Source organism: Bufo gargarizans, chromosome 5 (assembly GCF_014858855.1).
Source record: "Bufo gargarizans isolate SCDJY-AF-19 chromosome 5, ASM1485885v1, whole genome shotgun sequence".
NCBI lineage: Eukaryota > Metazoa > Chordata > Amphibia > Anura > Bufonidae > Bufo > Bufo gargarizans.
The window spans coordinates 161,408,045-161,651,837 of record NC_058084.1 but is presented as its reverse complement, the minus strand read 5'-3'; the positions used below and the strand labels follow the sequence as shown (position 1 = coordinate 161,651,837).

The following is a 243,793-nucleotide window of genomic DNA, read 5'->3' as shown; positions in this document are numbered from 1 at the left end:
TTTTACTTGCAGCCTAACTAGAGGCTAATAATGTCTTGCCTCTATGGAGATACAATGAGGGCAGGTTGGTGCAATTATTGCAGTCCAGATTACATAATGAGATAGAAACAGGACTAAAATCCTTTCTCTTCTTGGAGGAGTCATTTACAATGCTAGATGTATGGCATTGTACAGAAATTGTGAAACAAGACAGCAACAGCACGAACAGTTTTAATATATGAAATGGGATGAACTGAGGTTGTCTCACCTCTTTAGCACAGTCTTATCAAAGGCATTTCAATACAATGAGCATTATGCAAAAGGCTAAATAATATGGGGGGTAAAAAGAACAAGTAGCCCTTGAGGCCCTGGCTAACAAAGTTTTCCTTATATGATACATAGGGATTGGAAATTCAGTACTAGGTGTTTCTGGTTATGGAGTGATGTAAACAATTAAAAGACCACATCACTCTTCTGAGCACCTTGGCCTCCTGGATCAGCTGGTTGGCAGGGGTACAAAGAGTTGGACCCCTGCAAATTACTGTTTATATTCTATTCTAAGCATAGGCCATCCATATTTTTTATCTTGAAAAACCCCTTTCAGTCCTATAACTTGTAAGTTCCCACAGATGCTTTAATGGATTGAGATCTGTGAAATTTGGAAACAAAGTAAAAAACTTAACCACTTCACATCTGGGCAATTTGCCCCCTTCCTGACCAGGCCTTATTTTGAAAATCTGACATATCTCACTTTATGTGGTAATAACTTTGGAACACTTTTACTTATCCAAGCCATTCAGAGATTGTTTTCTCGTGAGACATTGTACTTCATGACAGTCATAAATTTGAGTCAATATATTTCACCTTTATTTATGAAAAAATCCCAAATTTACAAAAAATTTAGAAAGATTTGCAATTTTCTTTGCTTTTAAAACAGAAAGTGATACCTCATAAAATATTTATTACTTAACATTCCCCAATATGTCTACTATATGTTGTCATCATTTTAGAAATGTCATTTTCTTTTTTTAGGACGTTAGAAGGCTTAGAATTTTAGAAGCAATTCTTAAAATTTGTAAGAAAATTGCCAAAACCCACTTTTTAAGGACCAGTTCAGGTCTGAAGTCACTTTGGTCGGCTTACATAGTAGCTACCCCCATAAATTACCCCATTGTAGAAACTACACCCCTCAAGTTACCTAAAATTAATTTTACAAACTTTGTTAACCCTTTAGGCCACAAGAATTAAAGGAAAATGGAGATTAAATTTTAAAATTTCACTTTTTTGGCAGATTTTCCATTTTAATCCATTTTTTTCTTTAACACATCGAGGGTTAACAGCCAAACAAAACTCAATATTTAATACCCTTATTCTGCGGTTTACAGAAACACTCCACATATGGTCATAAACTGCTGTATGGCCACACGGCATGGCACAGAAGAAAAGGAGCGCCACATGGTTTTTGGAATGCAGATTTTGCTGAACTGTTTTTTAGATGCCATGTCCCATTTGAAGCCCCCCGATGCACCCTTACAGTAGAAACTCCCAAAAAGTGACCCCATTATGGAAACTAGGGGATAAGGTGGCAGTTGTATTAGTACTATTTTTGGGTACATATGATTTTTTTGATCATTCATTATAACACTTTATGGGGCAAGGTGACCAAAAATTGGTTGTTTTAGCACAGTTTTTATTTATTTTTACAGCGTTCACCTGAGGGGTTAGGTCATGTGACATTTCTATAGAGAAGATCGTTACGGATGTGGCGATACCTAATATGTATACTTTTTCTTATTTATTTAAGTTTTACACAATAATAGCATTTTTGAAACAAAAAAAAATGATGTTTTAATGTGTCCATGTTCTGAGAGCTATAGTTTTTTTTGTTTTGTTTTTTACACTTTTCGTCCCCCATTTTTTTTCCCCCCACTATTGATTTCTTCTGTAACTGGGGCTGACATAGTAGCCCCAGTTACAGGGGAAATACACCCCCCAGGGAGGCTGTACAGCCTCAGTGCAGGGCTGATTGAGGTCTGTGAAAGACGTGACAGCTGCTGCACTCTCCGGCTGTAGCGGTCACATGAACGCTGGGCCGGAACAGGAAGCTCATAGCGCTTCCTGCACTGTATACACAGCTATCTAGAAGGCAGGGGCACCTGGGAACGGTCCCTGCCTTCTCTAAGGGTTGCCCTGCTGTCACTGACAGCAGGCAAGCCAATCTGCAGCTGCAAGATTAGCGTGCAGCTGCAATCTCTGAATGGACGTTGAGAAACGTCCATTCAGAGATATAGAACCACCTCCCGGACGTTTTTAGTCAACGTGCGGACGGGAGGTGGTTAAAATGTGTCTCAAACCATTCCTGAACATCTTTTGCAGTGTGGCAGGACACATTATCCTGCTGAAAGAGGCCACTTTCATTAGGGAATACTGCTGCCATAAAGGGATGAACTTGGTCTGTAACAATGTTTAAGCATGTGATACATGTCAAACTAACATCCACATGTAGGACAAGACCACAGCTTTCCCAGTATATCACACTGCCCCCGCTGTCTTCCCTTCATCCCGTAGTGCCTCCTAGTGATATCTCTTCCTTTAAGTAAGCCATACGCACATACACCTGGCCTTCCACATGAAAAGAAAAAGGGATTCATGAGAGGCCACCCTCTTCCCTAGCGCCATGGTCCCGTTCTGATGCTCACATGCACACTGTAGGTATTTTTAGAATTGGACAGGGGATGGAAAGGGTACTCTGACCGGTGTGTGGCTAGGCAGTCTCATATGCCACATGCTGATATACAGTGTGTGTTTGGACACCTTCCTATGATAGCCAGCATAAACTTTTTAGCAGTTTGTGCTGCAGTAGCTCTTCTGTGGGAACGGATCAGATGGGATAGCTTTTGCTCCCCATGCGCATCATTAAGCTTCGAGTGACCATTACCCTGACGCTGGTTGACTGGTTACTCTTCAATGGACTACTTCTGGTAGCTGCTAAGCATTAGGTAACCTAATTACACTTGCTATTCCTCCTATTGCTATTTGAACTTGAACTTATGATATTGACCTTTATTTCTAGACTCCTCTACTATACTGCATAATCAGTTCTGCTAGACCATCATTACCAAATCCTTGGCTCTTCTACTTACTCCCTACAGTACCAGAGGCTTTGCTTTGCTTGACCTCTGTTAACAGATGTTGACTCTTTGACTATGCTTACATCTCATCCCAGGACTCAATATGTGTACCTGCTTGACCTTGGTTATGACTTCTGAAATTGAGCACACTTCTGTTTCTAACCTCTCCATTGTACCCTTCCCAATAAGTTTAGAAACCTTTTGCATTTGTAGTTGCCCATAGCAACTGTACCTCCAACTTCTACAAGGCGGCTTACAGGATGCTGCAAGATACCACTTTATACTTTATAATATTAAAACTATAATATAAAGTATTGTACCAATAAGTGTGCTATAAAAGAAAGGCTTTAGAGCAGGGGTGGGGAACCTCCGCCCATATGTGGCCCAGGGGGTCATTTCATATGGCACTTTGCTCCCTGCCAGAGCATCCACCGATTGCCGGCTATACACTAATAATAATACCGCAAGAAGTGATGACTTCTGTCATCACTTCTCGCAATATTTGTAGAAGCGCTGCTCCTACTCGGCCGTCTGCCAACTAGGAGCAGCGCTTCTACAGAAGCCATCACATCACTTCTCATGGCCTTTGTAAAAGCGCTGCTCCTAGCTGGCAGACAGCCGGATAGGAGCAACGCTTCTACAAACACCTCAAGATGTGATGTGATGGCTTCTGTAGCACTGCTCCTACCCAGCCATCTGCCAGCTATATGCTGGTAATGCCGCGAGATGTGATAGCTGCCGACCACCGAGAGAACAGACTGCTGAGACAGGAACAGAGGCAGGAAGAGTGTAAGATGGGTGAACCCCTCTGCGATGAGGTTGGCTGCCATTAATGCCAAATAAAGAACTATATATACAGTATATATACAGCGCAGGTGCCACTTTGTGCTGCAACAATACAGTGCTCTGGATTTTTTTTCATTGAAGCACAATTTCTGTCTGTTAGTGCCAAACCAGTTTGGTGAATTATAAACATATAGAAGTGTTATTTGTCCTGCAAGTAGCTGCACAAATGTATTCCTTGGAGTGTAAAAGTTAATTAACTCTCTGTTGACGCATTTCTGTTATCCCTGAGAAATTAGCGCACTGGAATTTTGTATGGCCCATGAACGATATTATAGATATCCAAATGGCCCTCGGCAGCAAAAAGGTTCCCCACTCCTGCTTTAGAGGAATAGTGAAATCCTCCCATCCAGCTGCATGTGCAATCTAGTTTTCCTTGTTTAATATGGCTATAATTCTGGTAGCTTTGGCCCTGCACTGCCCACTCCCTGTCCCACTCACTTTCTGGAAAAGTGGCGAGTAGAGTGCTTACCTACCAAAAAAGTTTCAACATTTTTGAGACCAGAAATCCAGGAAAACCAGCAAAGGAGTATGATAAATGTGGGCCAGAAATGCACAAATGCATTAAATATCATCATTACTAATGTATAGTATGGGGAGTCATAAATGAGAGTATATTTAGGCAGGTGCTTCTTATGTCACTCTTAGAATCAAACCCCAGTGGGATAGATTTCAGGTGTAATGTTACAAAGATTAAAGAGGTTTTCCAACTTGTTTATACTGATGACCTATCCTCAGGATAGATCATCAATATCCGATTGGTGGGAGTACGACACTGGGGTCCCCCGCTTATCAACTGTCTGAAGAGGCTGTGGCGCTCCGGTGAGCTTACCCTAGGCCAGTGATGTCACATTCATCAGTCACATGGCCTAAGCACAGCTCAATCCTATTCAAGTGAATGGGGCTGAGGTGCAATACCAATCACTGCCTCTATACAATGTACGGTGCTGTGCTTAGCAAGGTGATCATTGGGAGACGCTGGGGTTTGGACCACACTGATCAGTATAAAAAAAAGTTGGAAAACTCCTTTAAAAAAAGACATAAGTCCAGCAAGTCCAACCTTTGGATCTATGGTGCACATATTGGTCAATACCCTGAGGTGGCAAGGTTGGTGGAAAAGTGCAAAAAGTATGATATTTTGGTGTAAAACAACCCTTGTGCCAAAATGTGTGACTTTTGTACGTTTCTGGCATACTGGAATGATATATTTCCCCTCCCCATAGTCATTTAGCCTCACCTTGGCTATAATTTGCTATGCCAATATCGTGCCTGCATTCAAGCCAACAGGATTTACCCCTTATGAGTAGAAAGAAGGATACTGGACTTTCTTTTGAGAAACACTAAACCCCACTTTGGAAGATAAAAAAAAAATATCCCCCCCCCCCATGCTGCATCTAAGGCATCTCTTCCAGAAGAGCATCAAGAATCCCAAAACAGTGCTGTCTACAGTAGGTTGTATCTCTGGTTGGGGTGGTATGAGCTAATTTGCATATTGCCTGAAAAATGTGTGTTTTCCAAAAAATCGTGACTTTTTATCTTCAATGAGAAACACTGCCGTCCTGAAATCCACCCAATCATAAGTGGTATGGTCTTCCTAGGAGCCATCTAGATATAGGTACTATCTTAGGGTAATATTGTTTACTTATACAGTGCCATACTCCTCTATGTAGGTACCTGCACACACAGCCTATGGAGATGACATACTAGTGGACATGTGGACACAAGTTTGAAGGTGATTGAAACCTTTAAAATACAGTAGGGCAAGTCTTAATTTTAGATTCACTTACAAACTTTGGATGATAAAAGGGGTTTATAAAATAGGGTGGAGAGAACTATATGCAACAGATCTTTTATATTTAATTACATACACTGCCAGAAAATAGAAGAAAAAAAAAGAACACCCAGAAGGACTTAAGATAAAAAGCCCCTTTTACAATATAGCAATGTTGGAGGTTGTTACATTTAGTGATCAAAGTTGGAAGATCCTTACTTTACATACAGATGCTCCACAGACTTTTTTTTTAGTCTTGCATCATTGTTGTTGTTTTTTGTCTGACAGCACTGTTTTTAGTCTTCTCTCTTACAGGACTGTTGATTTGCTGTTGTTGAAGTGTTCACTATGCCTGCTAGAGAAAGGCATGCAGCATTTGTGCAATTAACAGACTTTGAAAAGGGCTGAATAGTGGGACTTTGTAAAGCTGTATGGTCTATCCGTCAAATCTCAGAAAGAGCTGGACAAGAAGTTTCTGTAGTGCATCTGTGTTGTCAACAGTGGTCAGAAGAGGGTACTCACACATGTATAGAGGGTCCTGGATGGGCAAGACAGCCAGTTGCATGCCAAGATTGCCGTATAAGAAGAGCTGCTGTATCTCAAAAGGACAGCTATAGCATCACATACTGGTTCTGTAGTAGCCCCTCCAGTGACCGTCTATACCAAAAGAAACTGTCTACCTGAATTAGGACTGCATTCACACACTCCACTAGCTTGTTTGCCACTGATCTCTCATCATTGCCAAGAGTACACTGGTGTCCTGATAGAACCTTATTGGAGGCATGAATGGCAAAACAATAGTGTTCAGTTATGTGGCCATTACTAGTACTAGGACCTGTTTTGGTACTAGTGACATTCATTAGAGTACGCAGGAGGGCTGGAGAGTATCATGCATAGTGCTGAGACACCAAGTACCAACAGAAGTTAAGATGTTGTGGAGCACCATTAGTTAACATGGTTGTTCCCATCAGGTATTCATGGAGAGAACATTAGCCGGCCTTCAGTATGTCTAGGACATTGTGAAACCAGTCAATTTTTGACTCAGGAGATGTGGGGTTTCTACAAGATAACACCCACAGACACACTGCCTGCGTTACTCAATGTGCTCTTAAGGGTATCCAGCATCAACTCTTGCCAGCTTGACCACCAGATCTCTTCCCCATCGATATTGTCTGGTACAGATCTCCCATGCACAGCTGCCCACAGCCACCTTGGCGGAATGGGTCCAGGTTGAAAGAACTTGGAATTTCATACCACAGGGGGATGTCCAGCATCTGTATAACTGTTACCATACTAAAGTGGCAGCCTGTATCGCAGCAAGGGGAGATGCCACCCATATACTCTGCCGAAGAACCCAAAATAAAGGGTGCACCACCTTAATTGTGTGATTATTGATCAAGCACCACTAGCAGTTTATACTTTGTTAATCTCAGGTCAACCACATTAAATTTTCCAGGTGGTGTTTTTTAATTTTCTGCCAGTGTATTATGGATGAGACTATACAGTATATTGTAAAATAGTTTAAAACTGGGTCTGGAGAACTATATGCAAGAGATCATTTTATTCCTTGCATTTTCTCCGTGGTTTAGTGATTGACACTGGGGAGGTGCCTGCTTAATATTCACATGGAAGAGCTGCAAACGCAAATAAGGAATTATCATATCAATATTATTTACGCATTCCACACCAGGATACTGCAATTCCATCATAATCATGCAGATCAGTACATTCTAACTATATTTTATTTTTACTGAAATAAATGGTTAACACTTGATTTACTAACTAGCGTATTAGCTGCATTATTAACGTTAGTTTATAGTAGAGCGGAGAGTAGATAAATGAAGCAAACAAAAGTTCAAATTAATCAAATTAACAAAAGGTACAATTCTGAAAAGGCTAGCAAATGTACTCTCAGCCTATAGAACAGTCATCCCAGCTATTGCAGCATAAAATGATTAAGTTTGTACCCAGTAGGTCCCCATCCATTCCATTTTGGAATGAGTCATTCCAGCACGTCTAGTCCTTGGCTTGTGGCCAACCTATTTTGATACATGTCTTGAACTAGTCAACCCCAGGTTCAAATGCAACTGTTCAGATAAATTCCTTCTTCAACTGAATGAGCTGCGCTATTGGAAGTGAAGTGGGATGTGGGCTAGAAACATGCAGAAGGGTATTATTCACTGTCTTCAATCTATGAAAGCTGGAGACAATTCATCCCTCAGGGGGGATACCAGTGTGGAGGTCCAAGAATGTGGAGAAATGAATGATGTCACTCTATGTAATGACAGTTGGTATTTGTACCCCGGCTCTGAGTAAATGTGGCCACTGGTTCACGTGCGGGGGTTTGTGTACGATATCTGGTATAACGTATCTTTCACCATTTCAAAGCAGAATTTTTATTTCATGAAGGTTTAATTAGTAGGGAAATGTACAAGACACTGGAGAAGTGACATCTAAAGTGACGCATCATTTTAATGTATGTTCTTTACGTGTGTTCTATTCTCCTCTGTTCTTCATGTATTATATTTTATAATCATCATGCATAGGAAAAGTGAATGGAGCTGCCTATATAGCAGTACATTTCAGTTTTACACTCATCAGATATTTAACTGCTTCATTACTAGGTTATTTTTGGCATTAGAAGGGGTTTTCCTGCCTTGGACATTTATGTCTAATAGATGTAGGTCCAAACTCTGAGACCCTTACATATGTGAAAATGAGTGTCCACCAGCCTGCCAGCTGAGGCGGTCTCTGACAGTCACAACCAGCTGGATAATTAATGGAGAGATGGCTTTCTCCATTCATTATATGCGGGTTATGGGAAAAGCCGTGCTGCACGGTTCATATATAACGAGCATCATTTTGTTGGCCTTCAGTACCCACAGAAATTAATGCGAGCTGCATACAGGTCCCTCTTTTGAGATAAATTAATAGGGACCTTAGTATGGACAGACTGTGCTACAGAAATCAGGCCCAGAAGACGTTACATTAAACCTCTCCATAAATAGTTATGGGGGACAACTTGGCGAGCTGTATGTACCATATCTCTGGAGTTCATGAGTTGTCATCTGTTAGAAATTAAATTCATTTCTGGGAAAGCTGGGTCATAAATTTCTGAACTGCCCACTAGGCCATGTTATGCAACGACGAAAAGTAAGAGATAAGTCATTGCATTAATAGGCAGATTTATCCTTTCAGAATCTGTGTCAACCAATATATTTATTGGGGTAGTCAGCTAAAGGTTTTGAGTTGCATGTATAATGAAAAATATATTTTTTTAGTACTATAGTTCTAATACAGCATTTTGGTGATTTAGCCCACAAAATATATTCATATAAGCAATAATTAAGAACACAGAGGTTTGCTTACTATTAGGTGCCACTTGAGATTGAGAGAAAACAGCTTAACTTTGATTCCAATCTCTATGAAAACATAAAAGTTACTGCTGTCCAAGTAGGAACCAGGATAACTACATATCCCAATAGAAGAAAAAAAAAACTACTGCAAACTACAATGAGTAGGGACTGCTTAAGAAAGTCTGGGGCTGACATACAAGTAATGTACTATATTCCACTGGATAAACCACTTCTGTGCTCTTCATTGAGTGTCTTAAAGGGGTTTTCCTGTGTGTGTGTATATATATATATATATATATAAAAAATGTAACCATTTCCTGCAGCATGGCCCCTGAAACAGAAGATGCACGTCTATCTGCTCCATTTGTCCGCGTTGCCTTCACTCTCTCGATATTCTAGTCCTGGCACTGTTTACATCCAGCTGGCTATGGGCATGGTCACATGCACTGCTGCAACCAATGACTGGCTTCAACAGTGACATACTGCTTTGTGGCCACATCAACACTGAAGTGATTAGCTGGAGTGGTGCATGTGACCATGCCCTTAGCCAGCCGGATGTAAACAGTGCTGGGACCGGAAAATGGAGAGAACAGAGGCGGTGTGGAGCATGTTTCATGCGTCATACTGCAGCAACTTGTTAAAACATATTTTTTACCGGAAAACCCATTTAAAGAAGTTGTACCATAAAAATGGTCTACATTTAATTTCAAACCAGCACCTGGATCTGAATACTTTTGTGATTGCATGTAATTTTGTAAAGCGCTGAGTTATTCAATAACATGTATCTGTATAGCACCACCTGCTGTGTATTTCTTTTATTTTTCTGTCTACCTCCAGAACATCGCTGAGGTGGTGGACATGCTCTGTTCCATTCTTCAACTGCCACCAGCCAGATCTTATTTTTGAACCTGTGACACCTATAGGGAGAGAGCTGCAGCAGAAAGGAAATGCTCTCTGAGAAAGAACACGCCTTGTGAACTACCAGCCTGAAATAAACCTAGCAAAGAAGTGAGTGCTCTGGATCCATGTGAAATACAGGGTTGGTGCTAGCTTTCTTGGAATTGGACTGGCATGTACTAAATTTAAGCTCAGTTGTCCAAGTGGGCGGTCTTATCAGTCATTAACAGCTATCTATATATACATACTTAGATAGGGATGGCTGCCAATGACTGATAAGACAACCCCCCTTGGCTACTGAGGTCAGAAATCACAGATATTTTAATGACTACATTAAATTAAATATATATAAAATATAAATCTGCTAGACTCCTTATAACATGTTAGCTGTAGATTGCATAGCATTTTGTAGTGACAGGTCCTCTTTAAATTGTCACTGTTGTTTCAATAAACTTAGCATAAATCATTACCACAGGTGAATATAAGAAACTTTACAATATATCTTAATAGAGAAAATGCTTCTTTCTCCTCTGGCATAAACTTACACTCTCTGCTATCTTCAGAAACAACAGCTACTCACCAAAGAATCAGATTCCATGCTGACCATAGAAGACTATGGAAAGGGGAGGGGTTAGGAGGAGAGAGCCGCAGAGAGAGACAACAGACAAACATTGTGTCCATAAAAGACTATGGAGAGGGGAAGACGAATGAGCTACTAGATGGAGAAAAACACACTCTCTAATAAGCTATATTACAATTTTTTTATATTCACCTGTAGTATTAATTAATGGAAAGCTTGTTGACACAGAAGGGACCCTTTCACTTTAGGGACAATATAAACTAAACACAACCAATAACAAAGGCAGTTTTTAAACAACTTTATTCACCTGTCAGCAGTAATAAGGAATTGAAATCATAATCCTAGGCTAACAAATGCACACATTTGATTATTTCAGCAATAATAATTTTTCGATTAGGTATATCTGCACAAAATCTTCTAGGTCTGGACATGTCTGCTATACAATAAAACCTTTCCAAAAGTTCATCCCTTTATTACTCAGAACAGAGTTCCTCTAACAGATTGTCAGCCCCATTATATATTACTCAAACTAGCCATCTCCCCCTAAAAGACCCATTTTCAATGGTAATTCTGGGAGGTCGTCTCAGAGGTTTCACTGTATCTGTAAACCAGAGGATTCCAGGCAAGAACATAGTGAGTCAGTGTACTGGGAATATAATTGTGTGAAAGGTTAGTGCTTGTACATGGTCACAAGGTACAGCCAAGTATTCTGCAGAAAAGCTGGAGACAGGATACATCATCATGATTTACAGGTCTATAAGCATCGAAGACTAAGCTAGAACGCAACAGAAGCAAGTACACACAGAATAAGGGTCCATTCACACATCCGCAGAATGGGTCCGTATCCGTTCCTCAAATTTCAGAACGGGTGCGGACCCATTCATTCTTTATGGAGCAGGAATGGACGCAGACAGCACACACTATGCTATCCACATTTCCGGAGCGCGCCCTCAAATAGAACATGTCCGGCAATTCCAGACAAGAATAGGCAGTTCTATAGTGGTGCCGGCCGGGTGTATTGCGGATCCGCAATACACTACAGAAGTGTGAAAGTACCCTAAAACTGGGTTTTGGTATTGAAATTTAATTAACAAAATTATGATTAACAATATAATAGAATCAGCACTAAGAAAACGTAAACACAACTTTCCCCAAAAGCTTTATAATAGAAATCTAATAATTCTGTCAAATTTTGGTAGCCATTTTGTGGCGATAAAAGTGTTTCGTACCATGCTATGAAAGATACCTATATGTACACATCTTACGCCATATATAACTAACTAGTCTTTTCTTGAAAAATGTCACTGCTTCAGTAGTGTTTTATGTCGTTTTTGGGAGTGTTGCCAACCTGAACCCACAGGATCTTAGGGCTCTATGATGCCCTTAGTTAAAGGCTATGGACACCTTTGGGGCATTTTTATAATTGCATTTTACTTATTTTAAAAATATTTTGTTTTCACACTGAATCAGTCAGGGAGCTGCTCTGACAGTTCAATCTGTAGCCTTCTTCTGTGAACTCCTGACAGCTCATAAACACTCCTTATAAGAATTTAGCTTAAATTAATGTTTATGAGTTTTCATGAGTTCAAAGAGGAGGGCTTCAGATCAAGCTGTCAGAGCAGCCCCTGGACAGATTCAGTGTGAGGTAGAGAAGAATAGTCCGTAGGGGCAGTGAAAGTGAAAGCTGGAGAAGAAAAATGATGGACCATTTTTAATAAAGACCAATTGAAAGAATGATTTTTAGCCCAAAAGAGTAAAACGTAATTATAAAAAATTGCCCCTAAAGATGTCCAAAGCCTTTAAACTTGTGGTCAGGCTGCATCACATGCATGTAATACGAAGAGACCATATATCCAGGAACATGGAAATGTGCATTTGGTATAAGCCAGAAATGGATCAGGTACAAAGGAGATTTCCTTCATTCATATTTCACATTCCTTTTGCAGCTTTGGCTCAAAAAACACCACCAAATCGGTAGCAGTTTTAGAAAAACAAAAAGGCTGGAAACTCCTCTTAGGGTGGAATCAGCAACCTTCAGCACTCCATCTGCTGTGAAACTACAACTCCCAGCATGCAAACATGCTCAGCTCCCATAAAAGTGAATGGAGCATTCTGGGAGTTGTAGTTTTACAGCAGCTGTGGAGTGCTGGAGGTTGCCGATTCCTGCTCTAATCAAAGCACTTTATACTTTATAAATGGACAATTGCCACCAATATATTTATAAGTCATCAGTCATAATATTAAAACTTCTTTGTGCTTTCAGATTGCCAAGTACCTTAGAAAACTATGTAAAACAGTTTTCACAAAGTACCGGGTGATACTACGCTGGGTGAATAGAATGGATTATATGTAAAAATTGCAGTGATGGGGGTTCCTACTTTAAACCTCCCTCCCACCCCGACATGCCTCTGACCCATTACTGGGATGAACCAGCGGCTTGCCTGGTGTGTTATTACAATTTGCTGTAGACAATATGAAAAGCTTCTAATATTACGTCTAACGTTACATGGATATGAAAATGTGCCAATAACTGTAAAAGCCATAGACAATGTTAACTTGTAATATATATGTGATTTCTAGGAATTCGTTCCTGTGCAGACTAAACAAGTGTATCGATGTGTTCGGAGTACGGTAACTCCATGCAGACATCATATGACGAAAACTGATAAAACAAATGCAGTTTTCTGTGCACAATGCCAGGAAATAGTCTGCAATGATGTTAAGGTGCACTCATCATCTTCTCATTCCTCCTTCTTCTTCCTAAAAGTGAAGGACTCTTTGGTTTCTTGGAGCTTTTCGGAGATCCTGTCTTTTGTTACTTCCATCTTCTCACTAATAATGTCTCTGGTTTCCTCCATTTTCTCACTAAAACGTTCTTTCGTTTCCTCCATTTTGTCCTGTATATAGTCTTTCACTAATGGTGGTGTGGACAAGTAGCCATATTTTCGGAGATATTTAACACTTACAGAAGTCCCTCCTAATGTTACAGTATATCGGATTGGGGTGGCAATCTGAATGAGAAACAAAAACAGAGGAAAGAATATGGTTTATTGTAGTTATTTCTGCACTTCCACCTGTATTTGTACCGTTTGTACAACCCAAGCAGCGCCGCGTTCCTCTCGCATTGAAGAGAACACCATTCAGTGGAATGAATGGGAAAAATGCAGCTTGCATCTCTGGAGAAAGAGCAACACAAGTCACACAAGAATGACTTCGCACCCATGTAATTTTTATTGTTTCCTTACACTCTAGAATGAAAACAAAATGGAAAATAGGAGATGTGGATTTCTATGGAGCCATTCAGGAAAAAGGGCGATAAGAATGTTCTTTGTGCCCAATTAATACAACTGTCAAGACCAATCTTCCTGCTAATGTCGCACAACACTGATCTATTAGGATGAAGTTCAAATATCCACTAGTGTTAAAAGGGTAATAAAAGATAGATGGTCCATGTATTAAACAAGGGTTCTGAACATGGACGCACTTGCAGGTCATAGTAGTGCAGTTCTAGAAGGGAAGGGGGGGGGGGGGGGCAGCGGAAAAAAAAAAAGCATAAAAAAAGCCTCCAATGAAAAAGTTATTTGAAAACATATACGTTTCAGACCATAAATGCTAGACTTAGTGTGGATTCACATGACCGTATCCATTTTGCGATCCGCAAATTGCGGATCTGCAAAATATGGATGCAGTCCGTGTGCATCCCGCACTTTTCACAGGCCTCATTCAAAAAACACATTCTTGTCCACAAAACGGACAAGAATAGGGCATGTTCTAGAATTTGGAGTCCGGCCGCACGGACGTGGAGAGGACATGGATGGCATCCTTGTTCTGTCTTGATCTCGTATAAAGCTCGTCATACTCTGTGTGGTAATTTTTGAGCTTACACCAGATATATGTACAATGAGGTTGATATCCTGCACCACTTATTTTCTGTGCTACTCTGCATAGACAAGATCCAACTCACAGGCCATTATTTTATGAGGACAGAATAAACGCTAAGCTCTACTGGTATCTCCGGTACCTTGGATCTCTACCATACGGCGTATGAGGACCATTGAGCAATACTGATGAGAAGTCACTAGGTTCAGGGTTCTACAAGGATATTTTCCAAAATCCTACTTTCCTATTCCCACTGAACAGTTGGCGGATTGTAGACGTCTCACTCTGACACCCCTGCCAATCAGCTGTTGGAAGGGGCTGTAGCGCCTGTGTCCTCTACAATGGTCACCAGCATGCCGTCTACATTGTAGTGGCAGCACAGGGTAATTAAAACTTCTCTTATTCAAATGATTTGGACGAAAAGCTGTAATTACCCTGCACAGCCGCTACAATTTATATGGCGTGCTGGTGAATGCTAAAGAGAACACACCGCTTGCCTCTTCAAACAGCTGATCTACAGTGGTGTGGCAAGTTGGACTCCCAACAATCTGATACTGATGACCTGTCCTGAGGATGGGCCCTAAATGTTAAAAAGGACCTGCTAACTCTTTCATCCCATTTATTGTTAATTTTTACAGCTAACATCCCTCAATTCTTCAGAAATGTCCCATGTAAAGAATTTCAAAAGCTTGCATGCACAACTGTCCAGTTAGCCAGTAATAGATTACGCTTTTACTGCAAAACATCCAGTCAGAATACTGTACCAGAATACCATAACCCCTTGAGGATTTTTTATTTATTTTTTTACTCCCAGCCTTCCCACAGTCCTTTTTTATTTTTCCATTAACATAGCCTTATGAGGCCTTACTTTTTGCAGGACAAGTTGAAATGTCTAATGGCACCATTTACAGTTGCATACCATGTAGTAGGAAGCCGATTTTTTTTTTCCAAATAGGGTATAATTGAGAAAAAAAAAAAAAAAAAACACAATTCTGATAAAAGTTTTTTTTTTTTTTTTACACTGTACACTATGCGGTAAAATTACCTGTTATCTTCATTCTCCAGGTCAGTACGGTTACAATGATACCACACTTGTATAATTTTTCTTGCGTTTTAATACTGAAAAATAATTAAAGGGCTTCTGTCACCCCACTAAAGTGATTTATTTTTTTTGGGCTACTTACATTCGTTATAGTGCGATATATGAGAATATAATGTTGTTACTTACTTTCATGCGGCCGTTTCTTAAGAAAACGAAGTTTTATTATATGCAAATCAGGTCTCTAGCCGCCGCAAAAAACCGCCCCCTCGTCGTGTTGATTGACAGGGCCAGCCGTGATCTCCTCCTCTGGCCGGCCCTGTCAGCATTTTAAAAATCGCGCGCCTCTGTTCATTCGGCGCAGGCGCTCTGAGATGCGGAGGCTCGTCTCCTCAGAACTCCCTCAGTGCGCCTGCGCCGATGACATCACCGAAAGAGAAGACATCATCGGCGCAGGCGCACCGAGGGAGTTCTGAGGAGACGAGCCTCCTCATCTCAGAGCGCCTGCGCCGAATGAACAGAGGCGCGCGATTTTTAAAATGCTGACAGGGCCGGCCGGAGGAGGAGGAGATCACGGCTGGCCCTGTCAATCAACACGACGAGGGGGCGGTTTTTTGCGGCGGCTAGAGACCTGGTAGAGACCTGATTTGCATATAATAAAAAAATTCAAAGGGGGTTACTAGAGCTTGTCGGCTCTGTACTGAAAAAAAAAAAAAAAACTTTATATGTTTTAATAAATACCAATTTAAAAATAATTTTTAGCTCAAAATGAGTACAATGCAATAATGAAAAAAATTGCATCCAAAGATGTACATAGCCTTTAAATAGTGGCCAGGGAATGCGCTTCATACCCAGTCCCATTCACTTGTAAGGGGATATGCTAAGTTCTAGTGTGCTGCAGCTCCTTGTATCAGAAGATAGTGAGTGTTGGACCCTCACAGATGTATCCTAAAAAAAAAAATACATTTTAAAAACACCACTGAAGTAAATGTCCTGTAGAAAAACAGGCCATTTCAAAGCCAAATCCTAAACTTTTTTATTTTTATTGATCTTTATTCTTCTTAAATTCATTACAACTTCGCAGTATTATTTATACATTATAAAGCAGAATAAGTACAGTTTACATATTACCTAACCCAATTGTACCACCCCAATGCCTGTTGCTACCTTACTTAGGAAATGTTTCATCAGCTTTACAAGCCTTACACCACCCATCTGCTCCTGGACATATTGATCTGTTACTTGAGTAATTTTATGATATTGGTTAAAAGGAAGACAGATGCAACAGGAGGAGGTAAGTGACTAGTACTTGTAGGCATCCTACTGGAGCGGACATGCCAGTCACCAGGGTTTCCCATGAAATCTATAAAAGACTCCTATTTTCCTTTCATGGCAGCAAAACTTAGTCTCTGGCAAGGAAGAACTTGACACATTCCCTTCATTAAAGATTCAGTTGCTGCATTTGACATATACATTCTTCAATTCCCTTTACCACAATGGTCTAATTATCAAGGTATCCAAGTATCTAGTGGAGAGCCAAGGGAAAAATAATCACATCCTCTGTCAGAAATTTTGAAGCAGGATGTTATTCAGAGGAAGCTTAACAGAGACGTATTGTGACAGATTAAATATGATGTATGAGAAATTCAGTCACAAGATAACCATCGTAAACACCAACTGCACAAGTAATAAAGAAATAATCTAACAGTAGCTCCCAAATATTCCAGTCCAGGGAACCTCCAAAGCACCAAACCCAGCAGAGGAACCCTTACAGGTCCATAGAGACATCAGATCCAGCTGGATATAGCTAGATAGGCTATGGAGAGTCCATAGGCAAGTAAAAAATAAATTGGCATTGGATGACATCTATCTCTGAATTGAACTGCCCATTGGACTCTCAGGCGTCATGCACATGGCCGCATTTTTCTGCACTCAATACCCCATAAATGACAAAGTGAAAACAGAATGTTAGAAATCTCTGCTAATTTATTGAAAGGGGAAAAACGAAAATCTTGGATTGACATAAGTCTTCAGACCCTTTACTCAGGATTTAGTTGAAGCACCTTTAGCAGTGATTACAGCCTCCAGTCTTCTTGAGTATGGTTTAGGATCTTCTGTCATTCTTCTTGGCGGATCCTCTCAGGCTCTGACAGGTTAGATGTGGACCGTCGGTGGACAGCCAGTTTCAGGTCTATCATGAGATGTTGTAATGGATTCAGGTCCAGAGTTGTCCCTAAGCCGCTCCTGTGTTGTCTTGACTGTGTGCGAAGGATCATTATCTTATTGGAAGGTGATTCTTCCATTCAGTGTGAGGTCTAGCACTCTGGATCAGGTTTTATTAAAGGGTTTAATAAGGGTTTTATTAAAGGGTTTCTACCATCAGAATTACTGTTATGTAGCTGACCGACATTAGCGATGCGCTAATGTCAGCCCTACATAACAGTGTTTTTTACATTTCTCCCTGCAGCCGTTCTGATAAAATAAGCACTTTTATAATATGCTAATGAGCCTCTAGGTCAGTGATGGCCAACCTTTTAGAGACCGAGTGCCCAAACCGCAACCCCAAAACCCCCTCATTATTTGTAAAGTGCCAACGTGGCAAGTTATCCTGAATCCTATAGTCCAATATAGTATATCTTTCATGTACTTTATCATGTAGTAGCTATAATAGCCTGTCTACATTCAGTCAGCCGACTGTGCTGTTCATGGTGCGTCCTGCGCTGATGAATGGCAGGAAAGGTCTAAGGTATATTGGTACACTCTTTTTCCAGGGTGCGGGTGCCCACAGAGAGGGCTCCGAGTGCCGCCTCTGGCACCCGTGCCATAGGTTCGCCACCACTGCTTTAGGTGCTATGTGGGCGTAGAATCAGCACCTAGAGGCTCTGTCTACTCACCCTTTATCCCGCCCAGGTCCTCCATTCTGCCCTCCCCACTCCTCTTGATTGATGTCACGGTTCACAGCATCGCTGACAAAATCCTGCGCCTTCACTTCTGTATTCGGCGCAGACGCAGTGAGTGAAGGCCGCTCTCCTGGTGCCAGCTTCCTAACTGTGACGTAGTCGGCGCAGGCGCAGTGAGGAATCCGGCACCAGGAGCGCATCATTCACTCACTGCGACAAATACAGAAGTGAACGGCGCAGGCGCGGGATTTGGTCGGCAATGCTGTGAAATTCGGAGCAAAAAGAAAAAATATATTTGCCATCAGTGGTGCAGTTGTGAGAGATAGGTTTTATTTATATATATGTACTGTATTACTCTTTTCTGTCCACAGGATGGCAGAAAATTTAATTTCTTTGTCTTAATGTCACTGGGTGAGGGGGAGTTAGGTTGCCATTCTTGAATGTGCCAATGAAACTCAGGGATAAAATTAGGAAACTACTCCCATTTTGTCAAGAAGCCAATAGTCTTTTCTTAAGGAACACCCCTTTTGTGATGTCATGTCTGCTATTTAAAGGGAGTCTTTCACCTAAAATAACCATTATACACCACAAACATCATGATATCCATTACATTCCCCATATTATAATCTTACCTTTCATATTGCTGTCCGTCGCCTATTCTCTCTTAAAAACACTTTTATTCCATATGCTAATCAGGTTCTGAATGTGCCCAGGGGCGGCGTTTATGCGGCCGGTGCCCAGGCTCCACGGCGCTGTTCAAATCAAACCCCTCCCCTTTCACCCCTCTGGCCCGCCCTCGGTTCTTCAGATACCATCCTCCAGTCAATGACAAATCCGGCGCCTGCGCACTCCATTACTCACTAGGGCAGAGGCAGCAGAGCGTTTAATCCGCATGCGCCGGCCCGTACATCCCGATCTAGCCGGCGGAAGTAAACTGCCAAAATATCGGGATGTACGGGCCGGCGCATGCGCATTAAACGCTCTGCTGCCTCTGCCCTAGTGGGTAATGGAGTGCGCAGGCGCAGGATTTGTCATTGACTGGAGGATGGTATCTGAAGAACCGAGGGCGGGCCAGAGGGGTGAAAGGGGAGGGGTTTGATTTGAACAGCGCCGTGGAGCCTGGGCACCGGCCGCATAAACGCCGCCCCTGGGCACCTTCAGAACCTGATTAGCATATGGAATAAAAGTGTTTTTAAGAGAGAATAGGCGACGGACAGCAATATGAAAGGTAAGATTATAATATGGGGAATGTAATGGATATCATGATGTTTGTGGTGTATAATGGTCATTTTAGGTGAAAGACTCTCTTTAAGTGAATGTTTCTTAAATAAAGCTCTCTTGCTCAGGGGGATGAGAAGATGCTTTCATGAAACCAACTTGTGTGTCTGGTCTCATTATGAAAGCAGTATGGTACGTACATACTTATACTTCTAATTGATTTGGCACCACACAAAGAAGATGAGAACCGCATGAATTGCGATAACACAGCCTTTTGTGGTGTGTATTACTGGAAAAAGAAAAAATATATATTTGCCGCTCAGTGGTGCAGTTATCTGTTGCGTGTATGAGTGGTTGACTCGATCTTCGACTTTGTCGCAAGTGACATTAGACACCCCCAGCCAAGAGTCAGTGGGTTCATCAGACACAACCCTTAGTTGGCATGGCCCGGGAGCAGTCCCTGTGCCCTCACCTGTCCTCAACCTGCCTCTGTCCTTTTCTATTCCCAGAGCCAGAGAAGTATTGTATGCTGTGGGCTCAGCTCCACTATACAGTGAGGACAAGCTACTAGAAGATAGTCAGCAGCTACTGGCCAGCCAAGATGTGGAGGAGAGATCTGCCACTTCCTCCACTAGGCGAACAAGTAGTGATCAGGAGAGTGGCATGGGAGCTGGTGTTGCGAGCGGTCAGGCTCCTGACCTAGAGACGGTTGAGGAGGACATCAGTGACGTGCAGACAGTACTCGATGATGATGATATAGCTGATCGCACTTGGGAGCCGTTTGACAAAGGGGCTTAATTTTCTTTTCTTTATATAATAATGTAATATTATAATATCCGGTGTCTCCATGATAAATCTGCAGCGTGGGGGCACCGTGTAGCTTCTACACACTTTCAAAATAATCCTTCAGCAGGGCAAATAGATGCCGGATGGCTAGGACACTCCATGACCTTCCCAGGAGCTTCTGTCGGGAGCAGCAGTTCATTTCTGAGACGTCCGTATAGTGGGGAGGAATCCGAAGACCCTCTCTATCTCCATGCACCACAGGATGTCCTCCTTTCCATCCATGATGACTGGGAGCTCGTGATTTTTTCCCTGACGAAGAGACCAGGGGTTGGTAGTTATGGTTTGAATCTTGATGAACTTCGCAACTCTTCCGGGCTCCAAGCAATCTTGAAGTTTTATCTTCTCAATGTCTGTAGCTACTAGAGGCCTGTTCATGCCAGGCAGGTTCCCCCAGAAGTATCTGGCTAGGTGAGCAGCCGACACCGCACTTGCATCAATCTTGACAGGATTTGTCTCCAGGTGGAGAGAAATTGTTTTTTGGAATGCTTTCTCCATCGCAACCACGTTCTCGAATAACCAGAAGACTGCCCGATTCTCTCGTGTCTTAGGCAACACTTTATTTAATAATCGTGGAAAGTCAAAAAACTTGTCGACTGCCCCCATAAAGGCCTTTCCAGTGCAGGTTAACCACAGATTGAATTATCAATTATCAGATCGAATTGTCCCTATTCTTCAATCTGTTAAATTAAATTTAAAATATTAAATTGAACCAAAACTTGATTTAAATTATAAGAAACTAAACTTAAATTCGCCAATATATTATCCCAATCTTCGAAGAAATTCCCGGACAATCAATTTGCCAAGCCTTTTGTCCCGGAGAACGTGTATTATTAAATCATGTTTTAGGCAACACTTTATAAGTGACGCCGCTTCCGCATCCACGTTGTCACGCCGTTGGTCCTGCGACAATGTCTGCCTCCTCATCCTCCACCATGTCCTCAGACTGCACTGCAGGGACAATTCACAGTGCCCCTCCAGCATACCACATGTGCAGGGCATGGCGGTGTCACGCTGTTCTGCACCTCGTTTGCTCCACAGACAGGATCAGTTTTTTGGGGGTTATTGTTCTGACGGATCAGAGGAAGGGCAAAATAATCAGTGACGTCAACACAAACTTACTGCTGACACCCACTCCACTCTGTCGGGGGGCTCTACTTGTCTACAGAACATGTTCTATTAAACGCCTATACATCTATGTGGAATCAGCTCCCGACGGTGTAAAAGGAGTGCGCTTCTTCTCAACGCTAACATTGACCTGTAAGGCTGAGTTCACACTTGAGTTATTTGGTGTTCTACACCACTATGAAGGCTCTCTGCAGCCAGGAAATAGCTGTTTTTTTTACGCGATTCGCCCAAACCTAATATTTTCCCCAAAAATTTGGCGAACCTGCAAATTGAATTTTTTAAAAATTCGCTCATCTCTAGTGATGATCAGTGCCTGGTATCCTTAGAACTGAGGCCAAAAAGTTCAATATTAGTTTTTATCATACCAGAGAATCTTGTTTCTCACAGTCTGAGAGTCCTTAACCCCTTAAGGACACAGCCCTATTTCACCTTAAGGACCAGGCCATTTTTTGCAAATCTGACCAGAGTCACTTTAAGTGCTGATAACTTTAAAACGCTTTGACTTATCCAGGCCATTCTGAGATTGTTTTTTCGTCACATATTGTACTTCATGACACTGGTAAAATGAAGTCAAAAAAATTATTTTTTTTGCACCAAAAAATACCAAATTTAACAAAAATTTGGAAAAATTTGCAAATTTCAAAGTTCCAGTTTCTCTACTTCTTTAATACATAGTAATACCCCCAAAAATTTGGATGACTTTACATTCCCCATATGTCTACTTCATGTTTGAATTATTTTGGGAATGATATTTTATTTTTTGGGGATGTTATAAGGCTTAGAAGTTTAGAAGCAAATCTTGAAATTTTTCAGAAATTTACAAAAACTCAATTTTTAGGGACCAGTTCTGGTCTCAAGTCACTTTGCGAGGCTTACATAATAGAAACCACCCAAAAATGACCCCATCTAAGAAACTACACCCCTCAAGGTATTCAAAACTGATTTTGAATACGTTGTTAACCCTTTAGGTGTTGCACAAGAGTTATTGGCAAATGGGGAGGAAATTTGAGAATTTAATTTTTTTGTCTAATTTTTCATTTTAACCCATTTTTTCCACTAACAAAGCAAGGGTTAACAGCCAAACAAGACGGTATCTTTATTGCCCTGACTCTGCCGTTTACAGAAACACCCAATATGTGGCCGTAAACTACTGTACGGCCACACAGCGGGGCGTAGAGTGAAAGGTGTGCCGTTTGGTTTTTGGAAGGCTGATTTTTATGGACTGGTTTATTTACACCATGTCCCATTTGAAGCCCCCTGATGCACCCCTAGAGGAGAAACTCCCTAAAAGTGACCCCATCTAAGAAACTACACCCCTCAAGGTATTCAAAACTGATTTTACATACGTCGTTAACCCTTTAGGTGTTGCACAAGAGTTATTGGCAAATGGCGATGAAATTTGAGAATTTCATTTTTTTGCCTAATTTTCCATTTTAACCCATTTTTTCCACTAACAAAGCAAGGGTTAACAGCCAAACAAGACTGTATCTTTATTGCCCTGACTCTGCCGTTTACAGAAACACCCAATATGTGGCCGTAAACTACTGTACGGCCACACAGCGGCGCGTAGAGTGAAAGGTGCGCCGTTTGGTTTTTGGAAGGCTGATTTTTATGGACTGGTTTATTTACACCATGTCCCATTTGAAGCCCCCTGATGCACCCCTAGAGGAGAAACTCCCTAAAAGTGACCCCATCTAAGAAACTACACCCCTCAAGGTATTCAAAACTGATTTTACATACGTCGTTAACCCTTTAGGTGTTGCACAAGAGTTATTGGCAAATGGCGATGAAATTTGAGAATTTCATTTTTTTGCCTAATTTTCCATTTTAACCCATTTTTTCCACTAACAAAGCAAGGGTTAACAGCCAAACAAGACTGTATCTTTATTGCCCTGACTCTGCTGTTTACAGAAACACCCCATATGTGGCCGTAAACTACTGTACGGCCACACAGCGGGGCGTAGAGGGAAAGGTGCGCCGTTTGGTTTTTGGAGGGCTGATTTTTATGGACCGGTTTTTTGACACCAAGTCCCATTTGAAGCCCCCCTGATGCACCCCCAGATTATAAACTCCATAAAAGTGACCCCATCTAAGAAACTACACCCCTCAAGGTATTCAAAACGGATTTTACAAACTTTGTTAACCCTTTAGGTGTTGCACAAGATTTAATGGAAAATAGAGATACAATTTCAAAATTTCACTTTTTTGGCAGATTTTCCATTTTAATTTTTTTTTTCCAGTTACAAAGCAAGGGTTAACAGCCAAACAAAACTCATTATTTATGGCCCTGATTCTGTAGTTTACAGAAACACCCCATATGTGGTCGTAAACCGCTGTACGGGCACACGGCAGGGCGCAGAAGGAAAGGAATGCCATACGGTTTTTGGAAGGCAGGTTTTGCTGGACTGTTTTTTTTTTACACCATGTCCCATTTGAAGCCCCCCTGATGCACCCCTAGAGTAGAAACTCCAAAAAAGTGACCCCATTTTAGAAACTACGGGATAGGGTGGCAGTTTTGTTGGTACTAGTTTAGGGTACATATGATTTTTGGTTGCTCTATATTACACTTTTTGTGCGGCAAGGTAACAAGAAATAGCTTTTTTGGCAGCGTTTTTTATTTTTTTATTTACAACATTCATCTGACAGGTTAGATCATGTGGTAATTTTATAGAGCAGGTTGTCACGGACGCGGCGATACCTAATATGTATACAATTTTTTTTATTTATGTACGTTTTACACAATGATTTCATTTTTAAAACAAAAAAAATGTTTTAGTGTCTCCATAGTCTAAGAGCCATTGTTTTTTCAGTTTTTGGGTGATTATCTTAAGTAGGGTCTCATTTTTTGCGGGATGAGATGACGGTTTGATTGGCACTATTTTGGTGTGCATATGACTTTTTGATCGCTTGCTATTACACTTTTTGTGACGTAAGATGACAAAAAATGGCTTTTTTTACACTGTTTTTATTTTTATTTTTTTACGGTGGTCACCTGAGGGGTTAGGTCATGTGATATTTTTATAGAGCCGGTCGATATGGACGCGGCGATACCTAATATGTATACTTTTTTTTATTTATGCAAGTTTTACACAATGATTTCATTTTTGAAACAAAAAAAAATGATGTTTTAGTGTTTCCATAGTCTAAGAGCCATAGTTTTTTCAGTTTTTGGGCGATTATCTTAAGTAGGGTCTCATTTTTTGCGGGATGAGATGACGGTTTGATTGTTACAATTTTGGCGTACATGCGACTTTTTTGATCACTTTTATTACCTTTTTTTGGGAAGTAAGGTGGACAAAATTTCAATTTCATCATAGTTTTTTATTTTTTATTTTTATGGCGTTCACCGTTCGGGTAAAGTAACATGACCGTTTTATAGATCAGGTCGTTACGGACGCGGCGATACCAAACATGTGTAGGGAATTTTATTTTTTTAATTTTTAATCAGTGATAAATGTGTTTTTTGATTTTTACCTTTTTTTCACTTTTTTTTTGACCCAGACCCACTTGGTTCTTGAAGATCCAGTGGGTCTGATGTCTGTATAATACAGTACAGTACAATATATATTGCACTGTACTATATTTTACTTACACTGAACAGATCTATGCTTTCAGCACAGATCTGTTCAGCACCATGGACAGCAGGACGCCTGAGAGGCGTCCTGTTGCCATGGGAACCTTCCCCGTCTGCTCAGTTATGGTCAGAACTGCGCAGACGGGGGAAGGGTAAGGACGGGGCTCTGGGGGGGCTGTCTGGGGCTCTCCCTCTCCATCGGGGGGCTGCAAAGGCACTGCAGCCCCCCGATCGGAGAGGGAGGGAGCTCCCTCTTACTGTTAACTTTTTCCATACAGCGGTCCGTACGGACCGCTGTATGGAAAGGGTTAAACGGCTGACATCGCATCACCGATGTCAGCCGTTTATACCAGGGTGCCAGCAATGTGCTGGCACCCTGGTATACCCACTGTACACCAACGATTACGCAATAGGAGGCGGGCGGGGGATCGCGATCCCGCCTGCCGCACCGCCCGCCTCCCGCACCGCCCCCACCGCCCGCAACACCCCCCCTGCACCTCCCACCGGGCTAAAATCATTCAGAGGTGCAGGGGGGGGTGATAAATATATATTTTCGCCACACTAAAGTTTCTGATCGCCGCGGTCAGGGACCGCAGCGATCAGAAACTGCAGAAAGCGCAACAAACCGCAGGTCTGAATTGACCTGCGGTTTGTTGCGATCGCGGACATGGGGGGGTCACGGGACCCCCCCGCGCATTTAGCCGAGGTGCCTGCTCAATGATTTGAGCAGGCACCTTGTTCCGATCACAGCCGGCCGCACGGCAGTGATCGGAACAACACATGACGTACCGGTACGTCATGTGTCCTTAAGGGGTTAAGGTGCTTTTTTTTTGCAAACTTTCATGTGTCTTTTACTAAGGAGAGGCTTCTTTCTGGCCACTTTACCATAAAGCACAAATTGGTGGAGTGAGGCAGTGAGTGATGGTTGACCTTCTGGAAGTTTCTGCACACAGGATCTTAGGAGCTCAGCCAGTGACAATTGAGTTTGTGGTCACCTTTCTTACCAGGCTCTTGTGACTCATTACATAATTTGGTCGTTGGAGAGCTGTAGGAAGAGTCCTGGTTTTTCCAAATGTTTTCTATTTAAGAGCTATGAAGGCCACTGGGCTCCCGGGAACTTTCAATGCAGCAGAATTTTTTTTGTACTCCAAATCTGTGTCTCCACACAATACTGTCTCTGAGCACTACAGGCAGTTCTTTTCTCCTCATGGCTTGGTTTTTGCTCTGATATGCATTATGAGACCTCATATAGACAGTAATGTATTTTTTCCAAATCATGTCCAATCAACTGAATTTATCACAGGTGGACTCCAATCAAGATGCAGAAAGAAACATCTCAAAAGATGATCAAGAGGATTAGAGGGCCCCCAGAAATAAATTTAAAGTTTTGTAGTAAAGCGTCTGAATACTTCAGTCCATATTTTTTTCAACCTAGAACAAGGCCACAACGTAACAAAATGTGAAAAAAGTTAAAGGGTCTGAAGACTTTCTGAATGCACTGTAAGTTATCAGAGTGGAGGCTGTACGTCAATCTCATGGGCATAGGGGCCTATCACAGCAGTTGCAGTTTCTTAACCCCTTCCTAAAGCCCACTGACAAATTAACTGCTATCCCCACCACCCAAGGTATAGGTTTTCTCTATATGTCTGTAAAGGGAAACATACACATTTTGTAGACTCCTAGAGTTCTATAAACATCTAAGATACAGATATTTAGTGCACATTTTTTTTATTAGCACTCTTTTTTTTTTTTTTACAAATTACATGGTTGTTGAAGAGATTGTCTGGTTTAGAAAAATGTGAGAGAGAATTTTACGTTAATAGTAAAGGACGTTCCCCATTGAGGGCCATAATCTATTGGTCAGTGAGGATTTGGGCTAGAAAGACAGCCTCTCACAGTGGAGGACCCAGCAAGTGTAATGCCTATGTGTTTGGTGGTACTGCAAGTTAAATTAAAGGGGCTTTCCAGGCTCCTGATGTTGATGACCTATGCTCAAGGTAGGTGATGACATATGCTAATTAATATCCAGCTGGTGAGAGTCCGACAACCTGCACCCCCACTATGCAGCTGTACTCCGGACCCGGAACTAGCATTTTGAATGGAATAGGAAGTGCAGCAGCCGTGCTGGGTTATTGCAGCTCAGCTATCACTTTAGTGAATGGGAGCAAAGCTGCATTAACCTGACATAGCCACTATACTGGGAACGGAGCTGCGCTTCCTTTTCCATTTCAAGTGCTAGTTCCAGACCAGAGGATGCTGATCCGTGGAGGTGTGGGACCCTCGCCGATCAGATATTATTGACCTATGCTGAGGATAGGTTATCAATATTAGGGGCCTGGAAAAACCCTTTAAGGCTATATGGACACACACAGTAAAATTCGGAGCTTAAAAATAAATAAAAATAAATAAATAAAAATGTATTAGAGGCAGACTGGAATGAAAAAAATGCCCTAGTCCAAGGTGGCAGATCAGGCTTGGATGTCTCTGCTTGACCATTCTGCTATGGCTTAGGTCTTCTGGGATGGGTTCCCAAGCTGTGCATACACAGTAACCAAAGTGCATCCATGATGTGACATGTAGATTGAAACTCATTTTAGCTGCACTGTTTATGGCTCCATGGTGAACTTCCGTTTAGTTGTAAACCGAGCAATCATTAACAATGATTCAACTTTAGATGCAGTCTGTTTAAAATCGGGCACAGTTTTGGCCCCATGTTGGCACAGTTTTGGCCCCATGCTTCATCTGTAAATTGTGAACTCAGCCTAAGGTTTCAGCGTGGTATTTTACGATTACACACCTCACTTACACCAGCGGTCCCCAACCGCCGGGCCGCGGCCCAGGACCGCTTCATTAGTACGCGCTTCATTAGTACAGAAGGACTAGGAAGCGGTGAAGGATCTGTACTCACCACTTCCTGGTCGGCTATCGGCTGTGCAGGGCTGCGCACAGCGTGAGGTCGCTCTGTGACCTCACACTGTGCGCCACGATACACAGCCGACAGCAGAATGAAGAGGATCGCGATTATGACCAGGAGCAGGAGAGGTAAGTGTTTTTTTTATTTTATTTGTACAAGGGGCTGATGGCTGACCTGGAGGACATAAGGCTGGCCTGGGGGGGGCAGGCATACGGCTGGCCTGGGGGGGGCAGGCATACGGCTGGCCTGGGGGGGGCAGGCATACGGCTGGCCTGGGGGGGGCAGGCATACGGCTGGCCTGGGGGGGGCAGGCATACGGCTGGCCTGGGGGGGGCAGGCATACGGCTGGCCTGGGGGGGGCAGGCATACGGCTGGCCTGGGGGGGGCAGGCATACGGCTGGCCTGGGGGGGGCAGGCATACGGCTGGCCTGGGGGGGGCAGGCATACGGCTGGCCTGGGGGGGGCAGGCATACGGCTGGCCTGGGGGGGGCAGGCATACGGCTGGCCTGGGGGGGCAGGCATACGGCTGGCCTGGGGGGGCAGGCATACGGCTGGCATGGGGGGGCAGGCATACGGCTGGCATGGGGGGGGGCAGGCATACGGCTGGCATGGGGGGGGCAGGCATACGGCTGGCATGGGGGGGCAGGCATACGGCTGGCCTGGGGGGCAGGCATACGGCTGGCCTGGGGGGCAGGCATACAGCTGGCCTGGGGGGCAGGCATACAGCTGGCCTGGGGGGGCAGGCATATGGCTGGCATGAGGTGCAGGCCTGAGGGGCTGGCATATGGCTGACATTAGGTGGGTTTATGGCTGACATTAGGGGCTGATAGATGGCTAAAGGTTTGGGGGTTGATCTGAGGTCTGATTAACATTGGGGGTCTGATTGCTGGTCTGACCTGAGGTCTAATGAAAAATATTTTTTTCTTATTGTTCTCCTCTAAAACCCAGGTGCATCTTATAGGGCGAAAAATACGGTACAGTGCAGCAGAGACCATAGTCAGTTTATATAGTCGTTATATAGTGTTATATATTTTAATATGCACCTTGTGTTTTGTTATGCGCGTGAATCAGTCAGCCCCGCCCACTGCCTAAGCCCCACCCAGAAACCCCCACCCCCGCCCGGTCCCTGGGAAAATTGTCTTGCATGAAACTGGTCCTTGGTGCAAAAAGGGTTGGGGACCACTGACTTACACCATACACATCCAGCAGCGGAGTGCAGTACATGGCTGTCATTTATGCTATGTCGGATAACTAAAGTGGTTGTTCCCATAGGAAAACTTATCCTCTATCCATAGGAAAGGGAATAAGTGCCTAATTGGCAGGGGCCCAACCGCTGGAGCCCATGCTGCTCACAAGGACGGAGGTGCGTGCTCCCTGTTTGAATGGCAGACATGCATGTGTGTCCAGGGATCCATTTAACTCTACAGGACTGTCAGAGAAAGCTGTGTACAAGCCTCATACAGCTGCACGCATGCTAACTGGGGAACATGGGACCCCATTATTATGATCAGCGGGGGCCCCAGTGGTCGGAACCCTGCCAATCAGACAGTGGTTAGGGAATAAAGTTGTCTTAATGGGATAACCCCTTTAATGGCTAATACCCATTTTCAGCACTTTTACTTTTGCAAGGAACACACAGAGCGGATATACCAAAATGAAATACTATAAAGGGTAAGCAGCTTTGATCAAGCTGAAAAGCCTGCTTAACAGTCTAGACATGAGGAAAGCATGCTAGGACCGGTGGATAGCATAGCTGCGAGCAACTACAAAAACCACTCAGTTCCAGACTAGTCCCGTGTCCTAGATTATAATCACACCTAAGCTGAACAGAGGAATGTGGCAGAAGCGAAAGAGGAGCTTAAAGAGGACCTTTCATGGTTTTGTGTTAATGGAGATAAATACCTTTACTTGCTGCCACCCTGCCTGATTTTTTAAAATATCGCTCCTGCCCCCCGTGGAGTTTTCGTGCTCAGTATGCTAATACTGAGCATCGGAACAGGGAGGAGGAGACGCCAGGGTTTCTCAATGGGAGTCTCCTTCTCCTTGGCTGTGCCGCGATCCAATCACATCGGAGAGCGTCACACCCAGAGAAAAAAAAAAAACTCAGCTTATCCCTGCATTAATATTTTCTGGTATTGAGATTCGTCATAGGGTCTCAATACCGGAAAAAAAACGCTTCCGTTTTGTCCTCATTCATTATCAATGGGGACAAAACGTAATTGAACAGAACGGAGCGCTCCAAAATGCATTCCGTTCTGTTCTCATACCGGAGAGAAAACCACAGCATGCTGCAGTTTGCTTTCCGTCCTGGAATGCGGAGCAAGACGGATCCGGCATGACCCACAATGCAAGTCAATGGGGACGAATCCGTTTTCTCTGACAATAGAAAACGGATCCGTCCCCCATTGACTTTCAATGGAGTTCATGACGGATCCGTCTTGGCGATGTTAAAGATGATAGAACCGGATCCGTTCATAACGGATGCAGACGGTTGTATTATCAGTAACGGAAGAGTTTTTGCTGAACCCTGCCGGATCCAGTAAAAACGCTAGTGTGAAGGTAGCCTAAAAGGTGATCAAAAAATTATATCTACCCCAAAATGGTACCAATAAAAACTACCGTTCACCGTGCACAAAACAGACTCTCGTACAGCTCTGTAGACAGAAATATAAAAATAGTGATGCAAAGGAAATGTTTATTTTCTCAAAAGGTTAGTAAAACAAAATAAAAACTATACAAATTTGGTATCACTGTAGTCGTCCTGACCCACAGAATAAGTACTTCATGTTACTTTTGGTGCACAGTGAACGCCGCAATATCAAAACCCCAAAAACCTTGGTGGACTTGTTTTTTTTTTTTTTTTTCAGTTTCACCCCACAAATAATTTTTTTACCGCTTTTTCCAATACAAGGCATGGTAAATTAAAAGGTGTTTAAAAAATACCTAGCCATATAACCTAGCCTAACCACTGTCTGATTGCCCTTATATGGCTAGGTGAACGAAAAATTTAAAAAGTTAATGACGCTTGGAATGTGGGGAGGACAAAAAAATGCAAAAAAAAGAAAAAGGGCCTGGTCCATAGGGGGCTAAATAACAATGAGCTGCTTGTGTAAAGTGTCATTCCCTATAACCAGAGACACTCTTTGTAACCGTTCTCAGCTCTGGCTAATAGATGAAGGTCCTGGATCAGGTTGGGGGGGTACCCCTGAATCAATGCAGTATACCCTAAACGTGTATTTCAAATATATATTTTTTAACCAGACAAATTTTATAATGCAGCTGCAATACTATTTGCCATAAGAGGGTCACATGTGACGGCGACAGGCCGTGGACTCTAAAAGATAAGTCAATACTGTCACTGTTACAAGATGAAGCAGCATATACCGTCTGCACAGTAATGTCGTTTTATTTATTTTTTCGGTCCTGACAGGCTTGAGTTCTAGATGATGCAATCAGAGGGAATGTGTCAATGTCAAATTTTGGTGATCGAGACAATGAAGAAAGGTCCCTTCCGACCCCCCCAGCAGCCCGACTCTCATCACCATGACTCCTCTAGCACGGCGCTGTCAGACTTGCCAGTGTTATAATGAGCAGGCAATAATGTGGCTTTGTTATAGAAAAATATCATGACAAAAAGAGGATTTAGTATGTACTGGCCATGGGACAGAATGACTGAAGGGCATACTGAGATAATTGATGGCAAGTGAGCATTAATCCCAACTTTGATTGTGGAAGGAAATGAATACAGGTCACAGACAAGCAAGCCGGTGACTGAAGGTGGTCTGGACGTTCCTCCATATGTCATGTCCAGTCATTGAGGAGGGTGTCCTTCTGTACATGACATGCAGTGGAAGGCATTTACGGTAAAGAACCCCTCCCCATATAAAAAAAAGATCTCTACTTTACCTTATACAAGGCATAGGCTGTGAGCACATTCCCGCTCTCCGAATTCTTCAGAATATTCACTATACTTTCAGGCAATCCAATGAACTCCAGGAAAGGAACCACGTTTATTCCTCTAATTAAAGTGAAAAAAAAAGATATTAACAACAAAATGATGATAACCTAAAACCTATATACACCGTTCCTGTGGTGCTCATCACATATCAGTTCAGTAAATCACGCAGAGAACATACCGTACTGCTGGATGGAGGTTTGCATTACTTATGGGCATAGTGCGCCCTCTCCTGGAGCTTGGGAGTTATAGCAAGTCAGTAGGCCATGAAACCTCATCTAAATTTGATCAGATACAACTGTTACTGGATGTTATTTAATATCCGAGTCATGTCTCAAGGCCTATTTGAAGGGTTGAACAGTGACTTATAGGACTGTCTTACATCTGGTGGTATCAGAACCAGAGCTTGTTAAGAGCTCCTCTGTATCCCTTCTTCCAGGAATTCCACAGGAGCACGTATGGCCTGTAAGTCTCCTCACGCCAACTAAGGTGCTCTCTCCCCAAGGAGAGCTAGTACCCCCCAAATAATGGATGTATTGTAAAATTATCAGTGCCTATTTTTATATATATATATATATATATATATATATATATATATATATTTATTTATTTATTTGAAAAAAAGTGCCAAATTAGCAGGCTAGGAATCGTAAAGAAGGCCATCTTGAGAGGGTTGGATGGGGATAAAATTGCGCACATGATTGGCAAGATTTGTTAGAAGACTAGCTAGACAGAACGGCACAAGTCCTATCCAACAATCTAACAAATCTAAACGAAACGTCTTCACACAAGCACTAAAAAGCAACCATCAACAACAGCGCAGAACAGACACTCAGAAAAATTGTGCCAGCTAATGTCTATGGGGATCATCAGACTCTCCCCCGATAGCAAATGTAGGGAGAAAGAAGGATCGGTATGCCCAATGCTCACAGGAGATAAGCAGCAGACTGATGGGAGTGGATGAAGAGTCAGGAGGAACGGCTGTTGGCAGAGCAAGCGCTCCTACTGACAGGTGCCCTTTAAGCCAGTTGTCAATTGATCAACCCTGTTAAACCAGGCATACTGACTGTTAAGGTTGATCTTCCTGATTAAAAATGATACCGGTCTTGTGAAAATTGGTTTAAAAGTTCCCAAGTTATAAAAAAAAAAAAAAGCTGAGGTTCCCTCATTTACCGACAGAATACATTTTTTTTTTTCAGGAACGCTGCTATTTATTATCATACGGTTGATCCTGCTGATAGGCAATATTAAAAATGAGAAGTATTCAGAAGTCTTTCAGGCAAAAAAAAAAAAATATACCGGTATATATTATTTTTTTTTAATGTGTTTTTCCCCCCCAAAAAAACAAAAACCACTAGCTGGCATAGATTTTAGTCATCGTGCATGGTTGAAAAATGGGATAAATCAGCCTGCCCACACCACTCCCCATTTTTGGAAACTGGTGAGGGGACATAAAAATTCCATTTGCGCAATACTCTTTGCGCAAATGGCGTTTAAGAAGCCAAAATCCTGCAGTTCGCAACTTTTTAAAGCCAAATTCTAGCATAGGGGGGTTGATAATATCTACCCCACAGTGTGTGAAACCAGCCAAAGGATACATCCACAGCTTATCTGCCGGGATTCTGGAGCTGCAAAATGAATTGAGTCTGCCACAGACAATACAGGGAGTAGGAATTCGTAGTCTAGGCTGACACACTGACAAATTAGAATATGCACCAAAAGTCATGTGCAGATTCTGCTGCACAGCTTGTGGATGAATGAGATTTTGGAAAACGTCATCCACTTTGCTGGTACTTAAAGGGAACCTGTCACCGGGATTTGGGGTATAGAGCTGAGGACATGGGCTGCTAGATGGCCGCTAGCACATCCGCAATACCCAGTCCCCATAGCTGTGTGTGCTTTTATTGTGTAAAAAAAAAAAGGATTTGATACATATACAAATTAACCTGAGATGAGTCCTGTCCCTGACTCATCTCACGTAAAGGACTTATCTCAGGTTAATTTGCATATGTATCAAATCCTTTTTTTTTTTACACAATAAAAGCACACAGAGCTATGGGGACTGGGTATTGCGGATGTGCTAGCGGCCATCTAGCAACCCATGTCCTCAGCTCGATACCCCAAATCCCGGTGACAGGTTCCCTTTAAAGAGGACCTGTTGACATGAAATGCAGTGCAATCTGCAGGCAGCATGTTCTAGAGCAGGAGGAGCTGAGCAGACTGATATGTCGTTTTGCCGGAAAGGATTCCATAAAACCTATAAATTTATACATTTAAATCTTTACTTTCCCCAACTTCTGTGAACAGCTATTGGTACAGGGAGGAGGTGTTATCAGTGACTGACAGCATTGTGTGCATAAGTGTGCTTAAAGGGGTTCTCTCACTTCAGTAAGTGGCATTTATCATGTAGAGAAAGTTAATACAAGGCACTTACTAATGTATTGGGAATGCCCGTATTGCTTCCTTTGCTGGCAGGATTTATTTTTCCATCACATTATACACTGCTCGTTTCCATGGTTACAGACCACCCTGCAATCCATCAGTGGTGGTCGTGCTTGCACACTATAGGAAAAAGTACTGAACTATATGCACTCCTACAGTCCCGGCCACCAGAGAGGCTGATGCTTTTTCCTATAGTGTGCAAGAACGACCACCACTGATGGATTACAGGGTGGTCTGTAACCATGGAAAAGAGCAGTGTATAATGCGATGGAAAAATGAATCCAGCCAGCAAAGGAAGCAATATGGACAATCACAATACATTAGTAAGTGTCTTGTATTAACTTTCTCTACATGATAAATGCCACTTACTGAAGCGAGACAACCCCTTTAAGAGATAGCTGTCAGTCACTGATAACTCCTCCCCCCTGTACCGATAGCTGTTCACAGGAGGTGGAAAAAGCAGGAATATAAATGTATAACTTGCAGGTTTTACTTATCTTTTCCCATAAAACTATATGTCAATCTGCTCAGCTCCTCTTGCTCTATAACATTCTTCCTATAGATTGCATTAAATTCCGCAGTCTCAGGAGGGGATTGTATAGTAAAGATTCTATTTCTCGTCTTGAGTCCATTCCTTGCTTTGGCTTCAATCTGTATTACAACAGCACATGTGCATGCTAAACACAAAACCCAAGGAGCGGAAACAAAGTGTGATTCAATCCGTATAAATCTACTGTCTGGCATACTTTGATAGTCTGGAACATATAATGCAAAGGAGGACGCTAAGTTTAGACTGACATTTGCGATCAGTAGCAGCTAGAAAGGGCAATGATGCCAGTTGGTTGGGGGGTAACTAAAACAAACACTTGTCCTGTAATCTGCGCTGATGTCAGGTGCCCGGCTCTCCAGCTGTAGACTGGCCGCGTACGCAGCGGGCGGGGGTTACGCACAGGAAACTGTATCCCAGAAACAGATGTGGAGAACAGAGGTATGAGCCTTAACTGGAACAGGCACAAACCGTCTCCGAAATGGTAAATGACGTCTATTTCAATAAAGAATTCTAGCAGAAAAATCTAAAGGTCCTTCTGGGTATGTCCACACCTTTAGGGCTCATGCACACGACCGTATGTATTTTGCGGTCCACAAAAATTACGGATGACATCCGTGTGCATTCCGTATTTTGCGGAACGGAACAGCTGGCCCTTCATAGAACAGTACTAGCCTTGTCGGAAATGCGGACAATAATAGGACATGTTCTATTTTTTTTGCGGAACTGAAATACGGACATACGGAAACTTCAGTGTTTTTTTTTTTTTGCGGACCCATTGAAGTGAATGGTTCCGCATACGGTCTGCAAAAATAACGGAACGGACACAGAAAGAAAATACGTTTGTGCGCATGAGGCCTTAAATCAGTAAAAACGGATACAACTTTATCAAGTTATCAATTCTTCATTAATCTCCTTTCACACAGGAGTCGCAGCTTCCATTTTTACAAGAGATATGATGAAACCATCAGGATTTTTTTATTTTTTTTTTAGGGATGGCTGCACATAGTACGGATTTATGTGCAGAATTCCGCATAAAATCAGCACCAAAACCGCACATAAATCCGCACTACTTCTGTTTTTTGGTGTGGTTTTTATGCGGGTTTGCTTTTCCAAAGATCTCACCCTTTCATTCAAAAGGGTGAAATCCGCACAAGAGGTCAATTTCTGCGCCTAAGAAAAAGGTAAAGGGTCCACGGGATTTGTCTGATCTCATAAAATTTGCTGGTACTGTTTTATGCTGTGGTTTTCCCACATGAAATCCGCACGGACAAAAAGCACATAATCCGCACCGTGTGCATTTACCCTTAGGATACGGCCGCACGCGTTGTGTGTGCTGCAGATTTTTTGCAGTGGAATTGCGTGCAGAAAACCCACAGTAGCAAAGGATGAGATTTGCTAAAATACCAATTCTGAAAACATCTGGAACAGAGTCCGCACATAACTAGACATGTAGAGCGGATTTCACATACTAGCATGCCCGTTTATTTTGTGGCTTTCACCCCTTGTAACGCAGAGGGTGAAATCTGCGGCATTTCCCCAATGAATCAAGATCAGCACCATCTGGCGCGGATTTTGCTGTCGCAGAATTTCGGCAGATACTCTGCAAATAACTGAGGCAGCGGGAAGCGGGGGAGATCTGGATGCTGCCAACATGACGCAGAAACACCAAGTCCCGTTGGCATAAAATGCCATCCCCCCAAAACTATATACAGCAGCTAGCAGTTAAATAACTGGATCCTAGGACCAGTCTGCAATGATAGGGATGTACAGAACCATATAGACTCAACCGCCTTCATTGTAGGCATGAGAATGGTCCACAGGACTCCACAGAACTGTCAGAGGTGGGACCCACACCTATGAGGCACTTAGACCATATCCTGAGGATATGTAAGATAGTAATTCCCCTTATAGAGAAAGTAGAAGCAACCAGGTTCACTTTTTTGGTGACCAGACGATATCTCACTTCATAGGAAACTTTAAAAAATGGTATGTATCACAAGTAACTTCTTTAGCTGCACTCCCAGAATCCAAGGATATTGCAACTTAAAGCGGTTGTCTCACTTCAGCAAATAGCATTTATAATGTAATGAAAGTTAATACAAGACACTTACTAATGTATTGCGATTGTCCATAGTGCCTCTGTCGCTGGCTGGATCCATTTTCCCATCACATTATACACTGCTGGTTTCCATGGTTATGACCACCCTGCAATCCATCAGCAGTGGTCGTGCTTGCACACTATAGATAAAAGCACCAGCCTATGTGAGCTCCCATGGCCCAGGCCAACAATGAGGCTGGCACTTTTTCCTGTAGTGTGCAAGCATGACCACCACCAGCAGTGTATATTGTGATGGGAAAATGAATCCAGACAGCAAAGGAAGCAATATGGACATTCACAATACATTAGTAAGTGCCCTGTATTAACTTTCTCTACATGATAAATGCCACTTGCCGAAGTGACACAATCCCTTTAAAGAGCACCTGTCAGCAGGATCAAATCTATCAAACCAGACAAACTATCTGGTAGGGTTGGTCCTACTGATTAAAATGACACCTGTCTTGTGAAAATCGGTTGCAGCATTTACAAGAAAAAAATACTTTTATTCTTTATAAAAATGAGGGCTTCAGTGCACCAAGGGGTGTGGCTGCGCTGGAAAGCTGAGGCGCATTGAGGGTCTGTGCACCGCCCATCGGTGCACTGAAGCCCAAATTTGCATAAGGAATAGAAGATTGTTTTCTCGGGAACGCTGCAACTGATTTTCACAAGACAGGTATTTTATTCAGCAGGATCAACCCTACCTGATAGTATGCCTGGTTTAACAGAGGTGATCCTGGTGACAGGTGCGCTTTAAAATGTATATGTCATAGTGACATATCAAAGGTTTTGACTCGTGGGGGCTGAGGTGCTAAGACGCTTCACCGATCACTAGAACGAGAAGAAGGAAGCATCCGGCAGAGGGCTGTGTCTCCTCGCTGCTGGAGATAGGATCAAAGAGGGTCCTTTAATAACATCCTTATGCCAGTTTTTGGCATTAAAAAAATGTCACAAGACTCCCTTTTTGCGACTTTTTAAATGCTTGCGCGACAATATTTGCATGGGAGTTTTTACTCCGTCCTCACCACTTGGGAGTGGTGGAGACCAGAACACTGGTCCGGGGAAATTTACAACAGAGTAGTTTTTCCCTCCAGGCAAACAGATTGCTTTAGATGCGCCTAATTTTGACAAGACACACACGTAAAACTCTGGTCTTTGTAAAGGACCCCCATAGACTTTCTACCGAGCCAATCTCCAGCAGCGAGGAGAGACTGAACTCTGTGTGAACGGGGTCTTGCTCCTCGTTCTGGCGATCCGTGGAAGTCTCAGCACTCAGACCCAAACCCATCATAAAATTTGATATATCACTACAACATATCAAAAGTTTTTTAAAGTACAGGGACACTTTAACTAATGCAAATAAGAAAAATGGACACTTTCTTTCCCTGCAGACACTTACTGCACAGCCGCATAGTAAAAGGTCCCGAGCCATGCACTGGAGGTCAACACATGGACGGTAACCATAACTTTTCCATACTGCTGAAAAGTCTTTTTGAACCTCTGTACCAGGCCAATGGACTTGTCTTGTAAAGGGTCCGTCTCCTCTACGGTAACCGGAGCCTCAGCGGCAGTCTCTGTGCTTTTCGCTGGGTGACTGGCATCAAGAGAAGGGCTCTGGCCGTCTCTTTTTTCTTGAGAGGATTCTAGTCTAGGGGCTGAATGGAAGCAATGGTTCTGTCCATGAAATGTGAAAACCTGACATCCAATCCTTGGTGAGAAGAATCTCTGTTGTTGTCTACAAGCTCGTAACGATATTATACTGGAATGACATCTCAGATACAAAGTCCTCAGTAGATGCATGCTGACATCAAGCCTATGAGCAAAAGAAAGAAAAACAGTCACACTAGAAAGCATGGTGGTGTGGATGAAAGCAACAGAAACGCACACATGGATTAACCCTTTCAGGACATGGCCCATTTTTTTTTTTTCATTTTTCTTCCACCCCTTTCAAGAGCCACCATTATTTTAGTTTTCTGTTCACATAGCCGTATGAGGGCTTGTCTTTTTGCGGGACAGGTTGATTTTGTTTGATGGCGCTGCTTATTTTACCATAGCTTAGAAAGAAGAAAAAAAGAAGGAATCTGGAAAAAAAAGGCAATTCCACCAAGGTTCCATGTTCACTATGCGCTAAAAATAAGATGACAACCTTATTCTGCGAGTCAGTACGATTTTGGCAATACCAAATTTACATATGTGGTAGGTAAAAAAATAAAAATAAAATCTAAACTGTTGACTAGGGCTGCACGATATGGGAATATTGTGCGATTGCGATTAGGGCCCTAAAAATTGCGATAACGGTATGCGATGCAATATTTTAAGGGAATTGTGCTAGAGGTCTATTTGCTTGGATTTTCCAGGCAAAAGCACACAGAAATTACTGATAATGCTGAAATGTAGTTATGCTTAACTCAAGAACTGAAATGCACAGTGTTTTTCAAAATAAAACATATTTTACTAAATTAAATAACATATTTGCATTACTGCAAAAGTACAAAATACAAAACTTGCCATTTTCTTAATAGCACTGCACAGAACAGATAAAATAAATAGAAGAACATTTGTTCATTAAAATAACGACTTGCCTCCAGCCCCTCCTCGCTCCCCGCACTGTAACTGATGTATCGCCGGCCGCGCTGTGCAGCATAGCGGCCAGCGATACATCCGTGTCAGCCACATAGAAAAGTCAACCATCGCTTTATAAGACACACTGCCATTTCCCCCCCCCCCACTTTTGGGGGGGGGGGGGAGTTTGTCTTATAAAGCGAAAAATATGGTAATACAATTGCAGCATTTTTGGGTCGGCCAATTGGTGATTGCGATATGGCGATTTATTGTGCAGGCCTACTGTTGACAAAAACATTGTTTCTTTGCATTGCCATATTCCGACACCAATACCTTTTTTTTTTTATTTCTGTCTACAGTACAGGACTGTGCGAGGGTATGTTTTTTATGGGGGCAAACTGTAGTTTTTACTGGTCCTTTTTGGGGTCCATATGACTTTTTGATCACTTTTTATCATATTTTTTTTGGTTGAGATGACAAAAAAACTGAAAATAGGCCATTTTTATTTTTCCATTACAGCGTTCACTGCGCAGAAAAAGATTTTTTATATTTTATTAGTTCAGACATTTTCTGATGTGGGGATACCTATGATGTTTATTTTTATATGGGAAAGTGGGGTTATTTTAATTTTAAATATTTTGGTGTTTTTTTACATATTTAGTTAAACTTTTTTATTGTAATTTTAAGTCTTTTTAGGGGACTTGTACATGCAATCTTCTGATCATTTTTCTAATAGACTGCAATAGAATACTACTGGAGTTTATGGGATTCTTACGGCTGCCTCTCAGGTCATGGCTCTGCAGACAACTTGCTATGACAGCGCTGGGAGCCTTCAGAGGGCCCCACGCGGTCATGGCAACCAATCAAAGCCCTATGATTTTGCTGTGGGAGCTCCGATCAGAGGACAGAGAGAGCCCGCTCCCACTGTCAAACCCCTTAGATGCTGTGATCACTATTTACCACAGCATCTGAGGGGTTAAAAGAAAGGGCTTTCTGACTCTTTCTAAATGCTGACCTGTCCCCTGAATAGCATAGCAGATAATCAACGCCAGCATGCCCTCCATGGTTTCTTTATTCCAAACGGACCCATAAAAATGTACAAAGGGCAAAACATAGTGAACTTTGTACATTTTAATGGATCCGTTTTGAATAAAGAAACCATGGAGGACGTGCTACCGTCAATTATCTTTCGTGCTGTTGGACTGGAGCGACTGCTGTGGATTTACAGTGGCTGGCGGACTGGTGCATTCCTGATGGTACGGCTTTAAATTTGCTCTCTATTCTCTGGGTGGGTCATCAGTATCTGATCGGTGGGGGATTTGGGACCCCTGCTGATCAGCTGTTTGAGAAGGCAAAGGTGCTCCTGTGAGTGCCACGGCCTTCTCGCAGCTTACCAAGCGCAGTAAAGAATTTCTTGTGCTTTAATACTTTCATTGCCATATTTTGATCCCCATAACTTTCTTATAGTTATGTCTACAGAGCTGTGTGATGGCTCATTTTTTGCAGGGTCATCTGTAGCTTTCAGTGATGCCGTCTTGGGGTGTGTAAGACTTTTTGATCTGATTTTACTCACTGTGGGGGGGGGGGGGGGGGGGGGGGGGTACCATGACGGACTTGATATTGATGACCTACCTGGAGATAATAACTAATAAAACCCCATAAAGAACAAAGAAAATGAAGAAAAGCAATCATTACCAGAATGTCTCTCTTCCCATGCCATAAGTTTTGGTAAAACTTTTGATGTCATAGAGACAAATCAAAAGTTTTGATAGGTGAGGACCTAAGTGCCGAGACCCCCGCCGATCACTAGAATGAGGGGAGAAGTGTTCACATATCGCATTCTCTCTCATCACTGCCGAGGACGTAATTGAGACTTATATTGGGCCTGTCAGGGTGAGAGGGTGTGAGATGTACCGGGTATGTGCCTCTCTCTCCTTGATATAGGGATCTGTGGGGGTCTCAGCTCTCAGTAATATGATAAATCACGGAACTACCGAGCTTAAAATCGCGACAAACGATATATGGAGATATAAACAAGAGATCAGCTGTAACACCAGGAATGTAGTCTATCTACTCACTTGCCCATGTAACATAAAATATGTAGGAAGAACCACTCAAGCAGTAAGGCTGGGTTCACACCTGAGCGTTTTACAGCGCGTTCCTACGCGCTGTAAAACGCTCAACAAGGAGAAACCAATGATTCCCTATGGGAATGGTTCACACTTGGGCGTTTTACAGCGCGTACGATCGCGCTGTAAAACGCCCGACGCTCCAAAAAGTACATGAGCGACTTTTGGGGCGTTTGTGGCCATAGGACACTGTAGTGAATCACACAAACGCGCGTCAAACGCGCGTTTACTATTACAAAAACGCGCATAAAAATGCGCGTGTAAAACGCGCGTTTGCGCAACGCTCAAGTGTGAACCCAGCCTAAGGGACAGAATGACAGAACATCGATCAAACATAAAACGAGGGGTCACCACACATAGTGTATCTAGACATTTCTTAGAGAAACATAAGAGCAATCCCGCCCTACTGAAAGTCACCCCACTAGAACACGTTATGCATTCCTATCAAGTTTTGTGCAGGAAAGAGATGCACTGGATTTTTCGTCTCAATACACTATTCCTCCACGGGTTAAATGAAACACTAGAATATAGTAATTATTGACAAAGAACTTGAACCCTGCACTATATATATATATATATATATATATATATATATATATGGTTTTTATTTATAATATATATTTATTTTTCTATATATAATAAAAAAAATATTATTTTTTTTTACATGTTGTATTACATTTCCCATATATATATATATATATATATATATATATATATATATGTTTATATACCTTCTATATTTATTTTTTATATATTCTTATATTTATGTATTTCGTATATGGACCGATATATGTTTCATATGTGTTTTTATTGATACTGCATTATATTTGGGAAATCTTCGTATATTACATTAATAGATCTAGGGCCCTATGCCCAACATTGACTGAGAATATAACAGAGGCCCTTAAATGATAAATGTTAATGTGAACATCACCATTATATGTGTTCCCATCACTTTTATACATCATGTCCTTAGATGCCTATGTTCCCCTTTGCCCATGCGCACTGAACCTCAGCTTGGTGACGGAAACCCTCGGCTCCGCCACTTGCGTTCCACTGAGCGGAAGTGGGCGGAGATCGAGATGTGACGTCACCCCACGGCCGTCGCCGGAGACTGTAAGACAATTACTCCCCCACAAAACCTATACCTTTCCCCTGGTCTTATTACTTTAGTGACCAATACATATCTCCCTTTTGTGAGTACCTATGTTTTATATACTCGACCCACCGGAAGTGATATCACTTCCTGTCGTTCGCCCACAAATATAGAAGAGATAGGGTTTGTATATACTTTGTATAATTTGTAGATCTTATAACCTGCATTATACTTAATATCAATACATGTTAAAACATGACTCTGTATATTAGCCTCGTTTGGACATTAATTACAGATCCGCAGATGCTTTGTTTATATATTTGACACCTCACTTCCGGTTTTGCGTTCCATGCTGGAACGCATGGACACACGTGGACCGGAAGTGATGCCTCAAACATCGATTTTGGCGCCAGATTTGGTTTTAAATGAGCCACTATCCTCAAAACTGTATGTGCTCCTGATGAAGGGGATTTATATATCCCCGAAACGCGTTGGGCTTTTTCCTCACCCTACCCTGATTGTCTGATTAAAGGATTTTGACAAGAAGTTCCAGCTCTTGGACTGCCGTTATTTCCCGATACTCTAGAAGTGAACCAGGCGCAGGAGGAAGGGTTTGGGGGTGTCTTGAGTTTATCCCCCATCTCTCCTCCTGGGTGAAGTGAGTACAATTACTATTCCAGTGTATGGATGAATCTTTGTATGGCTACAAGCCGTGTTGAATTGTCATTGCAGGATATATTCCTCTTCACCACAATTGAGTGATTCTGGTAAAATATATATTTTTATGTTCTAACCTTTTAATTATTTATGATGATACTCTATATACAATCAAACATTGAGTGGCGCCCCCTGGTGATATAAAAAACTTTACTTTTTCTCTTCTGTTGTCTCATCAGACACAGTCCAATAGCATTAGTTCATCTGCTAGACTTCTCCTCTCTCCATTTACAGAACACAGACAACATAACCAAGATCTGACCTTGGGTAATGGCGCACGAGAAAGATCACATCTGCCATCGCTCCATCCAACCCTGCTCAGGGCACACTATGGATGACCACTAAGTGAGGATTTATAGCGTACCTCTACCCTAAACAGATCCCATTCCCAACCCTAACTTTTGAGTAGGAATCAGCAGCTTTGATATCTACAATCTGCACATGGACAGCATATCTTACCTGATCTGACCACATAGAGAAAACAGCCAGCCGAGGTATAGCAAAACCACAGAGCGCTGTCACAAACCCGCGGAACGCACGACCCGCATACTGTACAATCAGCAGCAATTTCTGCAAAACAAAGATAGAATTTTATTACCACATCACACATTTTGGTGAATTAAAGAGTACCTGTACTTTTACCAAACTTTTGATATGTCATAGTGACTGGTGGGGGTCCGAGTGCTGAGACCATCAAATATCACTCAAACAAGGAGAAAGAAGCATCAACACCGAGCGCTGTCTCTCTTCGCTGCTGAAGACGGGCTCAACAGAAAGTCTATGACCCCCATCTCCAGTGCCGAGGAGAGATAGAAGAGCTCCAACAGAGCGCTATCTCCTTGTTATAGCGATTGGCAGGGGTCTCAGCATTCAGACCACTACCCATCAGAAGTTTGTTAATAGTGCAAGAACACTTTAAACTTTCAACAAAATTACTTTTAAAAACAGCATAATCCTGGAGGGTGTTATCAACGTGCCGAATTTCACTAGATATACACAGAATCTAAATGGTTTCAGTTTTTCTAAAAGACATAGGAAAATGGACTTAAAGGGGTTAGCCCATCTTGTCCGATAGGTGCAGGCCCCACCTATCTCTAGAACAGGGCCCCAAAAATGAAGAAGAGAGCACCACGCATCTCGGCTAATTCCAGAACTCTCATAGAAGTGAATGGACAGTGAACTATGCAAGCACGGTCACCTCTCCATTCACCTCTATGGAAGTTCCGGCACTGCCATAAAAGTCAATAGAGGGTGGGTGCGCATACATGGAGCGCCCTTGTTCACTTTGGGGGCCGTACTTTTCTGACACTGGTGGCATAGAGGTGCGAGATTGGACAACCCCTTTAAAAGGGTATTCTGGTAATCCTCAGGATACGTTTATATGTCTGACCACTGGGACTGCCCCATGCCCCGAAATGAATGGAGGGGCTGGTGGAGCATGCACCTTGGCGCTACATTTATTCTCTATGCAACCGCCAGAAATAGCCAAGCACTGTCCTCAGCTATCCCCAGCAGTCCAATAGAGAAGGAATGGGGTGGCAGGTACATACACTACCCGCTGCTGCATTTATTTCAGGGAGCTCCGTAGGGTATGGGGCCACTGTTTTCATTATTGGAGGGGTTCCCAGTGTTCAGACACCTAACAGTCTATTAGTTATTCCCTATCCGAATGTGTAACCCTGAACTTCCCACTGCTCAGACGCAGTAGTCAGGGAGGGCATTGAACAGTAGCCCACAGGTAGGTTCTTTTCACTTTCCCTCGCTGGACACTATAGTGTAAAGAACAGACATGAGGGTCTGGTAAGTAACTAGACACAAGCTGTATCCACCTCCAGGAACCTTCTAACGGTTATCTCAAAGCTTTCAACATCTTGGAGTTTGTGTTGAGACCTGGTTTGAAGACTTCAGACAACACCTCTTTCTTATGACAGGCGATACACTATTGTAAAAAAGCTCAAATTATAGACTCCTGTTGCTGCGCCTTATATACTGTCCCTTACTTATCGTACAGGATGACCTCATGGGGGCCAAAAGTGTAAACAAAAAAATAAAGAGAGTCTGTAAGGGTGAAAAAGTTCAGCCTGTTATCCTGCAGGTTGTTTCAGAAAATAAAGATAAAGATAAAATAATAATAAACGCTTCAAGCCCTGCCCCTGGTCACCACAACACCAAAAGGGGACATACTGCTCATTTACACAAATATTTTAGTTGCACACTGTGCTATTAACGAGAAAAATGAAAGAAAAAATGCGAAAGGCTATTTTTTTTCCTGGGCATAAAAATATAAAACTAAAATAAAAATGACAAAAATAAAGCCCCGTATGTCACTGAAAATAGACCAGAAATTATTTCTGTAACTGAACAGAAAAAAGTTATGGCTTTCACAGATGTAGGTACTTCGTTGGAGGCTACTAGGCACATTACCCCCATTGCTTCTCTATAATAAGGTATACAGTAGTTAGTGACGGCACAAGTGGGGGGTCAGTGCCAGGTGGTCTGTGACTGGCAGGAGCCCCTCTACTAGGCACACTGCCCCCATGGCTTCTCTATAATAAGGTATACAGTAGTTAGTGGCGGCACAAGTGGGGTGGGGGTCAGTGCCAGGTGGTCTGTGACTGGCAGGAGCCCCTCCACTAGGCACATTGCCCCCATGGCTTCTCTATAATAAGGGATACAGTAGTTAGAGGCGGCACATCTGTACAGACATGGGCTGGGCGTGTGATGGAACATTAGGGCAATGACATACTTCGGAGCGGCGGCTCTCCGTACAAGGCCAGGGCAATGTGACTCACTCTGACATATTGCACATGATTTCCCTGAGCTTTCCTCCTCCCCGCCTGCTTGTCCAGTACAAGTCACACTGAGGCAGAGCACTGGCCATCATCAGATTGGTCACTGTTCACACAATGAAGACGCAGCAGCCTCAGAGCCTGGTCACACAGACACATAGAATTAAAGATATTTCCCCCAGCACGCCATGAAAGTGCCAGGTGAATATACCCTTCAATGACCCCTGCCATGGTGACTGGGCAGACATGAGCTGCCACTACAGGCCCGCTGCCCACCCCCTGCACAGGGCACTGCCCAGGAGAACACTACCTGTACCTGCACCAGTCACCGACTGCTTTGCTTTCATTCAGAGGCTGCAATGACAAGGAAGTTTCAGCATGGGAACAAGCACCGTGCTCCGTCCAACCCGCCCACTCCAGGCACTGAGCGCCCAGGAGTCCCGAGCGCATGCGCGATCAGCCAGCATCATGGGAAATGTAGTTTACTCCCATACAGAAAGATGCTGCGGTCTGTACTGTTATCAACCGGGGTATAAAATACTGTGGTCGTTTTATTAATCGGAAGCGAGTGAATAGAAATACTGTACATAGGGAACATTGTGCATTCTATAATGTGACTCCTCCCGCTCTGAATCCAACACTTCTAACTACAGTTCTAGCAGCAATAATACCACAAGAAAACGAACCCTCAAGCGTTAACGCAGCGTTTTGCTTCATCCACAGCCTACTGTTGTCACATACCGCCTGAACTGAAACGCACGGCTGAGAGAACCCTTAGCGAGGTGTAATCCCTCCTCCCCGCCACACGTGGCGCTGTGACTCCCAGGCCGGCGCTGTCTTAGGACGTCAGTCTGTAGCAGTGGAGTTCCGGTTAGCGCTGAGGTTGCTGCATTGTCTCCAGCGCAGTACTAGCACCCGGCAGCTTCTCGTCTCTCCCAGGCATGTAAGTAGAGGTTGGTGCTGCTTGTTCAGTGACTGCGCGCCTCTTCGGAGAGTGAGAGTCAGAGCAGGAGGTGTAGACGGGGCTGCGGTACCTGAGCTCAAAGACGCCAGTTCTGAACACCAGCCCTCATCCCATAGAGAGGGGAGTCAGTACCTGATACATTGGCCATGCGGTCCTCTCTGTGGGCAGCACGTAGAGCAGGTTTTGTAGGAAAAGAGTCAGTAACCTCATTTATATCCCTGCAGGTTCAGTCTCAGTGATTGCCGCTATCTCTGTATACGTAGCCTTTAGAGCTCATACCCACCAACGTGTGACGGCTGTGCCTGTGTTGTGGTCCACAGTATATGGCCACCGTATCGAAGAACGATGCCCTAGTGATGAATGGAAGTGCTTAAGTTGGCAAATATCCTTCTATCTGCATGCAGCGATCTCCTCTGCAGCATTGGGGGCCATCGCACTGCCCCATACTGTCTAGTGGTTTGCCGGCGGCAGATCGTTATTTAGACAGCACAATCTGCTGCCTGCAAACAATAAGTTTTTTTTTCAACAAGGTAAAAGATTTTGATTGCCCGATGATCGAGCTTGTTCATTGGGCAATCGGCGGCAGTGTTGCACTGCCAGATAATCTCTAAGGAGCGTTCATGTGAAGGCTCCTTAACAATTATCTGCCGAAAAGTCGGACAGTGTAATACAGGCCTTAGAACAGCTAGTTGTGACTTGACCAGATCATCACCACTTCTAGTGAAGGTGTTCCATGGAGATAGTGGTTTTGGCGTATGTACTTAGTGACCACTAGGGAGCTGCCGGAGGAACTTAGTAGAATAGTAATAGTCAGCTTAGACATCCGCATGGTTGTTTTCATTAGAAACCGCACGTGACGGACCTCTGCAGTGACAGTCCTTTATGACTTACAATAGGGGCATCAGGTTGTGCTGTGGTGTCCATCTATTAGGCTGAAAAGGCTGCTTGCTGTGCAACCTTTTTCCATCATAGACTATGGAATCTGCAGCAGAGGCTCCTAAAGGATTTGGTTTTTATGTCGTTTTAAATTTTGTTGGCTTCTATGCAAGTTTTTGTAATAAAATGTTTTTTTTTTGTCCCCCCCCCCCATTCAGATAAGAAGTATGAATTCCTGCAAGTCATAAATTGTATGTACTGAAACAGTAGGACTGCAGACAGAAAATTGAAGACGGATCTAAAAACAGGCCAGCAGCTCTCGGAATGTACGTCCTTGCGTCTTTCTTAAGGCCCCTTTACATGGCCCGATGAGCGTCGCTTGCTAGTCAGGGACGAAGAACATTTCATTTACATGTGCTCTCCTCTACAGTATGGGACAAGCGATCACTAATGCCATCACTCGTTCCCATGCAGAATCATTGTTTGCCGGCAGCAGTGCCGTTTAGATGGCTTGATCTGCTGCCCACAAACGATAATTAAGGTGTATTCGGGAACCCCCCTATTATCCGATGAACGAGTGTTTCACTCGTTCATTGGGTAATTGGCGTTACGTTTACATCAAAGTGAGGCCAATGACAGTTCTGGATTTGTTGCAGATTGGTACATTGTAAAAAATCACAGAAAAAGGTGCCATTGTCTTAGTAAGGGTCTGTGAACGCAACCGTATTTTAGGTCCCCATCCGATCCGCATTTTTTGTGGAGAAGCTGTTGACCCATTCATTTCAATAGGGCCGCAAAAGATAAGCACAGCACACTGTGTGCTCTCCGCATCCTGGTGTTCCTTCTGTGGCCCTGCAAAAAAAGATAGAACACGTCCTATTCTTGTCAGTTTTGCAGACAAGACTAGGCATTTGTAACATAGGGCAAAATGTGCAGAACCGCAAAACGGATACAGTTGTGTGAATGGACCCTTAATCAAGTGGAAAGGGGAACATCCAGAGGCTGAAAACCTATTCCTAATAACTACAATTGTATCAGGTCCCATGAAAACAGCCTTTGGCTATGTGCAGATAATGAACTTTCTGTCAGGAAAATCCACCACTGAGTCCACGCAGAAATCTGAGGCTGGCACTCGGATTTCCGTCAGTTCTTTTCTGGTGAGACAGATTTGATATCTGTGCACCTTGAACTATAGTGTGGATTCCCATTGAAAATGTATAGCTTTTCCTATCATGAACTCTGATGTGTTGATGTCATCTTCTTTACATTAGCCTTTACCTACAGGCTCTAATCCAGTTGTTGTCTGGTTCCAGCTCTCCGGGTCCTCAGTCGCGTGATATGGAGGCGCCCAGTATAACAGTGTCTCCTCAGAAGAGGAAGTCTGATGCTTTAGATTCACCTGCAAAGAAAACTGTATGTATTTGCTTTCACTTTTAAGTATAATGTATTATATTTCTTTTACTAATTTAACCAGTGACATGGACCACAAGCACAATGGACATGAGGTGTTCATTGACTTCGATGAGTCTTCTGAGCATGTTCTGTGACTTGTGCAGGGAGGGGGAGCAGATAAGCTGAGACAATAGACTATTGTAACTTGTGACTCGTGGATTCTGTCATATATACAGACATACTATATCTAATATATATGTGCATATATTGTGAATGGTGGCAATTTGTTGAATCTGGTAGTTGTAATTTTGACTATTAACAATTTATATTGAGTCTGTGGTCGAGTCGGAAGTACGTTCTGCTTTATGCTGTGCTCTGATCTATGGAAAGCATTCTGATTCCACTTTTATACAAAAAATCCCAGCACTCGCTCTATGCAATTAAACTCTTTTTCTCATCAGTGTAGATGCATGCAAAGCGTTTTGGATCAGCCACAAGCCTTTTTCAAACATACACACTTCTTCAATGAAATGAAACCACTTGTACAGGGTGGCCCACGAAAAAGTAGCCGGCCTCCAGTGATAGTATGACTAGATGAAATAGCAAGTGTTGTGTGTGTGTTTTTTTAAATTACCAACAAGTCACAAAAGATGCTGAAAGTGGTCCCCGGTCACGTCTATGCATCTTTTGGGCGTGTGGGATTATGTCGCCTGATACGGCTTGTGATGCTGCAGATAGTGTTTGTGATGTTTTCTTTGAGGTCATCCAGGGGATCTGGATTGTAAGTGGACTCTTTCTGTTTTAAATTTCAGAAAGAGTCTCACGTGGACAAGTGTGGGGAACGTTGCATACAGTCAGGTCCATAAATATTGGGACATCGACACAATTTTAACATTGCTGGCTCTAAATCACCACAATGGATTTGAAATAAAACGAACAAGATGTGCTTTAACTGCAGACTGTCAGCTTTAATTTGAGGGTATTTACATCCAAATCAGGTGAACGGTGTAGGAATTACAACAGTTTGCATATGTGCCTCCCACTTGTTAAGGGACCAAAAGTAATGGGACAATTGGCTTCTCAGCTGTTCCATGGCCAGGTGTGTGTTATTCCCTCATTATCCCAATTACAATGAGCAGATAAAAGGTCCAGGGTTCATTTCAAGTGTGCTATTTGCATTTGGAATCTGATGCTGTCAACTCTCAAGATGAGATCCAAAGAGCTGTCACTATCAGTGAAGCAAGCCATCATTAGGCTGAAAAAAACAAAACAAACCCATCAGAGAGATAGCAAAAACATTAGGCGTGGCCAAAACAACTGTTTGGAACATCCTTAAAAAGAAGGAACTCAGCAACACTGCAAGACCACAGAAAACAACTGTGGTGGATGACTGAAGAATTATTTCCCTGGTAAAGAAAACACCCTTCACAACAGTTGGCCAGATCAAGAACACTCTCCAAGGAGGTAGGTGTGTGTCAAAAGTCAACAATCAAGAGAAAATTTCACCAGAGTGAATACAGACGGTTCACCACAAGATGTTAAACCATTGGTGAGCCTCAAAAACAGGAAGGCCAGATTAGAGTTTTCCAAACGACATCTAAAAAAAGCCTTCACAGTTCTGGAACAACATCCTATGGACAGATGAGACCAAGATCAACTTGTACCAGAGTGATTGGAAGAGAAGAGTATGGAGAAGGAAAGGAACTGCTCATGATCCTAAGCATACCACCTCATCAGTGAAGCATGGTGGTGGTAGTGTCATGGCGTGGGCATATATGGCTGCCAATGGAACTGGTTCTCTTGTATTTATTGATGATGTGACTGCTGACAAAAAGCAGCAGGATGAATTCTGAAGTGTTTCGGGCAATATTATCTGCTCATATTCAGTCAAATGCTTCAGAACTCATTGGACGGCGCTTCACAGTGCAGATGGGCAATGACCCAAAGAGTTTAAGGGAAAGAAGTGGAATGTTATGCAATGGCCAAGTCAATCACCTGACCTGAATCCGATTGAGCATTTATTTCACTTGCTGAAGACAAAACTGAAGGGAAAATGCCCCAAGAACAAGCAGGAACTGAACAGTTGCAGAGCATTACCAGGGATGAAACACAGCGTCTGGTGATGTCTATGCGTTCCAGACTTCAGGCTGTAATTGACTACAAAGGATTTGCAACCAAGTATTAAAAAGTGGAAGTTTGATGTATGTTGATTATTTTGTCCCATTGCTTTTGGTCCCTTAACAAGTGGGAGGCACATATGCAAACTGTTGTAATTCCTACACCGTTCACCTGATTTGGATGCAAATCCCAGCATGCTCCATTTATTTCTATAGAGTTCTGAGAGCAGCCAAGCAAGGGGGGGGCATCTTGGGAGTTGTAGTTTTACCACAGCTGGAGTGCCAAGGTTAGCCATCACTGGTCTAGGGGTTCACATACTTTTTCCACCTGCACTGTGAATGTTTTACATGGTGTGTTCAATAAAAACATGGTAACATTTCATTCTTTGTGTGTTATTAGTTTAAGCAGACTGTGATTGTCTATTGTTGTGACTTAGATGAAAATCAGATCAAATTTTATAACCAATTTGAGCAGAAATTCATATAATTCCAAAGGGTTCACATACTTTTTCTTGCAACTGTATTCACCATACCCTGTGGCTATCTTGCTGGGCGGCGGGTAATGCTTCTTGACTTCCCTCCCCTTTTGTAGGTAACAGGCTTTTCGACAAGCGTCTGGATGAGATTATCTTTAATGCTACAGGGGATAAAAGCACCCATTTGCCACAGAGTAGGACGCGCTTCAACAGGTCTAAAAAGCTAAAATCTTTTTCGGCCCTTTCGGAGTTCTTCCAGCCCGAAGCGACCAGCACAAAAAATCTGCCACAGAGCAGAAGTGCAAGCCATCTTTTAAGCCTCGCCCTCCTAGTGTCGTCCTCGCCAGCAGGCCTCCAAGCCCTATACCCCCCCCCCCCCCAAATCCTCCTCTGCATGACGTGCGGTCTCTGGCGCCCCCCCCCCCAGTCAAGTTGGAGGACGTCTTCATCTGTTCCAGCATGTTTGGCTAGCTCACGTTTTGGATGCCTGGCTACGAGAAGTGATCTCAGAGGGTTACAAACTGGAGTTCCGGTCCCCACATCCACCCTGGTTTTTTCGCTCTCCATCGCCCACTCATTGTTTTTTTTTATTTATTTTTTCCCCTCTATTCTCGCTCTTCTGCGGCAGGGAGTGATTGTTCCGGTTCTGCTTCAAAAGTAGGGTATGGTCCATCCCATTCTAGACCTCAAAGCCCTCAACTGCTTCCTTCGTCTCTGCTGTTTCCGCATTAAGTCCCTGCGATCGGTCATGGCATCCATGGACCTGGGGAATATCTGTCCTCAATAGACATCAAGGACGCTTATCTCCATGTTCCCATCTGTGTCGGTTCGCACTGGGACCTTTTCATTACCAGTTTGTGGCCCTCCCATTCGGCCTTACCACAGCTCACAGGGTCTTTACCAAGCTTCTGGCCTCAGTCATGGCTCTGCTTCATGCCAGGGGGTTAGTGGCGATTCCGTACTTGGACGTTATCATGATCAAGGGTCCACGATTCTGGACAACCTTTGGACAGCCTACGCATTCTCCGTGACACCCTGGAACGCTTCAGGTGGGTTCTGAACCTGTCAAATTCAGGTCTTCACCCATCTCGACAGCTGACGTTTATGGGCATGCTGTTCGACAACGATCGGGCAAGGGTATTCTTGCCCCCAGACAAACTCTCCACTCTGTCATCAGATCCTCTCCTTGTTGTGGCCTCAGTCTCTTCCCATTCACCAGTGCATGATGAGGACTCTGGGCTACATGGTCTCTTCCTTCAAAGCATTGCCCTACGCGCAGTTCCATACCAGGGCTCTTCAGCGGCACATTCTGACCATTTGGGACCAATCCCCGGCCTCCCTAGATCGACTCGTCCATCTCTCTGCCCAAACCCGCCGAGACCTTCGATGCCTCCGATACTGACATCGAGCCGCTCCTTCCTTCCCCTCCGCTGAATAGTGTTGATGACGGACGCCAGTCTCCCAGGCTGGGGGGCGGGGGAGAGAGTTCTGGAAATCCTTTCGGTCCTGGGCACCTGGTCCCACTAGGAACGCTCCCTTCCGATCAATATTCTAGAATTGCGGGCGATTCGCCTCTCTGGTTCATTGGATGGAGGGTGTCCAGTTTGGGTTCAATCCATTAACTCCACGGCAGTCGCATATCTAAATCACAAGGGCGGCACCCGGAGCCCCGCAGCCATGTAGGAAGCAGCGCTCATCCTCTCCTGGACAGAGAGCCATGTTCCAGCTCTGTCGGCAGTTCATATACCTGGTGTTGACAACTGGATCGCCGACTTTCTCAGCCGAGAGAGACTCGATAATGGCGAATGGTCTCTGCATCCACAGGTGTTTCCCGAGATCTGCAAGTATGGGCACACAGCGGGGCACAAGGGGACATTATATAATGTATGCGCCGGCAGCGGGGCACAAGGGGACATTATATAATGTATGCGCTGGCAGCGGGGCACAAGGGGACATTATATAGTGTATGCGCCGGCAGCGGGGCACAAGGGGACATTATATAGTGTATGCGCCGGCAGCGGGGCACAAGGGGACATTATATAGTGTATGCGCCGGCAGCGGGGCACAAGGGGACATTATATAGTGTATGCGCCGGCAGCGGGGCACAAGGGGACATTATATAGTGTATGCGCCGGCAGCGGGGCACAAGGGGACATTATATAGTGTATGCGCCGGCAGCGGGGCACAAGGGGACATTATATAGTGTATGGGCAGGCAGCGGGGCACAAGGAGACATTATACAATATACGGGCTGGCCCCTGGGCAGGCAGTGGGCTACAAGAGTCACTATACTGCATGGGGCCACCTAAAGACATTATACTGTCTGGACTCAGGAACTATACTGTAAGGGGGTCATAAGGGCCATAATGGGACAACAGTTTGTACCCCCCCCCCCCCCCAGTATAATAATGATGTGTGGCCCACATACAGTAATGTCGTCTTGCTGCTCCTGTATGGGGGCAACAGGGAGACATTATACTGATGGGACTCAGGATGACCTGTATATTATTGCCTGCTATGAGAGATCAAGTGCCGTCACTATGTGCAGTGTAGCTTGCAAGCAGGGCCAGGGCCGCAGAAGACATAGACTTTATAACCTTTATTTAGGACACCCGGGCCGTTAGGGTCTCCTACTCCTCTTCCCCCACCTTGGCTTGGATACGGACTGCTGACTGACTTTGCGCACCTCGCTCCTGTACTCGTCCAGTGGGCAGAGACTTGAATATGGGAGCGAGAAGGAGTCGGGGGCAGCCGCCGCAGGAACCAATATGTATGTATGGTACGATGTAGGGGCTGGCTGACAGATTTAGGAGTGGTCATCGTGCATATGACTTCTATGATGTCACAAAATACTGCGGCTATTTGGGAACAGCAATATCGCCATATCGCTGTTTCTTAATACCGCGGTATAACGTTGACACTGGTTTACTGCTCAACCCTAGATGTGGATTTCATGGCCTCCCACTTCAACCGCAAGGCAGAGAAATTTGTTGCGAGGTCCAAGGATCTTCTGGCTCGGGCATCAGACGCCCTTGTGTACCCGTGGATGCAGTTTACATTTCCTTACGTGTTCCCTCCTGTTCCGCTCATTCTGCATCTTCTCTGGAAAATCTGATCCGAAGGTCTGCCTGTCATTCTTGTGGCCCCGGACTGGCCACGCAGAGTATGGCACGCATCCCTAGTATCCCTCCTTGCCGACAGACCCTGGCGTCTTCCCCCTTCAGGAGGACCTCTTGTCGCAGGGACCAATCTTCCACCCGAATTTAGGGTCGCTATATTTAACGGCATGGCTGTTAAAGCCGCCGTACTAAGGACTGTGGGTTTCTCAGATGTTGTTGTCCAGACCATGATTCGGGCTAGGAAACCATCATCCTCCCGTATATATCACCGGACCTGGAAGTCCTACTTTAGTTGGTGCGATCGCCACCAGTTGTCTCCCATTCCGTTCTCGTTGCCGCAACTCTTGTCTTTCCTGCAGTCGAGCATGGACTTGGGGCTGGCTCTCAGTTCCATCAGAGGGCAAGTTTTGTCCCTTTCCATTCTTTTTCAGCAAAATTTGGCTTCACTTTCTGCAGGGGTTGGTGCACACTTACCAGCCACCGCTGAATTCTTGGTACCTTAACCCTTGAATCCTTGGTACCTTAACCCTTTCACGCCTGATGACGTACATGTACGTCATCGGGCCGGTCTTAAACATGGTGGCCGCCTGCTTCTTATAGCAGACACCTGCAGCTCATGTCCGCAACCGGCAGTAATGCCAATCGCGGACATTTAACCCCTCAGATGCCGTGATCAATCCTGAAATGTGCGCTTTCAGTTATGCTCCGGCTTCCCCGTGTAGCGATCGGAGGAGCTGGAGCTTGTGTGCAGCAGCCCCTGTCTTTATGAATGACAGGAGGCTGCTGCATAATATTTCCTATGGAGCCCTTGCCCGTAATGGGGCTCCATAGGAAAGTAGTAATATCATCATAGATTCCAATGCAAGTGCATTGGAGTCTATGATAATAGAAATCAGATGATTCATTGTTATGGGAACAAGAAAAAAATATTCAAATCGCCCCCACTTTTCCCCAAATTTTATACACATCATGGGTGTCGTGAAAACGCCCATAATATAAAAATATATCCCCCCTATACGGCTTAATTTTCTAGAAAAAAAAAAAATGAATAAAAAGTGATCAGTCATACACACCCCAGAATGGTATCAATGAAAAGTTCAGATTGACCCACAAAACATGAGCCCCCATACAGCTCTGTACACAATTGTGTACGTTATAGGGGTCAAAATATGGCAGCAAAAAAATAAAACAAATTTATTTTTCCCCACTTTTAAATTTTTAATCAAAACGCAAGACAAACTATACATATAAGGTGTTGCCGGTTTCGTACTGACCTGTAGAATAAAAGTAACTGGTCAGTTTTATCGAACGTCGTAAATAAAAAATAAAATAAAAAAATGTTAAACTGTGGTGGAATAGCTTTCCCCCCCCTCGCCTCCATGACGGCACCTTACTTTACTTTAAAATTAGCCTCCTCCTACCAGGCAGGGACAGAGCTTCAAAAAGGGCCCACCTTCTTGCCGTCCTCCAGTGTCTTTCTGTCCCTGCCAGGCAGAGAAGCAGGAGTCGTCCCACTGCCTCAGTTCGGGGGGCCATAAAGAAGGGACAAAGCTGGAGCTGCAGCCGCATTTGCGGTTGCTGGGGGCTTACTATGGGCAAGTAAGCTCAGTCTCTACGTGCCTGCCGCGGTCTGCATTTTCCCCACATATGCGCCAGTAGAGGGGGCATATGGAGTTCCTCTGGATTCTATTGGCCGCCCATTTAGAGGAAAAGAGAGAGAGGGTGTTCACAATACATAAAAACCTTCATTCTTTAATCTTGAGAATAGAAAAACCCGGATAGGAAATATTTTTTATTTATTTTTTTGCCTAGAACCATTAAAAAGAGACTGCCTTTTTGATGAGGATTTAAATCTATTTTTGTATTGTCCTAAAACTGATGTTTCCCTTTCCTAATTGGCGAAAGGTACATCATTTTCTCTAAACTCTTGGTTGATAAATGTTCTTTGTCAGGGTTACAGGATTCTCTTTCTCAGTGTTCCTACCACAACTTTCCAATCACTCCGGTCCAAAGCTCAGAGCAGAGTCTCTTCAACTTTGTCTGGAGCAGCAGATTCTGGACTTAGTCCAGATGGAAGTTCTGGTTCCAGTACCGATAAACAAAATCGGTCTGGGTTACTACTCCATGGTATTTATGGTATCCAAACCCAGCTGGAAAATGTGTTTTAATCCTAAATCTAAAAAAATTAATCAAGTCAATAAAATACAAAAAGGAGTAGATTTAAAATCCAGTCGATGTTTTGCAGTAAGGTGTCTCTTTAGTGTCACTAGACCTAAAAATGCATATTTCAACGTACCCATTCATCAGAATTCCCAACAATACTGAATAGTGGTTTGGATTCCAGGTCAGTTAAAACACTTACTTCCAATTTCAAGCTCTTCCCTTCGGTATAACGACAGCACCCAGACTCTTTACAAAAATTACGTTGGAGATAACGCCTCTGAGGAAAGAGAACGTCCAAATACGGTATTTCTAGGACAATCTTTTAATAGTAGGCGATTTCCAAAACAGACCTCAAACAATCTATTAAAAACCAGAGACAGATTGAGGGACCTGGGGTGGGTTATAAATTGGGAGACATCTCAGATTCTTCCCACACATGTGTTCCTGGACATACTTATAGATTCGGTCAATCAGATGTGTTTTCTGCCAGAGGACCAGATACAAAAGATTCAATCCCAAATAAGAAGTTTCAGGGGGAAGAAAATCCCATACTATTCGCCAAACTATGGCCCTTATCGGATCCCTAACAGTGTGTATCCCAACGGTAAATTGGGCCCAACTAAACTCTCCGACCCCTTCAGAGACACGTTTCAACATTGGGATTGAACTCGAGAATCATTAGACAAGCTGATTTTAATCCCAGAGGATATCTTATTATCCCTAAAATGGTGGGAAGTAAGACACAATTTACAGACAGGAGTTCCTTGGGTTGTGAGGAATCGGTTAATTCTCACTACCAACGCCAGTCTCTGGGTTTGGGGGGGCTTATCTACTGAGTATATCAGCCCAATGGGAATGATCTCAGACCCAGAGGAGACGGTCATTAAATTACCAGGACCTACGAGCCACACGCCGCTGACTGCACACACACACACAGTGCTGCCACATCAGTGCAGAAAGTGAGAAATAGATCTGCTGATTACAGGCTGTAGCATACTGTAAGACTCACTATGTTGTGGATTGTAATGAAATCTTGCAAGTTCCAGCAGCCTCTATGTAAGTGGCTGATGGCTGTGTAACAGGATGTGGGGGCGGGGCATAAGAGCTTGTGCTGGTGTATGTGAAAGCAAAAGGAACACCCACAGAGCCTGATGAGACTTCCGAACAGTGAGTGAATCTCATAGAAGAGCATTTCTTAGTGCATATGAAGCACAGCTGATACCAGAAAACAAAGGAGCAATTGTATTATGTGCTGCATTACTATAAGATATGGGGTTATTGATTTTTTTTTTTTTTTTTTTTTTTTTTTTTTTTTAGTGCACAAAGGTGTCCATAGCCTTTCAAAGGAATCTGTAACCAGTTTTTATGCTGCCCTAACTCCCTGGCCCCTTTTCACTTCCAGATTAGCTTACGAGGGTTCATATGAGCACTCGTTGGCATTAACCTTCCTGGGTAAAAGCCCCTCAGATTACCATTGGTGGCGACGCCTAAATCGTCGCCTGCCGGCAGGCACAATTCAATATAGGGGTGAACAATGACTCCTCCCCATACTGCATGTAATGGCAGTAGTCTCCTTCACTGAGGAGCCTTGTCAGGAAGGAATGCTTCCCTCCCGACAATCATCTGCTCAATTGAGAAGTGTAAGGGCTGTTTCACACGACCGGATGCTGTGCGTGACATCCGCTCCATGAAAGAGTGCCAAGACCCGATGCAGACTGCAGAGGCACAGAGCATTAACATGACTGATAATGCTCCGTGCCTCTGCAGTCTGCATCAGGTCTTGGCACTCTTTCACGGAGCGGATGTCACGCACGGCATCCGCTCGTGTGAAACAGCCCTAAAGGGGCTCAAGTGCAAGCGACGAGTCCTGATTTCCATGAGGTCCCGGCTATTCAGCAGCAGGATTTCCTGAATATCATGACTCTTCAGCATGTGTTTGAGCGGTTCAATATAGGATTTTAGCAAAACTGTGACTAGTTTATGCTCCCCTTAGTGAGGACACCATGAAACTGGAGTCAGATTCCCTTTAAACTGGACAACCTTATTGCAGTAAGCAGCTGAACCATGTGGAAGAGGATAACACGGGTGGGTGGCATTCCTTGCACATACATATGGAATGAGATGTTTTCCTTGACAGCAGACTTTAGTGTCTCCTTCATAATTCACAAGGCATGTGGTATAGAAATTGTATTGTGCTTTTGCCTTTTTGTTACCTCTTTTCTCTTCTTTTTTATGGACAGTGTACATCAGAGGGTCACGGCTCGGCAGTTGCGGCACACTATAATGAGCTTCAGGAGTCTGGCCTGAAGGAACGGAGCCTGTCCCGAATCTTTTATCTAAGGAACTTCAATAACTGGATGAAAAGCGCTCTGATAGGTAGAACATTTGTGTACTTTATGTACGTATGAATGTTTGAGACTTCAGGCAGCCTTTTTTTTTTTTTTTTTTTTTGTCTCTATAGTGTTTCCTAACAATGCTAAACGTTTGGGCACTTCCTCTCGAGTGGAACGACAGTATGTAAAACAGCGTATAGGCCAGAACATCACTTAACCAGATCAGACTGGGAGCTTGAACTAGCAAGGGTACCCTTACCTGGCAATCAGCAAGTTGGGTGCACTGGTTTTCTTACTGTGTGCATCTCCCTTCTTTTAAGAGTCCACTCTGTGAGTGCTGATGCACCCACTAATTTACTGTAGTGCTTGTTAAAAGTTGTCTATTGTGTTTAAAAGGAACCTGTCCTCAACTTTATGCTGTCCATACTTACGGCAGTATAAAGTAGAGACAGGGGAGTTGATTTCAGCGGTCTGTCATTTACAAGTTAAAAGTAAGTGGTTGCCGAGAACCAACATGACAATCATTGCAGACTAGGCCTGGAAAAGAGTCACTGCCACCTGAGAAGAGTCATGGTTATTCATGAATTCTTTGCTCTCCCTGCCCAACCTGCTGATGACTAGTTTTCTCCCTTTCACTCTAGAAGAGAACTGCCAATCATCAGGAGAGCAGGAGATTATTAATAACCATGACTCTTCTCAAGTAGATATGACACTTTTCAAGGCCTGGGCTGCAATGATTATGATGCTGGTTCTCAGCAACCCTCAGCGAGGTCAGCATAAAGTTGAAGACCGGTTCCCTTTAAGTTTCTGTCAATAGTGTGATCAATTTAGCTTGGAAAGGAAAGAGATTTGGGCTCTGCACACTGTCAGGGCCTTTCGTTGGAGGTACGTAGATGTCCGGATTGTATTTTTTGACTTGTACCTCTGATGGACGGCTCCAAGGTGCAACTATACTGACATACTGTGGATTGTGTCACCCACTGACTTCAATTGTAATATATATAGGGTTTCGCTCTGGTAGATGGGGTAAGCAGAGGCTGTACAGAGGCAAAATACAACTTCTTAACTCAAACTTCAGTGTTCATTCACAGTTGCGGCAGTTGCATAAACAACACATCACTTTACAGTCTTTGGTGTTAAATCACGCACAATGGAAAGTTCATTTTGCACAAGTCACCTTGTTGGCAGTAGTCCACAGCAGGCTTTAGGGGGCTTGTTCCCCCTGCACATGGGTCTCAGCCCTCCAGTCCGGCACAAAACCTCAGCTCCCAACACAGAGACTCAGCTGCTAAGCCCAGCTGCCTATTTAAGGACTGCCAGGTGCTGCCAAAACCCGGATCGGCACTAAAACTCTGGTCTGGTATTTTACCTCACCTGGCTGGAAACCAGCCCAGCCGCACATGTTGGGAGGAAAATACCTTCCTTCCCAGGCAAAACCCCTTGGTGTGTGTGTTTTTTTTTTTTTTATACATTATTTTGCAGTGGTTTTCTGTATGGAAAAGTGCAGTGTGCTATGCTTTCCTATACATTAGAAAAAAGGTATGCCGTTACCACCTCAGAGACCAAAAAGCACTCTGATGAATGGGGCCCTATTTATAGGCTTGTACAGGATTTTATCCTGGCATATGTGCCAAATGTAGGGCTCGCATACAGTCTGCGCAATGATGTGCTTAAATCCTAGAACCTTTGTCCGGACTGGATACTGTTCTGTCCACTGTCGTAGCCACCTTTCAGATGTGAGAAGATTTCCAACCTCTGGATACAATGGGGGAGATTTCTCAAAACTGGTGTAAAGGAAAAGTGTCTGTTGCCCACAGCAACCAATCACATTCCACATTTCATTTTCCAGAGAGTACAAATGCCTTGTAGGGCTCCATGGCATCTTTTTGAAGGAAAGTGCCTTTTGTATATATGTAAATGTAAAGTTAAGTGCACCCTTTCTCCTCCTTTTTGATTGACAGGGCCAGGTTCCTGCATAGTTGTCTAGCCTGGCCCTGGTAATCAAGAATGAGATTGAGGGCTGGCAGAGAAAGCAGGGGTGCTCACCCTCAGTGCACTTTGCCAATCATTTGCATATAACTTAAAAGCTCTTTTTCTCCAGAATGAAGCAACAGATCACAAAGTTAAAGTTATCATTACATTCAGCTGAGCTAGCCCTCCAAGGCACTGTACCTGGTTGACACAGTCCCTTTATAGAGACCTCTCATGGGTCTGTACATTGTAAGATGACTATCTGGACATGTAGAGCGGTGCCCAGGGATCTCACTGCACTTACTGTTATCCCTGGGTGCCTCTCCGTTCGCCCGCTGTGGCCCTGTTACCTTCTCCTGCACAAACCACCCAGGCTGTGCGCTCTGCGCTGCGATTGGACAGCGCTACAGCCAGGGAGAAGGAACACCCAGGGAGAAACAGGGCAGACTCCTCCCTGGTGAACTGATATTAGTAATCGCCATACAGCGCGGGAGAAGGTAACGGGGCCACAGCAGGCGAACGGAGCGGCGCCCAGGGATAATAAGTGCAGTGAGATCCCTGGGCGCCGCTCTTCATGCCCAGATAGTTATCTTACAGTGTTTCGGACCCATGAAAGGTCCTCTTTAACGTCACCAGATTAGGTGATAAATGTTGTTAAATCAATGGAGGTCTGAGCACTGTTTATTGGAAGGAACAAGTAATGGGAAATACAGACAAAGCTGCGCTAGCTTGCATCTCCACTGATGTAAAATCAATTTGTGTGAAAACCTCTTAACACAAGCTAGGTAAAGAAGAGACAGACACTTGTCGGTGATTATTATTGAGAGGTTGTATGTATCTTTTTTTTTTTTTTTCCTTAGGTGAGTTTTTGGATCGAGTACGGCAGAAGAATCGTCGAAATATTACAGTACTTGATCTGGGATGTGGAAAAGGTGGAGATCTCCTAAAGTGGAAGAAAGGCAGAATAGATAAACTTGTTTGTACAGGTATGATCTGATGAAAGCATCTTTTACCGTCTCCAGTGATTACTTTGCTCAGCACTGTTCTATGTTGCTTTAGGTTTTTAACTAAAGAGCCACCTGTGATGTCCTTCTGGAAATATTTTTGCGTTTACACAACCATCTGTTTTGCATTCTGCAATCTGTAACAGTTTATAAGGTTGAAAAAAGACATCTGCCCATCCAGTTCGGCCTGTTATCCTGCAAGTTGATCCAGAGGAAGGCAACAAAAAAACTGAGGTAGAAGCCAATTTTCCCCATTTAAGGGGGAAAAAATTCCCTCCCGACTCCAATCAGCCAATCGGAATAACTCCCTGGATCAACGACCCCTCTCTAGTAGCTATATCCTGTAATATTATTACACTCCAGAAATACATCCAGGCCCCTCTTGAATTCCTTTATTGTACTCACCATCACCACCTCCTCAGGCAGAGAGTTCCATAGTCTCACTGCTCTTACCGTAAAGAATCCTCTTCTATGTTTGTGTACAAACCTTCTTCTTTCCTCCAGACGCAGAGGATGTCCCCTCGTCACAGTCACCGTCCTGGGAATAAATAGATGATGGGATAGATCTCTGTGCTGACCCCTGATATATTTATATATAGTAATTAGCTCTCCCCTCAGTCGTCTTTTTTTTCTAAAGTGAATAACCCTAATTTTGATAATCTTTCAGGGTACTGCCCCCCCCCCCCCCCATTCAAGTTATTACTTTAGTTGCCCTCCTCTGAACCCTCTCCAGCCCTGCTATGTCTGTGTTGTTCACAGGTGCCCAGAACTGTACGCAGTACTCCATGTGTGGTCTGACTAGTGATTTTTGTAAAGTGGTAGGACTATGTTCTCATCGCCTATGCCCCTTTTGATGCAACCATTATTGGCCTTGGCAGCAGCTGCCTGACACTGGTTTCTACAGCTTAGTTTCCTGTTCACTAAAATTCCTAGGTCCTTTTCCATGTCAGTGTTACCGAGTGTTTTACCATTTAGTATGTAGGGGTGACTTGCATTATTCCTTCCCATGTACATAACTTTACATTTGTCAGTGTTAAACCTCATCTGCCACTTATCTGCCCAAGCCTCCAATCTATCCAGATCCATCTGTAGCAGTATATTGTCCTCTCCCGTGTCAATTACTTTACACAGATTAGTGTCCTATGCAAAAATTGATATTTTACTGTGCAAGCCTTCTACAAGATCAATATAATTATTAATGAAGAGAATAGGGCCCAATACGAACCCCTGAGGTACCCCACTAGTGACAATGACCCAATCTGAGTGTGTACCTATAATACAAAAAATAAAAAAATACAAATAGAACTTTATACTATACCAAATAATTGTCCTGGAAGAAATCGGGGTCAAGGTTCAGGAATGTAGTATAGTCAGGTCCTATTCCCTCCTCTTTCTCCTTGGTGACTTGTTCCTTGGATGGATTGATGAAATGATTATCATGATGATGATAAAGTGGTGATGATCCCCTCTATCAACTCATGCTGCCTTTTTATCCCATTTAGAAATGGGCTTGGTCGGGTTTATCAATAACTAGTGACATCATTTGTGTTACTCCCCACCTATTTCACAACTAATTAGGGATCGACCGATATTGATTGTTTTAGAGCCGATACCGATAATCTGAACTTTTAGGCCGATAGCCGATAATTTATCTCATAATATATTAGTTGGTAGTTACTGAGGTGGTGGAAATTTGCATTTGACACTAGTATATTATAAATTAATAAAGCCCTTAGTTCGTAGTCAATTTAAAATTTACATTTTTATAATATACTAGTGCCAAATGCCAATTTCCACACCATCCCCTCCTCACTGACTTTATTAACCTCTATCAGACCTCAGATCAATAAGAAAGGAAAAAAAACTCCTCTCCTGCGCCGCGGCCCCTCTTCTCCGGGTCCGGCGTCTCGCTCCCCTGTATTCTCTGGCCCACGCTGCACTGTCACTTGACAGCTTGCAGTGTCAGGTCATAGTGCGCGCACTACGTCCTGACGCTGTACGGTGTCAGGACAGTGCAGCACGGGCCCCATCGAAGAAGACTAGGGAGGGTGAGTATCGGATGCGCCCCCGGCACCCGATGCATACTAGTGTGCGCTTCCATAATGGAAGCGCTCACTAGTATTCGCTTTATACGCATTATCGGTATATCGGCAAGGTTAGATGCCGATACCGATGATGTACAAAATCCTGAATATCGAACAATAATATCGTTACTTCCGCTAATCAGTCGATCCCTACAACTCATGTCTGCCTTCAACCCCACCAATAGATGGCAGTGGAGGTCTATGGAAAAGTTTTGCAACCATGACTAATTCTTATATTTTTCTATTAATTTGAAGGATGGATAATCTTTAACTCTAGTCTCCTCCGGGATGTCGCCAGCCCTGACGCGCGTTTCGGCGGTCCTTCGTCTGGCGCTATCCCAGAGGGGAGTCGTAAGTGGTAAATATACTATGTTCATTGTATGTATGAGATACTTATATGTACTTGCACTTTAATATTATGTATAATGGGGATTGAGTCACCAGTTGTCTCCTGATGTGGATGTCTCTTTTTCCTGCACTTGGTTTCATGTATGAATTGTTATTTATACATTGTTAATAAATCATATTTCTCGTGCTTTTTTCCATTGGGGGACACAGACCATGGGTATAGCTTAGAGGTATTAGTAGGAGGGACACTATGCAAATGAAAGAGCTCCTCCTCCTCGGGCTATACCCCCAGACTCCACCAGGAGGAACTCAGTCTTTGCTTAGTGTCTGATGAAGGAGGTTGACACTCTCTGATTCTACTCCTTTTTGTTATTTTTATTCTAGATGGGGACACAGGTCGGCATGGCGCCTTCCTGGTCCCCCGTGGAGTGCCCGCCGCCGTCTTTGGGACGTTGCCTGGCTGCCTCCATTTCCCCCCAAGAAGATAAGTGGATCCGGGCTCGACCTGTTAGCTCCGGCATCCCACCAGCTGCTGGGACGCCTGCTGCCTACCCTCCTCCAGAGCACTGTTCTCCTGGATTGGAGTCAGAAGTCTGAAGAGGCGCATCCCTGCTGGTCTGGACATCGAGGGAGCATGCTGAGCAGATAAGTGTTGCCCAATCCCTCCCCCTCCCTCTGTGTCTATTTGTCTGTGGCTACCTGGGTGAGCTTGAAGAAGGATCCTGATGGGGCACTTTCTTCATTTTGGCACTGGAGTACTGGCATCTCTTCCCCCTTAAACTGTGGGCTTCAGCGCTTCTCTCGTCGGGCCTTGGCTGCTGCGCTCCCTCAGCGCCCGCCGGCAGGCCGCTCCTCCACGTGGTGTTTGTTTAAATCGCGCGCGCGCTTGCGCTTATTTCCGCGCATATTTTCGCGCGTGCGCTTATTTTCGCGCGTGTGCTTATTTTCGCGCGCGCGCTTATTTTTCGTGCGCGCGCTTATTTTCGCGCGCTTTTTTCGCGCCATGATGACGCGTTCGGGGAGGCGGAGCCTCGGCATGCCGCTCTGACTCTCCTTACACCGGAGACTCTGTTTGCTCATGGCCGTGCAGCTCCTCATCACTCTACTCCGTTTTGTGCCAGGCAAGCTGGTAGCTCAGTGGTACTGCTGCTGCTGCCCCATGTCCAGGCTTTCTGAGTTCAAAGCCCCTTTCAGCCTTCAAAAATTGTTTATATTATTCTAGATGGGGACACAGGTCGGCATGGCGCCTTCCTGGTCCCCCGTGGAATGCCCGCTGCCGTCCTTGGACGCTGCCTGGCTGCCTCCATTGCCCCCCAAAGAAGACAAGTGGATCCGGGCTCGACCTGCAGCTCCGGTATCCCACCAGCTACTGGGTCTCCTGCTGCCACCCTCCACCAGAACACTGCACTCCTGGACAAGGAGTCAGAAGCCTGATGAGGTGCATCCCTGCTGGTCCTGGAGTCGAGGGAGAAGTTCTGCAGGAGCAGATAAGTATTACCTGCATCCCTGCCTTACCCCCCTCCTCCACCCCTCCTCCACGTCCCTGGGGGCCTGCGGTCCCCGCTTGGGCATCTGCCATGTCCAGCGCGGCCGCTAAATTGGTCTTAGTCGCCAAGGCAACCATGTCCTTTAATCCTGTGGCGCTAACGACTCCATCTCTCTCAGTGGTCCCCACAGTGGGTGACTGACTACGAAGAGGCAGCGTGAGCGGCAGCATCCCACCTCGGATGTCTCCGTCTCTCCACCCCCCTCACCTCGCCGGTGGCGCTTGCGGACTGCTCTTCCCCCTCCCTAGGGAGAGTACTCCGAAGGAGAATTATCTGGCTCGGACGAGCCAGGTCCTTTTTGGACTATAGGGCATTTTCAAATCCTGTGACGCCAACCACCTCTCTAAGTGGTTTTCCACAGAAGACGCCCGACTACTAACAGGGAGCGTGAGCAGCAGCATCCCTCCTCGGATGGCTCTGACTCCCCCCCCCTCGTCTAGAGGCGCGTTCGGGCGACTCTCCCCTCCCTAAGGGAGGGGAAAGTCTGAAGGAGAATTTCCGGCTCTGATTAGGTCATGGAGCGGGACCCCTCGCCTAAGCTCTCCACCAGGGTGGCTGACTTAGTGGTGACTGTCCGAGACACCTTTATTCTCCAAGGGGATTCTCCTCCTTCCACTGGTCAGGAGTTCCCCCTTTTTCCGTCCAGGCAGTCGGAGACTACCATGTTCCCGGTCCATGAGGGATTTTTCCGCGGTCATGTCCAGGGCCTGGGGTGGTCTTAATAGGGTTCTCGACCACCCAGCGCATGAATATACTTTCCTTTCCCTGCTGACGGCGAGGAGAGGTGTCTCCTCCCCCTAAGGTGGATCCTCCGGTGGCCGGATTAGCCAATTATGTGGCCCTTCCTGTCTTAGTCAGTTCCTCTTTCCAGGATGCTGTAGACAGACGCATAGACTCTCTTCCAGGTCCTTTTTTCGCTGGCAGCGCGTCCCTGTGACCTACCTTTCACTCAGCAGGGGTAGCCAGTGCTCTCTCGGTGTGGTTACAACACCACCACCAGGAACTGGCGGTACGAGATGCGGCTACTAACACACTGGAGTTGGTTCTCCAGATGTCTCAGGCTTCTAAGATTCTTTGCGAAGCTTCTAGGGACATTGTTTCCCTCTTTGCCCGCAGGTTGGCCATCTCTGTCACTCAGCGCGAAGAGATCTGATTGAAGGTGTGGGACGCTGACGCCTCCACCAAGCGTTCCCTTGCTAATCTCCCCTTTGGGGTTTCCAGGCCTTGTGGGGATCAGCTGGACGAGTTCGTCTCTGCATGCCTTTTGCCGTTTCTCATCTGGTAGGCCGTCGCCTGCTTCCTCCGCCGGGGGTCTCAGGTCGCCCGCAAAGAGGCCTTCCTTTGCACCAGCCTTCCCGGCACTAGAGGGCCCAGTCAGCCCGCCCTGCTGCTCCTAGGCCTATCACATGTCCCGATTGCGGAATCCCACCATCGATTCCTGCGCTTCGCCATTATGGGTCGACACTGTCAGTTTGTCGCCCTTCCTTCGGGTTGGCGACCACCCCGCGGGTCCTTGCCACGGTCCTGGACCGCTCATGGCGCTTCTTCGTACCAGGGGCATTCCTTTGCTGCCCTGTCGGGACGATATCCGGATAGAGGCCCCCCTCTCTACCGCAGACCACGGACAGCGTCCGGATCACTGTTCAGACCCTGGAACGGTTCGGCTGGCTGGTAACTTTCCCAAACTCCTGCCTCTTCCCGTCCCAGAGGCTCTCCTTCCGGAGGGTGATTTTGGACACCTCGGCTGCCAAAGTATTCTACCAGCCTTCAAGTCCTCCCAGGTCCAGGGGGCAGTGTCGCATCTGCTGCGCTCCCCGTGCCTCTCCATTCGGGAATACTTGCAGGTCCTGGGTCTTATGGTAGCCTCTTTCGAGGCCTTCCATATGCCCAGTTTCACACTCGCCTGGCGCAACAGGAGATCCTTTACCTTTCAGCGGGTTCGGGCAGTTCTCCCTTGGTGGCTGTTCCCAAAGAACCTGAGGTCGGGGAGTTCCTTTCTCGCATTCTCCTGGACGATCGCCGCCACCGATGCCAGCATCCTGGGTTGGGGGGGCGTTTTCCAGTCTCGCACGGTTCAAGGAATTTGGCCGGCGGCAGAGTCTCGCCTTCCAATCAACTTTCTGGAACTGAGGGCGGTTTTTTCCGCTCTCTCTCTCCTATTGGACCTCTCTCCTTGCGGGCCTCCCAGTGCGGGTTCAAACGGGCAATGCCGCGGCCGTGGCCTATATCGACCATCAGGACGGGACCCGCAGCCGGATGGTGATGCAGGAGGTGAAGAGAATTCTGACGTGGGCGGAGACGCACGTTCCGGTGTTGTCAGCAGTTTGCATTCCAGGAGTGGACAACTGGACAGCGGACTTTCTAAGCCACAACACGGTGGATCCAAGCGAGTGGTCTCCATCCAGTAGGGTTCGAAGAAATCTGCCACAGATGGCACCGTCCGGATGTGGACTTAATGGCGTCCGGGTTCAACAACAAGATCCCAGTGGTCCTGGCTCGTGCCCGAGATCCGGAGGCGTACGGATGGATGCGCAGGTGTCTCCGTGGCAGGACTTCAGCCTCCTCTGTTTTCCTCTCCTACCAAAGGGTCTACGCCAGTTCGAGGCGGAAGGGACTCCGACCGTTCTCATCACCCCAGAGTGGCCTCGCCGCGCGTGGTTTTTCGGACGTGGCTCGGTTGCTGGCGGACGCCCCATGGCCTCTTCCCGACGGACAGGACCTACTGTCTCAGGGCCCGTTCTTCCACCGGAATTTGCGGTCTCTTCGTTTACCGGCGTGACTGTTGAAACCGCCATCCTGATAAAGATGGGGTTCTCGGATTCAGTGGTTAGGACCATGATCAGTCCGGAGAAGTCTTCTTCCTCCCGGATTTACTATCGTACCTGGATGGCCTTCCTATCCTTTTTTGAGGGTTCGGGGTTCCCTCCCCTTCGGTTTTCCATCTTGATGGTACTGTCTTTTCTTCAGTCTGGGCTTGTGCAGGGACTGTCGCTTAGTTCCCTGTAAGGTCAGGTTTCGGCGCGGGCCGTCAGAGGTCCCTTGCTCTTAAGGGTCCGGTGGTGACCTTTCTTCGGGGGTGGCGCATTCGGTTCCCCGTATGTTCCCCCTTTGTCTCCTTGGGATCTCAATTTGGTTCTGCGCGCTCTGCAGTCGGCTCCCTTCGAGCCTTTGAGGAGGGTCTCTCTGACTGTTCTCATCTGGACTTCCTTGTGACCATAGCTTCTGATACAGCTACATAGCGTAGTGATTAAAGTTCTGGGCTATTATGCAGTTGCTGTGAGTTCACGTCCCATCACAAGCTTTTAGGTCAGACTGGTGTCGAAGCTGGCCGCTCTTTCCTGTCAGGAGCCTTTCTGGTTTTCCACCAGGATTAAGTTGTGCTCCGTCCAGTCTCCTTCTTTTTGCCCAGGGTGGTCTCTCCCTTCCGCCTTGAGGATCTTGTCCTGCCTTCCTTTTGTCCTTCTCCGGCTAACCCCAAGGAACGCACTCTGCATTCCCTGGATGTTGTACGGGTCCTGAAGGTGTGTCTCGCGGCTACTGCTTCCGTCCGCCGTTCTTGGCGCTCTGGATCTGCTTGGCTATTTCCGCGGCTTGTCACGCTTGTGGTGGAGTTCCCCCGGCTAGAATTGCCGCTCACTCCATTGGGGCGGAGGGGGCTTCCTGGGCAAGACGCAGTCGTGCCTCTGCGTCTCAGCTGTGTACGGCGGCCACCTGGTCGTCCTTGCATACCTTTGCAAATTTTTGTCAGTTGCATTCACTGGCTTCGGCTGATGCGGCTTTGGCCGCAGGGTTTTGCAGGCTGTGGTTCCTGTTTGACCGTTGGGGCGTTCCTCCTGGCGGTGCTGATATTTTTTCCCACCCCATGGACTGCTTTTGGACGTCCCATGGTCTGTGTCCCCCAATGGAAAAAAGCACGAGAAAAGGAGATTTTTGTGAAACTCACCTGTAAAATCTTTTTCTCGTCTTTTCCATTGGGGGACACAGCTCCCACCCATTATTCCTGTTGCAGGAGGGGTCTTTAGTTCAGTTTTTCTGTTTCTGGTTGGACCTTATGGCTTGGTCCGATGGTTTCCATGATTTTTTTCTTGCTCCTTCTCCTACTGCTTGTGCAACGCCTGAGTTCCTCCTGGTGGAGTCTGGGGGTATAGCCCGAGGAGGAGGAGCTCTTTCATTTGCATAGTGTCCCTCCTACTAATACCTCTAAGCTATACCCATGGTCTGTGTCCCCCAATGGAAAAGACGAGAAAAAGATTTTACAGGTGAGTTTCACAAAAATCTCCTTTTATATTTCATGCAGTCTGGTAATTTTTATTGGCATAGACTTAAAAAATCTGCCTGAATATTTTCCGTACCTTTTTTAATGTGGACTGCTGAGATGGAACTAATTTCTTTCTGCCAACTGAAGAATCTCGCTCGCCATCAACATTAAGGTTTTACTTCTGGTACCCCCCTGCTTGTTTATATAGGAAACTACAGTGCTGTTGTCTGACGTGATTCTGAGATGTTTGTTTGATATTAACGGAAGAACTTCTAACATAGCAAATTTCACCACCATAAGTTCCTTCATATTTGAGGAAGCTGACTTTTGACAGCCTCGCCATAAGCCCTGGACTGAATGTTCTAGAATATGGGTCCCCAACCCCAAGGGCATGCATGTAGTCAAGCATAAGATTCTTCCTTTTCCAAGGGGTTAGGTTGTCTCCTATCAACCACCACCTTAATTCTTCTAGAGTCTGATCTGTAATAAGTAAGCAAGATTCTAAGGGTTTCTTTCCCCCTTCCCAAGCTGTCAACAGGTCCCACTGCAGGCCTCTAGAATGGAACTGGGCCCATACAACAGCTGGAATACATGCTGTAAAACTTCCCAGAATCGACATGCCTTTTCTCAAGGATATTCTAGGGCTATGGGCTAGATCTTGTATCTTTTATCTTAATTTCCAGATCTTTTCTTCCATCAGGAAGCACTTCTGTACCCTTGAATCCAGCAATCCTAGAAAATGCTGATTTTGCGAGGGTTCTGGTCTTTTTCTTTGTACAGGACCCATCCCATTTCCTCCAGAATCTGAGACACGTTCTGTACTGCTTTCCTGCAGGCCTCCCGTGAATCTCCAACTATCAAAAAGTCATCCAGATAAGGGATAAAAAGAATATCCTTCTCCCTGATAAGAGCTGCCGTCTCCGAGATTACCTTTGTGAACACTATTGGTGCCATTGACAGACCAAAGGGAAGGGCCTGAAATTGTAGATGTCTGACAATTCCTCCTAGTTCTATGGCCACTCAAAGGGACTTCTGATAGTCTTGATGGATGGGGACATGAAAATAAGCGTCTAAGTCCAGGACTGCCATGAAGCAATTGGAATAGAGCAAATTTATTGCTGATTTTATGGTTTCCATTTTGAACTTTTTTAAGACCAAGAACCCATTCAGCTTTTTTACATTTATAATTTTTCTGAAGGTACCCCCCCCCCCACTAGAAAGAGAGTGAAAACCTTCTCCCTCATGTCCCCTTGGAACGGCAATCAGGACTTTTATTTTTATTTATTTTTTATAATTCCAAGAATTGACCGAAGAAAAATCCTCTTCCGCTTCTCCTTTGTGAACTGTATTTACCTTCTTTGTTCCTTTCAAGGTAACAGAGAAGGAGATAAAGAAAATCAAATCTTCCTCTAGCAGAAAAGAGGATTCCGGCAGGCAGTTCTGTCGCCGGAACTGCCTGCCGGATAAAGCAACCCAGGCGCAAACGGATGCGTTTGTGAGACGGATCCGGATGCAGATCTGTCTGACAAATGCATTGCAATGCCGGATCCGTCTTTCCGGGTTGTCATCTGGAAAAACGGATCCGGTATTTATTTTTTCACATTTTTAAAGGTCTGCGCATGCGTGGACTGGAAGAACGGATCCGTCAAGGCGGCAATTTTAATGCCGGATCCGGCACGAATACATTTCAATGGAAATTAATGTCGGATCTGGCATTCAGGCAAGTGTTGCAGCATGCTGCTGTATTTTCTCCGGCCAAAGAAACGTAAGAGGGACTGAACTGATGCATACTGAATGGAATGCTCTCCATTCAGTTTTATCCTAATGCATTCTGATCAGTTTTTTTCTGGTACTGAGCCCCTAGGACGGAACTCGATACCGGAGACATGACCTCTTAGTTACTTTAGAAATAGCAACGACTATTTTGGGTGCTTTGTTCCAAGGGGCACAATCTACTTTTGAAAAGGGGTATTTTCTTTTAATATTTTTAGAAATAAAACTCTCCTACTAGGCTTATTCCATTCCCCCTTAAAGATGTTACGTTTTTATGTACAGGAAAAGATCTCTGATGCTTCATTTCAAGCCCCCCAAACATCATATCCTGCACGGATTTTGGCTTCTTAGAATCTTCAATGCCCATTGGCCATTTTACTGCTTTTAATAAACGATCAATATCTTCCACTGGGAAAAAGGTCTTTCAATTTCCTTTCCCTCTTCTCCAGAAGAATAAGATGATGCGTCAGAACATAGATCTTCTTCAATTGAATGAAAATCCTGTTCCTGCTCTGAGTCAGAGGAGCTCGCCAAATCAAGACGCTGTATTTGCTTAGATTTCTGCTCTTTTCGACCCCCAGACTTCCTTGTGAACAAAGAGCTGACTTTAGACCTGACTAATGACTGAAGGTTCTTATAAAAAGACTGATTCTTCCACCACCGTCTTGTCAATGCAGACGTGACACAACTTCAAGTATTCAGAAGATAGAGGGCATCTGCATAGGGCACACTCCTTTATTCTTCCTTTTAGACAAAACTTTCTTAGGTTTTCCCTGTAAAAATAAAATTATATAAAAAAATTTTTTTTACAGGGAAAACCTAAGAAAGTTATGTCAAAAGGAATAATGAGTATGCCCTCTATCTTCTGAATACTTATATATACACACACCATTAATATAGAACGCCCATAGTCAGACCCCCATCAGATTAAAATAAAAAAACATCTCTTACCTGTCCTGCGCTGCGGCTCCTCTCCACCTCTGGCAGAAGTCGCACTGTCCTATCTTCCCGGTCACCTGACTGCGGACAGTGCCAGGTCATAGTGCGCAAACTACATCCGTTGTTCTGTTCCGGCATAGAGCACCGACGACAGAACTCTATGCCGGAAGAATCCTGATCAGGATTATCCCCATGCATTCTGAATGGAGAGAAATCCGTTCAGGATGTCTTCAGTTCCGGACCGGAACGTTTTTTGGCCGGAGAAAATACCGCAGCATGCTGCGCTTTTTGCTTCGGCCAAAAATCCTGAACACTTGCCGCAAGGCCGGATCCGGAATTAATGCCCATTGAAAGGCATTAATCCGGATCCGGCCTTAAGCTAAACGTTGTTTCGGTGCATTACCGGATCCGACGTTTAGCTTTTTCTGAATGGTTACCATGGCTGCCAGGACGCTAAAGTCCTGTTTTCCATGGTAAAGTGTAGTGGGGAGCGGGGGTGCAGTATACTTACCGTCTGTGCGGCTCCCGGGGCGCTTCAGAGTGACGTCAGGGCGCCCCACGCGCATGGATGACTTGATCGCATGGCTCTGACGTCATTCTGGAGCGCCCCGGGAGCCGCATGGACGGTAAGTATACTGCTCCCCACTACTACTTTGGCAACCAGGACTTTATTAGCGTCCTGGCTGCCATTTTAACACTGAACGCATTTTGAGGACTGATCCCTCTTCAAATGCTTTCAGTTCACTCGCGTTTTCAGATCTGGCGTGTAATTCCAGCAAATGGAGTACACGACGGATCCGGACAACGCAAGTGTGAAAGAGCCCTTACTATTACAAGCGCTTGCTGCGCTTTGCTCCCCACTCCATATGGAAGCGCTCACTAGTATTCGCTTTATAAGACGCACAGTCACCCCACCACACTTTTGAGGGGGAAAAGTGTGTCTTATAAAGCGAAAAATACGGTACCTCTAACAATTAGATTTTAGGATGCTTTTAAAAATATCCCATTTGTGGCTGTTTTTTTATTTTTGAGGACTTCTTCCCAGTTAAGCCTATGGACTTTTTTGAAGTTTGGTATTTTTGTTCCTCCCTGAAGAAACACTCTTTGAATGACAATTGGAAGGTTATTGCTTTATGGTCACTATTTCCCAGGTGTCCCACAACCTGCACATCTATTCTTACAGGTCTATTGGTTAATACGAAGTCCAGAAAGGCTGTCCCTCTAGTCTGGTCCTGGACCAGTTGGTAAAGGTAATAGTCTTTGATTATTGCCAAGAACCTGTTTTATGAGATGTACAGGTTTCAGTTTCCCTGTCTATATTTGGGTAGTTGAAGTCCCCCATAATGACAACCTCCTTATAATCTGCCTCCTTCTCTATCTCGTTTAGTAGTAGATTTTCTGTGGACTCTGGTATATAAGGTGGTTTATAATAAACTTCTATTAGTATTTTATTATTTTTGCTTCATGTATTTCTACCCACAGTGACTCCACATGTTCATGTCCCTCACTTATATCTTCTCGGACTGTTGGCTTTAGACAGGACTTTACATAAAGGCAGACGCCTCCCCCTCTCCGGTTTTGACGATCCTTTCTAAACAGACTGTAACCCTGTACATTAACTGCCCAGTCATGGCTATCATCCAGCCATGTCTCAGTTATTCCCACTATGTCATAGTCCTCCTCACACATCACTAATTCCAGTTCCCCAGTTATATCAATCAGGCTCCTGGCATTAGTATACATACAATTAAGAGGTTTATGTATATTTTTTACCCTACACCTTTCCTTCTGAACTGTTCTAGTCCCTCCTTCCATTCCTCCCCCAGTCCCACTACCTTGCCCCTGGTCTCTATCTTCCCATCCTATAACAAAATTACACCCCCCCCCCCCCCTCCTTAGTTCCTAGTTTAAACACTCCTCTAACCTGCTAGCCATCTCCTCCCCTAACACAGATGCCCCTTCCCCATTGAGGTGCAGCCCGTCCCTACGATAGAGCCTGTAGCCGAAAGAAAAATCGGCCCAGTTCTCCAGGAACCCAAACCCCTCCTTCCTACACCAGTTCTTTAGCCACTTGTTAAATGACTAAGCTCTCCCTCATGAATATTTGTTGGTGTGAATAATCTGACCTTCCCCTCACCCTGCTCTGTACTTGCTGAGGCTGCCAGAGGCAGAGAAACGGCACCCTGGTAGATCACAGGGAGGGAGCGGGCACAACATAGAATTTTCCCGCCCCGCTGCTGGCACTGGTAAGGATTGTGCATACGCGATCCCTCACAGGAGCCGCAGCAGCCAGAGGCGAGAGAGGGGGGCGGGCACACAAAGCTCTGACGTTTCGTGTACAGAGCCAGGCCACTACCTATTGCAGGGAGAAGCCTGTACACAAGATATCACCACCGGAGCCTGGTGAATGACGCCGGGGGTCACATGGCCTACATCGGCTGTTCAGAAACACTGCAGAATAAATAATGGGAGTAAATCACAAATGTATTTTTAATCTTATAAGGCACCATAACATATATAGATATAACTCTGACAACCCCTTTAACCTCCCTAATCTCCTGCTGCCTTTCTTGTGTGGCTCGTGGTACAGGCAGTATTTTGGAAAACACTACCTTTTGAGGTCCTTGCCCTAAGCTTGTGACCTAAATCCCTAAAATAATTTTTAAGGACGCTCCACCTACCTCTACCTTTGTCATTGGTCCCGCTGGATCCTTCTTCAGGTGAGGTATATTTATCTCCTTTGAAATGAATGGCTCACTCATGTACTGCATAGATGATTTGTGTTCCCCAGAGCATCTCTTTGTATCCATGTTGGATAATAAGCTATCCAATTAATTTAAAGTGTCCCTGTACTTTCACAGAATTTCATTTAATAGAGAATCGCATTAATCTAAATCATTTTAAAAAAATATGCCTGCAATTACCTGGAAAAAATAGTCATGGCCACTAGGGGTCTCACTTCCACCTTTTTTGCAGTCCTCTGCCTGTTGTCAGGCAAGATCCATCCCTAGTACTAGACACAAGACGGTTTACAGACCATGGGTGCATGCCATAGCTAGCTGAGACCCTGATAAAAGAACTACTTCTACACAGCTTTTGAAGATTACAGGAGCCTCCTGTGTGTCTAAATCGTTGGTGACGGATCCGTCATCTATTGACTTTCAATGTATTTAATGACCAGTTTTGCGTTTTAGTTTTTTTTTCTCCCCTGACGTCAGAGTTGAAGCGATTTAATCTTGCGAGTATGTTGCATGTGAGTGCTGGCATCAGCCTCGGTGAATAAACTGCTCATGCAACATGGCTCCCGGTCCAGAGTAGGTTGGTTGTCATAGCTGACATATTTTTATTTGTCTCGCACACCAGACACCTGGGGCTAATGTCTGTGATCGGCATCTGAGGTGGCTTTTCCTGGCAGCGTTGTGCTCCCAGGGCCTGACCAGCTTCCCCTTGCTAAGATCAGGGGAGCCATTAGTTGGTGGTGATAGGCTGGAGCCTGCTGAAGGCTACTAGGCCTATCACAGGTATACTCTTATGGATGTCTGGAATATACAGAATTTCCCATATGCTACTGTATTCAATCACAGTAATGTACGTTCCCTGGTGGAGTTTCTATAAAAAAAATAGTATTTGTATCGATGCTGTTGTCTTCATTGCCTCTTTCATCAGCACTACTTTATTCCTCTATTAATTTCTCATTCTACAGCTAGATCTCCTCTCACTTGTACTGATCGTTACTGATGAATTTATTAATGAAGACTATTTAGAAAGTTGTTTAACCGCCTCCGGACCGCCTAATGCAGATCTGCGGTCCGGAGGCGGCAGCTCTGCGCAGAGTGACGCATATACGCGTCATCTCGCGAGAGCCGTGACTTCCTGTGAACGCGCGCACACAGGCGCGCGCGTTCACAGGAACGGAAGGTAAGAGACAGGATCTCCAGCCTGCCAGCAGCGATCATTCGCTGGCAGGCTGGAGATGCAATATTTTTTTTTTTATTTTTTTTTTTAACTAACAGGTATATTAGACGCTGTTTTGATAACAGCGTCTAATATACCTGGTCCTCTGGTGGTCCCTTTTGTTTGGCTCGACCACCAGAGGACACAGGTAGCTGTGTAAAGTACCACCAAACACCACCTACACTACACCCCCCCTGTCACTTATTAACCCCTTATGAACCCCTGATCACCCCATATAGACTCCCTGATCACCCCCCTGTCATTGATCACCCCCCTGTCAGGCTCCGTTCAGACGTCCGTATGATTTTTATGGATCCACGGATACATGGATCGGATCCGCAAAACACATACGGACGTCTGAATGGAGCCTTAAGGGAGGTGATCAATGACAGGGGGGTGATCACCCATATAGATTCCCTGATCACCCCCTGTCAGGCTCCGTTCAGACGTCTGTATGATTTTTACGGATACATGGATCGGATCCGCAAAACACATACGGACGTCTGAATGGAGCCTTAAGGGAGGTGATCAATGACAGGTGGGTGATCACCCCATACAGACTCCCTGATCACCCCCTGTAAGGCTCCATTTAGACATTTTTTTGGGCACAAGTTAGCGGAAATAGATATTTTTATTTTTCTTACAAAGTCTCATATTCCACTAACTTGTGTCAAAAAATCTAATCTCACATGAACTCACCATACCCCTCACGGAATCCAAATGCATACATTTGTATAGACATTTATATTCCAGACTTCTTCTCACGCTTTTGGGCCCCTAAAATGCCAGGGCAGTATAAATACCCCACATGTGACCCCATTTCGGAAAGAAGACACCCCAAGGTATACCGTATTTTTGTCCCAAGTTAGCGGAAAGGGAGACTTTGTGAGAAAATACAAAAAAAAAAAACAATTTCCGCTAACTTGTGCCCAAAAAAATAATTCTATGAACTCGCCATGCCCCTCATTGAATACCTTGGGGTGTCTTCTTTCCAAAATGGGGTCACATGTGGGGTATTTATACTGCCCTGGCTTTTTAGGGGCCTGAAAGCGTGAGAAGTCGTCTGGGATCCAAATGTCTAAAAATGCCCTCCTAAAAGGAATTTGGGCCGCTTTGCGCATCTAGGCTGCAAAAAAGTGTCACACATCTGGTATCGCTGTACTCAGGAGAAGTTGGGCAATGTGTTTTGGGGTGTCATTTTACATATACCCATGCTGGGTGAGATAAATATCTTGGTCAAATGCCAACTTTGTATAAAAAAATGGGAAAAGTTGTGTTTTGCCAAGATATTTCTCTCACCCAGCATGGGTATATGTAAAATGACACCCCAAAACACATTCCCCAACTTCTCCGGAGTACGGCGATACCAGATGTGTGACACTTTTTTGCAGCCTAGGTGGGCAAAGGGGCACACATTCCAAAGAGCACCTTTAGGATTTCACCGGCCATTTTTTACAGATTTTGATTTCAAACTACTTCTCACGCATATGGGCCCCTAAATTGCCAGGGCAGTATAACTACCCCACAAGTGACACCATTTTGGAAAGAAGACACCCCAAGGTATTCCGTGAGGGGCATGGCGAGTTCCTAGAATTATTTTTTTTTGTCGCAAGTTAGTGGAATATGAGACTTTGTAAGGAAAAAAATAAATAAAAAATCATAATTTTCCGCTAACTTGTGACAAAAAATAAAAAGTTCTATGAACTCATTATGCCCATCAGTGAATACCTTAGGGTGTCTACTTTCCAAAATGGGGTCATTTGTGTGGTTTTTCTACTGTCTGGGCATTGTAGAACCTCAGGAATCATGACAGGTGCTCAGAAAGTCAGAGCTGCTTCAAAAAGCGGAAATTCCAATTTTTGTACCATAGTTTGTAAACGCTATAACTTTTACCCAAACCATTTTTTTTTTACCCAAACATTTTTTTATTTAATCAGACATGTAGAACAATAAATTTAGCGAAAAATTTATATATGGATGTCGTTTTTTTGCAAAATTTTACAGCTGAAAGTGAAAAATGTCATTTTTTTGCAAAAAATCATTAAATTTCGATTAATAACAAAAAAAGTAAAAATGTCAGCAGCAATGAAATACCACCAAATGAAAGCTCTATTGGTGAGAAGAAAAGGAGGTAAAATTCATTTGGGTGGTAAGTTGCATGACCGAGCAATAAACGGTGAAAGTAGTGTAGTGCAGAAGTGTAAAAAGTGGCCTGGTCATTAAGGGGGTTTCAGCTAGCGGGGTTGAAGTGGTTAAAGGGGTTGTCTCACTTCAGCAAATGGCATTTATCATGTAGAGAAAGTTAATACAAGGCACTTACTAATGTACTGTGATTGTCAATATTGCTTCCTTTGCTGGCTGGATACAATTTTCCATCACATTATATGCTGCTTGTTTCCATGGTTATGCCCACTATACAATCCAGCAGTGGTGGTCGTGCTTGCACACTATAGGAAAAAGCACCAGCCTCTCTCGTGGCCAGGACCATGGAAGCGTGCATAGGACAGCTCTTTTTCCTGTAGTGTGCAAGCATTGCCACTGTTGCTGGACTTCAGGGTGGTCGTAACTATGGAGACAAGAATTGTATAATGAAATGGAAAAATGAATCCAGACAGCAAAGGAAGCATTATGGGCAATCACAATACATTAGTAAATTGCCTTTTATTAACTTTCTCTACATGATCAATGCAATTTGCTGAGGTGAGACTACCACTTTAAACAACTTTCTAATAGTTTTCATTTCCTAACATTTTGCTTTAGCAGCAAAAATCCTCCACTCAAGTGCTACAACCCCTTTTAATTTTGCAACACTAAAGTGGATGTATCCACAGCTTCTAAATTGGTAATGGGTTTAAAAGCTCACATAATAAAGGACAAATGAAGATTAGACAAAAATAAGCACATAACAAAAACTTGTAAAGATTTGGGCAAGCTTTTTACCTTTAACTTATTTTGGGACAGTTATCGAGGGGAAAAAAACAATTCTGCCATTGTGTTTTGCACTTTGAATTTACTACTTTCACAGAGTGGCGTAACTTTTTTGTTCTGTGGCTCAGTAGGATTATGGAAATGCCAGATATGAATAGTTTAACATGTCGTAGTTTTATTCCGGCTGCCTCTCAGCATGCTGCTGTGGGAACTCCGCACCTATTATAGTCAATGGGGCCGGAGCGGACCTCCGGCGGCACGTGTGCAGCACGGATCCGGCAGGCTGTTCACCTGTCGGAGAAGGCTGCCGCTAGTGTGAAACTAGCCTTATGCCGGCATGACTACTAGGCAGTGTGTGCTGCTTTCTGCTTGTGACTCCATCCAGTGTTTTTGTTTCCTGTGTCGGTGGCAGCTGAAAACTTGCACCCCCACTGATCAGCTGTTGTCAGACCTCACTGAACTGATATAGAATCTATATCTAAAGAGTGGAAAACCCCTTCAGCATTGTTGTTAATTTTTTAGTCCAGGTAGGTTACAATTTGATTGTTTGCATTATCACCATGGCTCCAATTGTCTTACTGCCTAGATGCAGCTGTTGCTATTGACCATGAAATCTAAGAGATGCAGTTCTGGGATTAGAGTTCTCAGATGCCAGCCATTACAGCCGGAGCCCGCATGTCATCCAGTGGTGGGCTCCCATGGTGTTTGAGTTCCCCACTATTCGCCCCACCTGCATTTGAGAGGCTAATATTGATTTCACAATTCTGATTAAATCAGAATTGTGCTTCTTTGAAATGGAAATTATTTGAATAAAGTTGATTAGTCTCCCAGTCCCACTTTGTCACTGTGGTTGATCTTATGTTATTGTTTAAACTGTTATACCAATCTAAGACGCTGATGGAATATTGCTTGGATATGCTATCAATATCACATAACTGTGGGTCCCACCTCTAGGACCCACATCTGTCTCCGCAGCTAGTCCGACGATTCGCGGTGTGCCTTCCATTCACTTCTATCGGCGTTCCGAAAATAGTTGAGTGAGCGCGGAAGTCCCATAGTGGTGAACGGAGCACACACCACACATGCACGGCCACCTCCATTTAACACTATATGGGAGTGCCGGAAATGGCCAAACCAACACTCGGCTATTTTCGGAACTCCCATAGCGGGAGTTCACTTGCATGGTGCGCTCTCATTCACTTTGAGAGTCAGTTCTGGAAATAGGAGCAGGTCCCAGAGGTGTTAGTGATATACCATCAATAGCTGAGGTATGAATACCCCTTAAAAATGCATATGCTGACTGGCTGATCCTTCCCGACAGTTATTTCTCATAGATTGGCGCTGCCCTTGGCATTGTGTAGTGTCTCCGGAAAAGTCATTATAAATGAAAGATATTTCAGCTTGAGGCCATTGTAACGTGTGTTAGTGCGTAAGATATATCCCTTCTGATGTTACGGATACAGAATAGTGAAGTGCTCGATGAGCTGTTAAGCCTTTGTTGTATGGCTTCACAAGCCGCCGTGGACATGCTTTTTACTTGCAATTGCTTTGGATATTTGAAGCTTTTCATATTTGTGTTCCTTTTGTATGTCGCCCCCATCCTTCATTTATTAGAGACTGTTATAGTGCTTCTCTATTTGGAGGCAGAATAGATGGAGCACATTATCCAGCACGTGGGTTTTATGTGAAAAGCCTTCATTGTTTATGGTAGCCCACTGGGAATATTAATTATCTAAGGTTTGGTTCTCACACCCCTCCGCAAAAGCATCAGTTATCGTTCCAACACCTAATCGCGTCTGCCGCTAATTGACCAGTCCAGCTCTGCATTATACACTACACACGTGCTGCTGTCGCCTGTGCTGAGGTTCAATGTATTTGTCGTCTTATTTTTTTTCAGATATAGCAGAAGTCTCTGTGCAGCAGTGTGAACAGCGGTACTCTGATATGAAAGCGCGGAACCACCGAGAGTATATTTTTGAAGCTGAGTTTGTGACTGCAGATGCTACAAAGGTACATCTTGTGTTAATTACGTACGGACTGTTAGGAAGGTTGAATTCAATCACTTAAAGGGTCAAACTCATCGCAGACATTGGTGGCGTATCATTAGGGTATGCTGCCAATAAGTGGGGGGGGGGGGGGGGGGGGGGGAGTGGGACCCACCCCTGGGACCCACCCCTATCTCCAGAATGCTGTATCTGAAGCAAAGAATCCTGCGCATGGGCAGCATGCTCTCCATTCACTTTTATGGGAGTTCTGAAAAAAGTCAAGCTAGCACACTAGGCTTTTTTCAGAACTCCCATAGCGGTGAACGGAGGCTGGCCATGCTTGCGCTGTGCACTCTTCTTCACTCCTGGGGAGAGAGAAGTGCAGGTCTCACCTCTGGGATCCGCTCCTACCTGACATTGATTATATATTATATCGATATACTATCTGTGTTTGAGAAGAGAACACCCCTTTAACGATTGTATTTAAGAATTTAGTAGGTTAAATTTGTAATGCAGCAGAGATGAAGGCTTGAACCTCTGAATCAGAAAAATAGTGCTCTATTATGTTTAGCTAGGGAGAGATATAAAAATAGATGTAAAATGTTATGTAATATATTATAGTTATATAGGTAGATTTATTAGTTATATCAAATATAAAAATATTTGGCAGCTCATTTTTCATTTACTTTATAGTTAAAGCGGTTGTCCGGGTTCAGAGCTGAACCTGGCCATATCCCCATTTTCACCCAGGCAGCCCCTCTGAGATGAACATTGTAGCATTTCATGCTCCCATGCTTTCCCTATCCCTGCATTGAATTGTGCAATGCAAGGGCTTTTTCATTAGATTTGGTGACGTCCCGGGTCTCTGCTAGGCGGAGGCTTCTGCCTAGCAGTGAGCCTGGTGATGTCACCGGCATTGATGGGCGGAAGTCTCCACCTAGCAGTGAAAAATGTAAACAAAGACGCCCTTGCCCTGTGCCATACAGCTCTCAACCCCCGGACAACCCCTTTAAGTCATGAACGGGTGAGACTTGCGGCACTATGATATTGCGCGCTCAGAAGCCGACATCAGCCAAGGGGTTCAGCAGTAGCATTCAGCGTACACCCTGCTGCAATTGCTGGGACTGGTTCAGTAGTGAGAGGCCCTGTTACGATTTGTGTCCATAATGGGAAGTCACGTCCCCAAACTGGGCCTGTTTTCAGCACTGGATACACTTGTCTGAAATTGCCCTTAGAGACGTGGTCTAATAGGATGTCACTATCTATCCTGCAAGGTGACTGGTGTATTAAAAAAATTAAATAAAGTCACTTTGCCTCCAAAGAAAATGGAGCAAAAAGTGATAGATATATATAGATATAGATATATATAGAAAAAAAAGATACATGGCACCAAAAAAACAGCCTGAAACAATATAAATTAACTATATAAACTTGAGCTTGGTGGTGGCGACTGACATAGGGCTGCCTTAATAAGCCGAAGGCACAGCACCTTTTGTACGTGAAACGCACGGTTTTCACAATGGAATAAAAATACAACTAAGGCTACTTTCACATTAGCGTTCGGGGCTCCGCTTGTGAGTTCCGTTTGAAGGCTCTCGCAAGCGGCCCCGAACGGATCCGTCCAGCCCTAATGCATTCTGAGTGGATGCGGATCCGCTCAGAATGCATCAGTCTGCAGCGTTCGGGTGTCCGCCTGGCCATGCAGAGGCAAACGGATCTGTCCAAAGTTACAATGGAAGTCAATGGGGGCGGATCCGTTCAAAGGTGACACAATATGGTGCATTTTTCAAACTGATCCGCCCCCCCCATTGACTTTCAATGTAAAGTCTGGACGGATCCGTCTGACTACAAATTGTACTTAGATTTTTTTAGTAAAATATAATGCAGATGGTTTCGTCTGAACGGATACCATCGTTTGCATTATAGGAGCGGATCAGTCTTTACAAATACCAGACGGATCCGCTCCGAACGCAGGTGTGAAAGTAGCCTAACTCGACAATTTTTCATTAACACACCAATCCCAGGGTAATTGACAATTTCTGTGTTTCCAGATCAGAAAATTAAGATGGGTAGGGTTTCATGGAGACACTGGTTGCGGACAGGATTGCAAGGGCATCTAGTGTAGTGGTGGTGATCCCATAGAAACAAAAGGGGATGCAGCGAAAGTCAGTTTTTTTTTTGTTTTTTTTTTTGGGGGGGGGGGTGATTCAGCGGTCAGTCACGGCACATGTGCGACTCGTGCTGCGACCCTATTCATTTCTATGAGATCACCACTACACTACAATGCCCCTGCGATCCTGGATGCGACCGCAGACGTCATGTAGTTATATCCTAAAGATGGGTCCAATAAGAATAGGTCCTAATCATGTAATTTTATAACGCAAATCTTTCCTGTTTTCCTTTTTGTTACCTCTTTCTCCTTTCTTAGTCCTTTTGAATTGCCTTTAGAGATTACGTAGCATTATCTCTTTTATTGGCATAATTGCTTGGAAGGAAGCTCAGTTTCTGCGGTTTGATTGTATCGTGAGCACTGCAGGAGTTGTTATGGGGGACCTTTGCTTTCGGGATGTGCTATGTAATTCAGAATCTCCTTTGTATTGATTTTTATGAAATATGGCTGATTTTGCCCTTTCTGAGGGAGGCGGTTTGGGTTGCAATTCCCTGTGATTAGACTCCTCTGTGGATTAAAGTCACTGAGTCAGATGATGATTTCCTGTGCTCAAAGCATTTCTTGCCTTTTCTACATCCTTTGCAGGCTACGTTCTACAGAAAATCCTCGGAGACTATACACCGATATGCATTTGCTTGGCTTTAGTGCTACAGACATCAAATTTAGGATTGTAACAGGGGCCTTTAAATGTGCAAAATCTGTAATACAATAGAGCATCTCCCTAAATTCAGTTTTATTTACTCTTTTAGGAACTTTTATTCGAGAAGTTGAAGAATCCAGACCTCACCTTTGACATTTGCAGCTGTCAGTTTGTGTATCATTACTCATTTGAGACCTATGAGCAGGCGGACACGATGCTGAGAAACGCTTGTGAACGAATTGGCCCCGGAGGCTATTTCATTGGCACAAGTCCAGATGGCTTTGAGCTGGTGTACGTATTCTTAATTCTTTTTATTGCTACTTAAACTGCTCCGAAAAAAAAAAAAAAAACATGGTCTGTTTCATGACGCTGCCAAATGCTGGTAAGGAGAGTTTGGATCATCGGCACTTGGCAGGTCTAGAAAGTGAGATAAATCGATGGCTTCTGGTGCATTAGTAATGTCAGATATAATAACCTGCACAGTCACTTTTACTTTTAGCCATTAGATAATACCTGCACTCTGCCGCTCTATTCTTCACCAATTATATGTGAATTGCTTCTTCTCATATTCAGTTTGATTACCGAGAGAGGTGGCTTCAGAAGTGAGAAATCAAAATTGCAGTGCCTGCTGAAGATTCTGAGTGTTTCAAACCATACTTTCCATATGCAGCAGCACTGTCGTGTTATGTCGTGTATAATGTATGCATTGGATAGCCACACTGTAGTCAGTGTCCGACCTTGCTCCTGAACAGAGCAGTCTGCTTAGTTGGCAAGGTGACAGCTTTTAGATGTAGGCCTCTAGGGGGTAGGGGGCTCATTCTGCAGCCAGCTACCTTTTACAGTTAGGGTTTTCACGATACCCAAATTTTTATATTTTTTCGATACCATAAAAAGTGTTGCGATGCTTGATACCATTCGATACCACGTGAAAAAAAAATAATAAAGCACCAAAAAAGCAGTGTGCATTCCGCATTTTATGGAACGTCCGGCCCATAATGGAACAGTCTGATCCTATTTTTGGGGGGGACAAGGTGACCAAAAAAATGGCGTTCACCGCATAGATATTTTTTTATATTTTAATAGTTCGCACTTTTTCAAGCGTGGCGCTATGTAATATGTTTGTTTATATATTTTATATGTAAAATTAAGAAAGGGGGTGATTTATACTTAATATATTGGTGTTTTTGTTTTTTTAAGCTTTTTTTTACTTTTTATTTAATAACTATTTCCTTCCTTGGGGCCTAGAACCTGGGATCTTTTCATTCCTTGTCCTTTTCACCCTAATAGAGAACTGTTGGGGTGAATAGGATCTCACACTCTCCCTGCTGCCCTGTACATAGTACACACAGCAGCAGGGAGCTGACCATGGCAGCCAGGGCTTCAGTAGCATCCTGGCTGCCATGGTAACTGATTGGAGCCCCAGGATTACTCTACGGCACGGCACACCGCACCACCAATAAAGGTTGGGAGGGGGCGGGACCTGTCTCCGGGTGCTCCTGTCTCCGGGTGCTCCTGTCTCCCGCTTACAGGACGGGCGGCGCTCCACATTTGCTCTCCAAAGTAGGGATCGACCGATTATCGGATTTACCGATATTATCGGCCGATATTCAGGATTTTGAACGCTATCGGTATCTGCATTTTTTTTGCCGATATTCCGATAGCGTATGGGGAACACAGATCGCGCTGCAGACAGCGCTCTCCGTGTTCCCCCTTAGCAGCACAGGGGAGAAGGAAGCAGTGTCTCCTCCCCCTGTGCTGCTGCTGCCGCTGCCGCCAATGAAAGGACAGGGGACAAGAGGAGGGGAGGAGCTATGGCCACTGCGCCACCAATGAAGCTTAATCTCTCATTTATTCATATACAGGAGGCGGGAGCTGCAGGATCACATAGCCAGCTCCCGACCTCTATGAGCGGTAGCTGCGATCTGCGGTAGTTAACCCCCTCAGGTGCCGCTGATCGCAGCTACTGCTCATAGAGGTCGGGAGCCTATGTGATTCTGCAGCCAGCTCCCGCCTCCTGTATATGAATAAATGAGAGAGGGGTTGTCCAAGTTATATTTATTGATGACCTATCCCCAGGATAGGTCATCAATATCAGATCGGAGGGGGTCCGGCACCCCCTCCGATCAGCTTTTGAAGAGGAGACTCGCACGGTGTCAGCGCTGCCTCCTCTTCACTGTTTACCTTCTAGCCGTTGCATCTGCAGTGGTGAGCAGGTGTAATTACACCCAAGCCTTCCCATTCATTTCAATAGGAAGGCTTGGGTGTAATTACACCTGCTCACCACTGCAGATGCAACGGCTAGAAGGTAAACAGTGAAGAGGAGGCAGCGCTGACACCGTGCGAGTCTCCTCTTCAAACAGCTGATCGGAGGGGGTGCCGGGTCATCAAGAAATATAACTTGGACAACCCCTTTAATCTTCATTGGTGGTGCAGTGCGCCCCCCCCAACCCCAGTATTAGACATTGGTGGCGCAGTGCGCCCCCCCCCCCAGTATTAAGCATTGGCGGCGCAGTGCGCCTCCCCCCCCCCCCCCCACCAAGCCCCGCCAGTATTAAGCATTGGTGGCGCAGTGCGCCCCTCCACAGGATCCCCTCTCCCCTCCTCCTCCGATCGGAGCCCCAGCAGTGTAATGCTGGGGCTCTGATCGGTTACCATGGCAGCCAGGACGCTATTGAAGCCCTGGCTGTCATAGTAAGCTCCATGCTGCTGTGTGCACAAAGCACAGAGCAGCAGGGACAGTGTGAGATCCTATTCACCCTGATAGATCTCTATCAGGGTGAAAAGGACAAGGGTTCTAGTCCCTAAAGGGGGCTAAAAGTTAGTAAAAAAAAAAAAAAGTTACAAAAATAAAACACCAAAATATTAAGTATAAATGAAAAAGAAAGATTTACAAAAAAAAAACTACACATTAACAATAAACATTAATTTTCAGCAGATTTGTGGGAATTTTTTATTTTTTTCAAAAATAAAAATTCCCAGAATATCGGTATAAATTATCGGCTATCGGCCTGAAAGTTCACAAATTATCGGTATCGGCCCTAAAAAAAATCTATATCGGTCGATCCCTACTCCAAAGGCAGCCAGCTGGCGGAGCGCCGTCGCAAACTATGACACGGTGCTGCAGAGGTTACTGAATGCAGCGCGCGCGCTGAGGGGGCAGGACCTTCTCTTCCCACCACAGCGCTCAGGAAGCTCTTCTTAGGCGGGCATCCTCCTATGGCTGTGCTCGCTCCTGGCTCTGGTAGGAACTATTGTCTCCTCTCCTCCTCAGGTCACTGTACCCTCTTCAGCCTCTCAAAAATCTCCCAATCCTCCCTATCTATAGTGTGTCGCTTGGTGCTCTGGTGACCCCTCACCCCCAGGTCACTTCCCTCTGGTGAATCAGTCAGTACACGGCAATCGCAAAAGCGTCCCAGAGCAGAACATGTTTCCTCCTCAGACGCATCTCCCTTTCCACTCAGGTTTTTCTTCTCCTGGGGACGTGCCGTCTGAAGGAGTGGTAGAGAGTTCTGATTTGGACATGGATACGGAGCAGCCTTCCAAGTTGGCCTCCACTGTTGATAGCCTCATTGCTGCCTTCCGTGACACCTTCCAGGTACAGGATGATGCCCCCCCCCCCCCCCCCAACTGACCAACAAGGGGTATCTTTTTTCCATCCAAAACATGCCTCAAAGGTGTTTCCTCACCATAATGATTTTTCTGCTGTGGTTTCTAAGGCTTGGGATCATCCAGACATGTGTTTTTTCACCCCTAAAAAGCTGGATGTTCTATATCCATTCCCAGCGGATTGTGTCTGCATGTGGGCATCCCTTCCTAAAGTCGACCCACCAGTGACACGGCTAGCCAAAAATACGGCTATTCCTGTAGCCGATGGATCCTCCCTGAAGACCGTCGGATAGAATCCCTGATGAAGTCCCTCTTTGCAGCTACAGTGTCAGCCCTTAGGCCCATGTTCGCCTCCGCATGGGTGGCAAAGGCAATCTCTGAGTGGGGCAGCCAGCTGAACCAGGACCTGGTATCTGAAGTCCCTGCTCAGGATCTCCGATCCTTGGCACAGCTGATCACCCAGGCAGAGAAGTTCCTCTGCGCAGCGTCCTTGGACGCAGGCGCCTTCACTGCGCGCTCTTCAGCTCTTGCAGTCACCTTATGCCGCAAGCTCTGGCTAAAGGTGTGGGCAACGGACGCGACTTCCAAGTGTTCTCTAACCAGACTTCCCTTCGCCAGGGCCCGTCTCTTTGAGAGGTAAGAGCACCCATCTCCCACAACCTAGATCGAAGCGTGCCTCTCACGCTAGGCAAGGTTCCTCCCGTGGTAGGCCCTTTCGTCGATTCGCTAGTTCCCAGCCCCGCAGCGAGCTCTTCCACAGAGGTGTGGTTTACGGCAAAAAGCCGTCCTTTCGGGCACTGGCGTCCCAGGACTCAGGCCGCTCGACCTTCCGCGGCTAAGCAATCCTCAGCCTGAAGTCTCCGACGCTTGGGCACTCAAGATTGAATCCTCAGGGTATGCGATAGAGTTCTCGTCCCTCCCCCCAGACAAGTTTTTTCAATTCCGTCCTCCACATGACCCTGAGCGGTCGTCCGCCTTCTCCCAGGCCATTCAGTCCCTCCTGGACCGAGGAGTCATCTCTCTTGTTCCCCCAGGAGAGAGGTTCAAGGGGTTCTACTCAAACCTTTTTGTGGTCCCCCAAAAGGAGCGCTCTGTGCGCCCAATCCTGCACCTCAAACTTCTGAACAGGTTCCTCCGTCTCCAGCGGTTTTGGATGGAATCCCTTCGTTACATAATTGCTCCACAAAAATGGGGGATGAATTCCTTTCGGCTGTAGATATCCAGGATGCATACCTTCATGTCCACATCGCGCGGAGCCATCAGTGCTTCCTAAAGGCTTGCAATTGGAGACCATCATTACCAGTTTGTCGCCCTCCCGTTCGGGCTGGCGACTGCGCCTCGGGTCTTCACAAAAATTCTGGCCCCTCTTCTCGCCCTGCTTCGTTCCAGAGGCATCTTCCTTATGCCTTATCTGGACGACATCCTCATCAAGTCTCCCTCTTTCGCTCAAGCGTCGAGCAGCATAAAGATCACGCTGGAAGCCCTTGTGGCTGGTCAATCTTCAGATATCATCTCTGACTCCCTCCAGACTACTTGTGTTTCTGGGTATGCTTCTGGACACGGAAGCGGCACAAGTTCGCCTTCCTCCGGGCAAGCGACTGGCCTTACACCGCTCGGTGAGAGTTCTTCTCAACTGCAGGCTCCCGTCCATTCGCCTCTGCATGAAGACGTTAGGGAAGATGGTCGCCTGTTTCGAGGCGATTCCCTTTGCCCAGTTCAACTCTCGCACGTTCCAGAGAGCGATCCTGTCCTCCTGGGACAAATCGTCTGAGAGTCTGCACTATCCCATCCGCCTCTCTCCTCAGGTGAGGTCGTCCCTCTGTTTGTGGCTGTCTGTTTCAGTTCTGGTAAGGTCCTTCCTTCCAATATCCTGGTCAGTTGTTACCACCGACGCCAGTCTGCAAGGTTGGGGAGGAGTTTTCCCTCCCAGGAAAGTCATAGGCACATGGTCTCGATCGGAGTCCAAGCTTCCAATCAGTGTCCTGGAGCTCAGGGCGATTCTTCTATACCTCCGGCACTGGACCCATCTCCTGAGGGGTCGCCCGGTCAGAGTCCAGTCGGACAACGCCACGGTGGTAGCGTACATCAACTACCAGGGGGGAGTGCGCAGCTTCGCAGTGATGCAGGAATCTGCCAAGATCTTGCGGTTGGCAGAGGCCCAGGTACAGGCAATTTCAGCAATCTACATCCTGGGTGTGGAGAACTGGACTGTGGACTTCTTCAGCAGGACGACAATAGATTCGGGCGAGTGGTCCCTGCACCCGGAGGTGTTTGAGGCAATCGGTCTATGTTTGGGTCGCTTGGACGTGGACTTGATGGCCTCAATGGAAAACTTCCCACCTTCCTCTCCCGAGCAAGAGATTCGGAAGCTTGCGGCGTGGATGCGCTGATCTCCCCTTGGCAGGGGTTCTCCCTCCTTTACGTGTTTTCCCCCCTTTACCCTCCTACCCAGGGTTCTATGGAAGATCAGGATGGAGGGCATTCCGTTGATCCTATTTGCCCCGGATTGGCCCTGTCGCGCCTGATTCGCCAACCTCGTTCTCCTTCTAGGAGACGTCCCTTGGTCACTGCCACTCTGAGACCACCTTCTTTCGCAGGGTCCGGTCTTCTATCAGCATTTAAGGTCTCTTCGTTTGACGGCGTGGCTATTGAAACCGCCGTTCTGACGCGAAGAGGGTTTTCGGCGGATGTCATCCGCACTATGATTCAGGCCAGGAAGCCTGCATCGTCCAGGATCTATTACAGGATCTGGAGGTCCTTCCTGGGTTTCTGTGAAAGCCGGAACATTTCCCCACTTTGTTTTTCTCTCCCCACGGTCCTGTCCTTTCTACATTCAGGGTTGGACCTTGGTCTGGCCCTTAGTTCCTTGAAGGGTCAGGTGTAGGCGCTTTCGTTCCTTTTCCAGCGCCCTCTGGCCCCCCTGGGGCCTGTAAAAACCTTCCTTCAGGGCGTGGCACAATACGGTTCCTCCGTACCTTCCTCCTTTCCCGCCTTGGGATCTGAATTTAGTCCTCTCAGCGCTCCAGGCTTCTCCCTTTGAGCCCTTGTGGGAGATTTCGCTCCGACTCCTGTACTGGAAGGTAGTTTTTCTTGTATTTATCACATCCATCAGACGGGTATCCGAGTTGGTGGCTCTTTCTTGCAGAGAATCCTTCCTGGTTCTTCATAAGGATAAAGCGGTTCTCCGGCCCGTCCCTTCCTTTTTCCCAAAGGTGGTCACTGACTTTCATATCAACGAAGAAATTGTCCTTCCCTCACTGTGTATCCCTCTCCTGCACACCCTAAGGAAAGGGAGTTACACCATTTAGATGTTGTCAGGGCTCTGAAGATTTATTTAGCAGCCTCTGGTCCCTTCCAGCATACGGACTCTCTTTTTGTCATTCCGGAGGGTCCTCACAAGGGATTGGCAGCCTCCAAGGTGGCAATCACACGTTGGATTTGGTCTGCAATTGCGGAGGCATACCGCGCCCGGGGACCAGAGCGATGGGCGCATTTTGGGCTCAAAAGAATTGCACTTCGGCCACGCAGTTGTGTAAGGCGCTACTTGGTCCTTCTTACACACATTCACAAAATATTTACCCGGTGCATACTTATGCATCAGCGGACGCTGCCTTGGGCCGCATGGTCTTGCAGGCGGCAGTTTCTTAGATGCCTGCAGGGATGCTTGCTTCCAATTTTTCTTTTTTTGTTGTTGTTTTTTTTCCCCTCCCTGTGGACTGTTTTTGGACGTCCCCACGGTTCCTTTGTCCCTCAATGAATATTGTTGAGAAAACAATATTTTTGTAAAACTTACCAGTAAAATATCTTTCTCGCTCTTCTTTGGGGGACACAGCACCCACCCAGTATTGTTGTTCGGCCACAGTTGCGGCGGTTGCTGCTTAGTACCCCGTTGGGTCCTTTGGCATTGTTGGTGTTCCACGTGTTTTTATTTTTTATATATTTTTTTTTTATTGGTTGGCTTGCTTCTCCTGCTGCTTGTGCACAAACTGAAGTACTCTCTCCAGGCTGGAGGGGGTATAGCTGCCATGGGAGGGGCTAACAGCTTCTACCTAGTGTCAACGCCTTCTAGAGGACATAGCTATACCCACTGTTCCTGTGTCCTCCAATGAAGAGCAAGAAAGAGATTTTACTGGTAAGTTTTATAAAAATCTCGTTTTTTGTTTTAGGGGCTGAATGCCTGAATAAATGTAACTAACGGTTTCATTGTTTTAATTCTTAATGGTGTAAAATCACAGTGAAAACTGTTCTCTCTCCCCCCCCTGTTTAGTCATTTTGAGGCTTAATCATGTGTTTCTTGGAACGAAAATGTTAGAGGTTGGCCAGATTGCGGTGTAATTAGGGAAAAAGTCATATATGCTCCATACAAGCATAGGACCGCTGGGGGAGAGTATACAGTAATCTAATAGAGGCCCCAGCTGGCCCAATGTCAGCGAAGTAAACCTACTCCACTGTCATCCTCCACATCCACGGGCTGCAAGATGCCAGCCACTGCTTCCTCTGGCTACTCGCTTTTATTCTGCGCAGGTGCTGATTGTCAAATGGACACGTCCAACTCCTGCGTAGCTACAAGCAGCAGAATCCACTGTAAATCCATTGCATGTCCTATAAATGTATTTTTCTTTCTGGGTTTGGTTCACGCACAGAAACTTGCAGTTATGCTTTTGCCATGCTGTTTAAAAGGTAAAAAGTGATCAATTTGTACGTCTTATGGCTACATAAGGTAAATGGCTTTTATTTAATTCTTTTTTTTTTTTTTTTTTTTTTACAGAAAACGTCTTGAAGCTTCTGATACAAATTCATTTGGGAACGATGTGTATAGTGTGACTTTTCAAGAAAAGGGAAATTACCCACTGTTTGGATGCCAGTATGACTTTAAGTTAGAAGGTGTGGTTAATGTCCCTGAATTTCTAGTGTACTTTCCAGTACTCGTAGAGTAAGTTCTTTTTTTTTATTTCAAGCTATATTTATTGTGGACTAGCACTTTAGAGGAAGAATTAAAAGCTATACCTTTGTTTGATCAATTTGTAATAATTAAAATGTCCCTTTTAGCAAAATGTTTGATATGTCCTAGTAACATAACAACATTTTAAGAGTTTTGAGGTCTTTGTGATGAGACCCCCACCAAGTGCTAAAACGAGGAGAAAAGCTTTTAAAGGGATGTTGTGGTTGTAATAAGTTATCCCCTATCTACGGTATGGAGTATAGCTATTAGATTGAGACCCCCACTGATCACGAGAACAGAGACCCCTCTGGGCATCCAGAAATGAACAACAGGTCACATAAGCACTACTGCTAAGAGTCCTGGAGACAGCCGAGTACAGGGCTAGGCTTTTTCTAGAAGCGAAGAGAGACATATCAAAAGTTTTGCTAAAGTAGAGGTTGAATTAAATTGGCTGTCCAGGCTTTTACTACGGATCGACCGGCATAGATTTTTTTTGAGCCGATACCGATAACCTGTGAACGGTCATGCTGATAGCCGGTAACTTCTACCAATATTCTGTGCATTTTCATTTTTTTTTTTATTATTTTTTTTTTCTTCATGGTTTGGACTTTTCGGACGTGGCAATATGTGATATATTTATTTGTTTTTTATATATATTATATGAAAAATTGGGAAAGGGGGTGATTTCCCCCCTTAGGGGCTAGAACCTGGGATCTTAATTCCTTGTCCTATTCACCCTGATAGAGCTCTATTAGGGTGAATAGGACTTCACACTCTCCCTGCTGCCCTGTGTATAGTGCACACCGCAGCAGGGAGATTACCATGGCAGCCAGGGCTTCAGTAGCGTCCTGGCTGCCATGGTAACCGATCGGAGCCCCAGGATTACACTGCTAGGTCTCTGATCAGAAGCTGCCACCAATGAAGAGGAGGGGAGGTTGGGGATGGGCCACACTGCACCACCAGTGATTTTAATACTGAGGTGGTTGGGGGTGGGTGCACTGCGCCACCAATGATAATTATAGTTTAATACTGGAGGCGGGGGTGTTGGTGCAGAATCACATATCTGGCACCCTGCCTCTGACAGGGAGCTGTGATCAGTGGCAGCAGTTAACCCCTCAGATGCGGTGTGTGTATATATATATATATATATATATATATATATATATATATATATATATATATATATATATAATGTGTTAATTTTCATTGGTGGCGCAGTGCGCCCGCCCCTCCTCCTCCCGTCTCTCCTCATTGGTAGCGCGGCACAAGGGGGAGGGGTAGAGTGACTCCTTCTCCCTGTGCTGCTGAGGAAACATGAGCGCGCTGACAGCAGCACGCTCATGTTCTGGGATAGCACGCTGGATGTATTATTCGCATATCAGCAAGGTTAGATGCTGGTACCGATAACTTTAAAAATCATGAATATCGGCCGATAATATCAATAACTTCGATAATCGGTCGATCCCTAGCTTTTACGATTTATCATCAGTATCAGCTGTATGAGGAGACAGTGCGCATGGTGGCAAAGCAGCAGCAGAGCAGGGAGGGGGTGCTGGCTGTCGGATCCCCACCAATCTGATATTGATGACCTATTCTGAGAATAGGTCATCGGTAGTAAAAGCCCGGACAACCCCTTTAATTACAGACCAGTCGTTCATAACTTTAAAACCACCTGCGTAACATTGTGTTGGTCCCCTTTGTGCTGCCAAAACAACTCTGACCTGTCAAGGCACAGACTCCACAATACATTGAAGGTGTTCTGTGGCATCTGACGTGATGACAGCAAGTAGCGACAACCTTTTATATATCCAGCGTAAGCCAAATGTAAAGTTGACAACAAATTGTCATTTTTCCAGCATGTTCAAAGTTGTTGAAATCTTAATTACACGTGACAACTAATGGACTGCAGAACACCTTAACAGTGCTGACAGACTATGATTTTTTATTTTTTTTGTAATTAAAAAAAAAATAAAAAATTGGGAGAGGCTGTGATGGCATTTTTAGTTACTTTTTTTGAAACTCCCCACTCAGAGCATGCTGTGATTTGATAAGATTGGCAAGGGACAAAAGAAATGGCAAGAAACTCTCTTAAAATGTTACTGTAAGAAAAATGATTTTAGGGCATTTTGTCGTTTTCTAATTTCTCAGCATCTACAGTCTATCTGAAAAAAGGGGTGATGACAAAAGTGGTGTTTTTGGGGGGAAAGAAAAGTGTGAATCTTCCCTAACAAAGTATTAAAATGCTGTCTCTAAGTAAAGTAAATAATTCCTAGCTAACAAAGCTTTGGCTGGAAGTCCTTTTAGAAGTTTCTGGTGCGGTCACTGAAGGTGCCCGTATATTTGGGGTTTTAAACATTTGCCAATGTCAGAATGACCTGAAAATAAAAGCTCGTAGTTAAGCAATTGTCCAGGGGGTGGCACTGTGCTTGTTCCAAATGCTCGAAAAAGGACACTAAGTCGAGAGCATAAGAATAGGCACATGATGGATTCGACTTTTGAGAGCGTGGGAGGAAATAACACATCTATTTATTTTGCAGAATGGCCAAGAAGTATAAAATGAAACTCATTTACAAGAGGACCTTTAAAGAATTTTTTGAAGAGAAGGTTAAAAATGATGAACAGAAAATGTTGCTGAGAAAAATGCAGGCTTTGGAGGTAATTTGTTAAGTCAGTTTAATGGCGAGGACTGTGGTTGTGTGCCATATCCTGTACGCCATTAGATTAGTAATGTAAAGTGTGAAAAACTAAGGGATGCATTCAAATGAAATGGTTTTCTCATTAATTTCCAGTTTTGTGCTCATCAAGAAAAGCGGCGGTTAGCTCTAGTCTACGTGTTTGCTGCTGCAGACAATGAATCGTAAAGGAAATGGCTCTTCACGTGAAGAAGATCCAGTTACTATAGCTTGAATATAATTACAATATATAATTACATCCGCCTACAGACATGATTAGCCAGATACAGTGTCATTTGCAAACTATTTAGAAACAACTGATGCATCTCTTCCCAAGTAACTGAATTTGGATGGTCTTTGTGTTGACGAGTGTCCTGTCTATCCTCCAGAGCTTAGTTTCACAGCGTTATGACACAGTGGAAATATATCGCAAATCCACAGCGCAGGTGTTCTGTCATTCTGGCGGACCTTATCAAGATGTGTAAGGTCCACCAGAAGGAAAGAACACCGGCCTTGGATGTTTCACATTCCTCCTCATTGTGCTTGTGTAGTAAGGGGGAGCGAGGAGGTCAGTCCCCTGTTTCAGTGATTAGAGAAGCCCCCAAAATAGGTGATACATGTCCATTGCGGGAAAACTCCTCCTTTGACAGGGTACTTGTGGTTGTAAATATAGTCAACCAACTTGAAGGCAATTGAAAACTGATATTGGATATTGTTAAACTTATGGTAACCCGCATCCGCAAAACACGGACATCGGCATTTTGCGGACCGTACATCGCTGGCACTTAATAGAAAATGACTATTCTTGTCTGCAATTGCGGACAAGAATAGGACATGTTCTATATTTTTTTTTTTTTTTTCCGGGAACGGAATTGTGGACCCGGAAGTGCGGATCCGCCATTCTGGATCCGGGCAGCACATCCTGCTGCCCCATAGAAATGAATGGGTCCGCAATTCCGTTCCACAAAATGCGGAACGAAATTGCGGAGGTGTGAATGGACCCAAAGACTAATGTCCCTATTGCTAATGCTGGTTTTAGCTTTTCATGCTGGATCTCTTGTTTGTTACATATATAAGGGTCCATTCACAAGACCATATTTTCGGTCTTCTGATCCCCATTTTTTGCAGATCGAATGCGGACCAATTCATTTCAGTGGAATCACAAAAGACGCGGACAGCACACCGTGTACTGTCTGCATCTGTCTACTCTGTTCCGCTGCCCCACTAAAAAAGTTAGAACGTGTCCTATTTTCTCCCGTTTTGCAGACAAAAATAGGCATTTGTAACATAGGGAGGAATGTGTGGGACCGCAAAATACAGGACGTGCACGGCAGGTGTTCTTTTTTCGGTTGGATACAGTCATGTGGACGGACCTTTAGGCCTCCTGCACAAGACCGTACTTTCGGTTTTACATCCGACCCTCATTTCAATGGGGCTGCAAAACATGCGGACAGCAGACCATGTGCTATCTGCATCCGTATGTCCGTTTGGCAGCCCTGCAAAAAAGATAGAACATGTCCTAATCTTGTCCGTTTTGCTGACAAGGATAGGACATTCCTACAGGAGTTTGAAAATAAATGATAGCAAGTACACAGCTGAGATCTGTGTTTTGCGGAACCGCAATTTGCAAACCACAAAATGAATACGGTCGTATTCATGAGACCTTAAAAACATTAGAAATCAGATTGGTCACTGACATGGTCTTTGAATTAGTAGTTTCTCGTGCATGGCATTGGGGGACACAGCACCATGGGTATATGTCCAACTACCACTAGGAGGCACTAGACACAAAAAGTGTTGGCTCCTCCCAGGTGGGCTATACCCTCTCCACAGGCACGAGGCTATTCAGTTTTAGTCTAGTGTCCGTAGGAGGCAGACCTGTCCTGCTTTTTTGCAGGTTCTGCTGTTTATTTTTATTCTTTTTTTCTCTCTTCCGCAGGTCGGTTTTTTTCCACCGTTATACCTGCTGCAGGCTGGGGCTCCATCGTGTTCCACTTTAGTTGCCCCCCCTGCGGGCGCGTACTTCGGTACCATCGCCGGTCACCCAGTCCCCACGGACTGCATCCGCAGTGGCTTGCCGGCATTCCCACGGTTCCCGTGTTGAGTCTGCCGAAGGGGTGACCGTGCTGCGCCCGAAGACATCGGATGGTGAGTATATCGGATGGTGAGTATACTCCCCTGTCCCTGTGTCCCTGCCCCAGGGTTAGGTTCCCTTCTGTGGCCAGGGGGATGGGATCCACCTTAGCTGGGGGTCCTGGGGAGCCTCTTCGTTCCTCCTAGCCAACCCCCTCCCCCTCCTGGGGGGGTTATATTCATTTTTTTCCTCCCTTCTTTTCCCCCTCGGTTGGTCTTTTCTCTCCTCCCTGGCCACAGTCTCTCCCTGGCTTCCCCGCTACTTTAGTCCCCGGCTTCTGCCGGGACTAGGCCTCATCTTCTATGGCCTGTCCCCGGCTCCCAGGTGCTCTGTTTGCCCTGATCTGCCTATCCCCAGGTGTCGCTTCTCCCCCCCTACCCTACTCACCTATTTTTATGGTTCGGTGGGCCCTCTGTCGGCCGCGGTTCGCCCCGCCCCCCTTGCTCCGTTCCCGGCCACCTCATAAATCGAGGCCCCGGCTTTTGGGCCTGCTAGGCCGCAATCTTCCCGGCCCCTCCCCCTTGCTTCCCGGGCTTTTCTGAGCCCCGCCCGGCCCTCGGGAGGAGCTATCTCCTCACCCTTTCCTGGGCTAACATGTTTTTTCTGTTGGAGGGGGTGGTTAACCCCTCGATTGCTTCATGTCCCCTGCAGCCCTACTGACCACCTCTTTTTTGGGGAACAGCTGCTGCTGCACCTCTTTGGGGGAACACTGCGTCCGGGTCAGGATAGACAGCCTCTGCTGGCTGCTTTTTGAGCATCTCTTCTCCCAACAGCTCCTCGGTCGCCACGTGTTTTCACGTGCGTCCGCTGTCTACAATGGCTGCCATGTGGTCATCCTGTCCCTGCTGGTGTGCAGTACCTCTTCCCAGATCCCATTGTTTTCCCTGAACAATCTTTTTGTGTAGGTTCCCCATGAATGGGTCCCTCCGTGTCAATGCCATGGGAACCTTGGCCGACTCTCCCTGGCAGTGTCGCTGGAACGCTACCAACCCAAATTGCGGCCACCTCTGCCCTCCCAGGGTCCTCCCTGCAGATGGGGCATGCTCAGTTAGGGGTACCTGCACCCGGGTTCGGCGAGGGGTAGCTCACAGTACACCCTCGGGTGGTCTCAACGGGGTCCCACCCCTCCTCGGCATCCTCGGATCCCCCCCAGGACAGGCCTGAGGCTGGTGACGAATCCTTCCTGTCACCCCATCCGTTGCCTCTGGGGACACCTCTGCACCGATTCCCTCGGAACAGAGCATCAGGCGGTCTTCCTCCATATAGAAGCCCTCTGGGAGGTCAAGACTACGTGCACGGAGGAACCTCTCCTACCTAAACAGGGTTGGTATCCCCTCTAGTGGATTTTCGGATGGTGCTCCCCTGACCGCACAGGTATTCAACCGCACAGGTAAGGCAGCCGTCCCCGTGTTTAGCATACTGAGTCACCTACCCGGTGTCTGATACGTACGCCTTCTCCTTAACAGGGGGGTTCCTGCACCACTGCCATAGGCTGTCCCTGACAAGCCTTCCTGGTTCCCCTATACCAGGGGCTATCCTCTACACATTTGAGAGTGTTTCCGTGGGGTTCCCATCCTGGTGTTGGTGTTCGCCACTCTACCTCATTACAGGGAGTTCCTGTTCTGGGCAAGCGGTTAGCTCGGCTATCGCCTCCTGTAGGTTGGTGAGTTCAGAGCAATTGTACAGCCGCCTTGCCCCTTTTCTTAGGTAGTGTACCTACAGGAGCCATTACTCCTGGCTGGCTCTATGGTGTTCCATACAGCACTATTTCTCCCTTCCGGGTGAGATATACAGGTCGCTTCAATTGCCGTTGCAATTGCACCTGTCTGTTCCCAGCCACTTTGCTCCTGTCATAGGTGGAGTACCTACACCATCTCCTGATGCTGTAGCCGATTCCCCTGGCTTGGCGCTATGGTGTTCCATGCGACACTATTTCTCCCTTCCTGGCGAGATATACAGGCTGCCTTTAATTGCCGCTGCAATTGCGCCTGTCTGTTCCCAGCCAATTTGCTTCCTTCACAGGTAGAGTACCTACGCCATCACCGGTGCTGTAGCCGATACCTCTGGCGGGCTCTGTTGTGTTCCATGCGGCAACATTTCTCCCTACGGGCGGAATATAGAGGCCACTTTCAATTGCCGTAGAATTGCCCCTGTCCGGTTCAGTTACCTGTCTGTTCCCTGCCGCCTTGATCCCTTAACAGGTGGAGTACCTGAGCCATCTCCGGATGCGGTAGCCGTTCCTCCTGTCCGGCTTTATGGTGTTCCATGTGGCATTTTCTCTCCTTACAGGACGAGATATTGAGGCCTCCTCCTATTGCCGTGGCCATTGCACCTACCTCATCATAGTGTGCACCAAACGGCCATCTTACTCCCTTCATGGGTAGAGTCCCTGAACCGTCTCCGATGCTGCAGCCGTTCAACCTGTCTGGCTTCTAGGGTGTGCTATGCGGCCCTGTTTCTGTTGCCATTGCACCTACCTGATTGTGGTGTGCACCTGTCTTGTTCTTTGTGGTACCGTGCGGCCCTACTGGGTTCCATTGTTAACGCGGTTGCTGTTGCACCTCTCTGGGTCTAGGGTGCACCATGCGGCCACATTGCTTCGATCTTAAATGTAGTTCCTCTAACACAGCCATATTTCTACTTTACAGGTTGTGTACCTGTACCCTCCGTATGCTGTCTCATTCCCAGATGCTGTGGCTATGTTTCCACTCTCCTTAGTTGGCAACATGCAGCCACTTTCCCCATATTTTAGGCGTGTGTTTGTAGTACCCCAAGCGCTGGGCCCTGTGGTGCGGTCTGTAGCTCAGACAGTTTCTGTATCACTGGGTGTTTTCTGCCCACGGGTTCTAATCTGTGCTGCGGATGTTGGTTCCATCCATTTGGTTGTTCCATACATCTGCCACTCCTTTACTGTCGCGCTCATTGGTCTCCTTCTACCTCTCAAGGCACTGTCTGCACCAGGCCCCCTTCGTTCAGCGTGTGCATGGTTTCCATGTCTGGCAGGTGTGGGCCAGCCCAACCCCCACCTTGTCGGTCTACTGCTACTTCTGGTAGCTCCAGTATATGACTGATCTGTCTGATCCGGCGGGTGGTCCTCATTCAACCACGCTCCCTACTCCGTGGCCAGGTGGTTGTTGGCCTTCGTGCTGTAGTTGCTCTTGCCTTCTCTTTACGGTACTACGGTATGCTGTGCTCCGCGTTACCCCATGTTATAGGGGAGTACTCGCGTTGTTTCCTAATTGCTGAGCGGCCCATTCCTGGTGAAGTACAAGGATCTCCACTGGATCTTCTACCTTGTTTGGACACGTAGCTGGTGGCATCGGCCGCGGCTGCGGTTTTCTGTCATCGCTGGATGTCCGCCACACGGAATCCTTCTGGGTCCACGGCTTTTATCATTGCTGGACGTCCTCCCTGATGGGTCAAGGACAGGACCTCTGAGCGCCACACACACCTGTCTGAATTTTCAGCTGCTTGCTCTGGTATCGGACAGGGCCCCGTAGTTCCTTTTGGGTCCAGGTGTTTTCGGTATTCCCTTGTATTTTCTGCTTAGTTGTGCTACATGGCGGAGGGGCAGTCCTCTTGGACCTTGCCGTCGTCTGCACCTGTCTGGTGCTTTCTCCCCCCTGGAAGTTTTCTGTATGCCGGTCGCAGCTGGTTTCTACATTTCTATGTAGGCTACCCCGGTTTTTTCATGGCGACTTCTGCATTCCTTATGCATATGGATGTCTGTCGTTTTGTGGTACATCCCGAGCTGCTGTACTTGCCCTCTCTGGGACAATGTTTAAGGTTTGCTGGTCAATATTCTTGGTACGGCTAGTTGTCCATGGCCTATGCCCCTTCCCCTATGGTGGTTTCTTTTCGCCTTTCCTGGATATTCTGGCTTGCGTTGTCTTCTGGTGGTTCAGCTTCTGGTTCCTTGTGAGCCCATACTGGGTACTCCTTTCTGGAGTCCCTGTCCCTGTTCATTTGAGGTCCTCTTGGGATTTGTGTCTCTTTTTCCAGCCTCCCACGTCAAGTACCTGGTATTGAGTGGTTTAGTGCTGCGGTTTGCAGTTCCACCGTATGGTCTCCTTCGGGAGGGACCTCCTCCTGTTGTAGGACCTTTCCTCTTTAGGTTTTTTGGAGTGCTCTCCTTCTACTCCCATGTCTCTCAGTCCAGTGTGTCCTGCCGAGGTTGCCTGGCCTGTATCTGGCTTCTTTTTTCCATGCTACTTCACATGCCCAGTGTTTCCTCTGGTCTTACGCTTCACGGTGATATCTTGTTTTCGGAGGCTTGCGCCTCGTCTCCTGTTTTTGGGGACGCAGGAGCTATCGTTCTTTTCCTGGTTTTTTACCTACAACCCCCTCCTTCTCCAGGGTTGGCGGTTTCCTCTAGCAGCCTTGGGTTTTCACCTTTACATGGGGCGCTTAGCTTCTTTCCTGGCCTTGCGGTGAGGGGAGTCCCCTCCCTTCACATGTGAGCCTTGCTATGGCTCCCCCACTCGTTTGGTTTTCAGTGCTTCCCTGTTTCTTTTCTCCCCTGGCCTTTCAGGGGATGGCCACAGGTTTTTTTGGGTCTGGAACAATGTAGAGCGTTGGGTAGTTTCACCACGCGGTGCTGTCCTAATTTTTTCTCCAGCCCTTGGCTGCGCTCTGTTTCCTTTTGCCACCTTCTTGCATTTGGGATTTTCTTCCAGTCATTTGTCCTGGGGTGCTGGCAGTCTTCCCTGCTTCTTCTGAGGTTTCTTCCTTGTTATGGAACCTCTTGCCCATCTCGTGTTTTTTCCCGTTGGGTCACATGGTTCTCCTGCACCTGTATGCCCAACCGGTGGCGCGTCTCTTCTTTTCCCTCCCTCAGGGACTGCTTTGGGACGTCCCATGGTGCTGTGTCCCCCAATGCCATGCACGAGAAAATTGGATTTTTTGTACTCACCGTAAAATCCTTTTCTCGTAGTAGGCATTGGGGGACACAGATCCCTCCCTATGTTTTTTCTTCCGCTTCTCCGGGCTGGTCTCTTGATCTTTCCCGGTACGGGAGTTGTTGGTTCCTTGCTTTTCTTCTCTCTCCTACTGCTTTTGGTACAAACTGAATAGCCTCGTGCCTGTGGAGAGGGTATAGCCCACCTGGGAGGAGCCAACACTTTTTGTGTCTAGTGCCTCCTAGTGGTAGTTGGACATATACCCATGGTGCTGTGTCCCCCAATGCCTACTACGAGAAAAGGATTTTACGGTGAGTACAAAAAATCCAATTATTCCCTCCTAGGGACTGGTGTACAACACACCTTACAATGTAGACTCGGAAAGCCACAGTATAGACCTAGGATTAATGGTGCGGTATTGACACAGCGGGAGATGCAGGCTTTTACCATTTTATTCTTACTCATTCAATAAATCCATTTTATGGGCAGAATCTATTATATGGTAGAACTGACACCGGTGTGATGCTTTCCTACAGTTCAGCAAGTGGAAAGACTAGGCTTTTATTTTAGCAGCTTTCATTATGCTGCACTAGGAAAGAATTGATATGTACTTGTTCTTTTTTTCCCAATATGTATTTTTATTTATTTATTTATTTTTTTAACCCGATTCTGTTCAGCCTTTCTCTGTAGCTGTCCTTCAGTTGCCTTGTGCCATGCAGTACACCCATCATTGTCATCTATTGTTAATAGTGTGAAGCTGTGTATTCCACCTTCAGCTCTTTATCAAAGGTGTTACCTTTCATTGTAACTCTGCCCTGAGCTGATAATGAGATGACTGCAGGCCCTATCCATTGTGCACACAACCCAAGCTGAAAAAGGATGTCTATAAAACAGCAAGGCTTAGCCTTTTGTGATGACTTGGTGGAAACAAGCAGTATGTCAGGGTTTTTCTTGTAGATTGTGACATAATATAAAATAGTATACTGGGCACTCTCACTATAGGTAGAACCGTAAATAGAATGGCAGATATCTTAATGATTAAATTTATAAATTTATTGGTATCTTGCCGTTAATAATAAAATACAGTAATAAATATACAATATACTGGGCTGTTTAAAGGTCAATAGGATACATTGATGTAAAATACAATATACTACAAATATCTAAAGGTGAATAGACAATAATACAGGATAAATATTTCAGGAAATTGATAATATGCGGCTAGAATAGCATCTAATGGTATATCCTAAAAAGGGTTTGTTGCTGGCCAAGGAAATGATGATGGAACAAAGTCTCCGAATAGTCCAAAGTCTAATGATAAAATGTGAAGCAATGTTAGGCTACAGTGAGAGTGTATGCGGCGTCCCGCTTTTACTCACTGTTCGGTAGTTACTGGTGTAGATTTCACTGCTGAAGTTCCGGTTCTCTGTTTTACCTAATGTTCCTTCTTAGGTTGTCCCCGCTGCCGGTTTAGATAGCTCTGGGCATCGCTCCGTATATTTGTAGAGCCGATGTCCTCCAAGCCTGTATTTGCCTGCTTCCACGCTGGATCTAATGTGCGATCACAAGATGAAAGTATGTTCGTTCTCTGGCTCTGAGAGACTCGAGCTTCCAATAAATCCAATGAATCAGCGTGGCAGGTCCTCCTTAAAGATGTTGCGGCTTCTTAGCGTTAACCTGGAGAAATTTATTCTCAATGCTAAGTGCAGTAAAAGTTCATGTAGAAATAAGCTGGGGGTCTTGGATCAAACGCGTTTCGGGGCTTCACGTTGCCCCTTCCTCAGTGATGAACAATCCCCCTTACAAAAGACCTTTTTATGTGAAAAGTTATGCTGATTCCAATTATCCAATTTGCGGTTACTTCTCCTATTTTTCACAGTCTAATACCAATCACTGTGATGCAAACTGGGGAGTCTTTGTTACGTTATCAGAATATATCTCTTTTCTCTTGTTTGCATTTCTCGTTTTACATTCCAATTCTATATATATATGCCGCTATTTTATTCGTATACCAGAGTATGTTGGTACATAATTGAAGGACATAACTAGACATAAACATCCAAGAAATGATGTTCACTATCTTTATAACAACCTTATAGATAAATAACTAAATAAATAAATAAATATGTGAACAAATGAATAAATAGATACATAGATAAATCAATACATCTTCTATTTCTATAGAGCCTCGGTTATTTAAATGTATCTATATTTCACCCAGTAATGGATAAATGTCTCTAGCTTAAGTTGTCAAACATATAGCCAGTAATCCCTTTTCCCTAATGGTATTACAGGGTATAAAACCATACTGGAAGGTAAAGAAATATAGGAGGGTCACACATGTATCAGAAATAATAATAAATAAATAATGCAATATAAATGACCTGAAATGGGGATATGTTTCATTAATATCCTTATTATCCATATTATTAAGTTCTATTCTATTATGTTAAAATTGTGAAAATATAATAAAATAAAATAATTTTAACATAATAGAATAGAACTTACTAATATGGATAATAAGGATATTAATGAAACATATCCCCATTTCAGGTCATTTATATTGCATTATTTATTTATTATTATTTCTGATACATGTGTGACCCTCCTATATTTCTTTACCTTCCAGTATGGTTTTATACCCTGTAATACCATTAGTGAAAAGGGATTACTGGCTATTTGTTTGACAACTTAAGCTAGAGACATTTATCCATTACTGGGTGAAATATAGATACATTTAAATAACCGAGGCTCTATAGAAATAGATGTATTGATTTATCTATGTATCTATTTATTCATTTGTTCACATATTTATTTATTTATAGTTTGTTACTTTCATTCATTATACAGGTCAATGCGAATTCCGGGATACCTTTTTATATGTATAGTTTTTCTTCGTTTTGATATTGATAACTTTTTTTAAAATAAACCTTGGGGAAAAAAAACCTGTTTGTATTCGTCACCATATTCTGACCCCTATAACTATTTTGTAGTTGTGTGTGTGTTGGGGGCGTACTTTACTTTTCATTGATGCCCTTCTAGGGTGTGTACAACTTTTTAATCACAGGTGATTTGAATGAATACATATAGTTATCATTAGATTGCTATTCTCATAGACTCCAATGCATTAGGTACGAGTTCCGATGCCGTGGCAAAGATTGACCACGACATCTGAAGTGTTAAATGACAGTGACCGGCATTATCCCCAGTTGCAGGTGTCTGCTGTATGAAACGGTCGGGAGGGGGTTGCTAAGATAACTAAAAACCTTGGACAACACTTAGTGTCTAAAATAAATAAATAAAACATGATAGTAATAGATTCCACAGCACCGTTCCCTGCAGCGCTGATATAATATTCCCAGTGTTTGCCAGTTAGGCTACTTTCACACTTGTGGCAGAGAGATCCAGCAAGCAGTTCTGTCGCCGGAACTGCCTGCCGGATCAGGAAAAATGTATGCTAACTGATGGCATTAGTAAGACTGATCAGGATCCTGATCAGTCGAAAAAATGCATTGAAATGCCGGATCCGTCTTTCCGGTGTCATCCGGCAAAACGGATCCGGCAATTATTTTTTTTTCACCTTTTTCTTCAGTCTGCGCATGCGCAGAACGGAAGGACGGATCCAGCATTCCGGTATTCTGAATGCCGGATCCGACACTAATACATTCCTATGGGAAAAAATGCCCGATCCGGCATTCAGGCAAGTCTTCAGTTTTTTTCCGCTGGAAATAAAACCGTAGCGGTTTTCTCTTTTGCCTGATCAGTCAAAACGACTGAACTGAAGACATCCTGATGCGGCCTGAACGGATTACTCTCCATTCAGAATGCATGGGGATAAAACTGATCAGTTCTTTTCCAGTATAGAGCCCCTGTGATGGAACTCTATGCCGGAAAAGAAAAACGCAAGTGTGAAAGTACCCTAAATAGTATGTGACAACTGCAGCCAATCGCTGTTCTCAGCAGTCTACATGGAGAGTAAAGTTGGTGCATACATTTAGGGACAGGCCTCTGAACATTCAGGGCTCCAGATGGCGACCAAAATGGTCGCCAATGCGACTTAGAATTTACAAATGGCGACAAGACTTTTTAGTCTTGTCGCCATTTGCGAGTAGACCCTCCGCGGCAGCTCTGCAGTAGAACAGCGACGGGCACAGGAGCTGATAGTTCTCTGCCCCGCCGCCGCCGATGTTCTTCTCAGTCTGTCAGTGAGTCACAGCACACAACAGCAGAGACGCTGGCAGCAGGGAGGGGAGGGGCTCGGGAGGAGTGTAATCTGATCCTAGAGTGGAAGCTGCTTCTGCCAGCCCCTCCCCTCCCCGCCCACCAACCAATCAGAGCTGAGGCAAGGCAAGGCGAGCACTAGCAGCTCTGAGTCACTGACAAGTACAGGGAGAAAGAATCGAATGAGTCACAGGTGAAAAGAACTAAAGATCCGACTTAGTGACTCATTCGATTCTTTCTTAGACTCCCTGTACAGTGTGCCCCCCAACACCCCAGTATAAGAAACATTGGTGGCACAGTGTGCCCCCCCCCCGAATAAGAAACATTGGTGGCACAGTGTGCCCCCCCCCAACACCCCAGTATAAGAAACATTGGTGGCGCAGTGTGCCCCCCCAACACCCCAGTATAAGAAACATTGGTGCCGCAGTGTGCCCCCCCAACACCCCAGTATAAGAAACATTGGTGGCGCAGTGTGCCCCCCCAACACCCCAGTATAAGAAACATTGGTGGCACAGTGGGAAGTGCCAATGAGGGTTAAAAAATAATTTAAAAAAATTAACTCGCCTCCTCCAGTTGATCGCGTAGCTGCCGGTCTCCTGTTCTTTCTTCAGGACCTGTGGTGATGTCACTGAGCTCATCACATGGTCCATTACCATGGTGATGAATCATGTGATGTATCATGTGATGAGCACAGTGATGTCACCACAGGTCCTGAAGAAAGAACAGGAGACGATCAATTGGAGGAGGTGAGTTAATTATTTTTTTTATTTTTTAACCCTCATTGGCACTGCCCACTGCGCCACCAATGTTTGTTATATTGAGGGGGGGGGGGCACACTGCGCCACCAATGTTTATTATACTGGGCTGCTGGGGGGGGGGTGCACACTGCGCCACCAATGTTTATTATATTGAGGGGGGCACACTGCACCACCAATGTTTATTATACTGGGGTGTTGGTGGGGGGGGGGGGGGTGCGCACTGCGCCACCAATGTTTCTTATATTGGGGGGGGCGCACTGCGCCACCAATGTTTATCATACTGGGGTGTTGGGGGGGGGGGGGGGCACTGCGCCACCAAGGTTTATTATATTGACCTTCTACTATGCATTCTGTATTAAAGAATGCTATTATTTTCCCTTAGAACCATGTTATAAGGGAAAATAATACAGTGAATAGACTTTCATCCTAGCAACCATGAGTGAAAATCGCACTGCATCCACACTTGCTTGCGATTTTCACGCAGCCCCATTAGCTTCTATGGGGCCTGCGTTGCATGAAAAACGCACAACATAGAGCATGCTGCGATTTCACGCAACGCACAAGTGATGTGTGAAAATCACCCCTCATGTGCACAGCCCCATAGAAGTGAATGGGTACGGATTTAGTGCGGGTGCATTCCGGTATTTTGAATGCCAGATCCGGCACTAATACATTCCTATGGGAAAAAATGCTGGATCCGGCATTCAGGCAAATCTTCAGTTTTTTTTCGCCGGAGATATAACCGTAGCATGCTGCAGTTTTCTCTTTTGCCTGATCAGTCAAAATGACTGAACTGAAGACATCCTGATGCATCCTGAACAGATTGCTCTCTATTCAGAATGCATGGTGATATGCCTGATCAGTTCTTTTCCGATATTGAGCCCCTGTGACGGAACTCTATGCCGGAAAAGAAAAACACTAGTGTGAAAGTACCCTAAAAATATTAAGTTTAAATCCCCCCTTTCCCAATTTTACATATAAAATATATAAAGAATAAATAAACATATTACATAGCGCTGTCCAAACTATAAAATTATTAAAAAATATCTCCTATGCGGTGAGCATTCACCATTTTTTAGTCACCTTGTCACCCTAAAAAATAGGATAGGACTGTTCTATTATGGGCCGAACATTTCATAATATGCGAAATGCACGCTGCTTTTTTTTTTGCGCAGTATTGAGTATCGCAATACGTTATGGTGACGAAAGCGAATCAAAATTTTGGTATCAAAACAACCCTATGCCGATCTGATCGGAGTAGCGTTGTCACGATACCAAAATTTTGATTCGGTTTCGATTTGGCGACTAAAAATTTCATTTGGCTCCTAAATTTTTCAGTTCAGGAGCCAATGGCTACCAGGTATTTTTTTTTTTTTTTGTCTGGAGCACTGACTCTGACGATGCCTGGCCCCATCAGTGGCGGAGGGAGAGTGGCAAAGATGAGGTGGTGCTCCAAAAAAGCTAGGCCCGTCCCTTAGTGCTTAGAGTGCCTCATTAGCATAAAAATGACATTCTCAGAAACAACATCATATTGCCGTAAGAGAGGGGTTGTTGCACTACTTGGCATGATTAACCCTAAGGCCTCTTTCACACTGGGCGTCATATTTTTGGCCCGGATAAGAGGCGGGTGCGTTGCGGGAACACGCACGATTTTTCCGCGCGAGTGCAAAACATTGTAATGCGTTTTGCACTCGCGTGAGAAAAATCGCGCATGTTTGGTACCCAGACCCGAACCTCTTCACAGAAGTTCGGGCTTGGGATTGATGTTCTGAAGATTGTATTATTTTCCCTTATAACATGGTTATAAGGGAAAATAGCATTCTGAATACAGAATGCATAGTATAATAGTGCTAGAGGGGTTAAAAAAATTAACTCACCTTCTCCTCTTGATCGCGTAGTTCCCGGTCTCTTCTTTACTTCTTTAATGATGAGCTGTGGGCTAAAGGACATGTGGTGACGTCAGATCAGATGCTCCAATCACGTGGTCCATCACCGTGGTGATGGAGCATGTGATCTGACGTCACCACAGGTCCTTTAGCCCACAGCTCATCATTAAAGAAGTAAAGAAGAGACCGGGAACTACGCGATCAAGAGAAGGTGAGTTAATTTTTTTTTATTTTTTTAACCCCTCCAGCACCATTATACTATGCATTTTGTATTCAGAATGCTATTTTCCCTTATAACCATGTTATAAGGGAAAATAATACAGTGAATAGACTGTCACCTAGAAACCATGCGTAAAAATTGCACCGCATCCGCACTTGCTTGCGGATGCAATGCGATTTTCACGCAACCCCATTCATTTCTATGGGGCCTGCGTTACGTGAAAAACGCAGAATATAGAACATGCTGCGATTTTCACACAATGCATAAGTGATGCGTGAAAATCACTGCTCATGTGAACAGCCCCATAGAAATGAATGGGTCCGGATTCAGTGCGGGTGCAATGCGTTCAACTCGCGCATCGCACCCGCACGGAATACTCGCCCGTGTGAAAGGGGCCTAAAAGGTAGGGTTCATCATGCTGACAGATGCAGTTTAAATAATAAACTGCTCTGGAGCCGGACAACCCCTTTAATGATCTGATATAATAATATAATTAAGAAGGACTTGCTTTGTAATTGGTGCTGTTCACTCCAATGATCACTTTTGTTTACACTGATGTGAAATGTAGTGTTGTATGCAATACTTGGGCTGCATTCACACGACAGTACAAACAGCACTGTAACGGCTGTTTCACTGACTTTTTTTTTTTTTTTCTTTGCGACCATTGAATAGAGACCATAAAAAAAATAGCACATTTCCTATTTGTCACGGCCAGACAGACCCCATTGAAATTATTGGGCTCGTTTTTAATGGCTATATAGCCAGGAGTGCACCTGTAAAATGGGTTAAAGTGCCTTTCGGGCATTGCGTAAAAAAAATAAAAAATGACACTCCTCATCCACTTGAGTGTGCTCTGCCTGCACTGGATGGAACTGGAAGTACCTGATCCTCCTCGCATGATGGCGTCACAATGCTGGCAGCGCCAGGTACTTCCAGTTCCCTCCAGTGCAGAGCGAATGTCAACACATTTAAGTGGATTAGGTGCCTTCCCCCCCGTACCCAGTAAAATTGGCTCCACTGGGGGAACTATTGATGGGCCTTTTTATTCTAGGGGAACAGCAGTGGGGCAACATTTTATATACAAGGGGGTACTATTGGAGGTTATTTTATGTACAGGGGGTACTGTGGTTGGCATTTTATATATGGGGGGCCCTTGTATAAACTGAGACTACAATGGCAGACATTATAGTCACTGGGGCACTACAGCAGGCCATTATAGATACTGGGGGTATACTGAGGGCATTGCAGGGATACTTAAACGGAACAATTACAATTATTTTTTTTCATGGCTGTTTTTAACGGCCATGCAAATAGGCTGTTGGACACGGACAAAGGACCACAAAATGGATGCATAATGGCCATAAAAAAAAGTCTGTTTTTAATGACCCTTTTTCTGTCACTTTGCACCATGCACAGTTGCGGTTTGTGACGGCAACCTGCAGCGATGATCAGGCACTGCGAGTTGAACCATATTTATCATGCTCTGCTCATGATTTTATGCATCTTTTATGTATTAATTGGTCTTGGGCATAACTGACTGTGGCATGTCACACTTTGATTTCAGCAATATCCTTCAACTCCTAACTCCAGTTTAGTTTCAAATAATGAAGAGGATTATGAACATGCTAGAAATCTCAAGGAAAGTGGCAAAGCGAAGCTACCGCTGGTAAGTAGTTCTTTGGGTTCTTGTTGTCCAAAAGAACAGAACCTCTATCTCTAACAAGTTTTTCTTTTTTTTTTCCCCCTTAAGGGCACTCTAAGCAAATCAGAATGGGATGCTACAAGTAAGTGATTCTATAAATCCTGTTGCAAATCGAACAGTACCCACTTCACGAATGCATATTTTGCCTTCCACCAGTTTAGCCAGATTGTAGCCTCTATAATACAATAGTTCTCATTTTGCATTCAGTCTGTGTCATCTTTCACTACATTTTTGAATTGTGACTCTAGGATTAACAGGGTTTGGCTGGTGCCAAATTGGCAGAAATTATAGATTCTAATCCAAAAATATAAAAAAAAAGTACATGTCCAAGGTTTTAATATAGATGGCTTATCCTCAGGGGATGGTCATCAGTATCTGATCGGTGGGGTCCCACTTCCAGCACTCCTTCCAATCAGAGTGAAGAGGCTGTGGCACTCTAGTGAGCGCTGTGGCTTTCTTGTAGTTTACGAAGCATAGCGACTGTGCTTGGTATTGCCGCTCTGACCCATTCACTTGAATGGGACTGAACTGTACCTCTGACAAATGAACATGAAGTCAACAGTCTAGGAAGAGGCCGCAACACTCATCGGAGCGCCACGGGGGTCTTCAAACAGCTGACCTGTTGAGTTGCCGGTAGTTGGACCCCCACAATCAGATATTGATCACCTATCCAGAGGATAGGCCATTAGTACCTAAATCTCAGACAACCCTTTAAGCTGTCCTCCTATTCTGATAATGTCCTCATGGCTATGAAAGGCATTATGGGAGATAGAAATACAAGAACAATTGGTGCAGATATTAATTTCTACAATCAATATGGTAGGCAGAAAACTGATTATCCTGTCCAAAATAGTTAGTTGTTGCTTACGTAAAAAAAAGTTAGGTGTTGCTTAGGTTAGCTGTTAGCGTGAGTACATTTTTGTCTAGTTTTTAAATGAAAACCGTTTTTAAAAACAAATTTTTTTCATGCCATATTTGACACCCATAATAATTCTATTTTACCATCGAGGGAGCTGTAGGACTTTTTTTGTGTGGGTGAGGTGTAGATTTATTGGTACAATGTTTTGAGGCAAGGTGACTAAGGGTACTTTCACACTAGCGTTGTTACAATCCGGCAGGCAGTTTCGGCAACAGAACTGCCTACCCGATCCGGCAAGCCGTATACAAACGGAAAGCTTTTTTTTCACATCCGTTATTTTTCCCGCATAGCCACTTATGTGTCTGTATAGCGCCACCTGCAGTTTCTTTTTTTTTTTTCTTTTTTCTTTGACCTGCTCACTGAGAAGGCCGCACATGCTCATTTTCAGCAGTCACCTGCCTCCTGAGCTGTGATAGGCTGAGCTGAGACACGCCCCCTGAGCTGCAGCAGAAAAGACACTCCCCTTGGGCTTTCAGCTTGCTATAAATCTAGCAGAGCAATGAATGTGGAGATCTCTGGATCCATGTGAGGTACAGGGCTGGTTCTAGCTTTGTTAGAAAGAGATGTCATGTACTATATGACGTCTGATTTTCATGTTTTTAAATTGGTCATGGGATAACCCCTGTAAGTATATGTTTTTATAGTCTCATGCTGTGGGTGGAATTAAAAAGCACTCTGATAGTGTACATAATCATGCCTCTTGAAGTACTTTCATGCCGTTCTACATTGCTGCCTGCTAGGTTTAATCCAGGAGGGCTGTTAAATTTTTTTTAAGAGATTTCTTAAGTGACACTTTAGTATCTTGTAAGGTTATTTTTATTACAAACTAATATGCAAGAGGGATTTTCACCTACGTTTCTTTAGTGATTATTTTTATTCTAGATGTGTGCGTTTGCAATCTGTATGTAGAGCTTTCCTTGCTGTAGTGCCGAATTTTAATGAGTTTGTGTTTTCTAATGGGCCTTTTTTATTTATTCTACAGGTATATATTTATTATTCGCCTTTGAAAAAGAGACTTGAATGAAGACACTTCTGAAAGATTCAGATGGACTTTTTTTTTCTGTTGAAGCTTGTGAATGTTATGTACATACAGTTAGTTGTAGTTCTTTTGCACGTATATGTGAAGTCTGTTCAAGTTGAAGTGCCAGTTGCGATATCTTGTTTGTGACAGGCTGGAGTGTAAATATGAAAAGACCATAGACATTTTGTACAAATGTTTTCAGATTTCATGTTTTTTTTTTTTTTTTTTTTTCTTTCTTTCTTCCAGGGGTAATCTGGGGAAAAATCTTGCGTGCACAGAGTATATTTTTTATCCTTCTAGATATTCAACAAACATTAAATCTCTTGTATTTTAAGGTCAATTTATTTAACATTGTAGTTTAACTATATAAAGAATACCTGTAAGTGTAATCCTATTTCACTGGACCTCTGGTAAATTGCAGTGAATGACTTTGCAATGTATTTCCTTCTACAAGTTTTGCAGCTTTACAGATACTTTTCATTGTTTTGATACTTATTTGGTGCATTGTACTTTAGAGTTACAGAGGATACTTCTTAGTCTACATCCACACAAGTGTATGGGTTTTGCCAGACTGAAAATCTGCAAAATACGGGTACGGTCTGTGTGCATCCCCCACTTTTTCCGTGCCTCATTATAAAAACGCTTATTCTTGTCCACAAAACTGAGAAGATTGGGACATGTTCTAAAATTTTCCACCCAGATGTGGACAGCACATGGACACATTTTTTGCCACCCCGTAGATAAGAATGAGTCGGTGTGCAATCCACAAAAACTGCGATCAGCATGGACCAAAAATACCGTTGTGTGAATGCAGCCTTACTGTGATACGAGGCAGGGGCAGTCTACATTCAGAGCTTTCTATGGTTTTTGAGGCTGTGGATTTGAGGTTTTCCAATGTATGCTCCTCAGACGCTGCAACGACCTCCAAATGCTGTGCCCAGTTTTCAGCAATTGCTTTCTAGACTTTACAGGAAGTGAGGGTATCGGGTGCTAGGCTTAGGCCCCATACTCACGACTGTTGCTCGGCCGTTTAATGCATTGGGGACCAATTTGCGGTCCCCAACGTACAGGCACTATCCGTGCGGCTGCCAAAACGGATCCAGACCCATTTAACTTGAATGGGTCAGTGAACTGTCCACACCGCAAAAAAATAGAACGGCCATGTGCATGAGGCGTTTGAACACGGTTTCTCAACTCCGGTCCTTGGGACCCACCTACCAGTCAGGATTTCCTTAGTATTGAGCAGGTGATATAATTAGTGTCCATGCATCAGGACTTACCACAGGTATTCATTCTGTGGGATATTCTCAGATCCTGACCGGTAGGTGGGTCCCGAGGACCGGAGTTGAGAAGCCCTGCCTTAGAAGGAGGTTGTATGTTGGAGCTCTATACAGATTTGAGATGATAGAGGCAGCATCTTGGAATTAATAAAGTATAGACTGGTGCTGCCTATGCAACATCGCAGTAATCTAACCAACTGAAGAGCTGTACTTGTTTTAACCATTATAATTGGAGGTATAGTTTTAGTGTGTGTCCAAGGTTTGCTGTTTACATGTAGAATGAATATACATTAGTTGAGTAACTTTGTACATGTGGTGCGTTATTTATTAGTTCTGAAGTACAGCCTGCATTAGGATAGGTTTACACAGTGTGTTTTTTAATACATTTTTGAGCAACTGGAAAAACCGCATGCTTTTTTTTTTTTACAACTTCATTACCAGCCACAATTTTCTGAGTGGTAATAGTGGTTTAAAACTTTTTATAAATGCATGTGGTTGTTCTGATGGCTCAACAATGCCCTGTGTAAACCTAGCCTTGGGCATTTTTCACATGAGCAAAATGGAATACGTCAGGGTCTGGCCAGTGGTTTTGGCATGCAGGATAAATCTGTTTTGTCTGCAGTTGCGCGCATGAAGAACACTAGCAACCATCATTGTGAAACGTATTGCATCCATGTGCCTTCAGCTTTTCACACAGCTCCATTTATATCTATGTGACCAGGGCTGCGTAAAACACCCCCCCCCCCCCAAAAAAAACTGACTATATATAACACTACTACAGGGATCAGCAACCTTTTGGTACCCCAGCATGCAAACATGCTCAGCTGTCCCATAGAAGTGAATGGAGCACTCTAGGAGTTGTAGTTTCTGAACAGCTGGCGTGCCTGCTGATCCCTGCACTAGTAGATAGTCTGTCCCAGGATGGTGATTGTAAGGCCTTCTTTCATAGACACTGGTCGAATCCACCCCTCTGTCCTTTGGCAGCACGAACTGCTTGGCACAGGACTTGCTAATCATGGACTCCTTGTGCCCACATCATGTTTTACATTCCTACCACAGGTTGTTTAAGAAGGAGCAGCTGAGCCAAACGTGCATGTTAGTGTAGTAGGAGCAGCTCTCTGCTGCTATGCTGAGTACAGGGCACAGTGGAGTGATTTTGGATGAGACTGCTTCCTCCTCCTCCCCAACATCATGCTGTACATTTCTCTACAGCGCTTTGATGTAAAATGCAGTATGAGCTGCTCTCTTCTGCATCAGTGATTGGCACAGCATAGTGTTATCTATATAAAAAGATCATACTTCTGTACACTTACACTACAGTATTCTATTCCTGGTTATGACTTCTACTTGTGACATCATCAAAGGTCCTTTAACCTCCAGTGATTTTTCCTATCTGTTCACTGTACATTAGGACTTTTCAGGATGGAGATGAAGGTGTTGCTCCTCAAGATCATGTGCCTTCCTCCCTCCCTCCAATAATCTTACAGCTCCATGTCAGGCAAGGAAAGAGAGGTGTGTGTGTGTGTGTGTGTGTGTGTGTGTAGAGCTACATCTTTCTAATTGTTCCAGCAGAGGGCTGCATGAGCGCTCTGCTGGATCATTAAGGAAGCAGTCGGGGAGGTCTGGCACTGCTGGACCACCCTGACTGCAGACTATAAGATGTGAGATTTATTTTATTTTTTGCCAAGTGCCTCTGGAAAATACAGTAAATGCTTTAGTGTCATATGGTCATCCAACCACATGGTGGCAGTGTTTTTGTTACATAGCCACCTAGGAAGCACTAAGGTGTGTGTATGTTTAGGTGTGTGTATGCTTGTGTGTGTGTGTATGTTTGTGTGTGTGTGTGTGTATGTATGTGTATATGTATATATATGTGTGTGTGTGTGTTTCGAGAGCGTGAACAGCACAGCAGTATTATGTGATAACGGGTGCCAGCGGCTGATGAAGCAATCCAGACTTCCAACATCAATAATCCCAGAAAATCCACGGCACTTCCTTCAGTAAAATGTGTAGTTTTATTCACCTATAGCAACGTTTTGGTTCACACACTGGAACCTTTCTCAAGCAGTGATACAAAAAGGGAGTGCACACAACACATTATATATATATATATACACATATATATACATATATATATATATACACTCACCTAAAGAATTATTAGGAACACCTGTTCTATTTCTCATTAATGCGATTATCTAGTCAACCAATAACATGGCAGTTGCTTCAATGCATGTAGTGTTGTGGTCCTGGTCTAGACAATCTCCTGAACTCCAAACTGAATGTCAGAATGGGAAAGAGGTGATTTAAGCAATTTTGAGCGTGGCATGGTTGTTGGTGCCAGACGGGCCGCTCTGAGTATTTCACAATCTGCTCAGTTACTGGGATTTTCACGCACAACCATTTCTAGGGTTTACAATGGTGTGAAAAGGGAAAAACATCCAGTATGCGGCAGTCCTGTGGGCGAAAATGCCTTGTTGATGCTAGAGGTCAGAGGAGAATGGGCTGACTGATTCAAGCTGATAGAAGAGCAACGTTGACTGAAATAACCACTCGCACGAGCTCACCAAAATTGGACTGTTGAAGACTGGAAAAATGTTGCCTGGTCTGATGAGTCTCGATTTCTGTTGAGACATTCAAATGGTAGAGTCCGAATTTGGCGTAAACAGAATGAGAACATGTATCCATCATGCCTTGTTACCACTGTGCAGGCTGGTGGTGGTGGTGTAATGGTGTGGGGGATGTTTTCTGGGCACACTTTAGGCCCCTTAGTGCCAATTTTCCATCGTTTAAATGCCACGGGCTACCTGAGCATTGTTTCTGACCATGTCCATCCCTTCATGACCACCATGTACCCATCCTCTCATGGCTACTTCCAGCAGGATAATGCACCATGTCACAAAGCTTGAATCATTTCAAATTGGTTTCTTGAACATGACAATGAGTTCACTGTACTAAAATGGCCCCCACAGTCACCAGATCTCAACCCAATAGAGCATCTTTGGGATGTGGTTGAACGGGAGCTTCGTGCCCTGGATGTGCATCCCTCAAATCTCCATCAACTGCAAGATGCTATCCTATCAATATGGGCCAACATTTCTAAAGAATGCTATCGGCACCTTGTTGAATCAATGCCAATTCCTAATAATTCTTTAGGTGAGTGTGTGTGTGTGTATATATATATATATATATATATATATATAGTATATTCAATATCAATCAATAACATCATTAAGTGAAAATTGTGATCATATTTATAAGTGTATATCAAAATGCAATTATACATAATTCCAAATCAGTGATATAAAGGAATGCATCTTAAAAAAATACATATACATAAGAGACTATAAGTCATATTAAATACTAATTAGACCAATCATTAATGTCTTCCCGACCGCCTAACGCAGGGATGCGTCCTGCGGGCGGTCGGGTTGTTCTTCTTCGGCGCATCATCTCGCAAGACGTGAGATTTCCTGTGAATGCGCGCTCACAGGATCGGAAGGTAAACGAGTTGATCTACAGCCTTCCAGCGGCGATCATTCGCTGGCAGGCTGTAGATGCAATTTTTTTTAACCCTTGAAAGGTATATCAGACGCTGTTTTGTTAACAGCGTCTGATATACCTGGTCCTCTGGTGGTCCCTTTTGCTTGGATTGACCACCAGAGGACACAGGCAGCTCTGTAAGTAGCATCAAGCACTACACTACACCCCCCCCCCCCGTCACTTATTAACCCCTGATCACCCCATATAGACTCCCTGATCACCCCCCGTAAGACTCCATTCAGACGTCCGTATGTGTTTTGCGGATCCTCAAAACACAGACACCGGCAATGTGCTTTCCGCATTTTGCAGATCCGCACATTGCCAGAAATATATAGAAAATGTATTTTCTTGTCCGCAATTGCGGACAAGAATAGGACATGTTCTATAGGCTCTACAAAAAACACAGTGTTCGCCCGATCAGGCCTGATCTTGTGTGCACACTTGCGTTCAGTCCGCCCCACCGCAGTGACCGAATTTTTTTTTTTTCTGATCACTGTAAAATCGCTGCGGCGCTATAAAGATCACTTTTGAGGGGCATGGCAAGTTCATAGAAGATTTTTTTTTTGTTTTTTCGTACAAAGTCTCATATTCCACTAACTTGTGACAAAAAATAAAATCTCACATGAACTCACCATACCCCTCACGGAATCCAAATGCGTAAAATTTTTTAGACATTTATATTCCAGACTTCTCCTCACGCTTTAGGTCCCCTAAAATGCCAGGGCAGTATAAATACCCCACAAGTGACCCCATTTTGGAAAGAAGACACCCCAAGGTGTTTCGTGAGGGGCCCCTTTGCGCACCTAGGCTCCAAAAAAGTGTCACACATGTGGTATCGCCATACTCAGGAGAAGTTTTGGGGTGTATTTGTACATATACCCATACTGTGTGTGAGAAATATCTCTGGAAATTACGTTTTAAATTTTGTTATGCAAAGTTGTCAATATACAGAGATATTTCTCTCACCCAGCATGGGTATATGTAAAAATACACCCCAAAACACATTGCCCTACTTCTCCTGAGTACGGCGATACCACATGTGTGACACTTTTTTGCAGTCTAGGTGCGTAAAGGGGCCGAAAGTCCAACGAGTACCTTTTAGGCTTTACAGGGTTGCTCACAGTTTAGCCCCGCCCAAAATGCCAGAACAGTAAACACACCCCACAAATGACCCCATTTCGGAAAGTAGACACCCCAAGTTATTCACTGAGGGGCATAGTGAGTCTGTACAAGATTGAACTTTTTGTCACAAGTTAGCGGAAAGGGAGACTTTGTGAGAAAAAACAAAAAAAATCTATTTCCGCTAACTTGTGCCAAAAAAAAAAAAAACTTCTATGAACTCGCCATGCCCCTCACGGAATACCTTGGGATGTCTTCTTTCCAAAATGTCACATGTGGGGTATTTATACTGCCCTGGCATTTTAGGGGCCCTAAAGCGTGAGAAGAAGTCTGGAATCCAAATGCCTAAAAATGCCCTCCTAAAAGGTACTCATTGGAATTTGGGCACCTTTGCGCACCTAGGCTGCAAAAAAGTGTCACACATGTTGTATGACCGAGCAATAAACCGTGAAAGTAGTGTAGTGCAGAATTGTAAAAAGTGGTCTGGTCATTAAGGGGGTTTAAGCTAGGGACGCTGAGCTGGTTAAAACCCAGGTGATATAATAAATAACATGATTTAAACCAATAGTTGAACATTTGAAACCTGATTCGGATCCAAGCGGCACATGGAGAGCTGGCGCAGTGCTACTTCCGCAATCATTCCGGTGTAAGCAGTCTTCTATGAGCGGATGTGTCACATGATCCACAGGTCAGGTGACCGGGATGCTAGAATCACAAGGGGCATGTTTGTATAGGTTTCTGCAGCAACCATCACATGACTCAGGTCCTGCACTTTCAGACAAATCCGCAAGATATATGTTTCCATTTATTTAGAAGAAAAGGAAAATAACCTCTATCTCCGTAATGTAGTAACCTCTCTCCACATCTGCAGCTCAAAGATCACAAAGAAATACATCCATAATTAGCGAACCTTAATGTTGAATATCAGAACGAGTGGCAGATTGATATTACTGCATATGTGGGGTCATCAACATCTGCACATGCAGTAATATTAATCTGCCACTCGCTCTGCTATTCAACATGCCCCTTGTGATTCTAGCATCCCGGTCACCTGATCTTCCGGTCATCTGACCTGTGGGTCATGTGACACATCTGCTCATAGAAGACTGCTTACACCGGAATGATTGCGGAAGTAGCGCCGCGCAAGCGCAGCTGTCTCCGCACCATGCCAGCTCTCCATGTGCCGCTTGGATCCGAATCAGGTTGCAAATGTTCAACTATTTTTAATCATGTTATTTATTATATCACCTGGGTTTTAATGAGTAGTCTAATTAGAATGTAATATGACTTATAGTCTTTTATGTATATGTATGTTTTTTTAGGATGCATTCATTTATATCACTGATTTGGAATCATGTATAATTGCATTTTGATATACACTCTTATGAATATTATCACAATTTTCACTTAATTATGTTATTGATTGATTGACATTGAATATGCTATATACAGTTGCAAGAACCCTTTGGAATGATATGGATCTCTGCACAAATTGGTCATAAAATGTGATGTGATCTTGATCTAAGTCACAACAATAGACAATCACAGTCTGCTTAAACTAATAACACACAAATAATAAAACGTTACTATGTTTTTATTGAACACACCATGTAAACATTCACAGTGCAGGTGGAAAAAGTATGTGAACCCTTGGATTTAATAACTGGTTGAACCTCTTTTGGCAGCAATAACTTCAACCAAACGTTTCCTGTAGTTGCAGATCTGACATGCATAACGGTAAGGAGTAAGTCTTGACCATTCCTCTTTACAGAACTGTTTCAGTTCAACAATATTTTTGAGATGTCTTGTGTGAATTGCTTTCTTGAGGTCATGCCACATCTAAATCGGGTTGAGGTCAGGACTCGGACTGGGCCACTCGTCTGTGGTATCCTCCCATGAAATCCGTTCTTGTTTAGTGTTTTACGTATCATAGATTCGCTAACAGTGATGTTAGCATATGCCAGAGACTTTTGTAAGTCTTTAGCTGACACTCTAGGAGTCTTCCTCACCTCATTGAGCAGGCTGCACTGTGCTCTTGCAGTCATCTTTACAGGACGGCCACTCCTAGGGAGAGTAGCAGCAGTGCTGAACTTTCTCCTTTTATAGACAGTTTGTCTTACTCTGGACTGATGAACAGCAAGGCTTTTGGAAATACTTTTATAACCCTTTCCAGCTTTATGTAAGTCAACAATTCTTAATCGTAGGTCTTCTGAGAGCTCTTTTGTGCGAGGCATCATTCACATCAGGCAATGCTTCTTGTGAAAAGCAAACCCAGAACTGGGGTGTGTTTTTTTTTTATAGGGCAGGGCAGCTGTAACCAACACCTCCAATCTCATCTCATTGATTGGACTCCAGTTGGCTGACACCTCACTCCAATTAGCTCTTGGATATGTCATTAGTCTAGGGGTTCACATACTTCTTACACCTGCACTGTGAATGTTTACATAGTGTGTTCAATAAAAACATGGTAACATTTAATTATTTGTGTGTTATTAGTTTAAGCAGACTGATTGTCTATTGTGACTTAGATGAAGATCAGATCACATTTTATGACCAATTTGTGCATAAATCCATATCATTCCAAAGGGTTCACATACTCTTTCATGTATCACTGCTTGAGAGAGCTTCCAGTGTGTGAACTGAAACGTTGCTATTGATGTAAAAAAAAGGTTTTTTACTGAAGGAAGTGCCGTGATCAGAATGCAAAGATGATCCATGTAAAATGATGCTTGTATACACATTCAAGGGGGAAACTAACTCTCCTTAGGGAGAGAGCACCTTAATCAGTGTGAGGAGACTTATAGGCCATACATTCTCCTCTGGAATTCTGTCGAGGGAAGAAATGCAAATGAGCTCTTAACAAGCTTTGCCTCTAATGCCACCAGATGTAAGGCAGCTATCCTATAAGTCAATATTCAGTTAACTAAATGCAAAGTGAATGGATAAAAGCGAAATATATAGCACATCAATATTTTTTGTGCCACTGCCGTTGCCAACCAAAACAGCAATTCTTCTAGGCACACTGTTTTTGAAGGAATTTAGCAGGGAGGTTTTTTTCCAAACAGCTTAGAGAATTAACCACAGATCTTCTGTGTAGGAGTCTTGCTTAAATCCTTCTGTCTCTTCATGTATTCCCAAACAGACGTGATAAGGTTGAGAGCAGGAGTTTGTGGGGCTGTATCATCTCTTCCAGGACTCCTTGTTTTTCATAGTTCAGTTACATCCACCCCCTCTTTTTTTGTATGTGTTATTGCCATAGCTGTCCTTGGTGCATTCTGTATCTACAACCCTTGGCTGACAAATCTGGAATTACCACACCGGATGTCCAGCTATTTTCAATTTGTAGCAAATACAGAGAAAAAAAAATAAAAGAGCAGTAAAATCACGTAAAAAAATGTACAATAGATGCAAATATTATATATAGACTAAGCCCTCAATCTGATACAGTCCTGATCAAAAGTTTAAGACCACTTGAAAAATGGCAAAAAATCATATTTAGCATGGCTGGATCTTAACAAGGTTCCAAGTAGAGCTTCAACATGCAACAAGAGGAAATGGGAGTGAGACAAAAAAAAATGGAGCATTCAATTTAATGAAAACATCGAATAAACTGAAGCAGCCTGTTTTTCAGCTGCTCAAAAGTTTATGACCACACCTCCAAAAAAAAAAACTAAACCCCCCAAAACAGAAATCCAACTTCCAAACATGAACTCAGTAATGAGTAGCTCTGCCGTTATTGTTTATCACTTCCAAAATTCATTTTGGCATGCTTGATGCAAGCGTTTCCATGAGGTGAGTGGGAACATTTCTCCAAGTGGTGAAGACGGCCACACGAAGGCCATCTACTGTCTGGAACTGTTGTCCATTTTTGTAAACTTCCCCTGCCATCCATCCCCAAAGGTTCTCAATTGGATTTAGATCAGTAGAACATGCAGGATGGGCCAAAAGAGTGATGTTATTCTCCTGGAAGAAGTCCCTTGTCCTGCGTTTCCATGAGGTGAGTGGGAAAATTTCTCCAAGTGGTGAAGACGGCCACACGAAGGCCATCTACTGTCTGGAACTGTTGTCCATTTTTGTAAACCTCCCCTGCCATCCATCCCCAAAGGTTTTCAATTGGATTTAGATCAGTAGAACATGCAGGATGGGCCAAAAGAGTGATGTTATTCTCCTGGAAGAAGTCCCTTGTCCTGCGGGCATTGTGTACTGTAGCGTTGTCCTGTGAAAAACCCAGTTGTTACCACACAGACGAGGACCCTCAGTCATAAGGAATGCTCTCTGCAACATCTGGACATAGCCAGCGGCTGTTTGAGGCCCCTGCACTTCCTGAAGCTCCATTGTTCCACTGAAGGAAAAAGCACCCCAGACCATTATGGTGCCCCCTCCACTGTGGCGCGTAGAAAACATCTCAGGTGGGATCTGCTTGTCATGCCAGTAACGTTGGAAACCATCAGGACCATCAAGGTTACATTTTTTCTCATCAGAGAATAAAACTTTCTTCCACCTTGAATGTCCCATGTTTGGTGCTCTCTTGCAAAGTCCAAACAAGCAGTTCTGTGGCGTTCAAGGAGACGAGGTCTTTGAAGATGTTTTTTGTTTTTGAAGCCCTTTAGTCTCAGATGCCGTCTGATGGTTATGGGGCTGCAGTCAGCACCAGTAAGGGCCTTAATTTGGGTTGAGGATCGTCCAGTGTCTTGACAGACAGCCAATTGGATCCTCCGGCTCAGTGCTGATGACATTTTTTGGGGTCTTCCACTTGACTTTTTTGTTCCATAACCCTCAGGATCATTTAAGAAATTCCAAATTACTGTCTTACTGCGTCCCACCTCAGCAGCGATGGCACGCTGTGAGAGACCCTGCTTATGCAGTTCAACAACCCGACCACGTTCAAAAAGGGAGAGTTTTTTTGCCTTTGCCATCACAAACGTGTGACTACCTGACAGAAAATGACAATGAATCCACATCTTTGCACAGATTTGGCATGTGGTCCTAAAATTTAGATCAGCTGAAAAACAACCTGTTTTAGTTTAATCGTTATTTTCAATTAATTGAATGCTCAAAAAATGTTTTGTCTCACTCTCATTTCTTCTTGTTGCATGTTGAAGCTCTACTTGGAACCTTGTTAAGATCCAACCATGTAAAATATGATTTTTTGCCATTTTTCAAGTGGTCTTAAACTTTTGATCAGGACTATATGATAAAATCTTAGCCAATATATCTTGATCAAAACACATCTGTGACCACCAACTAGCACCAAGGTTGTCTGAGGCAGGACCTACTTGATATATTGGCTAAGAATCTCAGATTTGATCAAATCAGAATGAAGGCTTAGTTTATATACAATATTCACATCTATATGTTATTTTCAGGGATTTATTTTTTTACATCCACATATTTATTTCACATCGTGCAGGATGTGTATCTTTTTCAGTGTTCAAACAAACACAGATCCTTATTCTCATGATTGTACTGGAGCTCCACTGGACCATGGACGTCAAGTGAGCGTGTGGACATAAGGCACAGGATCACAACCAGATGTTGAATGTACTTAAATTGTGGATTATAGTGGCTCACTCTATTTGATACCGCGGTAATGGTGCTCTGCTGCAAGTGATTCACCCAATCTCTTATCAAGTAAGTAAATATAAAATAATCAGCAGGCACTCACCATCTGTATTTCACACGTATATAACACATTTATTATTATTTAAAATATTAAAATAAGTAAAAATCTTAAAAAGAAAAGTGGATGACAATATACATTAATTGTGCACACAGTATAGAAAGTTAATAACCATATATTAATATATATAATGGATAAATATAGTAGAGTCAATTTGTAAAAAATCGATTAAATAGATAAAAAAATCGGATAGGTAGTTGAATAAATAGCAGAGAAGTGTCTTTAGGGTATTTCTTATATAATTTTCGAATATTATACGAATATAACTTTAGAAATTCGCTAAGTACTTGTCTTCTTATTCATATAGATAGTCCAACATATTCCAGTGTTAAATTAGTTGCAGAATGTTCATAATATATTGTATTGCAATTGCTCTATTTTCAGTCAATCAGTTCTCCATACATTTCCTTGATTTATACCATGGGAGATCTGATATTCACAATAGAATACTGCAGTTATATAGTTCATCAGTGGGTGATTTTCGAATTAATAGTTTGATATAGATAGTCTTGTTATAAAATTTGATTGTGCTTGCTGTGGAGGCATCCCTCTCACAGTTAAGCTTACTCACCCAAGTCTAAAGCGCTTGTCTATGTGATGTGTTGATTTCGTTCAGCTGTCAGCATCTCATGGTATCGAATGGAAAAAAGATTAAGTTGTTGGAGATCTTGTATAGTCCTTACTTTTTCGATTCTTTGATCCTTAATCCTGCAGGATGGTTTGGTCTATAGTTTGGTTCCTTTAATCCGCCAGACGCGTTTCGAGGTGACCTCACCTCTTCCTCAGTGGCATTAAGAATGGAAACCAAACTATTTTTCTCCTTATTTATAGTGTCTGTGGTTGTAATTAAAACCTGGATTTTCAGAGTGTTGGAAAATCTGGTAAGGGTATATTCCCTTGTAGCTATATCAAGAATAGGTCATTGTATAGTACATATAAATTCCAACTTTTAAGGTTGTGCCTTGTCTCATAGAAAGGGATACACATAGTCAAAAAAACGCATATGCAGTTCTCTCATATTTTGCTTATAATTGCGTTTTTTTTAATTATTTTTTTTTCCTTATTGAATTTCTAATTGTAGGATATCTTCTATTCATATGTATCTCTTATATTAGACATAAATGCGTTTTTCTTGTGTTTTTTCTGCAAACTGCGTTTTTTTGGTTTATATTGTTCTAAGGGGGTATATAGTTCTATTATGTCTCTCGTACATTATTTTATATTCTAAATATACATTATACAATCATCAATCAACATTCAATAGTTCCTTTATAGTTGTTACAAAGAATGGAATAGGAACAGCCAAAAAACGCATATGTGTTTATGATGCGTTTTTGTTGCGTTTTTTCTGCAAATTGCGTTTTTTCGTTTATATTGTTCTAAGAGGGTATATATTTCTATTGTGTCTCTCCTGCATTGTTTTATATTGTAAATATACATTATACAGTCATCAATCAACATTCAATGATTCCTTTATAATTGTTTCATAAAGTAGGATAGAATCAGTTAAAAAACGCTTATGCGTTTGTGATGCGTTTTTGTTGCGTTTTTTACTTTTTTTTACTTTTTATATTCACAATCACAGGCTGTTTCTATTCCATGTATTCCAACACATATGTGACTTTATAGGTCAAATTTCTAGCTAACAAACATAATCGTTCACAATACTGTCATCTCCTATTGGTATTTATAAAATGTCAGTATTTAATGTTAATGTTAAAATAACATGTTAAAATAACAGAAATTAATTTATTAATTAAAATCGTATTAAACTATATATGGTGTGTTATAAATGTGTTGAAATTATTACGAAAATAAATAGTATTTCGAAAATTTAAATATTTAAAAAATATAACGAAAAAGTATTCCATATTATTATTCTCTGCTGGTTTTCTATGTTGTGTTGTTGAATAATAAATGTGTTATATACGTGTGAAATACAGATGGTGAGTGCCTGCTGATTATTTTATATTTACTTACTTGATAAGAGATTGGGTGAATCACTTGCAGCAGAGCACCATTACCGCGGTATCAAATAGAGTGAGCCACTATAATCCACAATTTAAGTATATAATATTTCACCTATCTATAGTCGAGCTCCTCTAAATTTGACACTATGGACATCTGGAATTTCATTGATAAACAGAAATCAAGGGTTGAATTATATACTTTTGATGAACCAAGTCAATCAAATATTGAAACTAGATCTATTACTGAGACCTTTAGGGAATTGGAGACACTTCTAATTAAACAATTGAGACAGAGGTGGGAAATTAAATCCCTTAACAGGTACCTCGAGAATGGTAACATACCAAAAGATCTCCAATTAACTAAGGTCCCAGCTTATGATTTATATGATGAAGAGTTTAAACAAGAGTGGGACAATCTATTGATGATACAATCAATAGCATTAGTCCAACTAATTATCAAGAGAAGAACACAAATGTTGGAAACTATCACAGAGCAAATTGACCTAATTAAAGAAATAGTTAATCAATTCACAAACAATGAAGAAACAAAAAAATGGCATGAAAGGATTTGCAAAAGCCTAAGTACAATGGAAGAAGAGATTATCCTAAAAGAAAGTAGGAAAATTAGAAAGTATACTGTAGATAATATTAAAAATCAGGACAATCACAAAGATAATCAATCAAAAAAAGCACAATGTCACTTTAAATACACAAAATAATAAGGAACATAATATTCAAATTAATGTACCTACTACTAATAGGTACGAATCTATGGCTCATCCACATTTTTTAGACAGAACACCTCCCCATCACAGGATACGTCCATATCAAGAGATACAACAATCACCAGAACAAAGGCACCCAATATCACCAATGAGGCACAATTACAATTTAAGGCACAGAGACCACAATTGGGATCCACACAAATATCGACAGAACACTTATCACAAAAGGAACTCTTCCCGCATACAAAACAGGGAAACGACACATCAATCTCATCATCACCACCACCAGGAACACATAGACACAAGAAAAAGAGAATACGAAGAGGAAAGGGGGCAGAGAGGAAAAAGACAAAACTACAGGAATTAACTACTAATGACGATAATGCCATTGTTAACTTAAGCTCCATTGAATTAACAGTACCACAATATAATTTAATTAATAAAGGATTAAAATTTGCACCAACAGCAAAATGAAATAAATTTGATACCTTCATCGGAATTGAAAAATTTGTCAGAAAACTATGCCTTCAAAAATATTTTATTAAGAACCCTGTAACCACTAATTTCACACGAAATGACAAGTATACACACACAGATTTAAAATTAAAATCTAAGTTGTACCCTAGACAGGAAATAAGTCATGAACTGGCAGCATTTAAGAAAAATGTAGAAGCGGATATCAGAACATTGAAAATACATTCTAACAAAAGAAATAACTTAAGTCCAGCAGAAGTTAATGCAATAAAACAACTTCAGGAAAAAAAGAATATTGTTATTAGACCTGCTGATAAAGGGGGAGCAGTAGTTATATTAAACTTAGAGCAATACGATATGGAATGTCAAAAACAATTATCTGACAACTCAACGTATCAAAAATTAAGTTCAAACCCCACTAAAGAATATAACAATGCATTAATAAATTTTGCTAAAAAAAAGGGTTAGATGCCAATATCCTGCAAGAATCTGAATATAAATACATTACAGGCACACAACAACGTTTACCTGTATTTTACTGTATCCCAAAGATACATAAGGACCTGAAAAATCCTCCAGGGAGACCTATCATCTCAGGAATTGGGTCATTGACTTTATCGCAATACATAGATAAAATACTACAACCGATAGTCAAAAAAGGTTTCTCATATATTAAAGACAGTACCCAAATCATAGAGATGATAGAGAAAATACAATACCAGCCCAATTGGATATTGGCCACATTAGATGTAAACTCATTGTATACTGTGATACAACATGAAGCTGGTATCCGATCAATCATTGCACAGCTAGAGAAAAAAAGCAATCTTCCTAAAGAACAAATAGACTTTATAGCTCAAGGAGTTCAATTTATTTTAACTCATAACTATTTTTATTATAACACAGATTTTTACTTACAAACGACTGGAACTGCCATGGGTACCAGGTTTGCCCCTAGTTATGCAAATCTTTTTATGACAGAGTGGGAGGAGGAATATATCCTTCCGCTTTTAGGGGGCAACCTGGTACTCTGGCATCGTTATATAGACGACATTTTATTAATATGGAACAACACAGACACAGAATTGAGATTTTTTTTTAGATGTTATTAACCATAACCAATTAAATTTGAAGTTCAGTTTACATTTTAGCCCAAAACAGATAGAATTTTTAGATCTATTAATATCAATAGAAATGGACCATATGATTTGTCAAACGTATCAGAAACCTGTATCAAGAAATAGTCACATTTTGTTTTCAAGTTGCCACCTGCCACGTTGGCTTTTAAATATCCCAACAAGCCAATTTCAGAGACTAAAACGAAACTGTACAAAACAAGAAGATTTTGAAAAAGAAGCTGAAGAAATGAAAAAACAATTTTCTATTAAACAATACCCAATAAATGTACTAGATAAGTCAAAGTAAAGTTCCAAGCCAAAGTAAATGATGTAAGCACAACACAAGAGGAAGATATAATTAGGATTATATTACCATATAATACTCAACATAAACAAATAGAAAAAATTATTAACAAACATTGGCATCACATACTTAAAGATAAAATAATAGGACCATCATTAACAGAAAAACCAAAAATAACTTATACTAAGGCATCTAACTTATCATTGAAAATTGCTCTAACTGTACAAAGTAATAAAAACCAACAACAGTCTATGATACAGGAGTGGCACAATTTGAAAGGTTTTTTTCGCTGTGGACGGTGCAATAACTGTAAAATAACCAAATTCCCCAAAAAAACTACTAAAGTCCAATCGTACAATAGTACATTTACACGGGAAATCAAAGACCTTCTAACGTGTAATACAATTAGTGTAATTTACATAGTGGAATGCCCGTGTAAAAAACAGTATATAGGGAGAACGAAAAGGAGTTTAAAAACAAGGATCTCCGAACACATAGCGAATATAAAAAAAGGATACGAAAAACACCCCCTATCAATGCATTTTAAACAAATACATAATAAAGATCCAAGTGGAATAAAATTTACAGCTTTAGAAAAAATTCTAACCAATTGGAGAGGGGGTGATCATATCTCGAAAATGTCCCGGATAGAGTCACGATATATTTATGATTTTAACTCAATAAGACCAGGAGGTCTAAATTCGGAGTATGAAATATGGGGTTTTATATAGGGGGTTGGCCTCTCCCTGATGAGGAGTCGTGTGTCAGGCTGTTTACCAGCACCACGACTCTCCCTCGGGGGAAGGCACACTTCCTTCAACAACACAACATAGAAAACCAGCAGAGAATAATAATATGGAATACTTTTTCGTTATATTTTTTAAATATTTAAATTTTCTAAATACTATTTATTTTCGTAATAATTTCAACACATTTATAACACACCATTTATAGTTTAATACGATTTTAATTAATAAATTAATTTCTGTTATTTTAACATGTTATTTTAACATTTTTAAATATTGACATTTTATAAATACCAATAGGAGATGACAGTATTGTGAACGATTATGTTTATTAGATAGAAATTTGACCTATAAAGTCACATATGTGTTGGAATACATGGAATAGAAACAGCCTGTGATTGTGAATATAAAAAAGTAAAAAAAAGTAAAAAACGCAACAAAAACGCATCACAAACGCATAAGCGTTTTTTAACTGATTCTATCCTACTTTATGAAACAATTATAAAGGAATCATTGAATGTTGATTGATGACTGTATAATGTATATTTACAATATAAGGAGAGACACAATAGAAATATATACCCTCTTAGAACAATATATACTAAAAAACTCAATTTGCAGAAAAAACGCAACAAAAACGCATCATAAACACATATGCGTTTTTTGGCTGTTCCTATTCCATTCTTTGTAACAACTATAAAGGAACTATTGAATGTTGATTGATGATTGTATAATGTATATTTAGAATATAAAATAATGTATGAGAGACATAAAAGAACTATATACCCCCTTAGAACAATATAAACCAAAAAACGCAGTTTGCAGAAAAAACGCAAGAAAAACGCATCATAAACGCATGTGCGTTTTTTGGTTCTGGGCATACATTTTGCATAATATATAATTTCTGTGAGGGATTTTTTTGAGTGAAATATACTTTTCTGAAAAGTGTCCATTGAATGCAATATTGAGTGAGACTTTATTTATGTCTAATATAAGAGATACATATGAAAAGGAGATATCCTACAATTAGAAATTCAATAAGTAAAAAAATAAAAAAAACGCAATTATAAGAAAAATTATAAGCAAAATGTGAGAGAACTGCATATGCGTTTTTTTGACTATGTGTATCCCTTTCTATGAGACAAGGCACAACCTTAAAAGTTGGAATTTATATGTACTATACAATGACCTATTCTTGATATAGCTACAAGGGAATATACCCTTACCAGGTTTTCCAACACTCTGAAAATCCAGGTTTTAATTACAACCACAGACACTATATATAAGGAGAAAAATAGTTTGGTTTCCATTCTTAATGCCACTGAGAAAGAGGTGAGGTCACCTCGAAACGCGTCTGGCGGATTAAAGGAACCAAACTATAGACCAAACCATCCTGCAGGATTAAGGATCAAAGAATCGAAAAAGTAAGGACTATACAAGATCTCCAACAACTTCATCTTTTTTCCATTCGATGCCATGAGATGCTGACAGCTGAACGAAATCAACACATCACATAGACTAGCGCTTTAGACTTGGGTGAGTAAGCTTAACTGTGAGAGGGACGCCTCCACAGCAAGCACAATCGAATTTTATAACAAGACTATGTATATCAAACTATTAATTCGAAAATCACCCACTGATGAACCAAATAACTGCAGTATTCTATTGTGAATATCAGATCTCCCATGGTATAAATCAAGGAAATGTATGGAGAACTGATTGACTGAAAATAGAGCAATTGCAATACAATATATTATGAATATTCTGCAACTAATTTAACACTGGAATATGTTGGACTATCTATATGAATAAGAAGACAAGTATACTTAGCGAATTTCTAAAGTTATATTCGTATAATATTCGAAAATTATATAAGAAATACCCTAAAGACACTTCTCTGCTATTTATTCAACTACCTATCCGATTTTTTTATCTGACTATTTAATCGATCTTTTTTATTGGAATATTTAATCGATTTTTTACAAATTGACTCTACTATATTTATCCATTATATATATTAATATATGGTTATTAACTTTCTATACTGTGTGCACAACAGATGTTGAATGTCATGAAGGTTATTGGAAGACCGCGTTTCAGGGTTCTACGGACCCTTTTATCAAGTCTGTGAGGCTGCAGAGCAAGGGACCAGAAGCACGGCCGTTCGCTGTCGGCACGTGGGGCTTCTGCTTTACTATGCGCTCACCTAGCTTGCGCTTGTAGCAGAGATTTGAAGGTACGGGAACGGTTGGCGGTCTGGCCCCCGCTTAGGAGATTTCAGACTGAATCAGCAGCACCAACCATTTACTTCTCCAGTTGGCCTTCATTGTGGTTGCGCCCTATATTGGTGCAACCTGAACAGGTGAGCACAATTAACCCAACTATGCTTGGAGGACACTGTTTATTTGACATACTCACCCTATGAGCGCCTTTCTCTCGCCGTGACCATTTTTTGCTAATCTCATGATTGGCAGAGGCCCCAGCAGTCGCCAATCAGACATTTATCAATTAATCTGTGGAGAGGTGATATGTCATAATTAGGACAAGCCGTTTAAAAGGATTGTCCTGGATTTTGATACTGTCAGAGACCCTAGTGTTCTGCAGTTAGTGACCAGTGCTTGGAGAGGAAGACTGCCAGTCTGCATGAGGAACCAGAAGAAGACACTGAGAAGGGGACGCTGAGCCACAGACCATGGGTCACCAGCCCTGTGACCAAGGAGCCACCCGGACTACTGAGCTACAGACCGTGGGCTTCCAGCCTTTGACCAGGGTACCAGCCTTCTGAGAGAGCTATAGCTAGCCCAGACCTTTCCTCAGCAACAAACCCTTCTGCTGCCAGGGAGGATACTGGAGAAGCCAGCCGTATGGCTCGCCTGTTTATTTTGCACCTGAATTCCTCAAATAAAGAAGCACACTGGTTCACTGCAGACCCTGACTCTCTGGACTTATTTATCATTGGGGTGCACCACGCCTTACCATCCCTTCCAGAGCGCGGCAACTCATGGTGACAACTCAACAGTGTCCGGGGGGACTCAGCGTAGTGCTGGGGCCACCCCAAACCCGGCCACTGCAATTGCTCTCCCCAAATCACTTTCCCCAAATACCATTTATCAAAACTGCCTTATTGTAAAACTATTAGCCTACCATTGTGCCCTATGGTAAATCAGGTTAGATTTTCAGTTGCTGTTGGTTACGTCCTGTAGTGGAGCCTTGTAATACAGGACGCACATGCTCACTGCACTTCTTTTCCTTCACTTCAATAATAACTGTGCAGTGTCAGTTATAGATGGATGGACAGAAAATAGAAAGGTAGATAAACATAAGGGTGAATTTTGCTCTAACAAATGATAGCCAATAGCGCAAGTTGTGTCTGTTATAAATCCAGTTACACAGAGCCTTTTTAATATGTGGAGTGTATGAGACGGCTTCTTACTATTCAAGTGAATAGGACGGAGCCATCCAATTGAAGTGAATGGGATGGCACAGTTGTAATTACACCTGCTCATGGCTGTGATGTCGACGACGAGCAGATAAACAGCCAAGAGTACATAATGTCCATTTGAGCTCTGCATTCTCTTCAAACAGCTGAACAGTTGGGGTGCCAGCAGTCTGTCCCCCAACAATCTGATATTGATGACCTATCCTGAGGATAGATCATCAAAATTATAAAAGCGGACAACCCCCTTAAGTTGTATCTAAGCCGTACACTATAGTAGGAAAAAGCCCAATGTCACCGATTTACTACAGTAAATTTGTTATTACTAAATTATCAGCCATTTATGAAGGATTAAGAACTTTGGCTTACTGAGTCCATAGCCCTGCTCTGTGTGAAGGAATCCTAAAGCAGCAAAAATGATTTTCTGTGTCTATACATTATGACTTGGCATGCTGTGTCTGCATTTTAGAGCCGTGTGGCAGTTTCTTTAAGACTCCGAAAGCTAGTACTGTGAAGTGTTTTTGTTCCCTTGACTTTCAGTGATACATTTCAGTAAATCTTGATTGATGCTTCCTTTGTTTATAAGAAAATTTATTAGCAACTGAACAAGAAAAATAATCAGGCTTTATGTGAGGATCTCTAATGGAAAATAACAATGATAATTACCAAAACTGTGATATCACTTAACCCCTTGCTGACAGAACGTTTTTGCGTTTTCATTTTTTTACTCCCTGCTTTCCTGGAGCTCTAGCTTTTTTATGTGTCCTTTCAAATAGCTGTATGAAGACTTTTTTTTTTTGCAGGACAAGTTGTACTTTTTAATGGCACCATTTAGTATTGCATATGATGTAGTTGAAAGATGGAAAAAAATGGTGGTGGAATTAGAAAAAGACATGCAACTCTGCCACAGTTTTATGGGTTTTGTTTTTATGTTGTTCACTATGCAGTAAATAGCCTTGTGCTCTTCATTCTCCGGGTCAGTACAATTATGGTGATACCATATTTGTATTGTTTTTCTTGTATTTTTATACTGAAAAAAATTAAAACCTTGAAAAAAATAAAATAAAATCTTTTCATCACCATATTCTGACCCCTAGGACTTTTATGTAGTTGTGTGTACAGAGCTGCGTGAGGGATAATTTTTTGGTGGAGCAATCTAAACTTTTCATTGATACTATTTTGAGGAGTGTATGACTTTGTAATCCCTTTTTTTATACATTTTTTTATGTGGGAGTTGAAGTGAACAAAAGAAGGTGACTTTTTTTTCTGTTTTGCTGTTTGCCGTATGAGATAAATATTTATTTTTATTTTTATAGTATGTATGTTTTCACAGGCGGTGATGCCCATGATGTTTATATTTTTTATTGTTTATTTTAAGGCACTTGCTAATAGTGTCACTAGATTGTATCAAATTAATTCTTTCATAGACCCCAATGCATAGTCTATAGGACTTATACTATATTCCTATGGAGCCCTGCTAACATGTATGTTTGGTAGAATCCATTAAAGACTTCAACCTAGGTAGGATGTAAGTATTGATTTGCCCTATCTCTAGTCCACCCTATTTATGCTAGGGATGTTTATTTACTTTTTATTATTCAGTAAATTAATATTTATCTGTGTTATTGTATATTTAATCACACTTAACTATACAGGTCCTTCTAAAAAAATTAGCATATTGTGATAAAGTTCATTATTTTCTGTAATGTACTGATAAACATTAGACTTTCATATATTTTAGATTCATTACACACAACTGAAGTAGTTCAAGCCTTTTATTGTTTTAATATTGATGATTTTGGCATACAGCTCATGAAAACCCCAAGTTCCTATCTAAAAAAATTTGCATATTTCATCCGACCAATAAAAGAAAAGTGTTTTTAATACAAAAAAAGTCAACCTTCAAAAAATTATGTTTAGTTATGCACTCAATACTTGGTCGGGAATCCTTTTGCAGAAATGACTGCTTCAATGCGGCGTGGCATGGAGGCAATCAGCCTGTGGCACTGCTGAGGTGTTATGGAGGCCCAGGATGCTTCAATAGTGGCCTTAAGCTCATCCAGAGTGTTGGGTCTTGCGTCTCTCAACTTTCTCTTCCCAATATCCCACAGATTCTCTATGGGGTTCAGGTCAGGAGAGTTGGCAGGCCAATTGAGCACAGTAATACCATGGTCAGTAAACCATTTACCAGTGGTTTTGGCACTGTGAGCAGGTGCCAGGTCGTGCTGAAAAATGAAAGCTTTTCAGCAGATGGAAGCATGAAGTGCTCCAAAATCTCCTGATAGCTAGCTGCATTGACCCTGCCCTTGATAAAACACAGTGGACCAACACCAGCAGCTGACATGGCACCCCAGACCATCACTGACTGTGGGTACTTGACACTGGACTTCAGGCATTTTGGCATTTCCCTCTCCCCAGTCTTCCTCCAGACTCTGGCACCCTGATTTCCGAATGACATGCAAAATTTGCTTTCATCCGAAAAAAGTACTTTGGACCACTGAGCAACAGTCCAGTGCTTCTTCTCTGTAGCCCAGGTCAGGCGCTTCTGCCGCTGTTTCTGGTTCAAAAGTGGCTCGACCTGGGGAATGCGGCACCTGTAGCCCATTTCCTGCACATGCCTGTACACGGTGGCTCTGGATGTTTCAACTCCAGACTCAGTCCACTGCTTCCGCAGGTCCCCCAAGGTCTGGAATCGGTCCTTCTCCACAATCTTCCTCAGGGTCTGGTCACCTCTTCTCGTTGTGCAGCGTTTTCTGCCACACTTTTTCCTTCCCACAGACTTCCCACTGAGGTGCCTTGATACAGCACTCTGGAAACAGCCTATTCGTTCAGAAATGTCTTTCTGTGTCTTACCCTCTTGCTTTAGGGTGTCAATGATGGCCTTCTGGACAGCAGTCAGGTCGGCAGTCTTACCCATGATTGCGGTTTTGAGTAATGAACCAGGCTGGGAGTTTTTAAAAGCCTCAGGAATCTTTTGCAGGTGTTTAGAGTTAATTAGTTGATTCAGATGATTAGGTTAATAGCTAGTTTAGTGAACCTTTTCATGATATGCAAATTTTTTTAAATAGAAATTTTGGGTTTTCATGAGCTGTATGCCAAAATCATCAATGTTAAAACAATAAAAGGCTTGAACTACTTCAGTTGTGTGTAATGAATCTAAAATATATGAAAGTCTAATGTTTATCAGTACATTACAGAAAATAATTAACTTTATCACAATATGCAATTTTTTTTAGAAGGACCTGTATTAGTAAATATATTTATTCACTAAGCCTGCATTAGCTTATTCATTCTTAAATTTTTGGAATTCACGTTACGTTACACTTGGTGTCAGAAAAGGTGGCATTTGAATTATGGATATGCTTATGGTTTATAGGGTGAACGTAGTTTGAACCCGCCACCCCAAATGGGAACACGGGCACTCGTTTGAATTAATAATCAGCGAGCAGATTATTAGGGTTGCACGTGTTGTGAGTGGAGCTGTTGTAGGCTTGGTAGAATCTAGCAACGTTCTTTTTGAAATTGTAGAACTGAGCAGATTCAAATGAAAATCTGTAAGACACTGTGAAGTTAGAGCTTGCAGATCATCACATCAGAGCTCCTGTGATGTTGAGTGCGGTTCTGATGATTTGGAAAACAGAGCAGTGTCAACATGTTAATTTATGGCACCAGTAAAATAGAAAGGGCCCAAGTGTCTACAATGAGTAGAATGGCACTTGACTTGTGTTAAATGTTCATAAATTTTGGTGCCCTAATGCTGTAGCGTTAGTATTAGATCTATTGAAGGATGGTAAGTGTGATATATCAGGGACTGTGTCAGTTAATGAATAAGTATTGTACCTAGTGTGTGCCAGTAGATCTGTTGCTAGCACTAGGAATATAAAGATTAAGTTGTTAGGAAATTATCTCTGTTGATTTCTAGTGTGTGAGAAGATATGTTGATCAGAAAGATTATGTATTGACTGGTATATGTATAAAGTTAAATAAGGTTAGAGAAGAAAAGTGTCCTTGAAGAATGCCCTACCTTTAAACAAGGGTTGGGTTGTCTGGGCTATTAAGGGATATAGACTCTCACTGGTATTTTATGGCCCCATCCATCCCCCTTCTAGTCTGATTGTATAGCTCTGGTTTTCTCTCCCTTTGCTGAAGTCTTGGGAAAGTTGGATGAACTCTTGAGAGATAAGAGTCAGGAAAGGGGGGCTCACTGCTGCAGTGGGCTGATCCCACCTCCCCCCACCTTAACAGAGAAGATTTCTTAAGAGATATATAGTTTGCTAAACTCAAACATTCCTTAGATAGGCAGTTTGGATTATGTGCAATGCAAAAGAGACTATGAAGAACAGAGTCTAAGATTGTTGAAATGTAGGATGTGTTTAGTAAGTGATGCAATAGTGTTTTACAAGACACAGAAAGTGAAGATGATTTAATAATTTATTCCCAAGCAGCTAATTGTAATGTGTGAACCCAGCCTTAAAAAAATTATCATATATGTGCACCACCAATTGATTAATACCACGTGGCATAAAAATGATTTGAGTTTATCAAAAATTGTTTTATTATTATAAACTTATATATATATAACTTGTATGTGGTCTTGTTATAAGATTTTTATTATAGATTGGAGACCAGTAGGCAGAATGGCTATAGATATTATTAGTAATTCTGGGTTTGGTGTGTTATCTGTTTCCAGAAAAGCTGTGTAGCTGAGAGTCATAAATCATTCAGTAGAATGTGAATGGGTGTGGCTTTAACTTGCAGTTGTGTTAAAGTGGTGACTGATGGAGGCTTAGCAGAGCTGTGTGTGCAGTCTGTACTTCAAGTATAAGGATGTGGTTATGAGCTGTGCGTTGATATTAATAAATTATGCTGCAGCAAGAAATTAACTAATGAAAATGTTTCCATCTTTGTGTCGTATGTTGACTGACATGTTTGTTCTGATAACAGAGATCTGTCCTCATGAACAGTAGATTGACTGAAAAAGGGAGTATTGCAGCGGCCGACCGGAGGATGACCTAGAGGGGAGTGAGGAGGACAGGGTGGATGTCACAGACACAAAGACAGCGCTTGTGTCCATCCCCTAGTTACAAGACACCCCCATGAAAGACGAGAAGTCCTGTATTCCTTCATTAAAAAAGTCCATTCATTTCAACATCAAAGAAAGCCAAAGGGTATTAAGTGCAGAATACACAATATAACACATTAGTAAACCACAAAACAACATTGGGTTCACGAATAAATGTGATTTTAATGGTGTCGTGTTTTATTATCTCCAAGTGACATTGAAAAAGATACCCATGAATTGCTATTTTTAATGTGTTGAAGGATGAGGATCTCTATTAGTTGTAAAAATATGTATGTTTGCTTTGATATATTATTATTCTTAACCCCTTTACGCATTATGAAAAAAATGGAAAAAACATCAATATAAAAAAATAAATAAACATATTAGGTATTACCATGTCCGAAAATGTCTGAACTATTAAAATATTTTTCAAAATTCCTGTACGGTGAACGTCATAATGGAAAAAAAATTAAAAACGCAATTCGCTTTTTTTTGGTCATCTTGTCTCTCCTGAAAAATTCAATAACAGTGATCAAAAAGTCATACATATTACAAAAATCAATAAAAAAATACAGTTCCTTATACAAAAAACTGCTCTGTAGACCGAAATATAAAAAAGTTATGGCTGTCAGAATATGGCAATGCAAAGAAAAGTTTTTTTTTTTAACGTAGTAAAGGTAGTAAAAAATCCTATATAAGGCTGGATTCACACGTCCGTGGACCACAGTCCATGTGATGCCGTCCTGGATTCCTTCTGAGTGCTGGTGCGCACGGAGTCATTGGTTGCTATGACGCCGTGCGCTCCTGCACTCAGAAGAAATCTAGGCCGGTATAACACAGACCATGTTCCACGGACGTGTGAATCCAGCCTAAGTTTGATATCACCACATTCGTATTGAGCCACAGCATAAGGATGTTTTTTTTTTTTTTTTAGCGCACAGTGAACACTGTGATGTAAAAAACCCAAAAACCTTGGTGGCATTCTGTTTTATTTTTTGCCACACAAATAAATTTTTTCACGTTTTCTAATACAAGACATGGTAAATTAAATGGTGGCATTAAACAATGCATCATGTCCCGCAAAAAAATAAGCACTCATATAGCTATGTGAATGGAAAAATAAAAAATGCATGGTTATTGGAACATGGGCAGGTAAAATCCAAAATGCAAAAATGAAAATGGGCCTTGACATTAAAGGGTTAATATAAAGCTAATTAGATGAGGTTTAGGGTTAATCAAACTTTAATTTGCTTTGGCAGAGGACCGCTATGGTACCATTGGAGAGTTTTATTTAAATACAGTTTTGTTCAAGGATTTTTGTTTTATTTGATCCATTTGATGCAGGGGTGGAGAGGAAACCACACCCCATCAATGGCTTTTTCATGACATGGACTCAGTTTAAAATTATGAACTTACTTCTTTTTTTTTTAGAACTGTTCCAAGTATATCTTCCCTAAGTGCAGGTTGTGTCAGCTGTTAAACAGAGCCAGGACAGGAAACCTCAGTAGTGTCCAGGGGCTGCCCAAGTAAATGACACCAGGTGTGGTAAGACAGTTTTCGGTGACCTGACTGTCTCCAAACAAGAAAAGACTTCAACCACTGGTCTGCCATGCTGAACAAGGCCTTGCTGCTTATACTACAGCTAATCAGGGGTGGATTTTAAAGGTAATAATTTGCCCAAGACCGCCTGAGCAGGGCTGATGCAATGATCTGCAGACCAGTGAGAGGAAGAGGTCTTAGTGTCAAAGCTCCTCCCATAGACACGGTAATGGACTGTCTAACACCCACTGATAAGAGGCTCTGAGACCAGTACTGTCATTACACATCAACACAGTGAAAATAAGGAGGGGTAATAGACTAAACTTTGGAACAACACAAAAAAGGTCCAGGCAGGTGCACAGAACATCACGATTGAATAATTGACTTTGCACCAGAGACTTTGTTATCCAAGAAGATCAGAAGTGAAAAAGACACTTCTTGTTAATCCAACACAGTTTTTTTTTTTTTTTTTTAAAGATCCAATGGTTCAAAAGGAGTTTTCTGTCAAATGACTAGGCTATATAATGTACATACAGTATCTCACAAAAGTGAGTACACCCCACATTTTTGAAAATATTTTATTATATCTTTTCATTTAACAACATAGAAAATATGACATTTTCATACAATGTAAAGTAGTCTGTGTACAGTGCATAATAGTGTAAATTTGGTGTGCCCTCAAAATAACTCAACACACAGCCACTAATGTCTAAACAGCTGGCAGCAAAAGTGAGTATACCCCTAAGTAAAATTGTGCCCAAGTAGCCATTTTCCCTTCCCGGTGTCATGTGGCTCGTTAGTCCAGAGGTTGTCTTTTCAAAATAGATGTATGAGTGCTGTCAGCATTGCTGCAGAGGTTAAAGGGGTGGGGAGTCAGCCTGTCAGTGCTTAGACCATACGCAGCACACTTCGAATTGGTCTGCACGGCTGTCATACCAGAAGGAAGATGATGATGCACAAGAAAGCTAGCAAACAGTTTGCTGAAGATAAGCAGACTAAGGATTACTGGAACCAAGTCCTGTGGTCTGATGAGACCAAGATAAGCCTATTTGGTTCAGATGGTGTTAAGCATGTGTGGCGGCAACCAGGTAAGAAGTACAGTCAAGTATGTCTTGCCTACAGTCAAGCATGGTGGTGGGAGTGTCATGGTTTGGGCTGCATGAGTGCTGCCAGCTGTGGGGATCTACAGTTCATTGAGGGAACCCTGAATGCAAACATGTACTATGACATACTGAAGCAGAACATGATCTCCTCCTTTCGGAAACTGGGCCACAGGGAAATATTCCAACATGATAACGACCCCAAACACACCTCCAAGATGACTATTTCCTTGCTAAAGAAACTGAGGGTAAAGATACTGTACTTGCCAAGCATGTCTCCAGACCTAAACCCTATTGAACATCTGTGGGGCATCCTCAAATGGAAGGTGGAGGAGCGCAAGGTCTCTAACATCCACCAGCTTTGTGATGTTGTCATGGAGGAGTGAAAGAGGATTCCAGTAGCAACCTCTGAAGCTCTAGTGAACTCAATGTCTAAGAGAGTTAAGGCAGTGCTGGAAACTAATAGTGGCCACACAAAATATTGACACTTTGGACACAATTTGTCCATTTAACTTAGCTGAGTACTCACTTTTGTTGCTAGCGGTTTAGACATTAATGGCTGTATATTGAGTTATCTTGAGGGCACACCAAATTTACACTGTTATACAAGCTGTAGACAGACTACTTTACATTGTATCAAAGTGTCATATCTTCAGTGTTGTCCCATAAAAAGATATAATAAACTATTTACAAAAATATTAGGGGTGTACTCACTTTTGTGAAATACTGTAGAATAGGTCCTGATGTTGGTTGTTGAAAATGAATTAAAGTTGAAGAACCGGGGTGGAATGCATTGTAAGGGTATTTTTAAGTACTGGTTGGTTCTGTCCCTTTAATTCTGTTCTCTTTTATTATTACCATTCTGTGCCTTGTAATGTAGTGGATTAAAGAAATACCCATCCCCTATTGTGCTGCAGTGATCACAGAGACATGTGTGCTGCACACTGGAGGAGGGGCTAACAGGTTTAAAATCTGTGACACACATATGTTCAGGAGACTATTGAAGACTTCATCCTAGGTAGGATGTAAGTATTGATTTTCCCTATCTCTTGTACACCCTGGGGTGTTGGTCATGTGTTATAATGTGGAAGACATGTGTAATAGCGTGATCGACAAAGTCTCCACCCCATTTAGGTTAGTGATGTTCATTTACTTTTTATTATTCAGTATGTGATTTATTTGCGTTATCGTATATTTAATCACACTTAGTAAATATATTTATTCACTTAGCCTACATAAGCTTATTCATTCTCAAATCTTTTGAATTCATGTTACATTACAATATTACTTTTTTTCAACAGTTTTTTGATGTTCTCTAGTTTGTATTTTTTAAATACAGACTTAAAATACAGATAAAAAAATAAAATAAAAACAGGCCAGTAAATGTAAAAAATAAAGAGGCATTTCTCCCATTCACACATCCCTTGCTGTTGTTCTTTAGCTGAGAGGGTCTTTCTACTGCACTGTGGGATTTTTTATGCTTTTGGTATGCTTTTTTAAATAAAATAAAAAATTACAGCAATGATCCCCTTTTGGGGGCAGATGCATGCCAATATATTCATATATATATATTTTGTAGGAAGGCGCAAGGGGCCGTCATTGATGGAGGTATGTGTCACCGAGATTCCTGGCCTCGGTGAGGTAGTTTTAAGTGTCAGCGGCAGCTAGTGCTGACTGACACTGTATTGTTGTTAGTATGGCTGTAAAGGCGATCTGGGCTGGCTCTTACTGGGAGTAACCAAAGTGCTGGGTGGGTGACTTCTCCCCACGCTCCAGGCCAGGTCTTTTTTGGTCTATATAAAACCCAGCCAGCAGTCTCAGCTGGTAGTGGTTTTTCCTCCATCTGACAGAGAAGCTGTGGAGTCTTTGTGTTTTGGGACCTGTGAATTTGTGCCGTGCTAAAGGACTGAGAGCCGCACGATGGGAAACAGGCCCCTAAAGCCTGCTGTGGACTGCGGATGGAAAACTGCTAACCAGGTGAAGATTTTGTTCTATGGACATTGCATGGTGTGAACAAACACCAAGACTGTGAACGGTCATTTTGTTTTTCCTTATGTGTGAATAAACACTGAACTGTTTTTAGTTGAAGACTTTGTGATTGCCTCTATACTGCGTCCGCTAGCCTGTCTACTAGAGCAAAGCCCCACAATTGGTGTCGGATGTGGGCAAACGCAGTGAGGCAGGCTTGAAGGCCAAAATGTTTTTTTGTTCTTCCCGGGCACAAGTGCATATCTTACATTAAGCCGGCAAGGTTACGACCCATGTCCCCTGACAAAATGGAGGCTGTTGTGAAAGTCCTCGTGGAGGCTAAGTACCTTCTCCATAACTGGATCAGCCAAGAGTCACCTGGTAATGCCTTAGAGATGGTCGACCTTGTGGAGCGCTACGAGGCCACCAGAAATCTGCAGGGGAGTTCTTTTGGGAGGGGGCCCGTCAAACCCCGGAAATCTCCACCCCAGACCCTGGCGGCCTTTGCCAGCCAAACCTACCCGGGATGGATTCCCTGCAGACAAAGCCCCAGTGGTTTGCTGGCGGTGTCACGAGCCAAGACACATAAGGGCCGACTGTTCCCATGGGGGAAAACCCATGGATAGCAACTATGGCTACCGCCACTCATTGTATGCTAGAAAGCTGTGTACTACAGGTACCTCAGAGACTGTAAACAATAGCCACCTGTGCCAGGTGGAAGTGGGGGACACTGGTGGTGGCACTGCTGGATTCAGGGAGCCTGGTGTCCCTGGTAAGAGCTTCCCTGGTGCGGCCCGTCGAGTATACTGGCCGAAGGGTTGGCGTTGTGTGCATTCATGGGGACTTAAAGGACTATGTCACTGCCCTGGTCTCTATATCAACGGTGGCCGGCAGTTGGACTCATGAGGTGGCCGTCGCCACAAAATTACCGTATGAGCTATCAATTGGGAGAGACTACCCCGTTTCCCGGCACTATGGCCGGACACAAAAGTTACTGATACCCGTGAGACAGATGTGACCCTAGCAGAGTGGCCAGGCTCAGGGGTGAGACCAGAATCCTGGGAACCTGAGTCCGAAGGGCCAGCGGTTGGTGTGACCGCCACTTTGGTGGAAGAGGGGGAAACAACCCCGCTAAGTGTGATGGTGGGATACATGGAGGACTTGCTGCCAGGTCCGGTGCTAGCCGACCTCAATGTCTCCGGGGATAAATTTGGTACTGCACAACATCGGGACCCAACCCTATCCCAAGCCTGGGAAAATGTATTAATAATAGATGGGGTACCACAACAACCGGGGAGAGAGGCGGTGTTTCCCTGTTTTGTGGTTCATCAAGATATGTTGTATCGAGTAAACCAGCTGCGAGGTGAATCCATTGAACAGTTGGTGGTGCCCCAGGCTTATCGCAAACTCGTGTTAGAATTAGCCAACCAGCATGTTCTCGGGGGTTATCTGGGAATGCAAAAAATGCAGGACCGGATTCTACAGTGGTTTTACTGGCCCAGTGTGTTCAGAGAGGTAGAAGAATATTGTAAGTTTTGCCCAACCTGCCAGATAACGAGCCCCCAGCCAAATTTCCGTAATCCCCTGGTACCACTCCCGATTATCGAGGTCCCGTTCGAGTGAATCCCTATGGATCTCATAGGCCCGGTACTGAAGTCTGCTAGAGGACACCAACACATCTTGGTTATCCTCGACTACGCCACTCGGTACCCGGAGGTGGTGCCACTGCGGCATACATCAGCCAAACGTATAGCTAAGGAGTTAATGGAGATGTTTTCTCACGTGGGTCTGCCTAAGGAGGTTCTGACTGACCAAGGGACCCCGTTCATGTCCAAGGTCATGAGGGAACTCTGTAAGTTGCTCCACATAAAACAGCTACAGCTACAAACGGATGGCCTGGTAGAGAGGTTTAATCAAACATTAAAAAATATGCTAAAAAGAGTGGTCTATTAGGATGGGAGGGACTGTGACCTTCTTCTGCCCTATTTAATGTTCGCAGTGCGAGAGGTGCCCCAGGCCTCTACTGGGTTCTCGCCCTTCGAACTGCTATACAGCAGACATCCTCGCGGTCTGTTAGACGTGGCCAAAGAGGCGTGGGAACAACAACCCACACCGGACACAGAAGTGTTGTTGAGTACGTCACCCGGATGCAAGGACGGATGGAAAAAGTTTTACCTCTGGCTAGGGAGCAGATGGAGGCAGCGCAGCGAGCCCAGAGTAGGATCTATAATCGGCAGGCTCGAGTCCGGACCTTTAACCCAGATGATCGGGTATTGGTTCTGGTACCAACCATAGACAGTAATTTCCTAGCTAGGTGGCAGGGGCCCTACGAGGTGCTTGAAAAAATTGGAGAGGTAGATTACACGGTACACCAGCCAGAGAAGCGAAAGCCGGAGCAGGTATACCATGTGAATCTGCTCAAACCCTGGAAAGATATGGAACCCTGTACAGAAGACAGCCCACAACCAGGGTTCCTAGGAGAAGCAGTTTTGGCCCCTCTGTCTGAAGCAAGGGAAGCGGCTGCCACAGTGAAAATTGTTGACAGTCTCTCCTCTAAACAGGATGTGTTCTCGGACCTCCCTGGATGCACTTCCATAGTCCGACATGACATTATCACTGAGCCTCAGGCAAAAGTCCAGTTAAAACCATACCGGGTACCCGAAGCTCAGCGACAAGCCATCGTGGAGGAAGTACAGCTAATGCTCCAGTAGGTGTCATCAAGGAGTCAAAAAATGAATGGGCCAGTCCAATAGTCTTAATACCCAAGCCGTACAGGACATTGCGGTTCTGTAACGACTTCCGCAAACTGAATGAGGCGTCCAAGTTTGACGCAGATCCCATGCCCCAAGTGGATGAGCCTATTGAGAAGTTGGACCAAGCCCAGTATTTTTCTCTGTTGGACCTCACCAAATGGTACTGGCAGGTACCCTTGATGGAGGCTGCCAAGGAAAAAATTGCTTTCATTGTGCCAGAGGGGCTGTATCAGTACAAGGTATTACCCTTTGGTCTACATGGCGCTCTCGCCACGTTTCAAAGGCTAATGGACATTGTACTCAGTCCGCATTGTTGGTACGCTTCAGTTTACCTGGATGATATCGTTATCCACAGCACCGACTGAGAAAGTCACCTACCTAAAGTACAGGCTGTAGTGGACTCCCTTAGGAAGGCTGGCTTAACCGCTAACCCCAAAAAGTGCACAATAGGGTTAGTAAAGTTGTTCCTGGGTATATGAGGTTTGTCCCCAATTTTGCTACAGTCGCCGCACCATTGACAGGCCTTTTGAAGGGATGCAAGTCAGTGACGATTCAGTGGAATTAGCAGGCGGAAAAGGCTTTCTCCACTTTGAAGTCTGCCCTGTGTGCCTGACTTCAAGAGGGCATATGTAGGAAGGCGCAAGGGGCAATCATTGATGGAAGGTACAGTGGGATGCGAAAGTTTGGGCAACTTTGTTAATCGTCATGATTTTCCTGTATAAATCGTTGGTTGTTATGATAAAAAATGTCAGTTAAATATATCATATAGGAGACACACACAGTGATATTTTAGAAGTGAAATGAAGTTTATTGGATTTACAGAAAGTGTGCTATAATTATTTAAACAAAATTAGGCAGGTGCATAAATTTGGGCACTGTTGTCATGTTATTGATTCCAAAACCTTTAGAACTAATTATTGGAACTCAAATTGGCTTGGCAAGCACAGTGACCCCTGACCTAAATACACAGGTGAATCCAATTATGAGAAAGAGTATTTAAGGGGGTCAATTGTAAGTTTCCCTCCTCTTTTAATTTTCTCTGAAGAGTAGCAACATGGGGGTCTCAAAACAACTCTCAAATGACCTGAAGACAAAGATTGTTCACCATCATGGTTTAGGGGAAGGATACAGAAATCCGTCTCAGAGATTTCAGCTGTCTGTTTCCACAGTTAGGAACGTATTGAGGAAATGGAAGACCACAGGCTCAGTTCAAGTTAAGGCTCGAAGTAGCAGACCAAGAAAAATCTCAGATAGACAGAAACGACGAATGGTGAGGACAGTCAGAGTCAACCCACAGACCAGCACCACAGACCTACAACATCATCTTGCTGCAGATGGAGTCACTGTGCATCGTTCAACCATTCGGCGAACTTTACACAAGGAGATGCTGTATGCGAGATTGATGCAGAGGAAGCCTTTTCTCCGCCCACTGCACAAAAATTGCCGCTTGAGGTGGGCTAAAGCACATTTGGACAAGCCAGCTTCATTTTGGAATAAGGTGCTGTGGACTGATGAAACTAAAATTGAGTTATTTGGCCATAACAAGGGGCGTTATGCATGGAGGAAAAAGAACACAGCATTCCAAGAAAAACACCTGCTACCTACAGTAAAATATGGTGGTGGTTCCATCATGCTGTGGGGCTGTGTGGCCAGTGCAGGGACTGGGAATCTTGGCAAAGTTGAGGGACGCATGGATTCCACTCAGTATCAGCAGATTCTGGAGACCAATGTCCAGGAATCAGTGACAAAGCTGAAGCTGCGCCGGGGCTGGATCTTTCAACAAGACAACGACCCTAAACACTGCTCAAAATCCACTAAGGCATTTATGCAGAAGAACAAGTACAACGTTCTGGAATGGCCATCTCAGTTCCCAGACCTGAATATAATTGAAAATCTGTGGTGTGACTTAAAGAGAGATGTCCATGCTCGGAAGCCATCAAACCTGAATGAACTAAAGATGTTTTGTAAAAAGAAATGGTCCAAAATACCTTCAACCAGAATCCAGACTATCATTGGAACCTACAGGAAGCATTTAGCGGCTGTAATTTCTGCATAAGGAGGATCTACTAAATATTGATTTAATTTCTTTTTTGTGCCCAAATTTATGCACCTGCCTAATTTGGTTTAAACAATTATAGCACACTTTCTGTAAATCCAATAAACTTCATTTCACTTCTCAAATATCACTGTGTGTGTCTCCTATATGAAATATTTAACTGACATTTTTTATTGTAACAACCAATGATTTATACAGGAAAATCATGACGATTAACAAGGTTGCCCAAACTTTTGCATCCCACTGTATGTGTCACCGAGATTTCTGGCCTCGGTGAGGTAAGAGCCGGTAGTTTTAAGTGTCAGCGGCAGCTAGTGCTGACTGACACTGTTTTGTTGTTAGTATGGCTGTAAAGCCAATCCGGGCCGGCTCTTACTGGGAGCAGCCAAAGTGCTGGGTGGGTGGCTCCTCCCCACACTCCAGGCTGGGTCTTTTTTGGTCTATATAAAACCCAGCCAGCAGTCTCAGCTGGGAGTGATTTTTCCTCCATCTGACAGAGAAGCTGTGGAGTCTCTGTGTTTTGGGACCTGTGAATTTGTGCCGTGCTAAAGGGCTGAGAGCCGCATGCCGGAAAACAGGCCCCTGAAGCCTGCTGTGGACTGCTGATGGAAAACAAGATTTTGTTCTATGGAGATTGCATGGTGTGCAGGGCTGGCCTTAGGTGTTCAGGCGCCCTGTGCGAGCTAATCTTGTGCCCCCCTCCCCCGTTCACTTAAACATACACAAAGAGGAAAACAATCTTTGTAACAAACTGTTTTTTTTATTACATCATACCCAGTGTCTGTCACCCTTATCCAGTCCCCTGCCCCCCTTTAATGAAAGATATTTGGTAAAAAAAACAAAAAACAATAAGAACAAATACTCACTATTTGAAGTCTTCTGCTCCCTCCCTGTCTGCAGAGCACCGGTCGCCGCCCTCACACATTGAGCGTATCCTTCCGCGGCTCTCTGTAAAGGCGCAGCACTTGGACGCTGCGCCTGCGCCCCTAAGCTCCTCCTCCACGCTCCAGAACCTGACCTGGCAGCTGCAGCGGCTCAGCTCGCCAGGCTCGCCTCACACAATCTCGGGCTGGCCTGCTGTAATCTCGCCTCACACCCCAAAGGCTGGCCCTGATGGTGTGAACAAGCACTAAGGCCCCATGCACACGGCCGTGTTTCACGGCCGTGTGCGGGCCGTGGAACCGCGGCCTGGATCCCTCCTGAGAGCAGGAGCGCATGGCGTCACTGGTTGCTATGACGCCGTGCGCTCTCTGCTGCCGGCACAGTACAGTAATACACTGGTATAGATCATACCAGTGTATTACTGTATTGCGGCGGCAGCAGGGAGCGCACGGTGTCATAGCAACCAGTGACGCCGTGCGCTCCTGCTCTCAGGAGGGATCCAGGCCGCGGTTCCACGGCCCGCACACGGCCGTGTGCATGGGGCCTAAGACTGTGAATGGTCATTTTGTTTTTCCTTATGTGTGAATAAACACCGAACTTTTTATGTTAAAGACTTTGTGATTGCCTCTATACTGCGTCCGCTAGCCTGTCTACCAGAGCAAAACCCCACAATATATAAAAATAAAAAATTTTTTTTTAAAGAAAATCATTTTCATCCTGGAAAGTGAAGAAGCAATGGCTTTTTACAAAAAACATTAAAAAAATTATTTTTGTGGGAGCAGATTCAGGTGATCATACTGTGTATAGAATTCCCAGCACCAGCACAGTATGAAACATGATGGACAAGCCAGGAGATGTGCGGCTGTGGGGTACTAGTACAGGCAGCAGAGGGCAGTGTGGAACATGTTCAGTTGGACAGAGTCCACTATAAGATACAGTCTGTAACTGTGACACACACCAATATGTCAGGCAACACATTTATCAGCAACAGGATTGATATTGTGAAAGATTTGTCGTGATTGTGAATCTGGTGATGAAGATTGTGGTGATTCATGTTATTAATATATTTAGTTATATATCTTTAAATACTGCATACAATTTTAAATAATATCATTGTTGCAGGAGTCCCTAAGACTGAGTAGTATAGCTTTAAATACTGCACAGTAACATAGGCAGTCTGACAAATAACTGTCAAAACCAGCCTCCCTGAGGCAGCCTGAAGTTCCACAATATGGTACACTGATTCCTGTATATAAAACCTATCTCTCTGTGAAATAATTCTAAATCTCTCTTTCTTGTGTCCTCTTGTCTTCACTATGAACCAGATCATATAAATGTGGAGGAGCCCACGGCACACTATGCAAGTACATGTTTAAAACTGGGGAGATTCAGTGTAGTACAAAATGTATTTATCCTATCCAATCTTTTATTAACTGTGTATCGTCTCATGTCATATACTTGTACCACACGCCAATTACATAAATGAACTGGCAAACATATTTGGTATATATCTAATCCCGACATACACCACACATCAGCAGCATGCAGGAAAACTAGATATAGTACTTTGAGAGTAATAGGGATTAAAACAGTAAGTCAGCTGGAAATGCGTACTGGCAGTATAAAGTACACAATAGGGAAGGATATTGGATCTGTATGTCTTATTCTGCTGCTATTCACATTTTCTGTTTTTGACGCTGTTCCAATAAAGGATTGAAGTTTTTATTCTGCGTGTGCCAGAGGAACATTTGGATATAAGTTTATCAAGCAAGGACTGAGCGGAGACAGTTTTCAGGTTTTTCTTGTGAGCACCGCTTGATGATAAAGTGCGGCATCTCAGGAGGCGTGAGCTACTACATCTGTTTTCTATCTACTGGATCTTATTCAGTACCTATGACCCATCCACTGACATAGCTATAATCCTCCATGATTGACGGGCTGACTGCAAAGCATTATGGGTAAACACAACTGGACAGGAGCATGTGATCATCTTCTTATCCTCTTTGTATATACTACCAAAAAGTAAACTACTAGTTCATTGGACCCTGAGGAAAAATAACAAATTCACTTATCATAACACTAACCTGGTACAAAGGTCTAGTTAAATTACACCTAAGGATGGTCTAGCTACAGTAGAATTAAGTGCCTCATTAGAGCGCAAACCTTGTAGAATGTTGAATATTAACATTAAGTAAATTATTATTCATTAAAACTCTACGTAATATAAAAAAATGGCACAATATATCCACCCTCCTCATTTTGAAAAAAAAAAGTGTCAAGGCCCAAAAAAACGCAACAAAAGGCAATAAAATTGCCACAAGCAAAAAAGCATTGTATGTACCTTGTGTTATACTTCACTGTACACTTTCAGTTAACATCTGGCCATGCATTTTTACTATGATGTGTCTGAAACCACCCTTAAAGGAAACCTGTCATCAACTTTGTGCTGTCCATACTAATGGCAGAATAAACTAGAGACAGGTGAGTTGATTTTAGCAGTCTGTCATTTGAAAGTTAAAAGTAAGTGGTTGCCGAGAACCAACATCACAATCATTGCAGACAGAGTCATGGCCACCTGAGAAGAGTCATGGTTATTGATGACTTCCTGCTCTCCCGCCCACCTGCTGATGACTGACAGTCTTCTACCTAGTTTTCTCCCTTTCTCTCTAGGAGAGAACTGCCAGTCATCAGCAGGTGGGCGAGAGAGCAGGAGATTATGGATAACCATGACTCTTCTCAAGTAGATTTGACTCTTTTTAAGGCCTGGACTGCAATGATTATGATGCTGGTTCTCCGCAACCACTTACTTTTAGCTCATTAGTAACATACCGCTGAAATCAGCATTTCTGTCACTAATTTATGCTGAGGTCAGCATAAAGTTGATGACAAGTTCCCTTTAAGCTGGTTTCACAGATAGGTTTGTAGGGGTGTTTTAAGCACTTTTGCGTTTTTAAGGGCTTTTTTTTTTCTGCACATACATTTTTTACTGAAAAACACCTGTTGCACATGGTAGCAGAAAGTCTAAGGGGAAATATACAGTGTAGGACATACAAGCTTTTTTCAGCAACTGGTGTTTTTTTTCAATTTGGTGGTGTTTTTTTGTATCTCTGGCTTTTTTAAATCTAAAGTATCTCGGGAGCGGAGCCTAACCGCTGAACAAGACAGAGGTCTGAGTGAGAGCTCCTTCCTCAATAACCCGTGCTTCACAGCCTTTGCACACCAGAGACATCCCCAAAATGTTCAAGATTGGGAGAAAGAGGCCCAGAGATGCTCCTGACACCCCCAGAAAAAAGAAAAAAAGTTTGAAGTGGAGGAAGAAGAGGAAGATGATTATGCTGCGGACCAAGGAGATAACTCGCAAGCAGAAGAAAGTGGCGTCCTCACGAAATCTTTCTTTAAGTCCACCCTGTCCCAAGCCCTGGCGCCGCTGATTCAGGAGATAAGGGAATTGCGACAAGATACACACACCCTTGGGCAACGTGTAGAAGCGTTTGAAAACAACCAGAGCCAGGTCGTGGTGCACAATACAGTCATAGTGCAAGTCTTAGAAGCACAGATCTCCTCGCTGAACAACTCTCACCGAAGGAAAAACATCAGGTTGAAAGGCCTGTCTGAGGTAGTATTGTCTGAGGAGCTAGAAGAAGTCGCCAGAAAACTATTCACGGACATGTTGGGAGCTGAGAGAGCTGCAGATATCACAATCAAAAGAATACACCGCTCCCTGCATCCCTTTCCTAAGAATGGAGATTCACCCAGAGATATGATTTGCAGAATACTAAGCTACAAGGACATGGCTGCCATATTACAAGCCTCCCGCACAAAGAAAGAACTAAGGTACGGTGACTCACTTGTTCTAATGTTCCAAGATATATCCCCTTAACCCTAGCCAAATGCCATACCCTGCAGCCACTTACAGATCACCTCAGAAGCCAAAATATATTTTATGAATGGCTATACCCCTTTGGGCTTTCTTTTGCAAGAAATGGCCGCCGCTGTACAATGCGCACACCGCAGAATCTGGCCTCGGCCTGGAATATTCTGGAGATAGCGCCGCTGTCCATAGAACCCTGGATATTTCAGTCTCGAACTTGCCCCAGCTCCCTACCATGAGGCTATGGGAAGTAGTCACCATACAGAGATCATCCAACAATAAGAGGTGCCTGGAGTGAGGGAAGGTACTTTTCTGGGCCTAATTCCTGATGACGCTGCGATGAAGGATTTCTCGCCTTCACAACATTAGATGGGGTGTCAAACCGTTTCTTGCTAAAGAGAATATCACCCAAAGGAACTTACCCAGTGCCTACGCTCTAACTTTCTTCATCAGTTGCATCCATCCATGGACAGGCTCCCCAGCACTTGATGTTTTGCTATACTCAGCACACAGCTACCAATAGTGCCAAGAAATAGCACTGGGTCAAAGTATTCGGTTGAGAGACGATACTCTCAAAAAGGGTATGTTTGTTGTGCATCATTATGCTGTATGTTTTATTTCTGCTTTGTTCAGCAGGCGTATTCATTAAGAGAAGCACAGGCATGAGGGTTTATATTGGCGAAATGCTCCGATATTTCCTTCCCCCTGTCCCTGCTATGCGGTTTTTCACTAGGGACACACAGTTAATTTTGCTCCTTGTGCTATATGATCTGCTAAGTGTGACAGTGACTTGCACAACCAGCAACTTACCTAATTACCAATCGCATACTGTTCTTATTTGTTCTCTTGTTTTATGCTCACTTGAGGTCTTGCTTGCTATTTTACCGTGTTTGAATTGTCAGAGAACTGAACTGATTGCTATTTATACCTAACCATGTCAGAAGTTAATATAACCACCTTTAATGTAAGGCCTCATGCACACAACTGGTTTTTTTCACGGTCCTCAAAAATAGGGTCCGTAGGTCTGTGATCCGTGACCGTTTTTTCGTCCGTGGGTCTTCCTTGATTTTTGGAGGATCCACGGACATGAATAAAAAGTCGTTTTGGTGTCTGCCTGGCCGTGCAGAGCCAAACGGATCCGTCCTGAATTACAATGCAAGTCAATGGGGACGGATCCGTTTGACATTGACACAATATGGTGCAATTGCAAACGGATCCGTCCCCATTGACTTTTAATGTAAAGTCAGGAGTCCCTTTATACCATCGGATCGGAGTTTTCTCCAATCCGATGGTATATTTTAACTTGAAGCGTCCCCATCACCATGGGAACGCCTCTATGTTAGAATATACTGTCGGATATGAGTTTCATCGTGAAACTCAGATCCGACAGTATATTCTAACACAGAGGCGTTCCCATAATGATGGGGATACTTCAGGTTAGAATATACTAAAAAACTGTGTACATGACTGCCCCCTGCTGCCTGGCAGGTGCTGCCAGGCAGCAGGGGGAAGACCCCCCCCTCCTGTTTTTAACTCATTGGTGGCCAGTGTGGCTGGCCCCCCCTCCCCCCCTGTAGTTAACTCATTGGTGGCCAGTGGGCCCCCCCTCCCTCCCCTGTAGTTAACTCGTTGGTAGCCAGCCCCCCCTCCCTCCCCTGTAGTTAACTCGTTGGTGGCCAGCCCCCCCTCCCTCCCCTGTAGTTAACTCATTGGTGGCCAGTGGGACCCCCTCCCTCCCCCTCCTAATTAAAATCTCCCCCCCTATCATTGGTGACAGAGGAGAGTACCGATCGGAGTCCTAGTTTAATCGCTGGGGCTCCGAACGGTAACCATGGCAACCGGGACGCTACTGCAGTCCCGGTTGCCATGGTTACTTGGCAATTTGTAGAAGCATCATACTTACCTGCGAGCTGCGATGTCTGTGACCGGCCGGGAGCTCCTCCTACTGGTAAGTGACAGATCATTAGGCAATGCACCGCACAGACCTGTCACTTACCAGTAGTAGGAGCTCCCGGCCGGACACAGACATCGCAGCTCGCAGGTAAGTATGATGCTTCTACAAATTGCTAAGTAACCATGGCAACCGGGTCTGCAGTAGCGCCCCGGTTGCCATGGTTACCGATCGGAGCCCCAGCGATTAAACTGGGACTCCGATCGGTACTCTCCACTGCCACCAATGATAGGGGGGGAGATTTTAATTAGGAGGGGGAGGGAGGGGGGGCCCACTGGCCACCAATAAGTTAACTACAGGGGAGGGAGGGGGGGCTGGCCACCAACGAGTTAACTACAGGGGAGGGAGGGGGAGGGCCCACTGGTTACAAACGAGTTAACTACAGGGGAGGGAGGGGGAGGGCCCACTGGTTACAAACGAGTTAACTACAGGGGAGGGAGGGGGGGCCCACTGGCTACCAACAAGTTAACTACAGGGGAGGGAGGGGGGCCCACTGGCCACCAATGAGTTAACTACAGGAGGAAGGGGGGTCTGCACCTGCCAGGCAGCAGGGGGCAGTTATGTACACAGTTCTTTTAGTATATTCTAACCTGAAGCATCCCCATCACTATGGGAACGCCTCTGTGTTAGAATATACTGTCGGATCTGAGTTTTCACGAAGTGAAAACTCAGCTCTGAAAAAGCTTTTATGCAGACGGATCTTCGGATCCATCTGTATGAAAGTAACCTACGGCCACGGATCACGGACACGGATGCCAATCTTGTGTGCATCCGTGTTCTTTCACGGACCCATTGACTTGAATGGGTCCGTGAACCGTTGTCCGTCAAAAAAATAGGACAGGCCATATTTTTTTGACGGACAGGATACACGGATCACGGTCTCGGCTGCAAAACGGTGCATTTTCCGATTTTCCCACGGACCTATTGAAAGTCAATGGGCCCGCGAAAAAAAATGGAAAACGACACAACGGCCACGGATGCACACAACGGTCGTGTGCATGAGGCCTAAGAGACCTTTACACGCCCCAAAAAAGGTCTCAGATCCACACTTTAATAAAGAAGAATAAGAGCAACATTTGTTTTCTACAGGAGACCCACTTCAAAGTAGACAAGATCCCCAATATCACCCACCCACAATACACACAGTGGTTCCACAGCCCTTACCAATTAGCTTCTAGAGGTTGTTGTGCATTTTCATAAGTGTACAATGTATCTGATGATACTATATTCAGTATGGATGATCATTGCCTTTAACAGCATGTGATCAGCATGAACCTGAAAAAAACAAGATAGGTTCATGGCAAGTTCAATGTGTTAAAAGTGAATATATAGAGAACATTATACTTTTTATTATTGTTTAGAGACATGGATTTATCTGTACTGGTTTCTCTAAACATGTCTGTCTGAGGAACAATGGGTGTTTCATGGCTGAGCCATGATCTGATAAGGAATGATATCCATAAAACACATCTGGTGTGGAATAGATATCTATTCATATATTCACACACACACACACACATGTATATATATATATATATATATATATATATTTATTCCTGTGTGCATTTATTTAGTGTTTGGACTTGTTAATGATTCATATATACTATACAATATTGATTTATTATAATCAAATATTGTTAATATATATTTTATACTGTGTGTTTCTCACTGTGTGGATATAATCTTAAGGGATGTAGAGAGAGTTTAAGTTTAATTTTCCATAGGATCCATTCAGAGGAGCTGATGTTACTTCAAACATCATTACACAATAGGTGAGACAGTTAGGGTACACAAACCAGGAGAAAGGTTAAAAGATTTTGTTCTCTTATCTGACCATAAATAAGATGGTATGTTAACTGTCAAGATGGATCCATGATGTCTGGAAAAGTGATTCTAAAGTGTCAAAGAAGAGTCCCTCCTAATTGATTTAAGTTGGGAGAAGTCAAAGTTTAAGTTGTGTAATGAAGCCATATATATGTGTTAATTCTTAAAATATTAAAATTTCATATATGATACAACAGTGCCATCAAGTGGTAGATGGGCAGAAGTTTCTAAGGAATGCCAATTAAGTGACATCATCCCCATGATTAACATACGTCACACCCACCTTATCTAATTGGAAATCCCTAATCCAAGAGGGGATGGGCATAGATAAGGATTAGAATATCTGATCCAGTTTTGGGAGATCAGGAGAGGATCATCATCACTTCACACGTCAGGAACGTACCACAGGACGTCACAGATCACAGACCATCTTCACTACTGCCAGTCCTAAGAAAAAGCTCCCTACACCCTAAGGAATTCCTCCAGGAACACACCCGAGATTCGCAAAAGGAAGCTGACAGATCTAAATCTTGGAAAGCTGGGTCCCTTCTAAAAGCTCTTTATCCCAAATCCAGGGGTAATGTATAATTTATTTCATTTGCAGTAATTATAAATCGCTCCAAATGGCATATAGTTAAAACCCCATTGTTAGTGGGTCAATAGTGTTAAAACAGTAATTTTATGGGAAATTTTAATGAACGTGCACATCATTAGAATTCCTGTAATATTTTTATCAGAGTGGGATCTCTGATCGGATTTTATTATCCGTAGTTAGGAAAACGGGCGTATTTATAAGGTGTCTCTTACTGCCATATTCTTTGATTGAGCATAAGGGACTTTCCACAGATTCATTTCTATAGTTTTTTTGTTGCATTATAATGTTTTGATAACCAGTACACTAATCGGTAATAATTTGATAAAAAAAATAGTAGCATTGTATTGTACTTGGTGTAGTAAATTAAGTGAGCCTGGCTCAAACGGTGGAGAACCATCTTGTGGTCAATTTTGATATTGTCCTTGTATTAATTTGTATGCCATTTTTATTGTATTTATTTGTAATAAATTATATTTTATATAATTAATTGCACCCTGTTTCATTATCTGCACAAATTGACTTTAGATCTCATCAATAAAAGAACTGGCGTTTATATGTCCGCCAAAAAAAAAACTTTCATTTTTCATATTTCATAAAAATCTGAAATCATAATTTTTATGATTTTATATCTTATATGAAATAAATACTTGACAAGGTGTTAGTATTGTAATCAGTATAAACATACCCTTTACACCTATAATAATACAACAGGATCCTGAGGGTAGATTTATATTTGTCAAAGGAAAAATTGGGCATTTAATGGTATCCCTGGTGAGTGTCTATGCCCCTAACACTCACCAACATAAGTGGATCAAAATGACCCTATCCAGGTTTTGCGACTTTGCCGAAGGTTTAATGATAATGGGAGGTGACCTTAATGTAGCACTTAACCCCACCTTAGATACCTTAACAGGTAGTTCCATCAAATCACAGAAAACATTAGGTGGAATACAAAAGACATTGAGCACCAGCTATTCGATAGACACTTTGAGAACATTCAATGCTTCAGATAAAGACTACTCATTCTTTTCAGAGGTGCACCGCTCTTTTCAATGATTAGATTACATATTGATCTCGGAAACATACCTAGAGATGATACACAACTCTAAAATTGGTCCCATCACGGTCTCAGATCACGCTCCAGTAACAACTACTCTCAGCTTCACTAACCTTCCTATAAAGGAATGGATTTGGCGCCTAAACTACTTTACTAGACTCAGACAAACATCTATCAGACATCGCCTGTAAACTAACACACTATTTTAGAGATAATAAACCATCTGATATCTCACAAACTATAGTCTGGGAGGCCCAGAAAGCCTTCATACGCAGAGAGTTAATCACCCTAGGATCCAAACTCAAAAATACACCACTCTTGTTACCTCGGAGAGCCACCTAAATGTAGAGAAGAGTCAAAATATTGACAGATTTTTAAACAAGCTGAATCTCCCTAAACTTAGTGTTGAGGAGTGCTCCCCTCTGCTGAAACCTTTTTCAGAAGATGAGATTGTCAGAGTTATCAAAAGCAGGCCCCTGGGCAAGGCCCCAGTACCTGACGGCTTGCCGATAGGATACTATAGAAAGCTGTTACCTATCCTAGCCTCTCATATAACTGCATGGTGCCAAGCTTTAGCCGCTGGAATAAGTCCCCCAAAACAATCACTTGCAGCAGGCATTACCATAATCCCCAAAGAAGGTAAAGATGATAAAGAATGTGGCAGTTACAGGCCCATTTCCTTACTCAACTTGGACATTAAAATATGGGCCAAGTTACTAGCATCCAGGCTTAATATCCTTATCCTCAAAATTATCAACCAAGAACAAGCTGGATTTGTCCTAGGCCGTGAGGGGAAACTTCCAGTCATGCAGACTCATTAAGGCAATCACATGGGCCAAGAAGAAAGCCCAACCCCTTGTTCTATTGAGTACAGATGCTGAGAAGACCTTTGACAGGGTTGACTGGCTTTATACACAACGTGCACTGCACAGATTTGGTATACCTGAGTCTTTTATCCAGGCGATTATCTCCCTGTACCATGCACCTAGCGCTAGAGTAAGAGCAAATGGAACCCTGTCTGGGCCGGAACTCGCCAGGTGTGTCACTGTTTATAATAGTGATGGAGACCTTGCTCTAGGCAGTACAAGATAATCCACAGATAAAAGGCTTGACAGTAGACAAACTGTAACATAAATGTGCTGCAAACGACCTCTTGCTCCTGGTGACACATCCAGCTCAGGCGTTCCCCCAGATCCTACACCTCTTTGCCACCTTTGGCTTCTTATCTAACTTTAAAATCATTGACTCAAAGTCGGAAGCTATGGGTGTGCCGCTCCCTTCTCGGACGGCCAGCTCACTCAAATAATCGTTTCCCTTCAGATGAAACACAAGTGCCCTAACATACCTGGGAATAATGCTTACTAATGACCCAGCTAGTCTTTATAGATCCAACTACCTCCCACTTCTGAAAAAGATTCAAAGACAATTGCAATCTTTATCGCTTCCCTGGGTATCTTGGATAGGCATGAAAAACTTGCTTCAATCGTTTATCATCCCTAGAATATTATATCTATTACAGATGGTTGCGATTCATGTTCCTCAGGCATTCTGTAGACAGATGAGAACAATTTTTGCAACCTTCCTCTGGAAGAGTAAAAAACCTAGAATAGCCTATGATAAGCTAATAAAAGACCGCTCCCAAGGTGGATTTGGTTTACCTGATTTAGGCTACTATTACAAAGCTATACAGTTGAAGAGATGGCTTCAACTTTGTATTCCTAATTATAGGATATTGGGATCCGATATTGTGCTGGCTCTCCTGTCAGGAATGCAATACGCAGGTCTCTGGGGGATTGTTCACCCCCTCAACGGTCCCTACAGGCTTAACCAGGGGCTTACATTTGACTATTCGATCTATAACTTCCTTCACCCGCCTCTTCTCGGACCCTCTGAGAAATTTACCAGCGGAAACTATTCCATACTTACTGAACCAAGACACAACTTATATCCCACTCTTCTGGAAGCTCCTGGGATACACACTGATCTCCACACTTCTTACAGAACTTATATCCCCAGAAAACATACTCCACTACTGCAATCGAATCATCAAAGAAGGAGACTTTCTAGCTAGGCAGGAACTACTTTGCTCTTGCAAGATCCTAGTAAGTAAACATACAATCACCCCTACACCTACATGGTTCGAAAAATGTCCACTGCATGACAAAATTCAGAGACACATCATATCACTCCTATACAAGTCTCTGATATCTATGTCAAGCAGTGGGGTCCCAGCTTTCATCAGATCATGACAGAATGACTTAGACACAACATTTTCTTCACACACTATAAACCAGATTTTTAAGAGATCACATGGATTTTCTAGGTGCATAAAAACACAAGAGCACTCCTATAAGACCATGACAAGATGGTATAATGACTCAGCCAAACTTTATAGAATGAACCTCTCAGACATAGACACAAGCTGGAAATGCAAAACACAAAAGGGCACACTTGGACATATCTTCTGGTTCTGCCCCATCATACGCCCATATAGGGAACAGATTGAACAAAAAACTAACGAGATCTGCGGGTCCTCAATTAGGCTCTCCCCCCTTTCGGTACTACTGTGGCTTCTCTCAAACCACTGGCAACCGTCTTATACGGATCTACTGATTCTGTTGATACAGACGACTAGATTACTGATCCCACATTACTGGCTGAAAGATATTTCCCCCACCCTGGACCAGTGGTTTGCAAAACTAGACCAGCTATACCTTTTAGAGGAATTGTCTAGTTGGGCGACTAGGACTCACGCAAAATTTATGGAAATGTGGAAACCTTGGTAAGATTTCTGAGACACCTAGACACGAGGGTCAGACTATTACCTACTTATTCCCCTTAACCACTGTAAAAGGCCAATAACTACAATTCATATGCAACCTTATATAATAGCAATCACTATCTCCAAGATTCTCCTCACACACGATTTTATACATATTTATCACCCTTTATCTCTTTGTTATACTTATGAATTGTTACATAACAATAGTCAAAACTAGTTGTTGGAACAACCATACTCTCGAGTGATGTCATAACGTTCACTATACTTGAATATCCTATGTCCCTCTCTTACCGCCCACACCCTCTCCCCACTCTGTAACATGTATACATTCAGATTGATCTATATTCGGAGTGTATGTTATATTGAAAATATCTTAATAAAAAGAGATTTGATTAAAAAAAAATAAAAAATCTACAGTATCTTGAAGAAATGGTATTTTCCTATTGCCTTCTGTAATAACAAAAATGCTATAAAAATCCTTTGCGCTATTGGGAAAAAAGGCAAGCTGTTTCTATGGCCTTGTTTAGTGGTAAAAAAAAGCCAGAACATATTTGTGTGGGAAGGAACTCTAACGTCATACATACCACTGTTCCAAATAAAGAAAATAAGGGGAAAGGACATTTTATAACACATAGAGCTCACGTAAGATCTTTTGATCTGTGAAGCCATACATGCTACTAAGTAATGTTTTCTTTGGATGCTGAACATATGGCACTATACTCCCCTTGAATCAATGTATCTAGGAGAGAATACCTCCATGTGTAATGGAACATGCCACAAGTCTTTTTGTTTGATTTGTATGTAATCCGACATAAAAAACAAATTATACTTGTGCATTAAATTGGTGGCATACAGAGGTTCAGTGGCGGCCCTGTGCACTCAGATAATGGCACCTATCTCACCTTCTCTTTATTAATCCTTTGTCTCCAGTTGCCCTGTCAATGAATAAGGAAAATATGAAACAAGGCAGAAGGAAGAACTTACTGATCAGCAGTTCTATAGTAGCACTACTCCCCTTCACTGCACTTTATTGAGGATATTTAATTGTTGTAAAAGGAGTGGACAACCCCTTTAACTTTATTATTGAGTGGCAGGTCAACAAAGTGGCCAAGTAAGGAGTGGTACTCCCATCACTTTTAGATAGGCCTCAATTTATCTCACAGGAGAGTAAAGTTTTTAAACACTGGAACTGTCCGAAGCACAATATAGCTGTAGTATTTCCCATGTGGCGTAGATGCAATGCTTGAGATTTTTCCCTGATACAGGGGTATGTGTCTGTATGGTATCCATTTTGTGTAGTATCTCCATAAGACCTGATTTTGTCCTGCTTTGACCACTACATGGTGGGCACTGCCATAAGAGCCACATGGAATCTGACCAAACACACTCTGAGCTCCCTGGCTGTGGCCTCCACCAGAATCTGGCTCATCACATTGGGGTATATTAATGACATGGGAACACAGCCAACAGCAAACTGTAAAGGTGAGAAGGACAACCCCTTTCCACTGACCCATGTGAAGAGTCCCTACACCTATGCAGGTTGTTCCATGAAAACTTATCCCCTAAAGTGTCTGAACAGAGGAGGTTTGAGTGCTGGGGTCCCTGCCAGTCACTAGAATGTGTGTCTATACTCCCTGTCTGAATGGAGTTTCAGATATGAATGCAGCTCTATGGGACTGCCAGTACAAGAGTGTTATGTGCTGAGAGCCAAATGCTTTAAGTAAAGCAATGGGCACTATAAGTAATAAGCAGATATGGAACAATTATATTGTGCTAACACTATTGAAGGCATAGTCCAAGACATATTTCCACACCAGCAGTAACTTCCTCTTCTGTGGACCTGTAATGACAAAGGAAAATGCGTAAACACAATTCATAGATGGAATACCAAAATATAAACCATATAAGAACACCTAAAGCAGTTCCAGTAGTTTCTGGAGGGGGTCTCCTTCACACCTTTCAAATAGATGCAAATTCTTGATGGTTGCATAGCTCAGTGTCAATTTTGAACACTCCATTTATACACTACAGGTACTATATATCTAAATACACTTCAATGAAAAGTCTCTACTGACATATGTCATACATGAGATAACATTCCTATAGTAAATTATAAAAAGGAGTTCTCTGATCATATAAGGGCAGAAAGCCGCAGACCAAGTGCATTTCTCTAGGACATAGAACCCTAGTGATGCAGTTTATAGTAGGGGTGTACATAACATAATACACATCTCACCTGCTACATAACTTCTTTTGGAAGGGTATGTTGAAGGTTCATGTCAGTTACTGGTTGTATAACATAAAAATAACTTCTTTAAAAAAAAGGTCCTTCGGCATCTGAAGTAACTTTAAGTATAATGCTGCGTGCTCCTGTAAGTGCAGAACACACGATTCCTCTCTCACACAGATTTTGGTGTGTCAGGTGAGAAACAACAGAGAACAAACACCCTGCAACTATTGCTGGAAGAAAAAAAGCTGGTGGTGGCAGCATTATGGTCTAGGGAATGTTTTTGTGGCATTCTCTGGGCCCACTTATTCATCCAGAAGGCCCTCTCAACCAATTTGGGTATAATTCTATCCTTGCAGATCATGCACACACACACACCATGCTGATTGTCTTCTCTGGAGCCGATAGGATCTTCCAGCAAGACATTGTGATGTCACACAGTTAGAAATGTTTGACATTGGTTGGAAGAGCATGACCAAGACTTCCAAATACTACCCTGACCCCCTAATTCCTTAGACTTGAACCCAAGTTAACGTGATCATAAAAACGTGACTTCACTGTGTATATTACTTAGATTAAAAGATACACTTCCATCAGTGTCATGCAAACCTGTTTATTCTACAGTCCTCCATCCCCCTGCCACTTAAAGTCCTAGACTAGTAGAACACTACAATTATGTATATATTTAACCATTTTTTATAAAATCTGAATTCTTTCTATGAAAATAAAATGATTCATAGGTGATGTACACCAAACACAGCAATTCTTCATTAATTATCCCGTTCTCAATAATTTAACTATATTTTGTACATCTTTTGCATTACATTGTGTGCACAATTATTAGTCATGTGGGGATTTTCACCATATCATCATTTTTATGCACATTGTCCTGCATATTTTTCAACTCTAAGTTGTATACATTTAAATGCTTATAAGATTGAAGCATATAAGGTGATATTTAACGGACTCTGAAAAGTCTAAAATTGCTAAAAGTCTTTCAAAGAGAAGCAGCACTCTTGAAATTGCTAAGATATTGGGGCGTGATCACAGAACCATCAAACATTTACCGGTAGTTGCAAATAGCCAACAAGGTCGTAAGAAATGTGTTGAGAAAAAAGACACAAAATTGCCAAATTTATGAGAAGAATCAAACATAAAGCAACCAGGAACCCATTATCCTTCAGTGCTGTCATATTCCAGAACTGAAACCTTCCTGGAGTGCCCAGAAGTGCAAGGTGTTCAGTGCTCAGAGACATGACCAAGCTAAGGAAGCCTGAAACCCGACCACCACTGAACAAGACACATAAGTTGAAACATCTAGACTGGACCAAGAAATATCTGAAGACAGATTTTTCAAAGGTTTTTATGGACTGATGAGATAAGAGTGACTCTTGATGGACCAGATGGATGGGCCTGTGGCTGGATCAGTAAGAGGCACAGAGCATCACTTTGACTGAGACGCCAGCAAAGTGGAGGTGAGGTTCTGCGATGGGCTGGTATTAACTAAAGATGAGCTAGTCGGACCTTTTTTGTATTGAACATGGACTCAAAATCAACTCCCAAAACTGCCAGTTTTAGAAGACACTTTCTTTAAGCAGTGGTACAGGAAAAGTCTGTATCTTTCAAGAAAACCATGATTTTTATGCAGGACATGCTCCATTGTGTGTATCAAAGTACTCCACTGCATGGCGAATTACTTTGTCATGAAGCGCACTTCTTTATAAACAGCGGGTGCAATGACAGGGAATGGAGATTGTGCCCCCCACATCATGGAACTCCTCAGATGCTATGTTCATCACTGATCATGGCATCTGAGATCAATATTAAGGCCTTTCAGGAGTTGATCAACAAAAAATAAAAAAATTAAATCATACTTAACTCATCCATTTGAGTGTGAACAGGCTGCCGCAGCCATCTTGCTTGAATATCTAGCACGAAATCTTGCATGACCTCATACGTCACTGCACACAAAATTTTGCGTAGGATCTTTAAGCAAGGTGGCCGCAGCATCAAATGGATGAGATAAGTATGATTATTTTATTTTTACAACCATTTCAGGTCAAATTTATTAATTACCACTAAGCTGACGAAATTCTGCTTAATATAAAAACAAATTTTTCCATAACTTCAATTCACTCAGTAATGGCTAGTTAGTAAAGGCTTTAACCCTTTCATGACCAAGGGTCATTGATGCCCCAGTGTCCAGGTCAAAATTTACAAATCTGACATGCGTCACTTTATGTGGTAATAGCTTTTGAACACTTTTACTTATCCACGCCATTCTGAGATTGTTTTCTTGTGACACATTGTACTTCATTATAGTCATATATTTGAGTCAATATATTTCACCTTTATTTATGAAAAAATCCCAAATTTACCAAGTATTTGGAAAAATTCACAATTTTCCAAATTTCAATTTCTCTGCTTCTAAAACAGAAAATCATACCTAATAAAATATTTATTACTTAACATTCCCCATATGTCTACTTTATGTTGGCATTATTTTGGAAATGTCATTTTATTTTTTTAGGACATTAGAAGGCTTAGAAGTTTAGAAGCAATTTTTAAGAAAATTTCCAAAACCCACTTTTTAAGGACCAGTTCAGGTCTGAAGTCACTTTGTGGGGCTTACATAGTGGAAACCCCGATAAATGACCCCATTGTAGAAACTACACCCCTCAAGTTACTCAAAACTGATTTTACAAACTTTGTTAACCCTTTAGGCGTTCCACAAGAAATAAAGGAAAATGGAGATTAAATTTCTAAATTTCACATTTTTGGCAGATTTTCCATTTTATAAAAAAAAAATCTTTAACACATTGAGGGTTAACAGCCAAACAAAACTCTATATTTATTACCCTGACTCCGTGGTTTACATAAACACCCCACATGTGGTTGTAAACTGCTGTACGGGCACACGGCAGGGTGCAGAAGGAAAGGAATGCCATATGGTTTTTGGAAGGCAGATTGTGCTGGATTGGTTTTCTGAACGCCATATGTTTTTTATTTTTCTGCCGGTCATCTTGTGCAGGGGCTTGTTTTTTGCAAGTGTTGAGGTTTTTATTGGTACCATTTTTGGGTACATAGGATTTTTTGATCATTCATTATTACACTTTATGGGGCAAGGTGACCCCAAAATTGGCTGTTTTGGAACAGTTTTCATTTATTTATTTTTACGGCGTTCATCTGAGGAGTTAGGTCATGTGATCATGAAGATTCAGTGGGGCTGATGGCTGTTAGGTCATGTGATCATGAAGATTCAGTGGGGCTGATGGCTGCTCTATAGTTTGCAATGCTCTTGCATTGCAAAGTGTAACACATTCAGATGCCCTGTAGGTGGCAACAGCGGACGCTTTTGCAAAGCGTCCGGTTGCCAGGGCAACCATTGGGGCTGCCATCGCAGCGCAGCTGACCCGATGGTGGAGAGAGGGAGCCCCCTCCCTCTATTAACCCCATGGATGCCGCTGCCGCGGCATCTATGGGGTTACAGCAGAGTGTCATCATAGAGCTGACACTCTGATGATGGCGGCAGCTCAGGAATGGAGCCGCCGCCATCAAACACAGCGGGCAGGGGGGCAGACCGAGCGGGGGGCAGCGCTGGAAGGGGGGGGGGGTGGAAATTGTCACGGCCAGCCGGAGGGGGCACTGGAGGACACAAGATGGGGCACAGATGGAGGGGGCACTGTGGACACAAGATGCCGCACAGATGGAGGGGGCACAGATGGGGGGCTGCATAGATCGGGGGCGGCCTGCACAGATCGGGGGGGCTGCACAGATTGGGGGGGGGGCTGCATGGATCGGGGGGGCTGCATGGATCGGGGGGGGAGGGCACGAGGACACTGTGATTTCAGGCTCTGATCTACAGAGAGCAGATCAGAGCCTGAAACCGGCATTTTTTCACTGCCGCGATCCGATTTGTTAGTCTGTACAGACTAACCAATCGGATCGATTGCTGGCAAGGGGCCACTCTGATTGGTCCCTTGCCGGCATTACTGCACTGTATGCTGTCCGTGACAGCAGCAGGACAGGGGCAGAAGCTTTAATCCAAGCGCTTTGCAGCGCTTGGATTAAAGAGCTGCCAGAACGTATATATACGTGGTAGCTGCACGGGGTATGTGCAGCTATCACGTATATATACAGATTGCGGTCGGGAAGGGGTTAAAGATGAAAGACTAATGGCATGGCCCCTCCCTCACCAGACCTAAACCCTATTGAGAACTTGTGGGCCTTTCTTAAACGGGAGATTTACGTTGAAGGAAAATAGTACACATCTCTGAACAGAGCTGTGCTTGCTGCTGCACAAAAAGTTGATTGTCAACAGATTAAGAAATTGACAGACTACATGGATGGAAAGTTTATGACCGTTATTGAAAAACGGGTGGCTCTATTAGTCACTGATTTTCTTTCTAAATGTCAAAAATGTTTATTAGTATATTTTGAGTTATTTGGATAATATTCTCACATTAACAGATGAAAATAAACAGGAGGGTAACATTTTCCCTTTTCATTTAGTTATATAATAATTCTGCACACTAATAGTTGCCCAATATTTATGCACATGTAGATATTTTCCTAAGAAAGTAAAAACCTCAATTTTACTTTCTTAAATATTCCGGTTTTAGGCTTAATAACTTTTTGAATTGACCAACATCACTGTAGTTGTTCAATAATGAAGTGAATCCTCAAAAATACAACTTGCCTAATAATTGTACACACAGTGTATATGCAGTTTCTAATGGGATCATCTGTAGCCTAAGCCTATAGTTCTTTATCATATGACTTTCAAACATGCATGGTAATGAGCTACGATAGGCACATAATTAGCTTATTCAGATGGATGTGTTGAGAATTTGTGATGTACATTATTAATTCCCAGGAAATTAGTTAAAAAAACGAATCAACTAATTATCTTGTTGTTTGTACTATGTACTATGCTTTATTAAACAGCATTAATGTAGATGACAATTATGTACCCTTAACAGACGTAATTGATCCTGGCTGTACACAGAACTCTGAGCTCAAAGTTTTTTTTTGAGATTATTGTTTTTATTAAAGTTTCCATTTTTTTCCAGATTTAGAACAATGCATCGTTGCAATACTGGGCAAAGTCTATGAACGACGATGAGTTGTTTTGGGAAAATATATATTTTTTTTCTAATGTCAGCTAACCTTTTTAATGTCCTGTATATCCACTTCAAGGTCAAGTGTTACAGTGCAGGAACCTAATAGGCTGGTATCTATATTCTACACAATAAAAGGTCTGAAGTTTAAAAATGAAAGTGAATGTTATAAAAGATAAACACAATACTCACATGATAAAGAGGTTGATCAGGTTCTATGTTTCAAAAAAGTATTTATTGGCAAAACAGCATAATTAAAAGTGAGTGTGCTTAAGATGACAGACGTAAAGGAATATAAGCAATAGTAATGGGTAAAGCCAAATTTGACTTGAAAAAACATAATGTATGATGCCAAAACTGTTTCAAAACAGTAGGAACATAACAGATAATAAGAGTAATATGGGTAATATGGTATCTATAAAGGCTCAGCGACCATAGCTTCTGGTCCTAGAGAAAAATACTTAGGCCTCTTTCACACGGGCGAGATTTCCGCGCGGGTGCAATGTGTGAGGTCAATGCATTGCAGCCGCACTGAATCCGGACCCATTTATTTCTATGGGGCTGTGCACATGACCGGTGATTTTCACGCATCACTTGTGCGTTGCGTGAAAATCGCAGCATGCTCTATTTTGTGCGTTTTTCACGCAACGCAGGCCCCATAGAAGTGAATGGGGCTGCGTGAAAATCACAAGCATCCGCAAGCAAGTGCAGATGCGGTGTGATTTTCACGCATGGTTGCTAGGTGAAGATTGGGATGGGGACCCGATCATTATTATTTTCCCTTAAACCTTGTTATAAAGGAAAATAATAGCTTTCTTAATACAGAATGCTTAGTAAAATGTGTATTGAGGGATTAAAAAATAATAATTATTAACTTACCTCCTCCTCTTGATCGCGTAGTTGCCGATCTCTTCTTACTTCTTTAATCATGAGCTTCCGGCTAAAGCACGTGTGGTGACATCACATCACATGGTCCAATCACATTGTCCATCACCGTGGTGATGGACTATGTGATTGGACCATGTGATGAGCTCAGTGGTGTCACCACAGGTCCTGAAGAAAGAGCAGAGACCAGCAGCTATGGAGGAGGTGAGTTAATAAAAAAAATTTTTTTTAACCCTCAATTGACCTTCTACTAAGCATTCTGTATTAAAGAATGCTATTATTTTCCCTTATAACCATGTTATAAGGGAAAATAATAAAATCTACACCACAACTAACCCAAACCCGAACTTCATTGAAGAAGTTCGGGTCTGGGTACCACATTCAGTTTTTTCTCACGCGCTTGCAAAACGCATTGCACTCGCGCGGAAAGAAATGAACCACACAACGCAATTGCAAATCGAAATGGTGTGCTCACTCGCACGATTTCCCCGCCACGCACCCGCATCCTATCCTGCCCCAATCCGTAACTCCCGTGTGAAAGAGGCCTTACAGTCTAATAGATAAGGTAAGATCATTAAGGGTCTTGTAATAGTAAGAAGCATACCATCTGCAAAAAAAAAAAAATTATATTCACAAACTCCAATCTTTACACCTGCAATTAGTACAGATCATAATGGCCAAAGTCTCAATAGCCAAAGCAAAAAGGGCAAGGCAGAGGGGACAACCTTGCTCAGTGCTTAAGTTAATGTTAATAGGAACCAGAGTATCTGTGGGTAACTTAACATATGCAGCAGTTGTGGAATAAAGGGGTTGTGAAGATAAGCCCCCAATATTCCCATAGTAACATAGTTTATAAGGCAAAAAAAAAAACATCTGTCCATCCAGTTCAGCCTGTTATCCTGCAAGTTGATCCAGAGGAAGGCCAAAAAAAACTGTGAGGTAGAAGCCAATTTTCCCCACTTAAGGGGAAAAAGATTCCTTCCCGACTCCAATCAGGCAATCAAAATAACTCCCTGGATCAACGACCCATCTCTAGTAGCTATAGCCTGTAATATTATTACACTCCAGAAATACATCCCAGCCCCACTTGAACTCTTTTAGTGAACTCACCATCACCACCTCCTCAGGCAGAGAGTTCCATAGTCTCACTGCTCTGACCGTAAAGAATCCTCTTCTATGTTTGTGTACAAACCTTCTTTCCTCCAGATGCAGAGGATGTCCCCTTGTCACAGTCACAGTCCTGGGGATAAAAAGATGATGGGAGAGATCTCTGTACTGACCCCTGATATATTTATACATAGTTATTAGATCTCCCCTCAGTGGTCTTTTTTCTAAAGTGAATAACCCTAATTTTGAGGGTACTGTAGTCCCCCCATTCCAGTTATTACTTTAGTTGCCCTCCTCTGAACCCTCTCCAGCTCTGCTATGTCTGCCTTGTTCACAGGAGCCCAGAACTGTACACAGTACTCCATGAGTGGTCTGACTAGTGATTTGTAAAGTGGTAGGACTATGTTCTCATCATGGGCATTTATGCCCCTTTTGATGCAACCCATTATCTTATTGGCCTTGGCAGCAGCTGCCTGACACTGGTTTCTACAGCTTAGTTTGCTGTTCACTAAAATTTCTAGGTCCTTTTCCATGTCAGTGTTACCTAGTGTTTTAGCATTTAGTATGTATGGGTGACTTGCATTATTCCTTCCCATGTGCATAATCTTACATTTGTCAGTGTTAAACCTCATCTATCACTTCTCTTCCCCAGCCTCCATTCTATCCAGAGCCATCTTTAGCCGTATACTGTCCTCTTCCTCAATTACTTTATACAGTTTAGTGTCATCTGCAAAAATTGATATTTTACTGTGCAAGCCTTCTACAAGATCATTAATAAATATATTGAAGGGAATACTGCCAAATACTGACCCCTGAGGTACTCCACTAGTCACAGTGACCCAATCTGAGTGTGTACCATTAATAACCACCCTCTGTTTTCTATCACTGAGCCACATAAAACATTTTCTCCCAGTCCAAGCATTCTCATTTGATATACTAACCTTTCATGCGGTACAGTGTCAAATGCTTTGGAGAAGTCCAGATATATGACATTGATTGATTCGCCGCTGTCAAGTCTAGAGCATGCCTCCTCATAGAAACTGATTAAATTAGTTTGACATGACCGATCCCTAATAAAGTCATGCTGATATGGCATGAGGTACTCCAAGAGTGCATCTCTTAGAAAACCTTCAAACAGTTTACCCACGACAGATGTTAAGCTTACCAGCCTATAGTTTCTTGGCTCTGTTTTTGGACCCTTTTTGAATATTGGCACCACATTTGCTATGTGCCAATCCTGTGGAACACTCCCTGTCAGTATAGAGTCCTTAAATATCAGAAATAAGGGTCTGGCTATGACATTACTTTATGTTCTTAGGATATGGGGGTGTATGCCATCTGGTCCTGGCGATTTGTCTATTTTAATTTTTTTAAGATGCTGCTGTACCTCTTCCTGGGTCAGACAGGGCACTTTTAATGGGGAATTAACTTTTGCATTCTGCATTTCATCTGACAGTTTATTTTCCTCAATGAATACAGTAGAGAAGAAAATATTTAATAGCTTTGCTTTCTCCTCATCGCTTTCTGCAACTCCCCCATCATTACTCTGTAGAGGGCTGACACCTTCAGATTTATACTTTTAGTATAGTCATCATTACTTGGTAGAGATAAGACCAAGAAAGGCTATCAAAAGCCTTTCTCGATATCAAAGGTCAACAAGGAAATAAGCTAAGATTTTGTATTGACCGACTGAGATTGATCAGGTTCTAGATATTGATGACCTGTCCTTAAAACAGATCAGTTGGGCACAACACCCGGTATCTTCATCATCAGTTTTTCTCATCAACTAACACAGAGGACGCAGCCAGATGCAGAATGTTCCCATTTGGTTGATTGTGGTGGATTGTGGATATTGGACCCCCAAAAGAATGATATTGATGACTTATCTTAAGGTTACTTGTAAAAAAAATGATTTTTTCATGGCCTTTTGCAAACGTTTTTGGTGTTTTTTTTAATTTTATTTACATTTTATAAAAAAAATATGGAATTTAAATACTATATATAAGTCTTAAAATGTCAAAAAAGCCATACGTAGAGCATACTACAGTACATTTTGAAAACACCAAAAACACCAAAGATAGTAAATCCCCAAATACAGAATGAATACAGAACAGGGTGAATACAGAACAGTAAAATTACGCAAAGTTATATGCCATCCTAAAAAGGCTGTTTTTAAGGAATGCCTCTGGTTGCTGAGAGTAACTGAATTGTCCTGGGTAGTGCATTTCAGACAACTGGGCAGCACAGTGGCTCAGTGATTAGCACTGGTGCCTTGCAGAGCTGGGGTCCTAAATTTGAATCTGACTAAGAACAACATCTGTGTGGAGATTGCATTTGTTCTCCCTGTGTTTGAGTGGGTTTCCTCCCACACTTTAAAAACATACTGATAGAGAACTTAGATTGTGAAACATAGAAACATAGAAACATAGAATGTGTCGGCAGATAAGAACCATTTGGCCCATCTAGTCTGCCCAATATATCTGAATCCTATGAATAGCCCCGGCCCTATCTTATATGAAGGATGGCCTTATGCCTATCCCATGCATGCTTAAACTCCTTCACTGTATTTGCAGCTACCACTTCTGCAGGAAGGCTATTCCATGCATCCACTACCCTCTCAGTAAAGTAATACTTCCTTATATTACTTTTAAACCTTTGCCCCTCTAATTTAAAACTGTGTCCTCTTGTGGTAGTTTTTCTTCTTTTAAATATGCTCTCCTCCTTTACCGAGTTGATTCCCTTTATGTATTTAAAAGTTTCTATCATATCCCCTCGGTCTCTTCTTTCTTCCAAGCTATACATATTAAGGTCTTTTAACCTTTCCTGGTAAGTTTTATCCTGCAATCCATGTACCAGTTTAGTAGCTCTTCTCTGAACTCTCTCTAGAGTATCTATATCCTTCTGGAGATATGGCCTCCAGTACTGCGCACAATACTCCAAGTGAGGTCTCACTAGTGATCTGTACAGCGGCATAAGCACTTCACTCTTTCTACTGCTTATACCTCTCCCTATACATCCAAGCATTCTGCTGGCATTTCGTGCTGCTTTATTACATTGTCTTCCCACCTTTAAGTCTTCTGAAATAATTACTCCTAAATCCCTTTCCTCAGATACTGAGGTCAGGACTGTGTCGAATATTCTATATTCTGCCCTTGGGTTTTTACGCCCCAGGTGCATTATCTTGCACTTGTGAACTCTATTGCTGACAGCGTGTGATGATAATGTCTGTAAAGTGCTGTGGAAGATGTCCGCACTATATTAGCGAGTAAAATAAATGGAGGATGTTAGTTGTAAGTAATTGGCAGAGCTGAGAGCACGGGTAAAGTGGTAGATGAAGGTGAGGGAGGAGATGTAGGGGGTTGCAGCATTATGGAGAGCTTTGTGCATAACCAGTGCCGTGACTAGCACAGGGTGGAGCCATCGGTGTAGCAGTTGGACAGATAGATGACCCTGGCTACTGCATTGAGTATAGATTGGAGAGAGCTTAGTGTGAGGAAGACTGATTAGTAATGTCTTACAGTAATCCAGATGAGTGGATCAGGGCAACAACATTTCAAATGTTTCCACAGTAAGAAATGGTGGCATGAGTGGGTAAGTGACTGAATATAGGGGAAAAGGAAAGATCTGAATCAAACATAAGCTCATGACCCCCAAGCAGGAGTGCTACTTAGGGGTATGGTAGACCAACATACTAAAGGTGAATTCTCAGGTTTAGATAGGTTAGTAGGTGGAAAAAACAGACATGATGTCCATGATGTTTATTTTTTATTGTTTATTTTTACTTTGGGTAAAGGGGGAGTGAATTTTTAAAACATTTTTCTTTACACTAGGGAACATAAACATGTAATCATTAGATTGCTTTAGCATTGCATTAGTATTGGAGTATATGTAAATTACACTATATTCCTATGAAGCCCTGCCACTGTGGCAGCCACAGATCATTCAGGAGGACTGAGGCTGCCACAGACAGTATCCAGCTCTCCAAATCCCAGGGGAGCTGTTGCAGGCCTGGGAGCATGCACTCCTAGAGACTATGTAATTTGAGGAAATAAAGTTATCCCTGAGTGTCTGCTGTATAAAACAGCAGGCAACCACTGCACTCACGGGTGGGAGTCATCTTTAGAGATTTGCCCTGTAGCGTACATGTACAGTACATCGCTAGTCGGGAAGGGGTTAAACATGCTCACAGCTCATGTGCTGAGTTGGATGCACACCAAACTTATTAAAATATGTATAACTTTATTGGATCACTTAAAAACAATTAAAAACACCTCAAAAAGACTGGAGACCTAACAACCATGTATAGGGAAAGTCTCCACCCACAGCACAGTTCATGTTAAAACCAGTGAAAAGAGGTCCATGGTTAATTCAAAAAATAAAATCAAAAAATAACATTATTATAGTTAAAATAAATAAGATATTTTCACATAACATCACATGTGCAAATTTAAGTGCTAGTGCAGAAAAGTAAACAATAAATTCAGTATCAGTAGGTCTACAATTTTGAGTCGTAAGGAATTACAATGGATTTATAAACTAAATACACTCAAACCCCATGGTTTAAATGTGGATTTCAGATTGGGTGTGTTGTTATGAATAGTTTGCTCGGGCCCTTGCCTGATTCCCTTTAACTTATTCCTGTGTGTAGTTAGTCAACTATGTGAGATATTTCTCATTTTGACAGTATTTCCTATTTTTACAGTGCCTCGAAATGGGTGGAATATATGACTTGCCGGGGGAACAATTCTTTTGCTTCATTGTTTTTTTATATTTGATTCCATTTAATATGTTTTATTTTTTATATATTGTCCTTTAATGACACCTTGAGGAAACTGATTTATGTTATTATTTGGGGGAATGGTAATTGGGGGGCTATTTGGCAAATCCCTCCCTGTGGGTGTGATTTTCCAGTGCCTTCTCATGGGCAAGGTTGCATTCTTCCCGTTTGGTGATACGTAGATGCTCCCTATGCTCCCACTCCGTATTTGGTACCTGCAATATGTATATTTGGCCGTTATATATTTCTGAACATTGCAGGATAACCCTGCTTTCCCCATCTTTAAGAATCTGACATGATAGGTCACATTATATTTCATTTGTCACTTTTATGTTTGTTTCTGCTGATATCTCTAATTTCCTGGTTATTTCCCTTACTCAATATGGTGGCTGAGGGTATGCTGAACACAGTGCGCCTGTGCGTGAGGTTTCATCCTTTGCCCCTTTACAACATGACCACTTACCGGTTCCTTTGCGTTGTGCGCATGTCGCGCATGCGCTGTGAACACTGTGGCTTCTCTGCTTACCCTTGGTTACAGAGGACGTAGTTCTCTATGTTGAACGCTGTACTGTGGCAAAAAATTTTTATTCTCTTTCTGCTCTTAGTGAGTCATCTTCTCCTCATCATTACTGAGCCTGGCACTATTTTCACATTTGACACTCGTCTCATTAATTATGATGATTAATTGTATTATGAATTTGCAGTTTTTCTTTGTTTGAACACTGTTGAATAATCATGGATGGTATTATATGATGTAATCATATTCACTGCATATTTTTTGCACTTTATTTCAGTTACAGTATATGTATATTTACATTTATTGATTCATTATGATTAGAGATGAGCAAATTTATCAGAAATTCGATTTTGTCGGTTCACCGAATTTTCCAAAAAGATTTAATTTGATCCGAATTTATTTGCGGTGAGTTGCGTAAAAAAAAATGCTATTTCCTGGATTCAGAGAGCCTGTATAATGGTTTAGAACACTGTGCCTTGTAGTAAGGTGCATAGAGAGTCTGCTGTGGTACTGAAACAATACTGTGAGTCAGTTTGAAACGCAGATGACAGGCGTCACTCTTAGAATCACTGCACACTTCACTTATTTGGGCAGTTATGGGGCCAAAACGAAACCAAATAGCTCAAGTGTAAACAGGTCGATGTTAGCGTCAAGAAGAAGCACACTCTTTTACACCGTCATGAGCTGATTCCACATAGATTTCTACAGAACCTTTTTCTATTATACGCTTATACAAGTAGAGCCCCCCTGACAGAATGGAGAGGGTGTCAGCAGTAAGTTTGTGTTGGCGTCACTCATTATTTTGCCCTTCCTCTGATTCGTCAGAACAATAACCCTCAAAAAACACATCCTGTCTGTTGAGCATCCATTTGGTCAGTAATCCATCAGTATTGCTAAAGCCCAAAAAACTGGAGTGGATCCAAAACAGAAATGACACGTGAATGGAATATTTGCATGTCTTCTATGTTTTGTACCTACTCTTCCTTTTGGCTACCAAATCATGAGCCAATTGTGATGCAAAAAAGGGACCGTATCATACAGGCCTTACAGCTGCTTCATAGACAGGATCCATTGTGCGTCTCATTTTTCCTTCCATTTGACACATCAGAACATGGGTCAAATAAATTATATTGTTAACCAGGCCAAAAATGCTAAATAGTGGCCCAGTTATGGAGTGGTGAGGTGGCTGCAGCATGAGGGAACCACAGAGTGGAGAAGTGGCAGCAGCATGAGGAGACCACAGAGTAGTGATGTGGCAGCAGCATGAGGAGACCACAGAATGGCCAGTTACAGAGTGAGAAGGTGACAGCAGCATGAGGACACCACAGAGTGGCCCAGTGACATAGTGTTGAGTAAGCAGCATTATAAGGAGACCACAGATTGACCCAGTGACAGAATGGGGATGTGGCAGCAGCATGAGGAGACCACAGAGAGGCCCAGTGACATAGTGTTGAGTTAGCAGCAGCATGGGGAGACCACAGAGTTTCCCAGTGACATAGTGTTGAGGTGGCTGCAGCATGAGGAGACCACAGAGTGGTAAGGTGGCAGCAGCATGAGGAGACCACAGAGAATTGAGATGGCAGCAGCATGAGGAGACCACAGAGTATTGAAGTGGCAGCAGCATGAGTAGACCATAGACTAGTGATTGGCAGCAGCATGAGGAGACCACAGAGTAGTGATGTGGCAGCAGCATGTGGAGACCACAGAGTGGCCCAGCGAAATACTGTTGAGGTGGAAGCAGCATGAAGAGACCACAGAGTGGTGAGGTGAAAGCAGCACGAGGAGACCACAGAGTGGCCCAGAAACATAGTGTTGATGTAGCAGCAGCATGAGGAGACCACAGAGTGGCACAGTGACAGAGTGGGGAGGTGGGGGCCAATACCAGTACTAGCTGAAGATGGTGGCTGGCAGTAGGAACAACTAGCATCGGGTATGGCATCAGGCAGGTGGCAGCATCAGAATAGTAGCTAAAGAAGGTAGCCAGAAGGTAGTCTGATGCATCAGGCACTGGTGTTTGAAAATCCTGGCTGATCCATGCCTGATTCATCTTCACAAAGGTCAGTTTCTCCACATTTTGGGTAGACAGGTGAGTTCTCCTTGGGGTAACTATGGCCCGCTCCGCACTAAACACACTGCTGGCCGGGCAGGAAAGTTTGTCCAGGGCAAACTCGGCCAGTTGCGGCCACAAATCGAGTTTGACTGCCCAGTAGTCCAGGGGATCTTTGATGTGGGGTGGCAGGGTGCACTTCAAGTATGCCACAACCTGCTGGTTCAGGTTCTGCTCTATGTCTACCTGCTGCTGCTGGTGAGTAGTTTCTTCAGTAGGCAGGTGAAGAAAATTGCTCATCAGCGACGCTAGACTTAATTTGCTGCTGATGGAGCTGGTACTGCTCCTGCTTCCCCAGCAGCCATGGCAGTGGAACATGAGTGCAGAGGACCCCCCCGGTCAGACCTGCGTGAGGATGGGCGATGGAGCACATAAGCAGCGGCCAACTGACTACATTGGATGATTCGATAGTAGTTCAGTTTGTCCTCCCTCTCAGCAGGTGTAAAAAAGGCCCCCATTTTGGACCGGTAGTGAGGGTCTAACAAGGTGGAGAGCCAGTAGTCAGCTCTCTGGCGAATGGTGACAATTCGGCTGTCACTATGCAAGCAAGTGAGCATGCATTGGGTCATTTGCGCAAGGGACTCAGAGGGATTCCCTCCCTCCATCTCCACTGCATACTGCCACAGTGTGTCTAGGTCCTCTGCTTCATCTTCCTCATCGCTCTGTAGCTCCTCTGGTTGCTACTGCCCCTCCTCTCCTGTCACCTGTGTAGAAAAACCACCCATTTCTCAACACATTGCTTATGCTCGAATGTCCTCCTCCTTCTCTAGTTCAGCCCCCACAGGGCTCATGCGGCCATGAGATTTAGTCGCCACGTCTCCTTTCCCCTTGCCAGCCAGATTTAGCAGCATCTGTTCCAGGACATGAATCAGTGGAATGACGTTGTTCATCCCGTAGTCCTGGCGACTGACAAATAAAGTGGCCTTCTAAAAGGGCCTGAGCAAACAGCAGGTGTCACGCATGAGCTGCCACATGGCTAACATTGAAGTTACACAGGGGAGTACCTCTGTCCGCCTGTTTCATCAAGAAATCGTTTACATCCTTTTACACCATTGTCAGCTGATTCCACATAGATGTCTACAGAACCTGTTCTATTAAACGCTTATACAAGTAGAGCCCCTCAGATGTCTACAGAACCTGTTCTATTAAACGCTTATACAAGTAGAGCCCCTCAGATGTCTACAGAACCTGTTCTATTAAACGCTTATACTAGTAGAGCCCCTCTGACAGAGAGGAGAGGGTTTCAGCAGTAAGTTTGTGTTGACGTCACCGATTATTTTGCCTTTCCTCTGATCCGTCAGAACAATAACCCCCCAAAAAACGGATCCTGTCTGTTGAGCATCTGCCTTCACTCGGTCAGCATTTGGTCAGTAATCCGTCAATATTGCTAAAGCCAAAAAAACAAAAACAGTAGTGGATCCAAAATGACGTGAATTAAATATTTGCATGTTTTCTGTGTTTTTGTACCCACTCCTGCTTTTGGCTACCAAATCGTAAGCCAGTTATTATGGGACCATACAGGCCTTACAGCTGCTACACAAATATGATCCTTTGTGCTTCTCATTTTACCTTCCTTCTGACGGATCAAAAGGGTCAAATAAATTATGTCAACCACGCCAAAAAGGCAAAATTGTGTCCGAGTCATGGAGTTCGGAGGGTGGGAGAACAGCTTGAGGAGTCTACAGAGTGGCCTAATGACATAGTGTTAAGGTAGCAGCAGCATGAGGAGACCACAAAGTGGTCCAGTGACATAGTGTGGAGGTGGCAGCAGCATGAGGAGCTCACAGAGTGGCAAGGTGACAAAGTGTGGAAGTGACAGCAGCAGTGTGAGGAGTCCACAGATTGGCATAATGACAGAGTGTAGAGGTGGCAGCAGCATGAGGAGACCACAGAGTGGGAAGGTGACATAGTGTGGAGGTGGCAGTAGCAGTAGCAGCATGAGGAGGCCACAGAGTGACCCAGTGGCATAGTGTTGATATAGCAGCAGCATGAGGAGGCTACCGACTGGAAAGGTGACATAGTGTGGAGGTGGCAGCAGCAGCATGAGGAGACCACAGAGTGGTAAGGTGACATAGTGTGGAGGTGGCAGCAGCAGCATTAGGAGGCCACAGACTGGCAAGGTGACATAGTGTGGAGGAGGCCACAGGGTGGCAATACCAGTACCAGCTGAAGATAGTGGGTGAAAGAAGGATCACTTGGCATCAGATGTCTGGCATCAGGCTGGTGGCAGCATCAGAATAGTAGCTGAGGCAGGTAGCCAGAAGAAACCAGTCTATTTTGTCAATGTTTGGGTGAGGCAACATAGAGGATCTAATCTGATGCATCAGGCATTGGTAGGTGGAAATCCTGGCTGATCCATGCCTGATTCATCTTGACAAAGGTCAGTCTCTCCACATTTTGGGTGGACAGGCAAATTCTCCTTGGGGTAACTATGGCCCCCCTCCGCAATAAACACCTGCTCTGATGCCACACTACTGGCCGGGCAGGACAGCACTTCCATGACGAACAGCCTGATGCACCTGGTAGACTGTGTCACATGGCCTGTTATAGGTGGGGCTTACAGCCTTATCATCTCTCCCACTACCTGAGTGATTTCACTATGGAGGTATGTTGGAGCTTGGCTGTAAGTTGTATCTTAGCACCTCTCAGACCGTGTTCACTTACCGTAGGTAGTCTAGTGGTAGAAACCCATGCCACACTGAGATACCTTGATGGTGGTGCAAAAGGGTTCCAATGTGTTCCTGACAGGAATACATTGGCTAAAGTCTCTTAACATTAGCTTGAGGGATTAGCCAGTGTTGTCAGTTGCATATCATTGTGGTGCACCTTTTGCAGTGAATTATGTATTTTTATATTCGCATTCACACATTATCCTTGTGTAGGATGCTTTTGTGGTGCATGTGGTCCGCTGCCGACATCCTCCATTGTATGCATTTTTGCTGGGGATTGCAGTTAGCAATGATCACATGCGGTGGAATTGCTCCCCCAGTTATAAAAACGCCACAGTGTTTGGGGTTTTTGAGCATTTCCTCCCATTTAGGCCACTTTATTTCAGTTATTTTTCTACCAATGCGATATAACCTATCACTGTAACTGGGGCAGGCAGTCTATTAGACAGCACTTGTGGCACAGCCTGATAGGCATATTGTCATGTCAGGCCTAAGGGATTTCTTTAGGCCCTGGCTGCCATGGCAATGCGTCGGCATACTCTCATTATGTTCCCGGGGTTGCTGATGGCGAGCACCCTACATCTGTCTTACTACCTAGATTTTTCGACTGCAATTAACCATGGCATCAAGGGGAGGGTTAACTGGCCGGAGTCCAGCTGTAAGTCAGTGCTCTTGCGATCACCTTGGCGTAACTGTAAGTCATAGAGGTTTAATACAAGCCTATCCATGACTTGCAATTACATCATGGTTATTTAATGGGTTAAGGGTCATGATTTCATGATTAAAAGAGACTGTGCAAAAATGGTACATTTGTATGGCGAAAACAACTGCTAACCTATACACTTTAGCTCTTGTCCAAATGATTGTGTTCATTGGTGAGGGGAGAATAAGCTGCTTCAAGACTTTTCACACAGCATCTTATCTCCACCTGGAATATAAGATAGAGCATGCTGAAGCTTGGTTTACAGACAAGAAAAGCACTGACTTAGCTATCCCTGTTGTAAGGGCCACTTCAGATAAACATACTCATTACATTGCACAGTATGAAGTATCTGCAAAAGAGCAGCTTCAGCTTCATTCATCAAAAAAGTAGAAAAGTTGAAAATTCAGTAGGACCTAAATATTGAAAAGACTGCAGGATACATATATTGCAGGTTATTTTAATAACCTGACCTTCAGTCACAGAAAAAAAAGTGTGATATCCTGGCTCAATTGAAAAAAAGTTTATAATGAAAGCCAACCAGCGTAATAATTAAACCCCTCGAGTAACAGGCTACATTTGGCCTTGAGAACATGAACAATTTTTTTATTTTATTTTATTTTTTGCATTCTGGCCTAAATTTAATTTAATTTTTCATTTGATGTAGCTGCATGGACGTTGTTTTTTTTGCTGGATAAGTTTATTTTGTTTATGTGCCATATGTTGGTACATATGCATACGAATTTAATTTAGTTTATTAAAATTTTTATTTTGAGAAAATTAGGAAAAAACAATTACACTGCAGTTATTTATTTTAGAGTTTGTTAAGATTGTGGGGATAAAAAATATTTAATATATCTGTATTGCTAAATTTGGAACTTAAGCTCAAGAGTACAGATGAATTAAGGCTAGCTTTACTTCTGCGTATTTCATTTCAGCAGGCTGTTCCATTTGAGAACAGCCTGCCGGAATGAACCGGATCTGGCGTTGGCGGAGGTGAACAGAATGTCTGCCAACCCCAGTAAAATATTATGGGGTCCGGCAGACATTCTGTTCATATCTCGTTGACAAGTGGAGAATCCGCCGGACACAAACCGCTGCATGCTGCGGTTTGTGTCCGGACGATCCTCTGCATGCCTGCCTGAACAGGCTACCAGAACATTGCTACCGTAGATGTGAAGGTAGCCTAAATAACTTTTTAATACAGGTGCATCTGAATACATTTGAATGTCATCAAAAAGTTAATTTATTTCAGTAATTCAATTAAAAAAAGTAAAACACCTATACATGAATGATATGGATTCATTATACACAGTGTGATCTATTTCAAGCATTTATTTTTTTTAATGTTGATGATTATGGCAAACTAGAGTAAAGGAAAACAGGCTTAGTTGCCTATAGCAACCATCCCACCTGTTTACAGAGCTCCTTTGGAAAATGAAAGGTGGAATCTGATTTGTTGGTATGGGCATCTAAGCCAGTTTCCCTTTACACCAGTTTTGATAAATCTTCCCCCTGGTGTCAACTGTAATCAGCTAATTAACACAAAACAACTGTAAAGGTCTCCTAAATCGTGGGGAAGATTGCTGACTTGACAGTTGTCCAGAAGACAGTCATTGACATTGTAACGGATCTCCTGGCAGCCCGACTGGGTACCTCCGTCGATAGATGCTCCTAGTGCTTCCCGAGGACGCCAAGCACTCCAATTGACACCGTAAGCGCTGCAGACCCCACGAACCGCCGAAGCTTGGTTGAGGTCTTGCCGTCTCCTACCCACCCTGGACCTGCTACAAGGCTCCAGGCTCCAGTGGGTGAACCTCACCTAAATCCAGAGCAGGAACAGCTCTTACAAGAGCTAGTAGTTATGCCAGGGGAGTATAGCAAATCTTCAGCATATAGCAATCCCCCAGTGTCGATCAGTTACCCAAACACCAGCCTCAACATGGTAAAGGGTAAAACAGGAACTCTTTATTTGGACACACAAGCATTGATTTATACACATTTTCCAACAAGGTTACCACCCACAGGGTTTTGTAAAAACAGCCAATAACCACGTACAATACACTCAGACACTCCCATACAAAATCCTCCCCTCTGCCTGTGATACAATTACCTGAAACTGGGTTGATGTAATCATCACAGGCAGGAGAATACACAAGGTCTTCTGTCCTTGAGACAACAGAGAAGTAATTCAATTATCTCTCAGGACAAAGGAAATCACCAATACACACAGAGAGACAATAGAACAGACCTCACTACTCAACGTATACAATGTCCCACCCTTTACAATACACATAGACATTTAACATCCCAAAATGGCACGAATTAGACCAGGGGTTCAAGTTAGTACAAGTCCTTTGTGAACAAAGGAAGTCTGGCTGATGAGAGGGCCCATAATCCTGGGGCAAGAGGCTGGTAGCCAGGCCCTTCCAAAACCCAGTGGCGAAGACTAACCAGATACCTGACGCCGGTTGGTACCTGAGTTAGTCTGGCAGTCCACCCACAACCCAATACTGGACCTGTTGCATTTTGGGGCCTGGCTCTGTTCTGTATGTCCCCAGCTGTTGAGTGGGCATCTGCTACTCCTTGCTTCCTTGTGGTTCTCTAGCTTGGAGCTGTAGGTACTTGGTGGACAGAGGCCAACTGCACTCTGCCCAGATGCCAGCTCTTCCGCTGGGGTAGTCTGTGGGAAGTCTGGCTCTGGAGAGGAGGATAGGGGAGGGCAGAACCCAACTGAACTCTGCCCAGATGCCAGCTCTTCCACTGGGGTAGCCTGTGGGAAGTCTGGCTCTGGAGAAGAGGATAGGGGAGGGCAGAGGCCAACTGCACTCTGACTAGATGCCAGCTCTTCGGCTGGGGAAGCCTGTGTGGAATCAGCCTCTGGAAAAGAGGATAGAGGAGGGCAGAGGCCAACTGTGTTCTGCCCAGATGCCAGCTGTTCCGCTGGGGGAGCCTGTGGGAAGTCAACCTCTGGAGAAGAGGATAGAGGAGGGCAGAGGCCAACTGCGCTCTGCCCAGATGCCAGCTCTTCCGCTGGGATGGGGTCAGGGAATCCTACCCCCAGGACCTTGTTGTGGATCAGCTGTGGAGAGGAGGGATCGCTTACCTCCTCCTCCTGGCATTCCTGCGGGGCTGGTGGGGACTCTGTACCGGCCATCCAGCCTCCCAGTAGGCCTGGTGCAGAGACTGCGGTCCCATCTGCATCATTGGAGTTAGGGGTGCTGTCCCCCTGTGGTTGGGGAGAGAGACCGCTTGTCTCCTCTCCCTTCAAAGTACACTGCCGCTGGGGCGCAGGACCAACTGTCCCTACTCCCTGAAACTCTGGCTGCCGTTGGGGATCTGGGCCGACTGGCCAGCATCTCTGTAGGGCCGGTGAAGAGATTTCGGTCCCATCTCCACCTGCCATATGAGTTTCCCCCCAGGACCAGTCTATGAGGTCCCCTACCTCTGTAGCTGGTACTGAAACACGGGATACTTCATTCGGGTTTTCCCAGCTGTAGGGTTGTAGGTCTGGGACTGCCACCCAGCTCTCAGGCAGTGTATTTTGGAACCGAATTGAGCTGAAGAGGTATTGTAATCTTGCTCCAGCTCCCACTCCTTTGACACTAGAGATGCCAGGTCTTGTCTCACCTCTCTCGCTGTAGCCCAATCATGCATAGCCTCCCTGTAGCCATAGATATCCCAGAACCGGGACTATCCAGCATCTCTGAACTTCGGTTCTGCGAAGGCCTCAAACAACAGGCCAGGGCCATCATAATCCCCACCCTCGGGTCTGTCGTGCTCAGCCATCCAGGGGGAGTGCCGAATCACATACCACCAGAGTGCCTGGTAGGCGTCGTCTAGCCAAAGCTCCTTCCATACCAGCCTCTCCAGTTCTGTCACCCACTCATCCAGGGGCTGCTCTCCCAGAAGGGGCATTCACAGGGCCACTCGCATCCGCAACTGCTGCTCCTCACTGGGGAGACACTCATCCCGCCGACGCTGTACATCTTCCAGGGCCTCGTGCAGGACGCCTTTCCGGACTGCATCCCTCCAGTCCGGTTCATCCTCCACCTCGTAGTGGAACGCTGTTTGAAGACTAGCCGATTCCATCCTACTGTAGCCAGGGGCGCTGTACGGATACTAGCGTTGCCCTCAATTTTGTAAATCCACGAACGGTGTCTCCGAGCTGCTTCTCCTCACACTAGGACACCATCCCACTGCTTTCCACCAATGTAACGTATCTCCTGGCACCCCGACAGGGTACCTCCATCGACTGATGCTCCTAGTGCTTCCCGAGGACTCCAAGCACTCCATTTGACACTGTAAGCACTGCAGACCCCACGAACCGCCAAAGCTTGGTTGAGGTCTCGCCGTCTCCTACCCACCCTGGACATACGACAAGGCTCCAGGCTCCAGTGGGTGAATCTCTCTTAAATCCAAAGAGCAGGAACAGCTCTTACAAGAGCTAATAGTATAGCCAGGGGAGTATAGCAAATCTTCAGCGTATAGCAATTCCCCAGTGTCGATCAGTTACCCAAACACCAGCCTCAACATGGTCAAGGGTAAAACAGGAACTCTTTATTTGGACACACAAGCATTGATTTATACACAGGGTTTGGTAAAAACAGCCAATAACCACGTACAATACACTCAGACACTCCCACACAAAATCCTCCCCTCTGCCTGTGATACAATTACATCACACTGGGTTGATGTAATCATCACAGGCAGGAGAATACACAAAGTTTTCTGTCCTGGAGACAACCGAGAAGTAATTCAATTATCTCTCAGGACAAAGGAAATCGCCAATACACACAGAGAGACAATGGAACACACCTCACTACTGAATGTATACAATGTCCCACCCTTTACAATACACATAGACATTTAACATCCCAAAATGGCACGAATTAGACCAGGGGTTCAAGTTAGTACAAGTCCTTTGTGAACAAAGGAAGCCTGGCTGATGAGAGGGCCCATAATCCTGGGGCAAGAGGCTGGTAGCCAGGCCCCTCCAAAGTGGCGAGGTTGGTTTTGCCAAAGACATCTTCCAAAAGAAGGGTAAGCCACAAAAGGTTATTGCTAAAGAATCTGTCTGTTCACAGATAGCTATATCCAAGCATATTCATGTAAAGTTGAGTGGAAGGAAAAAGTGTGATAACCACAGCATTGAAAGCATTGTCAAAAGTCCTGTTTTTCAGATGAAAATACATTTTGAATTTCATTTGGAAATCAAGGTCCCAGAGTCCAGAGCAAGAGTGGAGAGGTACACACTCCAAGTTTCTTGAGGTCCAGTTCGTAGTTTCGACAGTCAGTGAGAATGCTGGAAGTTGTAGTTTTGCAACAGTTGGAGGGCCGCAGGTTGAGCATGCCTGATTTACAGTGTCAGTGTATATCAACACACAATGTATCACTTTCTCTTTAAAGTGGTGTCTATAAGATACAAAGGGATGTTGTCCCAGGATCACTCATTCATATGCAAGCGCTTTTGTTTTAAGTGCCAAATCTGGCTACCAGCACCATACATCCAGGATGTAACCAGGGATCAAATATATGGTGCTGGTGGCCAGATTTGGCACATAAAACAATAGCGCTTGCATATGAATGAGTGATCCTGGGACAACATCCCATTGTATCTTATAGACACCACTTTAAAGGGAAAGTGATACATTGTGTGTTGAGGTACAGTGACACTGTAAATAAACAATATTGGCACACATCTCCTACAGTGGACAACTATATACTAATGTGTGAGAGATAACAGTGAAATGGTTGCTGTGTCCTTATAATTTGTGGACAAACACGACCTCTCACATTGAGCCTGTTTTTGTAAATCTAGTGGAGAGCCACAAGTTTTTAATAAGTAGTATTTAATAAAATAGTATTTTAAGCGTTCTATTTATTCAGGCAGTTAATGGTATTAAAAAATTATAAACTAATTACTCACCTCATCCGCTTGATTGCGCAGCCGTTATCGTCTTCTTTCTTCTTGTTGCAGGACCTGCAAAAGGACTTTCGATGACGTCATCATAATACAATACATAATACATCATACAAGATCCTTCTATCTTCATTCAGCAGGACCAGCACTGACATCACCGCTCTCACCACGTGGTGAGCGCGATGACATCATCGAAGGTCCTTTTGCAGATCCTGCAAGAAGAAGAAAGAAGACGATAACGGCTGCGCGATTAAGTGGATGAGGTAAGTAATTGTGTTATTATTTTTTAACCCTCAATGGACATTTTACTTAGCATGCTGTATTAAAGAATGCTATTAAACTATGTCATTGAATTTGTGGGCAGTGGCCAGCGGGGCTTAAGAGGCAGCTGTGTGATTTGCAATGGCTTTGCTTGCTGTTGTGTCAAGGCTAGCCATAAACAGGGTTTATTGAAATATATATTTCTAACATATTTTACTATCCTCACTAAAAGGAGCTTACAGGGAGAACAGTATGAAGGGAGAAAATTCCTGCAAGTGATCTCAGATGAGAATCACATTACATTTACATATTTTTTTTTTTATAAAGCTAGGATAACCTTTAACCTTTTGCTTACTGCTGTATGACCATATACATTGTGTGAGGTTACATTATGATCTGCCGGCGTCCCATGGCAGATCTCTGTGACTGCTCTGTCATTACACAGCTGCGGTCACAGTATTTATCCCAGAGACCAGCCAAAGTGGTCGCTCTGTGTGGCATCACTGTAAAGTCAAAAAGCCAGCAGGGGAGAACTCTTCTTGATGTGAAACCGCACCCCTGCTGGCTGTAAAATTAACTGAGAGTTGGCAGTTTGTGAATTAACCCATTCCTTCTTTAACTGTAGCAGGAAGGGATTATGTCACGGTCTCTCCTTTGACAGGGCTCAGAAGATCTAAGAAACTGGCTGCACGTGATGTGATCTGACAGCCTTGTTGGTTTCTGTGACACCTCTTGTCTCAGGTGTAGCTTAAGTGGTAATTCCAACTCCTTTATTTAGTCTGGTCTCATCCATCATGCTATGCGGTTGATAGCTCCTTTCTGGTGTTGAAGTGCTGGTGTCTGGTTCTCCTCTGAGTTCCTGCTCGTCCTTGTACTTTGGAGTTAGTAAGTGTCTTTTCCCTATTTCTTGTTCGTTGTATACCACTACCTTTTGGTATTGGGCCTGAGCGAGTCTTCTGGTCCTTCTGGGAAGGAACAGGTCATCTCTTGTCCTGACACTATTTCCAGGGCCGTTTAGAGTCAGATAGGGCTCTAGGTTCCAGTGTATGAACATTCCTACCGTCGAAGTCTGTTCATACGGATAGTAGTCAGGGCTTGGTTTAGGGATTCACTAGGTGGTGCCCTTTCCCTAGTTTCCAGGCCTAGTACCTTTTCTTTTCCCTTTTGTGGTCGGTGTGGAGTTTACTCCCCACACCGTGCCATGACATTATCAACCGCCGCAAACCGTCATTTTTTGTTTGTGTCAGTGAGGCTATGGATCTAATCACTGCACTGGCTGGACAATTGCAGGGTCTGTCTATAGAGGTAGCTGACCTCCACATGCAGATCCAGGGATCACAAGCTGCTGGTGCCGGTAGTAGTTACCAGGCCTGCCCTGCACTTCCGGACAGATTTTCAGGGGGAAGCGATAATTTCATTCGGTTCAGAGTCGTGTAAATTGAACTTTAAGTGACGTCCACTCTCATCTGGGGATGAGAGTCAAAGAGTGCGTATTATCATGTTGTTGCTTAAAGGGGACGCTCAGTCTTGGGATTTTTCTCTACCAACTGGATCACAGTCCCTCCTGGTTGGTAGATGAATTTTTCAGAGCGCTAGGTCTTATCTACGATGATCCGGATCGGATCTCTCTGGCCGAGACCAAGTTATGGGGTTTACGGCAGGGAGAGCGTTCTGAGGAGATCTATTACTCTGAATTTAGGAGATAGGCTACGGATAAGGAGTGGAATGATCCAGCTCTCCGTAGCCAATTCTCTCAGGGATTATCCGAGAGGGTAAAGGATGTGTTGGCCTTTCACGAAAATCCTGAGTAATTGGAAGCGGCTATGTCCCTTGCTGTATGTATGGATAGACGCCTGAGAGAGAGATCTAAGGTCCCCCACTCTCAGTGCCACGTCTGCTGAGGTGGCACCAGAGTACAAAACTGTGGGAATTGAGGTGTTTATTGACAGTGGGGCAGGGGTTAACCTAGTTGATGGTCAGTTCGTCCGTTTGCATGGATTGACGACAAGTGCATTAGAGAAAAATATTTCGGTGTTTTCAATAGACTCTGCATCACTTACTCAGAGATGTTTGTCCCAGGTGTTGCAGTGCATGCATTTAAGAGTGGGTGATTTTCATCAGGAATCCACTTCGTGTTTTGTACTGGAGGGTCTGCCTGCTCCGTTGGTTCTGGGTTTGCCATAATTGAGCAAACATAATCCTACCATTGACTGGCAAGCGAGACAGATTCTCGATTGGAGTGATTATGGCATGGAAAACTGTCTTAATACATCTCTTTCTGTCTTGACCACTAAAGCTGTTCCCTCTTTAGATTCAGATTTTTCTGATGTATTTTCTGAGGGTGATTGCTGCAGGAATAAGATTGATAGGACAATCATATTCCCATTGTGGGGGTAAAACCTGGCAAAGTTGCCCAAATCTAGGTTATATAACCTTTCTGAACCCAAAAAAGCGGCCATGCGAGAGTATATTGCCAAAAGTTTGGCAAGGGACATATAAGACCTTCCAAGTCCCCAGTGGCAGCAGGGTTTTTCTTTGTAAAGAAGAAAGACGGAACTCTTAGGCCATGTGTGGACTTCTGTGGATTACAGTCCGTGATCCGTACCCCCTTCGTTTGATTCCTGACTTGTTTAATTAGATTGTTGGTGCCAAGGTGTTCTCCAAGTTGGACCTAAGGGGGGCATATAATCTGCACAGAATCAAGTAAGGAGATGAATGGAAGATGGCGCTTAATACCCCAGAGGGTCATTTTGAGAGTCTGGTCATGCCATTTGGGTTAACTAATGCTCCTGTGGTTTTGTTAATGATATCTTTCATCATCTGGTGGGGAGGTTTGTTGTTGTGTATCTGGATGACATACTAATTTATTCTCCAGACAAGAAGACTCATCAGGATCACGTGAGACAGGTGTTACAGATCCTAAGAGAGAATAAATTATATGCTAAGATGGAGAAGTGTGTATTTGCAGTTCAGGAAGTGCAATTCCTGGGTTACCTACTCTCACCTTCAAGTTTTCGTATGGATCCAGAGAAGGTCCGTGCTGTGTTGGACTGGGATCGACCCGAAAATCTGAAAGCGCTTATGCGTTTTTTGGGGTTCACCAACTACTACCATAAAAAAATTTCGAACTACTTACTGTGGATAAACCTTTGATGGACATGACTAGGAAAGGTTCGGATGTCTCACTACATTACATGCCTTTTCTGCAATAATGGAATGTTTTGCTTCTGCTCCTATAATGGTGCAACCGGATATGTCACAGCCATTCTGTCACAACCAGACATCTGAGAAGCTCTGACAGATGCCTTTCAGAACCTCCTCCTTGAGCTTTCTTTGTTTTGTTTTTCAGTTCCTCATCTCGTTAGCCTCTCTCAGCTGTCATGTAGTTGGACTGATTGCATCCCTTTAAATTCCTCCCCATAATGCATTAGTGTGCGGTTTATACAACTTCCTGGAGTGTGTGTGCATGCTGATCCTATTTCCCAGTCTTCTACAAGATAAGTGTTGTACATTCTTTTGTGATTTTTCTGTTTGCTGGATCCCAGGTGACCCTGACTCCCTCCGTGTCTAGTGTAGGGAGCCGGTGGTCGTGTCCCCTCACTATTGTAGGGTGTTCAGGTGTTATATAGTCGAGGTACGAGGATATGCGATCATCCACCATTGGGGTGTTCGCATAGGCTGAGCAGTCAGGGAGAGTGCCAGGTCTTATGCAGGGGTCTCCCTTTTGTTCCTTAGTTTTGGATCCAGTGAGTTATATATTCATTTTGCATTGTCTTGTTTCCTGTACACCTTCCGTGACATTATAAATCACCAAAACCGTCTCAAGCATGGATCCGGTTTCACTTTTGACTGAACGCTTCCAGGGTCTTTCATTGGAGGTAGATGATCTCCGTAAGACTCTTTCTCAGTTTCTAGTGACCGGTTCAGCTTGCGTTCATGGAGTTTGTTCTGAGCCTAAGATCTCGCTCCCGGATATGTTCTCCGGGGGTAGTGAGAATTTTGTGCGTTTCAGAGAGGCTTGCAAACTCAATTTTCGCCTTCTTCCCCATTCCTCTGGTGATGAGGAACGGAGGGTGGGGATCATTATATCGCTGCTCAGGGGTAACGCTCAGTTGTGGGCCTTATCGCTGCCGGTGGGGGCATGGCCCCTCCGTTCAGTGGATGAATTCTTTTTAGCCCTGGGTCAGATATATGATGATCCGGATCGTGTTGCTTTGGCTGAGTCTAGACTACGTCTGTTATGCCAGGGTAAACAATCCGCAGAGATATACTGCTCAGAATTTCGGAGATGGGCAGCTGATACTGGTTGGAATGATGCTGCACTCCGAAGTCAATTTTGCCATGGTCTTTCAGAGGGATTGAAAGATGCATTTGCTTTTCATGAGAGGCCTATTTCCTTGGACTCTGCTATGTCTCAGGCCGTTCGTATTGACAGGCGTCTTAGAGAGAGAGGAGAGATCTCTCCTTCCTGTCATACTCAGTCCCAGGACAGTGCAGCGGTCTCATTCTGTGCGCAGGGGTCTCAGTCGCTGTCACCCCCTTCTGAGCAGGAGCCCATGCAGCTGGGGTTGATTGCCTCTGACAATAGAAGATTCAGCCCGCATGGGAAGGTTTGTTTTTGTTGTGGAGGTATAAATCATTTGGCAAATGTTTGTCCCTCTAGGAGATTCAGGCAGTTTTCTGGGAGTAATAAAGAAACAAAAAGGAAAAAATCTTTTAAAAATGTTCCATCTGTTACTATTGGCAGGGTTGAGGCGGGGTTTGCTTGTAGTTCCCGTTTTGTCCTGCCTGCCAGGGTGGCGCTAGAGTGCAAGAACATTTTTTGTGAGATTTTTGTAGCTAGTGGAGCAGCTGTCAATCTCATTGATAATCATTTTGCGATAACTCATGGTTTCCAGGTATGCACTTTGGGAAAGGATATTCCTGTTTTTGCTATTGATTCCGCTCAACTTTCTCAGAAATCATTAAAGGACATAGTTCACAATATTCGTTTAATTGTGAGTGATGCTCATGTTGAGGATGTGTCATGTTTTGTCCTTAGCGGATTACCTACTCCTCTTGTGTTGGGGCTACCCTGGCTCACTAAACATAATCCCACCATTGATTGGCAAGCGAGGCAAATAAATGGTTGGAGTGACTTTTGCAGAGAGAATTGCCTCACGACATCTGTTTCTGAGGTTTCTACTAAGACTGTACCACCTTTTCTCTCAGAATTTTCGGATGTCTTCTCTGAGAGTGGAGTTCAGGATTTTCCCCCGCACAGGGAGTACGATTGCCCTATTAATCTCATCCCAGGCGCCAAGCTGCCTAAATCTCGTTTATACAATCTTTCCCAACCTGAAAGGGTCGCTATGCGTGCTTATATCTCTGAGAGTCTGAGAAAAGGACACATACGACCCTCGAAGTCACCTGTTGCCGCTGGTTTTTTCTTTGTTAAGAAAAAAGATGGTTCTTTAAGACCTTGTTGTCACGAACTATGGATCCGATCGCTCCGGATCCCACAGCTGTGACGTAGTGGTCTGTGATGGAGTCTGCGCACACACAGAGACCTCACGTGACCGGGGTATTACCACTCGGCTAACACCCCCCCACTATACTTCGGTAACTGCCACCACGTGGGTTCCCGGTCCACGAGTCGACTATCCGGGTCATTCACTATCACACAGATTAGTGGATGATCCGGATATCACTTACTGACCAACCGCAGTCAATCACCCCCAGCTACAATTCCTAAATGCAATTTAACTAACTACCTGGTAACGTCTCTTCAAAGGCAAGGTACGTTGTTCAGCAGCTTAGAATATGGAAGACTTGGCTATTTAGATTTTATAATCTTTAATAAGAGGTAAAAAGCAGTGCATACAAGTCTAATGAAAATGACTATAAATCTACAGAATAATAATAACAATATAAATAATCACGACAGTTCAAATGAAAGGGAAAAAGATGAAAGAATACTTAGTTTCTCTGGAGGGTTTCAGATGGTCGTTCATATGTCCTTTTTGAATCCTTGCAAACCCCTTTTCAGTATGTATCAGGGGAGACCCTCAAAGTTCTTCTGATACAGGGATCTGCCGTCAATGTCCAATTAAGTGTCTGGTGATGTTCCATGGGTCTCTCTCCTCTGTCCTTGTGCATGGATTTTTATGAACTCTCCCATGGGCAGGAGACTTACTCCTGTCAGCCAATGGCAGTAGAGTGACTGTGAAGCCTAGGGAATGGCCCCCAAGTGTTTTATGACCCCATCAAAGTTCAGTTCCTACAATGAGGATTATACTTAAGCCCGTATCTCCTTGATACATCGGCATATTTTTATACAGAATACATATTTGCGATCCTTATTTATTTACCTACAGAATGAGACCACACACGGTAATGCTGGGACCTGTAGTTCTTCTACCACCCATAGGTCAGCTACAGAATCACATCCTCTAGTCATATTTGATACCAAATTAACCACAATACTCTGTAGAGCCTGGACCTGGTGTCAGAAAGGGCATAAGTTGATTCATAAATGAAATATGAAAGTGGACTGGTTTTATGCTCAGAGCTAATTAAGGGCAATTAGCTCTCCTCAAACCAGACCTGGAAATTAATGACGTCACGCTCCAGCCAGGCTTGACAGCGAGCTTATCTTATCTCAAGGGACAGGATGAGCTGGGCCTGGTATAGCCTTTATGACCTTTTATTGCTGGCCTTACAGAGTAGTGGTAATAAAAGTGTCCATCTATATCATAGGTAACCCAGGCTTCAAGAAGATGAGAGTTCACTGTTTTTTTTTACATAGGCCAGAAGCATATAAGATGGCTACCCAGAGGAATTATGTATGTATGCCGGCACACCTCCCTCTTTTAAAAGGTTGCCTGGGGAAATGGCCACAAGCCTATTCCACAGCAACCCAGCCGTCTCCGGCCGATACTCCCTGCCGCGACAACCCGTCGGCATTTCCATGTAAACTACCTTTTCTGTGCTGCACGGTGAAGTTGTACTGCTGCAAAATCAGGCTCCATCTCAGCAGTTTCGCATTGTCTCCTGCGAGACGTGCCAACCAGCTGAGGGGATTGTGATCAGTGATCACTGTGAAATTGCGTCCATACAGGTAGTGTTGTAGCTTTTGCAGGGACCACACAATAGCTAACACTCCTTCTCTATTGTGGAGTAGCTGGTCTCCTTGGCCGGTAACTTACGGCTCAGGTATAGTACAGGATGCTCCTCCCCGGCCTGGTTCACCTGACTCAGGACTGCACCCAGACCAAAGGCGGAAGCATCCGTGTGGACCACAAACTTCCGAGTAAAATCTGGGGCCTGAAGCACAGGAGCACTGGCTAGTGCATCCTTCAGGGCCTGGAAGCCTTGCTCGCATTCCGGCGTCCATGACACCATCCTGGGCAGCTTCTTCTTGGTCAAGTCTGTCAGGGGCTTGGCCAGGGCGCTATAGTTCGGGATGAACTTCCTATAGTACCTGGCCGTTCCCAAGAAAGACATGACCTGCTTCTTGGTGAGAGGTGTTGGCCATCTCGTAATGGCTTTCACCTTCTCTATTTCAGGCCTCAGTGTGCCTCCTCCTACTCTGTGGCCTAAGTAAGTGACCTCATTCATGCCCAGCTGGCACTTGCTAGGCTTAACAGTTAGTCCAGCCGCAGCAAGTTTGTCCAGTACTTGCGACAGGTGCACCAGATGCTCCTTCCACGTGGGGCTATACACGGCAATGTCGTCTAAATAGGCGACAGCACATTCTTCTAGTCCTTCCAGCAAGTCATTCACAAGCCTTTGAAAGGTGGCTGGCGCATTCTTCATCCCAAACGGCATTACAGTAAATTCATATAAGCCGAAAGGGGTGATGAAGGCCGACTTCTCCTGAGCCTCCGAGGTCAGGGGAATCTGCCAATACCCCCTGCTCAGGTCCATGATTGTCAGGTAGCTGGCTCCTGCCAACTTATCTAACAGTTCATCAATCCTGGGCATGGGGTAAGCATCCGAGGTTGTGATGGCATTCAGTTTCCGATAATCCACACAGAACCTGGTTGTCTGATCTTTCTTCGGGACCAGAACCACCGGTGAGGCCCAAGCGCTGTGAGATTTCTGAATGACCCCGAGCTGCTTCATCTCCTCGATCTCCCTCCTGAGGTCTGCCTGGACGTCCAGTGAGACACGGTAGGCGGGCTGCTTTGTGGGAGCATGTGTACCTGTGTCCACATGATGGACTGCAAGGTGAGTTCTCCCGGGTTTCCCTGTAAAAGTGTCACGGTGAGCTGTCAACACTTCTAAGAGCTGAGATCTCTGCTGGGACGAGAGTTGAGGGTAAAGTCCACCTCCAACTCTCGAGTGTCAGCTAGCAGATCTAGTAGGGGGTCGGCCTCCTCCCTTTCGGGCAGGCTGCAAACCGGCATAACATGTGGCATTCTCTCGTGATGCTCCTTGAGCATGTTGACGTGAAACGTCTTCTGTCTCCTACCTCCCTTTCCAAGGCCCACCACATAATTTACCTTACTCAGACATTTGACAATGGGGTACGGCCCTTCCCATGCAGCTTGCAGTTTGTTTTGCTGCATTGGCAGCAGGACATAGACCTTCTGCCCCTCTTGGTAGATTCTCTCTCGGGCAGTGCGGTTATACCACTGCTTCTGTTTGCTTTGGGCCTGCACTATATTCTCCTGTACCAGACCTACCAGCGACTCCATTTTGTCTCGGAACCTGAGGACATAGTCTACTACAGAGACTTCAGTTCCGGCAACCCTGCCTTCCCAAGACTCTCTGATTAGGTCTAGGGGACCTCTTACTCGTCGACCATACAGGAGTTCGAAGGGCGAAAACCCGGTTGACTCCTGGGGAACCTCTCTGTAGGCAAATAGCAGGTGTGGTAGATATCGTTCCCAGTCCTTCCCTTGCGCCTCCACGAACGTCTTCAGCATCTGCTTCAACGTCCCGTTGAAGCGCTCACAGAGGCCGTTTGTTTGTGGGTGGTAAGGGCTGGCTACGATATGGTTCACCTGTATTTTCCTACAGAGCCCCTGCATTAGTTCAGACATGAACTGAGGTCCTTGGTCGCTGAGAAGCTCAGCTGGGAACCCCACTCTCGTGAAGATCCCCAGCAGGGCGTCTGCAACCTTGTCTGCCCTAATGGAGGATAACGCCACTGCTTCCGTGTAGCGCATCGCGTAATCCACCAGGGTTAATATGAATCGTTTACCCGAACTGCTGGGGATGGCCAGTGGACCAATGATGTCCACAGCCACCCTCCTGAAGGGTTCATCAATTATTGGTAAGGGATTCAATGGAGCTCGGTGCCGGTCTCCTGCTTTGCCAACTCGCTGACAGGTGTCGCAGGACCTGCAGTACTTGGCGACATCTGCCCCGAGGCCAGGCCAGAAAAAATTCTGCATCACCTGGGACTTTGTTTTGGTTATTCCCAGGTGACCAGCTAAGGGGATCTCATGAGCCACTTGCAGTAATTGTACCCTGAACTGCACAGGTACAATGAGCTGCCTCTTGAGTGGCCCCACCCTACTGTCACTGTGGGAGATGTCCTCCTTATACAGTTTCCCATTGTCCCAACACACTCGGTATTTGTCTCCCTCAGTGGGAGGGCTGGCAGCTAACCCTCTTAGCTGCTCCAAGGTAGGGTCATCTCACAGGGCCTGCTCAAAGGCGGCACTACAAGTCCCAGCCAGCTGTCCTGTGGTGAACAGGGACAGTGGCTGAGGCTCTGACGCGGTTAAGTCCACAGGGTCCGAACCGGTGGAAGGGGACACTTCCACTTGCTCTTCCCCAATGGAGCATTCCGCTGTGGCTTTTGCAGCCCTGCGAGTGACGGGCAACACAGGCACAATAATGTCATCACATTTAACATTTGCACAACTTGAATCAGTTAAACACATGTCCGCTACCTGTGTACATACACCCGCCATCCCCTCTACATCTCCTGTCATAGGAGAACTGCTCCCACACACCCCACCTCCCACCTCCCGAGGTCCATCCCCAAGGTTATCTGATGATACGCAAACATCCTTGCACAGTACCTCGGTATGTCCAGGGACCTCCATAGGGACGGGTGAGTCCTGTGTGCTTCCAGGGGGCACGTAGCACGAGACCAATCGTCCTAGGTCAGTGCCTAATAAAACATTTGTGGGGATCTCCGCAGAGACTCCCACCTCCCTTACTCCACTCCCAGCCCCCCAATCAAGGAAAACACGAGCTAGGGGAACATTAGGGCTCACCCCCCCAACTCCCGTGATGGTGAGGCTTTTGCCGGGAATAAGGTCTGCGTCATCCACTAGTTCAGGCCGAACTAGTGTGACTTCGGCTCCTGTATCGCGGAAGCCTGTGGTGCACCGGTTGCCCACAGTAACCGACTGTAGGTTGTCTGCGGTGTGTCTTGCAGCTCCATTCACTAACAGCACAGATGATGGGTTGCGGGCAAGATTGCCAGGGGGTGCTGTCTTCTTCTCCGGGCACGAGTGGCTGAGGTGTCCTGGCTTGCCGCACGCATAGCACTTGCGCACGTCTGTCGGTGCTGGCTTGACTCCTTCAGGTCTTTGTGCAGGCCTGTGAAAGGGTCGCTGGACAGGAACCGACAAAGCTGGCCGGGAGGAAGAAGCAGATGAAGAGGTTCCTCCCAGACGGGACAGAGTGTCTTTGAATGCCCGAGTGCTGGGCATGGCAACATATTCATCGGCTAGCTCGGCCGCCTCTCGCGCACTCTTCGGCTTGTGCTCACATACATATTTTTGCACATCTGTGGGGCAATTGGAGACAAACTGTTCTCGGACCATCAGATCCGCCAGGGACTGCTTGGTGTCCTCTGTGAGGGGATCAGACCACTGTTGGAAGGTGGTCTGCAACTTGCCCAGATGGTCCATAAAAGTATCTCCGGGCCCTCTCCGCAGGGACCGGAACTGTAAACGGTAAGTCTCTGGAGTCAGCTGGTACTTGACCAGAATAGCCTTTTTGATGACCGCGTAACTGGTACGCTCTGCTAATGGTAGTCCGACCAGGGCCTCCATAGCTTTGCCCTTCAGTGCGGACATTAGATGTCCCGCCCACTGTGGCTCTGGCACCTGGTACTGCTGGCATGAGGTTTCAAAAGCATGCAGGAAAAGATCAATGTCACAGTTCTCAGACTCCATTACAGGCAGTTTTGGCTTGACCATCAGGGATGGGCCTGTGGATGTGGCATGCCGGTCGGACCCCTGAAGCTTTACTTGGGCCCAGGGCCGTTTGAAGGAATTTGGGGGCCCCAAGCAAAATAGACATGGAGGCTCCCCCCTCCACACCTTACGCACGCAAAGCCTACAGGAACCACAGTATAGCCATACAGTTTAAGTTCACCCACACTTTATATAAATAAAAAAGGAGGTTTACAGTGCAAATACTGCTGTTGCATTTAATGTGCATGAAATTTGAACAGTGCCATCCACAGATCCCCCTCCCCTAAACAGTGCCATCCACAGATCCCCCCTAAACAGTGCCATCCACAGATCTCCCCCCTAAACAGTGCCATCCACAGATCCCCCCTAAACAGTGCCATCCACAGATCCCCCCTCCCCTAAACAGTGCCATCCACAGATCCCCCCTAAACAGTGCCATCCACAGATCCCCCCTAAACAGTGCCATCCACAGATCCCCCTCCCCTAAACAGTGCCATCCACAGATCCCCCCTAAACAGTGCCATCCACAGATCCCCCCCTCCCCTAAACAGTGCCATCCACAGATCTCCCCCCTAAACAGTGCCATCCACAGATCCCTCCTCCCCTAAACAGTGCCATCCACAGATCCCCCCTCCCCTAAACAGTGCCATCCACAGATCTCCCCCCTAAACAGTGCCATCCACAGATCCCCCCCTAAACAATGCCATCCACAGATCCCCCCTAAACAGTGCCTTCCACAGATCCCAGATTTAGGGGGGGATCTGTGGATGGCACTGTTTAGGGGGATCTGTGGATGGCACTGTTTAGGGGAGGGGGGATCTGTGGATGGCACTGTTTAGGGGGATCTGTGGATGGCACTGTTTAGGGGGGATCTGTGGATGGCACTGTTTAGGGAAGGGGGGATCTGTGGATGGCACTGTAGGGGGATCTGTGGATGGCACTGTTTAGGGGAGGGGGGATCTGTGAATGGCACTGTAGGGGGATCTGTGGATGGATCTGTGGGAGGAGCAGGCGCGTGACGTCGGTCAGTGAGTGAGCGCCGCTCCCGCACTGCCTGCTAAGACAAAGTAAGATATCCAAATAATCCAAGTAAAGAGCTCAGCAATGAGCAATGATTAAAGTTAAAGTAGTTACTGATTAGTTTATAAATATACTGCTGTGAGCGGCGTGGCCCTGTATATTCTAACCCCCAGGCAAGCGTCCCCGTCACCATGGGAACGCCTGGGGGTTAGAATATACCATCGGATTTGAGTTTTTACGATCTTACTGAGCTCGTAAAACTCAGATCCGATGGTATATTCTAACCCGCAGGCAAGCGTCCCCATCACCATGGGAACGCCTGGGGGTTAGAATATACAATCGGGTCTTCTGAGTTACTCAGCTCTGTTGGGGCCCCGGGCCAGCTCGGGGCCCCAACCAGCTCGGGGCCCCAAGCAATTGCTTGTTTTGCCTGTTGGGTAGCGACGGGCCTGCTTGGGCCAGGTCCAGTTCATGCCTGCGGACAGCTTCCCGTTCTCGTTCTGCAGCCTCGCGCTCAGCCTTGCGCTCTGCAGCCTCGAGCTCAGCCTTGAGCTCTGCAGCCTCGAGCTCAGCCTTACGCTCTGCACGACGTACCTCAAGCAGCCGAAAATATAAGTCCGGGTTACTGAGCATTAGTTGGTCCAGACCATTTTGGGATGGCATAGAGACAGAGTTATGTCCAGCTAGAGGACTGCAAGCCCCAGCAGGCTGTCCTCCTCCCAGTTCATCATTCTCATTCTGGAAGGGGTCACCTGGCTCAGGGGCCCCAGAGTCTCCTCCATTCTCTGAATCCTGCATGGATAACTCTTGACTCCTCCGTGCACATAACTCCTGGATGAGGACAGTCTTATTTTTCCCATATACTTGGATGCCTTTGTGCTCACACAGAGCTGTGATATCAGCCACGCTGAGGACGCCATAATTCACGGATTCGGACATTATTGCCAAATAAAAGATAGGACAGAAAACAAGAGAGAGGGGAGGGTACTGTCGTGAATTATTATTCTATCAAAACTAATGCACTGTGCTTCGTCTTCCAGAATTTTTCAATCCTTTAGTACAGAGTTATGGACATAACTTCATGCACTAATATTCTAAGCATACAGAATCCCGTAAGCTGCCACCAGAAAAATGTCACGAACTATGGATCCGATCGCTCCGGATCCCACAGCTGTGACGTAGTGGTCTGTGACGGAGTCTGCGCACACACAGAGACCTCACGTGACCGGGGTATTACCACTCGGCTAACACCCCCCCCACTATACTTCGGTAACTGCCACCACGTGGGTTCCCGGTCCACGAACCGACTATCCGGGTCATTCACTATCACACAGATTAGTGGATGATCCGGATATCACTTACTGACCAACCGCAGTCAATCACCCCCAGCTACAATTCCTAAATGCAATTTAATTAACTACCTGGTAACGTCTCTTCAAAGGCAAGGTACGTTGTTCAGCAGCTTAGAATATGGAAGACTTGGCTATTTAGATTTTATAATCTTTAATAAGAGGTAAAAAGCAGTGCATACAAGTCTAATGAAAATGACTATAAATCTACAGAATAATAATAACAATATAAATAATCACGACAGTTCAAATGAAAGGGAAAAAGATGAAAGAATACTTAGTTTCTCTGGAGGGTTTCAGATGGTCGTTCATATGTCCTTTTTGAATCCTTGCAAACCCCTTTTCAGTATGTATCAGGGGAGACCCTCAAAGTTCTTCTGATACAGGGATCTGCCGTCAATGTCCAATTAAGTGTCTGGTGATGTTCCATGGGTCTCTCTCCTCTGTCCTTGTGCATGGATTTTTATGAACTCTCCCATGGGCAGGAGACTTACTCCTGTCAGCCAATGGCAGCAGAGTGACTGTGAAGCCTAGGGAATGGCCCCCAAGTGTTTTATGACCCCATCAAAGTTCAGTTCCTACAATGAGGATTATACTTAAGCCCGTATCTCCTTGATACATCGGCATATTTTTATACAGAATACATATTTGCGATCCTTATTTATTTACCTACAGAATGAGACCACACACGGTAATGCTGGGACCTGTAGTTCTTCTACCACCCATAGGTCAGCTACACAATCACATCCTCTAGTCATATTTGATACCAAATTAACCACAATACTCTGTAGAGCCTGGACCTGGTGTCAGAAAGGGCATAAGTTGATTCATAAATGAAATATGAAAGTGGACTGGTTTTATGCCCAGAGCTAATTAAGGGCTATTAGCTCTCCTCAAACCAGACCTGGAAATTAATGACGTCACGCTCCAGCCAGGCTTGACAGCGAGCTTATCTTATCTCAAGGGACAGGATGAGCTGGGCCTGGTATAGCCTTTATGACCTTTTATTGCTGGCCTTACAGAGTAGTGGTAATAAAAGTGTCCATCTATATCATAGGTAACCCAGGCTTCAAGAAGATGAGAGTTCACAGTTTTTTTTTACATAGGCCAGAAGCATATAAGATGGCTACCCAGAGGAATTATGTATGTATGCCGGCACACTTGTCTGGATTTCAGGGAGCTGAACAGTATCACTATTCGTGACCCTTATCCGCTTCCTCTGATCCCGGACCTGTTTAACCAGATTGTTGGGGCTAAAGTCTTTTCCAAATTAGATCTAAGAGGGGCATACAACCTGGTCAGGGTCAGAGAAGGAGACGAATGGAAGACGGCCTTCAATACCCCTGAGGGCCATTTTGAGAATTTGGTTATGCCTTTTGGTTTGATGAATGCCCCAGCCGTTTTTCAGCATTTCGTGAACAGCATTTTTTATCATTTAATGGGAAAATTTGTATTAGTGTATTTGGATGACATTTAGATTTTTTCTCCTGATTTCAAAACTCATAAGGAACACTTACGTCAGGTCTTGCTCATGCTGCGGGATAATAAATTATACGCGAAACTGGAAAAATGTGTGTTTGCGGTTCCAGAAATTCAATTTCTGGGGTTTCTTCTCTCCGCTTCTGGTTTTCGCATGGACCCCGAGAAGGTCCGCGCTGTGCTTGAGTGGGAGCTTCCTGAGAATCAGAAGGCGCTGATGCGTTTTTTGGGCTTTGCCAATTATTACAGGAAGTTTATTTTGAATTATTCCTCTGTTTTTAAACCACTCACTGATATGACCAGAAAGGGGGTAGATTTTTCTTCCTGGTCGGTGGAGGCGCGTAAGGCCTTTTCTAATATCAAGGAGAGTTTTGCTTCCGCTCCCATCTTGGTACAACCTGATATTTCTCTACCCTTCATAGTTGAGGTTGATGCTTCTGAGGTGGGTGTGGGTGCGGTCTTGTCTCAGGGTTCTTCTCCTGCCAAATGGCGACCGTGTGCCTTTTTCTCGAAGAAACTCTCCTCCGCAGAGAGAAATTACGATGTGGGAGATAGGGAATTGTTGGCCATCAAGTTGGCTTTTGAGTAATGGCGCCATTGGCTAGAGGGAGCCAGACACCCTATTACCGTGTTTACTGACCATAAAAATCTGGCCTACTTGGAGTCAGCCAAGCGTCTGAACCCGAGACAGGCCAGATGGTCTTTGTTCATTTCAAAGTTTAATTTTGTTGTCACGTTCCGCCCTGGGGTTAAGAATGTGAAGGCAGATGCCCTGTCACGTTGTTTTTCGGGAGGTGGGAATTTTGAAGACCCGGGTCCCATTTTGGCTGAAGGTGTGGTGGTCTCTGCTCTTTTTCCTGAATTGGAGGCAGAGGTGCAGGCAGCCCAGTCAGAGGCTCCTGATCTTTGTCCTCCTGGGAGGTTGTTTGTGCCTCTCGCTTTAAGACACAAGATTTTTAAGGAACACCACGATACGGTCCTTGCTGGGCACCCGAGGGCAAGAGCCACAGTGGATCTCATCGCTCGGAGATTCTGGTGGCCTGCGCTTCGTAAGTCGGTTGAGGGTTTTGTGGCAGCCTGCGAGACCTGCGCTCGTGCCAAAATCCCTCATTCACGGCCATCAGGTCCTCTCCTTCCCTTACCCATTCCTTCCCGTCCTTGGACACATCTGTCCATGGACTTCATAACGGACCTGCCTCGTTCCTCGGAGAAGACTGTGATTCTGGTGGTGGTGGACCATTTTAGCAAAATGGTGCATTTCATCCCTTTTCCTGGTTTGCCCAATGCTAAGACGCTGGCGCAGGCATTTATTGATCACATTGTCAAATTGCATGGTATTCCTTCAGACATAGCCTCTGATAGGGGCATGCAGTTTGTTTCCAGATTCTGGAAGGCTTTCTGTTCTCGCTTGGGGGTTCGGTTGTCATTCTCTTCTGCTTTCCACCCGCAGTCGAATGGCCAGACAGAGTGCGTCAATCAGAATCTGGAGACATATCTGCGCTGTTTTGTGGCGGAGAATCAGGAGGATTGGTGTTCTTTTTTGTCCCTTGCTGAGTTTGCTTTAAATAACCGTCGTCAGGAGTCCTCTGATAAGTCACCATTTTTTGGTGCATATGGGTTTCATCCGCAGTTTGGGACATTCTCGGGAGAGGGGTCTTCTGGTTTACCTGATGAGGACAGATTCTCCTCATCTTTGTCATCGATTTGGCAAAAGATTCAGGATAATCTAAAGAGCATGAGTGAGAGATATAAGCGTGTGGCAGATAAGAGACGTGTGCCTGGTCCGGACCTGAATGTTGGTGATCTGGTGTGGTTGTCTACCAAGAATATCAAATTGAAGGTTCCCTCCTGGAAGTTGGGTCCTAAGTTTATTGGGCCTTACAAAATCCTGTCTGTCATCAATCCTGTTGCCTACCGTCTTGATCTTCCTCAGACTTGGAAGATCCATAATGTTTTTCATAAGTCCTTATTAAAACCTTATGTTAAACCCATTGTACCCTCGCCTTTGCCTCCTCCTCCGATTATGGTTGATGGGAATCTTGAATTTCAGGTCTCTAGGATTGTGGATTCTCGTGTTGTCCGCGGTTCTCTCCAGTACCTCGTTCATTGGGAGGGTTATGGTCCCGAGGAGAGGATGTGGGTCCCAGTGACGGACATTAAGGCCACTTGTCTCATCAGGGCTTTTCATAGGTCCCATCCTGAGAAGGTGGGTTCTGAGTGTCCAGAGTCCACTCGTAGAGGGAGGGGTACTGTCACAACCAGACATCTGAGAAGCTCTGACAGATGCCTTTCAGAACCTCCTCCTTGAGCTTTCTTTGTTTTGTTTTTCAGTTCCTCATCTCGTTAGCCTCTCTCAGCTGTCATGTAGTTGGACTAATTGCATCCCCTTAAATTCCTCCCCATAATGCATTAGTGTGCGGTTTATACAACTTCCTGGAGTGTGTGTGCATGCTGATCCTATTTCCCAGTCTTCTACAAGATAAGTGTTGTACATTATTTTGTGATTTTCTGTTTGCTGGATCCCAGGTGACCCTGACTCCCTCTGTGTCTAGTGTAGGGAGCCGGTGGTCGTGTCCCCTCACTATTGTAGGGTGTTCAGGTGTTATATAGTTGAGGTATGAGGATATGCGATCATCCACCATTGGGGTGTTCGCATAGGCTGAGCAGTCAGGGAGAGTGCCAGGTCTTATGCAGGGGTCTCCCTTTTGTTCCTTAGTTTTGGATCCAGTGAGTTATATATTCATTTTGCATTGTCTTGTTTCCTGTACACCTTCCGTGACACATTCATTGTGGAAGTTGACGCATCCGAGGTAGCAGTAGGAGCAGTCTTGTCGCAGGTTCCTTCACCTAGTAAATGGCGCCCATGTGCATTCTTCTCTAAGAAACTCTAGGCTGCAGAAAGGAATTATGACGTGGGTAGTAGAGAGTTGTAGGCCATTAGGTAGGCTTTTGAGGAGTGATGTCATTGGTTGGAAGGAGCAATTCATCCTATTACTGTGCTTACTGATTACAAAAATCTGGCTAAACGACTGAATCCAAGGCAGGCCAGATGGTCGTTGTTTTTTTACCAGATTTTATTTCATTGTCACCTATTGCCCTGGGGTTAAGAACATCAAGGCTGATGCTTTGTCGCAAAGCTTTCCTGGGGGAGGGGGATTCCGGAAGATCCTGGTCCGATATTGTCTGAAGGGGTAGTTATATTCACCCTATATCCCGACCTTGAGGCAGAGGTGTTGGAGGCCCAGGAAGATGCACAGGATTCATGTCCGTCGGGGAAGTTGTTTGTTCCTTCTGAATTATGTCACACGGTGTTCAAGGAACATTACTGCAGATCCACTGTCGATCTCCTCTCTCATAGATTCTGGTGGCAGGGGTTGCGTAAGTGTGGTAATGACTATGTGTCTGCTTGCAGTACTTGTGGGTACACATACTCGGCCTTCTGGATCTTTACTTCCGTTGCCCATCCTGTCACGACCTTGGGCAACTGTGATTTTGGTGGTTGTTGATCGTTTTAGTAAGATGGCTCACTTTATAGAATTGCCGGGTCTGCCTAATGCTAAAACCATTGCACAAGTGTTTATCGATAACATCATGAAATTACATTGTATTCCTTCTGATGTGGTGTCTGATAGGGGGACTCAGTTTGTTTCCAAATTCTGGAAGGCGTTCTGTACTTGTCTGGGGGTAAAATTGTCCTTCTCTTCGGCCTTTCATCCTCAGTCGAACGGACAGACTGAACACACTAATCAGAATATGGAGGCTATGCAGTTGATAGCTCCTTTCTAGTGTTGAAGTGCTGGTGTCTGGTTCTCCTCTGAGTTCCTGCTCGTCGATGTACTTTGGAGTTGTGTCTTTTCCCTATTTTTTTTCCGTTGTATTCCCCTACCTTTTGGTATTGGCCCTGAGGGAGTCTCCCGTTCCTTCAGCTGAGAAGGAAAAGGTAATCTCTTGTCCTGACACTATTTCCAGGGCCCTTTAGGGTCAGATAGGGCTCTAGGTTTCGGTGTATGAACATTCCTACCATCAAGGTCTTGTCACACAAAGGGGTGGGGAAGGGTGCACGACTAACTCCATCCACACCTCTGTCCCTGCCTACTTTCACTTACCTGTCCTAGGTAACGGAGTGCAATTGGGTGGTGGTCCCTGACCTGAGTAAGTGCGAGGGGAACACACAACACAAACAAACACAAAGAAGTCAAACTAGCAATGACTATATCAGGAGATCACCACGGTACCAGGAAGGTTGCAGAAGCCAAACCATACAAGCAAAGTATTAATATCAGAAGATGCAAATACGACCAGGGAGCAGGTGAAGATGAGTCAAAATACCAACCAGGGGCCAATACCAGGAGATGCAAGCACGACTTGGGAACTGTCACACCTTGCCCTGGGAATGTGCGGAGGTCTGTCAGACTGGATGCACATGTCTGACTTCTCTGTTTGTTTTGGTTTGGGTTTAAGCTGGATCCACCTTCCCTCTGGTGTACTGGGTTCAATTGTTAGTGAGGCTATTTATTCCTCCTTCCCCCAGTGGCCTGTGCGGATTATAGTTCTTTCCTGTAAGCTCTGGATGTGTGGTGGATCGTCTGCTCCAGCTCTGCTTTAGATAAGTCCTCTTTGTTATTTCCCATTTTGTCTTTTATCTAGGCCTCTAGGTAGATGCTTGTTTCCTCTGGGTTTGAAGAAGCAGGTTGCCTCTTCCCTTTTCCTTACAGCTTAGGGTTTGCCCAGGGTTTATAGGTTTAGGCACGAGGGCATGTGCATATCCACCTTTAGGGTGTGCACATGGGCACAGCAGTTTAGGGAAAACGTTTAGGGATCGCTAGGAGGTGACCCTTTTCTCCCTAGCTTTTGGGCCTAGTCATTTGTTCAGTTTGTTTTCCTGTGTTTGGTTTTTTCCCCTGTTTACCTACCTATCATGACAGGAACAGGCGAAGACGAAAACGAGAAATGGGCTGGGAGTCAAATACCAATACCAGGAATTTCTCAGGATAGATACACCAAGTAATGGACCTTAATCACAGGCAACCTGTGGCCAGCAGGCTGCCTGTTTAAATAGTGGAGGAGAGGAGTCATGTGACGGGGCCTGCATACAGCTGAGTGCTGAATGCCCAGCTTGGCTCTCAGACTTATTGCCATCACCACGGAAGCAGAGAACGTGGGCCACGCTGATGAGGTGTATGCGGCCGGGTCCTCCCCACTCCCTGTTGCTCTGGAGATGAGGACGCAGCGCACGTCCTTGCTCCACTCTCCGTGCAGGACGCCGGCGGCACAGAGGAGAAGCGGTTCAACCCCAGCATCCTTTAACAGTACCCCCCTTCTACGAGGTGCCACCAGACCCAAAGCGGCTGGAAAAGGTCTCTCCGGATGAGCAAGATGAAAGTTTTTAATCAACTTAGTAGCATGAATCCTATTCGCTGGCACCCAGGATCTTTCCTCGGGTCCATAACCCCTCCAATGAACAAGGTATTGAAATTAGTTTCAAATTCTCCTTACATTAATGATTTTAGATATGATAAACTCATCTTGACCGTCCACCAGTACCGGGGAAGGGACTGCCTGTGACGAAAGTATGGGCGGAATATATTTCTTAAGCAAAGATTTATGAAATGCGTTGTGAATGCGGAACGAGTCTGGCAGCTTCAACCTAAGAGATTGTCATGAGGGTGTCAAGAACCACGCCTGACTCCGTTACACCCGGGGTCAGAAAGTCGCAGCGGGTGGCTGCGCGCTCTATGTAGAAAGATAGGGCTGTTTCTTTATGGTAGCTTTCTGGGTTTGCTTTGCAACCCTTTTTGGCTCACTCAGGGATCCGTAGCTCCTTCTCCTCAGCTGTTCCTTGTCCAGCACTCCCAACCTCCTTATATTCCCCTCTCCCACTTCTCTGGTTGCCAGATATAGAGCTTCCTGCCTGGACTTCTATACTGACCCACTGGAGCTGTGTTGCTGCGTTCCCTGGTTGTTGTTCCAGAACGTTACCCTCCGGATCCCTGTTGGGCCTTTGTGGTCTGCAGTTGTCGCCCACCTGGGATTATATGTTTGTCTGTATTGTCTGTCCTCTCCTTGGTGTTTTCCTCTTAGTGTCAGTGTGTCACGGCCACGGTTATGGCCGTGACTCCTTGGGAGCCGCATACAGTTGCCCGCGGTTTGGGTAGTTGTTTCAACCGCAGCTTGAGGCATGTTGTTGTGCGGTTGCCGCGGACAACAGTGATGTGTGCGGTTCCCTGGGAGTTGTGTGTGTTTGCACGTTTGTATGTCTGGTGTGCACTTTGTGTTGTCTGGTGTGCACTTTGACACTTTCCCTTCACTGTGGCTACCCGTGGCAACGTTTGGTATGTTGTACATGTGGTGGCAGTGTCCCGGCCTTCGGGCTGTCTCCCAGGACGGCTGCCACCCATGTCATTGCCTGCAGCAACAGCCACAGTGTGATCTTTGTTTGGTCACTTCCCCTTTATGTGTGTTTCACTTCTGTGGTGCTGGAAGGGTTAACTCCCTTCCCAGTGTGTGTGTGATGTCACTGGGTGTGTCTGACTGTGGGGTGTGGCTTCTTGGCCTATATAGCCTTGGTGTTTGGCATGGCTCAACAGGTTGCTTCAGTCATGCTTGGCTGGAGCAGCCTCCTGTGCATATTACCTGCCAGTGAGAGCCACCCCTGTGGTCATAAAGATTTAAAGATATTGTCGTTATGTTTATGTCTTCTTGGGTGTGATGTTGTATGTTATGTTCTGTTGGGACCTTCCTATGTGTTTTGGTGCAGCTTACAGTTCTGGATTCCTGTTTGCGCAGGGATCCAGTCAGCAAGGCTGTGACAGGTTGGTGGAACTATTAGTTCGCCTGTCATTCCCGTAAGGCTGTATGAGTTCCCCTTTTCCCAACAGCTTGGCCATTGAGACTCCTGCTCCTCCGTGCCTAGGAGGAGTAGGTCGTCTTACCCAGCTCCTAGCTCAGGGATCTGCGGAGGGTAAGTCAGGGCTCCGAGGTTCCTGCGCATGTGTCCTCCTACCTTAAAGGTCGACCCATGCAGGTAGAAGTTAGGGTCAGGTTAGGGACGCTTGAGGAGGTGACCTGCTCCCTATCCTGTTCTCATGCCGAGTAGCCACAACATCATCTGGCATTGCACGGCTGAGGGTTTCCCCCATCCTCAGCCGTGACACAGGGCTCATCTTAGGGAAAGCCTGGGTTTAGGGACGTGATCGGCGTACGTGTGAGGAACCCGTCTAGGGACGTCAGGGCAGTCAGGTGCCAGCTGCAAGGTGAGTCAGGGGTCACCACCTTTCCCTCTCCCTTGGGCAGGGCCTCTCTTTTCCCTCCCTTTGCATGACGCCGGTCATTACAAAAATACAGGATTAATAATGTTGAGAATTTCATATGGTCCAACAAATTGTAGCACAAATTTCTTAGAAGATCCTTTATTCCACGAATTTTTTGTGGACAACCAAACCTTCTTCCAAACCTTAAAATCCACCCCTTTGGAACGCTTCCTATTAGCATTAATTTTCTCTTGGGAGTCTTCTGGGCCTTTACCAGGTTTGATTGAACCCAAGCCCAAACTGTGCACAGTTCTGAAATAACACAATGAGCTGCAGGGCTAGATGAGGAAGCAGATGAACAGGAATAAAATCGAGGCTGGAAACCTTAATTACAGAAAAACAGAGATACTCCTGTGGAAGCGTTTACACCGTTATTGATGGCGAACTCTGCCAAAGGAAGGTATTTCACCCACAATTGCTGATTATCCGAGATATAAGACCTTTAAAATTGTCCAACAACCTGATTCATACGTTCAGTCTGTCCAATAGTATCGGAATGAAAAGCTGATGAAAAGGACAGTGATATATTACATCTCTGACAAAAGGCTCTTCAAAATTTCAAAAATAACTGGACACCACTCTCAGACACAATGTTCTCAGGAACTCTATGCAATTGCACCACTTGCTCAATAAAAACAGAAGCCAGTGTCTTGGCATTAGGAAGCTTGGCTAGAGGAACGAAGTGTACCATTTTACTAAACCTATCGACCACTACTCAAACCACTGACTTACCCTCAGAGGGTAGAAATATGTAACACACCGGAAGGACGTGTTCTAGGAGTCTTAGACCTGGCACATACTTCACAAGCAGAGACATACGAGCTGACATCCCTCGATAGAGTGGGCCACCAATCAGACCTGGACACAAGCTCCCTGGTGGCCTCAATACCGGGATGACCACATAAAACAGAATCATTACACTCAGCCAGCAGCCAGAGACGAAAATGCCCAGGGACAAATAACTTTTCTGATGGTGTCTGCGCCAGAGCTAGGTGTTGTGCTGCCTCAATATCAGACGTAAGATACGAAGATAATGATGCCACAATGATGTTAGCAGGTAAGATGGGTTCAGGAGGAGTATCAGGTGGTTGGAACGCACAAAAGTTTTGAGACAAGGCATCAGTCTTCACATTCTTACTTCCTGGCCTAAAAGTGATAGAGAAGTTAAAACATGTGAAGAATAATGCCCACCTGGCTTGGCGAGGATTCAGACGCTTTGCTGATTCAAGAAATAATAAATTCTTATGGTCAGTAAGAACAGTGATGCAATGTTTGGCCCCCTCTAAAAAATGTTTCCATTTTTGAAATGCCCACTTAATGGCTAACAATTCACGATTACCAATATCATAATTTCTTTCAGTAGAAGAGAACTTTCGTGAAAAGAAGGCACAGGGTCTTAGGTTAGTGAGATTAGAGGATCCCTGAGAAAGAACTGCCCCCACCCGTCTTCAGAGGCATCTATCTCCACTATAAAAGTCTCTCCTGATCCAGTTGAACCAGGACAGGCATTCCTAATGGATTTTTTAAGGGCTTTGAAGGCTTCAATGGCCTCCCAAGGCCAGTTAATAAGATCCGCTGCTTTCTTAGTAAGATCGGTCAGGGGTTTAGCAATTACTGACATTATTTAAGGTAATAATTGGAGAACCCTAAAAAGCGCTGTAAGGCTTTAAGGGAGGATGGTCTCACCCAGTCCAGAATAGTTTGTACCTTACCCGGATCCATCTTAAACGAGTGTGGAGTGAGGATATATTCTAGATACAAAATTTCTTGCACCCCGAAAATACATTTCTCTAACTTGACAGATAATTGTTTTTTTCTTAAAATATCAAGTACTTTGTTTGATCTGTATAACTTGAGACTCCCAATCAGAAAAAAAAAAAAGATATACAATCATAAATTTACCAATAAATTCTCTGAAAATACAGTTGCAAGAAAAAGTATGTGAACCCTTTGGAATAATATGGATTTCTGCACAAATTGGTCATAAAATGTGATCTGATCTTCATCTAAGTCACAACAACAGACAATCACAGTCTGCTTAAACTAATGACATACAAAGAGTTAAATGTTACCATGTTTTTATTGAACACACCATGTAAACATTCACAGTGTAGGTGGAAAAAGAATGTGAACCCCTAGACTAATGACATCTCCAAGAGCTAATTGGAGTCTAATCAATGAGATGAGATTGGAGGTGTTGGTTACAGCTGCCCTGCCCTATAAAAAACACACATTAGTTCTGGGTTTGCTTTTAACAAGAAGTATTGCCTGGTGTGAATGATGCCTCGCACAAAAGAGCTCTCAGAAGACCTACGATTAAGAATTGTTGACTTGCATAAAGCTGGAAAGGGTTAGAAAAGTATCTCCAAAAGCCTTGCTGTTCATCAGTCCACGGTAAGACAAATTGTCTATAAATGGAGAAAGTTCAACACAGCTGCTACTCTCAAATCAAAATCAACAACAGAATGGCTTAAACAGAAGAAAGTACGCCTTCTGGAGTGGCCCAGTCAGAATCCTGACCTCAACCTGATTGAGATGCTGTTGCATGACCTCAAAAAAGCGATTTACACCAGACATCCCATGAATATTGCTGACCTGAAACAGTTCTGTAAAGTGGAATGGTCAAGAATTACTCCTGACCGTTATTAAATCCAAGGGTTCACATACTTTTTCCACCTGCACTGTGAATGTTTACATGGTGTGCTCAATAAAAACATGGTAACATTTAATTATTTGTGTGTTATTAGTTTAAGCAGACTGTGATTGTCTATTGTTGTGACTTAGATGAAGATCAGATCACATTTTATGACCAATTTGTGCAGAAATCCATATCATTCCTAAGGGTTCACATACTTTTTCTTGCAACTGTATCATTCATGAAATTTTTAAACACTGCAGGAGCATTACTAAGCTCAAAGGGCAAGACCAAATATTCAAAATGTCCCTTAGGAGTGTTAAAAGCAGGTTTCCATTCATCATATAAATTATATATACGACCCTTTGGAAACTTAGAACCTGTGACTAATTGAATAGCGCAGTCATATGATCTATGGGGCGGCAGACCCTCTGGGTCAGATGCAGAAAAAACATCAGTATATTCCTCAATATATGGAGATATCGTTTTTGACTAAGCAGAGACTACCGCCTACACAATAGGTAAACAAGAACTACATTAAAGACTCCATTTCTCCATCTCCCCCCTGGTCCAATAAATGACAGGATTATGCAATTGGAACCATGGCATACCTAAAACCACTTCAACGGGCAAATTTTCCAAGTAAAAAAAAACTATTTTCTGTATGACACACCCCTACGGTCAAAGTTATCTCAGGTATACAAAATTTAACCGTTCCTCCCAACAAAGGGGTAGAGTCAATGGCCACAATGTGAACGGGTTAGGAAGGGTTAAAATAGGTATCCCCACCTGAAGAGCAAACTTGCGGTTAGCGGCTGAACCAGAGTCGATAAAAGCACTCCCTGAACCTCTGTTTAAACCTGAAGAAATAGTCACAGGTACCAACAATTTTTTTTTTAAAACCCTAGGAAGTACCTTGTCCTTAGCTCCCTCTGATTTGGTTGATCTTCCGGATGGAGGGACCTTAGGACACTGCCGGATCCAATGATCAGAGTCTCCACAGTAAAAACATGTACCGCGGCGGCGGCGTTGGTCTCTTCTGGTCATTCCCAACTGCATAGGTTTGTCAGTCGAGGATTCGGACTTGACTCCCGCAGGACAAGTCTCGGTTTTGTACATAACCTGTGGAGAAAGCAGATGCTCCCTGTTTCTCTCCCTAATGAGTCTGTCCAGTCTCACTGCAAGAGTCATGGTTTCTTCTAATGTCACAGTAGGAGGGTAACATGCTAACATTTTACGGTTTCGGATAGACCAGATCTGAACTGGCTTTTGAGGGCAGATTCATTTCAACTAGAGGGGACACACCACTTTCTAAACTGAGTACAGTAATCCTCTACTGGTCGGTCACCCTGCACAAGAGATTTTAGCTGACTCTCTGCTACAGTTGCTCTGTCAGGCTCATCATACAAAATACCAAGGGTCTGAAAAAATGCATCAACAGAACTGAGACACTGAGAGTCAGGGGGTAACGAAAACGCCCCAATCCTGGGGATTGCCTTGTAATAAGGAATTAACAATGCTCATTCTCTGGGGTTCAGAACCAGAAGAATGGGGTCAAAGATGGAAATACAATTTTCAGCTCTGATTAAAAACTAAAAAACACTTGATATCCCCAGAGAACCGGTCTGGAAGTTTAACATGGGGTTCCGCCTGAGCGGATGAAGGGAGAGCAGGAAGGTTCCAGGCAACCTCTTGCACCTGTAGCATCTCCCCTAGTTCCTGAACAATCTGAGCCAGGTTTTGGACATGCTCCGTGAGATTCAGCAACGTATCCATAGCAAAGTAACGATAGTATTTGGGCCTGTGATTCTGTCACACAAAGGGGTGGGGAAAGGTGTACGACTAACTCCACCCACACCTCTGTCCCTGCCTACTTGCACTTACCCATCCTAGGTAACGGAGCACAGCTGGGCGGCGGTCCCTGACCTGAGTAAGTGCGAGGGGAACACACAAGACAAACAAACACAAAGAAGTCAAACTAGCAATGACTATATCAGGAGATAACTATGGTACCAGGAAGTTTGCGGAAGCCAAACCATACAAGCAAAGGGTCAATACCAGGAGATGCAAGCACGACCACGGAGAAGGCGAAGACGAGTCAAAATACGAACCAGGGGTCAATACCAGGAGATGCAAACACGACCAGGGAACAGGCAAAGACGAAAACGAGAAACGGGCCGGAAGCCAAATACAAATACCAGGAATTTCTCAGGATAGACACACCAAGTAATGGACCTTAATCACAGGCAACCTGTGGCCAGCAGGCTGCCTGTTTAAATAGTGGAGGAGAGGAGTCACGTAACGTGGCCAGTGCCACATGACTTACTCTCCTGCATACAGCTGAGCGCCGAGTGCCCAGCTCGGCACTCAGACTTATTGCCATCACCATGGGAGCGGAGGACGCCGGCCTCGCTGATGAGGTATGTGCGGTCGGGTCCTCCCTGCTCCCTGTTAGTCTGGTCTCACCCATCTTGCTATGTGGTTGATAGCTCCTTTATGGTTGTGAAGAGCTGGTGTCTGGTTCTCCTCTGAGTTCCTGCTCATCTGCGTACTTTGGAGTTAAGTGTTGTTTCCAATTTTCTTGTTCGTTGTATACCCCTACCTATTTATATTAGGGAGTCTCCTGTTCCTTCAGCTGGGAAGGAACAGGTAATCTCTTGTCCTGACACTATTTCCAGGGAACTTTAGGGTCAGATAGGGCCCTAGGTTCCAGTGTATGAACATTCCTACCATCAAGGTCTATTCATACTTATAGTAGTCAGGGCTCTGTATAGGGATTCACTAGGTGGTGACCCTTTCTCCTTTCCCTAGTTTCAAGGCCTAGTACCTTTTCTCTTCCCTCTTGTGGTCAGTGTGGAGTTATCTACCCACACCGTGACGTGATAGGATAATACACTTAAAAAAATAAAAATAAATTAAAGAAATAAAAAATAAGAAAATAATTAATAAAAAGTGAAACCCTACCTGTATAATTGGGCTAGGGAATGCCCCAGTGCCCTCCCCTGGCCATGCCCCAAAAATAGAGACAATCCCAACAAATTCAGGACTATTGGCAACTTTTGACCTATATTGGTAATAAATAGATGCATATATGAATGTTTTGAAGCTTTTGAAGTCAGATTATTCTGACTGTAATTATCATTATATAGGCTAAAGTAAATGCTGTTAATGTGTTCACATCAGTATTTTTCTCTATAGACATATTACAGGTCCTTCTCAAAAAATTAGCATATTGTGATAAAGTTCATTATTTTCTGTAATGTACTGATAAACATTAGACTTTCATATATTTTAGATTCATTACACACCAACTGAAGTAGTTCAAGCCTTTTATTGTTTTAATATTGATGATTTTGGCATACAGCTCATGAAAACCCAAAATTCCTATCTAAAAAAATTAGCATATCATGAAAAGGTTCTCTAAACGAGCTATTAACCTAATCATCTGAATCAACTAATTAACTCTAAACACCTGCAAAAGATTCCTGAGGCTTTTAAAAACTCCCAGCCTGGTTCATTACTCAAAACCGCAATCATGGGTAAGACTGCCGACCTGACTGCTGTCCAGAAGGCCATCATTGACACCCTCAAGCAAGAGGGTAAGACACAGAAATAAATTTTTGAATGAATAGGCTGTTCCCAGAGTGCTGTATCAAGGCACCTCAGTGGGAAGTCTGTGGGAAGGAAAAAGTGTGGCAGAAAACGCTGCACAACGAGAAGAGGTGACCGGACCCTGAGGAAGATTGTGGAGAAGGACCGATTCCAGACCTTGGGGGACCTGCGGAAGCAGTGGACTGAGTCTGGAGTAGAAACATCCAGAGCCACCGTGTACAGGCGTGTGCAGGAAATGGGCTACAGGTGCCGCATTCCCCAGTTCAAGCCACTTTTGAACCAGAAACAGCGGCAGAAGCGCCTGACCTGGGGTACAGAGAAGCAGCACTGGACTGTTGCTCAGTGGTCCAAAGTACTTTTTTCGGATGAAAGCAAATTTTGCATGTCATTCGGAAATCAAGGTGCCAGAGTCTGGAGGAAGACTGGGAAGAGGGAAATGCCAAAATGCCTGAAGTCCAGTGTCAAGTACCCACAGTCAGTGATGGTCTGGGGTGCCATGTCAGCTGCTGGTGTTGGTCCACTGTGTTTTATCAAGGGCAGGGTCAATGCAGCTAGCTATCAGGAGATTTTGGAGCACTTCATGCTTCCATCTGCTGAAAAGCTTTATGGAGATGAAGATTTCATTTTTCAGCACGACCTGGCACCTGCTCACAGTGCCAAAACCACTGGTAAATGGTTTACTGACCATGGTATTACTGTGCTCAATTGGCCTGCCAACTCTCCTGACCTGAACCTCATAGAGAATCTGTGGGATATTGGGAAGAGAAAGTTGAGAGACGCAAGACCCAACACTCTGGATGAGCTTAAGGCCGCTATCGAAGCATCCTGGGCCTCCATTACACCTGAGCAGTACCACAGGCTGATTGCCTCCATGCCACGCCGCATTGAAGCAGTCATTTCTGCAAAAGGATTCCCGACCAAGTATTGAGTGCATAACTGAACATAATTATTTGAAGGTTGTCTTTTTTTGTATTAAAAACACTTTTCTTTTATTGGTCGGATGAAATCTGCTAATTTTTTGAGATAGGAAATTTGGGTTTTCATGAGCTGTATGCCAAAATCATCAATATTAAAACAATAAAAGGCTTGAACTACTTCAGTTGGTGTGTAATGAATCTAAAATATATGAAAGTCTAATGTTTATCAGTACATTACAGAAAATAATGAACTTTATCACAATATGCTAATTTTTTTAGAAGGACCTGTATATAGTCATTTTGGTTTTTCGATATGGCATTCAAAAATTTGATCTGCCTGTGAAGTTGATTAAGTTGTTAAAAAAGGGTAAATTTACAGATCTCCAGATGGGAATAGCTGTTTCTACCACTGGTTATACTGTATATATTATCTAATCAATTTTAAGCATAAAAGGGGAATTTATCTTTTGCAGTCCTTTTAATGTCATTTTTTTTTTCTCGCTTCTAGCGTTGCACCAAATTTATGAATTGGCATACACTGGTTTTAAATTCGGTTCATGAGCAATGTGGCTACATCTTTGTAAATAACAATACGTTGGGGGTTATCTGCCCTTTTATGCGACTGGCATTTTTAAATGCACATTAAAAATGATCAACTTGCCGATTGGGACAGGAACTGATGTGAATGATAATAATCTCTGTACAGCACTGCAGAATATATTGGTGTTGTGAAAATGGATACAAAAAGAAATAACTATATTTCCTTTGACTTGTAGTAGTGTGACGAGTGCTGAGTTATTTTTTTCTGTACAGAACAAGTTAAAACATATTAATGGCAGCTTCTCCTAGTGATGGCAAGAGGTCCAAGGATTTACAGCAAGTGTACCCCAACCTGGTGTTGGACTGGGGTACCTAGAGCCCACGAGTAAAATTTATTTTGGGGGCCCACTATACAGATACATTTAAATATAATAAATAATCGAACAAGTTTTTTATATAAACATTGGCTGGTTGAGGTGCAGTAAATTAAATATATGTCTGTAGTGCAGTAAATCTAATGTGTTATGTGCCACTTGTGCAGGAGGTGGGAGACTAGGAGCCCACAGAGGGATTCTCCTGTACTCCTGTGGGCCAGTCCGAGCCTGCTCCCACCTTAAAAGAAGTCCTCCTGCTTTTTAACAAATTGTGGCTCCCTTCCTTTCCCACCGGACCTGTGGAGAGAAGCATACTTACCTGCTCCTTGCTGCACAGTTCTGGCTTTTTAGGTCCATCACTGCAATTCGCCATGCTCCGGTCCCCGCTTGAAAACTTCTAACATGGACGGTGGTCAAGTGTGCTGCTGCGGTCAATGACTAGTCATAGCAGTGATGTGTTCCCAAGTAGCACTTGACTCAGCAGTTGATGCTGTAGCAGTACATGTGACCCACAGTAACTGTGAAAGCCCAAAGTCCAGTGAAGACAGCCTGGAAGCCATGAAGCCCAAACTTTAGCTACAAATTTAAAAGGAGCTGTAAAGATGCAACCCTAATCTGTTTTAAATTGATTGAAATAAAAAGACCAGTTGACATGAGTCAGGTCCATGCAATGGTAAGAAAGTAGATGAACCAGAGCACCAATGCTCTTTATTAACCCATTAATGCATAATCCTGCACACATATAGCACTATGTGTCTGCAATTTTATGGAGCGGGCTGCTGGAGTGAGCCTGCCCCATATGTGTCAGGTGTCGGCTGTATAATACAGCAGTCAACTGGCCATTTATCCCCTCAGATGCTACAATAAACACCAATCAATGCATCTGTGAGGTAAGGCAGAGGGATGTGGCTCCCTCTGCCTTCTGATCGGTGCCCCCACAGTTAAATCGCGTGGCTCCGATCAGTTGTCATGGTAGCCTGGATGTTTCTGAAGCTTTCCAGACCTGCCATGGTAAACTTCCTGCTGAACTATGCATGAGGCACAGTAAAGTAGGAAGCATGTCAGAATCCTATTCACCCTTATAGATCTCTTTTAGAGTGAATAGGACAAGGGATCAAAAAATCCCAGGTTCTAGCCCGATAAGGGGGCAAATAGGTATTAAATAAAAAGTAAAAAAAAAAATATTAAGTTTAAATCACCCCCCTTCCCAATTTTACATATAAAAATATATAAACAAAAAAATAAACATTAGGTATCACCGATTCCAAAAATGTCTGAAATATTAAAGTATAAAAAAAATCCTGCAGCGAATGCCGTAATGTGAAAAAAACATGATTTTGAATTTTTTGTCATCTTGTCCCCCCCAAAATTGAATAACAGTGAACAAAAAGTCTAAAAAAAACTACAGTTCATTTCACAAAAAACAAGCCCTCATACAGCTCTGTAGACCAAAATATAAAAATAAGTTATTGCTGTCGGAAAATGGTGATGCAATTTTTTTTTAACTAAACAAAATAATAAACTATACAAGTTTGGTATTGCTGTATTCATATAGATCTGAAGAACAAGGACATCATGTCATTTTAGCGCTTAGTGAACGCTGTGATGTCAAAACCCCAAATCAAAATAAATATATTTTTTTAGCTTTATCCAATACAAGACATGGTAAATTAATTGGTGGCATTAAAAATGATCTTGTTCTGCAAAAAGTGAGCCCTCATATGGCTATGTGAATGGAAAAATAAAACCGTTATGGCTATTGGAATGTGGGGATGAAAATTAAGTAATGCAAAGATGAAAATTGTCCCGGTCTTTAAGGGGTTATACAATATGATGCTCATTTAATTAAATATGCTGCTTCTTGCAATTATTTCTTAATGTAGTTGCAGTAACAGCAGTTTCATCTCTCAGTCTGAGTTTATCACAGTCTGTATTCATCTGTCTTTTTATATACTGCAGAATAAAACGAGACTAGCCAGACAGAGGAAACAGATTTGTGTATATTATTTTACACATTTACTCAAAATAAAAACTTTTAGACTATTTACCGTATGTGTCAGATCAGGGCTAGCCTCTCTGACACTCTACCCTACTTTCTGTTACCCAGCTAGCTACCTCATTTTTCTGCACCTCCACACTATCATTCTCCTTAACATCTACCCCAGTGAGTGTCTTCTCATTTATAAATCACCACTTTGGGCCTCAAAGATTCATGGTGCTCTTTTAATCCTAAGCCCTGCTGTATGTCCAAGCAAAATTTTAGGGCCACATGCAGGATGTTTATAAAACCAGGAAGCACAGTATCATAATAGGAGGGCTTATTTTTCACACTTTCACACGCTGGACACTACATATTGGGCACTGAAATCGTTATCGTTGTAAAAATTGCAATTTTCACTTTTCACCATCTGCTGTGAATTAATTTTTGCAAAACATTTGAGGGGTCAAAATTCTAACTACACTATGGTAACCATACATTCTCTTTTTCCTAAATCTCTGAAAATCTCTGGGATTCACCACCTATCTATCTAAAGGAAGGGGGGTTGGGGGAAGTGAGCCACTATTGCTCTTCTATAGAATATTAGATCCTTGGACCTTCTTTGCAGGTGCTGGCACTGCCCATGTCCTCACTGCACACAGCATCAGGATGTAGTTAAAGTAGGCATGTACTATGGGGACAGTTACAGTATCATTTGAGACCGATTTCATGTCACTTTTAAGTCTAGTTTTGCATTGTGTGGTATCTCCAAATTTATGAAATGGTGCAGCGTTGTCATGCACTTGGTGCAACTGCATTGTGTTATATGACTTAGTCTTAAAAAATACACCAGGGGCTGCCTGGCTTAGGCTGTGAGTTTCCTGTGACATTTCAAGTGTCGCAGATAGTAAATGTGCCATAATCCAGGTCTACTCTCACTTTTCTGCCTTAAACATAGACCACTTTTTACACTAAAAACTGAAAAACTGAAAATCTGATTTAAAAAAAAAGGCCCCCCATTGACTTAATGCTGTGTGCGATGTCAGGACATAGCCCAGCGTTGGTGGCAGAACATTGTGTGTCGGCTTGCTGTGAAGCAAGAGACAGATTGGTGGCCGCTTGGAGCCCAGCAGTGTGAAGGAGAGGGGAAGTGAGTATTTATTTTTTCACCTGGTCTGAGGTCTGCAACTCTGCATTTTGGGGAAGAGGTGTTGGGTGGGCCATGGGGGTTACGATGGCAGTACAAGGGGGATTATATACTGGTACTACTAAGGGGGAATTGTGTACTGCCACTAGAGGGGGACGGAAGAGCATTATATACTGGCACTACAGGGGGAGCATTATATACTGGCACTACAGAGGAGTATTATATAATGGCACTAGAAGGTGTGCATTATATACTGGCACTACAGGGGAAATAATACAGGGGGCACTACGGGGGGAAATAATTGCAGGAGGGCATTAGAACTACAGGGAGTACTACAGGAGGAAATATAAATACTGGGGGCACTGTTACTACTAAAGGTATTGTGGGGGCATAATTATTGGGCAGGGGGCACTGCTGCTATTGGGGCAGTATTACTAATGAGGGCACTCTGGAAGAGAATTATTACTATTAGTGAGACTTTGGGGAGCACTATAACTACTGTATATACTGTATATAGGGAACTGTGTATACCACTATTTTTCTACATTAAAGTATTTGTACAGAATGTGGTTGCACAACAGGCACATTATTGGGGCTAGCAGCAGGATGACACTATTGGGGCACCAGGATGGGGTAAAATGAGGAACCTAAGATGTCTGTATGGTAAACTGTACAGAGATGAAACGTAGCTGAAAGAAGTTGTCATGGAGGTCTGGTCTGGATGGAGGTGAGGAATGAGAACAGCTACATCAGAGGAGACATCACTGAATCTAAGAGGTACGAAGTACAGTACTGAACTCTGCTGTTTGGAATATAATGTCCATCCAAATATGTCTTCAGCAGGAGAGCTGGGGGAAAGGTTGGATTGAAGATTTGGCACTGGGGATAGGTTGGGGGGATGCCATTTGTAAGCTCCCACACTCATTTGTTCAGTTTGCTTATAAAGCTGCTTTTTCCAATCAGCTGCAAAACAGCCTGCAGATTTTTTCCTTTGGAGTCAAAAGTTAATGTATGTATTCTGCTCCTCAGTACACTCATATTCACCTGTTAGATACCCGGACAGTTAACTGAAAGCCAGATCACAGGATACGTGAGAGTCACATGACTGACACCATGTTTAGTCCTATTCAGCCCTCCTATGGATGCTGTACAATATTTTTAATTTAACCACTTAAGGACCACAGGTTTATACCCCCCTAGTGACCAGGCCCTTTTTTACAAATCGGCACTCCACAACTTTAACGGTTTATTGCTCGGTCATGCAACTTACCACACAAATGAATTTTACCTCCTTTTCTTTTCACTAATAGAGCTTTCATTTGGTGGTATTTCATTGCTGCTGACATTTTTACTTTTTTTGTTATTAATCGAAATTTAACGAAATTTTTGCAAAAAAATGACATTTTTCACTTTCAGTTGTAAAATTTAAAATAAAAAAACGACATCCATATATAAATTTTCCTCAAAATTTATTGTTCTACATGTCTTTGATAAAAAAAAAAAGGTTTGGGTAAAAAAAAAAAAAAATTTGGGTAAAAGCTATAGCGTTTACAAACTATGGTACAAAAATGTGAATTTCCGCTTTTTGAAGCAGCTCTGACTTTCTGAGCACCTGTCATGTTTCCTGAGGTTCTACAATGCCCAGACAGTAGAAACCCCCCACAAATGACCCCATTTCGGAAAGTAGACACCCTAAGGTATTCGCTGATGGGCATAGTGAGTTCATAGAACTTTTTATTTTTTGTCACAAGTTAGCGGAAAATTATGATTTATTATTTTTTCCTTACAAAGTCTCATAATCCATTAACTTGTGACAAAAAATAAATAAAAACTTCCATGAACTCACTATGCCCATCACGAAATGCCTTGGGGTGTCTTCTTTCCAAAATGGGGTCACTTGTGGGGTATTTATACTGCCCTGGCAATTTAGGGGCCCTAATGTGTGGGAAGTAGTTTGAAATCAAAATGTGTAAAAAATGACCTGTGAAATCCTAAAGGTGTTCTTTGGAATGTGGGCCCCTTTGCCCACCTAGGATGCAAAAAAGTGTCACACATCTGGTATCGCCGTACTCAGGAGAAGGTGGGCAATGTGTTTTGGGGTGTCATTTTACCCATGCTGGGTGAGATAAATATCTCGGTCAAATGCCAACTTTGTATAAAAAAATGGGAAAAGTTGTCTTTTGCCGAGATATTTATCTCACCCAGCATGGGTATATGTAAAATGACACCCCAAAACACATTGCCCAACTTCTCCTGAGTACGGCGATACCACATGTGTGACACTTTTTTGCAGCCATTTTAATTTCAAACTACTTCGCACACATTAGGGCCCCTAGAATGCCAGGGCAGTATAACTACCCCACAAGTGACCCCATTTTGGAAAGAAGACACCCTAAGGTATTTCGTGATGGGCATAGTGATTTCATGGAAGTTTTTATTTTTGTCACAAGTTAGTGGAATATGAGACTTTGTAAGAAAAGAAAAAAAAAATCATCATTTTCTGCTAACTTGTGACAAAAAATAAAAAATTCTAGGAACTCGCCATGCCCCTCACGGAATGCCTTGGGGTGTCTTCTTTCCAAAATGGGGTCACTTGTGGGGTAGTTATACTGCCATGGCAATTTAGGGGCCCTAATGTGTGCGAAGTAGTTTGAAATCAAAATCTGTAAAAAATGCCCTGTGAAATCCGAAAGGTGCTCTTTGGAATGTGGGCCCCTTTGCCCACCTAGGCTGCAAAAAAGTGTCACACGTCTGGTATCGCCTTACTCAGGAGAAGTTGGGTAGTGTGTTTTGGGGTGTCATTTTACATATACCCATGCTGGGTGAGATAAATATCTCAGCAAAAGACAACTTTTCCCATTTTTTTGTACAAAGTTGGCATTTGACCAAGATATTTATCTCACCCAGCATGGGTATATGTAAAATGACACCCCAAAACACATTGCCCAACTTCTCCTGAGTACGGCGATACCAGATGTGTGACACTTTTTTGCAGCCTAGATGCGCAAAGGGGCCCAAATTCCTTTTAGGAGGGCATTTTTAGACATTTGGATCCCAGACTTCTTCTCACGCTTTAGGGCCCCTAAAATGCCAGGGCAGTATAAATACCCAACATGTGACCCCATTTTGGAAAGAAGACACCCCAAGGTATTCAATGAGGGGCATGGCGAGTTCATAGAATTTTTTTTTTTTTTTGCACAAGTTAGCGGAAATTATTATTATTTTTTTTCTCACAAAGTCTCCATTTACACTAACTTGGGACAAAAATTTAAATCTCTCATGGACTCAATAGGCCCCTCAGTGAATATCTTGGGGTGTCTTCTTTCCGAAATGGGGTCACATGTGGGGTATTTATACTGCCCTGGCATTTTAGGGGCCCTAAAGCGTGAGAAGAAGTCTGGAATATAAATGTCTAAAAAATTTTACGCATTTGGATTCCGTGAGGGGTATGGTGAGTTCATGTGAGATTTTATTTTTTGACAAAAAAATAAAATAATTCCCGCTAACTTGGGCCAAAAAAATGTCTGAATGGAGCCTTACAAGGGGTGATCAATGACAGGGGGGTGATCAGGGAGTGTATATGGGGTGATCACCCCCCTGTCATTGATAACCCCCCTGTCATTGATCACCCCCCTGTAAGGCTCCATTCAGACGGCCATATGTTTTTTACGTATCCACGGATACATGGATCGAATCCGCAAAACACATACGGACGTCTGAATGGAGCCTTACAGGGGGGTGATCAATAACAGGGGGGTGATCACCCCATACAGACTCCCTGATCACCCCCCTGTCATTGATCACCCCCCTGTAAGGCTCCATTCAGACGTCCGTATGATTTTTACGGATCCACGGATACATGGATCGGATCCGCAAAACACATATGGACGTCTGAATGGAGCCTTACAGGGGGTGATCAATGACAGGGGGGTGACCAATGACAGGGGGTGATCAGGGAGTCTATATGGGGTGATCACCCCCCTGTCATTGATCACCCCCCTGTAAGGCTCCATTCAGACGTCCGTATGTGTTTTGCGGATCCGATCCATGTATCCGTGGAGCCGTAAAAAACATATGGCCATCTGAATGGAGCCTTACAGGGGGGGTGATCAATGACAGGGGGGTGATCAGGGAGTCTATATGGGGTGATCAGGGGTTAATAAGGGGTTAATAAGTGACGGGGGGGGGGGTGTAGTGTAGTGGTGTTTGGTGCTACTTATTACAGAGCTACCTGTGTCCTCTGGTGGTCGATCCAAGCAAAAGGGACCACCAGAGGACCAGGTAGCAGGTATATTAGACGCTGTTATCAAAACAGCATCTAATATACCTGTTAGGGGTTAAAAAAAATCGCATCTACAGCCTGCCAGCGAACGATCGCCGCTGGCAGGCTGCAGATCCATTTGCTTACCTTCCGATCCTGTGAACGCGCGCGCCTGTGTGCGCGTGTTCACAGGAAATCTCGGCTCACGCGAGCTGACGCCTGAGAGCGCCGCAGCAATGATGCCTTTTGGCAGTAGGTGTGCGGCAAGCGGTTAAAAGGAGGCTACTGTGTGGACATACACTCACCTAAAGAATTATTAGGAACAGCTGTTCTATTTCTCATTAATGCGATTATCTAGTCAACCAATCACATGGCAGTTGATTCAATGCATGTAGGGTTGTGGTCCTGGTCAAGACAATCTCCTGAACTCCAAACTGAATGTCAGAATGGGAAAGAAAGGTGATTTAAGCAATTTTGAGCGTGGCATGGTTGTTGGTGCCAGACGGGCCGGTCTGAGTATTTCACAATCTGCTCAGTTACTGTGATTTTCACGCACAACCATTTCTAGGGTTTACAAAGAATCGTGTAAAAAGGGAAAAACATCCAGTATGCGGCAGTCCTGTGGGCGAAAATGCCTTGTTGATGCTAGAGGCCAGAGGAGAATGGGCCGACTGAGTCAAGCTGATAGAAGAGCAACGTTGACTGAAATAACCACTCGTTGCAACCGAGGTATGCAGCAAAGCATTTGTGAAGCCACAACGCGCACAACCTTGAGGCGGATGGGCTACAACAGCAGAAGACCCCACTGGGTACCACTCATCTCCACTACAAATAGGAAAAAGAGGCTACAATTTGCACAAGCTCACCAAAATTGGACTGTTGAAGACTGGAAAAATGTTGCCTGGTCTGATGAGTCTTGATTTCTGTTGAGACATTCAAATGGTAGAGTCCGAATTTGGCGTAAACAGAATGAGAATATGTATCCATCATGCCTTGTTACCACTGTGCAGGCTGGTGGTGGTGGTGTAATGGTGTGGGGGATGTTTTCTGGGCACACTTTAGGCCCCTTAGTGCCAATTGGCCATCGTTTACATGCCACGGGCTACCTGAGCATTGTTTCTGACCATGTCCATCCCTTCATGACCACCATGTACCCATCCTCTGATGGCTACTTCCAGCAGGATAATGCACCATGTCACAAAGCTTTACTCATTTCAAATTGGTTTCTTGAACATGACAATGAGTTCACTGTACTAAAATGGCCCCCACAGTCACCAGATCTCAACCCAATAGAGCATCTTTGGGATGTGGTGGAACGGGAGCTTTGTGCCCTGGATGTGCATCCCTCAAATCTCCATCAACTGCAAGATGCTATCCTATAAATATAGGCCAACATTTCTAAAGAATGCTATCAGCACCTTGTTGAATCAATGCCACGTAGAATTAAGGCAGTTCTGAAGGCAAAAGGGGGTCCAACACCGTATTAGTATGGTGTTCCTAATAATTCTTTAGGTGAGTGTAGTAAAGGTATGAAAATTGTTCAACATTCTATTCGCTAAAGAAATAAATGTAAGCATTAAAACCAGAATACCTCTTTAAATGTAAAAGACCATAATAGTTCCAGCATCTTTAAAGTGCATTACAGAAGAAACTCTAATGTGCAACAAATTATACCACATAGGGAAGGCTGTTTACTTATTTTTTAAAGATACAATTTGGCAAAATTATTATTATTATTTTTTTTACCATTATATTGACATATCCATTAGAGCACATACAGCTAGACCGCTTGTAAACTTAATTTAAAAATTAGACCATTCTGAAGAATGAATGTACTTTTTGTGGTACAGCACATTCTTTCTGTTAAAAGCATTGCGGAGTGACTATAAATATACTTGGAATTATCTTTTATCCTAAGCAATGTCCCCTGAAACTAATGGAACTTTAATAGGAAGGAAGGTCAAGAGAATAAAAGGTGTCTTGTGGATGGAATGCTCAGCTACATATGTAATGAAAAGGCCTCATGCACACGACAGTATGTATTTTGTGGTCTGCAAAAACAGATCCGCAAAAAATACGGATGACGTCCGTATGCATTCTGTATTTTGCGGAATTATCTATTCACATTGCATCACCAGCAGCCTTATCTGATTATAGGGATGTGCATTAAATAATGTTACCCTGTTTATTGCCCTTAATGTGTGTTCCCTTACCTGCAATGACAAACCATAACCTTCAGTCTGGTAGACAGGATAGTAACAGTATATTCTGTCCAGCCAGGAACAAAAGGTCTGTGTTTTAAGTCCCCCCCCCCCCCCCCTTCCTGCTATTTGCAGTACTACAGTATGTCATTCAGGCTTTAAACACTCTGCTGCCATCTACTGGTGATTTAGTAGAATTGCCATGAGTTTAACTTTCCTATTACCACCGCTATCCTTCTGGATTGTTAAAACTGGACATGTAATGTGTATTAGTTTAGTTTTTATGGGGTGCCTATTTTTGACATACCTTACACAAACACATATGGAATGTTTCTGTAAACTGCTGAATTAGGGTCATAAATATTGAAGCTTGTTTTGGTGTTAACCCTTGCTTTGTTATAGAAAGAAAGGGATTAACTTAAAAAATCTGTAGAAAAAATTAAATTTTTAAATTTCACCCCCTTGTCCCTTTAATTCTTGTGGAACACCTAAAGGATTAAAAAAGTTTGTAAAATCACTTGTGAATAATATGAGAGGAGTAGATTTTAAAATGGTGTAATTTATGGGTGATTTCTACTATGTATAAGGCTCACAAAGTGACTTGATATCTGAATTGGCCCTTAAAAATTGGGTTTGGAAATTCTAAAACTCTAAGGCCCCTTTCACACGGGCGAGTTTTCCATGCGGGTGTGATGCGTGCGGTGAACGCATTGCACCCGCACTGAATCCTGACCCATTCATTTCTATGGGGCTGTGCACATGAGCGGTGATTTTGACGCATCACTTGTGCGTTGAGTGAAAATCGCAGCATGCTCTATATTGTGCGATTTTCACGCGACGCAGGCCCCATAGAAGTGAATAGGGTGCGTTAAAATCGCATAGCATCCGCAAGCAAGTGCGGATGCGGTGCGATTTTCACGCACGGTTGCTAGGAAACGATCGGGATGGAGACCCGATCATTATTATTTTCCCTTATAACATGGTTATAAGGGAAAATAATAGCATTCTGAATACAGAATGCAGAGTATAATAGGGCTGGAGGGGTTAAAAAATTTTAAAAAAAAATTAACTCACCTTAGTCCACTTGATCGCGAAGCCCGGCATCTCCTTCTGTATCCTTTGTTGAGCAGGACCTGTGGTGAGCATTAAATACAGGTAAAGGACCTTTGATGACGTCAGATCACATGCTCCATCACCACGGAGCATGTGATCTGACGTCACCACAGGTCATTTAGCCCACAGCTAGTAAAGAAGAGACCGGAAACTACGCGATCAAGATGATAAGGTGAGTTAACTTTTTTATTTTTTTTAACCCCTCCAGCACTATTATACTATGCATTCTGTAGTCAGAATGCTATTATTTTCCCTTATAACCATGTTATAAGGGAAAATAATACAATCTTCAGAACATCAATCCCAAGCCCGAACTTCTGTGAAGAAGTTCGGGTTTGGGTACCAAACATGCGCGATTTTTCTCACGCGAGTGCAAAACGCATTACAATGTTTTGCACTCGCGCGGAAAAATCGCACATTTTCCCGCAACGCACCCGCCTCTTATCCAGGCAAAAAAACTGACGCCCATGTGAAAGAGGCCTAAGCCTTTTAATTTTCTAAAAAAATAAAATGACATTTACAAAATGATGCCAACATAAATTAGACATATGTTGAACGTTAAGTAATAACTATTGTGGTAAGGTTAACAGAAAAGCGTATGGTAAATTGGTCTCAGCAATGTGTAGGTTGCTGAGACAGTTTTGTTAAGTTTATGGGCTGGATTTTATTGGACTGGGAGAAGGTAGGATTGGTAGAGGGACCTCCCCAGTCCACCCCATTCCGGGGCAGATTTTCCCCTAGCCTGAAGGATCCCCAGCTGAAGCCAGCTGGGATCGTTAATGGGAAATAAAGCACAGTCCAGGCACAGTCCAGGCTCTAGAGAGAGTAATGCCTGGAGAAAGTCTGGGAAGATGGCTGCGCTGCTGGCTAGAGAAGCTGAACTCTCTGTGTGACCTGTGTTCAATAGGTGAGCTAGGATCTTTACTGTATTAGCCAGACCCCAGACGGGCAGGTGTTTATTTTTGTTTGGTTTATGATTTGTGGTTCTGGACCTTCACCTTACCCCATGATTTTTAACTGGGTTTGCCTGTATTGCCAGAGTTATAAAAATAAATATAGTAAATGGCGACTCACCCTACACAACTAGTGGACCCAGGTGCTCTTGTGCCAGGACTGCCCCACAGTCCTTTAGGGAAATAAATAAGGTAAGTATATGAGGTGGAACAGGCACTGTATCACCTGAAGCTGCGAAGAGGTGTTTCTATAGGTCAGTATGGTGTTTGGATATAATGTGCACTGAGACAGTATATCGTATAAAGGTATTTATTTGATTTAGAACATCCAATTCATATAATTACTCAAAATTGAGTTAAAAAAGCGGTGAATAGATAGATAAAAAAAGTAGATAAAAAGATGGGTAAAGAAAATTGTAAAAGTGTGATAATAAAAAATTATCAAAAAGTGATCAAAAATGCAATAAGGTCTTGAAAAAATGCAGTAAAGTAGTTCATGCAAAAATAGTTCATATATAGTTCATTCATATATACCAACCGATGACAGCTTATGGGGAGAGGGGTGGATGGCGTTCTCATGGTGTTTGGCCTAGGTATGTCCCCTGTGATCCGCTTAGAGGTGTGTAAAGGAAGTAATTCACCTGGTCGATTTGTTGCCTCCTCAGCGTCTCTTTCTCCCTCTGTAGTTTGGCGTGCTGGGGCGGTGTAGTGTCTCCCGGCATGTTCCCCTCACAGTAGATATGCCCAGATATGTGCCCCTAACAGTAGTTATGCCAGATTGTGTGCCTCCTCACAGTAGTTATACCAGATTATGTGCCCCTCACGGTAGTTATGCCCAGATATGTGCCTCCCTCACAGTAGTTATGCCAGATATGTTCCCCTCACAGTTGATATTCCCAGATATGTGCCCCTCACAGTAGATATGCCCAGATATGTGCCCTCTAGCAGTAGTTATGCCAGATTATGTGCCCCTCACAGTAGTTATGCCCAGATATGTGCCTCTCTCACAGTAGTTATGCCAGATTATGTGCCCCTCACAGTAGTTATGCCCAGATATGTGCCTCTCTCACAGTAGTTATGCCCAGATATGTGCCCCTCACAGTAGATATGCCCAGATATGTGCCTCCTTGCAGTAGTTATGTCAGATTATGTGCCCCCTCACAGTAGTTATGCCAGATTATGTGCCTCCTCACAGTAGTTATGCCAGATTATGTGCCCCTCACAGTAGTTATGCCCAGATATGTGCCTCCCTCACAGTAGTTATGCCAGATTATGTGCCTCCTCACAGTAGTTATGCCAGATTATGAGCTCCTCACAGTAGTTATGCCCAGATATGTGCTTCCCTCACAGTAGATATGCCAGATTATGTGCCCTTCACAGTTGATATACCCGGATATGTGCCCCTCACAGTAGATATGCCCAGATATGTGCCCCCTCACAGTGGTTATGCCCATATATTTTCCTTCTCACAGTAGTTATGCCAGATTATGTGCCTCCTCACAGTAGTTATGCCAGATTATGGGCCCCTCACAGTAGTTATGCCCAGATATGTGCCTCCCTCACAGTAGTTATGCCAGATATATGCCCCTCACAGTAGATATGCCCAGATATCTGCCTCCTCGCAGTAGTTGTCAAATTATGTGATTGATTCATCGCGGTCAAGTCTAGAACTTACCTCCCCATACAAACGGATTAAATTAGTATGTAGTAGAGATGGAGGCAGGCAGTCACTCCGAGTCCTTTCCGCAAATGGCCAGATGCATGCTGAGTTGCTTGCATAGTGAAAGCTGCATTATCATCATTCAGGAGAGGGATAACTACTAGACCCTCACTACAGGTCCAAAATGGGCCCTTTTTTACAGCTTCTGAGTGGGATTAAAAACTCACTATTGTGACTCTTCATGCTGTTGCTACCCTCCCCACTCTGTTCTGTGGCCACTATTGTGACTCTTCATGCTATTGTGACCCTCACCACTCTGTACTGGGGACACTTTTGTGACTCTTCCTGCTGTTGCTATCCTCACCAGTCTGTTACGGGAGGGGACACTAGTGTCCCTATTTGGCTGTGTTGACATCACCGTTTGTTTTTCTGTTCTTCTGATCTGCCAGAACAAAAAAAAAAAGAAAGGGTCACTTAAGCATAGATAAGGCCTCTTTCACATTGTCAGTATTTTGCTTCAGAGTTTGAGCATGATTTGGAAGCCAAAAGCAGTAGTGGGTCCAAAACACAGAAGACATGCAAATATTTCCATTACGTGTTATCTCTGTTTTAGACCCACTCCTGTTTTTGCCTTACCAATACTGACATAGTAACATAGTTTATAAGGCTGAAAAAAGACATCTGTCCATTCTGTTCAGCCTGTTATCCTGCAAGTTGATTTAGAAGTTGATTTAGAGGAAGGCAAAAAATTACTGTGAGGTGGAAGCCAATTTTCCTCACTTTAGGGGAAAAAATTCCTTCCCGACTCTAATCAAGCAATCAGAATAACTCCCTGGATCAACAATCTCTAGTAGCTATAGACTGTAATATTATTACACTCCAGAAATACATCCAGGCCCCTCTCGAACTCTTTTAGGGAATTCACCATCACCACCTTCCCAGGCAGAGAGTTCCATAGTCTCACTGCGCTTAGCGTAAAGAATCCTCTTCTATGTTTGTGTACAAACCTTCTTTCCCTCAGATGCAGAGCATGTCCCCTCGTCACAGTCACAGTCCTGGGGATGAATAGATAATGGGAGAGATCATAGTACTGACCCCTAATATAGTTATACATAGTTATTAGATCTCCCCTCAGTCGTCTTTTTTCTAAAGTGAATAAACCTAATTTTGATAATCTTTCAGGGTAATGTAGTCCACCCATTCCAGTTATTACTTTAGTTGCCCTCCTTTGAACCCTCTCCAGCTCTGCTATGTCTGCCTTAATTACTTTATACAGTTTACTGTCATCTGCAAATGTTTATATTTTATTGTGCAAGTCTTCTACAAGATCATTCATATATATATATATATTGAATCATCAATATATTGAAGAGAATAGTGCCCAATACTGACCCCTGTGGTACTCCACTAGTGACAGTGACCAAATCTGAGTGTGTACCATTAATTACCACCCTCTGTTTTCTATCACTGAGCCAGTTACTTACCCACATACAGACACTGTTTTTCCCTAGTCCAAGCATTCTCATGTTATATACTAACCTTTTATGTGGTACAGTGTCAAATGCTTTGGAGAAGTCCAGATATATGACATCCATTGATTCATCGCGGTCAAGTCTAGAACTTACCTCCCCATACAAACTGATTAAATTAGTTTGACATGACGATCTCTCATGAAGCCATGCTGATATGGCATTATTTGCTTATTTTCATTTAGGTACTCCAAGATAGCATCTCTTAGAAAACCTTTAAACAGTTTACCCACGACAGATGTTAAACTTACCGGCCTATAGTTTCCTGGCTCTGTTTTTGGACCCTTTTTGAATATTAGCACCACATTTGCTATGCACCAGTCCTGTGGTACACACACCCTGACATTATTGATTCCTTAAATATCCGAAATAAGGGTCTGGCTATGACATTACTTAATTCTCTTAGGATACCAGGGGTGTATGCCATCTGGTCCTGGCGATTTGTCTATTTTAATCTTTTTAAGACGCCGCTGTACTTCTTCCTGGGTCAGACAGGGCACTTTTATGCCCCTTTCACACAAGCGAGTTTTCCTCGTGGGTGCAATGCGTGACATGAACGCATAGAACCCGCACTGAATCCTGACCCATTTATTTCAATGGGTCTGTGTACATGAGCTTTTTGTACATGTTTGCAAGTGTGGATGCAATGTGTTTTTCACTGATGGTTGCTAAGAAATGTTGTTTGTAAGCCTTCAGTTGTTTATCACGCGCATGAAAAAAGCATCAAAATGCATTGCACCCGTGCGGAAAAAACGGAACAACTGAACACAGCCAAAACTGACTGAACTTGTTTGCAAAATGTTACGCGTTTCGCTGAACGCACCCTGAACGCATCCGGACCCAATCCGTCACGCTCGTGTGAAAGAGGCCTTAATGGGAAATTTACTTTTACATTTTGAATTTCATCTGACAGTTTATTTTCTTCAGTGAATACAGTGGAGAAAAAAATATTTAATAGCTTTACTTTCTCCTCATTGATGTCTGCAACTCCCCCCTCATTACTCTGTAGAGGGCTGATACCTTCAGATTTATACTTTTTACCCTTTATATAATTGAAGAACGTTTTAGGGTTTAGTTGTACTCTCTTCGGCAATTAATCTCTCTGTCTCTAGTTTTTCTGCTTTTATTTCTCTTTTACATATTCTATTTTTCTCCTTATAGTTTTTCAATGCTTCCTCGCTCCCCTACTGTTTTAGTGATTTAAATGCTTTCTTTTTATCATTTATTGCTTTCTTTTAAATTCTATTTATCCACATTGTTTTTTTCTTGTTTCTTAACCTTTTATTCCCATAAGGTATGTACCTCTCACAATTAGATTTAGGATGGTTTTAAAAATATCTCACTTTGTGGCTGTATTTTTATTTTTGAGGACTTTGTCCCAGTTAGTTAGGCCTATGGCCTATCTTAGTTGGCTAAATTTAGCTTTTTTGAAGTTTGGTATTTTTGTAGCTCCCTGAATAAACACTCTTTTAAATGACAATTAGAAGGTTATTACTTTATAGTCACTTTTTCCCAGGTGTACCCCAACCTACACATCTGTTATTCTGTCAGGTCTATTGGTTGATACTAAGTCCAGTATGGCCATCCCTCTAGTCGGGTCATGAACCAGTTGGGAAAGGTAATTGTCTTTGGTTATTGCCAAGAACCTGTTTCCTTTATGAGATGTACAGGTTTCAGTTTCCCAGTCTATATCTGGTTAGTTTAAGTCTCCCCATAATGATGACCTAATTATGATTTGCCGCCTCATTTAGTTAGTTTAGAAGTAGATTTTCTGTGGACTCTGGTATATCAGGTGGCTTAAAATAAACATCTATTAGTATTTTATCATTGTTTTTTCCTCCATGTATTTCTACCCACATTGACTCCACATGTTCATGTCCCTCACTGATGAAATAAAGACCAAATACTGACCATGTGATAGTGACCAGTAAAGTCCTGCATGCAGGTTTTCTTTTCCATCTGAATAAAAGTAATTTCAGACGCAAATGGGCAAAACTCATGCAAATTGAGCATGAGGCCTCTATCACAAGGTCAGTATTTTGCGTCAGGATTTGATCATGATTTGGAAGCCAAAAGCAGGAATTGGTCCAAAGCACAGAACAGATGTTGGTCCAAAACACAGTAAAATGCTTCTTTTTATTTTAAGTAGTGACTTGAAAAAGTAGTTGAAATACCCATTTTCAAAATGTCAAAACGTATGAATATGAAGTGTTGGCAGGTGGCTGCTTCTACAGCATGAAAAAGTGGAAATGGGACATTTTAACGCACATGACGTACAATATAGTAATGTGAACTTATGGAACAATTGCAGTACTCCAGACCTGGAGGTATCTGAAATTTGTGTAAATAATTATGTATTGTAATGTATTGTTTGTGGTTGGCAGGAACAGGGCTAACCATCCTCTTCCTCCCCTCTTGGTAGGAGTGGGCTGGTCCTGCTTCCTACTAGGAGGAGGGGGTTCTTGTTGAGACACAGTGAGGAGTGGAAACACATTTCAGAACTTCTTCTCATGAAAAGGATTCTCCATAGGGAACAACAAAACAACAAATCACGTCCTCGAGTAAATTCTTGAAGTCAGACAGCACAATGACCAGCCAACACCTGCATCAAAGACACTGCTGGATGGTGAGAGACGACAGGTAAAACACCCATCTCCAAAACTACAACTAGGCTAGTTAAAGTTAACATCTGATCTTGATAGTGGACATCATAACTTTCAAGTGCAAAATTGCAGCCATCAAACCTGTCTCCATATTCCTTACTGGTTTCAGAAATTGCATTTGGAATCCACTGTCATTAAACAGCCCACCCCATGTGCCTGTACCCCCAGAGGTAATATACTTATCTAACTCCCTGCGGTACTCTTGGTCCATGCACCACCATTGCTGCTTCTCCTTGTACATGGATGAAAACATCTGGTGCTGTGGGGGAAGGGGGGGGGGGCAGCCAATGGCAGGCGGGGACGGGAACTAGCTTCCCTAGTGTCACCCGTGATGCGTCCTAGGGGCTTTGGAGCTACTAACCTAACCTAACCTCTTGCAAATGTAATGCAAAAAGAACACTTCATATACAGTAAAAACCAGCAGCAAAATCTATATTGCAAAAATTGTGTCAGAATGTATGGTAGTCCTATTAAGAGGAAAATTGTTTTACTTGTCACCTGCGCTAGTTCCAATTGGGTGGGAAGGTTATCTTCATAGTATGTGTTCTGCTGACAGGGAAACATTATTAGTGAATGAAAAGTGTAAAGGAATGGCTTATACTCGGGCACCTTGCTGGATCCACAAAAATTCAGATAACTTACTATATATTATTATTCAGTTTCCGTATTGATACATTTTCAAGATAGACAGAATGTATAGTAAGGAGAATATTAATGAAGCACTGTCAAAGAGTATATGGAAATACATTGAGCCAACATTTGAATCTTGCTATAGCTCATTAATTCTTCTTAATTATATCTCATTATGACAAAACAACATCACAATGCCTGCCAGTAGTTCATGTTTAATGACATGATGGGAGAATATAAAAGTACATGCAAATAGGCAAGCATGGAACGTGTGTTTATTGAGGAGCAAATTATGAACCAATTAGGTCTATATGCATAGTTAAAAAAATGAGATAATGTATTCTATTCTATTTCGACCATGTGAAAGAATTTCAGAGGCTTTTTAAGAAACTACTTGGATTTATTCCCTCTAGCATTTTTTTCTGCACTCTCTTTTCATCATTTTTTTGCCATCCCTGATAGAAGACATCACTGTTATACATACAGAATATATAATTATCTTTGCAACTCCCATCCTTTCGAGGTTGCAAAAAAAACTTTTAAATATTGTGGAGATACATAAACAGCAATTCCTAAAAGGGGTTTCCCAGCCTTAAGATATTGATGACCTATCCTAATAGGTGGTCTGTGGTAGGAGAGTAACATAAGTAAGGCTGAAAAAATACATCCATCCATCCACCCAGTTCAGCCTGTTATCCTGCAAAGTTGATCCAGGGGAAGGCAAAAAGAAAAACCCCATGAGATAGAAGCCAATTTTCCTCATTTTAGGGGCCAAAAAATCCAGGCAATCAGAATAATTCCTTGGATCAACAACCCATCTCTAGTAACTAAAATCTGTAATATTATAACATTCCAGAAATGCATCCAGGACCCCCTTGAACTCTTTTAGTGAGTTCACCATCACCACCTCCTCTGGCAGAAAGTTCCATAGTCTCACTGCTCTTACAGTAAAGAATCCTCTTCTATGTTGATGTAGAATCCTTCCTTCCTCTAGACATTGAGAATGTTACTTTGAGAATGGTAGATACAGTTGCAAGAAAAAGTATGTGAACCCTTTGGAATTATATGGATTTCTGCACAAATTGATCATAAAATGGGATCTGATCTTCATCTAAGTCACAACAATTGACAATCACAGTCTGCTTAAACTAATAACATACAAAGAATTAAATGTTACCATGTTTTTATTAAACACACCATGTAAACATTCACAGTGCAGGTGGAAAAAGTATGTGAACCATTGGATTTAATACCTGGTTGAACCTCCTTTGGCAGCAATAACTTCAACCAAATGTTTCCTGTAGTTGCAGATCAGATGTGCACAACGGTCAGGAGTAATTCTTGACCATTCCTCTTTACAGAACTTTTTCAGTTCAGCAATATTCTTGGGATGTCTGGTGTGAATAGCTTGCTTGAGGTCATGCCACCAGAAGGCGTATTTTCTTCTGTTTAAGCCATTCTGTTGTTGATTTACTTCTATGCTTTCGGTCGTTGTCCTGTTGCAACACCCATCTTCTGTTGAGCTTCAGCTGGTGGACAGATGGCCTTAAGTTCTCCTGCAAAATGTCTTGAAAAACTTGGGAATTAATTTTTTTCTTCGATGATATCAATCCGTTTAGTCCCTGATGCCGAAAAGCAGCCCAAACCATGATGCCCCCACCACCATACTTCACAGTTGGGATGAGGTTTTGATGTTGGTGTGCTGTGCCTCTTTTTCTCCACACATAGTGTTGTGTGTTTCTTCCAAATAACTCAACTTTGGTTTCATCTGTCCACAGAATATTTGGGCAGTATTGCTGTGGAACATCTAGGTGCTCTTGTGCAAACTGTAAATGTGCAGCAATTTTTTGGGACAGCAGTGGCTTCCTCTGTGGTATCCTCCCATTAAATCTATTCTTGTTTAGTGTTTTACGTATCATAGAATCACTAATAGGGATGTTAGTATATGCCAGAGACTTTTGTAAGTCTTTAGCTGACACTCTAGGATTCTTCTTCACCTCATTGAGCAGTCTGCGCTGTGCTCTTGCAGTCATCTTTACAGGACAGCCACTCCTAGAGAGAGTAGCAGAAGTGCTGAACTTTCTCCATTTATAGACAATTTGTCTTACTGCAGACTGATGAACAGCAAGGCTTTTGGAGATACCTTTATAACCCTTTCCAGCTTTATGCAAGTCAACAATTCTTAATCGTAGGTCTTCTGAGAGTACTTTTGTTTGAGGCATCATTCACATCAGGCAATGCTTCTTGTGAGAAGCAAACTCAGAACTGGTGTGTGTTTTTTATAGGGCAGGACAGCTGTAACCAACACCTCCAATCTCATCTCATTGATTGGACTCCAGTTGGCTGACACCTCACTCCAATTAGCTCTTGGAGATGTCATTAGTCTAGGGGTTCACATACTTTTTCCACCTGCACTGTGAATGTTTACATGGTGTGTTCAATAAAAACATAGTAACATTTAATTATTTGTGTGTTATTAGTTTAAGCAGACTGTGATTGTCTATTGTTGTGACTTAGATGAAGATCAGATCACATTTTATGACCAATTTGTGCAGAAATCCATATCATTCCAAAGGGTTCACATACTTTTTCTTGCAACTGTATAGGATAGATAACCATGGCACTCAATAGTTGCTTAATCAGTGAATTTGCTTTTCCAGCTGCTTTACCCAGCCACTTGGCCATGTTCCTTCATATCACTCATCAGACCATGATCAAGGTCTGTGAGGGAACTAAATGTTGGTCATTTGTGAAAAGTAGTTTGTACCTCACATTTTGGTCTGGAGTTACATAATTAAAATAAAGAGCATCTTCACTGAAAAGCAACCCCTTAGCGTCATGCAGGAAAGGTAATCATTATCATATCAATGTGGGTCTGAAGCCACCTCCACTGATCACCTGTTTTTGGCAGCCGCTGGCAAAGGAATCTGAACAGTGGATGGAAGCAGAAGATTTTGTCCACTGTCAGCTTCCATTCAAGTGACACCTCCCTGTTCTTGCGAATTAGAGATGAGCAAATCGAAGTTGATGAAGTGTAATTCAGGAAAAGTTGGATTCGCACCGAAGCCGAAATTCCTCACACTTCGTGGTAGCGAATCGCATTTTTTCCCAAAATGGCTGCTGCACATGTTAGGACATGGAGCAAAGAACTCTGGGAATGAGGGATCACCCACAATGCCATGCATGCAGCCAATCAGCAGCTAGCCAGTCCCTGTGATGTCACAGTCCTCTAAATAGCCTCAGCCATCTTGGATTCTGCCATTTTCCAGTGTGCTTAGTGCAGGGAGAGACCTCAGCAGGCGCTAGGGACAGTGCTAAGAAAGACTTCATTGTGCTGAAAAAATGATTTACAAGTTCAGGGAAAGATTATTCAAGGTCTAGGGAAAGGCTAGGGAGGCATCATCTACACTATAAAAAGAGAACAGTGTGCAATAGAGATAGCCTTGCGGTTTGCCCGCCGGTCGTTTTGCAGTGAACTTTGCGCGTTCACGATTCGCTGAACATGCGAACATATGGACATATTCTTTGGCATTGCGCCAAACTTTGATCCATGACACATCCATCAGGTGGGACAGAACAGCCAACTGAGACGTTTCAGCACATGGTCACACACCCACCCTATCACAGAACCCGATCTGGCAGCCATTTTACATTCTGTACTAGAAGACTGGCACACTAAACATATGGGACATAGTGGACAAGTCCGAACCACAATTAATTTATTATACACACCGAAAGAATAAAATAAAGATAAAAAATTATGTTAAAATGTTGATAAAAATAAATAAATGGAAGGTGCCTGGAAATGCAAAATGTTGCACAATGTTGCGGTAGGTATCCAACAGCTAGCTTAATATAATTTGCACCATAGAATATGATACACCATCAATACCATATAACTAGCAACTGGCTCCTGTTTCTCAGTCGGCGTCCCACGTGTATTCAGAAGATGGTTCCCAGTCCCGTCTGCCAGATGACGTAGCTGGCAGACGGGACTGGGAATTTCGATTTTTCTTAGTCCAGATCCTCGATCCAACGCTCGATTATATTAGGGAGATGATTGCTTAACGATAAAATCCATTCTTTTGGAATAAGGGTCATATCTCGATTTTATACCAAAAGCGTTTCGGGGACGACTCTCCCCTTCTTTAGTGGTGAGCCAGTTGCTAGTTATATGGTATTGATGGTGTATCATATTCTATGGTGCGAATTATATTAAGCTAGCTGTTGGATACTTACCGCAACATTGTGCAACATTTTGCATTTCCAGGCACCTTCCATTTATTTATTTTTATCAACATTTTAACATTATTTTTTATCTTTATTTTATTCTTTCTGTGTTTATAATAAATTCATTGTGGTTCGGACTTGTCCACAATGTCCCATATGTTTAGAGTGCCAATCTTCTAGTACTAGATATTTTATGCATTTTTGAAGGGTGAATCATTCATTACAGATCTGAGCACCGTTCCGTAATTGTGAGGAGATGAGCTATTTCCCTTCCAACTTTATTTGAATTCTTGATTTTACATTCTGTTTTTTACCAGTGTAAGGAGAGGTTGCTTTGTGGAGCTGGGACAGGCTGTTAGAAACATCAAACTCTAGCTAAGAGGGCCAGAAAGGTCCTTTTAAGGACTGGTATAGGTGTGCTATCGATAGGTGTGATATACTGGGGGGTGTGATATACCTATAATATACTTTCTAAAATAGAAAGTATATAGTGCATTTGTATTGTGCAGCAGTTGTGTGCGGTTCTGATGCAATAGCGCATCTATATAGATGGACAAGCGCTATTGGAACAACTAATTGCAATGGGTGTAATATGCCTGTTGCCTCAAAAAAATGTGTGATATACCTTCTTCCACAAAATACTGATAGAGGGCTGGGATATAACTGTTGCCCCATATAAACAGGGAGGTGTGATATAACTGTTTTGAAAATTTTTTTATTGAGGGGTGTGATATACCTGCTTTCACAAAATACTGATTAAAGGGTTCGATATATCTGCTTTCACCAAATATTGATTGAAGTGTGCAATATACCTGCTTCTACAAAATACTGATTAAAGGGTTCGATATATCTGCTTTCACCAAATATTGATTGAGGTGTGCAATATACCTCCTTCCACAAAATACTGATTAAGGGGATTGATATACCTGCTTCCAAAAAATACTGATTAAGGTGTGCGATATACCTGCTTCTAGAGATGGCCTTGCGGTTCACCTGGCAGTCGTTTCGCAGCGAACTTTGCTCGTTCGCGATTTGCCAAACATGCGAACATATGGCAATATTCCCATGCGTCATATATTTTTGCATAGCGCCGAACTTTGACCCATGACATATCCATCCGGTGGGAAAGGACAGCCAATTGAGACATTTCAGCACATGGACACACCCCCAACCCTATAACAGAACCTGATCTTGCAGCCATTTTACGTTATGTGTTTTGCCAGTGTGGGGAGAGATTGCATTTTGGAGCAGGGACAGTTAGGGACACCAAACGCTAGCTAATAGGGTCACAAAAGATCTTTTAAGGACTGGTATAGGTGTGCTATCGATAGGTGTGTATAGAGGGGTGTGATATACTTATAATATACTTTCTAACGTAGAAATTATATTATGTATTTGCATTGTGCAGAAGTTGTGTACGATTCTGCTGCGATACTGCAGCTAGATAGAGGGACAAACGCTATTGCAACGGGTAACTAATTGCAACGGGTGTTATATACCCGTTGCCCCCCAAAAAACTGCTTGAGGGCTGCGATATACCTTGTTCCACAAAATCCTGATTGAGGGGTGCTATATACCTGTTTCCGCCAAATACAGATTGAGGGGTGCTATATACCTGTTTCCACCAAGTACTGATTGAGGGGTGCCATATACCTTCCTCCACAAAATACTGATTGAGGAATGCTCTTGCTATATACCTTCTTCCACCAAATGTTGATTGAGGGCTGTGATACACCTGCTTCCGCAAAATGCCATATACCTGTTTCTGCCAAATACTGATTGACGGGTGCTATAGAACTGTTTCCACCAAATACTGATTGAGGGGTGCTATACACCTGTTTCTGCCAAATACTGATTGAGGGGTGCCATATAGCTTGTTCCACAAAATACTGATTGAGGGGTGCTATTACTATGTACCTTCTTCCACCAAATACTGATTGAGGGCTGCGATACACCTGCTTCCATAAAATACTGATTGAGGGGGTGCCATATACCTGTTTCTGCCAAATACTGATTGAGGGGTACTATATACCTGTTTCCACCAAATAATGCCAATTCCCATGCGCAATATATTTTTGCATAGCGCCGAACTTTGACCCATGACACATCCATCCGGTGGGACAGGACAGCCAATTTAGACGTTTCAGCACATGGACACAACCCCAACCCTATAACAGAACCCGATCTTGCAGCCATTTTACATTATGTGTTTTGCCAGTGTAGGGAGAAGTTGCATTTTAGAGCAGGGACAGTTAGGGACACCAAACGCTAGCTAATAGGTCCACAAAAGATCTTTTAAGGACTGGTATAGGTGTGCTATCGATAGGTGTGATATACTTATAATATACTTTCTAATGTAGAAATTATACTATAGAGTATTTGCATTGTGCAGAAGTTGTGTGCGGTTCTGCTGCGATACCGCAGCTAGATAGAAGATAGAGGGACGAACGCTATTGGAGTAACTAATTGCAACGGGTGTGATATACCTGTTACCCGCAAAAAACTGCTTG

General features: G+C 43.7%; 2 protein-coding genes across 4 annotated transcripts; one reads left to right on the top strand and one right to left on the bottom strand.

Moving 5' to 3' along the window:
• Positions 1–10,839: 10,839 nt before the first annotated feature.
• On the bottom strand, positions 10,840–47,174 carry FAM210A (family with sequence similarity 210 member A). 3 transcript variants are annotated; one of them, XM_044293109.1, is made up of 5 exons: positions 47,074–47,174; positions 44,058–44,168; positions 38,494–38,907; positions 31,959–32,070; positions 10,840–13,568 (listed from the first exon to the last, which is right to left on the bottom strand). In XM_044293109.1, exons 3-5 carry the CDS (start codon positions 38,892–38,894, stop codon positions 13,299–13,301), a joined length of 783 nt encoding a protein of 260 aa, XP_044149044.1. In that variant the 5' UTR covers positions 38,895–38,907; positions 44,058–44,168; positions 47,074–47,174; the 3' UTR covers positions 10,840–13,298. The 3 variants fall into 3 exon arrangements, with proteins under 3 accessions (XP_044149044.1, XP_044149042.1, XP_044149043.1); XM_044293107.1 differs by lacking the exon at positions 47,074–47,174 and adding an exon at positions 46,704–46,830; XM_044293108.1 differs by lacking the exon at positions 47,074–47,174 and adding an exon at positions 46,698–46,829.
• Positions 47,175–47,213: 39 nt separating this feature from the next.
• Positions 47,214–114,843, top strand: RNMT (RNA guanine-7 methyltransferase). The gene is made up of 12 exons (XM_044293106.1): positions 47,214–47,330; positions 48,446–48,553; positions 49,541–49,640; positions 59,735–59,870; positions 62,659–62,784; positions 82,531–82,643; positions 85,538–85,719; positions 93,803–93,967; positions 96,514–96,631; positions 112,330–112,431; positions 112,516–112,549; positions 114,369–114,843. The coding sequence occupies exons 3-12, from the start codon at positions 49,566–49,568 to the stop codon at positions 114,404–114,406; spliced, it is 1,089 nt and encodes a 362-aa protein (XP_044149041.1). The 5' UTR covers positions 47,214–47,330; positions 48,446–48,553; positions 49,541–49,565; the 3' UTR covers positions 114,407–114,843.
• The last annotated feature ends 128,950 nt before the right edge of the window (positions 114,844–243,793 follow it).

Coding starts and splice junctions, on each gene's coding strand:
- FAM210A (XM_044293109.1), bottom strand. CDS start 38,894: ATGCATCTACTGAGGACTTTGTATCTGAGATGTCATTCCAGTATAATA. Junction 32,071..38,493: donor TTTTACTATGCGGCTGTGCA/GTAAGTGTCTGC, acceptor CACTTTAATTAG/AGGAATAAACGTGGTTCCTT. Junction 13,569..31,958: donor CAGCCTATGCCTTGTATAAG/GTAAAGTAGAGA, acceptor TTTCTCATTCAG/ATTGCCACCCCAATCCGATA.
- RNMT (XM_044293106.1), top strand. CDS start 49,566: ATGGAGGCGCCCAGTATAACAGTGTCTCCTCAGAAGAGGAAGTCTGAT. Junction 49,641..59,734: donor ATTCACCTGCAAAGAAAACT/GTATGTATTTGC, acceptor TTTTATGGACAG/TGTACATCAGAGGGTCACGG. Junction 82,644..85,537: donor TGACTGCAGATGCTACAAAG/GTACATCTTGTG, acceptor TTACTCTTTTAG/GAACTTTTATTCGAGAAGTT.